The 288,358-nt window shown below is 37.6% G+C and overlaps 6 protein-coding genes and 2 long non-coding RNA genes across 14 annotated transcripts in view; 6 read left to right on the top strand and 2 right to left on the bottom strand.

Annotated features, from left to right (window-relative positions):
- tnpo2a (transportin 2a) overlaps positions 1-24,388 on the top strand; it is a 26,498-nt gene extending 2,110 nt beyond the window's left edge. Inside the window, exons 3-25 of one of the 2 annotated variants that reach the window (XM_056272000.1) lie at positions 876-951; positions 1,104-1,253; positions 1,611-1,717; positions 8,454-8,587; positions 8,695-8,776; positions 12,239-12,361; positions 12,441-12,559; positions 13,546-13,606; positions 13,803-13,974; positions 14,197-14,349; positions 15,295-15,520; positions 16,557-16,728; positions 16,812-16,898; positions 16,986-17,093; positions 17,188-17,346; positions 19,685-19,772; positions 19,902-20,000; positions 20,387-20,482; positions 20,686-20,761; positions 20,881-20,980; positions 23,396-23,470; positions 23,575-23,717; positions 23,800-24,388. In XM_056272000.1, the coding sequence (XP_056127975.1) occupies positions 876-951; positions 1,104-1,253; positions 1,611-1,717; positions 8,454-8,587; positions 8,695-8,776; positions 12,239-12,361; positions 12,441-12,559; positions 13,546-13,606; positions 13,803-13,974; positions 14,197-14,349; positions 15,295-15,520; positions 16,557-16,728; positions 16,812-16,898; positions 16,986-17,093; positions 17,188-17,346; positions 19,685-19,772; positions 19,902-20,000; positions 20,387-20,482; positions 20,686-20,761; positions 20,881-20,980; positions 23,396-23,470; positions 23,575-23,682 (2,571 nt within the window). In that variant the 3' untranslated portion in view covers positions 23,683-23,717; positions 23,800-24,388. Of the gene's footprint in view, positions 1-875; positions 952-1,103; positions 1,254-1,610; positions 1,718-8,453; positions 8,588-8,694; positions 8,777-12,238; positions 12,362-12,440; positions 12,560-13,545; positions 13,607-13,802; positions 13,975-14,196; positions 14,350-15,294; positions 15,521-16,556; positions 16,729-16,811; positions 16,899-16,985; positions 17,094-17,187; positions 17,347-19,684; positions 19,773-19,870; positions 20,001-20,386; positions 20,483-20,685; positions 20,762-20,880; positions 20,981-23,395; positions 23,471-23,574; positions 23,718-23,799 lie in introns of those variants that run through there. The other variant, XM_056272006.1, reaches the window with a different exon arrangement.
- Positions 24,389-27,425: 3,037 nt separating this feature from the next.
- On the top strand, positions 27,426-77,895 carry tmem104 (transmembrane protein 104). Its single transcript, XM_056272029.1, has 10 exons — positions 27,426-27,717; positions 27,968-28,056; positions 29,277-29,398; positions 33,276-33,357; positions 37,114-37,210; positions 37,315-37,395; positions 41,268-41,367; positions 42,877-42,973; positions 63,183-63,276; positions 77,106-77,895. Exons 2-10 carry the CDS (start codon positions 28,012-28,014, stop codon positions 77,867-77,869), a joined length of 1,482 nt encoding a protein of 493 aa, XP_056128004.1. The 5' UTR covers positions 27,426-27,717; positions 27,968-28,011; the 3' UTR covers positions 77,870-77,895.
- Positions 77,896-120,448: 42,553 nt separating this feature from the next.
- On the top strand, positions 120,449-122,013 carry LOC130105853 (uncharacterized). Its single transcript, XR_008809665.1, has 3 exons — positions 120,449-121,027; positions 121,182-121,386; positions 121,945-122,013. It is a non-coding gene; the product is annotated as an uncharacterized LOC130105853 (long non-coding RNA).
- Positions 122,014-122,080: 67 nt separating this feature from the next.
- On the bottom strand, positions 122,081-214,264 carry grin2ca (glutamate receptor, ionotropic, N-methyl D-aspartate 2Ca). The gene is made up of 14 exons (XM_056271928.1): positions 213,886-214,264; positions 213,209-213,664; positions 180,485-180,926; positions 157,164-157,762; positions 148,639-148,753; positions 143,282-143,493; positions 132,603-132,771; positions 131,245-131,398; positions 129,902-130,027; positions 128,443-128,672; positions 125,725-125,885; positions 125,438-125,625; positions 125,128-125,360; positions 122,081-124,296 (listed from the first exon to the last, which is right to left on the bottom strand). Exons 3-14 carry the CDS (start codon positions 180,908-180,910, stop codon positions 122,707-122,709), a joined length of 4,203 nt encoding a protein of 1,400 aa, XP_056127903.1. The 5' UTR covers positions 180,911-180,926; positions 213,209-213,664; positions 213,886-214,264; the 3' UTR covers positions 122,081-122,706.
- Positions 214,265-222,505: 8,241 nt separating this feature from the next.
- On the bottom strand, positions 222,506-249,631 carry rfx1a (regulatory factor X, 1a (influences HLA class II expression)). 5 transcript variants are annotated; one of them, XM_056271957.1, is made up of 18 exons: positions 249,405-249,631; positions 245,114-245,467; positions 243,335-243,444; positions 241,197-241,292; positions 239,075-239,172; positions 237,081-237,528; positions 234,828-235,027; positions 233,890-234,009; positions 233,669-233,802; positions 233,317-233,435; positions 233,083-233,192; positions 231,292-231,443; positions 230,951-231,048; positions 229,149-229,298; positions 227,063-227,271; positions 225,692-225,845; positions 225,453-225,498; positions 222,506-224,392 (listed from the first exon to the last, which is right to left on the bottom strand). In XM_056271957.1, exons 2-18 carry the CDS (start codon positions 245,451-245,453, stop codon positions 224,232-224,234), a joined length of 2,745 nt encoding a protein of 914 aa, XP_056127932.1. In that variant the 5' UTR covers positions 245,454-245,467; positions 249,405-249,631; the 3' UTR covers positions 222,506-224,231. The 5 variants fall into 5 exon arrangements, with proteins under 5 accessions (XP_056127932.1, XP_056127941.1, XP_056127949.1 ...); XM_056271966.1 differs by having other exon boundaries at positions 234,828-235,009; XM_056271974.1 differs by having other exon boundaries at positions 237,132-237,528.
- On the top strand, positions 229,213-253,633 carry rln3a (relaxin 3a). Of its 2 annotated transcripts, none has more exons than XM_056272040.1 (3): positions 229,213-229,338; positions 251,621-252,004; positions 253,240-253,633. In XM_056272040.1, the coding sequence occupies exons 2-3, from the start codon at positions 251,842-251,844 to the stop codon at positions 253,527-253,529; spliced, it is 453 nt and encodes a 150-aa protein (XP_056128015.1). In that variant the 5' UTR covers positions 229,213-229,338; positions 251,621-251,841; the 3' UTR covers positions 253,530-253,633. The 2 variants fall into 2 exon arrangements, with proteins under 2 accessions (XP_056128015.1, XP_056128022.1); XM_056272047.1 differs by having other exon boundaries at positions 229,321-229,338; positions 251,646-252,004.
- A 1,381-nt stretch (positions 253,634-255,014) lies between these two features.
- il12rb2l (interleukin 12 receptor, beta 2a, like) lies at positions 255,015-286,986 on the top strand. Its single transcript, XM_056272015.1, has 15 exons — positions 255,015-255,362; positions 255,880-256,161; positions 268,591-268,723; positions 268,884-269,035; positions 272,707-272,852; positions 275,280-275,424; positions 276,088-276,164; positions 276,293-276,539; positions 279,021-279,212; positions 279,890-279,991; positions 284,228-284,359; positions 284,802-284,945; positions 285,106-285,184; positions 285,939-286,008; positions 286,113-286,986. The coding sequence occupies exons 1-15, from the start codon at positions 255,299-255,301 to the stop codon at positions 286,488-286,490; spliced, it is 2,343 nt and encodes a 780-aa protein (XP_056127990.1). The 5' UTR covers positions 255,015-255,298; the 3' UTR covers positions 286,491-286,986.
- On the top strand, positions 273,681-274,110 carry LOC130105861 (uncharacterized). The gene is made up of 2 exons (XR_008809666.1): positions 273,681-273,998; positions 274,036-274,110. It is a non-coding gene; the product is annotated as an uncharacterized LOC130105861 (long non-coding RNA).
- Positions 286,987-288,358: the final 1,372 nt, after the last annotated feature.

Here is a 288,358-nt window from a genome sequence, read left to right as displayed (position 1 = left end):
GTACATTCTATTATACAACAGTAATATAGTTCTGTCAATATTTCTTCAAGTTAATCCAAACTTTTATATTGATGGCTTGTAGTAAAGACCTTTGAGTTTTTCTCAAATAAAATGATGAAATGCTCTTTCTGGATTCCTGGATTTGAAACTTTGCAGACCTTTCACATTCACGAACAGCTATATTACACACTACATGAAAGGTAATATCCGAAAAAAGTATATTAGGGGCATTTTAAATTGTACAGAAGTCTGACAGAGGGATTAGTATGAACATATTGATATCATTATGTAACATTGCACCCTTATTTATTCATTTGTGAACTTAGTGTACCAGATTTCAAAAGCACTAAACCGTTATCAAACCTTTTTTCCAATGTACAATAATGTTCGGATACCTGATTTTAAATTGGCCAAAAATATTGTCAATGTCAACTATCGGCTGTGGGTCTTTTATTTCAATACAGGGAAGTTAAATAGAAAAATGTTGGTAGCACTTTACAATAAGGTTCCATTTGCTATTATCACTACATTAGTTAACATGTTAAATTACAATGAAAACTATTTTTTAATTTAATGGTATTATTAAAATCAAAAGTTGTAACTGTTAATTTTTAGGTGACCTGAACTGACAATGAACAGTTGTATTTGATTACCTAATGTTAGCACAGATTAATAAATACTGTAACAAAAGTATTGCTCATTGTTAGTCAATGCATTAACTAGCGTTAACTAATGGGACCTTACTGTTAAGTGTTAAATATATTGTCATCATATAGATGAAATATACTTCATCTGTTTTTCTAAAATAGTGTCAATGTGCATGTTGAACTGCAGCTGTTATTACAGCAACTGTAATATTCTTAAACATTTCTCAGAAACTAGAGCAGCTGAATCAGTTTCCTGATTTCAACAACTATCTCATCTTCGTCCTGACGAGGCTGAAAACTGAAGGTTGGTGTCTGGGTTTATTTTTGTGTAAAGCTCTCCTTATTGCATGCTCTCATATTACACGTGTGTGTGTGTGTTGTTCCATAGGGTTTCAGACAGTCTTTATATTGCGACTGATTATATAAATGTCTGTTCTCTTCCTTCACACTCCACAGATGAGCCCACTCGATCCCTCAGCGGTCTGATACTGAAGAACAACGTGAAGGTTCACTATCAGAACTTCCCTCCTGGAGTCGCACACTTCATCAAGCAGGAATGTTTAAACAACATCGGAGACCCTTCCCCTCTCATCCGCGCCACTATCGGTGAGTCTCTCCTCGCGCTCTAGAGTAAGTCAAGCATCTACATGAACTCAAATGTTATTGACTGGAAATTGCACTTTATTTTTTAAAAACGTTATCTTTCGCAAATATCAGAACAAATATAACTTTTTCTTACTGCGCATTATAATATTGTGATGCTTAAATTTAAGATTTCACAAATTAGTATGATTTTTTTTTTTATTTGTACATTTATCGGTTAACAACATGAAAATAATTACTGGTATCAGACAGAATTTTATTATTTGCGCATCCCTACAGCAAGCAGTTATCATATCGTTCTGTTGCTAGTATGCTCTCAGTGTCAGGAAATGTGACGATTCTTGTTCTTTCTGTCTTCAGGTATCCTAATTACAACGATTTCCACCAAAGGGGAGTTGCAGACATGGCCGGAGTTGCTGCCCCAGCTGTGCAACATGCTCAACTCCGAGGACTACAACATCTGTGAGGTCTGTGCCTTGCCTCTGCACTCTTCATAGCTGCCTTAAAGGGATAGTTCACCCAAAAATGACAATTCTGTCATTTACACACTAGGGATGGGCGATATATTATCGTTTGCGATATATCGTTAACATTTTTCCTCACGATAAGAATTAGTCTTCCCGCGATAATAACGATAAAGCCTAAGACGGGACGCATTCGCAGCTCACGCGCATGGCGGAAGGCGGACGTGGAGCTGAGGTGAAGTTTATCGCTAAACGAGTAACTACCTCTACAATCTGGAACTGGTACACACAGATTTTCATCCGCCCATCTCGCCGAACACTGACTGAGCGCTTGAGAGTGTCGCTCTCCGTCAAGTGATCCGTAAAGCTCATTTGGAATTATTCAGCTTTGAGCAAGCAGAAACTAATGCGCAAACGCAGACGTGATGATATTCATGAACCCAGCAGCTCATCAATCCTTAATGTGGTTTATATTGTTATTAGTATCAGAATTCGTAGTAGTATTAGTATAACTATTCGTTGTTAGATTTTTTTATATTTCAAACTTGTAAATGATTTGAATTATTACTGTGTGATGTTTTTCAGTATAGTTGCACTATTTAAACATTATCTGCACTTTTACAGAAGAAACGTATGCAACTTTTCCATTTCTGCAAGGGATGGTGTTTACTGTTTTACTGTTTTTTGATTATTATTTTATGTATGGTAATTGGTATTTTATAGGAGCCTATTTGGTGAAGGGTACATTTTACTTTGCATGCAGCTATCACTTGTAGCCAAAAACAGTGGTGAATATGGTATTGTATTTATATCGTCATTGATATCGTTATCGCAATAAATGGCAGAAAATATCGTGATATATTTTTAAGTCCATATCGCCCATCCCTATTACACACCCTCATGTTGTTCCAAACCTGTAAGGTTCATCTTCGGCACTCAAAAGAAGATATTTGAATGAGATCTGAGAGATTTCTGTCCGTCCGTTAAAAGAACATTCACCCACAACTCTGAAGCTTCATAAAGAATTTGTAAAAGAAATCTGTTTGAACTGAACAGTCTTCTGAAGAGACATGATCGCTTTATATAATGAATTTTCTCTAGGCTTTTATTCACATATAATCATTGATCAGCAAATGTACATGTTTATTCACGCGTCACGCCATCACGTTTTGTTCTCACGCCTCTAGCAAGTACGGTTGAGCTTCCATAGGCTCTAGAAAATTAGTAAGAATATCCAGCCTCAAACTAACTCAGGATACAGAAACGCTAATACTGTCAGGCCTGATTTCACAGACAGGGCTTAGATTAAGCCAGGATTAGGCCTTCGTTCAATTAGGGCATTTAATTAGCTTTTATAAACATGCCTTTGAAAAAAAAAACATTACTGGTGTGCATCTGTGCAAGTTGCTTTCAGTCAAAACAATATGCATTTGAGTCTGGACTAGCTTAACTCTCTGGGGTCGGCGGTCTCGCCGGCGATACCAGCTCACTTTTTTCCTTATCAGTGCAAAAGAGACTCAAATTACTCTGTTAATTTTGATCTTACATATAAGTGTTGTACATCATTAGATCCTGTTAAGTTTCTATTTTTTTTGTGGATACTCACAATAAAAACAAAGTGTTGTGCTTTTCACCAAATAAAGAAAAACAAACATGATGCGAGTTTTGCGTTCTCTCTGTCAGTGAAGTCCATTCTGAAACGCGTCCTAAGATTAACTGTAACTCCGCGATTACTTGTCACACAGGCACGAGAGGTTTTTCTTTATGAAGCTTGAATTCTCTTCTTTTAAATGAAGTAATTTATATAAAAAACAAATATTCTCAGTTTATGCAATCTGTATGAAAAGAGAGTGCTGTCAGTATTTTTTCCCCCAGCTCATTACACTTCATTACGCGTTAATCTGACACGCCCACGGACGACGCGCGCTATTCAAACGCAAATGTCGAGGCAAGCCATGACAACGCCCACATCAGCTGTTCCACCGCGGCGGTAAAATGTGTGGTGTATTTGCTGCCTTTTACCGCTAAGAGGCGCTACAATCATAGACTCTGAAAAGTGTTCGTTTATTCCGGTTTATTCTCTCTAATGCGTAATCTGCTGCCGCACCGCGCTGATTCAGAGCGATTGAAAGCTGGTAGCAGAAGAATTCAACAAGTGAAACGTAGTTAAAATAATTCATAATCACAATACTGAAATTAGGCTACTGAAATGTAATTGAATAAATAATGAAAACATTTCAACATAAAACATTGCAATAAAAACATTTAGGCTACATGAACGAGGCTTTACAACTTTAACAGCGTACAGACGATAGCTCAGTGATCAACGCAACGACACGAGCTTCGAGGAGCTTCAACAGACCCGAGATCGAATCTCAATGTAGCATAGATGTTGTTAACCGATGTTGTCCTACGTTTATATTTTCCCACCTTGATGCTTAAATAGGTAACTGTTTATATCTGTTTACTTATTTAAAGTCAAGAGTTTTGTTTGATTATCATTACAACATAAATTTGCTACATTCCTGTAGAACCGCAGCCGCTGCACAAACGACAAAAACTGATGAAGATTGTCAGCCGATCAGAAAATGAAAATGAAGAAGCTCGTCTTTAGTCTGCTAAATTATTGTGTAATGTAAAAGAACACTAAAATTACTTAAGTTTGAAACCAAGTTCGAACATTTCAAGGTTTAAATTGTTTCATTTAAAACAGGGTTGCATCTTGTTTAGAGTTTATTTCTTTTGCGATGCAAAATAAGAAACACTAGGCTAATCTTATTCTTGCGACATTTTAAATTTGTATTGCCAAAGAAATTACAGCTAAATTAAACAATTAAAACAGTAGGCCTACAAAACGAAAATTGTCCAAAGAAACATAATTAAATTAAAAACATGCGTTTCTCTTTGCCTCTCTCGCGCTGGATCTCTTTTTAACAAGTTTATTTAGTCTCCCTCGCTGCGCGCGCGGGTCTCTCTCTCGAAATTAATCATTTCAGGGTAAAAACACATCATACAGCTGATAATACTGTATATGTCGCTGCGTGTCAGCCATACAAATCACGAAAAAATTATTTAACCTTTAATTGTTGCTTCAAAGACACAGCATGCCTTGTTGAATTCACCTTACAATAACTTCAATTGAAATTTTGTGTGAAAAAAAAACTTTAAATAGGCTACAATAAATAAACTACAATATTTATAATTTAATAAGATATGGGGCCTACATTTGGACACAGATTTATCCTTACAATAATTTTGCCTGCTCATCAGGCTGGCTATCCGACACTCTCCATATGAAAGAGGAACATTAACACCTTTGTCCAGCAACTGTCCCTCCAACCCCCCACAGGCTATCGGAGTCTGAGGCTGACTTAACACAAAGAGAAGTCGCAATTCACACTTAAATCGCCATTCTAGACAGTGTTGATAATGAAGGAATTAAATGATTTAAGTTACATGTAGCCTAGTGATATTTCTGTCATAAAAGTTTATTACTAAATATTTCATTATTTCAATAATTGATGAAATAAAACTGGTTTGGGGCAGCTTTTTCCAAGCAAAACTAAATATAATCTGAAAAAACGCTTGTGAATTTGTTGTCACTTAATATTAAAGTCTACAGGGATCTTTGGATCCTTACAACCAGGCATGCAATTTGTGAATTAAGTTTTTATTTTATTTTGTATTATTCAAATAAATATCGAAACACGGTGCTTCGTGGTAATGCTGCTAAATTAAATAACATTTATAGAATAATTATGAACTTAAATGAAACAATATCGCAACATTTCGACAAATACATTATTATGTTTTTACATTTTAATTCAGGGCGATTTAGCCTACATTTAATTAGAGCGAGATTTTCACCCATGTCTTGTCATTTTCTCATTGGGAAGCGCATGTTTGAGTAGATCCTCTGTACCTCTCGTTTTCATATGGATTAGCCTACATAATCAGATAACATTTATTAGCCTAAATATTTAGACATTTAAAGGCTTTAGACATAGCCGATTTCTTATCGTGACTGAGCTGAAGTGGCTTTCGGTTCATTTTTGTGACGCGCAGTTCCCGGAGACAGAGAGGACAGATATACTGTTTTTGTCGTTAGCCTAATATGAATACAAGTTTACAGTTTTGAACGATGTAAGCTACTCTACTCTTATCTGTATGACCAAAAAATTACGGAGTCGCCTATTAAGTTATTTTAGCTGTAATAATGAGATAAATAAATTAATCTAAATGAACGCGCCGCCGCGTTTGTCGAACACTAACTCACGATGCCAGAATAAAACCCGACTTTAGAAAAATGCATAGGGTCACTCGGCGTGGTGTGCCAAAACACTTAATTATAAACTTCAATATTTCATTCAAAATAATCTCAACACGCTTTGTGAAATTTTGAAAAGCCGTGCATGCATTAAGGCCACTGGAACTAATGAACAACTGAAACGCTGGTTTTGATTTTATTGTTTTTCGTTTAAACGTGCCTGTTGCATATCTCTATTTTATATATTTGATATTGGTGAAGTAGCCTATAGCATTGATTAGCTGTGGAGGGAGGGGTGTGGGGATTAAAATAATTCAGCAGAAGTAGGGATGTTTAGACCAGAAGGAAATCCCAGTCCCCCCTGGCAAATCACACTTTACTTAAAACCATGTTTTTAAAAACTCTAGGTTGTAGGGAACAGACCTCTCTGCCATGCGCGCGCACGGTTTGGAGCACAATATCTGTCTCGCATGCACGCTCGCTCTAAATAGATTACGGGATATTTTAACTAATTTACGGTATAACTAGTCGATCACGAGTGGCTCAACAGGTAGATCTATAGATAAACTATATCTTTCAGGAATTTGACCGACCGGGTTGACACTTCAGCGTGAGAAATCGGGGGGGTGGCGTGAGAGCCTGGAATAAATAAATAAAAAAATATATATAGCCTATATAAAACAAAACTGTATGGTGTAACAGAGTTTTAGAGCTAGACAAATCTCTCTGCAATAATAAATATAAAATATACAGCAGACCATGTTTGTGCGGGATTTGAACCTGTGTCATCTTGATGATGAACCATCAGTTCTACCGCTCGGCTATGAATTTTGTTACTGAGAAATAACCAAACGTTTGATTCTCACATGAGCGAGAAAACGTTTTGTCTTTAGCCTGTGAGTGTAGGCCTACTTTAACCTTTTACAGTTTTAAAAGATTATATCTTATCTGTATGACCAACAATTTGTTGTAGGCTTATTTGGAAATTACCATAACTTGTAGTATTTCATCCTTAGGCTACTGTTAATAGACATTAGCCCCACTTACGTTTTGCTAAATGTCCCTTTGCGCCACCTGGCGGTCATTTCGCGTACGACTTTGAAATGCGACTGGTTTATTTTTACCGCGGTGGATGGCTAAAAATGGTATGTGGATGGCTAAAATGTGTGACTAAAAATGTGCTTTTGGCTTTCATTTATATTTTGATTGTTTGTATATATATATATATATATATATGTATATGTATATATATATATATATATATGTATATATATATATATATATATATGTATGTATATATATATATATATATATATATATATATATATATATATATATATATATATATATATAATGAGCCTTTCATTCAGGGGTGTCACACAAGAAAGAATGCAAGGACAATATATATATATATATAAATAAATAAATATTTATATACACACACACACACACACACACACACACACATATATATATATATATATATATATGTGTGTGTGTGTGTGTGTGTGTGTGTGTGTGTGTGTGTATAAATATTTATTTATTTATATATATATATTGTCCTTGCATTCTTTCTTGTGTGACACCCCTGAATGAAAGGCTCATTAGTATGCAGTCTGCTCAGGTGAGAACTGCCTAATTATTCATGAGGGGGTTGGGCCGATCCGCCCATCCGCATATTGCCTTTGCAAACAAAAAAATGTTTTTCACAATTTAAAACAATCTATTGTTTTATGTGAATGATTAGCCAGAATGATTTTCAGATCAATTTGAAGCAAATACTCTAGGCGACAACATCCACTAGTCAAAAGTCTTGTGGACAGATATTTAGTATGTTATTTGTGGCCATATATTAGAAAATTTATTTTTTAGTTTTTTCAATAACCACGCATAAACAATATTCTCTCAAAAATACAAACATGTACATACATGTTGCTCACATATAATGGTAGCCCTGTGTGTGCTATATAGAGTGTAATTTCACCTGTGCCATTAATATGTTTATAAGCAACTGAAAAATGCACAAATGTCAGAGCATGCCAAAACATCTCAAGGACCCCGAAAACACCTCAGACCCCAGAGGGTTAAGCCATGTCTGTGAAACCAATGGATAATCAGTTGATGTCATGTCTACAGGTTCTGAAAGGTTCTCTTAGATTTCATAAAAAAATATTCTCATTTGTGTTTTAAACATGAACGAAAGCATCTTATGGTTTTGGAACGATATGAGACTGGGTAACTGACGACAGAATTTTCATTTTTGGGTCAACTATCCCTTTAACCTAAACCTGTCTTTGTCCTCTCGCTCATTTATCCTGCTTCTCCTCTTCTATTTTGTCTTGCACATTTTCTTATTCAAATGTGTTTGGAAATGATGCAGGCAAAGTGGTCGTGATGCTTCCTGTATCACATCCAGAAATGTTCCCCACAGGTGTGAGTTGTATCTTAGTTTGTTCTCATTCACACACACAGGGCTCGTTTGGAGCTCTACAGAAGATCTGCGAGGACTCGTCTGAGCTCCTGGACAGTGACGCTCTGAACCGACCCCTCAACATCATGATTCCCAAGTTCTTGCAGTTCTTCAAACACTGCAGCCCAAAGATCAGGTCAGTCGAGGGAAGGATGGGGTTACTTTTCATGTCCCGAATTCTGTTCTTGAATAAAACTTTGGCATATTTCTGGGAATCTAATGGTCGTTCATGTGGTTCTGCAGATCTCATGCTATTGCATGTGTGAATCAGTTTATCATCGGAAGAGCGCAAGCCCTGATGGACAACATTGACACCTTTATTGAGGTAAGCATGCTGGATTTAATAATCATTTGATTAACATTACACCCTATTTGGACAGTAATTATTTCTCATAGTTATATACTAGAGCCTGACCGATTTATCGGTCTGCCGATATTATCGGCCGATATGAGCCGGTCGCAGATATAATCTGTGATGTGGTCTACACTGAATGCGCGAGCGACAAATCTCCGACAGTAAACTGATGCCTCGTTCGTAACGTCCAGGGTAAACAGCTGTTGTGACGCGAGCAACAACGGCCGCGTCCGGCGTAGACACAAGTGTTAAAGCTCATTCTGCCTATAACGCTGCTTTACCACATCAAGCAATATTCCAATAATTTATATAATTATAACACTTTATATAGGGCCATTTTGCATGAAGAGTAGTTTCACGTTTAGTACATTTTGCCGACTAATTTAAAATAGTATAAAAGTGCTGTAGCCTTCATATGTTTTCATTATGGTTTTATTACTTTAGTAAAAAAGATCTGATTTCTTCCTCCACTGGTTGAGACTAGAGGAATTAAGACTAACAATAGAAGATAACAAGGTTTTGTCAGTGACACTTTTGATATATTTATTGATTCAAGTTATTTTTTATATAACGTGACTAAATAAAAAGACAGTCATTAGTGATGATTATGCAACAGTATTAGAGTATAATATAGAATAGAGTATGCAATACAAACTAGTTTGGTACAGGTCAAATGTATCATTCTCATTCTATCATTCACCCTGCCTCCATTACATATCTTTGTCACACAAGTGTTTGATCACCACATTTGAGTGATCATTGCAAAAAATGTTTATATATATTCTTTTTATGTATACTGTGTATTCTATATACACTACCAGTCAAAAGTTTGTACACGAATGGGAAAGTTTGTCAAATCTTTTGACTGGTACTGTACTATAATATATGCATAAATAATATTGGCTGATGTATCGATATCGGGCTTTTTTACTTCCTAATATCGGTATCAGCCAAAAAATATTTGGTATTGGTAAAAATCCATATCGGTCGGGCTGTATTATATACCTCAGTGATAATGTATGCATTCAGATGGTGGTTTATTCAAGGTGCAGAAGCAATTTCTGTGATCCTACGAACATGAGAATAATGCTGCTCATGACATCAGTCAGCTATTGTCAGTCTGTTATTGCTTGGTCAGTTAATAGATTCATGTTTTATTTAATGAGGAGAAAATACAGCAAGTGGTGGGAGCAAAACAGACATTTTGGATTCTGTTAGGCTGAAAGCTTACGCTGCTATTTTGAACCAGTAATCGGAACAAAAGGCAGATGAAGGATGACGTGTATAATCCAAATATTTATCTGACTCCAATATAATTATTCTGACTCCATTAAAATTGTTATTCTTTAACCTCCTATTTTTTAAAGGTAAAGGTCTTTCTTAGAACTAATAGGAAAACGTAGGATTTAACCTGAACATTTTAGATAACAAAAATTATAATCACTTTAGCTTTCAACATAATCAGTGATAAAAGGAAAGATTCTCAAAGCCTTTAAAGCAGGCAAAGTTATTTATTAAGTTACATGTTTAAATATACAGCCAGTAGAATGGAACAACACACTGTATAGAAAACTTAGTAAGTAACAAATAATGCACTGTTGTGCAGAAGAGAAGACCTTTACTCCTTATACCCTGAGCAAAGCATTGTTAAACATGAGGTGAATGCCAACACCGAAACCAAAAGATAAGGGAAATGGATAATGATCAAGAGGGGGAGAAGAACATTAACATGTTCTCCTCAATGCATGTTTAACCAATAGTATCTAGATTGAACATTAGGATACTTTAATATCTCTAAGTTCACCACTATTCATTTCAGTTTATAAGCTGTCAGATGAGACCAAACATGGCATAGTTACATATTAGAACACACTAGTAAATAAACAGTATGTAGTTGAAAGCATATGTCCTGTGAAGCAAATGGTACAGACGTGTCATTGAGGTGCAAATGACTGTCTCTCCTGACAGAACCATCCTGTGCCTGGAGTGTCCCAACAGTCCTCAATCAGCATATTGATGAAATCCCTTGCACTAGATAGGCATTAGCACACTGTGATGATGAAGGCCATTAGGGCTGCAACAAACGATTATTTTGATAATCGATTAATCTAACGATTATTAGAACGACTAATCGTCGATTAGTTCGCAGACTAATCAGTAAGTTTGGAACGATTATTCAGCTTTTCCAATTAGTTAAAACATTGAGTTATACATATTCTAATTATAATATAAAAAAAGAAAATCACTTCAGCTTTTGAAATAGTTGTTTTAATGAACTTTGAGCCAACTAAACAGGTCATTCTCTAAGTTTTCAGATTTCGGTCCAACTCAAATCACACACAAATGCTCTCTAAGCATTGTTTAATAGGCCCACTGCTTTTCTTAGAACTGAAACAGAAAAAGGGACATTTACTTCAGGACACAAAGAATGGTAAAATATTAATCTGCAAACAATTATTCTAAGTATAAAATTACAATCTTTTTTTACATGACAATTGAGCTGACAGAGACGTTCTCATTCACCTTTTAATTTATAGTATGATAAAGTAACTGCCATGATATTCTTCCTATATCATAGGAAGGATATAACATCTCGTTTTGTAAGTCTTCATGATTATTGAACAAAATACAGGCAAGTGATAAGACTATAATAATACCTAATATACTAATAGTGTTACAATAATAAAAACAGCCCTGACTCCTAAGCTCGATCAAGCTTTATTCTATACAAAATAAGTCATCACATTACTGTAATTATATTACTATTGATAATATTATTACTATTATTAGTAGTATTGCATTCTCTAATAAAGAGAGATGTACCGCTGGTTAGTAGGCTAAGCTCCAGCTGGAGAACACTCACTTCTCACCGGCTCCTCTTTTGCCGGGATGTTTCCTCTTGCACTCCAACATGCATGTTGTGCTCCCGTGAAAATTGCACACGACAGCATTCTTGATTTGAAGTTTTGTGAAACTTTCCCAAACCTAAACCTTGCTAGTTCGGATTCGTTTGCACTGTCATAATTCGCGCTGTTTTCTCTTCTACCGCAATAGCATTTGTAAGGGCTGCACTAAACTCTAGCGCTACAGCGCCGTAGCGGTCAAATCGCGGGATTGCAGGCCCTTACATTAGGTCAAGTGAGATCAAACGACTACTCGACAACAAAGATATTTGTCGACAAATTTTTATTGTCGACATTGTCGACAACGTCGACTAATCGTTGCAGCCCTAAAGGCCATTGTGCCACGTTTAATTCACATGTATACCTTTAAAAGGCTTTTTGAAGTAGGGCAGTAAAGAGTTCTGCCCATGACTAGCACCTGTAAATGTCAAAATTACCCTTTTGTCCCCCATGTGAAACAATTAACGCCTTTATACGCTATACTGTAATCGCTGTTTTAATCTGTTTTCCTCCTTGGCTGTTACTCCAGAGTCTGTTTGCGCTGGCCGCAGACGAGGACTCGGAGGTGCGGAAGAACGTGTGCAGGGCTCTGGTCATGCTGCTGGAGGTCCGAGTTGACCGACTCATCCCTCACATGCGCAGCATCGTTGAGGTAAGAAGAACGTGATGACCCAGAAGTGGTGTACACTTTGACCCATCAGAGATGCTGATGATGTTGACTGTTCCTGCAGTACATGCTGCAGCGCACACAGGACCCGGATGAGAACGTGTCTCTGGAGGCCTGTGAGTTCTGGCTTACGCTGGCTGAGCAGCCCATCTGTAAGGATGCCCTCTCTGGACACCTTGCACAGTAAGTGACCTTTCTCTTTCCCTGGAAGAGTCATGAAATAAGTGGATTTGCTTCAGATGTCAACCGCAAAACGTGACGAGGAAAAAATCAGTTTAATGCTGTTTGTGAGCCCACTCAAAAGTTGGATAACCCCGGTTAAAACTTTTTTGTTTAATTGAAGGAATAAAGCTATAAATTGTGACTAAAGCTGGGTACATTACATAGTATTTTAATCTGTTGAAATACATGGCTGCGTTTGAATGGGTGTCCATCAAGAAAGGTGCTAATTGCAGCCAGTGGGTGTAGTTAGCACATCTTCCAGCAGGGGCTAACTGGATCATAACCTTGACCATTTGATTCACACCAAGTCCAAATGATGCTTGGTCAACATAAAACTTAGCCAGGCATTAGCAGCCAGTTTAACTTCTGTAGTGTGACTTATTTCCAGGTGTCACAGGAAAAAAAAAAAAGTATTTTAAAGAAGAGTTATTGATCACTGCTTTTTATTTTAAAGTTGATACCAAAAATGACTTACAATTATATATATTATTTTATTGGACTTTATTATATGGTATTCCTTAACAACAATAATAATAATATTTTTAGTTTCTTTAAAACCGTTTAGACATTTAAAATAACTGCAGATCAAACAGTATAGCAGAATCTGAACAAGTTAGAGAACTGTTTATATTTTGTTTTATTGTTTGTTTTTAATAATTTATTATTATTATTTAAGACATTTAAAATAGCTGTGATCAGCTGTGATTTTTTTGACATTTTATGCATTTAAAATAGAACAGTATAAATGTGCTAACGGGTTGTGATTTTGCTATATGGTTTATGCCGTAGCCATTTCTATACAGGATGTAGCATTTGAACTTCCTGTCTGTTGCAATAGAGATTATCTCATGTTTCCTTTTGTCAGAGATGCTCTTGAGTCTTGACCTTTTCACATCCATCAATACCTCAAATATCTTGATTACTAATTTTGACTTCCTGTCCCTTAGACTAGTTCCTGTTCTGGTGAACGGGATGAAGTACTCTGAGATTGACATCATTTTGTTAAAGGTTAGTTACTTTGCTTCATAATCATAAGAAGTTCTACATCTGCCTGGCCTCGGGTATGATTATATCATTATTCCTGATTTTCTCCATGATTTTCAAGTATTCATACTGTCTGACCCAAGGCCTTTGACTCTGTCATTGCGGTCCAGAATTGACCAGCTGTGTTTCATCACATGGTGACTTTCTACTTCCTGTTTAGGGTGATGTGGAGGAAGACGAGGCCGTGCCGGACAACGAGCAGGACATAAAGCCTCGCTTTCACAAGTCTCGTACCGTCACCCTTCGCCATGAAGGTGATGAAGCGGAGGAAGGAGAGGACAGTGATGACGATGATGATGACGACGACGACAGTCTCTCCGACTGGAATCTACGTAAGTGTTTTAAATACGAAACCAACCTGATGCTGGGGAAATATTGCCAATTTTTTAAGCAAGTATTACATACTTGGTGTTTTCTGTGGAGATGATTACACTCATAAATGTCATGAATGTCAGTGATGTTTCATTACTCATACTGTCTGATCCACAAAGCTTGCAGTTAGATTGGTGCTTGGAGAAATCCAAGAGGTCTAACCCTGTTCGTTTGCTCTGTAGGTAAGTGTTCGGCAGCCGCCCTTGATGTCCTGGCAAATGTGTTTCGGGATGAGTTGCTGCCCCACCTGCTCCCTGTGCTGAAGGAACTGCTGTTCCACCCGGACTGGGTCAGTAAAGAGTCTGGTATCCTGGTGCTTGGAGCCATTGCTGAAGGTATAGTCCACTGGATGAGGACGTGTAAAATGTAACCCTCTTTCTACTAAACCTTGACTTTATTCTGACTAGAATGATATAATACAGCTTACTAAATGCTATGTGTACTGCCCACTATTTTTAAAAAGACTATGAAATAATTTTTTAACAGTAATGTGCAATATAGTGAAGTCATGTGCTAGTGTAGCATATTTAATTCAAGTTGCAATTTGGTCATTTTTGCTATTTTTTTTTTTTTGTGGCAATTTAATCTACTCACTTTGGCAAATGTAAAAGGTAATTTGGGTATTCATTAGGGGTGAAGTATTGTAATGTTTAATGTTAGCAAATCTGTAAAAAGCCTAAATGTAAAATGGATGAACATGCACACCACTTCTATTTAATATACAAATTGACAGTTCCACCCCTATATAAAATGCATACTAAATAATCTGTGTACCATGCACTTTATATATATCTGTTCAAAAGTTTGGGGTCAGTAAGAGTTTTTCAAAATGAATATTTTAATATTAATGTTTTTTTAAATGTCTCTTGCTCACCAAGGCTGTTTATTTTAGCAAAATTACAGTAAAGAGTAACTTTTATTAGATTTTTTTATACATTTAAAATTTCATTTATTCCTGAAAATGAATTTTCAGCATCATTACTCCAGTCTTCAGTCACATGATCCTTCAGAAATAATTCTAATATGATGATTTAAATTTTTTTTTTTGAGAATAGAATTGTTCAAAAGAACAGCATTTCCTTTTAAATATAAATGTTTTTAATCTTTTTTTCACATTAGAAATGTCTTAACTGTCACTTTTTATCAATTAAATGCAACCTTGCTAAAGTATCAATTTCTTTCAAAAGATATATTTCTGACCTCAAACTTTTGAACTGTAGTGTATGCTCTGCAAAAATATTTGAATGGAATGATGACTCTGTTCTCTCTCTCGTCCCCAGGCTGTATGCAGGATATGGTGCTGTACCTGCCTGAGTTAATTCCTCACCTGATCCAGTGTCTCTGTGATAAGAAAGCACTGGTCCGCTCCATCGCCTGCTGGACTCTGAGTCGCTATGCACACTGGGTGGTCAGCCAGCCACCCGACTCCTACCTCAAACCCCTCATGACCGAGCTGCTCAAACGCATTCTTGACAGCAACAAGAGGGTTCAAGAGGCCGCCTGCAGGTGTGTTTGACCCGCTGTTGAAGAACATCCAGTTACTCCATCCAGGCCAACTCCTAAATGACTATCCAACCATGTCTGCTAGGGGTGTAACAATACACTCGTGTCACAATTCGATACAACACGATACGATACTATCTTGATATTTTAAGCCAAAATAAGTTTTTTTTTTTTTTTTTTTTACTATTTATTACTATTATTATTATTATCCCCCATTGCATTATTATACATTATATTCAACATATATAGTAGTTTAATGTAGTAATGTCACTGAAACGCATGCTTTTATCAATGCAGGCAGTAGTTGGATCTCACAGACTCGCTATTAATGCACTATTTAAAACCATCTAAAACGCTTTGAATAATCATACTAAAAGTAAATGTGATATGGTGATATTGTGCTTTCACTTTGAGTTCCAGCGCACGTTTCCTCTTCAGATGATCAATGCAATCAATCGCAGTTCTAATCGCAAGAAAGTGTGTCAAAATGACTCTTGCCAAACTGTAAATGGTTGGTTCATCAAAAAATGCAAATTTTGCATTTACTCACACATTTTCACCTGTCACACAAGCATTTGAACATAAATTTTGTGCTTGAATGGTTTAAAATCACTTTTTTTTGTGAGAGCGCTTTGGATGTGTGTGTGTGTGTGTGCTGCACCAAAAACAATGCACAAGTGGAATTGAAAGTATCCTAATCCTGACCTTAAGTATTTGATTCCAGAATTGGAATCGATTTTCGATTCCCTGTCCTAGACCTGTCATTTAATGTTTTTAACCGCAAAAACGCATTCTGTTTGAATGGCCCCTAAGGTGAGTGTCTGGTTTACAATGGTATAGCTGGTCATCTCGTCTGGCAAAGATTGTGTTCCGCTGCGTTTATCTGGTTGGCCAGTCAGCCTCCCAACCTCAAGAGCTAGGAAGTGCCTAAAATCCTCTTAAACGCATCAAACCGGACATTTCCCTGCTGAAATATTTCACCAGTCACCTTTCAGTTAGGAAACGTTGAGCTAATGCTGATCCTTTTTCTTTACATCAGCGCATTTGCGACCCTGGAAGAGGAGGCCTGTACAGAGCTGGTTCCCTACTTGAGCTTCATTCTGGACACACTGGTGTTTGCTTTCGGCAAGTACCAGCATAAGAACTTATTGATCCTATATGATGCCATCGGAACCCTTGCTGACTCTGTCGGACACCATCTTAACCAGCCGGTAAGATCATGTTCATTTTGAGGACGAACATGATTCTTAAACGTTTTCGTCTTTAATTAAATGTCTTTTTTGTTGTTGAGCAGGAATACATCCAAAAGCTCATGCCCCCTCTGATTCAGAAATGGAATGAGTTAAAAGATGAAGACAAAGATCTGTTCCCCTTGTTGGAGGTAAAGTTCTTCTGCCCTTTTGGATTGTGTGATATTCATACTTCAAAGATAGAAATGTCTTAAGAATGTGTCCCTTTTTCCTTGTAGTGTCTGTCTTCAGTGGCCACAGCCCTGCAGAGTGGTTTCCTGCCTTACTGTGAACCAGTTTACCAGCGCTGTGTCACCCTGGTCCAGAAGAACCTCGCTCAAGCCATGGTCAGTCGACATGCACGCTTGTTTGAGAATGAACACCATAGCATGTTGTCTTTAGTTTTATTCCTTACATCTGTTTGTCCTGTTCTTGTTGTAGATGTATAACCAGCAACCTGACCAGTATGAGTCCCCTGATAAAGACTTCATGATTGTGGCCCTTGATCTGCTCAGCGGTCTGGCCGAGGGACTCGGGGCTCATGTAGAACAGCTGGTCACCCGCAGCAACATCATGACCCTGCTCTTCCAGTGCATGCAGGTACGGTTAAATCAGTTGGGATGAGCCAAGGTATATCCAACTCAAATCGGTTTAGTGGTCTTGTAGTCTGGTTTAGTTTATCCTCAAGTGCTAAAATACCTGAAACTGAATAAACTAACCCCCCAAAACTAAAATTACATTTAAAATAGATTATAAAATTAAAATCTAATTCAAAATATTGATAAAAACCAATAGTATCTCAATTATACACTGTATATAATAATAATAATAATAATAATACACATGTATATAATAATAATAATAATAATACACATGATAATATTTATATGTAATATTTGCAAAAGTAATCATGTGGTTTTATTAAACCACACTGTTAAAATACAAAATGTAATGTACATTATATAAACAATCAACTTATTTATGTATATGTATTGTAACAAGATCCTGCAGAGGGCGCCAACTGCCTGGTGATTGTTACACTTTACAGCATGATCAAATCCTTAGGCGTTTCTCAGGGCGAAAGTCTGGTAATTCTGCAAAAGGAAACAGCAGCGTACGTAATAACTAGGGGTGTGCAAAAAAATCGATTCACATTTGAATCGCGATTCAATCTTTACCGATTCAGAATCGATTAATAGAATTCCAAAAATCGATTAATATATTTTTTTTAATGGCGTGCACGAGTCAGGACTTTTACCGGTGGTCCGGTAGTGTTTCGAGGCCACGAGGGCCGGTCTGATAAATAGTTACATTGCAAGTTCTTGCCGCCCGCTGGTCAAACTGCAGCCTCTCTGCTCAACCCGTAAATAAATGCATCGATCCGCAGATCTTATGTTTGAGTTCTGTAGATCTTTTGCCAAGCGTGTCAGAGGTTACGGGTTCTAAACCGCACTCGTATAGTGTTTTCTCTCTCTCATCAAAACCCAATATGTTCATCACGTTTGTGTGCATTTTATTTTGTGATTGCACCGGAGTCTCCACAACAGCGATAGATTGAAGCGCGTGTCCGAGTGAAGACTGCACGAGCCACAGAGAACACTGTATCCATGACACTGATAGCAGCGGAAAACGAGCGCGCGGCTTGATTTAAAAAACAACAGATCTCTTATTTAATAGCGAACTAAATGAATGCTCTGCTAGTTAACTGGAGATACCCGCAAATTACGCCTATGAACGACTTCACTGGATCTAAACAAATCAATCTAACCATAGATGTTACCAGTAGCGGTGGCTTTTTAAAATAATTTCGCAAGGGTTCTATGACATTAGTATATATTTTTAGGAAGTTCAATGTGCCCAGTCGAGTTCACATTTCAACAGTCAGCCTGGTAGCTGAAGTAGTCCTTAAACCACATTTAGCATAATTGTTTGATCTGACTACAGCACTTTAAAGCTAAATGTTAAAGCTTTTTATTTAAGTTTTATTTTAAACTTGAATTAAATGTATTTGAAAGCTTGGCACTTTGCACTTTTTAGTTGCAAAAGTTTTTATTTTTGTATGAAAACATATAAAGTAATATCATACTACATTTAATTTGTTGTGGGTTTTTTTCTTTTAAATTGTGTCTACTGCAATCAATCACATAGGAAAAAGTAAACTACATTTATATACTGCGAATCGTTTTTTGAATCGAGAATCGTTTTTGAATCGAATCTTGAGACAAAAAATCGGTATCGAATCGTGACATTTTCTGAATCGCGCACCCCTAGTAATAACGTCATTCACCTCGCCTTGGCTACGGTTATCCTCACTGCATACAATAAAACGAAATATGTTATAAAACACCACACTGCCTCTTTTCGTTTATTTTAAAAATTGCTAACCTGTGGTTCAAGCAACACCTGCATATTTGATTATCTCTGCATATTTATAACAATACAAAATATAAAATGCCACCCTGCCTCTTCGTTTTCATAAAAAAAAAAAAAAGAAACATTAATGTGGTTTAGGCAATATGTGCACATATACTCTGACTATCTTCGCTGTATGTATAATAAAATAAAATGTGACAAAACACAACCCTTTCTCTTTTCATTTTCTTTTTAAAAATAAAGTATGTGCACATATAATCTGATTAGCTTCACTATATATATAATAAAATGAAATGCGACATAAACAACCATGTCTTACACTTTTATAATGGCTATTATTGCTCATTAAAACTGACATCTAACAAATTAAGTATAAAGTGTAAAGTTTATACAATAGGAAATAAATACAAGCAAACAATTCAGTCAAACGTACAAAGGTAGCGCTCTAGTACAATGGTGTATATAAAGTTATATATATAAATAACTTAATAATATTAATAATAGAAATGCTATTTGTGTGCTGTATGAACGATGCCTAACTGGTTTATTTGTCGTATAATTAAAGGACCCCATGCCAGAAGTGCGACAGAGTTCGTTCGCTCTCCTAGGAGACTTGACGAAGGCGTGTTTCCTTCACGTGAAGCCATGCGTCGGTGAGTTGTGTTCTTTGACATACTGAGTAAAGCCTGACAATTGGGGAGCCGGTTTCTCATGCTAGCTGTTGCTTGTGTGTGTGTGTTGTGCTGGTCAGTTTGTCATTGTTGTCCGTTTACCCTCTCCAGCTGAGTTCATGCCTGTCCTGGGTGTCAATCTCAACCCTGAGTTCATATCTGTGTGCAACAATGCCACGTGGGCCATCGGAGAGATTGCTATTCAGATGGGTGAGTGTTTATGCACACACAACTCCCACCCATATACAGAATATATAATATGTAATGCATTGTGATTCTGCAAATCAGATATCTGTCCTGTGTTTTGGGCAGCCATACAAAGTTTTGTTTTTTAGATCGTATTGCTCACTCACTGTCGGTACTGTGCGGATTTGTTTGCTTATGTATTTATTCATTTGCTTCGCGGGAAAAGATGCAAGGAAAATGCTTTTGAAATGGGTTTGTTACTCTCCAGATTGTGACTCTCCATCTAGCAGTTAATTAAGCAATGAATACATCTGTCAGATTTTTTTTTGTTTTTTTTAGGCAATGGGCCACATTTAAGGAATCCGCTTTTATCATTAATCTTACGTTTCATTTGTCTGGTGTTTTTCCAGGTACGGAGATGCAGCCTTTTGTGGCCTTGGTTCTCAATAACCTTGTGGAGATCATCAACCGACCTAATACACCCAAAACTCTACTGGAGAACACAGGTGATTAGATCCAGCATGAACAATTCATGCAATCTCTGCAATAAAATCGCCACTGAATATATGATGGACTTTAAAAACAGACATTCGAATCCTGAATTACCTGTAGAAATTGTTCTTCTGATTTGTGTGGCTTTGGCTGGTGCTAATTTTTAGCTTGAAACTTTGAGACGCGCTCACGTCCCTTTTTTGTGCTTTTGAAACAGCCATTACGATTGGTCGACTGGGATACGTGTGTCCACAGGAAGTTGCCCCCATGTTGGCACAGTTCATTCGCCTCTGGTAAGATGTTGATTGCACCATTGAGTGCATCTTATGTGTGAACTAGTTCTGTTTTCATGTGTCTTAAACCATAGAGTCTAACGAACCTCTCCATTAACATCCTTTTTTTTATTACCTAGGTGCACGTCACTTAGAAACATTCGGGACAATGAAGAGAAAGACTCTGCCTTCAGAGGCATTTGCATAATGATTGGGGTAAATCCGGGAGGAGTCGTACAGGTGAGAGGGAAACCAAATCCATGGTCCAAATGGAGATAATTTAATGATTGAATTTAATAAAATGTACTTGCTGTATAGCAATATACAAAATAACTGGATTAATTACTTCAATAGCTCATAAATAACCCCAAAACCATGATTATTTCTGCAGCAATATTACGTACGTCTTAAATATTGCTGTAGTAATTAATGTGACCCTTGATCACAAAACCAGTCACAAGTAGCGTGGGTATATTTGTGGCAATAGCCAACAATACATTGTATGGGTTAAAATGATCTATTTGTTATTGAATTATGCGCTGTGTGGATACTGTTATACAGAATCACAGATTCACTTTTTGAAAGTTTGACCAACATAAGAATTTTCATAAGAAAATGTCTTCTGAACAAGTAACATCCATTTTTGTTCTGACCAACTAAGGGGGAAAAAGCATTCGACATGATAAGCTTCGTTAGATTTAATCAACGCGATTTACAGCAACCGTGCAAATTATAGCCTACTTTGTTCTCAAATTGTTCATGTTAACAACATCAGCATTGCGTGACTAATGTTAAATGTAATGTGTTTTATGGTTAGCAGCTACCTGTGTAGTTCAGAATTCATATTCTCCATAATAGCAAAACGAGAAATGCACAACAAAGGAAACTCCATAACTGTGTGAATTAAGAAAACGTACTGTTACTGTTACACGATTGAACTATTGAAATGTCTTACTTGTTCAGCAGAAAAAAGCCGTCTCTTCCGTTTTGAACCCCTTCAAAACACGGAGTTCACGCACTTTTCAAAAGCCCCGCCGATGTTTAAATCCTTGTGTTCGCATGAGACGGTTTCTTTCTCTTTCTCTAGCCACCTTAAATCCGAAGTACGAAGTCTTTTGGGTTTTATAATTGCTGAATCTCCAGTTGACACTGATGATTGTTGTTTGGATCTTTCTGGATGCCATAAGTTTAATTATGTAAAGTGCTGCGAGAAAAGCCTATACATCTAAACATCTCGTCACGCGCAGTATAGCCGGCTAGCCGAAACTCCTTCTTTATGTGTACGGGTGTGACGTCATGACGCAAAGACATGCTCGAATTTCCCGCGGAAACCCACCAGTACCACTGGAATTAAAATCATTATTACAAGCTAACCGTTTTGAATCTAGCTATGGCAAGCAGATAGTTTTGACCACTGGCAGAATAAGTTTTTTTTAATATAATTATTTTGGATTATTTTTAACTTAAAGTTACGGACTGGAGCTTTAAGTAAAGATCATGTTCCATGAAAATATTTTGTAAATTTCCTACCGTAAATATAGAAAACATTTGTTTTTGTGAGTGAATGCAGCACAATCGCGAACATAAATGGAAAACTTTATAGGCGATTTTCGATGATTTTTTTTTTGCACCCTTTAGATTTCAAACTTTCAAATAGTTGTATCTCGGCCAAATATTGCCCTATCCTAACAAACCATACATCAATGGAAAGCTTGTTCAGCTTTCAGATGATGTATAAATCTCAATTTCAAAAAATTGACCCATGTGACTGGTGTTGTGGTCCAGGGTCACATATGTTAATCAATGTAACATGTCTTCATCAAAAATGTTTTTTAACGGAACATTGAGTAATAATATTTTAAAGTGATTTCTGTCATTTTGACAGACCATAAATATTGTGTTTACCCTGCTGAAGAAAAATTCCAGTAGACTCTGCTAATATAGATTAGAAGTGAAAAGGGGAGACAGTTACATTTTAAAGCATCCATGTGAAAAAAAAACCTTGAAACGAGATTCTTATGCCTAATCCCATGAATAACACTGGAATGCATGTGACGGTATTAAATGTTCATGTTGCGATAATTGCTGAATCTTTTATCACGGTATATGGTATTATCCCGATATTGAATTAAGTTGCAAACAAAGTCTTGTCATACTATAACAGGTTTAAAAACTTGTAAATAAAAAGTAATGAACATATAAATAAAATAGAGCAATACACAAAAATGTATAAAGTAAACAAATGTTTCAAACAGATTAAAGTGCAAAAGAATGATAAAGATCAATAGGTAACACTTTACAATAAGGTCTCATTAATGGTAGTTAATGCCTTAACTAACATTAACAATGAGCAATAGCTAGATTTGTTACAGGAGTTATTCATCTTTAATGCTAGTTAAAAAATACAACTGTTAGCTCAGATCCATTAAATAATAGTAACAACTTTTGATTTTAATAATATTATTAAATGTTGAAATTTACAAATCGTGTAGTTTCACAGTGTCAACAACACAAGGTGACTGCACTACATTTTAGGCCAGGTTTTGCCTAACAGTGAAACTGCATGATTAACCATGAGTGAAATTTGATAACTGATAAGCACTAAATGTTCCAGTTTAGCTTTCATAAAGTTTTTTTTTTTTTGCTTTGACACAGGACTTCATCTTTTTCTGTGATGCTGTGGCCTCCTGGGTAACTCCAAAAGACGATTTGAGGGACATGTTCTACAAGGTACGAATGCGCTTCTTCAGAAACTATAAACTTTGATTTGATGGGTTTGCAGTTGGCCAAGATAGAAGCACTATGTTTCGACAGCATTTGTCCATATCCTCTAGATTTTGCACGGCTTCAAGGATCAGGTTGGCGAGGATAACTGGCAGCAGTTCTCAGAACAGTTTCCACCACAGCTGAAGGAGAGACTTTCAGCCTGTTATGGTGTGTAGATGCCGCCCCTGCTGACATGAGATTCTACTATTAGGTGAGAATAACCTCAGTGATCAAGTAAAAGCTCATCGAATCAAGCTGGAGAAACATCGAGCCACCTTTTTCTTTACTTGCAGGTCAAATCTGCGGGAGGGTTACTGTCTGTTTGTGGGAACTACCTGCTGTTGGAGCCAAAGACGTGTGACGGTTTGCGATCTGTTGTGATCCTGCTTCCTGTAGTGAAAGAGGATTTGAGAGAGTTAATGTGAAATCAACCATTTTATTGTCACACTTTGGCTTCTTACTCGCTCATAACGGGAATGAAACCTGAAGCTCAGGGATCTTGATCGGGAGGGAGGGATCGTTCAGGCAAGATTCACCAGCTGCTTATTGGACAAAACGACGCCATTCAGTAGTCCAGCCTTAGCAAAGCATGGCTTCTCAGCTAGATGCCAAAAGCACACACACACACACACACACACACACGGAAAATGCAACGAGCGGCATACATGCTTAAGGCAAACTGCCTGATTAAAATGAGTTTTTCTTAGAGATAGATCACCCAAAAATGAAAAGTTTTCATCCTTTTGTTACTCAAAATTATGTTTAACTCATCTGTGAGATGCTGGTTAGCACAATCTTTTGCATAAAACAAAAAAGTGGATTATATCTCCAAATAGGACAAATGTTTTTGCATTTAAGAGTAGTTATGCAGTGTTTGAGAAACAGGCGATGTTTCTGAAGCCGGGCAATGTGTGAGAAACAGGCTGAAATTAAGTAGTTATTCACTGAAAATGTTGCTCAATTATTTAACACAAGATGTACTTAAGCCTTACTAACTTTTATTGTATATTCTTATACCTTTTTTTAACGCTGTAGTCATCATCATCCACTTTATTGTTTTATGCAAATTTTCATTTTTGGGTGCACTTTCACTTTAAAAGTTATTAGTTTTGCTGGTAATTGTTTAACACGTGTTGGCTAATGACTAAAGCATGCGATCATTATGACACAAGTACATATTTCTGTATTTTCTGCCTGCTTGATTTCTTTCCGCGGCGGCACATTACATTGAGCTATATTTTCATTCCATGAACAAACTGCTTTTAATGCATTGATAATTCTGCTGTAGCCTGTAAGAACCATAATGGAGTTGCTGATTTTACGATGTTCACGTGATGTTTCATTAAGCGGAGACTTAGTTTTGTTTTCTTTTTTTTGGTTCATCTAAAACGCATGGCAAGAAGGGCAATGAGGTTTCTTTACAAAGTAACTAACAAGTAATCTTTTTCTGGTTTGATCGATGTGATCTATTTAAGCATTATTCCTTTCGTGTCGCAAACATCACATGTAAAGATTGATCTAAGAAAGCTTGCACCGAGAATTCACTGTAGAGATTGAGCGTTTGCCTCCGCTGCTTTTAAAATAAATGATAGGGAGTTAAATAACTATAATTCTTAAGGAACTTTAGTTACTGGCGTTATTGATAAGCACTTTCTCTAATAAGGAGTCGGACTGTCAGGTTCCCCCTCATAAGATGGGGAACTATTGAAGTTATGAGTAAGAATGCTTGGCTTGTGTAAGGACAATCTTAACATGAGTGATAAAGCGGTTTCTTTAATGAGCTTCGATTTAACACTGGGTGTACTTTTAGCAAAGAAAACTAGCCTGTGTTATAGCATGTAATGTGGTAAGATTCTTCTACACGATATGCAATTGTTCTTTTAGACAGACTGATGAATTGTGTGAAAACGTGCAGTATAGGTTATCGGGAGTAAAAATAAACTAGAAAAATGTTATTTGATTTTAAGTATCATGTAATTGGAAGTACATTGCTCTGTTGATGGGGTTTAGGAAAGGGTTCCCAAATCTTTTCTTTTTTTTTTATTCCTTCTTTTTAGTTGTTTTGATCATGCTTTAAGCTGTTGTCCTGGTTTTAAATGCCTGTTAAAGCAATATGCATGTTCGTCTCTATGAAAAGACAGTTGCATCTTAAGGTTTCTTCTCTCATCATTAAACACTAGCTCTGACAATCTCATTTTTAAAATGTATAAATTTTTTGTAAGCTGCTCCACCCTCTAGGGTTGTATTTTTTTTGTTTTATTTTTTTTGTAAAAGCCTATATTCCAACATTTAGACTATGTATTTCAAAGATTTGGTAAAAAAAAAAACTTTATTTAAAATGGGATGTGCCCTACTTTAACATTTAATTAAAGAAAACTGAAGTTTAACCTTAAATAAAAAAAAAAAGTGTAAATGCAAAGTGGATATTATTGAAAATGGTGTGGTCCTATTTTACCATCATGCTGTTAAGTATTTAGAATTGGAAAACAAGCCTCAATTTCTAAATAAGTGCACAGATGCATTTGCTCCAGTTACTGTAATAACAATATGCTGCCAAGCAGACCTGTGTTCCTCCAAGACCGTGGTATCTTTTTATTATTATTTTTTAATTATTTTTATTTTTACTTTTTCGTTTAAGATTGATTTAAGTTTTTGTTAATATAGTTTTGTTTAATATATTTTATTTTGTGCATATGCACAAAGATTTGTTTAGACTTTAAAAGTTTTTTTTTTACTTTTGATTTCTTTTTGTTTAAAGAATTTGTTTTAGTCAGATTTAAAAGGACAAATGCATTTAGCTTATGATTTTCAGAAAGTCTGCTGAAGCATTGCTTTTCCTCCCCCTTTCCCACTCTTCTTTTTTTATGTTGACTTGTTTTTCAGTGATCACCTTTCTTTAAATTCTTTGAATGGGGAAATAAACATTTTCTGTCCAATTAAAACAAATTGTGGTCTCTGATTTTTTACTTTAGCTGTCCAGATGCTGACAAAATGGCTTCTAAACTCACTGGAAGCGGTCTAGAAAAGGTGGCAAAGCTACATGAACATATGCATACATGCATGTAAAGGGATTTAGTTTTTGGTTCACTTTTTTTGAATGCCAACACTATAAAAATGGTGATCAACTTGAGAATTCCACGCAACCTAATTTTTCCAATTACACATGGTTTATTTACTTAATAATTTAAAGCAACTGGTTTCCTCACTTTAAGTTGTCAACTGATTACTTTTCTACAGTAAAAACATTTCTCTATACTGTACTGAATGCCAAATCATTTATTTAGTGTGGGACAACTGAAACCACTGACCCCACCTACTATAAACTGCAAATTACCTAAATGTTGGATTGTTATACATTCAAAAATTAGTCGAGAACCAGTTATACATGTTGTTTGTTAAAAACTCACCTCAGTGATCAGCATTATTATCATGTATTGGTAACACTTTACAATAAGGTTCATTAGTTAACATTAATGTATTAACTAACATGACCTAACAATGAGCAATACATTTGTTACAGCATGTATTAAAATTTGTTGTTGGTTAATAAAAATACAGCTGTTCATTGTTTGTTCATGTTAGTTCACAGTGCATTAACTAATGTTAACAAATACAACCTTTCATTTGAATAACGTATAGTAATAGTCATTCTAAGTTCATGTTAACTAAGGTAGTTAACTGATGTTAACTAATGAACCTTATTGAAAAGTGTTACCCATGTATTAAATACAATCAGACACTGTTGTTGACCATTCTAATCAGACATTTAAAAATATAATAGCTACATCTTTTCTTTTTTTAAAAACCACGTTATGCATTGCTTTCTAAATTAGTGAATAACTCAAAATATAATTAAAATCTCTTGCCTCATCACTGCAAACATCACCTAAACGTCACCACAAGTCAGCCAATCAGCGAGCACTTCCTATCTACGCGACACGTTCTCTCGGGAACCGTTTCCTGCTGACGTTCTGTTTACTCTTTCATTTTAATGGATTTGATTTCTCAAACAGAAGAACTTCTGCAGCCTGTCTTAATTAACCGCTAATAAAATAATGGGGAGGTGTGCACGATGCGCTCTACTTTGTTAATACATTGTATTTGCGCACGAGCTCCGTTGCTGATAGTGAGGACGTTACAAGAAAACAGTCTCGTGCTTTCCTAACGATATCACTTCTCTTTACCACTAGAGTTGCTTCAAACGGTGGCAGGTGAGCCTTTCTGTTAGCAAAATAATGTTTTTACAAAGTTGTCTGATTATGACATATTTGCTGTGTTAACATAAACACATATGAACATTGAAAAATCTATACTGATAAAATCTGCCTGACAGCTGAGTGAGTAACGTTATAAATAAAACATAAACAACGGTTGTTGCTAGTCATGTTACAATAGCCTTCTTATGTCCCTTTGGCAAAATTGTAGTGTATTAAATATTAAAACAGTATCTTCTTTCCTCAGGGTGGTGAAATTTCAGGTTTGAGGGTTGTGTTTGTTGCTTCGAGATGGCTGGGGGCATCACAGAATCAGGGGAGCCTTACTCACCATTTGTAAGTATTAACGCTACTTCTTACTGAGTTGTAGCACATGGAGTTGGTATTGATTAACATTTTTTAACTACTTTACCTAGTCACATTGGCCAGTTTAACTGTTCCGCACACTCAGCTGTTTGTGTCATGTCATGCATGTGATGTGATGTTTTTTTCTGTTGCTCTGTAATGAAAGGCTTCTGACCTGCATTCATGAAAAAGTTCAATATTTGATGACCTGTAATTAAAGCAATGACAGACGTTGCTGAAATGTTGTTCTATGTTTTTCAATAATGTCAGTTGTCATGAGTTTGTTAGGTGCCTTTATGTCATTTTGGAGTCATGTGATTTAAACCACACACTTTGTGTTACTCATTTAAAGAGGAAATGAAAGCTCAGGAACCAGGAGAAACATGCTTTAATGACTTGAATCAGCAGAAAGCAGTGCATGATCCAGACTCGTGTGTTTTTGGCATTTAGCTTTGTGGTTTCCTTGAACTAATTTTCCCGTCTGTCAATATGGGAAAATGGCTAGACATTTGTGCAAATTAATTGTGTTAAAGAAGTGAACAGCAATAAAGATATCTTTAGTCTTTAACACATTAACTATATCTATATGGGGCTTTAGGACCTACTTTTATTGATTTTTTTAGACAGTTCAAGACATATAAGAGCCTGCAAATCTGTTTGTAATGCAAAACGTATTCTTGTTGCTCCCAAAATACCAAAAATGTGCTTTGGTTTTCATTTGCAAACTCTTTGAAAAGAAACCTCTTGAAATAAGCCAAAATAAATCCATATGTTTAAAGTAAGGTACATAAGGTAATAGTTTGAGAGTACAGTTTGTTTTGCTCACATTTGTTAATTTGAAACATTTTTTTCAGCCAATCATAAGGAAGATACTTATCGCTTTCTAATGGAATTGACAGTAGATACTGTATGTCAAGCTCATGACTAATTTTTCAACAGACGTTATTGATTTATGTGATTTGTGCACTCAAGTGGGAGGAAATGCAGTGCTGCTCAAATGAGTTATCACATACATCAGATTATTAAAAATGCATGATGGTGAACAATTCCATAATCTTTACAAGAAAGACAGACGATGCATAATGGGAACTTTGTGTGATAAAACTTCAGTGCATTGTAAAACTTAAGTGCTTGTTATACATTTTTATTTTATCTGTGATCTCTGAAAACTTTGAATCCGCTATAGACGTGTTTGTTTTGTGTTTTTATAGGTTGGCCTGGTGTACATGTTCAATCTAATTGTTGGCACTGGTGCCCTGACCATGCCCAAGGCCTTTGCAGCAGCTGGCTGGGTAGTCAGCGTCTCCCTCATCACATTTTTGGCTTTTATGAGGTATGCTCTCCCTCTTGGTTTATTTTTTATTTTTTGTATCATCACAATCTCTTTCTTTCTCCCTTTTTCTCTGTTAAGGCTGCCAATACCAGCTTGGGTTGTGTTGTATCGGTGCGGTGTGGTGTTTGTTTTGAGTCAGTATATAAACCATAGGGGTGTGAAACTTCACTGGTCTCACGATTCAATTCGATTGCGATTATCACGTCAATGTTTCGATTCGATAGCACGATGCGTTGCATCCTCAATTTTCAATATTACTGCACATGGCTACGTTTTCATCAATGAATACAAGCAGTCAGATGTATGAACTCCCGTTTTATTTAATCTGCTCCAAGAAAGTACACTTCCTAAATGTAGCAAACATCAAACAAAACTTGCGTCTGAGCAATGCACACGACAGGAGCATTTAGAACTAATAAACACTAGTAAATACTAAAAGTGCATGAGACTGTCAAGTAGTGTACTTAAGTTACAATAATTCTTACACACACACACTGTAAATGGTAAAATAGTAGGTGCATTTTGTTTATTTGTTTTTGTGTTTCGCCTCCCTCCGGCTACGAATGATGTCAGAGAAATGTCAGTAGGCTATAATCGATTATGGTCTATTACTGCATCGATGCAGAATCGTCCACGTCTGCATCGCGTTGCATTGTAGAAACAATTAATTCTAACACCCCTAATGAACCATCCTTGTTTACACTGCCAAAGCATTGGGAAATACACAAACACACACGCTGCAGTGGCATCAATGATTCATCAAATTTATTACAATGCACAGAATTGGGTACAAGTATTGTATTCAATGTACATATTTTGGGAATAATTGGTAAAAAGCAAAAACAGTGGGCCAAAGGACACTTAAAAAGGTCTGAATTGGGTTGCATTCTAAAACAAAATGTAGGGCTCTGTCTATTCTGTCTTTGTATTTATTTTTTTTCAAATTTCTGTTTTCCATATACTATTTTTATTTTTTATTCCATTTTAATGGCTTAAATATGTAATCATTAATTTATCATTTAAAAGATAATTTAACTATTATTATTATTATTATTATTATTATTATTTCTTTGCACTGCACAGTAGAGGTTCAAGGCCCGTTCGCACCAAGGACGATAACTTTATAATGATAGCAATAAATATATAGTTGTACAAATTGTTCTAAATGTAAAAGAATAGCAGTCCAATACCATTCTCAATCCATCCTGCTTTAAAAAGCTTGAGCGTTTAAAGCGGCAGATGACACAATTGCAGCATGTCCTTATAATAAATAGAACCATACCTGCGTTGGTATGGATGCTAGTACAGTTATTGCTGTAGTTATCTTTATAGTTATCGTTCTTGGTGGGAATGGGCTTTACTGTTCAAATTAAAACACTGAATAAAAATTGTGGAATATCCTTAAAGTTTTAATAAACTATTGTTATTACTTTGAGAAGTAATACTCTTTTTTTTATTTTCATATTGGTGTTTGCGTTCTACTAGTTGCTGTTTTATTATTGCTGTTATGCTCGATTATTCAGGGGTTTTGACATATCAGGTTTAGGAGGCTGTATGTATTAGATTTCCCATCTTTTTTGGTGGTTTGCCAAATGGGGTCAGAATGGGTCTCTAATTTGTGTGTAGTTAGGGCATGAATTTGAGAAATGTAATTCTGTCTCTACCTCATGTTGTGTTCAATAAGAGCACGGCGTGTCTTCTTTTTGGCTTCTTTGCATGCTATTTCTCTCTCTCACTCGCTCATCTTTAGCTGACCTCTCAACCCTGTTACTGCTGCCGCTGGTGCTGTGGCCATCAAAACACATTTATCACCCCTGCCAACCTGCCAGCTGTCTGAGCCACTGACAGAGCCCAGGGGAGAGTTATGAGAGTTTAGATGCAACAGAATGGAGCTGTATATCAATGAAACAGCTGAGGAAAGAAAGCAGACAACAGTGGTCTTTAAATACAGGTTATGAGTGGAGATGTCCGAATGAGACTGACGTAATGTATATGACACAGTTTCTCATATTTTACACTAGGACTGAGTGATATATTTAAAGGGGTCGTGACACGAGAAACCAAATTTGCCTTGATCTTTCGACATATAAGAGTGTGTTCTCTGTACAGACTTCAGAAGGATCCCAGCTTCAGAACCAAGTGGATGGTTTATTTTAATGGCGTCCCAGATCGCGTTGAAGGATTTTATGTTTGTTCGGAGCATTTTGTTTTGTAAATGAGGCACAGTGTAATGGAGAGTTTGCAAAGACCCTTTAGTTGAAAGATAAAGCAGCCAACTGTATTGGATCTGACAGCAGCTGCATTACAAACCGTAAATAATTTCATAATGCTTAGTCTGTAAATGAGGGTTTTTATATGGATAATGTTTTCTAAACACTCACGTGCAATTATCGAGGGCTCGTTGATACCGTTTCATATGCAATGACGTTAGCTAATCATAACAGCGGACGTTCACTGACAAGCCTTAAAAGGAGCTGCCCCTTAAAAATGGATGGTCAGAATGAGGGTTGAGAGTTTTTATGCATATATTTGTTTTGTTTTTTGCTAAAAACACTTTATAAGTGAACCTCAAGAACCCCTTAAAAAAAAAAAAAAATGCATGTCATTGCCCCTTTAAAAATTTATGATTTCTATATATTTATATATGCACAATGTAAAAAAAAAAGGTTACTAGAGTAATATTATCTAGAGATATATAATGTGTTATGCCTTGTAATGCGTCTTTTAATACATTGTATGGTCTCAGGAATAATTGTAACCACAGTCATAATGCAGAATACTACTGTTACGCCTTTAGAAAGTATAATGCATTAAAACATGTGACAAACAACCAATTTCAGATGTAACAAGGAATCTGCAAATATTATAATGTATTTTAACTTTGGTTACAATTATTTATAAAAAGTTATAATGAATTATAAAGTACATTTATCAATACCTTTTATAATGCATTATACATAAAGGCTTAAAGTAAAAAAAGTAAATAAATGTCCCCACATGGGCAGTAAAACTTGAAATCTTCGACAAAATGTTGGTCTCCATGAGGAAAACAGTTTATAAATCAGACTAAATGTTATTTTTGGAAAATGTAAAAATGCAGAATGTTTTCTATAACACCGTGTCTACACCAGCCTCGAGCAGCACGAGTCACGACGCAACACAACAGAAGTAAATAGAACCCATTATAATCAGAGATGCTGTCTACACTGGATTTGGCACAACACGAAGCGACTGAGTTCAGATCTGACCCTGATCCAACACACCCGTCTGTAATTATCAAGTGCTCCTGCAGATCTTTATTAGCTGGTTTAGTTGTTTGATCTCGGTTGGAGCTGAACTTTAGGGAAAGTAAATCTCCACAAACGGGATTGGGCACCCCTGGGAAAGAATGTTTGAACAGTATAAAAATTATGGAAAGTCCTCATAAAACACAAAAACCCTACGTGTGTGTGTGTTTCCACATTGTTTTTGACTAAATAAACACAGGGATTAATTATATTGAATCATTTCATTTATATGCACCAATGACAAGTCTCTGAGTCAGACTTTTTAAAACAATTCTTTCTGCTTTAAGTAGTTGTTTTTTTTTCTTTAGGTAATATTATTGTTTCCACTCACGCAGCCTTATGTCAGAATAACATAAGTTATCTCAGGTGGGGAAATGTATGACATTTTAATAAACAAAATTATTTAAAAAAAATGTGTGTAATATAATGCGAAAAATCGTGATGGTCAATTTGTTATTGTATGTTGTCTTTTTCTTGAATTTTGTTTGAATTTTCATGAATTCTGCATCTTGGTTTCCCTTTTTTTATTTTATTTTTATTAAACTTGCTACACATGAAATAGTGTGTTCAACTGTTCTGTCTTCCCTCAGTTTCATGACCACCACGTTTGTGATTGAAGCCATGGCTGCTGCCAATGCCCAACTACGCTGGAAGAGGAGAGAACAGGAAGAGGTTAGTGACATCACCCGGTTACCCTGAACACTATGTTGTTATTCAGTATCTATTCCCTATGAAAATTACACTTATCATGGAAATGTTACACTTCCCAAGCCAGAAAGTCGATGAAACTTGAAATCATACTGACCTATCGGTGAATGAAACGGGGCCATTTAGGGCAGATGTACTAAAATCGCTACGTGTTGACAAACTCAGAAGGAGGCTCATGGTTAGTATGTTTCTAGACAGTTTCACCCATACAAACAGAATACAGACAACCTATATTACGGCCTATACAACTATAAAATCAGAATGTTTATATTTTAATAGATTATCTCTATTCTGCAACAACATATATTGTGTTTATGCTGAATAAGCGTTTCAAGAGAATAAAAGTAAACCGAGGCAATAATCAAACGTGTTCGTCTAGAACGCCCTCACATTCATTTGTAACATTGTTTTAAAGGAACAGTTCACCAAAAAAAAAAAGAAATGTTATAATTTACTCACCCTCATGTTGATCCAAACCTGTATGATATTACCTCACAAAAAAGTTAGGCTGAATTATCACCGTACAATAGAAGTCAAAAGGGACTGGTGCTGTACAGCCCCAAAAATGACAAAAAAGCACCATAGAAGTGAAACAAGCCATAAGCAGTACACTACCATTCAAACGTTTGGGGTCTGTTTTTGAAAGAAGTCTCTTCTGCTCACTAGGGTTGCCGCGGTGAGGAAAATTTCCCACCGGTTAATCGACGTGTCACAATACCGGTAATCCCGGTGTCACCGTGGGGGCCGGGGCGGGGGGGTTAAATAGCTTTTGAATGCGTGCGCGTTATACTTTCACTTTCGAAATAAGCGTCAATTGGCAATTCAGCGTCAATTGCTTGAATGGGCAAAAAAACAACAACTCGGCTCGCTGATACAGGGTTTCCGTTGTCCGGTAATTACCGGACATTGGCCGGGAAAAAAATGAAATGTCCGACAAAATTAAATCTCTCCGGTCAAATTGTCCGATTAAAATTGCGTAATAATCCCGCCCCCCTAACACAATATGAATTTGAGAATAAGCCTAAAATGTATAAAGCAAAAATACCCCGACCTTTGGCTATGTTAAAGGAACAGGCTCTACCGTTTGAAAGTTATTAAACAACATCGCATGCCTCATTTCAAATAAAGCGCACGCCTAGAACGGCTGTAATATAGACCTAAACAACGAACGATTGAGTGAGACGTTTCAGATATGGCCAGGTCCATTGATATTATTGATAAATTGATAAAGTTGACGATGCAGACTCGCCATCTTCGCAGTAGTGAACGCGCCTATAGAGAGAAGTGTGCACGGGCCGACGCCTCCGTGTCCTGATTAGCCTATATTGTCCACTATATTCGCTTCTTATTTAATAATCCAGGCAAATTTGTTGATGAAACATTGATTAAAATTAATATACAATTTATACAAAACGAAATTTTCAAGCAAAAATAATATTCGAAGATCGTTGGGTTGATTATTATTCGAAAATCGCACCCCTCCACCACATGCACACACACATGCATTAGGCTACACACCAGAGCATGTGAGCAAAGCGGAGCGGTGTGACGCTTATTATAAGTTAAAAAACCTTAAATATACGTTTCATTTTTATAAATAATATAATGTTATTATTTTTTTATTTCATCTATGTTGATTAGGCTATATGAAAAGGGAACCGCATGAGATGAGTAAGATAGGATCATAAGATGACCAATAGGCCTATATATCGGAAAACATTTGGAATTGGTCAGACATGATTTTGACCACTTATTTAGTTTTGTTTTGTAGAAAGCCTTTCTTTAAAGTTTATTTCGTTTTGTATAAATTGTATCTTCATTTTAATCAATGTTTCATCAACAAATTTGCCTGGATTAAAAAATAAGAATTTATTCATATGAAGTGTGCATTTCTCTCTCTATGCGCGTTCACTACTGCGAAGATGGCGAGTCTGCATCGTCAACTTTATCAATTTATCAACTTTTTATATTTAAATGTTTCATGCATAATCATTACTTTCGCTGGTTCTTTGTGGCAAGCTTTATTTCAGGTGTTGCGTGATATCTCTGCGCCCGAGTATCAGTGCTTCGCCTGTGTAGAGTCTCCGCAACGGCGATAGATTGAAACGCGCGTCCAAGTGAAGATTGCGCAACTCGCGCAGCGCGTCGTCCATGCAACTGATAGCAGCGGACACGAGCGCTCAGCTTGATTTAAAAAACAACTGATTTTAGCGCTAGATCTCTTATTTAATAGCGAACTAAATTAATGATCTGCTAGTTAACTGGAGATGTTTTATTTATTTGTATTAGGTACATCCGTGCCTCAATGTTTCAAAAAGTGAATGTGTGTGAAACCATAGTAAACAACAATTGGTGTTAATTGACGCCAATCGGACGTTCATGTTTTTTTTCATCTATTTGAAAGTTAGGCTAATAATAACATGTTGCATTCTATACGGCCTGATTATGTCATTTTTTAAGTTACATAGCCTGCCTCCAGTTTTCCTCAACTTGACTAATTAAGAGGCGATATTTGACCGGCATATCATCAAAATGTCCGTTAAACGAAACCTCTGCCGGTCACTTTGACCGGCACCATTTTTTTCTAGCGGAAACTCTGCGCTGATAATAAATTTTTTATTTATAGACAGAACTTTTATTAGCATAACGAACGAATAAAAATAACCCCATGCATAGGCTGAAAATCGTCAAACTGTGGGCCCAAACAAATAAGAACCATAAAACGTTTATTAACGAATAAGAAAATAAAACAGGCCTAAATAAATTACACATTCCGCCATTATCTTGCTTTTCTGTAATTTGACTCGTTCTCATCTCCACATGCTTAATGGAATCCTGATGCTTGCTGATCTGTGACGTGACTGGCTCTTGGCACGCACTGCGCAGTTCAGTTTTTAATTATAATGTAGCCTATGCTCTCTTCTGAACTAAATAATTGATAATTATTATTTTTAATTAATTCAAATAAATATTTTAGCAAAAACGAATACTTTAAAAAAGTCAAGACATCGCGGTGTCACGGTGGGAAAGTGATGTCACCGGTGATGGGGCTTAAAACCGGTAACACCGTCAACACCGTCTATCGCGGCAAGCCTACTGCTCACCAAGGCTGCAGTATTTGATCAAAATACAGTAAAAACAATACAATTGTGAAATATTATTACAATTTCAAAATGACCGTTTTCTATTTGAATATATTTTTTATGTAATTTATTCCTGTGATGGCACAGTTGAATTTTCAGCATCATTACATGTCACATGATCCTTCAGATATCATTCTAATATGCTGATTCACTCATTATTATCAATGTATTGAAGACCACAATGTGAAGATGTTTTTTTTTTTCAGGATTCTTTGATGAATAGAAAGGTCAAAAGAGCAGCATTTATTTGAGATGGAAATCTTTTGTAACATTATGAATGTCTTTACTGTAACTTTTGATCAATTAATGCAGCCTTGCTGAATAAAGTATTATAAAGTGTTGTTCAACTGTGAGCAAACTTGCTATGTTTACCTATGTTTATGTTTATCTCTGTAAAGCTGCTTTGAAACAATCCGTTGTTAAAAGCGCTATATAAATGAAGATGACTGACTATTACCAAGCTCACACATACTATGTCAATTTTTGATAATTTAGGGTTTTTTTTTGGTTGTGAGCGTGTTTGTTCAGGGCCTAGAATTAGTAAACTAATCAATTTTATTGTTACAACCATTTTAAGATTAATGACAGCGACTCCAGCTCGGACTATTCAGATGATGAGGTCACTATCCGGGGACGTTCGGAACCTGTCGAGACGCGGCCCATTCTCTCTGTCCGTAAGTGCTGTTTGTATTGTACTGTCTTTGTCAATAATGGTTTGCAATGTTACCCAAGATCAAAATCTCAAGGTCATTGTTGGTTTTGTCATCTGATGTAACAGAGCGTGCCTCGAATATAGACCACTTTGACATTGTCGAGAGGGTCGAGATGGGACAAATGGCCTCCATGTTTTTTAATAAAGGTAAGATTTCTTGCATCATTATGCACTACAATGTAATCTTCAGTTAAGACATTTAGCTTTATAAGACTATTAAACAGGCCTTAAAAGATGGTGTCCGAAGGTCAAGTTTTGCTTCAGTGTTCAGTAACATTGAACAAGGTTATTTGCTGTTAATGGGGTGCAATTAGAACTAGTTAAATTGCTTTTGGTTGTAATTACCTCACTGTTGATCTTTTATCTACTCTAATATAAGGAAACGAGAGGTTCGCTTAAAGATGGAGAACCCAGGTAATGAGAATCTTATGATGAATATGAAGACGCGGTGTTCACCTTGAACTAAAAACCGAGGTGTCATTTATACTGATTCCTATTTTCAGAATTCTTGCCCTCCTAAGCATCATTTCACGAGCAGCGCTACACAAAGGCTGACTCAACAGTGCCCCGAGCAGCCTTGTAATATCTCAACAGCATTACTTTTGGCATCTTCTCCAACCATCAAGCAAAGGACGGACATCAGAAATGGCCTGCTGAGCTGTTTCATACAGGGTTGGAAATGAACTGGGCTTAGGGCAAAAATGCCACAGAAATGAACAAAAATGCCCCTGCACAATTAAACGAATTCTATTACGACGATCAGGGTTAAAGTGAAATGTGTTTTGTTCAGTGCACACGTTTGCTGACTGAACTCTGCATGAACATAAACATCAAAGTGCAGATACAATGTAAACAAGAGATTAATTTTGCAGTGTAGAAAATGTTATCATCTTTTCGCAGCTTCTGTGAATATAACAGGAGTTTTTGCGTGAGGGCTTAACTCCGTGACCTTGCGCTAGGCTGAAGTGATGGCGAAACTTTATATGCTCGCTTTCTGTGTTTAATTTATTCCCAGTTTGAAGAACCGTTTCTTTCTTCATCCTGCTAAGATAACCAATGCGATGTTTGTAATAAGTTAAAAAACAGTTTATTTCTTTTTTTTATTAGTTTTTTTTTTTGTCTGTGTTGCCTAGAAGAATATATGACGAGACGTTTCTCCACCCATAAAACCTTTTATGTTTTCTATTAAATGACATTAATAATCATTATTACAATGTTGATGGCAATAATCGACTAATGATTTGTCATAATTGCAGTTCTGCCCTGAAATGATTTCCTGATTTTCAATTTTAGAATTGATATACTTTATGTAAGCGATTTACACTATGCAACATTATGCAGTTGTCATGTAAATGTACGTTAAAGCATTTATTATATATGTATTTAGAATTCACTCTAAATACATGTATGCCACCTTTATATTAAACTGACTATGTAAATGTTAGATGCAGCTTCTGTTCCACCTTTAGTGTAAATGTGACTTCTGTTGATGTCGAGAATTTTATTGGTAATATAGTATTTTGATAAAAGTAATTTGGTTAAATATAAGTATTTGACATAAAATACTCTTTAATACAGTTATCATTAAAATTGCCCTTTAGAAAAGGAACAAATTAAAAGGAAAAATTGCCTGTTAATTTCTGACCCTGGTTCCATATATCCACAGCATGTGATGGCAAGTGTTATGCACTAGGTGACGCACTTGTTACAGCCTCAAACAAACCAGCACTGCCTCCTATGCGCAGCATGCACTCTCGTTTCGTTTGGTGAACACAAGCACGCACTTGTAGCTTCAGAGCTTTGTGTTTTCTCGGCACAGACGTCACACGCTCGCCCTGTCGACTTTTTGTTATTCTATTAAGCGTGATGTGTTAAAATAGCTTGCTGTGCTCTGACCTTTCCCAGTGTAGAATGGAGTGAAGTGGCCACTTTGGAGGTGCACTTGGGAGAAACTAATGACTATCTGAGCAGACTCTGACCGTAAATATATTAAATGGAAGTGTAACTCACTGTGAAGGAGATTAGTTTAGTTAGTGTGACTTTAGTATTGACTGTAGCTTTAAAGATAATACTCGTTTGCCCTCCTGTCTTAGGACATGCTGTCTTTTTAATCCAAGTGGAATTGCTAAACGCAGCCTTTGTAATGGGGGTGATCAATCCATGAGCTGCCATTCAGCGGAAAGAAACTGCAGGCTTTTATATTGAACTGTAGTTAAAGGCTTTAACGTTTGTGAATGGACTTTAGTATTGTTGAGGTAGGTGGGAGGTTGTTTTTACAGAAAATACACACAGCGAATCTTTGGGTTCAATTTCTTTTGTAAATTAAAGCTGAATGTGAATCCGCTCTGGTCTGAAATTAACAACAGGAAGCCTGGCTTCTGTCATTTCATCATTGGACCGGTTTCTTAATGGCCGCTGGTTTATCTGGGTTGCTCACAGTGGCTGTAACCTTCCCACTGACAGGTTGATTAGAAGACTGCTTCGAATAATGCCACAGAGGAGATAGATTAGCTCATGATTGATTTTGTTTTTAGGTGTGCTATTACTTTAGCTCAGAATGGGGATTTTTTTCTTAGTAGCCTCTAACCATAACTATTAGACTTTGGTGTGTAGCTCATCTTGAACTGTAGCCTACATGCATGTTCTTGCTCTTTGAGGAGAGGCTTGCTATTACTTTTAAAACAATGTAGAAAGATTTAGGCCTGGGTTCACAGACAAGGCTTAGATTAAGTCAGGATTAGACCTTCGTTTAATTAGGACATTTAAGTAGCTTTTAGAAACGTGCCTTTAGAAAAGAAAAAAACAAACATCTTGAGACAAAACAATGCCACTGATATATTTAAAGAAATGTCAGTGCAAGTTGCTTTCAGTTAAAACCTCTCTAGACTTAAGCCTTGACTGTGAAACCGGGGTAATGGATGATAAAACTGGATCAAAATCCTATAGAATTGAGTTGAAGGAAGAAACTGAGCCATGGTTATCATATTTGTGGATGCTCATTTCCTCTAATTGTTACATTTTGATGCCTCACTCAAAGTTGTTCACTTTGAGCATTTAAAACAATTGATTTTTAGCTTTTAGTGTTTGATTTAAACAAAGTTTTTTTGACAAAACAGTCTAGAATTTTAATATGCCATTCATTGGTTATCAGCCATAACTATATCTATCCAAATTTGAATTATCAGTGCATCTTTTTTTATTACATTTAAAGGCATTTACAAAAAGAAGCTGCTATTTCTCTTCACACAGTGATATTGTAGCCTAGTAAAGCAAGAAGGTTGGATTTTAATTCGGTGAAATTGTGTAAAAAATTACCTTTTTTAAGAAACATCAATATTTTTATATTTAAAGTAACAGTCTTTTTCTCCTTTCCCAAAAAATTTGTTTATAATGAGCACAGCAACTGATTTTGCATTCATAATTTCCCATGTTTTCGTCACTCTTCACATAATGAACTGGAACTGAAAGCAACATTTGCTGCTTTTTTTTTAGGTGAAGGGAAAGATGGCTCAATTAAGCTCATACAAATGTCTATCGTAAAAAATTCTTTATTTAAATCTAGTTTAAATAGTCTGTTAGCACTAGTCGACTTTCAGGGTAATTAATGAGCTGATTGGTTGGCTGGACCGTTTGAGATCCTCGTAGGAGCTTCTGTGAATGATGAATGTGTGTTGTGGTGAAGCCGGTCTGTGTTTCCTCCTGAATGCTCTCCATCTCATCTCCAACAGGCAGGGGCTGAGTGATGGATGGATGGAAGAACAGGTGAAGAGGAGTGTGGGGTTAATGAAGAGAAGAGCAGGGGGGATTTCATAATGAAGTGCTTGCTTCTTTAATTAGGATGATTTATACAGCTCTATGCGTGTAGCGGCTATAGTGTTTAGGGAGGAACATCAGAGGAATCTTCTAGGGAATGATGCTGCCCATCTTCAGGTTCTGTGAACCTCTCCACATGTTTGTATTTGAAGTGATGTTTTATGTAAAGCCACGAATCTTCAGAATGTGATTGTTTCTCTCTGCAGTTGGCGTCAACATGTTCTACATCTGCCTAATCGTGTACCTGTACGGAGACCTGGCCATTTATGCTGCTGCTGTACCTGTATCACTGATGGAGGTCGCTTGGTGAGTTTAAAATCTCTCATCTTGCTCTTCTTCTAGCCATTAATTAATTAAACATCAGCTTTACTTTTTGAATGATAACATTTGGTCAAAAATTAAAACTAGATTTATTTCATATTGGTTGCAGATCAATAAGAAAATGGCCCAGTCATAAAAACACAACTAATTTCTTATGGTAGACTTTTTCACTTAGAAGATAATGTTTAAAACCAATAAGAAATGCATGTGAAAATCGGTCTACGCCAAACAAGCCTCCTGTGTCATATTTGATATACATGTGTCACAATATATCGCTATACAAAAATGCAACAATGTGGATAGTGACCATATGTATTGTGTATAGTTCACCCAAAATAAAAAATTACTGTGAGGGAAAAAATGTAAGTTTACAGAGTTTTAGTGTCAGGATTAAACTACTATAATGTTGAATATAATGTATAATAATGTAATGGGGGAATATTTGTGTGTCCTGATAATGCCAAATGTCTTATGTTACCAGTAAAAATTGGCCTACATTATTTTAAATATATCTAGCCAGTGACAGAGTGAAAGCATATTCATCTAAATAATTCTGTATTTTCAGAATCATGAATATTTGTATTCTGGTGTCATTTCTTATTGGTTTCACAGGCATTGTCCTGTGCATTGGGTTACCAGCACCAAGTCCAAGCCTATTCATTTCCACCCCCAATGTAATACAAATTTAGCACTTAAATCAACAGTTCATTTTTTTGTTACCTTTTACCATATGTCTTGGAGTATTACAATAATATCGTATTGTGATATGTATCGATTCGTTACATGAGGGTATCATTACACCCCTAATGCATATGCATATCTACTACATGCTAAAAAAAGTCAGACAACAGAAGGCAAGTAAAAGGCCTTTTAATATAATTCTCAAAACGTCCCCCTTTAGGTTGTGGTACACGTCTCTTTTTGCTGTGAAATCTTGACTGAATGCATTTTTATATTGTTATTTATATTTCTAGATGAGCACTGGACTAAAGCAACTTAGATTTACATGATAATCACATTTTAACATGATTTTTCTAGAAAATAATGAATTGATATGATAATCAAATATGATACATCAGGCTTTTCAGCAACTTTTTTTGTACGTTTCTCAATCATCATTGTATTGCATTATATATTTTTCGACCCACAATAAAATCTACCGACCTTTCATCATAAAACTAAGCATTTCAATATTGACATATTATTGGGAGAAATAGTAACAAATGATATTTATATGCACTTTATGTAAGTAGTCTGCTATGCTGTTATAAAGATCTCACTGAGTTCATCTTTCTTTTTGGCCATATAAATATCAGCAACTGCACCAAATTGCATATTTTTGCTTAGCTTATAATAAATACAATTGAGGTGTTTTTTCCCCCTCAAGTTTGAGTTTTCTTGATGCAAGTGTATATATATAGTAGTAGTAGTACTTTATAAACTCCTGAAATCGATTCGCAGATGTCAGAAGTGTAATTGTTTGCCTTCTCGCAGTGGGAATCACTCGTGCAGTGCTGGGAGTGTGAAATACAATGATACCGAGTCATGCTGGGGCCCTGTAAGACGCAAAGACGCCTACAGAGTGTTTCTGGTGAGTGCAGCAGCACCCGTTACACAGTCAAACATACGCTCTACGTTGGCAGCACTTATGTCTCGGCAGAGTGCTGGACTCACACTGGCTGAAGGTAAGAAAGACAAACGAGACACTTAATACTTCTGCGTAATCTCTGTGGACTCCTCACCCCAGCCGTGTATCAGGAGGCTCTTACGTGCCCTTGAAATTCACATAGAGCTACAGCACAAGACGCCGGTGTGATTTCCTCCTCGGCTTTAGCTTCGCAACAGTGATTGATGTGCTTATTCATTTCTCTCTGCTCCACCCTCCTTCATCTCTAGAAATGAGGAAAGTGGCTATCCCAACTGCCAATAAAAAGTATTGTTTCAGCTTTTTTTTAATTCTCACTTGGATAAGCCTCTTATTGCATGTTAACCACAGGAAATAATGCTGATTTTAGAATATGTGCCAATATTTGCTTGCCTTGAGTCTTATTTGGATGGGATTAGTTTAACATGGAGAGGTGGGGTAAAGTAATTATTACCAGAGCTTCTCAGTGATTTTAGTCCCGTGACTCCCGTCCAAATGTGCCATCTCAGTAATCATTACGGACAATGTCAGTAATTATTACGGCGACTTTCACCTTCTGTAAAAAGGTCCAGAAAAATTACCTCGGGTAATACTAATCCCGTGCGAATAGACCCGTTGTAAATATGTACGTAAATATTCCGTAATGTCCTGATTAAAAGTAGTTTTTCCAAGTATAGAGGTGCTTGAAAAGGCATTCAGACGGTGGGACAAGTCTGTGGCAAAACTCAAGTGTTTTCTGCATACCATTCAGATCAAAAAGAAGGTCGAAAGGTTAGAGGCACGAAACTTCTTTAGGCGTTAGGTAAGTGCCTATTACCAACATAATCCAATCTAAATTTTATTAATACATAATTCGACCGGATTTAACTGTTTTATCAGGAAGCAACATAATACGCTCATGGCGACGGTGCGTAAATTAAGTTACCCCTCCCACTTCTGCTAGTTTTACTTAGATTTCTTATCCTGTACGAATTGGCCATTATTATTACGGACGTCCTGTGGTAAAATTACATTACTCCATCTACTCTTGTAAAACTAATCCCGTCCGAATAGGGCTTTAGAGATTAGGATTTTTATTCCCCTTCATGTTTGGTTTGTCACCCCTTGTTAAGTTGTAAGATGAGATCACATGTCGTGTCTTTATGTATGTTGTGTATCGGCTGTAATTGAGTTTAGTTTAATAGATCATTTAGGAAGCTAGAAGAAACAACCTACATCTTCCATCCCCAAACTCTGAATCTTTCGACTAGAAGGTCATCATTAGTTTTTCTTCTGGATATGCCCTTAAATAAATCATCTTTTTTTTATATGAAAGATTAATCCAACCGGCTTATGAACCTAGTGTCACTGGGGCTGTTCTCTTCCTCTCACCTTCACCTCCAACTGTTTCTATTGTTGTGAGGAAGGAAAATTGACCAATTTTGAGTCTGAGGAATGTCCAAAGGGGTAGACTGTCAAAGCCACCAACTTTATGAGTTTATCAGACCAGGTGAATCTGTGCCACAGGATGTTGTCTTCCCTCGGCCACTTAATCCAGCACTTGCCAATCCTCATTACTGTAATAAAATAAGGTTTCATTAGTTAAAAGACAAGTTCGGTATTTTACACTTGAAGCCCTGTTTTAAGATCGTTTCTGATGAAATAGAACGGTTAAGATTGAAATGTGTACACATGCTGCTGGCCCGAGAATTTTCGGTTTCTGTGGTTGCACCCCCCCCCCACCTCCACAATGGTTGCATAGGTGCACTGGAACAATCCTTCCTAAAACGCATTACACCTTAGTTTACAAAGACGTGAAACTCACCGAGTGGTCTGGGGTGTTCACTGATATGCTCACACAAAAATCGCTGCAAAAGACGCTTTCCAACAGGTTTTATCTCCATTGACTTGACTCGGAGAGGAGCGCAGTGCATGGAGTGACATCACCTTTTTTTGCCTTGTTTGCCTGCGCTGATTGTATATGCAGGTACAGGTGGTACTGGGAATTTTGACTGCTCTTTCTCTGCCATAATTGTGAGACTTCCTAGCTTCCGGCCGGTACGTGCCTCTCCTCTTTCGAAATGAGCGAGTCAACCGGGTGCGCCCATGTGGGCAGCTCCTGTAGCAGCAGGGGTGGTAGCCATGGTAGCGAGGGAGAGTGACAGTCGCCCAGCCAATCATTGCATTCGTTCCGAATGGAAAGAGTAGCTGTGTTTATTGCAGCCCTGAGAGGACTACAGACACTCGATTTTTATACTCTCCTTTTCAGAGTACTTACATTTTAGATACAGTATGTATTGGTATATAAAGACCGTTTAAACAAATTTGGGGAAAAGTGTTTTAGAAACAAACTGCCTACCCTGCCTTTAAAGAGAATGAGTCGGAACTTTTCTGCTTTACAGTAAAGAGAATCTTGGTGACAAATGTGCATATTTGTCATGAGAATGAGACATGAGAATTTAAAAATGCTAAAACATCTTAATGGTGCTAAAAAAGCATTCTTTTGTTTCTTTGCACATTAACATTTCTTAAGGTGTTTGAGTTTTATTTAGATTTTTGTTAATTTGGGGTTGAAATATCACCCAGACTTTTTTTTTTTTTCACCCTTTGAGGTTATGCCATCAAATTTACCACGTCAGCAAAATTAAACACGCATTGGTGCTTCGGTGTTTTAACATGATCACAAAAATGTCAGGTCACATTTGCATGCAAATGAGTGACATTTACATAAATCCACCGTATTGGCACTTACTTTGTTTTCAGTTTGAGTTTGTACTTGACCCTGTCCAGGAACTGATGTTAGTTTATCGCTATGATGGGATTTTAATTACCTTTTTAATTAGCAGTTCCTCACTGGCACTCTGTAAATTTCTTCCATATCAAAGCAAGCTAGTCAGGGTCTAACCAGAGTCCTTGTTCACTTATCTAGCCTTGCGTTCTAGATCAGTGCTGAGCATGCCAAATCTATCTCCTGTCCTATTAAGGAGACTGCTGCTGAGATGTAGCGCAAATCTATTACAGGCGCCATGATGTGAGAAAAATTAGGAGATTTAACAGTTTCACCTGTTATTATATCTGAAATCTTCAGAAATGCATTCATGGCAGTTTTTGAATATCTGCTAGGGAGTCATGTTTCTAGGAAATATTCCAGATTATTGAATTGTATCTAAGTGCCCATATGTCCTTCTAACATGTTTTTATAGTGATTTTATATATGTTCCTAAATCGTCATGCTAACTTTACTTTTGAAACCTGCCTTTTGCAGACAGTGTGAATTATGACCCTACAGCTACTGTAGCACAGATGCATTTGTTTTTCTTCCTTTTGGTGTGTCTTGACTTTGACTCAAAACGGTACGTGGTCTGCCTGAGAATATTTGAGAGCAGTGGTCAGTTGTATTCCCCCGTGGCTAGCGGGATTGATGTTGGACACATTAGTGCAGCATCATGGCATAAGCTTTAGAAAAGGAAAAAGGGAAGATTAAGAGGCACATTATGCCTTCACATAACACCTTGCCTCGCTATAATCCCTGAGTGGGTGGCAGGCCGTGACACTGTTCTTTCTCTACCTGTGGCACACAAAGAAGGATGTTATGCATGTCTTTCTTCAGGGGAATGTGGCCAAAGAGTTTCCAGGAATGGAGTGGACTGGACTAAAGATTCTCAAACTCAGAAAAGGCCTTTATAGTTGCTGTTTTGCTTTGTATTGCTTAAGGGCCATTCTGTACATTGTGTAAAAACTTCCTGCCTCAGCAGAGTATGACTCTGACTTTACCCTGACACATAGTAGGGATGGGTCTGGATGGATTGACTAGTTGTCTTTGCTCTTTTTTTTTTTATTAATTTTTTTAGCAGTGCTGCTTAAAGGAAATGGATTTGGTAATGAACCCAGCTATGATATGCTAGAATAGTGCAGTCAATTTCAGGCACATGTGAGTATAGCTACACAAATTGGGTTTCTAAATACTGTTTTCGAGCAGTTGCATCTTTAAAAGTACACAATGGGGGCTTTCGCACTGGAGGAACCTTTTCATAGTTCCTAAAACTATTGGAGGAAGTACCCGTTTTTTTTTTTTTTGCATGTTCGCATCGCAAAAACTAGGAACGATTTTAGTTCTAGGAACTCGTTTTGGAGGAACTAATTTAGCTCCTACTTCAGAGTAGGGTCTAAACCAGCACTATAGGAACTACCAGTGACGTTAGTGTACGCTGATTGGCTGAACGCACACGAAACATCAGCACGCGAAACATCAGCACCCGACATTTTTAAAAAAGCATTGTAAACACACAGATTATAGCCTTTATATATTTACTCCACAAACTAACTCTACGGACATGGAAAACAGTGATAGATGGGCCTCTCAACCTTTATGATAAGGAGAAAATCCAACGCAACTTTGAGGGGACCAAGCTAAACATGATTATGTATTTCTGCTCAGCTAGCAACACTGGACAGCAACCGCATGGCATACGCTAATGCCTTTTCATATACTGTCTACTTTCTTTGTATAACAGTTCTATCTAATGACGTATTAGACGGGACTCTTAGAAAGATTGTAAACTAATGAACGCTGTGTGCTCAGGCTCAGGCTTTGGTGTTCTCAGCGCCGTCAAAATAAAGGTCTGCCACACCGTCAATATAAGTCACAAAAGTCAGACTTCTGACAGCGTTCCTACTGGCGGTGCGAATGCAACCAGGAAAATGTTCCTAAGGGAGCCATTTGTTCTCGGGAAACCACACTGGTGGCTAGTTCCTAGAACTACCCGGTGCAAAACCCCCTTATGTAACGTTTGGCCCTTTAGTGGTTAAAACAAAACTGTTTTTTGTGGAAGAACATTGTTTTGGTTGTGCTTCGCCTCTGCATGACTGTGCAGATGAATATGGTTATCCTACTGTTCATAAAACATTATATAACCAGCTAGATGAAAAGGATCTCAAGCTGACTAGCTGAAGACGTTACTGTAGATTTACACATTAATAGACCCGGTACTTAAAGCTGCAGTCTGCAGTTTTTCCTGAAATCTCTGAAATCTGCAATTGCAGTCATTCATGGAATTGTCAACTTTGCGTGAGTTGTACTTCGGCACGGCACAGCGCGGATGAACACAATGTTTGAGGAGAAAGTGCAGTTGTCAGTCACCACGCGTGTGTGGATACTGTCATTCAGAATCACAGATTATACTTTTTGGAAGTATGAGCAACATAATAATTTTCACCGGAAAATGTCATCTTAACAAGTAACATCCACGTTTGTTCTTATGACCAACTAACTGAAAAAAAGCATTGCAGTAAATCGCGCTGATTAAATCTAACAATCTATTATCATATCACGTCAAACCGTGCAAATTATAGCCTACTAGACGAGACTCCTTCTTAATGAATACAGATGTGACGTAATGACGCAAAGATATGCTCGAATCTTCCGCGGAAATCCACCAGTACCAGTGGAATTAAAAACATTATTACAAGCTTACCGTTTTGAATCGAAAGCAGTGAGTTTTGAACACTGGCTGGTTATGTACTTGCTCAAATTTATTTTAGATAATTTTTAACCCAGAAAAGTTATGGACTGGAGTTTTAATTGAAAATAAATTCCAGCACAGCTGCAACAACTATAATGAAATGATCCTTCACAACAGGTAATGCGTTACAATGAACTCTGTTAGAGAGCTACATATGGCAATTAATCTGTTTAATAAAATACCTCACTCACCTGTTGAGTAATAAAAACACCATCTCTGTGTCATTTTTACAACATTTCAAATCCCTCAGTTCTCGCTATCTCTGAAAAATCAAGCCAATGTTGATTCTGGTTTTATTACGAGCTCTGTCACGTTCTCTTTTTGCTAGCAAACTCTCCTCTGTGCTGCATTTTTTTTTTTTTTTAAATGGGTTATTCCCTGAAAGTTCGAGATTTAGCGTGATCCAGGTCAACCTTTCTCGTTTGTTGTGACAACTAACCTATGTAGTTTAATATTTTTCCCTGTCTGCACTGATTTGCTTCATCAGTAACAGGAGTATTTCTTATGTGGAGAAAGATTTAAATGTTTTTAACATCATCTTTCTCTACTTCTGAAATATATACTTTATATTATTTACATTTTAATAGTTTTATATTAACCAACCAAATGTATATTACCAACTCTGTTTCATAACTCATTGCACATTAGTTCTTATAATGAACAGTGTGTATAACAATTTTGTTCTCTCTCTCCTCAATTCTTCAAACTGTTCTGGTTTTTAAGTGTTATGTAGATCACTGCTGCCACTATTTTACCCCATCATTAAAATAAAACTATTCCAGCGCTTGCTGTTCTAGTGGCACAGCAAACAAAGAGCTATTTTTGATCTCTGGCTCAACAGCTGTCCCTGAGCAATGTTATATTTTTTAAAGTCCAAGACGCTTGACACACAAACCTCAGGACTGCGGGACAAGGACAAAAATGGCATTTCAAAGCATAGTCATTTATCTACTCTTAATTAAGCCGTTTTGTCAACTGTGAAACACTTCAGTAAATCTATTTGGGTTGTCTGAAACAGGTATGGCTAAGGCAGAAATCTTTTTGTTGTCTTTCAAGTTAAACAGACCTGTCTGCCCAGCAAGCTGTGGCTTTGATCAGCAGTAAAGGTCCCCTCTGTGTAAAATCCTGCAGTTTTATGTTGTTCGTTGAAAGCTGTTAAAAAGATCAGTAGACAAAGACTTCATCTGCTGTCAATTCATTTCAATGTGCAGTTTAAAGAGCTTTTTAAAGAACTGGAGTATCTGTTCAGGTTTTAATGGCATCTGACATCTTATGACTGAAATGTTGTCAAACAAGCTCTCGAAAGATCAAAGGATAAACTTGAGTTAAAGTCCAAGACATTGTTGATTAATTTAGGGAATGTATTAAGAGTATTCCATGGATCTGCCTATGGCATTTTTCCACTGCATGGAAACGGCTCACTTTTGGGGATTTTCCCACTGTGTACATTACCTAGTACCTGGTACTTTTTTAGTACCACCTCGGTTGAGGTTCCAAGTGAGCCGTACCGATACTAAAATGTGACGTGTAAACATTACAGATCACTGATTGGTCAGAGAAAATGACTTTATCGTGGTCAGTAGACTAGGTGGCGGCACAAATATAACAATCAGTCTATAATCCCACCCACTTCGAAGCAGGACTAAACTGCAGTGTGAAAGTAAAGCGAGCCGTGCCGAGTCTTACCATGCAGTGGAAAAGCGCCATTATATATGGAAGAGGTGATGTGTAGTAAGGATGTAAATTGTATCAAGGACAGGAAGGTGTCCTCCCTTTTCTCATTGGGCTGGTAATTATTCTGAAGGGGAAGCTGGATTAATGGCTGTACATGATCACCTTTATTCTATGGGTCCATGTTAAATGAGCTAATTTCCTTAACCATCTTGATGGGAGGATCCTTTGTACAAAACAGTCAGAAGCTACATTTCTCAAGGAGTCAAATGATGGTCATTTAACACATTGGAACTGCTCATTGATCACTGCAAACCAGCAGATTGTTGTGGCATAAAGTTGATGAACAATCAAGAGATCTTATTTTGTATCATTTAATTTTTTCACTTGGAAGTCCACTTGTAATGTTAGCCATGTCAATGTTACAAAAGATTACCATTTCTTTTTTTTTAACCTTTGTTGTGTTAGGGTCGTTTTGACCAAGAGAGGATATTTTTTTTCCCGAAAACGTTAATGTTATCGCATTAGACTAAAACTTACTGACTTTGCTCACACAGGGTATAACTACATCCTGATCATTTTTGAACTTTTTTGGGAATCTTTTTTCCCCCCACCTTGTTACACAGGGTTATTTTTGCGGCTGATCTTATTGCATATGCATTTGTACATTTACATTTACATTTATTCATTTAGCTGACGCTTTTATCCAAAGCGACTTACAATTGCTATATATGTCAGAGGTCGCACGCCTCTGGAGCAACTAGGGGTTAAGTGTCTTGCTCAGGGACACATTGGTGTCTCACTGTGGATTCGAACCCGGGTCTCTCACACCAAAGGCATGTGTCTTATCCACTGCGCCATCACCACCCCCATTCACCCCCCATCACCCCCCCCATTCACCCCCCATCACCCCCATTCACCCCCCATCACCATTTGTAGGAGTTTCCCTTTCAGACGCAAAATCTATTGGAGGAGAGTATTTAAATGAATCACGCAAGGTGATTTACTAAGGTTTGCGCAAGTCAATTTACTGAAATTTGCGCTATTTATCGCCCAAAAAAAGCTCGTCTTAAACCAGACGCTATTTTGCGCTGCTCTTGCTAGATTGCATTGGTGATTGTGGAAATGATCCGGCTGCGTCCGTGTTCTTTAATTTGTGCGTCGTCAGTAGATCACGCGCAGATCTTTCCACTCCCATTGGTGCTTTTATGGAATTACGCTATCATGCTAATTTGCCCTGTTTAGTAAATCTGGCCCCATAGGTGTTACCGGGTTTTCAACACAGCGTAAGGGTTGTTATTTTTTGGGCCTTTTTATTCCTTCATTGGATAGGACAGTATAGAGTATGTAGGAGTCTATGTAGTATATGCAGAGGCAGAATGTTCTCTTTCATTTCTTTTCTTTCCCCCCCCCCCTGTTGAGGAAATCTGCTCACTAAGTTGAGAGATTTTCTTCCTGGCTAACATGTTTAGAGCCCATCCTTTCAGCAACCTTCAGTATCCATTGGCCTCTCTCCTAGGACACACATTTGCTCACTGTCTCGCTCGCTCTGTGAAATATGGGTCACAAACCAGCATAAAGATTTGCAAGATAAAATTTGTTTTTTCTCATCTTTGGAGGAAAAAAAAACATGCTTGTGAATTAAGATACACCACCATTCCCCTTGATGTATACAAGTTATTTTATACATTTGCTTGAGGAACTCTTATTTGGACCAAAAAGTTGCAAAGTTGGTTTAAAATGTTTAATGCAATAATAGAGAAATATTTACCTGGATATTTTTGTGCTAAACATTTTAAAGGATTTATCATTTCTTGCAGGGACTTCCTCGAATATTTAATTTTGAATGAATTGCTTAAAGGAGTCAGATTTCCTTTTGTATCTACATGTTACAACTGTTTAAACTTTCTCCATCTTGGTGCTTTCATGCTTTCGAAAAAGCTCTCCTAAATGATGATTGTTCAATTTACTTTTCCAAAAAATATTGAAACATTTGAAAGCTCAAGTTGACCGCAGTAGATTTTTTTTGTTTAGCAAGTGATGTAGTTGAAGCTGTCTTTTAGAAAGCTCTTATGTTGTGGGTGGATCTGCAGGAATAAGACGACGCAGATGGTTTAGTGGATATTAGCCCAGCAGGATGAGGAGTTTGAGCAGTGGCCCACCAGGCGAAGAGTCCTCTCTCTAATCCACAGTGGGACTATCGTGCCAGTGCAAACACTGGCTGACCCACAGTCACACTGGTGATTCTTGCCAAGCGGGGAAGTGGAGTTGTCGAGGAGGACTAAGAAAAGATGTGGCAGATAAACTAGACGGGGAAGTAAATGCAGATAAAACAAACTCAGCCTTGGGTTAAGATCATGATATACCACGTCTGTAGCACAATTGACAGCTCTTTATATCTTCTGTAAGATATGCAAGGATGAACCTGACAAAATGCTGTAAACATAGCGTAGTTGATGTCACACAGCAACAGTTCTGGTCCCAACCACTTTTAAGTATCCCACAGCTGTCGGCACGTTTTAATGTGTCTTGTTTTGTTGTTCGCTGTGCTCACTGCCAGAAAAATCCCATAGATTAACACTAAAGAGACCGGAATATCATAGATACTTGGACCAGGAAATAACCTTGTAAACCACCTAGAAAATACCGACAGTGCCCTGGCAACCACACACAGCCCTCAAAGGTTTGTGTCTAGTGCTCATTCAGGTTCTGTTCTGTTTTAATTTGCTGTAGCCCATTATTAAAATTAATTTTAATTTCCCTTAAATCCATTTCTGCAGGCTTAACGTCAGTCCACTGAACAGCTTGTGTGTTCACCGGGGCTACCTGCTGGGTACAATATTGTTCTCGGTTTGGAAAGCTGGTTATCTTGTCCAAGGACATTGGAAAATGATGTAATGGTCTTCCTCGGTGGGTGTTGAGGACGAGGCTGTACGTGATTTCCATGAAATTAAATCCACAAGCACAACGGATGTCTCATTATCAAAACATCCTTCCGTATGTCACCCTGAGCACAGAAGCTACTTGCTTAACCTTCATACCTCATGTTTGTGACTTTTGTTTGCCTGAAAGGTGTTCAGACTACTGTTTGTTTGGCCATTTTAGATTTACACAAATATTTGTAGTACAATTTTTGAGATGATGGCAGTGAATTTAATTGTTTACTGTACTTGAGCTTTACTTCAGTGCTTGCCAGATGGAATACATGTTAAAATCAATCTGGAAAGGAACATTGACTAGATTTTAAATTTGTGGAAGATTATTCTTTTATTATTATTATTATTTTAGTCACCATCTGAAGTCCTGACCTTTGCTTTTAAAAATATCATTAGGACCCTTGTCCGCTCTAGAGTGCATCCTCTTCCCTCTGTAAAAAAAAAATCATTATCAGGTGTTAGTCATATCTTCTATTAACAAAGCAGATTTCAGACACATTTAGTGCAGAGCTAATTATTCAGTCACATGACCTTTTTTTGATTGATGCATGTTTACTTTGTGATGCACATTTACTTGTTAAATGATATTTGTTTAGTTTTGTTCATTGTAGTTTATGTGCATCTTATACATTTTCCATGAATTAAAGGTGCAGTAAGCGATTTCTGAGAAACACTGTTGATATTTGAAATCAACCCAAACAAACACACCCCTCCCTTCATTGATCCGCCCCCAAAACTCACAAACACACAATGCAAGAGCTTTATTTTAGCTGAAGTGAAGCAAAAATAAAGCAAAGATCACAAACGAAAAGAAAGAACAGAAAATGAACACAGTACACGAGTAAATACATTTACATTTAGTCATTTAGCAGACGCTTTTATCCAAAGTGACTTACAAATTAGGACTAAGTTAAGCGAGTCATTGTGAGGCAAAAACAACGCAAGAAGTGCTCAAAATACAAAGTGCAGGCATTTCTCAGAGTAGCATAAGCCAGACAAGGGAGGATTACGGGAAAAGGAAAGACTATTCTTTTTTTATTTATTTTTTATATAAATGAGGTTAAGTGCTCACGGAAGAGGTTTCAGTTATCTTTTGGATGCTGTCAGAGATTCTGCATTCCGGATGAGGGTGGGGAGAGCATTCCACCAGAATGGAACCCTGAATGAGAATGTTCTAGACTAGAGAGTGATTATTTTTTTTTATTATTTTTTTGGCTCTCTGTGATGGTACCACGAGCCGTCGCTCATTGACTGATCGTAGGCTTCTGGTAGGGACGTAGACCATTAGGAACGAGTGAAAGTAGGATGGAGCTGAGCCTGTGATAGATCTGCAAGTGTCAATGCCTTGAACTTGATGCGAGAAGTGAGTGGTAGCCAGTGCAGAGAGATGAACAGTGGAGTGACGTGGGGTCTTTTGGGCTCGTTGAAGACCAAATTGAAGTATGATTATACATTTCATTACATTTACATTTATTACCTTTTTCTTGTCTTTTTGATTTTATTATTTTCTCAGTAACACTTTACAATAAGGTTTCATTAGTTAAGTTCGTTAAAATTAACTAATAATGAAATGCATTCTACAGCATTTATTAATCTTTGTTCATTTTAATTTCAACATTTACTAATACATTATTAAAATCAAAAAGTTGTATTTGTTAACATTAGTTAATGCATTGTAAAACAATATGAACCATCAATGAACTGGATTTTTATTAACTAACGTTAACAAATATTAACAAATACAGTAACAAATGTATTGCTAATTGCTAGTTCATGTTAGTTAATGGATTTACCGTTTTCTCTTTTCCTTTTGTTTGTCCTTTTCTCCTTTTGTATTTTCCTTTTCTTTTCTTTCCCTTTGCCTTTCTGTTATCGTTTCCTTTTGTGGCTGTACAATATATATCGTTTCAGCATCAACATTGCAATGTGCGCATCCGTGATCGTCACATCGCAGGATGTGGGATGTCAAGTAATTAGGGATTGAAGTCGATCCGTGATCCGTACGGACCAGACCCCCAATGTTTGGAACATGTGATTCGTGGATAAATTGCAAAGTTTAACCATCATAGAGTAAATGTATAATTTGCAGTCGAGCACAAGAGTGAAAGAGAAGTCAATTCGGAACTCGAAAACTGTTTTCTCTATTTTCGCAAACTGATATATATATATATATATGTGTATGTATATATATATATATATATATATATATATATATATATATATATATATATATATATATATATATATATATATATATATATATATCTTGCAGCCCTATTTCCTTTTGCTTTTTTCTGTTCTTTTGAGTGGTTAATCTTAGTTGTTGTACATCTGGGTTTCTAATCGACAGATTGCATGTTCAAACACTGCATTTGTGAAACTTCAGCTGTCACTGTTGTGCCCTTGATCAAGGCACGTAGCTTCAGCTTGCTCCAGAGGGACTGTCCTTACGACTTAATGTGGTGACGTGTGGTGAAAGTCATGTCAGCCCCGATCTTGATGGAAAAAAAGATCCTATTCTATTTAGCTTCTGATGAACTTGACAAAACTTGAGAACTCTATGGTTATAAGAGAACTAAGTGCTTCGGTGAACTTGACACAGTATTACAAAGTCATGAGAATTAGTCCTGCTCCTCAGTGGCTCCCATTGTTTTAGAAAGGTTTCAGCTTTGATTCACACCATAGTTGCCAGTGCAATCATGCTGTAAATGACTGTAAATGGATGAATGGTTTCTTTGTAAAAAAAAAAAAAAATACAGACTTACCAAAGGCCTTTAGGAGGGAGCTGTTGACCCATGAATAGCAGAGTAATGCAACTGTCCAGCCTTAATGAACACCGCCTGACTCACGACAAGCACTTCCGCAATGATTTATTGGCTCTGTGACTGTTAGAATACAGATATGAATGAGAGTGAGGGGAGTTAGACCCATTACAACAGACTTGTTGATCATATTTCAAAGATATTCCTTGTGCCTAAATCTTGAGTTGGTTGTGTGTAAATTGAAGAGTCTTAAAAGAAGCTAATTGGTATTTATTGGTCTTGATTTTAAGCTTTAAATATGAATGTTCACTGTACAATTTAGCTTGTTCATTTGTGTTCTTTTATTAAAGACAAGTGTTTAAAGCATGTAAAGCAGGCTAAAATGATATTAAGGATCAGTTACCCATCTAATGCAAAAGCTATGTTACACTTTGCTTTGTGTTGGTTGTGTTGGGCCATTCATTTATCTTATTACGTACTATTTATTTATTTATTTATTTGCCAAAATTTTGTCATGGATATGGAGACCAGTAAGGAAAAATATGTCTGGAACAAAAAAGGTGGTCTTTTGCCCTTTCCTACTGTCAGATTCAAGCAGACAAAACCAATGACCTCTCCAAAGAGTCAGATACAGCATTGATTTTATGACACTTCCTGTCTTAATATGGAAATCCACCGGGACAAACAAATATTCATGTTTTCTGTTATTGTAAAGATCAATATGCAGGAAAGATCTGTCTTGACAGCTTTCAGCTTTCCAGGAGTTCTGGGCATATTTGCTGCTTTTTATATAATGTTTTGCCTCGTCTCCCTCATGGGATCAAATCATAAATTTGTATTATGTTTAAATCCAGTATTCAGTTTGTGCCAACCTCAAACCAAAACAATGCTTTAATTGCTTTTCTTACTACTTGAAGGATGGGTCAAGCTGCGGTTGCATAATCTTTTTTTTTTTTTTTTTTTTCACTTCCTTGAATGCTCTTGTTACACATCCATTTATTCATTAATTGAGCTTTTAATTGTGGCAGCTTATTGCAGCTCATTTTGGAGGTTAGTGATGCTTCTGCCTGACAGATACGAGCTGAAAAAAGCTCAGTTACTGAGTCATTATTGCTTTACAGTTTTAACACTGGCTTTGTATCAGGTTTATTCTGCCTGTATATTCTGCTTGCGTGCGTGCATGCGCAGTCACGTGAAAAAGAAAGGACACCCAAATTAATTCAATGGTTTTAAATATTTGGACCTAATAAAAATCATCTAGTCTTTAGCAGCTCTTAAAATATGCTGTATTTGGTTTTCACCAAACGTGGGGCTGTACATTATGACCAGACATCTCCACTCGGGTCTCGTCTGTCCAAAGGACATTGTTTGTTCAGATGCAACTTTTCAAACCTAAGCCGTGCTGCTATGTTCTTTTTAGAGCGAAGAGCCAACCCTTCCAAACAAGCCATACTTGTCCAGTCTTTTTCTAGTTGTACTGTCATGAACTTCAACATTTAACATGTTAAAGTAACACTATGTAGTTTTTCAACCTTCATAATATATTTCCAAGACCCTTGTGATGGTACATCGACTTAAAATAAGTTAAATGACACGTCTGCCATAGCCTGACGTGGTCTGTATCGCTTTTACTGGCACTATGTAACTTCGGGTTTCGGGTAGGAACCCGTGCACAAAAAGAACTACAAAATTCGACTGCTTTACGGCATACGTCACTTCCCCCACCACTTCCTCAAATTGTCTGTGGCCATTGCAGACATCCCAAGTCTCCCGGGAGTCTCCTGCGTCTCCCTGATGCCCGCAAATTAGTTCAGATCTGCCGGAATCTAGAGCGCGCATGTGAGACAGAACATACTGCGCGCATAACATACATAGCGCGAGCACGGCTGAGAGAGAGAGAGCGAGAGACCTTGCGAATGTGCCTCACGAAAGCTAGTCAACCCGCCACCAGCCGCCCCCCAACGTCAACAATCCAGTCACCAAGATATACCTCCCTGTCTGAAATGACTTCTTGCAGGTTGGGATGTCTGCCATTGTTGATTCCAAAGCCGGTGCTGGATAAACAGCGAGCGTGCGCGTGCGACAGTCGGCTGCGGAAGGCTAAATTATTTACGACAGCAGTAATGGACAATTCTGCTTCCAACCTGTAGGGCGACCGCTGAGGAAAAATCACATGGTGTTGCTTTAACTGAGGCCTGTAGAGTCTGAGGTGTAGTTCTTGGGTGTTTTTGCGATTTCTATGAGCATTGCACAGTCTGACCTTGGGGGGGAATTTACTGGGACGTCCACTCCTGGGAAGATTGGCAACTGTCTTGAATGTTTTCCACTTGTGAATAATCTTCCCTACTGTAGAATAATGGACTTCAATTGTTTGGAAATGGCCGTATAACCCTTCCCAGATTGATGGGCAGCAACAATTGCTTCTCTAAGATCATTGCTGAGGTCTTTCCTCCTTAGCATTGTGTTTTAACACACCTGAATGCTTTAGACCAGCAAACTGCCAAAACCTCTGCTTTTATAGCGGTGATCACACTTGCTGATGATCAGTTAATCAAAGGCGTTTGATTAGCAGCACTGACTGTTACTTGTACTCTTAATTCCTATGGATAGTGTACTTAGATTGTCACACATGGCTGCTTCATTTTGGCCTAGTTTTTGTTCAATAAATAATGACACGGCATAATATGCCATGTGTTATTTTTCATCTGAGGTTGTATTTACCTGATTTTGAGACCTGCCAAGGACCAGAAGATTTTTGTATTATGTCCTGACATATGTAAAACCATAGAATTCAATAGGGGGGGTATCCTTTCTTTTTTACATAACTGCGTGTGTGAGGTGGTTATACATTTTTTTTTTTTTTTTAATAATGTAAATTATTTTTTTATAATATTGTTTATTTTTTTACATTTTTCATTTATGTATTAGTATTATTATGTCTCTAAGTTTTATTTTAGTTTTAGAGAGTTTACTTTTGAATTGATGGTTCTGTTCTGAGTCTAAATTCTTTTAATCGGTTCGTTCTGTTAGCCGATGTAGTAGCAGCGTATCTGCTTCCCATTTGTTGATCCTGTCTAGAATGTCTAACAAAGATTAGCACTGGAGACAAATGCCACTGGGATCTTGACACTTTGGGGATTGGAAATATAATCCGTTTTGCCCGTTACTATCAGTTGAGTTATAATCCTGCATTCTGTGCTGCCACAAGGGCTCACCCAAAGTCCATAGACACAAATGTCCCTTAGAGCTGCCCACACTTGGAATGAAGTTAGTGGAGTACATTAAGAAGAAAACCATAAACTGGCTTTGCTCATTGTACACATTCAACAGACGATGACAGGTGTTGTAGATTGGTCCGTTTCTGGAGTCCCACCTTGCCCAATTATGTAAGGGTGAAGGATTCCGTTTGATGCCACAAGATTTGATGCAAAAAATGGAACCGAAAACTCAAATGGTTATGCTAATATCTCAATTGCTCAGATATTTGATATTCTGAATTGTACGTGTTATACCATGACACTGTCAGCATCTGCTGGTGCCAAATAACGGTCATCGACTGTTGGTTTCATTTCACTCATATTGATGTGATGAGTCAAGTCCTGCTCTTCCATCAAGCTATTCACCTTTGCATTTACTCATTAAATTTTTTGGTTTATCTCATTTCAGTCAAATGTTGGTTTTAAATTAGCTCAGTATTGCTGAATTTGTTATCTGATATTGCTTTGGGAACGTTACAGTCATCCGAAAGAAGATATCCACATCTGTCCGAATGTCCCAATGACCACAATTTTCGGGCAGCAAAAGGTCAAAATTAGCATGGAAATTGACTCTATGTTCCCCAGCGACAATATTTTGATCCCGAAAGATAAAATATATTAAGAACAACATTAAATGTGCATATTCCTTTTTTAAAGAAAGGAATAAAAAAATCCTAAATATTCTGCACGGACATTTTTTGAAATATTGTGTTTTCCCCCTGTATATACACAGTATGTACAATATACAACCTGAGCAGACTAATATACAGTTTTTCCCACAATGCACTAGGAAGTAATATGAGACCCAGTTTTCTGCACTGGCAAGTAATATAAGCACATATTATTTCTTTGGACTGCTGAATTTTTTCTTTTTACTCCATTATTTAAAAATAATAATAATAATTAAGCCACTGAATAGGATCTATTTTGATTTCAGGTTATAGATTATACATTAACCCCAAGCGTGAGCAGTACTAATAGTGATGCTTGCTAACACATGGGGTTCATGCTTGGGTTCATGCATATTTTACACTATTAGAGCGTGAATGAGCTCTTGTGTTCTGATAACAAGTACAGTATGTCACAGTGCCTCTCTGTCTCTCTTCATGTCATGTCTGAGTCACCCAGCACCCCACGGCTCTCGCTCTTTCTGCTTCCCCTGATGCCCTCTCTGCCTGGCCCTGTCCCTCCATTTCTCCCTTCACTCCTATTCATTGCCAAACTTCCTTCCTGTTGTCCTTTCCTGGCATGCGTTGTGCACCAGCATGCCAATGTTGCACCATTTTTACTATCAGCACCAACAACACATAGAATGGGACAGGGAATGGAAAACCATTACTATCGCTCTGCACTCCTGGCATGAGTGGGCGAGCTCCTGTCAAGTTTCCAACCTTTCTGCCAGCGTCCCTTTTCAAATCGGAAACTGCGGCATATGTTATAAGTTAGGCTTCGAATAAGAAGCTACTGCAGGCCCGGCCATCAGAACTGAGATTGGGTGATGTGTTAGCTTAGACATCGCTTCCTATAAAGAAACTGAGATGTTTTACAGGGTTTTTTATTTCTTTTCAGTTTCATTATTTGTTGACATGAGATTGCATATGGTATTTTATGGCCATTCTGGGATGTAGGAGTTCTGCTCAGGAATGGATATTTATCGTTTAGGATTGTGTGTGTTGTCAACCATCATGAAATGGTGGGGGGTTGTATATTTTTGTGTGGTGGGAGTGATGCAGGCATGCACTTCGTTATAACTCATGCAGACAGCAATGCATTATGGGAATTTATCAAAGTAGATTTCTTGCTCAGTTATCCTATTTTCCGCTTTATTGGTTGTTCTCAGGTGCCTTTTTATATCCCTCATGTAAATAATGACTTTAATAGCTAATGAATAGTTGACATGAACTGTTTATTATTATTTATTTGTTTGTTTATTTATTTATTTATAATAACTCTTAAAGACCTTCTTTGTCTTAATATCTTCAACATCTCTCCTTAATCATACGAGTCCAAACCTTTTCTTGCTCACGGTTTAACTTTTGCTATATTGTTTCATGTCCCATTACAACCCTTTATAGGAATGGCAGATGAATTTAGATCCTTCTGCTCTTTTGCCTTGTCCCTTCAGGGCTTTAGATGTTTAGCAGCCTCTGTGTCAGCTCTTTTATCAGGACAGACATTCAGGCATCATGATGGACTGTTATCTCACCCTCATCCTATCTGACTATACAAAAACCAAGACACTTCTCACCTCTCAAGATAAGGCATGACTGGTGTCATGATGATTTACAATTCACAGTTTAATGAGAGACATCCATCAATAATGTGCAGTGTATTAATTAAAACAAACTGCAGTGTGTTAAATTGTGTTTTTGACCAATAATCTGACTCCATTGACTTCAATGGAGTCAGATTAATGGCCAAAAACACAATTTAACACACTGCAGTTTCAATCAAAATTGAACCAGTTTAGTTAAATTCACATTCTTGGTCTGATTGTGAATGAAAGGGGAGAGATTTTTATTCAACTGTGTTGGAAAACAGAACTTATCTGCAAGCTAGTTGCCTGAAAAACTATTTACATATTCAAAATAGTGTATCAGTTCTTCTGTAATGTACCAGAAGAGGTCAGCTGAATCAGAGTACAGATTAAATATTACCACAGAGATAAACAAACACTTGAGTCACGAATATTAAAATGTGTTTTATCCTCTTGCTTTTGTGATTGTTTCTTTTTTTTTTTTTAATTTGAAGATCACGCCTAAAAATAGACATGCGGTTTCAGAGGTGGGGGGCGTTTGCCTCGTTAGAACAGTTAAATGTATTTAGGACAGATACCTCCATGCCATAATTTAACTACGCTGTAAGCTGATAACCACACATGATGGGAAATACACAAAAGGTATATTAAATGTGAGTACCAGTGGTAGTAGTAGTTGGACATTTCAGATCCAGAGTAAACGCCTTGCTTGCATGAATATCCACACCAGGACTGGGAGGTCCAGTTCTTCTTGCAGCTGTCTTTGAAGATGCTAAAGTCTGTAATATAAATATCAAAGAGACTGGCACGTCTCTCATCAACACTCAACCCAATGCAGTTCATAAGAAATGAGTCATGATGAATCTATGTGCCTACACAGAAGCACATAAAAAGCAATTATATGCGTACTATAAGAGTCATGAGCAGACTCTGTTCCCTCAGAGCTCAGAGAAAAGCTCCTCAGATTCTGTAGAATTGGAATACCTGTCATTCGTGAAGTTGTGTGCAGCCATGGCCATTTTATACACTTCATTTATGGCTAGGGATGGGAATCGAGAACCGGTTCTTCTCAAATAAGCAGAAACATTTGGCCACACAGCATGAACAGACTTTAGTCCCATGAAACTTAAACTGGAATGTCATTATGTCACTGTTTCTGTCACTGCGACTTCACGAACAGGTGAACACGCGCACACACGCACACATCAGTTTTGAAGTAAAATTGAGGATGCAGTGCATGTAATGCATCGAGATATCGAATTGAACTGAATCGATGACATGATAATCGTTATCGAACCGAACCGTGAGACCAGTGTAGGTTCACACCCCTAATTCTCTGTGCTGTGTCAGTGAGTTAATAATAATTAACAAACAAATAAGTTATAAGTTCAATAAGTTAATACAAACAAACAAATTTGTACTTATTCCCTCACCCAATGAGAATCAATAAGAGAATCGATAAGGAATTGAATCGATAAGCAATATCGATAATGGAATCGGAATCGTTAAATTCTTATCAATTCCCATCCCTATTTATGGCTAGAATACGCATGTCTACTAGTTTTGGCCATTTAGTAGTTCAGTTGGTCTGTCTACGTCATGTTGAAATGTTTGTTTGTTGCTTATTCTACTCTGTACCATGTGAAACCACGTTTGTTAATTATTTAAATGTCAACATATTATGTCTATGAGATCTACCTTGGCCTCCTACTTGACTTGATTTTTTTTATGCTTTCATTGACTCGTTTTCTGTATTTGTATTTCTTTTCAGGGTGTCTTCACACTGTTTTTGGGGCCCTTCACCTTTTTTAATGCGCAGAAGACCAAATACCTCCAGATCGTCACCTCTGTAATGAGATGGATTGGTAAGTACCTTACTATTGATTTTTTTATTGATTTTTTTTTTTTTTAATTTTTATTTATACACTATACAAATAATATTTTTGTTATTACGTTGCAACAAAACATAGTCTATTGTATTCAAGATTTACCTTATGGACAAAATAAATTACATGGTGTTTTGACGGAGGTTTGAAATGTTTCTGCAAGTAGGTTTCGTTAAAGCTTCAAAAATATATGTAAAGGACAAGTGCATTCCATCCGTCCGTCTCCGCCTTCTGTCTCCCTCATACTTCAGCCTGACAGCCTAGACAGGCCGTCTCGGGCGTGATTGGGCAGTCAGTTACCAGATGACAGGCCCAAAATAAAACCGCCTATCCTCACCGTCCTCTCAAATCACAGCCGCACTGAATCGTGGCTTCTGCTCCTATGTGCATGCAGTGGTGAATGAACATACAATGCACAAAGAACGTGTATTCTTGCGCAAATGTTCTCAGTGCTCATAGAAACTTCAAAGAAACAACCATGTGTCCTTTTACTCACCTTTCTCTCCTCTCCGTCTCATTGATTCACAATGAGACGTGCATGAGAGTCATTGGCGGTTGGATACGTTTCCTAACAGCTCCACAGGCACTAACAAGGCAAAAAATAAAGGCAGTTTTTCTAGCTGTGTAGGTTTCAGTAATGCTTGTTAAGTGGTGCTATGCAGCATTGTATAGCAATTACTCAACATTTATGCATCAAGAAACGCATAGACCGACTACAGAAATCTGCTGATTAGCATGTGCACCCATATTTCTGCCATCTGTGTTTTAATGTATTGCTCATTTAAGGGCACTATAACCTGAGGGGTGAAGTTGCACATCCTGCTTGCTTCAGCAACATTAAACTGCTCAGTGCAGGTGATGAACTTCACAGCAGTGCTGTTATTTCTCAAACTGTTTTTCCAGAACCTGTTCATGTTCTTTTAGTCATTTGAATCAATATGGGGTCATTTGCACAGTGCATGTATTATGTATGATTCCACTCGGCAAAGCCATCACTGGTCTAGCTGGTCGCTGTTTTCTTTTTGCTTTGTATCGCAGTTTTTGTTCTTTTTGCAGGAATATATCATGGATGCCCTGCAGAACAGTGGTCATCTTTTTGTGTGTGTGCTACTCTTATCTGTCTCTATATTGCTGTTTTTCCTTCGCCTGTTCTGAGCCTCCAGAGAGCTGAAGTAATTATTTGATAATGCATTCTTCACATTGTAGTCTATAGTGTGATTTAGAGCCGTTCAGATCTAGAACTTGGGTATCTGTGGGCCCTAAAGTATTAAAATGTCTTAAATTCACTCTTAAAACTAGGGCTGTAAAAAAAATTGAAATCTTGCTTGGTATTAAAAACTCATTTTACAACATAAAATTGAATATCATCAAATTTCTTCAAAAAAAAAAATGTTTTCATCTAATTTGCTAATTACTAACCTCCATACATGTTTGATATATTTGTATTTCTATTGCACAAAATTGTATAATGTTATACAAACTAGTACCCTATTTTAGTTTTTTAGTTTTTTTTACATTTAGACATTTAAAAGAATCAGTAGGTTTTTATCCCTATACACACAGAGTACACGTGATCGTGAATTCGGAAAATATTGCAATTCCCCGCACATTGATAGCAGCTCTCTGAAGCCCGCAAATGATATACAATATAACAACCCAACTATATAATTGTGAGAGAATGCAAAACCATTGAAATATATTTTTCCTTCCTATCTCTTTTTCCCCCCATCACCATGTCCCTTTAGGGGCTCCATAGAATGCTTCATTTCATTTCCGTATTCGGCTACGGGCACATCCCTAATATCTAATATACAGTAAAGCATGTTTAGTTTGTATTTCTGCACAGACCTTGTAATGACCAACATTTGCAGTGAATATAAAGTGTTTTTTTTTATTTTGTAAGCAGTCTTCAAATGCTGTTTATTTATTACACAGCTCCAAGGAATACTTGATTCTGATTGGTCAGTCACTGCTTTCTGTAGATAGATATTTTTGTATAATGATGCTAAACTGTATATTTCACGGTTCTTCTTGGCAACGCAGGGCTCTAGAGTGCGACCAATTTGGTCGCATATGCGACCAAAATTTGTAAGGGTGCGACTAAATTTTTTCCAAGGTCGCACCGGTGCACCTAACGTCCTCGCGTCCGCTGCCAAGTTTCCATGAGCGAAGCGCTTGTTCTCCTTTGTCGGAACTCACAGCACACTCATGGTTGGATCATATCGTGGTCTAAACCAATCAGAGACAGAGATAGGGCGGGTCTTTGCCTCTGATTGGCTGTGGTAGGCCTACACTGCTCCGTGCTGTGTGACTGAAATTGCGACCTGAGCACCAGAGAATCAGTTACGGCAATCAGCATCAGCAAAAGAAACGCAAGAAAACAGACGACGAACAATGAAAAGAAATAGACCCATAGAGTTTTTTCTTTTAGAAAAGTAGGCCTGTTTCCACCAACACTCTGCCCGGTACGAATGGGTACCGAAACCCGGTATTCAACTTCTGAAAGACCGCTGTATCGATCAGCTCGGACGTGAGTTCTGATGTCGGTAACTTACTGGAGAAATTAAGAAAATACAAATTTATCTTGCGAGCCTTTTCTGTGTATAATAATATTACACCATTTTTGCTATTCGCAGTCCAAGAGAGAGAGAGAGAGATCTCACGCGGAGCCACAGCGCGCAAAACACGACAGCTCTGCTTAATGAGTGACGACGCAGAACTAAACATTCAAACGTAGCCTGGTTACACTTTAGGTCTGTGATATTAGTCTGATTTTGTTTTAGATTTCGGCTTCCAAAGATTATAAAAAAATATATTGAGGTAAAACCATTAAAAACTACAGACACATTCGGTCTGGCGCAGCTTACTTCCATTCGCAGCAGTGCGCTGTCACTTCTCCCTAAAACTCAAACTTAACGACAGAATCAGCTCGTGATTGTTGTAAAATGCAGTCCAGCTACTGTTGCTAAATTGCGGGACGCGTTTAATAATAAAAAGAGCTATTAAAAGCACAAAAGTCTGCACAAGAGATGCTGTTCCCAAGGCGACGCGCGCTCTAAAAACAGAACGTAACGAGACAAGCAAATTATACTTTGGGTTTCATGTGCGTGTCTAAACTATTAAATGTACACAAAAATATGTAAAAATGACCGGCTTGTATTCACAGCTCTTGAATTAATAACTTCAGCTTTAATAAGCATTATCTATCTATGATAAAATATGCAGTGTTATTTTACATTTGATTACTTTATTAGATTTCTTTTTAGACCATACTTGAACAGTAGCTAATGTTAGTAGACCTTCCTGAAATTAAAGCACTGTGTAGGCCTATATAATGTGCATCTTTGTTTAATTGTTTATCTTTGTTTATAAAACAAAAAGAACCGATAAGAATACTGTTAAAGTACCGGATCGCTAAGGAGTATCGGTAAGAGTAGTAGTAATACCGTTAAAACCTTATGGATACCCATCCCTACTCCCCGGTCAATGCTCCGACAACAGCCCAGACATGGAGCTACTTCAGCCACCCGTCTCCCCAGTCCCTGTAAGATGCCAAGCCCTGGTCCTTCCTCGGTGAGCCTACCGAGCCTGAGCTAGAGACTCAAAATAGTTAGTTTGGCAGCTCAGTGAAGCACAATTTTTTTTTGTATACAATATAATTGTGCTTCAAATTAAAAAAAAGTATTTACCTACACCTTATTCTTGTTTAAAATCATTTACATAATATATATGCATGTATATGGAGCATGATAAAAAGCTGAGCTTGAAATTGTGGCGTTAAAGGCGACGGGAGCCGAGGAAACATTTGGGTGCACCTAAATTTTGTGCTGGTGCACCTAAATAAAAAAGTTAGGCGCACCAGTGCAACCAAGGCAAAAAGTTAGTCTGGAGCCCTGCAACTAATTTCCTACATATTGGTGCTAGTTTCCTGTCTCTCGTATCACTCCACTGCCTCTTTCTTCCCACATAATACAATAATTTGATCTCAAATCAATATCCCATGTCCATTTAATTTATTTGGTAATAACAGGGAGAATGTTCTGTCAAGCAGTCATTATTCCAAAATAAACCCCTTCAGAGTGATACAAGATGCTTTCAGGCCCTGTGACCAGTTGACAGTACTTTTATTCATATTATGCTGTGCTTACTAACCGATTAATCATATATATAGTGCTATTATTTCACACCGAAACCAAAGCTGTCAAAATTCTTCCACATTTTTCCCTTCCATCGATGAATATCGGCATATCTGTACATTAGTGCAACCATCCTTCTCTGTTCATTTGAACCAGACAAACTTCTCATGCTGATTCTAAAGATTTGTCAATGGGTTGGTCAATAGGTTGACCAGTCGCCTATTAAATCTTTTGCTTTTTCCATTCACCCTTTCCAGTCTTGTGCTTTTTCCTATGATCTTCTCTGCTCTCAGTCATTACTCACAGCAGACAGCAGGACAAGCAGGCACGTCCCTTGTGTGCCTTTTCACCCATAATGCACAGGAGGAGAGACCGTGCCTGCTCCTGTGTCAAATGAGATGTGGTAAGTAGGATTCGGTTCAGTTGGCACCAAGGGAGCCACTTTGTGTTTTAGACTCAATGCCATCTACTGCCAGCGCGTCACTCTGCTGAACCTTGTGTACCAGAAAGCGGAGCTCACTTATTAGCTCAATGAGCATAACAGCATCATACTTGGCTTAATACTACTTGTCGAGTGTCGTTACTCATCTAGGCACATATATAAAACCTCAGCAGTCTCAGAACCCGTAGCCCTTCACAACCACTTGTATGAAATGCATGTAGTGACTTGTTTATCAGGAACACAGATATGGCATCTTGTCTTTGTACGCAAAGCTGTGAATTTTTGTATGCATTATTTAAAGGCAGTTTTATTGCTGGGGTCATTTACATGGGAAGGATCACCTCCTCTCAGCACTGAAGTAGAGAACATTTATCAGCTTTTGACATGGAGAGCGAAATGAGTCAGTGAGGTTGCCGCTTTAATTCATATTTAGTGTGAGCGTTGAGGAACGGACAAAGAGCGTGTGATTACTCACTGGAGATTAATGACTCCATGTTGCGTTGCACAACGTTTCTTGGAGACTGCATTACTGTTAATGGTGCTAAAGCAAGGTGTTCAAGACTTAGAATCTGTGTTGTTCAGGTTGAAGACATCATTGCGTCATTACATACGTTCCTGTAGCTCAAACAGGAGATCATGGTGCTAACAGTTTCATTGGTTCGTTTCCCAGGGAATTCATAAAAAATAAATCACTTAAATGCAATGCAAGTCGCTTTGGATAAAAGCATCTGCCAAATGCGTAAATTTGAATGTAATTTGTGTGTGTGTGTGTAAAGGTGATCATTCTGCAATAGATGCAAAGAATGAAGTGTAGATGTGGCAACTATGATCCATCAAAATGCTGTAATTGCATGTCTCGAATCAGTCCATCTGCACTGTACATTTTTATCACAATTGCACAGTACAATTGCTTTTCTATACTCTACACGACATCAGGGGGCAGCACTGAGTCGTGCCATTTTTTTGTATTTTTGCTTGGAAGGATAAAAGAAGAAAAGTAGTGGATGCGCATTACATGCAACGAACAAGAACCAAAACAACAACTATGGGAAATGATATATTCCTCTGTATCGGTCTTTCTTTCCGCACTCTTCTTCGACTCCTGCACAATACATCACAACTGTGTATTGCCACCTAGTGGAATCTTCTGTCTCAACATTTACCTTGAGCATGCGCTGTTGTACGCGAATCACGGACACAAAAATAGGGCTGGATTGTGTGCGCGGACATTCCCTCCTGATGAGGGAAATTATTTACAGATGTGAATATAATTATCAAACTTAAGGTGCAATGTGGCAAATTTTATTTCTTTTATTGTTGCAGTTTTCGCTACTGTAAAGCGTTTCTGTGCACAGACTAATTGATAGTGAAATTTGTTGTCAGTTTTTTTTTTCTTTTTTTTTTTCTGATTGATTAGTTGCATCCCTACTTCAAATAGACAACATCCCCACTAAGGAAAAGCTGCAGTACAATTTAAATGTTAAGGGGTTTTCACTTATTAACAGGCATCCGTTGAAAATCCGACTTTATAGTGTTTTTATAGGTCAGATATACTGTAAAAGGTGTTGGGCCTGAAACGGCATCAGTGTGGGATATTCTGCAGCAGTGTAGTCTCAAGGTGAAATATAGCCATGCCTTAATGAATACCCCAGGCAATGGTTCAGCTCATAGAGCCTGAAAATTGCTCTCAAGGAAAATGTGTTGGTGTCTCTCATTTAGCAGGGCCTACAATATGGACAAGCTACAAACTACCGTACATCGCTTTCCTTAACAGACCATAAAACCATGGGCGTCAGTTTGGTTTGAAATGTGGTGGGGACAGAGACGCATTCGGAAGGGCATTTTCAAAAGTGCTGGGTACAATGACGCATTCATTCTTTTTTCTCTTTCGCGCAGGTCATGGTTTGAAAGACGATGTCCTGTAGCTTACTGATTGAAATAAATAAAAATGTATGATGTCCGACCAAAAATGTGATGGTACTTTGGGTTTAATTGGTCGTAAAATGAGATCTAATATAATGTTGTCAGAATCGAGAATTTTTACGTGAATAAATACATAGATCCGCCTGCGTTGCATATGTATTGTGATAGTCCAGTGGCAGAATTTTTGCCAAGCGTGTCGGGGGTTGAGGGTTCTAGTCCGCACTCGGTATAGTTTTTTCCCCTCATCAAAACCGATAATGTTTATCAGTGGTTGTATATCAAGAATCTTGATATACTTTATCACTGATAAACATTATCGGTTTTGATGAGGGAAAAAAAAAACTATACGAGTGCGGATTAGAACCCAGAGAAGCAGGGACACGTTTGTGTGCATTTTGAATTGTGATTTCTCTGGAACGAATAGAATCTCTGCAACGGATTGAAGCGCGCGTCCGAGTGAAGACAACACATTTCAGCGCTAGATCGCGTCTTATTTAACAAATGAATGAAACGAATGCTGCTAGTTAACTGGAGATGTTTTATTTGTATTGTTACATCCGTGACGCGAGATGTTTCAAAAGTGGTGGGGACAATATCGACCCTGGCAAAAAGTGGTGGGGACATGTCCCACCCGTCCCCCCCGTAAATGACGCCTATGCATAAAACCACTCGCTCATTTGCTTGAAAATTTCACAGGATCATCAATTGGTCTAAAATGGCTTTGGCTATCCATATTGTGGATGCTCTCTACTGGGTTTCTTGTCTAAATTGTGGTAAGATAGATGTCTTAAATTTTGCACTCTCTTAAGCCTGCTATGTATTGATGTCCACATTTGCCTCCTTAATGAGTTTCTGTTATAACTTTAATTACTTTAAAAATTAGGTGCAGAATAAAGTTTAGGTGATTAGGGAGATGTATGTATGTATGCTGTGTATTCACCATCTGTTACATGAGCATATTCAATACTTAACAGAACTATATCACAAAGATAGTCCAAAAAATCAATTTATGATGATTCCAAGTGACTGTTTTGGCAGCACAGAAGAGACTGTTTCTCTGCACTCTAGTATTGGGGTTAAAGATCTGGGCTGGGTACTGAACCACAAGGCTGATCCATGAACTATCACCATTGCACCTTTGAGCAAGACCTTATTAATCAGTTCACTGGTTTTCCCCCCTAAAGTATGTTTGTCCTGAAACAGCATTCCTGTCAAACAAACAAACTCTTTAAACTATGGGAGGCTGTATACATATTAGCTATAGTGCGAGACATTTATTTTTATTTATAACTAATAATTATTAGTTTTAATATATTTAATATATTTATGATTTTAAATATATAAATCTTATTACATATATACTATAGAGATTGCTTGGGGTATGACTGACAAAAGTTTTTGAAAAGAAGTCTTATGCTCACCAAGGTTGCTTTTATTGATCAGAAATACAGTAAAAAGTAATATTGTGTTAATTATATTTATATTTATATATATATATATATATATATATATATATATATATATATATATGCACACACACACACACACACACACTCACACACATACATACATACATGCATACATACATACATACATACATACATACATACATACAGATATGTATATATCCCTGAAATTTGATTGTTTGATAGGAATGTTCAAGGACAAGCAAGAGTGTTGATTCAGGAACCTGTCCTACTTGGCAAAATCATGATAACTGTAAGTTGCTTTGAATAGCTAAATAACAAAGTTTATGGATGATGATTGATGATACTTTCACAGATGGGATATTTTGGACATCTACTTAATGTTCTCGGCAATCATCGTTCTCCATTCACACTTGATGGCCACAGTTGGTCATGTGACTGATCAACATCTCATGGGTGCTTTGTTAATGAAGAGTGTCCTTCAAAACCCAACACATCGTCCCTATAGGGAAGCTTTAGCAATCAGTGTCGTTTTGATTGTAATGCCAGGACATGTTTGACTTTGCTGCATGAATTTATTTGCCCCCCTTTTTTTATTTCCTCATCTACCTGTGTGGTGTCTTCCAACCGGGCTCTGTTGGCACCGGTGTCAGAAACAAACATATCATGATGAATAAGACTTGAAGACACAGATACCAGTGGCATTTTCAATGGCCATCAGCATGTACACTGAGGGAATTTATAGCGTGTGATGAATCGCTGGGCCGGGATGCAATCACATCTCATCCCTAAACAACAAAAGGCCTCTGTGCTGAAGGTTAAGCGCCTATAGAATGACTTGAGTTGTGTCGTGAGATGTCAGGAGTATTTGGATTAAGTGTGCCCTTGATTTTTTCTATTTTTTTTTCTCCTATTCTTTCAGTGCAGTTGTTATGAAAAGGAGTAATGCATCTTGAATCTCACTCCATGCTTGTACCCTCTCTGGTTGGTTCATCGGCTTCATTAACTGTCTCTGACGTTTCCTCTAATGATTTCCAGGTCCATCATTGTGTATGTCTGCTTTTGTCCTCTAGTTGAGCTATTGCGTATCTGTTTTGCTATATTAAGCATATTGCACATGAAGGTTGCCTGTTATTGCAGTTGTTAAACCTTTGGCTTTGTGTTCTATATATTTTTTTCCGTCCTTTCTTAGCTGACATGTCTGTCATGGTACAGTACTTCTACAGCATGCAGATGTGAATTTCTAGCATTATATTCTATAATACAAATCAATAATCAGTAAATCAGTAAATATATATTTAATATATAAATATACACAACTGTTATAAAGTCAGTGAGATTATTTCCTTTGAATACTTTTAGGGTATTTTTTTAAATAACATTTTATTAAATTGATCGAAAGTGACACAGACATGTATGTCAGAAATAGTTTTTATGTCTTCATTGAGGCTACGTCTACATTAATCTGGATACATTTGAAAACGCCGTTTTATTTTAAAGCGCTCCACCAGTGTGGAAGAGAAACTTTTGGAAAACGCATGAAAACGCTAGATTCACCTTACTGCGCATGCGTAAAACCTTACAAAAGCTCACTGAGATGATACAGACGGAAAAATAAATAATAAAGTTATCGCGCAATTCTTCTGACAGGATTTTATTTAGCAAAATATCTCATCATTCACTGATGCGTCCAGGTCACACTCAGTCACCATATGTTTGATCTAAAACGCAACTGCTCTCATGTATTGCCGCAGGACAGCAAATGTGAGTACATTTTCTGTCATCTTTGCAGGACTGTGATATGAAAAGTGTGCAAACTATGTAACACCTTTTTACAAAATGTGAAAGTGAATAGCACATAACAGGCACAATACCGGTATATAAAATTAATGTCTATTGGTTCAATATGCGTCACATGACTAAACTTACGGTTTCACAGTCCACACTACAACGTGAAAACGGCGTTTTCAAATTTATCCACTTTGGAGGCCAAAACGGAGAGAAAAAGATGCGTTTGAAACGAAAACGTATTAGTCTGCCATTTTTGTTTAGACCAATGCAAAAATTCATTTTCTTAAAGGGTTTAAAGTCTTAAATGTTTTACAAAACTTTTGTCAACTTTATTTGAATAAAGTGTCGTGTTAGTAGATGCATGTTATGCAAACAAAAAGTACATAGTGCTGCTAATATATTTGTTGCTTGTTGTTGTTTGATGTAATATTTGGTGAAATGATTTCAGTGTGTGTATCAGTACTTTTTGAACATTTCCAGCACATTTTGACAATACCTTGATGATAATATTGAAAATTGTGATCATTTTGGTCACTATATTCATGAAATGAAATTTTCATATTGTCTCATCTCATTGTATCATATTGTATTGTATTTTTTTTGTAATTTATATTTAATTTAGCATAGGACTGCTGTGGTATGGTCACATGACATCATCCCTAGATTTGGTGTAAAATGAGACCTGACTTTCGCTGTACGGATGCAGTGTTTGTCACTGCTTTTTCTCCTCTTTATTCTTTGTTTTGGTTTTCATTTGTAGTTTTACTGCATCTCATTTCGAGGGAAGCAGTATGTCTTGAGACCATTGCGTGGTTTGTTTTTTGTAGCTAGTTAATTATTTATTCCCCTTACATGCAACCTGCCCTTGATTAATAGACTTAGATTAGTGTGACATGCACTCTGCCCCTTGTTTGCTGCTAGGATGTTCTACTCCTGCCAGGATGAATGCATTGTTTTAAACACTGAATGAGCATGTGTGTGGACACCTTTAATGTTAATGGAGACCTTTGGGGCAGAACTGCTTTCGGGAGCACCTCCGATTAATTGCACGTCAGCTGGACTCTCACATGTGCGGAAGGACCCAATCCATTTTCCCCTTTGAATCAGATCAGCATTTCACATTTGCACATGTACTCCTTAACCTGGCACTGTGATGCATTAGAAAAGAGGATGAGGACTGGTACAGATAGTATTTTATTGAGGAGGGAAGGACACAGCTCTACAACAAGAATGTCAGCTTCTTTTGGGACTTTGGTTTCTAACAGCTATCCATTTGTTGTGGATTAGAAGTTTAACCAGTAGAGCAGGGGTGTCCAATCCTGCTCCTGGAGGGCCAGTGTCCTGCAGAGTTCAGCTCCAACCCCAATTAAACACACCTGAACCAGCTAATCAAGATCTTGCTAGGCAAACTAGAAACTTCCAGGTAGGTGTGTTGAGGCTAAAAGTTGGAGATAAACTCTGCAGGACAGTGACCCTCCATGACCGAGTTTGGACACCCCTGCAGTGTGGTATAGCATAAGAGTATAACCATATCAGAGTACCTAAAACTATATAACCATGTAAATGGGTTATAATTTGTATATATATATATTGCCATAAGTCAGCTCTGCTTGTCCTGAGGCTTCCTACACCGTAAACTAAACACAGTAACGAACAATGACGTCGATTTTACCATATAAATCCGAGCGCAAATCCGAAGAGGAAACATTGGAAGAACTATTCATTAAACCCGAACCTGCATCGCAAGGACGACTCGAACAGGACGTGTCTTAGTGATACGCTACTCAGTTTGAGGTAGCCTACATTATGCACCTGTAATTCCTCCCCATCAACATTAACTAGGGCATGTCCATCAATAAACCGATTGTTTTACTTGTACTTATTTATTTACAGAGTATTTTTCTAATTTATTGCGGTGAACATGTGGAAACTGTATCAATAACAGTGCATACATTAGCCGAGCTCTAGCGTGAATGACTGATGTAACATAAACGTTGGTAAAACAAATCTTGCTCCATGCTTAATCTTTCCTCAAAGTAGTGAGAACGACAGACAGACAATCTGCATTAATAGACAGTTTTAGGTAATAGTGTCCCACAGCTGATCAGCAGAAGTATTTCAGTAAGACAGTGATAATGTGAGTTAGCCAGTTAGCAGGAGACCAGCACAATATAAAACTCAACTAAGTATTTTGAACACCATCTTTCAAGAGCAACCGGTTTAGGAATCCTGCACTGAACTCCGAGATTTGAGAAGCAGTCGTCAGTAAAATAAAGGGAACACAGCAAAAGTTTAGGATTACACTGCTGTGGTATCGTGGTCATCCTTGGGCAGTGAAAAAAAAACTGGCTTTAACTTCATTGTAGAGCACAGCGTCTTCTGGACATGATGCTATCCAGTATCCACAGGAATCAGCTGCAGTGTTTGAGGTTCAAGTTTTCCCTGGTGTCTGCGCGCGCATAATAAGTGGGCGGGCAATATGCTAATGTTTCGTCTTGGCGTCACGACGAAACGGCTTAGGACTCGTTTGAAAAACGATTAATTTCATTGACTCAGAGTCGACTCTTACTTTTGAAAGACAACTTTATATACGGTGCACATTCAGATTTAAAACTTTGCAGGATGTTTTCATTACACACTACACGAAAGGTCATTTTCAAATATCCATAATAGGGGCCCTTTAATATAACTCCGATTGTATTCTTCTGAAAGAAGAATGTCATATACACCTAGGATGACTTGCGGGTGAGTGGGCTAATTTTCATTTTTGGGTGAACTATCCCTTTCAGCTCTTTTGCTCTAGATGTTAGAGATAACAAATGGTGGAGTCTTTTGAGGTTTTTACCACCCGGATTCTCGCTCTACCTGGATGCCCATGCATCACCTTGGGGAGTTCTAGGTCCGTTCCAACCAGCTCAGCATTTTCCAGAAGCCCATTAGATACTTAACAATCTCATCTTGTTCAGCATTGATTGCAACATTGACCAGATTAGAAATACAGTAAGACAAGCATTTTTTCTCTATAAATTCAAAATTATAGAAATAATAAAGAGCTTGAATAAGACGAAAAGATTAGAATTAAGAGACTTAATAATAAGGGTGCTCAATAAAAGGGCTTTTTGATTCTGACATGTGGCTGTTTTTGTGTGCAAACCAATTAATCAAACCTAACCCAGAGTTCAGGGTTAATAATGTATGTCCATTGGCGCGCTAGCTTGCACCATGGTGGAAGACTTATACAATTGGTTTAAGATGGTACGTTTAAACTGTATACATCTTTTAAGACTGGTTTCTTTGTTTGTTTGGACAATGCACTTAATTTCCTGTAATGTTGTTATAGTAAACTATGTGTAATCATGGTTCCAGAAGTCTCTTTTCGGTTTCACTGTTCTAAAATGACCCAAAGTCAACTTTTTATACCAATGCATTACTATTAATGTTGCATGGCTAAATAAACAAAATAAAGTCTTTTAAAGTCAGATTTTTCAGCTGATTGGCCCATGGTTGGCGAACATGACGGGATACATTAAAGATGTGCATCATTGCAGTGTTTACAGACTCAAGTTGTTGCGTCATTGGCTTCCAATGTAGACACGGTTTATGAGCAGCAAGCTGTCAATGTGGACAGACCAGAACTGGAAATTTGCCCTCTGCTCACGGCCATCATGGCATCTCATAAAGCAGGAAACATAAGCAACAGAGACCTTACTTTTTCCCACATCCATATCTAGTTGATGGGAAACAAGCTTTGCACAGTTCATGCTGAAACGGATCTACAAAAATCCAATTTAACTGGATTCCAAGCCACATGAGACTTGGATTGATTTAGTAAAAATCTAATTTCATGCTTCTTTTTTTGCGCTATTGAGGCTACAAAAAAACTAAATGGATTTGAGTCGGATGTGCCTAAAAATCGGCTTTAGGCGGCCAGTGTTAACAAATAATCATCTCAACTTGGCACACTTGTGTATGAGATAAATGTACAGCACTAGATCTGCATTGTTTATATATTTGTCTATATTATAATATCATTTTATATCATTATTTATTGAGTTTTAATTCCTTTTTTTTTCTTTGTTTCTCTTTCAGCATTCACCATGATGATCATCCTGGCTTTGATTCGCATTGGCAAGGGACACGGTGAGGGCCGCCCATCTGTGGCTCAGGTCTCGGGTGTACCCAACCTCTTCGGGGTCTGTGTCTACTCCTTCATGTGCCAGCACTCACTGCCCTCACTCGTGACGCCCATCTCCAACAAGCAGCGCATGAGCGCCCTGGTCATGGCCGACTACATCCTCATCCTGTGCTTCTACGCCCTGCTGTCCCTCACAGCCATATTCTGCTTCGACAGCGCTCTCCTGCGTGACATGTACACTTTAAACTTCACAGATAACTGTGACGTTTTGGGCATTCCAGTGTTGCGCTACTTCCTGGGCCTCTTTCCCGTCTTCACCATTAGCACCAACTTTCCCATAATAGCCGTCACACTACGCAACAACTGGAAAACTCTCTTCCATCGCGATGGCGGCACGTACCCTTGGGTGGTGGACCGTATCGTCTTCCCACTCATTACTCTAGTGCCGCCCATTATCGTGGCCTTCTGTACTCACGATCTGGAGTCGCTTGTGGGTATTACTGGAGCATATGCCGGAACGGGCATTCAGTATATGATCCCGGCTTTTCTGGTGTATTTCAGTCGGCGTCATCTAGAGCCCGTGTTGGGAAGGGATGCTGTAAATAAGCACCGGTCACCTTTCCATCATGCTTTCTGGGTTTGGTTTGTGATATTGTGGGCAACGTTCTGTTTAATGTTTGTAACGGCTAATATTGTCCTTACAGAAACCAAGAACTGAGTATAAAAGCAGATTTGTTTTGTCAAGCTGCGTTTTTGTTTTAATTTTTGAAGGGTGTTTGTTAGGGTCTATGTTAAAAGAATGGCATTATCTGACATTTAATTTGGTGTCTAAAAGGGACCAAAAGAGGTTTTGGCATTACTTCAGTAGGACTAACGTGAGACCTTTCTCTCACACATCCACAGTCCTTTAGCGGATGTTTCTAAACGCTACTTCAGTTGTTTAAGTTAAGGTGTTCTTGGTCAGGTGAATCTCATGAAAACATGCCTGGGTCATGTTTCACCCCAAAAGCAAAAACAAATAAATAAACAATAATACAAAGATATTTTATTTTGCCTAAGGAAGAAAAAGTCTTATGTTATTTACGTGACAATCAAGCACATTTACACCAAATTCTGTTCTGAATTATGATTCTCATTATTGCAATATAGTAAAAAAATACAGTGAAACTAATAGTATAATACAGTGATTAATTTATGACTTAATTAAAAATAACACCATCTATAAAGGCAAAAATATATACTACACTCTAAAAAATGCTGGGTTGTTTCAACCTATTTTTGGGTCAAATATGGACAAACCCAACCGTTGGTTTAAAATGTTGTTTATATGTCTATGTGGGGTTTTTAATATGCTTTAAGACAAACCATGTGCAAATTCATAAGTCAACACCATTGCTGAGTATGTTCTCCTTAAAACGGCAGTGAACCGAAGACAGTCTCAAAATTGCGGTTTGAAATCGCTGGTGTTTCTGACGTCACAAACTGCCTTGTAACCAATCAGGTCAACGTGTGATCATCAACGAGTGGATCTCTGAGCTGGTGCGAGTGAGTGGAGGCGGGGCTAATTTGCATATTCATAGAACCGCTTGTACTAAATGAGGCACGGGTGTAGTTACATACATTCAAGCTATTTTAAGGCACGAAGAAAAAAAAATCAAGGAAAAACCACTTAAATATGTCATTTTGGTGATCAAAGATGAGTTTTAACTAAGGGATGCAATTATCGACTACAGGGGGGCGTTACATTTTTAAACCCAACAGTTGGGTTTGTCCATATTTGACCCAAACATGGGTTGAAACAGCCCAGCATTTTTTAGAGTGAACATTGATGTATAAATATTTCACAATTTAAGTATGTAAAATGTAAACAATATTCCCAGCTTATATTATATTATTTTATGAATTGTTCCCAATTCATTTTATATTATATTATAACTTGAGGGGAAGGTTTGGTTTAATTGAAATCGCAGTGTTCTTAAGAAATAGCCTTTCAGTTTTGTTCAAACAAAATATAAGTCCTTATTTAAATCTTTTTGATATTGGGGTGGAATCTGGCATTGTTCTTGACAGATTTCATCACCCTCTGATTTGGTTGATCTTAAGAAGAAACAACGAGCTGGTGTTTCTTCGTTCTTTTGTACATTATTCATAATATTCATCGAGTCCAAGACAAATAGACTGACAGTAAACTGCGCTGACTGATGGTGACACGTGCGCAACGGTTGAGCCCAGACCTGGAGTTCAATCTCAGTTCATCAGCAGATTGATAGAGGCATTGAAAGCTTCAATATGTTTCTCCATGTACTGACGTCTTACCCGGAGCTCACGGTTTCTCAAACGGGCCCTTAAGGGGGACAGGAAGGGAAGATAAACCTGATATCAAATGGACACATCCTTCTCATGATCTACAGAGACAAATATTTATCATCATCAATAAGGAGCACCTCATCGTGCCTGAGAGATCACACTCAAGCAGTTATTAATGATAATGTCACTTTAGTTCTGACGACGTTGTCTTGAATTAGGCTTGAATTGAAATCCAAATGTACGGCAGCTGATTCCCACCCTGCTTGGCCTTTTGCACATTTTGGTCTTTTTTGTACCAAAATAGTTCACCCAAATATTTTAATTCTCTCATCATTTAATCACCAATAGACATGTTTTTCAGCTTTTTTGCTCATAAAATAAAGCAAAACAACATTGGACCCCATTGACTTTCATTATAAGACAAAATATATTTTTTTTATCTTTTGTGCGCAGACAAAAGGTCATTCAGGTTTGTAATGCCATGAGGGTCAGTAAATGATGACCGTTTTTTCATTTAATCTAAACTGTTTCTTTTATGTCTTAATGATTTTCTGTGTTTGTGTATTTTTGCTCCACCCGTCTCACGTCTGCCTCAGGTTTTCTCAGGCAATATGAATGTGACTCATTAGTTTGACACTTTGTGTTGTCAATGGTAGATTGGTTTGATCATCTGTGACGTGTTTGAAACTGTAAACTGATCGCTGCTCTCTGTGAGAGCGCTGTCTGCTGATCTAAGAGAACCGGTTTCAGATCCTGCGCTTGACTTCACACTGTTTCAGCGGTTGACTTAAAGGGAAATATGTCTATAAGAGCTTGTTTGTGGGCAGAACGGACGTCTCCTTATTCAGTTCTTCCTCTGATGTGCTCCACAAGCATTCTATTAAGGACTGAAGTACATGCATTCATTTCACCCTAAAGCACAAAAGCAAGTCATTTTCACATGGGTGAAATGTTATATTACCAAATACTCATGTAATGTGTCCATTTCTGGGGGGGGGGGGGGTTTAATTAAACAAATGTGCCTTCTTTCCAGGGATCTTCCTTCTTTCGCCTATATAACTATTTATCTCTTTCTCTCTCAAATGTCTTTTTCTTGGTTGTATTTTCTGTGCCGCCTGTCACTTGCATGCAAGTTACTTCATATACTTGACAATCACGTCCACCGGTGTCTCGTTAAAATAAAAATGGAAATGCCCTTTTGATCTTTAAGATTGACAATTTGTTTCATTTATTCTTTTTTTATATATTCTACTGTCTGTCATGTCACAAAAATCATAAAAAGTCTTTTTAATAAACTCTGAAATTCTTAATGTATGGAAAGGATTGTTTGGCATAAAAAAATTCTTTCACATTGCATTGCTTCAAAATGGTAATGACAGCTAATTATGTCAAATAATTTGTTGCATTTTATTTTCTAAGGACAATGCATTATAATTAAAAAAATTAAACTTGAGTCATTAGTTGTTGTTTTTGTTTTTTGTTTTGGACACTTTTGAAATAAAATCTTTATATTTTGACTACTTTAAAATAGGCAAAAAATACCTTCCATAACTCTCAGATTTATTATTATATTTGGTATATTTTTTTTTTACTGATATTGAAATAACAGATCTATGGACTGTAAACACAGAAATCATTCTAGAGGACAACAGTGAACATTTACTCAAGAACTTTTATAATTTCACAGTATTGAATCCGAAGCAAACGGGCTAGACCATAAATTTATTGTGACCATAAACCTCTGAATGTGAGTCCCAGCATGCCTGTGACATCATGTCCGTACTGGGCTGTGGTGGTGTTAAATTAAAACGTCCCTCTTAATTCATTCTTGTTTTACCTTCATTTGTTTTAATGTATTCCACATTCTCCGAGCCGTTTGAAAAGGCAGCGCGGGTTGCTGGTTTGATTGGACGAAATGTGGCATTTTTATGGGTTTAGTCTCTTCCTGTAGTACATGCTCTGAGTAATGATGCTGGAGAGGCCAATTACTACTTCTTCATAAACCTTGCCTTACTATCATGTATTTTTATTTATTTAAAATGCACTTCTTATTCTGCATCTTTTTAAAATAAGTCTCATATTTGCTCATTAAAAATGTCACGAAAGTCTTGACCAGAATTCCAGATGCTACTTTTCAACGGTCCATCCATCAATCTCGTAGAAGGGCGCCTTCCCTCGGGACTTACAGGACCTCCAGCCTCACCTGCATTCATTATGTCCTACCTTTATGCCCTGCTCTGTTGATTAGATGAAGGAGGATATTGATCCACACCTTCTGCACAATATAGACCTAATCGAGCTCAGCACGGGACGAGAACACGGACTATAGCCAATCTGTGTTTTAGGATAAAGGTTAAACTACTTGGAACAATATAGATAATATGTTTGACTTAGAGTAAATATCAGAGGAAAAATATGGAAGTTTTGTGTTTAATAAAGATTGATAAGGACTTCAGCTCACCAAACTGGCTGTTTTTTCATGCAGACCATCTCACCATCTATTGATCAACTGTGAGACAGCTGCCGCTAGAGTATTGCAAAGCGAGAGCCAGGACAACATGTCATTGTTTGATTTATGACTGTGCTTCTCTACATGACACTGTATTAAAACCGTCTTAATCATATTCTGCATAGAGGTTTGAAATGCTTTTTATCAGAAAGTGTTGATAAGCACAGGTATTGACCCATGAGATTCGTTTTTAGGTTCACCTGTACACCTGAGAATAAAAATGAATAATGACTAGTTGCACACAAAGCTAATATGGCTGTATGATATCATTGATATGTAATATGGAGTTGACAGTCATGGACATCATCATCTACTTTCATTAGGCCAGAAGAATAAAGCATACGACGAGTTTGGAACACCTTGAGTGAACGATGACTAAACTTTCATTTTGGGGTGCACTATCCCTTTAAGGTGTGTGTGGGGGTGTGTGTTCACGTAAATTATGGGAACAAAATGTCCCCACAAAGAAGGCAATATCGGAAATCCTTGTCCTTGTGGGGGAAATGTTTTGGTCCCAATGAGGAAAACAGCTTATAAATCATACTACAGTAAGTGCGGTTTTTTGAACATTTACATGCAGAAAGTTTTCTGTGATGGGTAGGTTTATGGTTAGGGGATAGAAAAGTTTCAGTATAAAAATCATTATGTCTACGGAAAGTCCCAATAAAACATGAAAACACAGCATGTGTGTGATTTTCACCTGGCCACAAAGATTTATTTCTGTGTTCACCTGTAAATCAAGTCAATAGGTTTATATGACTTTTCCGATAAATAATGTTCTTAAGGCATTGTAAATTCGATGATTGATGCTTAATGTGTCTGTTCATTGTGGCATTAGTCAATTGTTCATTTTGATAAATAATAGCTAAACTGAACTATTGATTTTGCTGTTCCTAATTGAATTACTAGATCAGCAGATTTATTTTTTATTATTATATATGACCGCTCTATGGTTTTTATTGATTGTTATTGAGTTGTTGTTTTTTTTTTTTACAAACGTATTGCATTGGGTTGAATTAACTTATGCACTGTCTTGCTCTCAACGTTGATGGATGTTTTGGGACTGGTGTAAAAGACTGGTGTTTATTCCAGACAATTAAACCAGTCTTGTGCTTTCAGGCGGGATACAAGCACACATGGACCGTATCTGTCTCTGTTTTGCATCTTATGAACGATCGTAGGCTTTTTACCTCAGTGTCGTGACATTTTCTTTTAGACATGATTTTTTGAGCTTGGGGCGGTATTATTTTTAGATGTTTGTATTTTGATGAACATATCCTTTACATTTAGTCAATATTTCAACATGTCATCATTCATTTTAGTCAATTTTACCGACTAAAACGGCATTTAAAAGGCTATGGCCTATGGGTGAAAGTAGTGTGTTGTAACAGAACGAGCGCAAAGTTGTTCAAGTTCACTTGACAGATGCTTAACCTGTAATATTACATATCTGTTGAATTATATCTAAATAATCTTATAGTTGTGGTCAGAATTATTGGCACCCCTGGTAAGTATGATCAAAGATGGCTGTAAAATGAAATCGGCAATGCTTTTCTCCAAAACACGTTGGCCATAATTATTGGCACCCTTTTATTAAACACTTTTTGCAACCTCTTTTTGCCAAGATAACAGCTCTTGGGTTTTCTTATAATTGTATTATATTTCCTATAATGCCTGACGAGTTTGGAGAACACCTGACAAGAGGCCGTCAGGTTTTGATTTTTTATCTGTTGGTATTTGCTAGAATCCATGATACCATGTAGGCTATCTGAACAAGATGTCCAGGACCTCCAGCAAAGAAATAGGCCCACAACATTTAACAACAACATTTTTTAGTTTCATCTGACCGTAGAATCTGGTCCCTTTTGAAGTCCCAGTTGTGTCTGACAACTGAATATGCTGGAGTTTGTTTTTGGATGATGTTTCCCAACCCTGTTCCTGGAGGCACACCAACACTACACATTTTCCAACTCTTCCTAATCGATCACACCTGAATATCAACTCATCAGCTCATTAGTAGAGACTCCAAGACCAGAAATATATGGGTCAGAAAAGGGAGACATCCAAAATGTGCACTGTTGGTGTGCCTCAAGGAGCAGGGTTGGGAAACACTGCTGTAGGGGGTGTTTGATTTATTGATTTATTTGTTAGGCTTTCTGACCCCAAGACTCAACTAATCTCTGCAATTCTCCATCTGTGATCCTTGGAGAGTTTTTGGCCTCTCAATCTTTCCTCCTCACTGTGCATTAAGACAATATAGACACACACGTCCTCTTCATGGCAGATTCGTAACATCTTTAGTTGATTGGAACTTCTTAATTATTGCCCTGATGGTGGAAATGGGGATTTTCAATGCTTTAGCTATTTTCTTACAGGCACTTTCTATTTTGTGAAGCTCAACAACCTTTTGCTGCACACCCGAACTATATTCCTTTTGATGGATGATTAAGGGAATTTGGCCTTTGTGTTTCCTCATATTTAAACTCAAGAAGTCATAGCTAGACAACTTCATGTTATACCCTAGTGTGCTAAAAAAAATTTAAATATGGATATACTTCAGAGATATTTTACTCATAAAAATTCTAGGGGTGCCAATAATTGTGGCCAATGTGTTTTGGAGAAAAAAAATATTTCATAATGTGATTTTTCCCCCCACTTTCAATTCCTTTACTTCAATGAAGGGTTTGATTTTTGCTATTTTTTTAATGAAAGATCAAAATGATAAACAATGCTGAAGGGTTGGGGTCAGAATCCCTTGTCTCTTCAATATATATATATATCCTTCTGAGTGCTTACATTATTCCTATAAAAATTAATTATCAAGAAGCATTTCTTATATAATCATTTCTTTATATTCCATGAATGATTCACATATACTTTTAACCACATGTTGCTGTGAGTGTTTAACCAGCTTCTTTCTAGGTGCACTCTGATGTCTGTGACTCATCTTTGTTGACCTGAAAGAGGGCCTTGAGAGAACAGGCTCTTTGTAGAGGAAAACAGCTACCAGAAGAGCTCTGGAGAAGACCCTCACCATGTGTAGACTATATATCTGTTCTGACTAGTAAAGGTTCCAGGGGACACTCTACGTGATTTACCTGATTTGATTTACAGAATTGTACTTCTTTTATGTGTATTTCTCTAATGAATAAAGTGAACATTATCTGTACTTCTTCCTGAGGAGGGAATGTTTTATTCGTATGTTTTGGTAGTCTGTCCTGATGATAGTGAGCTCAGGCCCTCTCCAACCTTGAGGAAACTGTGATTCTTTAGTGCTTTGTGTGTGCGTTTATGTTCTGTGCAGGTCCATGGGAGTTATGGAACACTCCGGTATGCAACAACAGACCCAGAGACGCCTTTCCACGACCTCCGAGGTCACCACAGGACTAAATCTAGGAATCGGACGAAAACTATCTTGACTAATGGCGGTACTCTCATATCTATCCATGTGGGAAGATGTGTTTTTGATTTTATGAACTCTTAGCCAATCAGAAGTAGCTAACCTGTAAGCAATGATGTAATTCATGCCCTTGGAAATGGTATAGCTGGTGTGAGATTTTGTGTAAGGTAGAGTCTGGCCTGCGACCTCCTCGTGAGACTGACGCTCGCTCTACCGATGAAACTGCAAACTATTCTTCAGTAATTTTTTCTCTATTTGATTGAACCTCACGACTCCTGGTCTTCTTTCATCATATCTGGTTCTGGGTCCTTAAGCTGTTACCCCCTAACAATACAGATTTATTTTTTACAGCCATCATCTTTGATCACATTTACCAGGGGTGCCAATAATTCTGACCAAAACTGTACGTGCATTTGGATGAGTTAATTAACCTGCTAACAAAGTGCTTTATAGTTTTACCAATGCTTGCTGTTCAGCATCAGCTTACACAGTTTGTCAATCCAAACCATTGACTATGATTGGACTATTTGAAACTATTATATGCTATATATTTATGAAACTATATATTTCATCTTTAAAAAACATGAACACATTCTGAAAATATTCTTAATTGGGCTATGTCAAATTTTCTAAACTCTTTTGATTATCATCAGTCAGAGCGAGCGCAAGGCGCTCTGTATAGGAAAATTGATTTTTAAAGTTTGGCCTATTCTGAATCTTTAAAGACTGACTTATTATTTGCTCTGAGGTTGGGAATCAATGGTATATGCCTTCATAATTTCAACTTATGTTAAAAAAATCATATTTAACAGTGGAATTCCTGGTGGGAAAACTGCAAAATTCTACCAAAAGACCTCTGCAGTGCCCGTCCATGGCTCTGTATGCCATCATAATAGAATTAAATAAAACAATCAAGATGAAATTAAAGTGCAGACCTTCAGCTTTAATTCAGGTGGTTGAACAAAAACATCATGTGAAACGTTTAGGATTTGCAACCATTTTTATACACCAGCCCTCCTATTTTCAGGTGCTCAAATGTAATTGGACAAATGTATATAACCCATGGACATCACCAAAGACTGGGTTTCCTCCTTTGAGATGCTTTGCCAGGCCTTTACTGCAGCTGTCATCAGTTGTTTGTGGGTCTTTCTGCCTTTAGTGTTGTCTTCAGCAAGTGCTCTATCGGGTTGAGATCAGGTGATTGACTCGACCATTGCAGAATATTTGCCTTCAAAAACTCCTGGGTTTTGCAGTATGTTTGGGGTCTTTGTCCATCTATACTGTGAAGCACCGTCCTTTCAACTTGGCCACTCGTGCCACTGGAAGTTTTAAAGATGATGTTATATGCTTTGATCATGAGCTGCTCCAAGCCTTTTTTTTCTTCTCGTCATTTTGGTTGATGTTAGTTTCATCCGTCCAAAAAATGCTTTGGCTTTTTAAAATGTTTTTGGCAAAGTCTGATCAGGCCTTTCTATTCTTGAGGCTTATGAATGGTTTGCATCTTGTGGTGAACCCTCTTTATTTGCTTTCGTGAAGTCTTCTCTTGATTGCAGACTTTAACAGTGACACGTCTACCTCCTGAAGAGTGTTCTTTGCTTGGCTAGATGTTGTGAAGGGCCTTTTCTTTACCATGAAAGGATCCTGTGATCATCCACTCCCAACTATGGGACGTTTCACTTGCATGGAGAGCTCCTTTGACCGCATGATGCGGGTTCAGCTTCCAAATGCAAATGTCACACTTAGAATCACCTCCAGACCTTTTATCAGTTTAATTGATGAAGAAATAACAAAGGAATAGCTCACACCTGTCCATGTCCAATTACTTTTGGTCCCTTGAAAAAGCAGCAGCTGAAATAAAGAAGGATCGGGTGCTTACAGCATCAGTGGAGATGTGGAGAGAGAGAGAGAGACGAGGAGGAGGAGAGAGCTGCATTTGATCTCAGTGATAAAGCTCGCTGCATGTATGTGCCCTGCATGGACAATGAGGACACTCTTTCACTCAAACGCTCTGTCACAGCACTTGACCATTGACTGGTGCTCATTCACACAAATAATTCGGTAGCTGAGTCATGGAACTGGTTTTACATAGCAGGTTTATTTCTCGTAAAGAGTAGATGATCAAATGGGCAAATCAAGCCTTTTGTTTCATTGATTTAATGAGGGAAACCCTCTTTAGAGTATTTGCGTTATTTAATTCCTTTTTAAAGAATGCACATTTGCAGCAGAATGTCTTAAGGGCAGTTCACACAGAGTGTGTTTTTGCATGCCACTGTGCTGTTTTTATAGTTTTTTCTTTGTAAACAAAAAAATATCTCTTTTTGAAAAATGTAAAAGGCACTTTCACATCAAAAATGAAGTGAATAAGCGTCAGGCTGAAATAAATGAAAATTCACGCCTGTACAGAGAGGGCACAGCAATAAACAAAGAATGAAACACAAATATGATTTTTATCTAATGTCATTTTCGCTTGTTAGTATGATTGATTTGGATCATGAAAGATCAGCAGCGAAAACATTGGCGAATAAAGTGAGATTAAATACATGAAGTATATTTCTGTTATTTAACATTTATTGCAGATTTGCATTTCACTGTTTATTTTGAGGGATACTGAATCTGTTTTTGTGCAAGTGAGATGAGTAAATGCTCTCATTTAGTATAGATTAACAATAATAACCATCATGTTACTTGTAATACGTTACGCCCAACACTGGTCTTAATCTAAAATAGTTTTCAAAAATTGCCTTGCCCCTTTGACCTGCCCAAAACACATCTGATCAACCCCAAACCATGCTATTTATTACTATTTTAACCTTTTGCACTTTGTGTTTTTGCACACTGCGGTTGACACTCTGTTTATGGCTGAACTGTTGTGTCTCCTAAGTGTTTCCACTTTACATAACACTGCTTCCAGTTTACTGGGATGGCTGTAACAGGGCAATAATTTACTGGCTTGTTGGAAAGGTAGCATCCTGTGACAGTGCAGTTTTGACCTTGATTGTGTGGGTCATTGTAAGTGCTAATGGATGTTAATTAGCCTGGGAAAACCCAGACAACTTCCGGCAAATTTAGATTTGCTCTGAAAGTTAGTCTGGCAAAGAGCTCATTCAAGCCCATTTCCAATCCGTCGAAATCGAGGCACCAATCAGAAACGTTGGGGCGGGCTTTACACGATGACGACAGCGCTGGGATTTTGAAGCAGATTTTGTAGCCTACATTACAAAGATGGATGCCGCCGTCGAACATCACTCGTTCGAATCAGCTATCGCGTCTGTTTTAAGCGATTTGAACGTTTCCTTTTTGTTAAAAACCGAGCAAAGAACAACACTCGCTCTGCATACGTCATTTCCTTCATCGCTCTGATTGGTTTTAGGTCTATCCGCGACGTCCGTTGGTGACGCCCCTCTGGAAATGATTTGTCTATGACGCTTTGCCAGACCATAACTCAGTTACAACAACAGAGAATGGTCTGGTTTTAACCAGGCTAGATGTTAATTGCTGTCAGCTGACAAATCCTCTATTAGAACGTTTTTTGGACATTGACCACTGTAAGTTGGTACTGTAGTAGAAAAGAATGCATTTTTATTGATCTCATCACAGTGTGTTCTAGGATTCACATGCAATGCTGCCTTCGATTTTTGGCCAAAAGGAGCAGCGTAATTCCAGTCCAGATTTCTCAAGGGTCAGGTCATCACCTTTAATTGCAACATAAAAATAAAAATGCAAGATGAAACCTTTTGGGCAGTTTAGAGTGCACCTCATCCCTGGATTCCCCATTCCTCTTGAGGGCCTCCATCTGGGCTGGTGCAGCTTCAGAGAAAACATTTGGATTGATGTTGCCAGACGACAGAAGGGTCAAACCGACAGCCTCAAGCTCATGTCAAGCTCGGGTATTAATAGTTTTGACCTAAATAAGCAAACAAGACAGGTTTCGTCTGTATGTTTGTTTCTCGTAACTCTAGACACTGAACAAAAAAATTGATGTGGTGGAAACAATTTTGTCTCAGAAATAGCTAGTAAATTACACAAATAATTACAAAGAAACACCAAGTAGCACATGGAATTAAATGTGCAATTTTGGAGTAGAAAGACTGAATTTGGTATTTCAAGGTAAGGCTGAATTTTGCTCTAAGAGTTTCCACTGAAATAGAAGCATGTGAATATCACAGTCTGGTGTCATTGGCGTTTTCAACATGCTGACAGGGTATCTATTGATTGTAAAGTTCACACCTCTAAAGGAGCGTTTAACCTTTGTGTTTAACCTCTCTTTGCGCTGATCGTATTAATCTGTTTGATTATATCTTTCGCTGCCATCTCTGAGGAAAGATTATGCAAAAGTGTATTCAGTGAGCAGAATGCACATGGCCTGACACGTATGGCAATATCAGAGCTATTTCAGTGGCTTCTAAGTAGACGTTTGATTAATAATATTCATGTAAACATTTGGGCACAAAACAGTTTTCAGATCTGAAATGTTAACGTTTTCAAAAGGTATGTTGGTTGTCAAAAAAATCAATAATTTGACAGAAAAACAAAGTAAATCAGTCCTGGCCCTTCTTTAGGGAACAACAGATGTTTATTTAATTTCACCAGCTTGTATGTGAGATTGGATGGAAACTCCCATATTGCCAGTCAAAACACAATTCCTGGCCTCAATTAAACCTTCCTGTCAACGTCTCCTAACAGGTCCTGTGTCAAATATGTTTCTGCTATCGGAGATGTTTACGTTTTGAGACGATAACGGTTCGAAGTTCTCTAGTGCAGATGAGAAATTTGCTGGATGCTGCACAAAACCACATTTAAATTTGAATTACAGAAATTAGAGAGATTCCAGTAAATGTAATGGCATTCTGGGAAGTGTTCTTCCACTTGTCCATTATTTTAAGTATACACTACCGTTTTCTAGATTTAAAATAAGTAATGTTTCTTAAGCAGCAAATCGACATATTAGAATCAAATCAAATAAATGCAGCCTTGGTGATTTCTTTCAAAAACATAAAAAATGTCTATATTAATATTAAATACAGCAATTTATATTTACAGTGTTTTGTGTAGTGTATATAAATTAAGTACACATTTCTCTATGAGACATTTGAAATCGATCTGTTTGTCTTTCTGTCCATAAAGCACATTATACATTTAAACATAAAAACGTCTTTAAACGTTCATAAAAAGCATTGATAATGCATTTTACATCAGAACTCCTGTGAATGGCAGTCTCTCAATACAGTTGCTGCACTCCAAACCAGTTACTAATGGCGTTGAACGTTAGTTAATGAGAAAACGGTAACCTCAGCTCACTTGATTTTGAGGGTGAGACAAGTGAAAGCATTTCAAGGGAATAATTCACACTATATGTGTGTCTTTATGAGGCCATTGAGAAGATAGAAAGGCCAGGAAAGGCTAACTAGCTTTCTTTAGAGATAATACCCTCTTGTTAATGGAGAATTTGAAAAGTATGCTCACAATACGGACGAGATGGCCACACAGCAGTCTTTTCTCATTGACATGGAGTTGACTAATGGTCCCAAAGGGCTTCTTCACCACATTTAGATTGTGTGGAAGCACGCTGGTTGCACTGACATTCATAAACCTGTCAGCTTCTCAATACTATCTGGTTCCTGTTCAGTATTCACTGCTCCACCTTTAATTGCATGGCCTTGAGATCATTACTATAGGTGCTCTTAGTTGAAATCATCCTGACATGCCCTCGTCTTGAGTGCCGCTTTTTCAAAATTTCCACACTCGGATGGCGAATGCAGTTTTCAAGCATCTATTCCAAGCCCCATTTCTTACAAAGAAAAACTGCATTTTGAGGTCAACGTTCATGGTAGACTTTGGTTATTAACTGTGAATAATGGCCTTTCATTCCTGCAGCCCATCTCCACGCACTTGTTTTTTTCCTTCTGCTTCTTTTATAGGTCATATTGATATTTCCCAAATGGGTACACATTGACATTCATTCTTTCAAGGTACACTATGTAACCTTTTTTTTGTTCAAAATTTAAATAATGAGTCAATACATCATCGATCCTTAACTTGATGGTAAGCCTGAAGAGTTTAGATTTTAGACCTAGTGAGATGGTTTTGTGGGAAATTGCATACTTGGGTGTTTCTGCAACTACGGGCACTTTTATGTCCCAGCAGTGAAATTTTTTATTTATGTTCAAATTTGTAATTTGATGTTTCATAAATATATCCACAGTGCCATTACACACCTTGACAAAATATATAATTACTGATTAATGTGATTAAATATAATATTATGAAGCATTTATAGCTCAAAACACCATTTTTGTTAATGTCCCACACCTCAATGTTGAGATACATAAAATAAGCTAATTTAATTACAATTTGACATTATTTCAAATGGAATTGTTTAATATACAGATTCATTTACAGCACCTTAAAATTCTTTGTATTATTTACTGATCATTTTTATGATTTTTTTAACTAAATGTGCCTGTCCCACACTTTTGAGTCCTTACCGCAACAATGAAAAAAAGCTTTTATTATGAAGTTTTGTCGAACCCAGACAAGTCTAGTTTCTATGGAAATAGAAATGATCACTTGAGCACATTGCTGACAGACTGGGCCACCACACTACCTCACTCACAAGATACCAAAAAAATAAGATAAACATCTTTTCTGCTCTAGTACTTATTGTGCATCCTTACCATTCAGCTTAATAATTGTGTATTTTGAACTACATTTTAAAAATAAATGTATATTACTGTCGAATTCATGTATAGTAAGATGCTAAGAGTCAAAACTAATGTGGTAGGCCTTGCTAGCTGCCAATTAGCTAAAATATTAGCAAAAATGTCATTTCCGCAACATGTCTTTACCGCAGCAAATTTAGGTGTTGCGGTAAAGACCTTGTGTTGCGGTAGAGGCAAATTAAAGGTTTACTGTATATTAAATTACTAATATTCAGTATATTATTATTACTGAAGCATATATTAGTATATATATATTAGTATAAATATAAACATGAATCATCAACTTTAGGAGAAAATATTTTTGAAGCAGTTAAAGTGTTAATTAAAATAGTTATTTACTGCAAAACTGCTACTATCTTTTACACATGCAATACCTTTTGTTTTCTGTAGCATGTTTCTTTTGTTTTTTTGTTGTTTTTAACAGTAGCCTGTTTTTGATTTCGTGGCAGTTTAACATTGTGTCCTTACCGACACAAGATGTCATTACCGCAGCACTGCTCTATTTTCATTTTTTTTTCACATTTTCATTTACAAAAAATATTTTTACACTTAAGCTGAGATGATTAACACATTGAAATTGCAACATCTGTCAGAAAAAGTTAAATATGTCATCTTTTGTGTGTATGGAAACAATTGACATCGGTTACTGTACATTTTTTACATGGCATAGAAAAAAAACATGAAATTCCCTATTTTGAATATTATTTTATTATATCAGTATTTACAAAACTGTATCAAATTTGAAAAAGCTATTTAAATATATAATTTTTTTTATAGAAATTACTAAAGAAAAATGTATAAAATGAACGTTATTGTAAAGTTGCGGTAAGGACACTTTTTAAGAAGATGACCCGAAAAACGTAAAAAATAAACATGTTCCAGACTAAAATCTTAACGACTACATTCTATTTTGTGTACATTTTTATATGTATTACAGACTGTGATGGTTAAAATTGAAATTCATTGAGGTTGATTTTTTTTAAATTGGGATGGTCAAAAGTGCCCGTAGTTGCAGAAACACCCACTTACGTCACTCGCCCGTGTCTCGTCATATCTGTAAATAGAGAAAAATTGCTCTCGTTACTTCGACGTGTGTATGGTGTGGGAGTGTCATAGGAAAGTTATCACAACAAGTGAGAAAAGTTGACATGGATCACGCTAAATCTGCAACCTCCGGGGAATCGCCCGTTAAAAACAAACAAACCATTAAACAGAGGAGAGTCTGATGGCAAAAATAAAACCCGAACTGAGAACTGATGGATTTGAGTGCTGAGGGATATAATTGAGATAAAAGCCAGGTATTATTCTTTGGAATGTAAAAGTAAAGGTTTATTGAGACAAAATGCAGCATAGTACAAGATATGAGGAGATGTATTGTTTTGTTTCATGGCAACCAGGAGAATGGATCTCCATTTATCTTTGGTGGAAAAAGCCAGCACATAAAAGTCTTCTCAGACAACTTATTGACAGACAGCAAATTTCAGTCATTGATTTCATTGGCTGGCTGGCTGTCCTCATCAGTTTGTTTAGGTGGTCTGTTGTGAAGTACATCTAATCTGGGCTGTTTGTCTGCTCTTCTCCCTTCTCCCTCAGCCAGTTGTTCAGGTTTATTACGCTGTTGGCCTGACATTCACATGAGGTCACGGACATCAATAATGATTTCCTCCAGCATTTGATCACTGGCGGCTATAATTCCACAGTGCGTTACAGCTGATTTTGATTTAACCTGTGAGCAAATACCCACCTGATAGTCAGGTTGAGTCCTGTGAGTTGCAAAATGCTGTGGCATCCAAATTTACTTAAACTCACCCTAATGCAACATGGCTTTGTACAGTGAGCTGATCACATTAGAGTTTGCCAAATTGAGGAAGTGCTTTCCAGTTTTGTGTGTATTGTGAATGAAGCAATGGAAAGTTCAATAGTAAAGTAGACACTGTGCCTTTCTTTAAGAGCACAATGCAGACAAGAGAAACAGAATGCTTTTTGTTATTCTTCTCAGTATCAGCATTCTCCACCAGTGTAGTGTGGAATGAGGACACAGATTTTCTCTAGGAGGAAGTGGTCCGGAAAGGTGTTGATTGTCCAAAGTAATTAACAGGAAGTGTGAAGTGCAAAGTGCTGGAAGACGAACAGCTGCAGTTGTTACAGTGATTCGATGTGCAGGAAGAAAAGAAAAGGTCCTTCTGTCTCATGTGGAGCAGTGTAGACGGGTCAGCGCAGGTGAGTCATGTGACCTCCAGCTATATGACCTTTAACAGACACTTGATTAAATGATCAATAAGCAAAAAGAGAATTCATCCAGCGTTCTGCTGCATGGCCTCTCTGCTTTTTAATATCTACATTTTAATAAAAGCCCACGTTGTGGCTATATGACGCTAAGAATATACATCCTATAATGTTCAATATACTGGGGTTGAACAATGAAACTGAAACACCTGCGGTTTTAGGCCACAATAATTCATTAGTATGGTGAATACGGCCGATACGGCATCAAATGGGCTTGGGTAGGACAGATACAAGTCCTTCACAGTGAAGGTGGACTTTTTTAAGAACCATTTTTTTCCTGGAGGTGCTACGGGAGGGCTTAACAGGTCAGAGAGGGTGCTAAGATTTTTTTTAAGTGCATCAATAACTTCAATATCCTGCATTTATTGCATTTGTTTTCATTTTACCTTAAAACTATAAATTTCAAAGGTTACTTTGTATAAAAAAAAAACTGAAAAAGCAGATGAGGCATCAAGATGTCTGTTTAACGCATTATGTTTAGATAAATAAAAAAAACTCTTTTTCATTACCACTAGCTTAGGGAAAAGAATTTACATTAAGTGCAAGAATTTAGGGTAGTGTGGGGGAAAACATAACCCCATCCCCTTTAAAATTAAGGACGGTAATTTGTCTAAATGTGTCTAGTTATAGTTTTCAGTGACAATGGCATAATGTCACAATGTCCAGAGCTTTAATGTTATTAATTAAATTAAATTTGTACCAAGGGGACATTTTGCCCCACTCCGACAAAGCAATTTACCTCATACATTTACACCAAAATCAGAGTACGAGCAGTTTTAGCTTAAAATTAAAAAGACAAGCTAAAATAACAGCAGATAAATATGAATATTTTTACTGAACCATGCTGAAAATCAACCTAGGCCTATTTGAAAAATATTGTTAGCTGATGCTGGCTAACTAGATAGCTGGTGCTAACTTGAGGTAAGTTTTAAATATAAAGTCCAAACATTTTTACTCAACCACTTAAATTACATTTGATGGAAAAACGAAGGATCTGATGTTCAGAACATGGTAACTACAGTAATTATGATGGGGTGTTTTACCCCACAGACTAGGTTTAAAAAAAAAAATTGTAAGTCTGAAAATATAATGATATTTTTCTTAAATAACATGTTTTCCCTAACTACAGGCCTTATTATTCTTAACTGCGATGTTCTGCAAAACAACAAGCTTATAAACACCTTATATTTCTTAGGCTTAGTGTTAAAAATGAGACCACTTACTGTGAAATCTGTTTTCTCGCAGGTACGTCGCCAGTGTAAGCTTCACTGTGAATACTTCTACATCACTTTCGTCAACATAGTCCATAGCAACAACAAAAATGTATCTTAACTTTTTCTAGTTGTTATTTTGGGAAAAACAGTAGAGTAACCCACCCTACCTTATATTAAAATATATAGGCCTATTATTTGACGTTTATACCGTGAGTGAATCTTCACAAATCAGGGGAATTTGACAATAATCAGGGGCTTAAGCCACCCAAGTAGCTCACCAATTGCAGATTTCAAGAGAACATGCATCTGTTGTTATCTTCTGAGCTAATCTGATATGTGTACGAAGTCCACAGTCTTATGCTTCATATTTAATAGAGCTCCATTAGGATCGCTCTTGATGAGGAGCTTAACTCTTTTTTTCTTCTTCTTCTTTTTTTTAAGTTGCCAGCCACCGCCAACGTTTTTGATAATTTTTTACAAAAGTTTTACGGCCCCCAGAATATTTTGTATGAATATCTGAACATGCAATATGTAACCCCATCATCACAAATATATAAAAAGAAAGAACACAGTCTCAACAACAACAAAACGTTTTAATCTAGCTTCATGCATACATTTTTTATCAACACTTAAATGTGGGCAAGTTTCATTAAAAAAAAAGCAGCAAAAAGCTGAGAAAATCAGGTAGAAAATGCCATACCATAGCTCTCATACACCACAAAGACTTGCTGTCCTGGTCACAGATGAGCCAGTGAGAGGCGCACCAACAATCTGTCCTCTTTTTAACTCTGATATGTCTCCCTTTACCCTGTGTGGATTGCAATATTTTATGTACTGATGTGCTATTGCTCTGCTCTTCTTTCAAAAACATTTAAAAAAAATCTTACAGACCCCAAACTTTTGAATGGTAGTGTACTTTTATACATCTTTACACCTAAACATTCCAATGATTTGCACCTCTACTCTGAAAAGCTGAAACGCATCGACAATTTTGGAGTCGAAGTTGAAATGCATTAAATTGTGAGGAGCCATTCCCGGCCCTAATGAGTGTTAAGTATATTTTCTCGGCCCATAAGCAACTTGCTTGTGGCCTCTTTTCAGAAATACACGTTTGTCAAACAGGTTTATGTGTGTGGACAAACTGTGCCCTTGCAACTCCAATAATCAGCAAAGTTGATTTGTTGAGAACCTTCTGAGAGTCTGAGCCAAGGCCTTGTTTTATAGGCATTATTTATGACTGTAATGCCAAATGTTTGCCTGTCTGAAAATCCGTTACTTCTATTTCTTTGTCTGCTACTTCATCCATAATAGAGAGTGCAAATTTATGCCCGCCCTTCTCCTCCGCCCCTCGGCCACTGTGGAAGCCCATACTCTGTATTGGTGTCCAGGGCCAAAGGAGGACATGCAGGTTAAATCATTTCTACTACAGCCTTGGATCCCATAGATTACCCTCTAGTTTCATAGGGATGCTATGGACCAGGGAACAACTTTGTTTCAGTAAAGTTGACTGCTCAAAAAAAAAAAAAAACTTGAAAAGTTCTGATGCAGGGCTTTTGCTTCAACCTTGTTGTCACCTTAGTTTTGTTGCCAAGTCTTCAGGAAAGCTGACCAAGAAGGTTGTAGGGCAGAGGTACTCAACCTGATCTAGATCACGAGCCAAGCTGACTAATTTAATTTGTTCACAAGAGCTACACTTTAAAGTGCACACACTGCATGTTGGAAGTCTGTTTTTTCTTTTTTCTTTGTTGTAGATTTTTTTTTTTTTTACATTTTCTGAAGAAAAACCGAGTGGTAATTGTTTGTGCTAATCTAACAGGCTTACAGCTGCCTTCACTTGAGGACATTTAGAGAACCAGATGTTGTGTATAGACATCTATGGTGTGCCAGAAATAATACAATAAAGGATTCCTCTCACCCTGGCAATCATGTCTTCACTCTGCTGCCACCCGGAAGGCGTTATCGGTCTCTCAAGACAGGCCGCCTCCAGACTTCTGGACAGGTTTTACACGCTCCATCAAGGAACTAAATTCTATTTAAAAACTGGGAAGACAATACATTATAAACTACGGGGTTGGGAAATATTAATTTTTTGGGTAACAATTTACAGTAAGTTCCCATTAGTTGCATTAACTAACACGGAGCAATACATTTGTAACAGTATTTATTCTTCTTTGTTAACTTTAGTTCATAAAAATACAACTGTTCATATTAGTTCATGTTAACTCGGGTCCATTAATATTCACAGATGCAAATTTTGATTTTAATATTGTATTAGTAAATGTTGAAATTAACATTAACTGAGATTAATAAATGCTTTAGAAGTATGTCATTGTTATTTCATGTTTACTAATGAATTAACTAATGTTAACAAATGGATCCTTATTGTAAAGTGTCTTTTTCATCTTTTTTATGCTCATCTTGTCTATATTTGTCTATATGCATGTTTTTATGTGAATGTAGGCTACCACACAGTTGTGCAATGACAATAAAAGTATTCTATTCTATTCTCTATTCTATTCCATTCTAATCTCTAGTGTGTTGCTGACATGCACTTAATATGCAAAATGGGGAAAATAGGTAAATCTAACTCATATTCTACCTCATAAAGTTTTATACAGTACTATATCATATAACATATACATTCTATATACAGTACCTGTATTCTTTATATTATTATGTCAAATCAATTAATCATGATCAATCATATATATATATATATATTTACACACTTTTGTTAGATGAAATCTTTTGTGGAATCTTTACACCTTAATTTGCCAGTACACTTAAAATTTGAGATGCCTCGGCAATCATTTTGGAATCGGATCAAATGAAATTGTGAGTTGCTTAAATATTCCCACATCTAATGTTAGGGTGTCATTCAGCTAGGGTGCTATGGGTGGTTGCTTGGTGTTTTTAAATTAAACCCAAGTCTCTATGATATTCTGAAATATATATGGTTCACATCCCTCAAAATTATGTTTTGCCTCGGTTTTATAGACTGACAAGCACAACATATTTTAAATGGAATATTTAAGGTATCATTCATGTCCGTAACACAAACAGTTATGCTCCAAAAGCTTAATACATAGGGTTTGGGTCTTATTCAAATACGCAACCAAGCTCTACTAATTAAAAAGAAAATGGCATGTGCACTTTCATTGGACACAAAAAAATGTAAGTTGCCATTCCTGTCTACATGTTTGGTACTTCATTTCTCCACTTAACTTTCTCACATGCAAATGTTCGATTTAGCCCTAGTTAATTCTGATTGGACAGCAGTACCGAGAGCAGGAGCACATCATGGTGATGCGACTTCCAACAAAACTGAACGTTATTACAACTAACAAGCTACAGCCGAAAGACTGTCAAAGTACAATTTTGGGCACAAAGTGCAACATGAGTCATTAAAGAGCTGGAGTAAAGAGAAGCGTTCCTTCTCATTTCTTTTTAAATCCAACATGGTGAGAAAATGAAAGCTTGTCTTTTTCTCTCTTATTTCAGGACATGTAAAACGAACAGCATTTATTTGAAACAGAAATCTTTTGTAGCAATGTAAAAGTCACTTTACTGTCACTTGACTAATTGAATGCATCCTCGCTGAATAAAAATAATAATAAATAATAAAATAATTGTTTTATTTCTTAAAAAAGACATGCATATTAGCTTTTGCTTTCTGAGGTCACTCTCTTTTTTTCTTCCATTCTTTTCTCCTCAAGGAAATTTCAATGCACATACTGTATCAAGTCTTTAAAGTCAAAATATGAAATGTCAGAATATGAAAATGCGTGAATTATCTGAATTGTCCGAAATAATTCAGCATGTGAGTTAGTTTTGCTTTAGTCCCTAAATAGAGGAGTCTGCTGAATGAAAAACAGCACCCTTGATAATACGATTAAATTAGATTGGAAACCAGAGGTTGTTATTGTGTGTCAAGGGCAGATGAAATATGCAGGGCACACATGCAAACATGTTCATGTTTTCTCCGGTCCTGTTTCTTACCCGACTTGAAATACATAATATGATGTTCAGAGTAAAACAACGCAGAAGGAAAGAATCTTAAAATCTTGTTTTTGTAAAGCACGACACAAGGTCAAAGAGGTGCATGATGACCTAAAGCAAATCATGTAAAACGTACTGTATATACTGACCAACAAGCATGTATGGAGAGTGAGATTTGTTTTTTTGGATCATACCTCTCTACCGTGTCTTGAGTCAAACATCGCTCAGTTTAATCTCCTCTCTTTGAGAGTGTCAGTATAAGAGTCAGTTGTCAATAACTCATCCAGAACTTTGTGAACGGCTACTTCTCCCCCAAAAATTGAAATATCAATTTCTGCTTTACTGACATAAAAGTAGGATTTATGTTGTCAGATAAATGCCTTAGAAAAGGTCATGCAGCAACTAGAGGGAACGTCACTTTTTTTATAGGCTATTATGTAATTTCCCTGATGCAGTAATTTCTCTCTCCAATATTCCTACATCTTTCTTTCTTTCCGTCTCACTAACTCTGTCATTCATGGAATTACATCAGATCGATATGATGTTTCTCTGTTGCACTATCTTTTATGGATAGGCAAATCCATCTAGAAGAACTGATATATTTATTACTGATGTTGGATCAATTCTCATAAATCAAAAATATAAATCGTAAGTGTTTTTTAAGCTAGTGATTTTATCATGTATTTAATATGATTAATGCATGTAATTTAAAACAAATTTTTTTTTTTTGAAAGGTGCAAAACGCAATTCTCTGAGTTTTTGCAGAACTACGCCCCCTCTGGCGACAACCGAAACTGCAACCAGAGTTGTGCACGCTCATGGACCACACGCATCTTTTATTGGACATGTTTTATGTTTCATGTTGTACTATTCTTCCGAACACAATTCCTAGTTTATGAAACTGTTCACTAACAATGGTAGTAAAACCAATTCTGATTGTACATGTATCTAGCTTATGCTAAAGCATTACACATTTTACGCATCGTCATTTGTTGTCATACATAGATTGGCCGTATCAAACATTAGAGACTGGGCTATATCTTACCGTTTTATCAAGAAAAAAGCCAACTGAGGATCCCGTTTGAGACCAAGAGCAGACCGGAGATCTCTCCATTTGTTGAATGCCTTCCCGAGGTTGACTCTCGTCTTACTCCGACGCCTGTCTGACTCCAATTTGGACCTTTTGGTGGCACTAGACAAAATTTTTCTTTTCTTTACTTTACGTGGAGTTTGCGTTGGGGTTTGGAATGGACTACAAGCCGGTCTCTTTGAATCCATCTTCTACCTTTGACACACGAGTTGTCTTCGCTGATGCTAAGAATGGCGGCGCCGGCGAATACACAAACCTGCGAGACATAGCCTGGTGAGCGTGAACGCGCATGACGTCACGCCCAGTCTCAAATTCGAGCCCGAATCCCTCTTATATATTTTACTGTACAGGATTATAGAGGCAATCTCAGTAAGCAGAGAATGGCTCATTCAGCCCATCAGGCAGTTCTTTAAGCATGTATAGGATAGAAAAACAGGTATTTTTAACATGAAAAGTTGCGCAATGCACCTTTAAACTAACCTTTTCTATGCGTTCACTCATTTTAAAAGAAGCAATATATATTTGTAATGGCTTAAGTTTTTTTTCCCCCTCAGTTACCCTCAGAATCTGGAGACATTTTCCATTTAGTACAAGTATTGGTTGATATCTGTGATTATTGGGCTTGTGCTTGATATCAGATTAGAACAGATTGAAAATTATACTATCATTAAATTATACCACCAATATAGATCATGCTGTTTTAGCTAATGAAACAAACTGAACAATAATGGGCTAATTTCATCATCATTTACTCTTCACATTGTGTTTCCAGAGAATCAATTAAAAATCTATATTATTTACAGATTAGCATATGTAATGATAGTATGTGAAGAAGGAAACAGGCTTCTTTAAGACCTTGTTTGGTGCGACTAAATGAGAATGAGTACTTGAAGCAATATTGATCTATAAACGCAGTCCTGGACCATGTTACTGCCAAGTTAATGTATAGTGATTAACTGAATAAGCCTTCAACAGGGGTTGAGCATGATATCCTCATGTCAGAACACATATGAGACCAATTTCCTTCGCTTAGACCTTTTCTTGGTCTCTTCCCAAAAGTCTGGCAGGTGTGCGCTGACTCAATCCTCTAAATGGACGAGGTCTTTAGAGGAGCTGAGAAAGAAGAGACTGATTCTGTATAGCAGCTATTTATTTTCAATGGTTTAAATGGATGAATTGCTAAGTGCTCTTGAGGGAACAGCTGCATCTAATTTGTGGATCCATCCCAGGCAGGTGACTGTCGATCTCATCGCAATTAAGAACTCAGAGGTTGGGTATCGATCGTCATTTTCTGTGCATTTTACAGTATGTTATTCAGTGGCTGTTCTGGATTTGATGTGAGCAGCAGGAACAGGTGACCAGTGAAGTGAGACAGAGAGAAGCCCAGTGTAAAAGCTCTGCAGTCGCATGTCTGCCACATCAACCAAATGCTGAAGTACTGTAGGAGTGTGTTTTGATATTTCCAGTTTCAAGTCATTTTTTTGTCCTCATTGAAATTAAAGGTGCAATAGGTGATCAAGGAAATGCTAACTTTAGCCTGCTAGCATCGAAAGCCCCGCCTTCACTGCAAATCGCGTCCAAAACCACGCCAGAACACATGAAGACTTTACAATACACAATAACACAGAACTACAATAACGAACGTAAACAACTGTTTGCCTGTCATTCTCGCTCTGTCTGCACAACGTATACGTGAATACGCTTTTAAACAGCATAACAAAAAATGTTTCTGTAGAGAATCACCTATTGCACCTTTAAGCCAGGCCTCACTCCTTGTTTTGCGAAAGCCTTGGGCAGGAATTATTTAAATGAGGAATATTGTGACTTGTCTTTTACGGAAGAAGACTCAAGATTACAGTGGAGGCGTTTCAGGGAGTTCAGAAACAGTGCCACTGATGTAGAGAATAGCTTTTGGAGTGACTTTGTAACTTTGCCGATCTTTTTCATGCTCACACAGCAACATTACACACACACTAAAGACTTGAACATGTAAAAAACATAAGGTCCTCTTTAACATTTTGACCTTTTTTGTTGTTGTAGGCAGGATTAACATGTTTAGTCAATATTTAGTCAATTTTTTGTCTTCTTTGCTCCAATTATTATGGAATGGCAGTTGAAGAATCTAAAATTGAACAAGTAAAACTGATGAATTTAAAATGTAAAACTGATGAACAACTTTAAGAGAACAAACCGAACAAAGGGGGAAACGTGTAAAAAAAAGAAAAATTATGGTTTTATTGACAAAAAAACGTGTTCAAAAAAATGTTTGAAATAATATCATATAAGGAATATAGAGTAATGCCGAATTGGCAGAGTTACTGTTGTGAATTATTCATACATGTTTTTTATTTTATTATCACAATGTTACTTAAATGTTCTTACTAGCATGTAATTTAGCTCAAATTCATCAGGCGATTCGCTACACGTGTCCAAGGCTGCATTTATTTGATCAAAAATACAGTAAAAACAATAATATTGTGAAATATTATTACAATTTTAAATGAATTATATACCATTTAATATCGTTTACAAGTTTGAAGACAGCTAGTTTTTTTTTTTAAAGAAATCCATACTTTTCTTGAGCAAGGATGCATTAAAATCATCATATTAGAATGATTTCTGGAGGATCATGTGATACTAAAGACTGGAGTAATAATAATTTTAAAATAGAAAAAGGTTTGTGGTCAGCTTGTTTTTGGTCAAATAAATGCAGCCTTGTCACTTGTGGATTGCAGCTGGTTAAACTCGGCTGAACACTGAAGTGTATTAATCGTTTGTCACTTTATGTTGTGAATTTGTTAGGACACTTATGAGTGATGTGTTCCTCACCCTTTCCATGTTCCATACCTTTCTCCTTCCAGTCTTTTCCATCTGGCACTCACAGTACATGCCTGTCCCTCTCATCTTCGGTCCATCCTTTCTTCTGCTCTCTCTCTTAACCACGAGTCTGGAGCCCTTCGGTGGTCCAGGACCAGGCTGAGAGCTTGTTCGCCTCTTAATCAAAGCAACAGATGTGATTAGTCTGGAGCGGGTGGCACAGGCTGCTCTACTCTTGGGTAATCAGTTTGCAATGGCAGATGCTCACGGGGGGGAAAACTCGCATGTTGCCCAACAGCTGTTTGCCAGTAAGTATCAAGGATCCCTCTATTGGTTCACCTCTCAGCCTTGCTTTGAACTGAGTTCAATAGCATGTTCTTCTTTGAAACTGAGCAGAAATAGTGGGAATGTCCTAATGATTTGGTTAATCAACAAGTTCACCCTAAGAATGCACTGTAGATTTAGTCTGAATGATGGAGCAAAATGGAACAGCCTGCAGGAATATCAAGGTTTGCAGGTGCAGGCCTGTAGACCAGTATTGACAAATCAATATGCCTCATTTAATTAATTTTTTTTAAAACATTTATTTGCACAAACTATGCTGTAGGTCTACATTCCTCACAATAAACTGAAACTTTTGCGATATAATAACCTGAACTCAAAAGGTGATTTAAAGTCTGATAGTTATTATTTTGTCACAGCCCCTTGCCTTGCAGAGGTATGGTCCTGTTTTGTTTGTTCCTTTGTAGTTTTACTTAGTTTCCACACTCAGTCATGTTCACACACACAGATTCCTTACATTATAACATTCTCAAGCCTCATTTCTTTTTCTTTGTTTAAAGTTAATATGTTTTGGTTTACAATAAAGAACACTTTTTTGATTGGCCTACCTGTTGTTCGTGTCCCCTCATTTCAACGCATTCTCATCCCAAAGCGTAATATATTGACTCTTTTGCCAAAGCGTCTATATCCAACGCATATGGCACCCTTTAGCGTCAATATAACACGCTTCGGTTTTGGGTAGGTTTAGGTCTGGGGTAGTGTTAGGGTTAGACCACTAGGAGGCGCCATATATCTGCGTCTCATATGACGCTAAAGGGTGCCATGTGCGTGGGATATAGACGCTTTGGCAATCCTTAAGCCCCGCCTTAAACACATTCTGACCAATCCTGCCTGTTTATGTATATATATCTTTGTGTGTGTGTGTGTGTGTGTGTGTGTGTGTGTGTGTGTGTGTGTGTGTGTGTGTGTGTGTGTGTGTGTGTGTGTGTGTGTGTGTGTGTGTGTGTGTGTGTGTGTGTGTGTGTGTGTGTGTGTGTGTGTTTTCATAAGGAGGATAGATCTTAATATAGTTTGAAAGGTTCTTCACAATAAAGAAGCGTGTTTTTAAGAGTGTAGCCTCCTCTGCAATGTATTTTTTTTCAAACACTCTTACTGCTGAAAGTGAAATACTCGATGGTGATTTGCTAATTTTTTTAACAACGGAGGAAAAGTCTCTAGCAGATTTGCCTCCCCCTCCCCTTCTCTATTACCCTCAGACTCGCTACAGTTTTCCAAACGGCAGATTATTGTTCGGGGAAGAGCAGCGGTGGTTCTGACTTCAGTAATATTTTGTGGTGTTACAGTGGTGAAATTAAAAACAAGAAATACACATTCTGACACATTAAATGAAATGAATAACTTGGAATTTAATTAACATTAAATCGTCCTTCTCCCATTTTCCACCTCAAAATTTTGGGTAGTCTGTGCCTCCCTCGACGAGTCGGAGCTGCCACTGCATGGGACCATCAATGACAAAGAAAGAACCTTAAAGGGATAGTTCACCCAAAAATGAAAATTCTGTCAGTATTTACTCACCCTCATGTTGTTCCAACCCTGTAAGACCTTCGTTCATCTTCGGAACACGAATTAAGATATTTTTGATGAAATCTGAGAGCTGGATCACTCCTCCATAGGCTTCTTCAGGGATTGAACTTGCCGGCCTCGAAAAGTTATTAAAGACATCGTTAAAATAGTCCAAGTGACTACAGTGGCTCAATCTTAAGTTTATCAAGCGACGAGAATACTTTTTGTGCGCAAAAACAAACAAAAATAACGACTTTATTCAACTATTCATTTCCTTCTCTTTGGGCCTCTAGTCAGTTAACGTAGTGTGATTCCGTAGAGCTACGTCACACGTAGGCTCACTATTGGCCGACGCTGGTCATGTGCGTGACGCGTGTGACGTACAACAACAGAAGCTTACGCTATTACACTAGTGAACTGACTCGAGGCCCACAGAGAAGGAAATTAATAGTTGAAATAAAATCGTTATTTTTGTTTTTTTTGCGCACAAAAAGTATTCTCGTCGCTTGATAAACTTAAGATTGAGCCACTGTAGTCACTTGGACTATTTTAACGATGTCTTTAATAACTTTTTGAGGCCGGCAAGTTCAATCCCTGAAGAAGCCTATGGACTAGTATGGAGGAGTGATCCAGCTCTCAGATTTCATCAAAAATATCTTAGTTGGTGTTCCGAAGATGAACGAAGGTCTTACGGGGTTGGAACAACATGAGGGTGAGTAATTACTGACAGAATTTTCATTTTTGGGTGAACTAACCCTTTAATTTTAAGAGTGTACTTTGAAAATCCCTACGACACTGTTGATGTCATGAAGCCCCGCCCACTGTTGACAGATGCAGCTTGTTGTGACTCTAATTGGTGGACTTGAAAGGCCCCGCCCCCAATTTACACACAAAGAAGTTATTTTTCGTTCTTATAGGGGGAAAATATGTTTCTATCATAAAGTGGCTCTGTAGTGTATTCATGTTTTTACTCATGTACGTCTGACCTCGACGGACTGAACAGGAGAAATGATGCACAGGAGATTTCCATGTGAAAGTAGATTTCCGCACACACCTTCCTATTATGTACTCACCACGATCCAATGGGATTTAGCAGCCGGAACGAACTTTTCTGGAAAAATCGGTTTAACAAGCTGCTTCGAAAGGCTTATTTTGTTCGAAATGACATCACATCAGTTCGTCCTTTGATTTAGCTTGAAGTATATCGGGGCCTTAAAGGGTTGCTTTAGTTGCTTAGGTTGAGTTTACTTTCTGTTTCTTGTCTTTGCAGCTCAGGAATTTTCATACGGTTGTACGCATTGATTTACGGCGAAAAAGTACTTGACCTGTCGCATGACGCATTGACGAATGCGGAAGCGCAGAGGATAGAGCAAAACAAAACACCAGTCACGAATTAGAAGTCTAAAACGAGAATTTTTAAAGAGAAATGTCAGAGGAGCCTGAGTTTGTTGCCCAGCCCTATTTGTTTGAACCGCAAGAGACGTCAAAGCTTACGCTACTCCTACATCCTACATCATCAAGTGTTACTCTTTTGGCGTAGGTCGACTTGCATAGGCCGTCTGCCGGAAGCTAGTTATTTTAGTCGATAAAGTTTTAAATATGGATATTTTTCTTACACAAACGCATCGCTTCACTTCAGAAGGCCTTTATTAACCCGCCGGAGCCGTGTGGAGTTCGTTTATGATGGATAGATGCACTTTGATGGACTTCAAAACAGAAACAGCAATTCACTGACATTATAAAGCTTGGAAGAGCCAGAACATTTTTTTAATATAACTCCGATTGTATTCTTCTGAAAGAAGAATGTCATATACACCTATAGGATGGCTTGAGGGTGAGTAAATTAATCATGGGGTAATTTAAATTTTTGGGTGAACTATCCCTTTAAGTACTGGCATTGATGAAAATAAAACTTTAAAATAGATGTTGCCTCGGGTGTTTTATAACTGACGCCCCATTTTGTTGCTCATGTAGCTGCTTTTGAAGAACTTTTTTTTTAACTAGATCACGTGTGAACTGAACACCCCCAACAACCTAGCAACAGCAATTTCAGCACAGTAAAACGATACTTTTTCTAAGTGAATTATTTGTAACTGAAATGAACTTCTAACTGAAATGTATTTGTTACAGTTTTTTATAAATATACATTTTTTCTTTAATATTTCACTGCTGCTAAAATATTAAATCCAAAATACAATAGAAACGTTTGACCACTAGTTGACCATCCTGACTGATCCCTAAATTCAGATACTGTGTTGCAGCCTAGTTAGACCACAATTTCATTTTACCACCCGATCCATGTTCTCTTTCACATGTTTTCCTCTCCTCTGTGGTCCTGACTCAATCCTGACGTGGCATGGATGGATATTGTTTTCTGTGCCACCAACAGTGGTCGAGAGGAGACAGATGGTGCTGTTTTGGCGCCTGCACTGTAAAACTTTTCCCGCTCTAAAAATGTTGCACCGAATGGCAATGGCAAAAAAACGACGACAGATTGATGGATAAATTAAGAGAAAATGATGACCGGGAATAACATTTTTATCAATGTTAGACTATAGTTAAACGTGATTATGATGCAGGGAAAGGAGCTGCGGGCACGGCTTTGCATTTTGAGCAGCTGCCGATCGGAAAAGAAACGCCGGCCAACATTTAGTTCCACACAATCTGGCAACTCGAACCACCAGCGCAGCTCACCTTGCATAACTGGAATTTGTAGAGTTACACTAAAAGGCAATTATTTCTACTTTGCTTGTCAAAGCACGGCAAGAGTTTGACAAATGATAGCAGGCCTTTTGCAGCAATGTTCATCCATTTTAATTAGGGCATTGGGCTCTTCTGTTGGACACTGAAAGTGGAGTGGCACAAAACCGCTGCCCACGAACGATGTCTCCAGGCCGTGGACGGTTTTGCCTCCTCGTCCATCTCCTCTGCTCACCAAGGCTGCATTTATTAGATTTTTTTTTAAATCACAAGAGAACATAAGAGACTTCTTTCAAAAACAATAAGAAATCATAATGATTTTCACACTTTTGACCTTGTGTATTGTCTGTTCTGCAACCAAATATAGCCCAAAACCCTAGTCATCCGAAAGCAAGAAAACAAACAGAGTCTGATGTTCCACGTCCACAGTCTCAGAGCTCATAGAGCAGGTAATAATAGTAACAGTCACTTTCTAGGAAGAAAAAATCGTCATGACAAATCTGTCATCGCATCTGACAATGGAATAAAAATGACATGCCTAGAGGACAGACACACAATCCATGTTTAACCAAATATGCTGGTTGTGTCAAACAGTCTGAGAGTACACGATGTCTCAGTCAGTCAGAAACATTATTGGCAGTTTTGAAGTTAATCAGTGTACTTTCCACAAATAAAGTACAAAACAGAACCTGAAACCTTTAGATTTAAAATATTTTTAACAAATAGTGAAAGGAGGTGCTTAATGGTGAGCTGGGATGTAAAAGTGATTATTATTTGAGCCGACGATTTCAAACAGTGCTTTTGAGACTGTCTTTTTTTTTTCACTGCAGGTTTAAGGAGAAAATACTCAGCAATGGTGCTGACTTATGATTTTGCACATGGTTTGTCTTAAAGCCTGTTAAAACACCACATAGTCATATAAACAACAACATTAAAAACTTGATTTTCACCACTGGGGGTCTTTAACACTGGCTACTTTATGCTTGCATATAATTTTATGTTAGACAATAGACAACAGTTTCAAACACATCTACTAGATCTTACAGTAACATGGATTTATGCTCCTAAAAAAGTAATAAGCAATTAAAATGTATTGTATTTATGTGCCTCGCATGAACTGTGGTGTGAAAGCAGGAAAAATGTGTTTCCATTGATGAAGGTCAAATGTGGCATGATGGGAGCTGTGTGCCTGATCATTTAGCAGTGATAGGGAGGGATGAATGCTGTAATGGACCTTTCCCTCAAAATGATTTCTCTGCCGGGAGAACAGCAGTTTTCACTCACATAAAGTCGCAGACCTGTTAAATGTTCAGTAATCACCTTTTCTTCCTGTTTTAGCTCCTGCTCTGCTCTGCTTTACCTTCCTTCCTTTCATATTACACTTCTTCCGTCCTTAACTCTCTCTCAATGTGTGCATCGAGGCCTTTTATTAGTCCATTTCAGATCCTGGGAGAAAGGTGGAACGCCGATAAGGGGGAGTCACGTTGATCCCAGAGTACAAACAATGAGATTTCTCTCCTCTCATCTCACATCATACCAGGAGGGAAGAAAATTAATGTTTGTCCTTCGTAGAGCGGGTCACTTCCTTCAACTGAGCACCTCTTTATTGTGATGCCATTGAGTCCACAGGAGGCTAAAACGGACTCTTAATTGGAATAAATGTTTATATCCTTACAGTATATCAGGTCAGAGACATATGGTCTAACATATGTTGCCGATATGTTGAGACATGATACTCGATGCCTAAGTATACAGCGTAAGGGTTAATACTTAGGTTGGGGTTTGTTTAAATCCCTAACCGTAAATTTGAGCAACAGAAAATGTATCCAAAAGCCTCCCTGAAAATGTAATGATGGCATAAGTTCAAGCAGGGATTTGCTCAACACTTTTGTATCCGAGTTCAGTTTCATTTCATCCCCCTAAATTACAAAAAACACTTTATGACCCCTGTGAGCCAGCCAATGCTGCTTGTAAACATTGTGAAGTGGAACAATGAGTCTGTGTATTACAGTAGATTAATGTTGCTGTTTCTCCTGCACGTATCATCAACTGTGTTTGGCCTTGAAAGAAATCAATGACTAAAAGGATCAGATATGCATGTGTGTTACATTTTTGAAGTGAGTGAGCAGCAGCTTTCGTTTCTGTTCTGACAGCCGCAAGGCCACGCTGAACGCTTTGAGTGCGTGTTAGAAATCAGGAATCGTGAGAGAACGTTGTGCTTGGTATGTTTTTCATCTTCAAACCAAATGTGTCTCTCCAGCCGACAAAGTTTAAATCCCGTCTGGCTAGTGTGCTTCCCATAATTCTAACCGCAGGTCGAGAGCTGTCGTTCCAGCCACACAACTTTGCGATGCTGTTTGCGATTGCGAATGTTCGTTGGAACGATGGTTTCTGGAAACACCAGCCATGTTTCCATCCACTTGTCAATCGGATTATCTGAAGTTCGGTAAAAAAACTCATCAAACGGCTTTAAAGCGGATAAAAACCTGTGCGTAATGACGTCACATGCTGTTTTGCGATCAAATTGCTATATCGAATTGATTTGAGACATGTTAAGGTGTTTCCATTCATTTTCTTACCGAATTGCACAACATTCAAGCCAACATTTGCGAACAAAGTTTTACTAGGCAAAATGGATCGCACCATAATAACGTTTCCATCCGCGTTTATCGCATAAGCCTTATAACGATCAAGATAAAATCCGATGAGACCGATCGTATTTCATATGAGTCGATATTCATGAAATTCAATCGAATTTTACTGTTTCCATAAGGCATTTTTCATTCGATATCACTTAATGCGGATAAAAACGTGTGGATGGAAACATAGCTACCGACTCGTTGAACTACAGTATGCTGATAACGACGGAACTTGCGACCATATTTGGCTAACGATGCTTTTGGGAAACGCACCCCTGAATGGTTGTTTAATGTAAACATTGTGACAACGCTGTAACAACCTTCACCACACAATGTAGTTATATAGCAACATTTTGGCCATGTTTCTAGAAGGTTGGGTACGTTGTCCCAACGTTCTGTGTTTGGGATGTCCCTTTAGGGTCTCAGTAGGCCTATACTTTTTACTTCTCTCACAAATGTTTTGGGTTCCCCCAAGAAACTTTGCATTCGCTCACAAAATGTTTCAGGTCTGGAAAGTTTCTCAGAGGAACGCAAAACTTTTGCGAAAAAACACAAAAAGCATTGAAACCTTTTTTCTTTTTCTTTCTCCCATCTCATTTTCACACCACCATGTGACCATCCTATAAGAAAAACTGCAGGTATTGTTTTTTTTTTTTTTAATCAAATTCGTTACACTTGAATAATTTAAAGGTCTTAAATTAAGCAAAAAAAATAACTAACAGCTTTGGGTAATTAATCAATGAGCCTTTAAACAATCTGGCCTCATTTTCACTGTTTCACTGTTCATTTGTTAGGAATGAGGTGAATCCTTAAATATTAAGTGTAGCCTACTTGAAACTGATTGAAGATCAAAACTACAATTTGAGTTATGGGTCGTTTCTGTTGTGCAGTACATTTTAATGTTCCCACACGTCTGAATATATTGGATAAAATATTGAACTCACAGTTTTTGAAAGAAAAAACATTTGTTAAATGGACTGCATTTATATAGCACTTTCACAGACCCAATGGCCACCAAAGCACTTTACATATTGCCTCACATTCACTCATTCATACACCGACGGCGGTGTCAGCCATGCAAGGCGCCATCCAGCTCGTCAGGAGCAGCTGGGGTTAGGTGTCTTGCTCATGGACACCTCGACACTTGGTCAGGTGGGACCAGGGATTGAACCACCAACCTTCCGAAACCTTTGTAGACAACCTACATGAACCACTGAACCACTGCCGCCCCAAATTTGTTTATTTTCAAAGTTAGGGAACCTGGGTATACATTTTGAATGATCACTTTAATTGGAATCGATTTTCTATTTTTAAAAAAACTTGTTGAGGGAATATTCAAGATGCTCTTCTTTTAAAAAATATTTCAATAAAATGTTTTTGGAGAATATATTGGTTTAATTGTTTTTAAAGCAACACTAAGTAAGATTTTTTTACCTTAAAATAATGTTTTCAAAATCGTTTCAGTGGTTCATCAAGTCGTCGTGACATGGTGAAATGCACTTATGCCACCGCTTTGCGGTCCTTTATCTGATATATCCACGCTATGTAAGATTGCCAGATCGGGTCGCATTTCTGTAGTCCGAATGAGACATAAGAAAACTGCAAATTTGACTTGCTTTACGGCAAGTGTTACAATTGCCGATAGGTGGAGCGTACTCGACAGTAGACTACAACTACATGTAAGATACCTAGCAGCCGGGTAGCTTTTGAATTGTCATCATGGTTCCAAAGCTGGTGCTGGATAAACAGAGAGCATGTGCGTGTGTGCGTGCGACAGTAGGCTGCGGTAGGCTAAATTATTTACGACAGCAGTAATGGACGATTCCGCTTCCAACCTGTAGGGCGACCGCTGAGGAAAAGTTACTTGGTTACTTTAATTGTATTTATTTATGTCTTCCCGTCTACTTGCAGCTCAGTCCTGCTCATTTGCATCCAGAATTCAAATTTTGCATCATGTTTGGTTACTGCTGTACGTGTGAGAATTAATTTTATTTTTGCATCAATGATCTCACAACACTTCTACTATATTTATGGTGCTTTTTGGTGATGGTGGCCCCTTGTCCACTCTAAAAAATGCTGGGCTGTTTCGAATCATGTTTGGACAAATATGGACAAAACCAACCGTTGGTTTAAAGTCCCCCTGTGGTGAAAAAATTGTCTAACATAAAATGATATGCAAGCATAAAGTAGCCAGTGTTAAAAGTCCCCCTGTGGTGAAAATCAAGTTTTTAATTGTTTATATAACTACGTGGTGTTTTTAATATGCGTTAAGACAAACTATGTACAAATTCATGTCAACATCATTGCTGAGTATTTTTCTCTCTAAAGCAGCACTGAACCAAAGACAGTCTTAAAAACGTGGTTTGAAATCGCTGGTGTTTCTGACGTCACAAACTACCTTGTAACCAATCTGGGGTGCGTTTCCCGAAAGCATCGTTAGCCAACTATGGTCGCAAGTTCCGTCGTTACCAATAGAGTTCAATGGGATTTGCGACCAACTTGCGACCATAGTTGGCTAACGATGCTTTTCCCAAAAAAAAAGTTTATGTTCGCAAGTTCCGTCGTTATCAGCATAGTTCAACGATTTGGTGTTTCTAGAAACCATCGTTCCAACTAACATTCGCAAACAGCATCACAAACTTGTGGTTGGAACGGCAGCTCTCGAGCTGTGGTTAGAAGCATAGTTTCTAGATTGCATGACATGTGGACTTAATAAATCCTTATCTTGAGCAAAATAAGCAAGTGACATTCAGTACAACCCGTGTCTTTTATTTAGAATGCATACAAATGTCATTTACGTCTTTTAGTTTGTCAAGAGATTTAAAGCACCCTTTTTAAAGACTGTGCATGTGCGAACGTGCTCTACTATGTAAGAACGAGCCTATGACTGAATCTGGAAATAAAGCGAAATAACTAAAAACAATTAGAAATATTCCTCAGATGCCATGTCTGTTATATACTGTATATCAAAACATCTAGCATTAATTCGATCTCAAACAGTTTCATTTCACGTGGTTGAACGACCACTTTGCGACATATGGTTTCTGGAAATAGCCGTGACTAGCTAGTTGATTTCTCCAACGATGCATCGTAGTCGTACTATGATAGTGAAGCAGCGAGTTACGTCATTGTACGGGAAACGCACCCCAGGTCAACGTGTGATCGCTCAGAGCAGATTTCAGTGAGTGGAGGCGGGGCTAATTTGCATATTTATAGAACCACGTATACTAAATGAGGCAAGGATGTAGTTACATTCAAGCTATTTTAAGGCATGAAGAATTTTTTAAAAAGGAAAAAACGCTTAAATGTCTCATTTTGGTGATCATAGATGAGTTTTGAGGGATACAATTATTGAGGGGGACTTTACATTTTTAAACCCAACAGTTGGGTTTGTCCATATTCGACCCAAACATGGGTTGAAACAGCCCAGCATTTTTTAGAGTGTATGCTATTTGAAAAATTACCTTTCATGCATTATGTAATATAGCTATTTGTGTATGTAAATGGTCTGCAAAGTTTTAAAGACCAACGTGCATGACAAATAAAGTTATTGTCTCCTAAATTAAAGAATTGATTCTCAACTGCTGAAACGAATCATCAGCAATTCCTGTCTCACTTCCTGTTACATAATGCAACAAATTTGCATAATGCCAGCCTATGGTCTTTATTGGCTGCCTACGAACGACATCTACTTTGACCTGTTTAGTTATAGTTGAGGCCTGGAAGTGTTACACAATTCTGCAAGAGATATGACCCAAATGCAAAGGAGTAGACAAGGTTTTTTTAATTTACAAGACAGAAGACTAGAGACAGCAGGGAGAGCGAAGCGTGAACCACACTTCAAACAGTAGGGCAGGGCAGACGACACGAAGACAGGCAGGATGAGTGACCACTGAGACCATCAGTAAGATGGCGATGACGCGAGTACAATAGAGGCAGCTCCAAACCAAGACCAGGCAGGAACACAAGGAACTCGTAGCTTGATGGAGATCTCAGATGTTGCACCAGTCTTGCCACCAGGTAGAGGCTCACATAACCAGAGGCTCGACACAGGGGTTAGATAGCTGCACCAGTCAGGCAGTCAAGAGTCAGTGGCCAGGCAACACCGGATACAGGGCAGGAACACACAGAAGAACATACAAGACGAGACTCAAGACAAGACAGACAAGATATAGCAACAATTAAGAGAACCAAACTTAAAGGGGTGGTTCAGAATTTTGGACATCGGGCCTCATTTCCAAATTAGCCTTAGTGTTATTTATCAGTGGAGACAGTTTTCAAAAATTTTCATCCAGTCGTTCCAGTTGCATAGTTCGCCAGTGCTAGGTTAGCGCGAGTCAACGGTAACCCTGCCATTAAAAACAGTTTTACCCACTCCATAGTACACCAAAAGCAAATAAATTATAATGCCAGACTATCGATGTAAATGTTTGTTAAGAGAATAATGTTAAAAATCAAACTACTCTTCATGATGTTTTATTAACAAGGTTCGGGAGGAGCAGGTGCAGATAATTAACCCAATTAGCACAAGGAGTTCAATCTGTAATCAGCTCAGAATAGGATAAATAACAGCAGAACCCACCGTTGTTCCTTGACAGTTTATCAGCATCCCACCTCCACCCCATCTCCTCACTTTAGTTCCATCTCCTCACTTCTAGTTCCATCTCCTCACTTTAGTTCCATCTCCTCACTTCTAGTTCCATCTCCTCACTTTAGTTCCATCTCCTCACTTTAGTTCCATCTCCTCACTTCTAGTTCCATCTCCTCACTTTAGTTCCATCTCCTCACTTTAGTTCCATAGTTCCATCTCCTCACTTCTAGTTCCATCTCCTCACTTTAGTTCCATCTCCTCACTTTAGTTCCATCTCCTCACTTCTAGTTCCATCTCCTCACTTCTAGTTCCATCTCCTCACTTTAGTTCCATCTCCTCACTTCTAGTTCCATCTCCTCACTTTAGTTCCATCTACTCTTACCAACGGGGGGAGTACTCTGGGTTCGGGCAGAAATTCCGAGCTCGGAGCCCTCCACCCGGACAGCACGCCAAGTACGCATAACCTTAACCATAATAATTATACGTAGATGTGAACTCATGAAACTACTAATCACAACAGACTGGGCAACAGATCTGACCAATCAGAGCAAAGTAGACCAATCACAACAGACTGAGCCATCAGACCAATCAGAGCTGAGTAGACCAATCACAACAGACTGAGCCATCGGACCAATCAGAGCAGAGTAGGCTCGCTGAAAGGAGGAACGAACAAACCGTTTTCTGACTGCAATGTATATTATGAGAAAATTTATGTTTTTATTTTTACCTTGGACGCATGTTAAACCTAGACCAAAAAAATAAATAATTAGGAACCTTTAAAATAGCATAATTGGGACACTTTAATGACATCCTCCAAGAAGTGATATAATTTTCCTTTAACACATTTTTTTTTTTTTTTTACAAAGTACTGCATAACAGGAAGAACCCTAATGAAAAACTCAATTTTACTAAACAAAGGTAACTAATAAATGTCATGACATGGAATGAAAAATTAATCAGGAACCTGAAGATGACATTGTTCTCAGTGGCGACCTTGAAACACTTTCTTAATCTGAGATCTTGGTAATGATCACACTAGGGGCGTGTGTGTCCATTTGGGGAAAAGGGGGACAGAAAGCTGAGGGGAGGAGGATTTGTGTTGTTCTTCTCCTCAGCCCACCCCAGTCCATCTGTAGATACACATGTCTACCCACATGTATGTATGTATCCACGGTCTGCCATGATCAAGAGATTAAACCCAATGGCCCGAAGCAGCTGGACGTCCGCCTGGCGTTATGCTCCATCACATGACCTGAAACAGTTGGTGGCCTCAGTGTTAGGCATCAGTGCCACATAAGGACATTAGGGCTTCCTGTAACACTCAGCTAATGGTTTCCTGAAACCCACCCTACGATGCTTTCAACTCAGAGAGCGTGGACTTCAGAGATGATAACAATGAGCAGTAATTAGATTTCATGCTTATGCTTTGCAAATGGAAATCAATCAATGCTGACATCAGCGGGAATCTTCAGAAGAAGCTCCATATAGACATTAGTCAGAGTAGAAGCCATGTTTGTCATGGATGAAAATGAGGATGTGAGGGACAAAACTACAGTCTGTTTTGTCCGTCATACTGTTTTGTATCTCATTGTCATCATTGAAACCATTTAACATGAGTTTTAAAATGTTTTATTATATCTAGGACCTCGAAACATTTCAACTGTTTTTTTCACGTCAAATTAGTTCACCATTGATGCACCACATTTGAATATCTGCATGCACAAATTACTTAGATTTCAGTTCGTTCCTCACAAAGTTATCGTATGAAATACAGTACATGAGGCATACTTTTATGGTGCGTTTATGGCGCTTCTTGTACTTTTTTTAACAGCCCCAGTCTCTAGAATAAAGGTTCTATATTGGCATCAATGGTTCCATGAAGAACCTTTAAAATCCATGGAACCTTCCCATTGTACAAAAGGTTAGTTATAGTGGAAAAGGAAAACTCTTCACTGAAAGGTTCTTTGGGGAACCCAGTTATTCTAAGGCAAAACTTTGGAGCCTTTATTTTGAACTACATTTATGTTTTGAACAGTGTCAACATCCAGCTAACCATCTTCTTTTGTGTTCCACAGAAGAAAGAAAGTCATACATGGTTGAAACGACATGAAAATGAATGATGACATAATTCAAATTTTCTTTGAGTGAACTGTTCCTTTAAATAATATGTCTACTCTGACTGTCTACTCTGACTGTGGCCTATAAAATGACCCTCTGTAGTCCATATTGCGCTACCCACATAGAGGTGTAGTGGTGATGCATTGGCTAAAGGTCTGGGCTGATAAGACAAAAGTTCAAACCCGGAAGACATGGTATAAATTAGTGCCAGTGTGTTTCCAAGAAATGTTCATGCACTATTTGCATGAAACACAAAGAGGACATATTTGGATATATTACAAACACTCCTTTGCAGGCAGCTCACTGTCTCCACTATCGTGATTTAGGGCATCATTAATAATGTAATCAACTTAATTGTTAAAGTAAATTAATCAATATTTGTTGAGAAAAGCCCCAAAATTTATATAAATGAAAGAGATTACATTATTGTGGAAGACGAAAGGACTGAACTGACAGTTTGCGCTCTAGCTGCAGAATTCAAAAGAATATGTTTTGCATTTAGGACAATATCTGCTGAGGTGGAACTTTTTATTTTTTTATTTTTTTATCAAGTTTGAGATTTGGATTTTTTTTAGATGGGTGAGAATCTGCCTATTCTGCCTATTTTATGCAGGTTTAAAATATATATATATATATATAAATAAGTTGAATGCATTGTGGCAGCCTTATTGTGATTAAATGTGTAAGCTTTCTCATTAACATACAGTTCTAATCTTTGTTTTCTTACTTTGTGTTGTCTGCTGGACTTGTCCTCTTTATCTGTCAAGCCTCAAGCCATTTCTCTCTCTCTCTTTTACTCCTCTACTGATAGGATTCGGAGAGCTATTCTCAAGGTGACTCTTAACATCTGGGAAAATTTATGGAGTGTGAGGTAATTTATTCAGGGTGAGGATGTGCAGGGAATGCTGCTTCATAGCAGCTCTCTGTATGAAGAATATCAATTATTGTGTGTGCGCGTGTAGCTATTGGCATATAGAAGTACCGGTATCATGAAATTAACATGTGATGAGATGACAGAAGATCACTAGGGCGCCTCTCAAATTCAATACATCAGAATGAGTGCTTCAAATGCTGCATGGGTTAATTGGTGGAACTGTTGGTAAGTGACAGCGTGGCACTTCATTGGAGCGCAGAGATGCCAGTTTGGCCAGACAGAGAAGCACTGTCCCCAAAGAAATATAAATCTAATCAATGGATGTTATGACTCACTCTGGTATAGTAACTGGAACACTGATAATGCCTTCATTGAAAAAAAATTGTGAATTAAGTGAATTCCAGTGAATTAATCTTATAACAAACAGTGCAATTTAAAGTATCTTACACTATTATGATTGATAGTATGAATGTTAATATATTGTTTGCTGTTGTCCTTTAAAATCTTATTATTTCATTTTAGTATTTTAAATTAATGATGTTTTGTGTTTTGTTTCTGAGATTAAGAATGAATTTGTCAGACTGAAAGTGATACTCAAAATAATACTCGCCACCTACTGGCATAATAATGTAACCTTTTAAAAGAGTCAATGAATCAATGTACGAATTTGAACAAGTTGTTTTGGTGAACTGAATCAAAAGATTTGAGTCAATGAAACAAATTCCCTTGCTAGCTCGTAGGATGTGTAGTACAGAAGCGTATTGCATACACTTGAGGAAAAATATACTCTGTTTTTCTGAATTAACGAGTTAATTATCTCAAAATTCTTAGTAACTCATTAATTCATAAAAACAGAGTGAAAAAAAAAAGTATCTCATTATTCTGAGATAATTACCTCGTTAATTCAGAAAAAAACAGAGCAAAAACTTTTCTCCCATGAAAAATAATCTCGTAATTCTGAGAAAATTAACTTGTTAATTCAGAAAAACAGAGTAGATTTTTTTTCTTCAAGTGAATGCAATACGCTTCCGTAGTGTAGTTACGAAATCGAGGAAATAAACAATCGCCTGGATTCAAATCCCACCTTTGAAATCAACTCACTATTCTCAATGCTCAGAATCAGAGAATTCAAGGGCCAAGGTAGGAGTCACTTGTGATTATTTTTTGGATCCTCTCCCAGAGTCCAGACTCCAGAATAGCAGAATGACAGAGGCAGTGTGAAATTATTCGTCAAAAATATTCGCCAACAAAGTTTTTTTTTTTTTTTTTTTTGTTAACTAAAAAATACGATGATGATAGTCAATTATTTTTGAGAACTGTCCTGCGTGAGCTAAGCTAAACAGTGAAGACAACGTAAATTCAGAATTTCTAGTGGGTTAACAAAATTGCACGATTCACCTACATTCGAGATTAATCAGTAAAGAACATAAAAATTTGCCTTCAGCATCTGCGAAAAATAACGCAAACGTACCAGGCTATAAGCTCTTGTCGTTACAACGCGCAAAACATGGACAATGAATAATTAAAACATGAATTTCATAACAATTGACATTTTTACATGTTTAAATGAATATATAAAGTGTTTAAATATTTTGCACTCTAAAAATGTATTGACTGAATAAAAACGAAAACTGTGTAAAATTTAACATTGCCCAGAACCAGCATTGTGACAGAACATAGGCATAGCATCATTCAGATTTTCTTCTGAAAGATTATGAATCTTGTTATGCTGTTATTTGATCCATTATCTGAGCAGCTCATCTAACCACCCATGAGAGGCCATTTGTGTGACCAGCAGAGAGGGACCTCCCGATGGGAGCCAGATCCATCTGCACGCCCAAAAAATAATGGATGATGAAGATCAGATGCCATCATGGTCCGCAATCTGCCGCTGCCCAGCTCACACTGGCTTTACTGCCCATGTGCCACCTAACTTATAGTGCACACTGATGAGCTCCCCAAGATGTCATGGCATCTGCCCACAAAATCGAGGCTCATGCCAATGCACACGGAAAAGGGCAGTGCTTACAGTTTGCAGCCAGGGTCTGTTAGAACCTGGGTGGACGCCAACCATATTGTTGATGAGGTCTTTACTATCTGCACAAAATGTTGCATAGAAACCGTCCTACATTTGATCTGACGGTCTTTCCTTGTTTCCTTGTCTTTCTACGATAAAGTTATCGTAGAAACCTTAACCTTCTGCTCTTCAGCCATACCCATTTCCCCCTGAAACCCGGCCCATCTGAGGCGCTGCACAGGACCTGATGAAATAGATCCATCCATCACATCCTAGTTATCATCGTACATTTCTCTCACACTCATGTACATTCATGAGCCTCAAAGTCATCTAACTTGTATCTGCCAATTTCCGATTATTCATGTTGTAGCTCACACAAACACCATCATAGATCAGAGTGCAGAGATGAGAGGATAAGCCTCAGATTGTTTCTCCATGCTAACTGCATTCTCTTTTTGAGATGAGACAATAAATCTTGTGATTGGGAAGTTGCCGGATAAAGTTGTTCTGATAACAAGGACAGGGAAAATGAATCGCACACACATACACAGACCAAATCTCCCTTTATGAAAAGCTTCTTCTGTCAGCAGCTTTGAATGACACTGTTACACGTGCTTCCTCTCTCTCCACCAACCCACCACACCCCTGGTACAGCTGAAAGGAGAGTTCAAGGTTTCATTCTTCATTCAAGAGCTTGATCCTCGTGGTCACTTTTACCCATCTTGTTCCATCTCAAGGGTACTAAATGAAGGTGGGTGGATGCTATAGGTCGATATTGTGTCCCTGCTGATTGGCTCACTGCCCAGATGTGCATCATCCTAAGTTGGCGTGATTAAGCATACTATTCCCCAGGGTCAATCAGCCCATTCGTCCAAACGTTATTATACTGACCTTTGCACTTCCAGTCCTCCTGGGGCCCTCAGGAAGGGCTAAGACCACAACGGTGCTCAACAGGAAAGATGAATGTTAGCAACCCACGTCACATCTTAAAGACATAGGAAGGTGAGATGGATTAAACTGTTCTCGGAGAGCATGCAACTGCCACGCTGAGTCAGCATTTGACCTACTCGCCATGCATCGACTTCACCACAGGCTGCTTTAAAACACGAGGTCAGCAAATAAAAAAACACTGTTTAATATCATACTGTGTTCGTGTATGCCTTTTTAATGCAGTCCATGCATTCCCTGCACTGATTTACAGCAGAATCTGTAGATGTAATGGTTTTTCCATTTGGCAAGTATGAATAGAAATGCATTTGCCACTATGTAGAGCGAATCAAGAGTGAAATTGTATTCATGAAACATTCTTCTTCCTAGGTCATATATAATCTTGGCATACATTTATGTGGCTATATGCATGCAACATTTTGTAGAGACTGGTTTTCTAGACTCTATATTCCCAAGAACTTTAGGTGAGCAAGGCAATTAAGTGAAAGTGTCTATAATATTGTTCACCAGCTACTGGATTAGCAGTTAATTAAAGTACGAAATGCATGAGATTTCATAAAGTTGTACATTTCGAAGCTACTGTAGTTATTTCAAAAGGTTAATTATTTGTGAGGATCTGTAAAAGCATGCCACACACCTCAGCGATGGGGGCATTCATCTTTCTTGGTTTAACTAGAAATCATTTTCAAATTTCCTAAATAAATCCACATTACTTCAAAGTTAATAGGACAGCACCGTACGTTGGTAACACAAGGCCTTTTGGGAGGTTGTCTCTGCAAGAAGATGTCTGACTTGGACATGCAGTCGTTTCTACTCTACTTTGGTTTTTCCTTTGCAGAAGACACAAAGACAGTAGTCCTTTTCAATTGGCCCTCAGGCCATCCCATCGTTTATTACACAGTGAAATAGCTGTGGAACTACAGAAGGTAAATCAATTCTTCACCATTCTTAAAATCAGATCTTAATTACATCAGTGGAGTGACAAAATTTGACAATGAATGGCTTTCTCAAACCCCTGGGTTTAGAAAATTCTTGGAAGACATTTTTGTGTGGCTATGTTATAAAATTCTCCAGTGGTTCTCCAGATTCAAAATGGCTGAATGCCCTGGCACAAATAAAAACCAGATTTCAATTCAAACCCTTTTGGTTTTTAAGCTGCCTTAAAACATGCTACATCCAATTGTTTGCAGAGAATGAGTGTAATTGGTGTAATGGCATTTAAAAACAGTTTAAATTACAATCAATAGATTATAGATTAAGAACAGTTCGTTATTAGTTTTACTCTTATTTTTTTAAAGTATATTGAAAGAAGTCTCCACAGTAATCACTTGTACATTACCCCGTCCCATCCCTGCTGTCTTAGGGTATTATTGCACTGAGATTACCACCTTAAGCTTTTTTGCTTGACTTCGTTTAGCAGTCCCCAGTATTTTACCCTCACAGTTTGGGGGAAACAGTCTCTGGAGATCTCTGAAAAGGTCTTCAAACCTCTGACTCCAGACTAGATACCCTACCCCAGGGCCGTGGGGCATAGGGACTGTGTACGTTCCGTGCCACTAGAACCTGCCTGCGGTCCCTGCGCACGGAAGAGAACGGCACAGTGTGCAACGACTCCTCGTTTGAGCGCCCAGCCCCCTCATAACTTCCAATAGCAGTGTTCTGGTACAATACAGGTCTGCTGCCTAACCGGGGCACCAAGGTGGCATTATCCGGGCAATGGTTGACACATGGAAACAGGTGGCACGTGTCTTTGGAATGCTCATGGAAGTGACCGGGTCCCTGCGGTAGAGGACTCAAGTACACCGGCAGGTCTGTGTAAGAGTTCAGGTACGTTGAGTAGTGTCCGTGCACTAGTGTGGAAGAGGAGCGCCGCAGGGATGCCGTATTCTGTAGAATCGCCTCCCGGTATGAAGGAAGGCGGATGGACTTTGAGTACTTGAGCTTCTGCGTCTTATACGGGTAAGAGCCCATGTGGGCTGGGTCCAGATAGGCTGGCTCCACAGCCATGTTGTAGCGAAGGTTGTTACCAGCGCTGCCATACATCTTCGAAGGCTTGGGATTGGTCACCACCACTCGAGGGAACAGATCAGGCATGTTGATGCAACTGGTAGAAGATGCAGAGGTGGAGGGCTTCTCATCCAGCTGCCGGATCCTGTCACCACCCCATGTAGCCCTGAGAAAAGAGGCGCGACGGTTCATTTTATCTTTCCCCAGAAGAGGAACGTCATCCATCTCCGGTTCTAGATACAACTTGGAGCAGGAGTTGCAGCTAGAGCCAGGTCTCTGGAAGTGACTTCTTATGCAGGGTGTCGTATGGGAATGGTTTTCCACAAGGTGGTTGCTTTTAAGCTCAGCCAGACAGGACTGGGGAACATCATAGTCGTCCCTCCTTCGAGTTTCTGGAGATGCTGCTACGTAGCTATGAGACCTTTTTTTGCGACCCAGACCTGCCATGTATTGTTTATGGCTTCCCGAAGGTTCCTGGTGTTCCACAAAGATGTCCGGTACCTGAAAGTCACGGTAAGAGACGTAGCGAGAGGTAGGGTGGTGACAGGACTGGTCCACGTACACGTGGGGTTTTGGGGCTGTAGGAGGTGGTGGGTCTCTCATGGCAATATGAGGACTACTGAGGCTAGATATGGGTAGCGTTCGTTCATAGATGTGGTGGTGGCTGGTGCGTGCGGGAAGAGTGTAGCGCAGTGAGGTAGGCCGTGTTCCCACATGAGGCTTCTCCAGTAAGTGCTGAGTGGTGCTGTCCATGTTTTGAGGGTATGGTGAGTGGTTGTCAGTAACGCTGGCGATGCAGGGCAGGCGACTATGGCTGAAGTCCGTTCCTATGAGGCAGGTAGGAAGACTAGGTCTGGCTGACTCTGGATCACGTCGACTCCAGTTCTCTATGGTCTTTGTGGCATTGTCCAAGGAGTTTTCAACTCTTGCAGATGAGACAATGTCCTTAGCGGTTTGGAGCATCTTGAGCATGTTGGCCTGAGTGTAACTGGTGGTGACATCCGGGTTCTGCATGTTCCCTTTACGGTCCGTGTCTTCCACACCGTTAAAGCAGCTGTAGATTCCCTTCAGGAAAGAAATAAGGAAAATTGAGCCTGGCATTTTGGAGTGCATTCACCTAAACAGTTCTTTGTGCCAATGGCAAACAGAATTATTTCTGTTTTCACCTCATAATATCCTAATAAAATCTATCTCCTTAAAAGCTATCCATTGTGTATTGTCTTAAAATAATTAGAAAATAAAGTACAGTCCTAATGAATGGCAAAGGTCTGACAAAATCAAGTTTCTATATTTTTTCTGCAATTACCTAAATAAATAAAAGTCATAAATTACTCACTTTTACCACATCAAAATTCAATTAGCTGATTTTACATGTGGTTAATTACCCAAAGAACTGTTAGTGGCTGAAAAGATTCTCTGTTTATCAGTATTATAATTATCTCTGAAAGTGGCTGTAATTAGTCAATAGAAAAGTATTGTAGCTGCCTATGAATTTGTAATATTCCACCTTTAAATGAGGTCTTCAAGTTTGTTAAGCTTATGAATGTGCTTTAAAGGGGCTTTGGAAGCTATGCCATAACCCCAAGACCCTCATTTAATTTTAACAGCTTTTTCCTTGACTTTTGGTGCTCATTCACAGCCTGGAGTTCCCCTGAAAATCCATTTCAGCACATTTGTGTTTCTAAAGTCTCTTTTAAGGTACGTTTAACCTTTCTTTGTACAATTCTCATTTTAACTATGTTCTTTCTTGTTGATATATTTTGCTACATGCATGTTCTTGCAAATTGCTTTGGTAAAAAATAGAACAATAACATGTTTTTCATTTTGATTTATATACTTTGCATTATACACCATATAGTAGACTGGATTCGTAAGAATTGATCACAAAGAATTTACCCTGCTAATAGCCAGCAAGAAGTCCAAACGCTCAGACTTGTGGACAGAATGCCGTAGCTTCCAGTACAGTAGATGTTCCCATGCAAAGACAAGCAGACTGAGACCCATAGCCACTAGAAGCATGTAAAACACTCCGGCCATGTTGTCAATGTCCAGCTTAGAGCTCATCACCTCTTTCTTCTCGTTACGACAGATTCCAGTGAGCCACACTGTCTGCAGCTTCTGAGTCTCACCTGTGATAATACATAATACATTTCAGTCAGACTTTTGAAGCAGAGCTCCTCTAGATAATGTAAGTTTCTGAGGTTACCGTCTGCAAGGAACTGAAGAAGAGCGAGGTCTATGGGGCGCTTCCAGCGAGATTCTTTCTGAAGGGCGATGCCGTAGCCTGTCGTGGCAAATACCTTCCCGCTACCGATGGTCACCAATTTACACCCTTCGTCTTTACCGGCCATGTAGTTAAGCACAGCTGCATCATATATGAAGGCATCCAGCTTCCTGTTAGCAGTAAAGAAATGATGCACGTTAGTGGAGAAGATAATACGCAGGGGGCAGATTTGTTTCAGAGATTCAGGTGACAAACTACAGGAAACACACCCAGTTTTGAGACTGTTGAGAGCATCCTCCACACCTTTTTGGTTGTACTTAACCATGTGAGAATGCATTTCGGGATAATTGCTCCTTATGTTTCGTTCTGTGCTGCCATTGGGCACGGTCCCAAACCGGAATGGAGGATATTGGTCTTGCGGTCTCTGGAACTGAAAGTTAGAATTTCAACAAGTTAGCATGTTTAAATTGAACTTTAAGAACAAAGTACAGTCCACGTGGTAAAAATACATCCCTGGATGAGTTCCTTAGTTAAGGATCAGTGCATTTCAATAGATTCCAGCACCGCTAGATATGCCAGTAATGGCTTTTGGCTGGGAAAGCTATGCTGCTAGAAAGCGTGATTGATTTTGCTTTAAGCTGGATTTTTGCATGGGAATTTATTCTAGGTTCAGCCTTCGTCTTCACCCTCATCCAAGGATTCTCACGATTCTGTATCTGCAAATGCTACATTAAATACAATCTAAATCCAAGTGAGAAAATGACTGAAATTAATCCTCAGGAAGAAAGCTGGAAAAAAATGGCTGCAGTGATAACACTCGGACCAAAGCCACTGGGTCATCAACGCTCTTTTCTGTCTCAACCCCCAAGTGCTTCTCAGTCAATTAATTCTGTGCTCTGTTTAAATTCTAACATTTGAACCTCAGATGTTCCTCACAAAGACGAGGAAATTATCTCAGCTGCCTGGCCAAACATCCAAGGAATTCAATATTACTTTTCCCTTGCTAAATTTCTACCCATTTAGTTTTTACGTGATTTTGGCCGTGTTCATTAAGTGCAGTTAATGTCATATCAAATAAATGTAATATAGCCACTAAGACAGCACTTCAGAACCCAAGGCATGAATAATTGTGCTGTAATATTGGTAACCTTGCTAGTGTGAATGAAGCAGAACAGTCTCTAAGGAACAGGTGGAAGTGATTGTATTCCGGCTGAGAGCATGTGACAGACTCCAGCGCCAGTGAATGCGTCATTTTAAGTGTATTTGCTGTCGTCTGAGAGAAGACAGTATAAGTGTTGTCTTTCATCTGTCCCGTGGCCCTGACCACATCAAAAGTTTACTGCTAACTAAGAAAAAATAGCTTCTAAATTTCTTCTAGGGATTTATGCATCTATACTTTGACAAAACTGTTGTGCATTAAAGGGTCAGTACACTCAAAATCTAAATAAAAAGTAATCAATTACCCTCACATCTTTCCAAACCAGTAAGACTTTCGTTCATCTTTAAAAACGCAAATTAAGTTATTTAAATGAAATATGAGAGATTTCTGAGTCTCCACTGACAGCTACGCAACTACAACTTTGATGCTTCAAAAAGATCATAAGAGATCGTGAAACTAATCCATATGATTTGAGCGATTTAGTTCAAATTTTCTGAAGAGACTCGATCGCTTTATATGATGAAACAGATTGAATTTAGGCTTTTATTCACATATAAACTTTGATCAGCAATGTTCACTCTCTCCCTGTCTCTTATTCTAATAAAAGTATGATTTTAATTTAGTAATATAAATGATTAATTATTACTATTATTAAAATAAGTCAACATTGTAGTATATAAATAAAAAAATGTTTAGCTATCAAAGTTTGCAGTTTCAAAGCAACAGCCTGATCTGTATGTGATATTCTTGCCCTCTGGCTATTTTGCCCTTCAGGCGTTTTGTTCTTTGTTCCTCCAAAGCACACTCCTGAGTCTCAATTCATGGCAAAACATCTCGCTGTCAGTGTCCAAATCTCTGGTAGTCAACTTGTGTGGCTCTTTAATGACAGTGTTGTGGCTTAAAGTCTCACTTTGTCTTCAAAATTGCTCTCTAACAGTTTCCATCTGAAGCTTGTCAGTTCTAACAGCTTTCAGTATCATCGTAAATCACTTCACCATGATGTATTCCTACACAACCAACAGTGTCACACAGTTATATAGCTAGGATAATGGTCCCACTTTATATTAAGTGGCTTTAAGTACTATGTACTTACATTGGACTTATTGTGTACATACATGTTTTTACATTGTACTTATATTTTAAAAATACCAGCATGTAATTAATTTATGTAATTACATTTGTAATTACACAGCTGACCCACCCTTATACCGTCCCATTCCACCACACCTGTCCCTAACCTTACCCGTATCACATCTAGGAGCAAAAGTGTTTTACAATACAACATGAACACAATAAGCCTACATTGTACTTATTTTTCGATGTAAGTACATAGTACTGAAAAGCCACTTAATATAATGTGGGACCAGGATGCCTAGGTGACTAGGTAGCTTAAGCGAAATTTAATTAACATGCAATTACACACAATTCAAAATCCTTACAACTCAACACAATCCTTGATTATTTTATCCAGCTATCAGTACTGCTGAACACAGTAAGGGTTAGCCAGCGTACATGACATTCTTCAAAATATCTTCCTTTGTGTTCAGCAGAACAAAGACATTTTACAGGTTTGGAACAACTGAGTAAATTATGACACTTCATTTTTGGGTGAACTATCCCTTTAATGTTTTAAACTGTCCATAAATGTCTTATTAAAATAACACAAATTAGTGATTAGTACTCCAATCACAGTATTTCATCATAAAAGGGTACATATCCACACATATTATCAGCCCAAATCCCTCTTAGTTCCACAGAGTGACGACCTTAATTAAAACTTGCGCTCTAGAATGGCCTTTTGGCTAAGAGAGACGCTGGCAGCTCTTACCTTTTTGTCACTCAGTCCAGAAACAGTGTCAATGTACTGCTCCTGGATCATGAAGGCGGCCAGGTTGGCCGTGTAGCTGGCCAGGAAGATCACGGCAAAGAAGGCCCACACCAGCACCATGATCTTACTGGTGGTGCCTTTGGGGTTTTCAATGGGCACTGAGTTGTTGAAGACGATCCCCCACAGCAGCCAGACTGACTTCCCGATGGTGAACGTTGGCCCACCTGGATCTGAGAGACACAATATGAAGCTTCTTCAGGGTTTTTGCCATCATTCTTAATTGTATAGTTGATGTTGGGTTAAATTTAGAAATATTTTCAATGGGTTTTTAATTATATAAAGTGAAAATAGCCGTATTTTATCAGTAATAGATCAGATGCTATTTACACCAAGTGAAAATAGCCGTATTTTCTTTGCACTAAGTGTAAATAGTTGTTAGATGCTATTTATACTTAGTGCAAATAGTGGCAGATACTATTCGGACATCAGTGTATTATAAAACAGTATGCAATAACAACATATTCAGTGTATATGATTATATGCCTTAAAATCATAAATGAAAGCTGCATTATTGGGACATTAACTTGTCCCTGCCCTCTACACCTACCCAATAAACACTTTATTCCCACTATTAAATACCCGTTAGGCACGTTATTTACACTTTTCAAATATTTTCTTCATGTTTATTTAAAATAAACACCTCGCCAGGCAGATATATGATGGAAAAAAGAGAAGAATGAGCCACTGCTCCTGTTATCAGAAAGGTTTCTTTTGTAATTTTCTCTGGCTCAATCAGACAATGGTGGGCGGACAGGATGGGCTATTGGTTCATGGTGTAAATAGACACTCCATTAATTAATTCACTGGTGAATAATAAAAGCCATTGCCATTACAGTACACATTACACATTTCAAGGTCATTTACATTCATAAATGAAATTTGTTGTACTGTATGTATAAGCAATGAGATTAATTAGAAAGCAAATAGAGACTTTTGCTGAAGTATCCTGCTCCGTAGATCCTCCTTCTCTCCTGAGAAAAAGGCCTAAATAATCTCATGTGTATCTCATCTAAAGAAACTCAAACTGTGCTCAGATTCCAAAGTCTGCCATCAAAACATCTCAATACAAACTCAACAAGCTCTTCCAAAACTAACTGATCTAAGCAGGTATCCACATTCATTCTAAAGCCCTTACCTTATATCTCATTTGTGTCTATTTTTATATCTCCAAAATTTTATGACAAACAAATGAGATTCAATTCAATTAAACAATATTTACCTGAGCTATGAAAGCACAGTGTCTGAGCACTAAAACGTTCCTCTAATTAAACGAATTACCTTTTCTCCTAGCTTATGTTCTGTCAAACCTGTCATGATTGATGAACAGAGTTTCAGGTTGCCACTGTTTCTGACATCTGTGACGGGTCCTGAAGTGTTAGTAGAGGCGGTGAACACTGACCTTTGGCACTGACCAGGCTGCGGTTGTAGCCCACAGGACTAAAGTATTCAAACACAAACACAGTCACTGCCACGACTGTAAGACACATGACAAACATCATCACCCACACCGCTGGGCTGTAGGGCTCTGAAAGAGAGAGAGAGAGAGACGACGAGACAAAGACAGATGAAGCAAAGGACGCCATTCCCAAATGACACTTTTTTATTCTAGTAGGACTGCGAAGCCTTTTCAAATTCTGATACATGCAGAATGAGGTGCAAATTAAAGTCAACACGATTCATATCCCATCAAACAAGAGAAACACTCTCTCACACACGAGTAAGACTGCACTGTAAATATTTATAACTTGTTTTATTAAATGACAGTATGTATTTTATTGTATTTTACTATGAATTCTGGGTTCTGGGGAGGTTTATTGTTTACAGTATAATGGAAAAATGTGCAAAAGGATTTATGGGATGGCTAACGGACCACGCTGGTGAAAATGAAATAGTTTCAACACAGGATATAAGATTCCTAAACCAACACTGATGTAGTTGTTAAAAAACTGGGCTGCAAAAAAAATAAATTTGTTTTTATTAACTGAAATAAAGTTAAAATAGACAGAAATATTAGGTGAAAAACTTCAACAAACATTTTATTTCTTCTTAAGTTTTTTAATTACTAAAATTACTAAAACTAAAATAAAAAATAAAAAATATATATATATATTTAAATAATATAACAAAAACTATAAAGCACATAACACAATTACTTAAACTTGAACTAAATTTAAAATGAAAAGAGAAAATATAAAAAACATTTTGAAAAGATATTAAAAATGGTATAATATAACATAAATATAACTAAAACAACACAGCTGTAGTAGGTTTAAACCCTGCAGCTATTGATCTAATTTGTAATCACATTACTGCGGTGTAATTTCAAATTCTTTACAGAAAATGATTATTAAAAAATGCCTTTCAGTGTCACAATTCATTCCAGCCCACGTAAGAATAACCTCCAACCAATTTTTGCTATTTTATGCCATCCACTGTTCATGGAAAACTAGTTGATTCTTATAGGATGTCCTGTATAGCTTATTTGAGTTAACAACAGTAATGAAGGGGATCGAAGGCTCAAGTTTAGCTTAATTTCAATAATATACACATAATACTATTTACAGTAATATTGCTCCAATTTTACACCTGCTTTAGCTGTAAAAATATGACCAACTGTGCTGTTTTTCCTGTGTTTACAGTAAGTACTATAGTTTTGAGTACTGTAAAATCACTGAGAAATGTCAGTCGGGTACTGTTCATTAAAAGTGCTAATTTAGTTTGTTTTACAGTAGTATTTCTTACCCAAGAAGGCTGACGGAGACACGGTTCCATTGCTCCTGGCCACCATCACACTGATGCCAGTCTCCACAAACGGCACAGAGAAGTCAATGATCTCAGAGCGCTCCTCATTTATGGTCAGAGAGCCAATGGCCATGTCCGCTCGCTTATAAAATACCTGAGAAGAAAGATGAACAAAATAAAATGATTATGCAATAGAGGTTAATTAAGAAGTGTCTAGACATCTATAGCAGAGACAGTAAGTCATTATGACAGAATCTTCATTTTTGGGTGAACTGTTCTTTTAATGTCATGTCAGTAAACATGTTTGTTGTGGCTGTGTTAATCCAATAATCACTCTGTCTGTGTGTGTGTGTGTGTGTGTGTGTGTAGATTTACAGGCTCTCTCTCTCTCTCTCTCTCTCTCTCTCTCTCTCTCTCTCTCTCTCTCTTTGGTTAACCCACACCATGCATAATGCCTCACTGAGCACAATAGTTTTTCTGAATCACAGAAAAAACAGGACAAAGCAAGAGCACGTCACAGTCTGAAACTCTTGAGACGCTGCCAGGCATCAGAACTCAACTTACTTGATGGAGAAGTTTATTTACAAGGTTGTTTGTGTCATTTCAATGTCAGTCACGTTCCCTGCAACGAACAAGCTTTTAGATCCATTTTGGAGTCAAAAGTCTTTCTCTCATAAACATTTAGATTTTGTTTTCTTGGTTGGCTTGACATCTAAACCACTTGTAGAATCAGTTTTCATTAGAATCTGCCATATACACTGGTTTCAAAAGATGGTTTTCGCAGTGATGCCATAAAGGAACCATTTTTGGTTCCCCATTGAACCTTTCAGAGAACAGTTCTTAAAATAACCATTTTCTCTTAGTGTGAAGAACATTTTAAAAGTCTAATCTAAAGAACCTTTATCCACTATAAAGAACCTTTAGTGCAATAGAAACGTCCCATGGATGTTACATGTTCTTCCTGGAATCACAGAAATGGCAATAAAGAATCTGAATAAAGAAGTGTATTAAGATAATAGATTTCTACGAAAATTTTATCAATATGAAATGGCATTTGTGACTGATTTTCCTTACTGTTATAATAATATGAAACAATATGAAGTATTTTATTTCCCAAAATTAAACAAAATGTAGGACGGGACTTGACTTTATGCATCAGAAATTGATTGGAAAGTGGTATTAAAATGACAGATTGTTGGAGGAGGAGGGCTGAAATTTAAGGACTTGGTGGCATTGAGGTGGAGCAAGACTATGTGGAGCACCAATGAATCTTTCAAAATTATACCAGTAATGTGTAAAGGTAAATGTGGTCAAAAAAAATGTTTTTCCTTTAAAATAAAACTGGCATGTTTCCTCACCTCTCCAATCATACCGTTCCAGATCCCTCGTACCAGCTTGCCATGTTTGCCGTTGGTGACCAGGTAGAGGTCGTAGGAGAACCTGATGTTGCGAGAGAGCTTTTTCAGGATGTCAATGCAGAAGCCTTTGCAGCATAGTTTAGTGTATGGCTCAGTGTGTCCGACTATCCTGTGGGAAAACAACAGAACTTTATCAAGTTATTTAAGTCTATGATAACAATACCAAATCACACACACACACACACACACACACACACACACACAAAAAAAAAAGTTCTCTCTTCAGAATCAGACATCATTAAACCAGAGCTGTATTATTTTAATGGTAGTATTCACATGAATAACAAATTGCACTAGAGCTTTTTCCTCTATGTTCTTCGAGCGTGAACAAAAAGGGTTTATAAATTGAACACATTTCAGAGTTTATATCAAAAGTTTTGAACTGACCAAAACAAAGTCGATTTTGTACAACTTTTGTAAATGTGAGTGGTGTATGACTGTTCTATGACAATATACGCAACAAATACTCCTCAAATCTAATTAATTACTCCATAATTAATCATACTTGGTGTTCGTTTTTCAAGAGTACTGCCCCTGCGATGATGCGCTTGATGAATCCATTACACAAAAGTTATTTGTGTCTCGCAACGAGAAACAAACGGACTGCAAATCCAATACCAAAATCAACCAAACAAAACTACATTCTTTCCATGAGTGTATTACGCGTCTCTCTCTCTCTCTCTCTCTCTCTCGCTGATATATCTGATCATTTTGAAGTTAATTACTTAAATGCAATTTAGTATCATGTCAAAAACTGAAAGCACAAGTTTTTGGAGATTTATAGCCTTTTCTCACAGCACTTGATATAATTAAAGTTATTAATTTGATGGCGGATCCAGAAAGGTTCAAACTACAATCACCAGTGACAACTAGAGATTCACCCGTTGTAAAATACAAAAGACTTCGGACTGAGAGTTTGGAAAAAGAGACTGCAACCGGCCCATGCGAAAACAAGGATAAATATCGGAAGGGCTTTAAAGTCACGCAATTCTGATGTTGTTAACATTAACAATTTGAGAACAAAGTATAATTTGCACGGTTTGACGTGAAATGATAATCGATCGTTAGATTTAATCAGCGCGATTTACTGCAATGCTTTTTTTCCCTTAGTTGGTCAGAACAAACGTGGATGTTCTTACTTGTTCAGATGACAATTTAGGGTGAAAATAGGCTCTATGCACGATCGCTTCCGTGTTTTGTCTCAGCCCGCCCAGTTACATCCGGTGCTGCGTTGCAAGCCGTTTTTGCATTAGGTGGAGATAATGGCAAATTACACTCGCTGTTTACAAGAACTTCCTGCGGTTAACGTGAATGATGTTAACAATATTGTGAGGCAGTTAGCTGTCACACATAAGAGTAAGAAAGAGAAGGGCATTCAATTATATATTTCGAGCTACATCGACAACTTTGAGGGTGAGTAATCTCTCATATCATGCGAAATCCGACTAGCGAATCAGTTTCTAAAATTGTTGTCTCGTTTCTGAGAAAATGAATTTTATTAAAGTTTGGCCGCTAGTACACTTCGCTATAGAACGCGCTATGCGGAGGTAAAGACACTGGCTGAGATTCTACCGGAAATACGTCAGCAGCGTTTGTGCATAGAGCCTATTATTATGTTGGTCATACTTCCAAAAAGTATAATCTGTGATTCTGAATGGCAGTATCCACACCGGTGCGGTGACTGACAGCCGCACACTCTCCTTAAAACATTGGATTCATCCGCGCTGTGCCGTGCCGAAGTACAACTCACGTAAAGTTTATAATTCCGCGAATGACTGCAAGTGCAGATTTCGAACAGAGATGGCGACAGAGGAAAAACTACGGACTGCAGCTTTAAAATGAATGGCGAATATCTCGTGTTCTTCACTGTCTGGCACCTATGTCTCTAGGAATGCCTATAGGGTCCCTCCTTCAATGTAAGTCAATGGGATTTTTTCCCCAGGTTTTTTTACATCTGACAGGAGAAAATTGCGAGTCTAATTGAAAGGTTGCAGGTTTAAATTACACAATAGGCAATTCATGACCCATGAATCATCACTTAAGTTACAGGAGGTCCTGTAATCTTTATTTTTGAGCTTTGCAAATATTGCCACACTTATATAAATACTCTCTCTTCGAGAACCACAGGTAAGTTCGCAATGAAGTTGAACGAGTTGCATCTGCATAGTTTGACTGATTTTAAAATGTCCCTGAATATTAAAGACCAACCCTACACCCATGCCATAAACATGCTCGTCTTATCTCTTTATGTGCAGCTGTATGCAAGAAGTTTCAAATAGGTCAATACAAGAACAAGGTCTTGTATATAATCTATTTGCTTCTGTCATTAGTTACTCAAACTAGTTTTGTAATTATGTTCATTGCCAGTTCATTTGCCACAGTCAACAAATACATTTAAACAGGGCCATTTCTGTGTAGATATCTGAAATGAAAAACCTTTCAGCGATGGTTGTGCCTCATTAACATTACATTGTTTCCTCAGTCTTGGCCTGTTTCCTGTTTCCTCGATTATGAATGTCGAATCGAAACTTACATCCAATCACAAGTGATTAACGACTGCTCCAATAAATCCATTCACACTGTACGGCCAGACAGGGAATAACACTGTATTCTGAATGAAGCATCCTTTATGGTTAAAGTCTCTAAGCAACATCAGTGAATACACGCAAACGCAAGATGATGTCCTTTGGGAAGTGTAGGGGAACCTAAAAATGGCAAGGAACTAAAAAAGGGAGGATTACGAGAGCAATGACGGCGAGAAGTGGCGAGAGGACGCGTGACGTCAGCAGTGAGTGGGCGGATGGGTAGTGGCCGTCACGACGGGTCCTCGCGTTTTGTCGCAGCTGTGACAGATGGAAGAACAGCCGGGCCAAAACAAATCCAACTCAAATTAATCACAAACAAATAAAGATGGAAGAGAAACGGCCTGCAGGATCACTGGCCTCATGTTGGATAAGAGCTGGTACTGTAAAGAGACAGTATATACAGGATAAAAGACAGTGGCTCAGACATACGCTTTGTTCTTATAGAAATGGACGTCATGTGGTATTTACATAGTCATGTTATATTATTCTGTCTTCATCTTTTTGACCTTGTTTAGACTAGCACAAAAAAAATCTTAACAGAAGAAAACACATAAAATTCAATACATTACATTTTTACAAGCACAAACCAAAAGGGGATTGGTTTGAAATCGAATTAAAATCAGATTTTTGCCAATTTTGCCAACTGATCAAATCAGATTTTATGTTTTTTAAATCATTTGTTGTACAATTGTACAGGTGCTGCAAAAAAGGGGAGTTCACTCTAAAAAGTGCTGGGTTGTTTCATATGTTTGGGTCAAATATGGACAAATATGGTTTGTCCATATTTGACCCAAACATGGGTTGAAACAACCCAGCATTTTTTAGGGTCAACAGCAACAAACAATGTATATAAATAATAAAGTAAATAGAATAATAATAATAAATGAAGGTAAATAAATATATATGAATAAATACATGTGTAATTTTTGTATTATTTATAAACACTATTGTGTTTATTAATGTTTTTAATTTTTTATCCTCTCAGTTTTTTTCATTTATTTTTAGTAATTTTAGTACATCAACATTTTTTTTGTTTCAGCTTTATTTTAATCAACGAAAACTATTTTAATAGTTTAATTTTAATTAGTTTTAGTTAACATTAACCACACTGAAACAAAAATGTATAAATTAGAATACAAATATTACATATGTTTCTCATTTTAAGAAGCATATTATCTTTCTCATTTTAAGCTGTTGTCAATGATGAATGTCGATTCTGCCCACTTGAAAGACATAATAAATGCCGAAACAACCATTGCAAAAGCACGGTGATCCTACACAAGTTTAGGTTGTTACTTCTGCAACCAAAGTGGAAATAATAATACAACTGGTGACAGAAAATCTGTGAAAAATTTGAACGTAATTTCGGAAAAGTCTGGAGCTGTTGTCTTTCCATTAGCACATGAGTGATTGTGACTATTTTTTTCCAAGGAAAATATTTTCCTAAAAAAACCCTATCTAACAAACCCTAACTGTCATACCCTTTAGTTTAAACCATAGACAACTGATAGGTAAAAAAAATGGTTGAAAGCAATGTTATACCAGGACCAACCTGATGTTGATCCAAGAACATGTCCTACTTGGCAAATCAGTCTCTGATCTATGATGCTCATGCAGCCGACACAAGTTTAAGTTGGACTCCTACATTTCCCCATCCCCGTCCCCTTCCTGTCCTCTATTCAAGAAATCAATATGAAGTGCACATTCTTGCTGTTGTAGTGAGAGAGTCAGTTAATGCATTACTGAAGTGGTAGAAATGTCCATCCAGTTTACATTAGCAAGATGTGTGGTAGAACAACCATCCAAAACACTTTTTCTGCACATCATCAACAGGGTTACTTGCTCAGAGAAATGCAATCGATGCCCTTAAAATGTTTCCCGACCACATCTGATTTAAACTTAAATCTGTGCCTTTAGGAGCGTTATAGTGGCTCATGTTTCTGTGCTTGAGCATTATTTGTTTTTAGAGCTATGGTTTATTTCACAATGCCTGAGGAAAAATAAACAGTACTGCCTTCACCGAGATCTTCAATCTGGATTCACAACAACAATTACAACCCTGAAAAACAACAGCGGGGTTTAATGTGGACAATAAAGGGAGCATGTGTGAGTGCGTGTATTCATACAAGAAGCAGTATAAAGTTAGATTTGGAAGAAAATATGAGTGCTGCCACAGTGTTGTTGTGGGTGACTGCAAGGACATTGCAGGTGGTTGCTAGAGCGTTGGTATGTAGGGTGTTCTGGATGGTTCCTAAGGTATTATGGGTGGTAGCTAGGGTGTTGCTACATGGTTGCTATAGTGTTATGGGTTGTTGCTACTTTGCTAGAATGTCCTGGACAGTTGCTAGGGCGTTGCTAGGTGGTTTCTACTAGGGGTGTGCAATTAATTGAAATAAAATAAAATCATCAATTCATAAAATCGCAATGTGAGCATGTGCGATTTCAAAACCGAAGAAAGAACGAATTTCTCGCCAGCCCCTTCAGTGTGGATTATGAATGCAGCACATCTGCGAGAACAGAAAAGGAACAGAAAAGGTTTACGGTTACAACAAGGAACAAAGCACAGAAACAGGTGAATTCAGGGCAGGAGAAGGACTTGGCCAAAAAAAATCAACATTCATGGTTTGGGAATATTTTGGACACAGGATAGATGATGTGTCAAAGACCCAGGTAATTTGCAAGACCTGTCAAACTATCGTTGTGGCAAAACAGAGTATAGGGGGCCAATCAACCAGAATGCGTTTTTGTGGTTAAAACATGAGACGCAGGTCTAGAGATGCCTTTTTTAAAGGGTTAACTTCTTTTACCTTGAGCGCAGCATAGAATGCCAAGTCATGCGTAAGACGCTGCAAAAGACGCAAGACACGAGTGCAACAATTGACGTACGTCTAGCGAGTGTTTACATAGAAAAACAAAGGCAAATTCTGAAGCAGGTGAACACAAATCAGTTCAAAAAGGCATGAAGAAATAACCAACGCCATCACGTATAATTTATGCAAAGATATGGTGCCCGCAATAAAGCCGGCTTCCCAAAAATAATACAGACAATTATGTGTGAAAGGAAAAATTGTTTCAAATATTGTTTGCTACAGTGTTTTGGATGCTGGGTAGCCTGACTTCGTCATACTCATATTCTAGTCAGAATGTGAGTCTGATACTGCTCCATAGGGCTTTGATTATGAGGCGTGTCTTAACCAAACCAGGAAAAAAAAAAACTCTGCACTCAATTGGATAGACCTACAACCAATCAGAGCAACGTATAGTTGCTATCAGAGCAACTATAGTTTCTTAGCATAGTTGTCAACAGAACTCAACTGCACGCACGCACGCTGGAAGAAGTAGTAAAATAATGAGTGTTGCTTCTTTTGCTTGGTCCTCCATGAGTGCGACCAAAGGAGAAACCACAACGACCACAGGGTTTTCATTGCGTCCCATCTTCTTAGTGACCATCGGAGCCAGCTGATAAAATAAACTTTTGCCGAATCCCGTAGGAAGGACGGCAAACACATCTTTCCGATCGACAAATGCTTGATTGCAGTTCTCTGTTCGTCTTTTAAAATTAATGCGCTGTCGATTTCTTTTACAACAGACGCGATAGCGGAATCTATACATCTCAGTTCTCCAGCTGCAGTCATCTCTGAGGGAAACCAGTTCAACCCAAGCGCTCTTTGATAACGTGATGCTTACGTAACTGCAGATCATCTGTCCATCATCGTATAAAGCCCGCCCTGGCAATTTGATTGGCCCGACTAATTTTGAACCGATCATAATTACTCCTCAATGGATCGAGTCCAGAACGAACTTCCCGACCAAAAAATGTTGTGGGCGGAGTTCGGGCTGGCATCCAGGCTAGATGCTGAGTGCAGACTGTTCAGAATAGTGGCTAGTGTGTTGATAGGGTTTTTTGGGTGGTTAGTAGGGTGTTCTGAGGTGGATGGTAGGATGTTACTAGTCTCAAGTAGCCAGACCTTCAGACTGACGACAGAAGGTCTGGACTCCATGGCAGCTTTCGTTGGCCAAGGACCACCCAGAGGCAGTAGAACAGTAGCAAACACCACAGCTTTCTTCTTCCATGAGGGGGTTTGGCCTCACCAATAAAGAAAATGACACACGTCTCCTGGAAATCCTGTAGAATCAGATGACGTCTTCGAAACTCCTGAAGTGTTTCCAATTTTGTGTGCCATATGCTTCAGACGGCCGTTCAGCTAACTGTCCGTGGACGTACATCTGAGGCTGAGACTAGGATGTTACTTACTGGCCCAAGTCAAAAGAAACAAGCTCAGGTCTCTGTGATATTCTGGTCTTGGCACACCTCTCCTCAACAAGACAGATGGCTTCAATTGTCATTCATATCTGTAGCGCAGATGGTGCGGGAAAAGGTACCAAAGTTTATGACTTAAGATTAAACGTTTGTTCAAATCTTGCCTCACAAAGCAGAACTAATAAAGACGGACAGGAAGCATGAATGAAGGAGAGAAAGAAAGAAAAAGAATGAGAGAAATCGAGATGGTGTGATGGTGCTGCAAAATGCAGAGCGCTCTAATAACACTCTACGCTCTCTAACCTTCCCGGTAACCTCTTGACTAATGGTGTGCACCATAAAGGGGATTAGAGGCAATGAGTCACACTAAACACCCACCCACACACACATGCTATCATCTCCATAAACCATGGCAACTATTTGTATGACATCAGTCACAGCATCAACAGAGATGCACACAAACAGCCCACCCCTTCTCCTCACATGTCACAACAGCTGGCGGGATTCATTATTTCAACATCTCATGGTCACAAACAGTGGCCTCAAAATGTTTTAGGACATTCTTGGACTGCAAGTATGTCATAAGTGTCCAAAAACTTTTTGCGGGCCACTGTTACATTATCTTGTGGGTCTTTTTCCCATCCATGCTAAGTTCGGTTTTTTTGTTCAGCTGTTTCCGGGAGCCCTCCGAAGCACTGAACTGGCCTCAAAGTAATGAGTAGAACACCCTGAGGGAATGACTCTTAAATAACATGTTAATGGGCCTACCACAATGCTGTGTGTGTGTATTTGTAGGGGAGGCAGAGCGTGAGAGGTTTGAGACCCTCCGCTGAGTCCAGCGCAAGCTTTAATCAGCTCTGCTAATTACCGCTCAGTTCTCATGAGGTGAAGCCGCAGTCCTGTGAGTATCCAGTTATCTTCATCCAGAGCTGAACGCAAGCAGGTTGTGAAGGACTGAAAACAGACAACTGACCCTAATGCGCTGTCAGTATGAACCGTAAAAAATAAAAGTTTGTGGCAAGCTTTAAATAAACAAAAAGTGGCTTTAGAAGTCAACATGTCCAAATATATAATATAATATTTATTTCATTATTATAGTTTTAAATCAGTGAACATAAGCCAACCACCACAAACCATGGTAATGCAAGCTCAAACTGCTTCGCCATGATTAATTGCCTTAATTTTTTTGATAAAAAGTAAAAAAAAATAAAGATTTTATTATTAATCACTCATATAAATTAGACTTCCTAAAGCAACATACCGAAACAATGTAAGTTAGTAGCATCAGTACTTTTAGTTGCTCCCCAACCGCATTGCGTGTGGAGTGTGGTCACATTATACTGTGGGGGTACTCAAGTTTCCTCCAGATGTCTGTGCCATTAAACCAGATGCATTATTATTCAGGTAGCTAGCTATAAAACAGTCATCTGGTCACACTTTATATTAGGTGTCCTTAACGACTACAATGTACTTATTGTGTTCATGTTGTATTGAGAAACACTTTTGCTGCTATTGAGGTGGTATATGGGTAAGGTTTAGGGACAGGTTTGGTGGTATGGTTAGGTTTAAGGGTGGGTTAAGGTGTAAGTAAGGGAAGGCTCAGCAGAGTAATGATATATGTAATTACAGAAATTAATTACAGCTATAATTACATGAAGGTATTTAAAAAAACAAGTGCAATGTAAAAACATGTATGTACACAATAAGTGCATCGTATCAAATCATTAATTTAAATGTTAGTACATACCGGTAGTAGATACAGACACCTAATATAAAGTGGGACCCAACAGTTTTACCAATGTAAGATTTCCCTGCTGCAATTAATTGACTTGAAATAGAAAACTGGCGATAGTAGAAGATTTTCTGCACATCAGTGGCACTTTTGACAAGGCTGAGAATGCAAAACTAATGTGTGTTGCATTATGAATAGCATTATCACATTTCCTTTGTCCTTCTGTTCTCTGTTGTCCTTTCAGGTAGTTTCTGCTGACATCTGTCTAATATTGTTTTATCTAATTCATTATTTGCTAAAAATCTGGCACTCGTAACAACAACACCTGACCATCTGGAACCAGAAGTGTTTTCCAACAGAAGAGCAACAAAACAGTTATACAGTCACATTCCTTCATTCTGTTCAGTAATATGATAAAGGCTCAGACCGGTTTATTCCTTTGGATGAGCCCAGGCATCCTTAATTATCCATTGATAAAGTGCTCCAGTGTGCTTGTTTACTGTGAGTTTACTGTGCTCTGTGGTTGACTGAAAATGACCACTGCAGCAGCGGACTGGAGAAGGGTACTGAAGAGGCTTCTGGGTAATTCCCTCATCAGCAAGGTGAATGTACAATACGTGTCAACATTTTGGGGTAAGATAAAAAGTGGAAATTAAGATGATGAGATAAAAGTTATAAATCTGACATCAAAGTCATGACATTAAAAACAATGACATAAAAAGCCAAAACTATGAGATAAAATAACTGTTATAAATTATCACAACATTTTAAGTCATTATTATGGCTTTTTCCACATAATTTAGACTTTTGATCTCATAATTATGAATTTTTGTCATCATTTCAACTTTTGTCATATTTATGACTTAATACATAGTAATTTTGACTTTATTTTCATAATTATGATTTACCAAAGCATGATTTTTTTTCTTATGTGGCAGAAACGGCCTTTCGTGTTAAATTGATCAAAAGTGACAATAAATACATTTATAATGTAAAGATTTCTATTTAAAAAAATGCTGTTCTTTTGAACTTCTATTCATCAAAGAATCCTGAAAAAAATATATCATGGTTTCCACAAAAATATGAACTCGTTTTTTGTTTGTTTTTAAGTTGTCAGCCACCGCCAACATGTTTGAGCATTTTCACCTAACTTTCATGGCCCTCAAAATATTTAGTTTGAATATTTCGTATGAATACCTGAACATACAAATATGAACATACGAAACATATGAAAAGACAGAACAGAGCCTCTGCTTTTAAACAAACAAACAAAAACATTTTATTCTAGCTTCATGCATTCTTTTTTATTTACACTTGAATGTGGGTAAGTTTTATTAAAAAAGCAACATTTTGAACAAAAACCTGAGAAAATCGTCTTTTTGTCTATAAACCTAATAAACTTGCAATTGCGAGTTATAAAGTCAAAATTGCGAGTTATAAAGTCAGAATTGCGTGAACTCACAATTCTGACTTTTTTTCTCGCAATTGCGAGTTTATATCTCAAAATTTGGAGAAAAGAAGTCAGAATTGTGAGTTTATATCTTGCAGTTCTGACTTTATATCACGCAATTCTGACTTTGTAACTTGCAATTGCAAGTTTATTGAGAAGAAAAGTCAGAATTGTGAGATAAAAAGTCACAATTTTAAATTGTTTTATTCCGTGGCGAAAACAAGCTTCCATAAACAACAACAAATTAAGACTAGTAGTGCACCTCCTCAATTCCCCTCGGCTCATTTTGGGCTTTGAAACTACAACCTTTGGGTAACCAGCTCAAAACTTTAACCAACACTAATACATACCATTATACCCTATGTAGGTTCAGGGTGTTTGGGGTTGTCTTTTAGTTCGCCCAAAATTCGCTCATTTACTCAAAAGATATTCTAAAAAATTCTCAACATGTTTGTCAATGTTGTTTGGACCACAGGGTTCTCTTTTTGTTGCACAAAAGTAAAAAAAAGTGGTACAGGTTTGGAACGACACGAAGGTGAGTAAATGATCTATCCCTTTTAGCATTGTGAAGACCGAAACACAGTTACTTACGTTTCTGTCTTGTTGGACTGCCGTCTACAGGGGACGGTGTTACTGAGGCAGGTGCCAGTGACAGGATCCACAGCTTCTACGATCACAAAAGGCCTTTCCTCCAGTGTGGCGACTGTCAAGTGACGGTTGTCAGACACAGGCTCCAGGAAGGTCCCATAACGGGGCCAGACAGGGTACCTCGTCTGCAGGATACCATACTCATAATTCCCCACCTGTTAAAAAGAGAGGCAGGTTTTAAAGTGTTAGAGATTATGACACATCCTTCCAGCTTTAAGCTGTTGAATTTATTCATGAAGTTTTACAAATAAACAGTTTATACTCTGGCAGAAACACGACATTTTATGCATTCTAAGTATCTGAATACAAAAACTAAAGGACATCAGGAAATTTTATTTATCTTCATCTTTCTCTATTTGCTGTGTTTACACTTGGGTTATGTATTCATTGTGCAGAATTAGAGGCTTTGGTTAATTTCCTCTTGAATGGGTTTAACACACATCATTGTTAGTCCTGTTAGAGCAAAGACAAGACTCATGAGAAAAATGCCATATACTATTTGAAAACTTCTATTTCAACCTACCCAAGCAAATGAAAGCAATGCTGTATTTAAATTACTTCAAGCCGATGCAAATCTCTGAGCAAGCACTTTCCGCCGGTTACGCTTTATTAGTTTGGATGCAAGTAATCTTTGTGTGATAATTATATTCATTAGATTTTATGGTGCTTAGCAATATGGACAAATTGTAATATATTGGCTAGCTCCTTTCATCAACATATAGACCACAGCTCAGGGAAAACACAAAACCACATAGTGAAACTAATTATTGTTTTTTATTAAGCAAGGGACTGTCAACACTTAATCATCCAGTGCGAAATCAGTCCCTGCATGGCTGGAATCCCCCGTGCACTTATTTTTCTGACAAATACTTATGTCATGCCCATAAATCACCATTAAATAATGTACAGTTCTTTGGGTTTCGTAGGATCAAGATAGTCCCAATATGACAGATTCATAGAATCTGCCCTTCAGTGAGCCAAATCACAACCTACTGAAATACATGCCTTTATACAGGAAGTGCAACATTACCAGCATGATCATTGCTATCAGTGATAATAGAGTTGGTTGTAGTGCTAGTTATCATAGTGTTGGTAATCACACTGTTGTTTATCATAGTGTATTGTAAGATACTACTAATTATAGCAGTATGTCAGTTATCACAGTTCTATTTATAAGTGTCAATAATCATAGTGCTGGTTATGAAAGTGTCGCTTATCGTATTGCTGGTTATCAAACAGCTAGTGATCAAAGTTGTTTATACTGCTAGTTTTAATTATCACAGTGCTAGTTATTATGATAGCTTTGGTTATCATAAAGTTGGTTATCATAGCATGCTAGTAATCATTACGTTGTTTATACTGCTGATTATCATAGTATCGATTATCACAGTGCTAGTTATGATAGTGTCGATTATAATAGTGCTGATTATCATAGTGCTAGTAATCAAAGAGTCATTAGTAGTGCTAGTAATCATAAAGTTTATACTGCTAATTACCATAGTATTGATTATCAAAGTGCTAGTTTGAAAGTGTCAGTTATCATAGTGTTGTTGGTTATCATAGTACTAGTAATCAAAGTTGTTCATACTTATAATATCAATTATTGCAGTGGTAGTTATGATAATTTCATCTATCATATTGCTGGTTATCATAGTGCTATAGTACTCATACAGTTGTTTAAACTCGTGGTTTAAATAGTGTCAGTTAGAGCTGGTTATCATACTGTTAGTAACTGTAAAGCTGTTTATACAGCTAGATATCATAGTATTGATTATAATCGTGTTATGATCGTGTCAGTTATAACTTATCATACTGCTGTTTATCATAGTGTCTGTGTTATCAGAGTGCTAGTTATCAAAGAGTTGGCTATAGTGCTAGTTGCAGCATAGGTGATCATAGTACCGGCTATCACAATGCTCCCTATTACAGTGTCAGTTATCATAGTATTCATTTTCAAAGTGTCGGTCATCAAACTTTTAGTTTTCAGAGTTCCACAAAAACCCAGTCAATACCCATTTTTTTGCAGGTGCATCTGTCACTGGACGTTCGACCGGTCTTTGAAGGTCTTGGTCTTGTCAAAAATGGCACCAAAATGAATACAAATTCAAGATATGATTGCAAAAAAAGTGCTTGTATGAGATCTTGAATTTTGTATAACAACAATGCTATAATATAAAAATCAAGATCTCATACAAGCAGTTTTATAAGCAATATCACAAGAACAAGTGAGCTTATTTCACAAATATGAGCCGATTGCAAACGTGCTGATTTTAGCCAAATGTTAAATGAACAAACTTGTATTTTAACAACTCAACATTATTTATGCAGTTGTAATTGTACCAATTCAGATGCAACTTCTGTGCCACCACTGCAGTGCAAAAATAAATTTTCTTGTTATTTATTTTTCATTCGATTGGTAACAGCTATAGAGCCTTATTTAGAGTCTTATTATTCTACTTGTATGTATTGATTAAATACAAGACATTTCTCAGGCAGTAGATGTGGATATTTTAGATGAATTTGAGAAGTTCTGGTCTGGTCTTGACTCGGTCTTGCCATGCCATGGTCTTGGTCTTGGTCTCTTCCCCTCAGAGTCTTGGTCTTTTCTTGGTCTAAACACTTTTCTTGGTCTTGATGGTCACAGTTTAGGTGGTCTTGACTACAACACTGCTGGACGTGCAAACTTATTTTTCTATGAAGAAAACAATTTATCTTTGCTTTATGTAATTTGCATATTCCCAATCTAACTATACATTTTTTTTCTATCTTGCAGTAATTCTTAAAGACACAGTGGAGAGAGTCTTTACAGCGTTACTCTGGATCACAGTACAGCGACCGAAGAAAGGCCAACCTCTGGCACCCGAGGGCACCTTAGCAGCCTTTGACAAAAAGGTGTCATTGGAAGATGACACTAGCTAAGTAATAAGGAAAGAGTTATCACCAGCTTTCAGCCTCACTGTGTTTGAAAAGTACAACCTTCTGCATAATAAATTACCTGCACAGTAAATTACATCAAAGCAAAGAGGACTGGAATGGAAAAGCACTCTTTCAGCCCGGCGCTGAAATAGATGTGCAAAACAGACATAGATAAGAGCTGTATATCTCCCACCTGAGGCAAAGGACGATGGACTTTACCCTGAGAGACAGATCGCCAATGAGAACTGAGAGTCACGTGTACAACACAGAGAGACAATCTTTTTCATTAAAAGAAGTTCATCATGCCTGTTGTCGTCACGCACCAAGACACCTTGTGAATATGTGAGCAGGATGAAAGAAGCCATTCTTTGAAGAAAGTAAAAAAAGATCACTCTTTGTTTATCAGGCTCAAAGAGAGAAGATAAGAAAGCCATAGTGACTGCAACACAAAGGGAGAAATCTGTTAAAGAAGAAAAATCTAAAGTCTGTCATCATTTACTCACCTTCATGTAGTTCTGAACCCATATGACTTTCTTTCTTCCGTGGGACACAAAAAGACAAAGACTCTTGCCCATTCCCTTGCAATAGGGGACTGGTCTTTTAAGCTACCAAAAGGATGCAAAAGCTTCATTAAATGATCATCAAATTACTCCATAGAACTTCTTATGTCTTCTAAATCCATATGATATCTTTGTGTGAATAATGTCATAATTTACTGAAAATCATGTACATCTGCCCTAGCTCTTATTGGTGCGAGAAATGAGAGAAGTAGGAATTTCTGATTTGTGAATGAATCATTCTTTTGAGTTGATTTTTTCAAAGAATCAGTTGATCTGTATCATAAAACTTGTCTGAAACATTCAGAATCAGACTAATGACTTAAATTTTTGTCTCTTTTTCACACAATGCTACCTTATGACTTCAGAAGATTTGGAAAATAACGCACATATCATATGGACTACTTTTATGTTATTTTATGATGATTTTAGATCCTTTTTTGAAGCTTGAAAGCTCTGATTCCCAATAGAAACGAGCGTCAGAGTCTTCAGAATTATTCCTTTTGTTGTCCACGAAAGAAAGAAAGTCATATGGCTTGGGGGAATGACATGAGGGTGAGTAAATGATGACAGAATTTTTTATTTATGGGAGAACTGTGCCTTTAAAGCACTAGACAGCAGTGAGATTAAATGGAGGGCAACATCAAATATTCCTCATCAAATTTTTGTAGTATCTCAGCTATACCATCTACATTTTTATAGCTCCATTGAGAAACATCTGTGACTAAGCTGATATTTAAACTAAATCCGCTAAGTCTGTGAGAAATAGCTTTTTTCCAATTTTCCTCTTGTAGGATGTTATTTATTGGTGCATGCATGCTTATTAAACTGAAGGGGAAAAAAAACTAATATATTTTTGGATGTTTTGAGAGAGATGCTCTTGCTAGCTCTGTATCAATAATCAGTGTAAAAAATGACAGAATTCTATTGTCATCCAATTCATTCCACCTTGTTTTAAAAAGCAGAAAGCGTTTGATTACAACAGTCTACATGTTTTCAGCACAGCGTGGTGATTGTGTCGAGCCTGGCACCAAATCAGAATGGCCGACATCTCATTTGGAGCTTTGTTCTATTTTTCATGACTTTCTCTCTCAGTGGTGATCCAGACGAGCATTGCATCACTCTCAGTTCCTGATATAACTTCACTCCACCTGGAGGACAAAAAGCGTGGCCTATGCCAGGGAATTTTGGGCAAGATTCCACACCCAATATGAACCGAGTCCAACCTGAAGAAAATATCAATAGCGAGTAATTGCTTAAAGACTGCTGGACGCAGTTTTTTGAGGCCCTGAACCAAAACAAACAGTCATTATGGGCAACTTTCCCACTGGCTTTGTAAACAGTGTTGAGGTTGCATGAAAGTAGTCACCGTAAAATTGTTGTGCACATTTCCATAAATGATTTTGAAGCAGACATGCGTTTACTTTTGTATTGCTTGTTACTGCTGATGTTTGAAGACGGGCCAAATACAGTGAATTTGCTATCATTCATGTTGACCACTATAAAAAAGCAGGCCATCTGAGAATAGTTTGGTCATAAAACCAGACGGTGCACAGAAGATGTCATCCATCTCTGGTAAAAACATACATTTTTAATAGGATGTTTCACCCCTTCCAATTTCCATTCTCTGAACATAAAAAGTGAAAGTTGACACTTTTCAGACTAATAACCCTAGGGTGTGCGTGCTATTTATCAATGGCATTTTTGAATCACAACTAGCCTGAAGGCAATGAAACCTGCGGAAGAGCATTGAAATTGATGACACCATTGGTGGTGCAACCTTTTGAATAGAATATTCAAGCACACACAAAAAAAAAATAACATTACCTTATCCCACTGTCTCCCGCGGTCCAGAGTGATTATGATCATGGAAGGGTTGACCAGATATCCATCACTGTTGAAGGAAAAGTCTGTGTTCTCCCATGACACATTCAGCATATGCCTGTGAAAAGAGTCAGACAGATGTTTTCTAAAAAATACTTAGGAATCTCCACCCAGAACACGCAAGCAACTGCACAGCAACATACTAAAAAACCATCCAGAATACCCACCCTAGCAACCCCATAGCAACATACGTAAAACTACCTGTTACACTCTAGTAACGGCATAACAACGCAATAAAAACCTCCAAGAACACCCTAGCAACCCCATAGCAACAAACAAAAAACACTCATAAAACCCAAGCTATAAACCGCATACCAAAACACGTAAACCACCTGTTACTGTTACACCCTAGCAACCCCTTAGCAACATAGAAAAACACTCATAACACCCAAGCTGTCAGCCACATAGCAACACATGTAAAACTACCCGTTATACACTAGTAACCGCACAGCAACACACAGTAAAAACCTCCCAGAATGCCCTAGCAACCCCATAGCAACATACAAAAACCACTCATAACACCCACCCTATCAACCGCATAGCATGTAAAACCACCTGTTACACCCTAGTAACTGCATAGCAACACACTAAAAGCCTCCAAGAACACCTTGAACCCCTTAGCAACATAGGAAAGACACTCATGTCATAACACCTAAGCTATCAACCAGTAACACAAGTAAACCACCTGTTACACACTAGTGACTGCACAGCAATGCATATATCAACATACAAAAACCATACAGCAACACACGTAAAACCATTTGTTACACCATAGTAACCACATAAATGCACTAAAAATCTCTCAGATCACCCTAGCAACCCCATAGTAATGCATACCCAGAAAGTCCTAGCAACAACCTAACAACGCAATAAAAAACCCAGAATACCCACGTTTGTCTGTCTGTCTCATAATGTCTCTGGTCTCATATAGCTGCAGACTTTTTTTTCTATAACAGATTTTTTATCTCTTGGGGTTTCACAACATCCTGGTAATTATTGTTGGGCTTTCAAAAAAGAAAAAAAAACTTTTCAAACCTTTTCTGCTGAATCAAATTCCCAAAGCAATAAAAAAATGCCAAAACCATGCCAACAGTTCCGCTTGGACCTCCCTGAGGACAAAGTCTCTCAGTTTTTTCAGGATCCTTCACTTCTCAAGGCTCTCCACTGAAGCCATCTAAATCAACCTGCTTCCAAACGCAGGCTAGACCTCAGTGTGGGGCAGCTTCTGTTTAAGCTGAATTCATTAGCTTCAGGACAATCATCACATATCCCAACAGCAACATTTAGCATCTGTTTCTAACATTGCATGCCAAGAAAAATGTACCAAACTGTAATGTTTAGTGTTTAGGGGTTGAACAATTCAAGTTAAGACCTAGGCCTACTGTAAATGTTACCTCAAATCACAGATTCTTGACTCCTAAATGATCTGACTTAGATTTTTACCCACTAAACAATAAAATAGGTGAACAATTTTATGGAAAAATGACAAATCTAGGGGACGGGCTTTTTTGATCTAGGCCAATATGTAAACACCTAGCAACCACACAGAGAGCACCCTAGCAACCACATAGCAATGTGCTAAAATCCACTTAGGATCTTACTAACCACAGCAACACCTTGGCAAGACGCTAGCATCTTGGCAGTGACTATTCAGAACATTCTCTTCGGAAAATATATTATCTATTTAAACATTATTAGCTATCATCCAGCTCATTTCTTGTTCCTCTGTTTGTACTCCAGAAAGATTTTGTGGTTTCTATTATATTTTGTCTGTCTATGGAATTTGGACTGATAATTTTATTGCACATATTCACGGACGTGAGAGGACGCTGGCGCTGTTTATTCGCCGCTTCTCCGTCTGCTATTGCTTCTTGTGTTCCTGTTTGTTTGTGTTCACTGTACCCCTACCTCTGGACAGCCTCTCAGCTGGTTCCCGAACCCGCTTGGGCACCTCGACTGGACTGCCGCCTCGTCGGTTAGCCACTAGCTGGCTGCCCTCGTTCATCCAACGCATGGCGGCTAATTCTAGCTGCTATAGCGGCTAACCCGATTGCCTACCTCTTTCTCACAGGCAACCTCCATCAGATGCAAGCCATGACCGAGACTGGACTTTCATCTCCCCTGTCATGCCGTGGATTATTTTGGCACTCACATCAGTCATCCATCTCTGTGCCCCTAGTCAACCGCTAACTGCTATCACGGAGCTCTTAGTCCCTCCTCTCGGAATCATGTTCAAATATTCAACTCTGCAACTGGTCGAACTAATTAACTTCTCCATTCCATCCTGCATCCCAGTCATCAAACAGCTCGGACTTCTACGTCGACCCCGTTACATCCACAGAAGTTCTCACCACAAGTTTGTTTACTTCCACCACGGACAATCCATTCCATCCATCTGGGCTTCTTTCCCCTCTCTGATCCCAAACTGATACGGTTCACCATACTTTCTCCAACCTCACGCCCCTGCCTCCTCAGGGAAATCACCTTCCGCAACCTCAAATCTATTGATCCCCACCATCTCTCTGACCTGCTCTCCACCACTCTCCACCTGGACTCAACCCTCACCTCACCTGATTATCTCACAAGCAACCTCAACTCCGCTTTGTGTACCTCCCTTAACACTCTGGTCCCCCTCAAAACAAACACCTTTTAACTTTTAAGGTGTCACTTTTAACACCTCATCACCCTGGTACACATCTCTCTCAGTACACCATGAAGCCTATAAACTCCACCTCACTGCCTACAAAGATGCCCTCTTTGCTGCCAAATCTGCTTACCTCTCCACCATCCTCACCAACCCCTGTCAAAACCCCAGAACCCTCTTCTCCACAATGAACAACCTCATCAAGCCTCGGACCAACACCCTCCCTTACCTCCACTCCGGATCTCTGCAATTCATTCCTTCACTTTTTTGCTGATAAAATCAACATAATTTATCTCTATCCCCTGCATCAAACCTCCCAGTATCTACTCCAGCACCAATTACGGCCCCTCTTCTCCTCATCCCTCCTGACCTCCCTCCCCCTCCTCCACACTGCCTCCTCTCCCAGTTTGACTCTGTCACACCGTCTGAAATCTCTAAACTCATCAGCTCTTCCAAACCCACTACCTGCTCACTTGACTCCCTCCCTACTCCACTCCTGAAGTCCTGCCTCCCCGTCCTATGCCCGTACCTCACTAACCTCTTCAACTCCTCACTGTCCCTTGGAACTGTCCCCTCTGCCTTCAAAACTGCCGCTGTCACCCCAATCCTTAAAAAACCTGGTCTGGATCCCTCTTCTCTCAACAACTACCGCCCAATATCCAACCTCCCCTTTCTGTCTAAAACCCTGGAACGGATAGTCGCCTCACAATTACAAACCCATCTTCATGCCAATAACCAATTTGAACCTCTCCAATCTGGTTTTCGCCCCCTCCACAGCACAGAAACCGCTCTCCTCCTCAACGACCTCCTCACCTCCGCTGACACAGGTTCCCTTAACATCCTTATCCTTCTCGACCTGAGTGCAGCCTTCGATACCGTGAGCCATAACATCCTGCTCACCAGACTCAAAGACTTTGGTATCAAAGGTACTGCACTCAGCTGGCTCCATTCCTACCTTTCCAACAGATCCCACTTCACACCTCTGCCACAGTCACCCAAGGCGTTCCCCAAGGCTCCGTACTCAGCCCCCTCCTCTTCATCATCTACATCCTCCCCCTTGGTCAGATACTCCGCCATTTCAACCTGAACACTGTTATGCCGATGACACCCAGATCTACCTCACCACCAAATCCTCCCATAATCCTACCCTCTCCTACATCAACTCCTGTCTGTCAGCTATTAAAACCTGGATGCAACACAACTTCCTCAAATTCAACAGCAATAAAACAGAATTCCTCTTCATAGGCTCCAAATCCACACTCAGCAAAACAATAACCCCACCCTCACCATCGACGGCACCATTGTCTCCCCATCTCCCCAGGCCCGCAACCTCGGAGTGATTTTTGATTCAACCCTCTCCATTGAGCCCCACATCCGTCATGTTATTAAAACCTCCTTCTTTCACCTCCGCAACGTCACCAAAATCAGACCCTCACTCACACCCCCTGCTGCTGAAAGACTCATTCACGCCTTCATCTCCTCACGACTGGATTACTGCAACTCACTACTCCTTGGCATCAGCTCGACCTACATCAAACTACTCCAACTGGTCCAGAACGCAGCCGCCCGACTCATCACCCACTCCAAATCCTGGCACCAAATCACGCCAGTCCTAAAACAACTACATTGGTTTCCCATTTCCCATTGGATCACATACAAAATCCTGGTCCTTACCTACAAAGCCATCCACCATCTGCCCCCCTCATACTTCACTGACCTCCTCTCCCCCTACCAACCCTCACGGTCCCTCAGATCCACCTCAGCCGGTCTCCTCTGCATCCACAAGTCCAAGCTCCGCAGTTTTGGGGACGGAGCCTTCTCTAGGACAGCTCCCAGGCTCTGGAACTCCCTCCCCCATGAGATCCGCACCTCTGAGTCCCTCACCATCTTCCAGTCCCGCCTCAAGACCCATCTCTTCACCTCTGCCTATCCGTAGCTCCACGCCCCTTCCATTTTGTATTTGTGTCTGAATCTTTATATTTACCTGCCCTGTAAAGTGACTTTGATTTTGTTGTGGAAAAATGTTAAAATGTTAGCTTTCATTAGACATTGTGTGGGTTTTCTTTCGATTCAATCATGTATTTCTCTCCTGGAATGTATGCATGAAAAGCAGGAACAACGACACACACACACACACACATAGGCAAATGGTCAGAAAGAGCCTTGAACTCTTTAGTATGGGTAATCAGTAAATCCCAGGGGGGTTAGAAGGGCCACTGTCTTATAAAGACAAAGGGGTTATTCAGCCTTTTGACCTCACAGGTGTGAAGACAGTAAAGCCCAGGGGGGTTAGAAGGACCATTGTGTTTCTAAAACCAGCTAGATCGGGTTTACTGGGGTGAGTGGAAAATTACAGAAGAAGAGACTTTGAAGAAAGGGAGTATAAGAGGCTGTCTGTTTTTCTGTGTGATTAGGTCTTGTTCTTATCGTGAGTAGCTGCGTGGTATTTCTGTGAACAGGCCTCCTTTAAAAGAATAAACATCTTTTAAAGTACAATTTGAATCCTGATGTCTCTAATGCTGTTTGTTTAATTATTGTTTTTGCCACAACAATTTCGTGAAAATCTATTTATTACTATTATTATTATTAATTTTAGCATTGAACCTGAGCTGTTTTGTCTTTTCGAATGGTAAATAAAAAGTCCAATTTCTCTTCATAATACAAGCCCAAAAAAACTCATAGTATTTTTTAAACATTAACATTGTTATTGTAGTCGAAACAGCTAAAGTTTACACAGCACCCCAGATCAAGTGGAATATATTATCAGAACAAACTCCATTAGCACTTTGAAAGTCTGATACACTTTTGATTCTGAACATTGCATCACTGCCCATGTTATTGTAAATACCTGCTCTTATGCTCAAAGCATTATTAAATCAGATAATTACAGCCACATGATTCATCATGCAGCATAATTGGGGGACGCTGTGGGTGGGATATTGGACAGCCTCATCTCATCTATACACATCACACACACACAGCGTCCCAGCGGAGGTGATGAAAGCCCCCTGAGTATTATGGGCACGCTTAAGTGTCATCTGTGTGAAAAGCCAGCATAATCTGATAATCTGCTGTAATCTCATTAACAGGTAAAATGACTTAATCGCAAGAGCATTAAAATCAGACTTAATTAAAAACAGCCCATCAATAATGAGGGTGACTGTCCTGGATCGAGTTCATTTCAGTGGCATTTTATCTTTATATACCAAAACTGAATGATTAAGCAGGAAATAAATCCCCTCAAAAGCAAGAATATATTGTCAAGAAGTCATTCTACCGGGGGAATGTTAATAAGTTCAGCTCTGTTCTAAAAACTAGTGAGCTGCCTCGCTGCCTACAAAGGTGGCTGTTTCTAAGACAGTATGCTAACCGTCGTGTAATCTAATATGTGAGTGATTTAGAACGCTCTCCATAGCAACTCAAATACAAAGTCCCTTTAAGGCAAGTCATTTCAGTCGGCAAGTCATTTTTTAAAATCACCACTGAAATCTACGGAAGCCCTGTACCGCAACATAAATTATTATTTTTTTATTCAAAAAAAAAAAAAAAAAAACGATAATAAAAATAACATTTCGAGAATAAAGTCGAAATATTTAGAAAACAGAGTCAAAATTTTTGGGTGAATAAAAAAGTCGAAACATTACAAGAATAAAGTCGTAATATTTTGAGAATTATTAAATATTAAATATTTAATTAATTGTTAATTTATATTAATTATTTAATTTTAATTTCGACTTTAATCTCGAAATATTTCGAAGTTACTTCTGATTGAAGATTACGAGGGCACATGAATAAAAAAAAGAAAGAAAAGATGTGCACGGATAAATAATTTACAATAAACTAGAGTTGTCAAAAAGTATCGACTTCGGTACCAAGTCGGTACTAAAATTTTAAAATGTGACGATACCAGCATTTCCCTCTAGCGTTTTGAGTGCTGTTGAACGGATTCTTAAACTTCTCTGATTGACCATTGTGTTGACGCGCTCAACATATGTCTGTGATTGAAACGGAAGTTCATACACTGAAAAATATATTTTTGCTTCATCGAGCGCTTACACAGATACACACTGTAGCGTTTGCGTCTATCAGCTGATTCCTAATATATCCACTAATAGACGGATACGCTGATAGAAGCCGCTTTCAAACGCTCCAGTGTGTATCTGTGTAAGCGCTCGATGAAGCACTTACACATGTTGAATCAACATGTTGAATCAAAGACAACATGTTTTTTAAGCATTGATCATTGTAGCCAATAACAGACATATTGAGCTCATCAACACAATGGCCAATCACAGAGGTTGAGCGGTGCAGTGTTGCTTCTCAAGTATAGTACATGTATCTTATTTCACTTAGGATTTTTTGATATTTTAACTTGAACAAAAATATATTTTTCAGTGTATGAACTTCCATGGAAAAAATCTACTTGTGTGCTCTAAAGAAAAAATAACAGCATACAGGTTCAGAACGGCATGAAGGTAAGTAAACTCTTCCTTTGATACTGGTATAAAAAGCACTTGTGGTATCTCACAGCAATGCACACACACGTTCACAGATCTCCCGCATGATTTACAAGCCAATGACCTTGGGCTGCACCAAACATGGAGCACCTCTCTCTGCATCGGCCGCTCAAACTCTGGCCCCCTTTGGATGATTAAAACATTTTCTGACGAAATAGGATTTGTTGTGTTCCCTGGCACAGATGGCACCAGATTGCTCTTTTGGGCAGCCCTGGCAAGACAGGGCACATCACACGTTATATCTTCGCTCTGATCCCTGTATCTAAATCCGGATGGCACAGACTGGGCAATGTGCAGCAAAGTGAGCACCCTGGTTTTTGGCCCTGCTACAGAAAACTGTTGGCAGATGTTCAAACTTTCCTGTCACTTTATATCCATCAACCCTAACTTTGCTTATGCGACCCTGTTGGGTCAGGAGTTTTATCGTAGATTTCACAACATACCACAATTGTACACATGGATTTACACATTACCACCCTATCTGTTGTTCAAAATCTCTCCCATACCATGGCTGCATCTCAATTTACTTACTATCCCATCTATACAGCAAGCGGTATTAGGATTAGTGGGTCCCAAATCAAAGTACACTAAAATATCATGTCAAAGGTATTCATATAGTGTCCTATTTCTGATTATTTTTTAATTCATTGTTATCCACTATTTGTGTTTATTCATTCTATTTTTACATTTACATTAGCTTTGCCATCATCCAAACTTACTTAAAAGTCTTGATCTTTAAACGCACCTACAATTTAATAACACTGTTAATGTAATCTTTAATAAGTACTATCATTTTTCATATCAATTCTGTACATTATATTGTCGTGATGCTTAAATAAATTTAAAATGCATTTATTACACAAATTATGTGTCCGCACAATTTGGCATGTTTCATTGAGTTATCACAAACAAATCAAACAATTTATGCTTTCAAAATCTTTTCTTTTTTTCTTTTTCTTTTTTACAATATGTGAATAAAGGGTGAAGAAGTCAATTTTCATAGAATTTTAGTATCAGCTATCAGCCATAACATGAAGATCATTACCGGTATTATAGATAGACTTTTAGAGCCCTATCATACACCCGGGGCAATGGCTGGCTTTTCAAAGGGAATGGGAGGTGAGACTCTGGTTGGTTTATTGCACGTTACGCCCATAATACACCCATTACTAGGAACAACCCTTTTAGACCATCCGCTTAGATTATTAAAATAGGGCCCCTAATATCATTGCATCCCTAGTTTTTGAATGTATGAACCTAAGGGTTAAGGGTACTCTCTCCACCAAATCAAAACTCTGAAAACTCACCTGTAGAGACTGTCATTGGTGGATGGCCGAAACGGACTCAGACAATCCATGTGTCCGTCAGGAATAAACCCTTTCTGCTTGCGGAAGCTCTCCACTCCTTTCACGACGATGGCTACACCATCCCTGACTCTGTTTCTCAAACTCATCTTCCAGCGATCTGAGATAATGCTGATCAATCCAATGGGGAAGCTGTCTGGAGGTGATATATTGGGGTTTCCCACCGCAAGGCTGGGGATAAACCAGATATACCCCGGACCAACCAAACCCACTTCCCTGGCCATGGTGAACAGGTACTGGGCCTCATCATGTGAGCAGTAAACCAGCAGCACCTGTGCGTCGATCTGCTGAAGGAATCGGTGGGCACGGAGGTCGTTCATGCCGTCGGCCGACATGTCAAACGTCAAGATGTCCTGCAACTCCCAGAGGAAGTAAGACGTATCGATAAAAGAGCGGATGTAGTCCACGTAGGTGTTGTATCCTGGGTACAGGCTCGTCACCACCACGAAACTGTCCCAGTTGTACTCCTCCATCATCTTGAACATCCCATTGATCTGCTGCTCGATGGAAGAGCCCAGCTGAAGGAAGGTAGAACCGTCACCCTGTCAGAAACACAGGAAAGTCAGAGCTTGACATTATTTCTCCATACGGCTTCTGGCTGTTTAAACCAAAATTTGCATCAAGATTTCATAATGGTATAAAACAAAACAAAAATTGAAATGCAATACTACTATTACTAGTAACAATAATAATATGATAATAGTTATTATTATAAGAAACCTAAATTAAATATAATAACTCTTGCATATTACTTTAGCATACTATTTAATATTATTATATTTTACATGATTTTATATTCATATAATAATAATAATAATAAACATCGTCATCATCATCTGACAACATAACTTCATGCATTAATTTTGAATATTATATTCAGTCACAGGTGTGTTCTGTCTATTGACTGTTCATGCATTATTATAGAATATTATATTCAGTCACTGTGTACTATTGACTGTTCAAATCAACTATGAATGCAGCTCATCCAATTAAATTATATTTTATTATTGTGATAATTGTTATATATTCATTATACTAAAAAATATATAATCCTAATTAATAATAATAATAATAATTATTATATTGGTTTTATTATTATTATAAACTTAAATATAAATACATATTACCATAGCGTACTAACTACTAAATAATATTATATTTAATATAAGTTTAAATTAATATAATAATAATCATCACCATCATCTGAATAAACAACAGCATAACATAGAATCAAAATGATATTTAGTCAAAAGTGTGTTCTGTACCGTTATAATGACTGTTCAAAACAACTTTGAATGCGGTTCATCCAATGAAATTATAGAGCCGTAACTATTTGCTTTATAAAAGTTCTTTAATCGTGCTTAATGTGGCACAAATAAAGCACACCCTGCAAATGAGTTTACAATAAAAACTTTACATGGCAATTAAAAAGTCATTGCCTACATTCAGTATATCACCCATAACTACATTCTTCAATACTATTCAGGCGAAACATGTTCTGACATTGAGGTTGCATGCCCAATCATCCATGCACAACAGTTATGGTAATCCAAAAAAGTAGTCAAAAACCAGGCAAAGGTCCAAACCGAGATCAAGAGAATCCAAACAGGGTAACATACACACAACTAGTGATGGGATGGTTGACAGTTTATACCGGGGCTCCGACGCAGTTTACAAAGCACTATTGTATCACACACTGTGCCGATGCTAGTATCGGAATGACAATACCATGTGATTGATGACGTTTGAAGCTTCGAACGTCATGCAGTATCGGAAGGTCGGGACAGCTGTTTTGAAAAAAATTGGTGCTTCGCGAATCGCGACCACATGATGCATTAAAGTCCCCGTGAACCGGAAGTTGCAAATGACTTTTCTCCAGTGTTGTGACGTATTTCCGAGAGAAACAGAATACTAAATGAGGCAAAATGGTGGGCGTGGCTTTTTCCCCAACTAGCACCTGATTGGATCTAGAAAAGTAGGTGTTTTCATTCAGCCTGTCTACTGTCAGTTGGAGGGGCGTGATTACGGATGTTAAGAAGACGCCCAAACCGTGAAACCTACGTCATCAGGCAAGGTCCTCCAACGCAGAGGGGAGGGGAAATTTCCAAGGGGGTAATCCATCGACCGGAAGTTGAAGCCGGCCGGGTGCCGCCATGTTGTAGCAGAACTTCACTTGCGTTAGCATTTCCATTGACTCCCATTCATTTTGGCGTCACTTTGACAGCGAATAACTTTACATCTGAGGCGTTTAAAGACTCCATTTGTCCATTATTTATTTCTAAAGAAACACGACAATGTATAAAGGGCTCCATTACCTTCTATGTTACATTATGGCCCCGTAGAAACAGTTTTAGTAAAAATAAGCTAACGATTGCGTCATAACCACTCGACTCTCTGTCACGCTGTACAGAAATTACCGTACAGACAGGAGGAGAAGCTCGCAGGCAATCGGGGGGACGTCCCGTCAAGGGAGAAGCCCGTAGATAATGAGTCCATAAAAGCAACGGAATACTTACTCCTGCTCACTCACGCCAAAGAACTCTTTGCTCAAGTTCCCCGTCTCTGCAAGATTAACGTTGGAAATTTTCACGCACAGCTACTAGAAGATTAACGTCTGTCAGACAGGTTGCTCACGTCATCAAGCTTAGTTTGAGTCAGTTTGAGTCTGCGCGTCAGGAACGGAAGTGCTCAAAAATCGCTAAAAATGGGCTTCAACTGTCTCAACTGAGTTCCAATGAGATGGCTCTGTCCACTTCTTATACTGTCTATGGAAATTTCAGATTTTGATATAAGATTACGAAGCCAAAAATTTCTTTTGTGTAAATTGACTTGCATGGATGAATTGTTCACCACAAAACGATCAATTTAGGCAAACAAAGTAAGTATGGTCAATTTTGAATTCATGGGGACTTTAAAAAGGAAAATGATTATGGAGGAGGCATTATTTAAAAGATTTAACACTACACTTACCGATTAAAATAATTTTTTTTTTTTTTTAAACAGAACAGCCAAAATATTTTTCCAATTACAATTACTATACTTATGATCACATACTTGTATATTTTATATTGTTGATCAATATGTGAATCCGTTGACCAGGCCACACATGACACAAGTTGTGGTCTCATTGTCACAAATTAATTTAGATGAGATTAGATAAAAACTGTATTGATCCTACACTTGTATGTCACGGACTTCCGAAGCTTTGTGTGGTCACATGCTTTTTCTGCACTGCAGTGATTTGTTGAAACAACACCATGTGATTTTTCCTCAGCGGTCGCCCTACAGGTTGGAAGCAGAATTGTCCATTACTGCTGTCGTAAATAATTTAGCCTTCCGCAGCCGACTGTCGCACGCGCACGCTCGCTGTTTATCCAGCACCGGCTTTGGAATCAACAATGGCAGACATCCCAACCTGCAAGAAGTCATTTCAGACAGGGAGGTATATCTTGGTGACTGGATTGTTGACGTTGGGGGGCGGCTGGTGGCGGGTTGACTAGCTTTCGTGAGGCACACTCGCAAGGTCTCTCGCTCTCTCTCTCTCTGCCGTGCTCGCGCCATGTATGTTATGCGCGCAGTATGTTCTGTCTCGCATGCGCGCTCTAGATTCCGGCAGATCTGAACTAATTTGCGGGCATCAGGGAGACGCAGGAGACTCCCGGGAGACTTGGGATGTCTGCAATGGCCACAGACAATTTGAGGAAGTGGTGGGGGAAGTGACGTATGCCGTAAAGCAGTCGAATTTTGTAGTTCTTTTTGTGCACGGGTTCCTACCCGAAACCCGAAGTTACATAGTGCCAGTAAAAGCGATACAGACCACGTCAGGCTATGGCAGACGTGTCATTTAACTTATTTTAAGTCGATGTACCATCACAAGGGTCTTGGAAATATATTATGAAGGTTGAAAAACTACATAGTGTTACTTTAAACATGTTGGAGAAAACAAGTGTGACCACCAGGTGTCGCTAATGCGCACTGTGTTCAAAGCTTCGAGTAATGAACCTTTTTTCAGCACAATTTGATTAAAGCCTCAAATGCTTCAGAAAGCCTCAAATGCTCCAGAAAGCCTTGGTTTCCCCATCACTACACACACTGACGCACGCAGAAGACAAGAACACAGGATCCAAGACAAGAATACAGGAGTTCAGACACAGAGTGGTAACATTTTAGCAAGACTAGGCTACACAAAGAATGCATGGGAAGACACCACTTAAATAAGCCAGAGCAAACAAGGTAACAATGGGCTATATGCACGCATAACTTCCGCGTTTGATGCAAGGATGCTCGTGCGTTTCCGGTTGGGGAGATTTAAAGCGGAGGAAAACCGAGGAAAACGGGATTATGGCAGAGTCTTCAAAATGTACTGTCCTCTCGTCTTTGAAACGAAACTTTAATACGTTTAGATGTAATTTTATATATAGTTATGTTTCTTTAATATAATAAACAAAGAAGCATAAACAAAATGAGGAGTGTCTGTTTTGTCTGTTTTTGTGACTAACGTTTCTTTAGTATAGCAATAGAGTATAAAAACCAATATAAATTCTCGGTATAGCATTGGACTCTACAATCGGCGGAAGTAATCCAGCATCCTTAGACCTTCACCGGAAATACCGCCGTGCACAGAGCCCATACACAGGTGTACTGAATGAAGCCATAATGAGTCCAGGCAAAGGATTGTGGGGAATGTAGTCCTTAATATTAACACAGCGACAAAAGGAGTGGCCTGTGGAGGAGCTCATGGGCAGTCCAGATGGAGGATGTGACAAAAATATAAGATTACACTACCAACTAAATTGTCAAAAATCCCAAACTTCCCAATATCTGACTGCCTGAACATGACATTTGGTTATAAAAGGTTTTTCCACACGAGAAAGATTGCAAACATCTCAGATAAACGGCAGAGCTTAGATGATATTTAAAGTGTGTATAACAGCATTTATCATTTCAGAAACAGTAAATGGTGACTGAATCTAAACTTGACCGAGATTTTCTCTAGAAGATGAAGGCCAACTGCTACCACCAGAGGATATTCATCAGAGCCGTTTCCTGCGAGAGACTTTCAGTGTTACACAGTGATGTCCTTCAGACAAAAGCATTGGGAAAGTAGGGTAAGCCTGTTCATTAGGCTGCGACCGGAAGACGTTCCGGTTTATTCCACCTGTTCGCTGACCTCTTTAAAAGCTCTAAAAATCACAATGCTTGAATGCTAGTGTCAGTGAATGACCATTGCATTAAAAAAAAAAAGTACAAGGTGTGAGACAAAAGAACAGTTCAAGCAATATGATGGGTTAGGTATTTATAAGCTTGTCCGATTACAACATTACAAGCCTATTTTAATATTATAGATCTCTGGAGCCCAGATAGCACATCTGAATCTTGAAGTCTGCAATTTAACAGGATCGACCTCAATATTTATCACTATAAAGATCTGCGTCTTTGTACAACATTTCTTTGAGTCTACACCTTGATTGCTGTTCTAAAGACTTTTAAATGACCTTAATTATCTTGTATCAGTAGTGACTCATTTTAGTTGAAGATGAAACCCGGACAGGATGACTAGAGTTTGCCAAACATCCAAAGCTGGCAATCCAAAGATTGCTTAAGGTTATTGATTCTGACAGATTTTTTTAGCCAATAGTGCCTGATTATCAGTGGCGGTTCTAGCCCATTTCAACTGGGGGGGCCAAGCTGGGGCCAGTTGTACTGTTAGAGGGGCCAGTTACATGTAGACCTTATCGTTGTCATATCATTTTCTGCACTGCTGCAGGCATTAACAGGCAAAATACCGTGTTTATAATCATTCAACAATGTATTTGCATTTCCATTATATTTTTACATTTGCATTACATATTCAGTATTAGTCACAGTAACTGTAATAGACATGATGTCCTTCTTTCTCTTCATTTTGAGAACTATAGAGCAAAAGCAATGGGGACCAAGAAGCTTATTAATTAATTTACTGAAAATAACTGACTTGATATGTCTAACCGTTTACAGGGTTCCTGCACACTTTTTAAAGTCCAATTTAAGGCTTTTTAAGACCTAAAGAAATCAAAATTAATACCGTACATTAGGGGTGTGCAATATTGACAAAAATATATTTCAATATTTTCAACATTTTGTTAATAATTAGATAATATTTTACTGATTGTGTTTTTGTGCTGGTGCCATGGCTGGTTTAGGCCTGTTGTTGACAGCTGACTCACGAAGATATTAATATTTTTCATATTCTATGCAGTGGTCAGTTCACAGCAGTGACAGAAATACATTTTTTAATTAAGGGGCAATATTTGCCACCTTAAATTGATTTCCAGGGGCATTTTCACCTATATATGGACATTTTTTCTAAACTTATTTAGAGTTATGCATCACCTTTTATGTCAAATACTAACATTCAAATTATACAGTAATTATACTTATTTATACAATAATACTTAATTATACAATAATTATACAGTACCACTGTTACCAGTCAAATTTATTAATTCAATCAAAATCCATCTTTGCAGTGCAGAGGTGACACAGAAGTGGCATTAATATATTTACACTCCATTTACAATTGCATAAATAAACCTATGAGATTTTTTTCAAATCAATATTTAAATATGAAATTATTTCTAATTTTAACGTTTTAATTAAAGGATACTTTATATATGAAACTAAAACCGCCAGTAGGCGGCGGCAAGTCCCTGTAAGAGGGATTCATTCATTCAACCGATTTGTTCAAACGGCTGATTCATTCGGGAAAGAAGCAAGTGATTCGTTCAAAACGCGGATTTCAGTCAAGAAATCATCGCTGTGTTGCATTGAGACTCACTACGGTTTCATTATGAAATTCTAGTCGGCGAAATAAAGGGAAAACAAACAATATTGACAATATTGTGTCTAAAAAGTAACTCCCAATGTTAACTTATTGTTAATTTAACTGTTGTATAACATAAATATCACAGTTGCAATTGTGCACGGGAAAACGGCACTCTTGCTGATGTGATATTCTAATATAAGAACATAATATGATATAAATATAAGACAAAAACTAATTTGGGGATATAGCCTGAACTGCACACAGCAGTGAAAGGACGATAGACAAATGCTATGTCAGCTCACAGTGCCTCGTACATAGTTAAAACAATGATTACAATATCATAATAGACAATACACATCGCACACCACATACGCACATAAAGAATGAACTTACAACTGAACTGACATTTACCAACTTTCTTCTCTCCTCTCTCGCGTGCAGGAGACAGGCGTTATTCTGCCGCGATTCCCGCGAATGTGATGCGAATTGTCACGTGAAAATGCAAATCCACAAAGATAGAAAAATAAAAAAATAATACGCATACAACGATAGCAAAAAACAGTTTTGTAAAAAAAAATTCAAACTCCACATTTAGGGGGGCCACAAGGGGGGCCAAGCTTTTTGTCACAGGGGCACTGGCACCCCCTCTAGAACCGCCACTGCTGATTATTGTAGGTAAAATACCAGAACATTTGGCCGAGTGCTGTCACATCTATGGCAGGGGTTTTCAGTGACCCCCAAAAAAACCTGAAACCTAAAATATCAAGGCAGTTATGCATGTAGCTATTATATATAAAGAACTTGTTTGAGGGGAAAAAAAAGGAAAAGAAAACATGTTGATTTTTTAACTTTCTATTCATCAAATTATCCTATAAAAAAGAATCATGGTTTACACATAAATATGTTTTCAACATCGATAATAATAAGAAAAGTTTCCTGAGCAGCACTACACACTACACATTTCAAAATATATAAAAAATGTAAAAGAGTTATTTATCCCTCTGTTGCTCCTCAAGTGGCGGTCAAAATGTTGTTGTTGTTGTTGTTGTTGTTTTTTTTCAATTAAGTTGTTGTGCTATATTTTAGTCCAATAATGTTTTTAATATTTTGTATTTTTTATGGTACTAAATTATATTTATGCAGTACTAGTAGTTATAATCCATGTATTGCCTGCTAACCACTTTTTAACATAAACTGTCGTAAACCTTGAATGCTTGTACAAAACATGTTTACACTAAAACTGCGAGAAAATCAAAGCCATAAATCTAAACAAGTTGTGTTCCGAATTTGAGCTTGATATCTCAGTGTGTGTATATACACACACACACACACACACACACACAGTATATATTAATAATATATTAATAGTAATATTGTGAAATATTATTACAATTTTAAATAGTGGGTTTCAATTTTAATATACTTTAAAATATAATTTATTTCTATGCAAAGCTGAATTTTCAGCATCATTACTCCAGTCTTCGGTGTCACATGATCCTTCAGAAATGATTCTAAAATGCTGATTTGATACTCAGTTATTATCAATGTTGGAAACAATTGTGCTGCTTAATATTTTTTTGGAACCTGTGATACTTTTTTCAGGATTCATTGATGAATAAAAAGGTAAAATGAACAGCATTTATTCAAAATAGAAATATTTTATCAATTTAACTCCTTGCTGAATAAAAGTATTCATTTCTTCTTTTTTTAAGGAAAAGAAAATACTGATCTCAAACTGCTGTATATTGTTACAAAAGATTTCTATTTTAAATATATTCTGTTCTTTTTTTAACTTTTTATTCATCAAATAATCCTGAAAAGGTATCACAGATTATAAAAGAAGACGACTGCTTATTGATAATAAATCATCATATTGGAATGATTTCTGAAGGATCATGTGACACTGAAGACTGGAGTAATGATGCTGAAAATTCAGCTTTGCATCTCAGAATATATTAATATATATCAAATTGTAATATTTCACAATATCAGTTTTTTCTATATTTTTGATCAAATAAATGCAGGCTTGATGAGCAGAGACTTCTTTCAAAAACATTAAAAATAGCAATGTTTTCAAACTTTTGACCAAATGCTAATTTACTATTTACCAAATGACTTGCATGAGAACGTATAATGTGCCAAAAACTCCAAAACGCTCTCATGTGAAACGGCTCTGAATTGAGAACAGACTGCAGTGGTACATTGTATTGCATAATAATAATAATGTATTGTCAGTGGAGATTATGTCAAGCTTATGTCATCTTGAATCATAATGTAATCTTTCTGTCTCTCAGCTCTAAACCATGTGCATTTAATTTGGTTAGGAGTGTGTGACATGCATATTGTTGAAAATCTCCTCCATCTCCTTCCCCTCCAGGCCCCTCCCCCTTTTGCTGACATCACACGCCGTATCTAAACGTAGAGCTTTGGACAGGATTACCACCCTTATCATCAACACATGAACACTGCAGTGAAACACTGATGAATTCACTAACAGATCCTGCGCCGTATTAATGCTGCTTAACATATTCTGTGCATGTCGTTACCCGTGTCGTTAAATACATCATGGTTTCTGCCAAGATACTCACGTGTTATCTGTGAACATGACAATGTCTGTCTGTACTGGACAAATAATTATTATTTTAAACTACATGCTATGGAGGTAACTTGTCATTTTTCACCATCGACACCATGTGGATTGTTGATGTGATGTGTGCTATTGCTTTTCTAAGTGATTTGACTTACAATTTCCTTCTGTTAGCAATCACATAGCAACGCCCTACAGCCACGAAGGCATCTTTGGCATGCAACACTACTCATATTACTTCAGAAAGTCATTCCTTTGATCATTTTTATTAAATAATTAATTTATAAATTCCTAAGGTTTCCTTTTAAACATTGATATTTAATTGAAAAGGGTAGAATTAGGAAAAAAAACACTCAGGACTTTTTTTTTACTGTGCCTTTATGTATTTTTACTGTTCTTAAAATGCCTTCTTATCATTTTACCCTTGTTTCAGAACCAGACTTTCAATGTAAAACTATGAAAATCCATTATAAAATATGAATCATCATTATCAAACTGATAATCTAAAAAAAAAAAAGAAATATACAAACCATATTTATGTGTGAACATTATGTCCCACAGCTTCATTCGCCATAACAACAATTTTGCCCCAAACAATGTTTTAATAAAAGTAACTACTCATTTACCAAGGAGACAACTATGGAAGCTTGTTTCCGCCACAGTATGAAAAATAAAAAAGGTAATTGCGACTTTTTATCTCATAATTCGGACTTTTTTTCTCACAATTGCGAGTTTACATCTCGCAATTCTGACTTTTTATTTCTCAGAATTGCGTGTTGTAAAGTCAGAATTGCGTGAAATAAAGTTGCAATTACGTGTTATAAAGTCAGAATTGCGAGATATAAAGTCAGAATTGATTGATATAAAGTCGAAATTGTGTGTTGTAAAGTCAGAATTGTGAGATAAAAACTATTCTGAGGGGAAAAAAGTTAGTCTTTTCCCCCCTTAGAATTGGCCTGATAATTCGCAATTGCGAGTTTATATCTCACAAAGAGAAAAGATGTCAGAATTTCGCAATTATGTGTTATAAAGAAAAAAAGTCAGAAAAGTGAGATAAAAAGTCGCAATTCTGTCTTTTTTTCCGCAATTGCGAGACTTTATTTCTCAGAATTGCGACTTTATATCTCGCAATTGCGACTTTATTTCTCAGAATTGCGACTTTATATCTTGCAATTGCGACTTTATTTCTCAGAATTGCGACTTTATATCTTGCAATTGCGACTTTATTTCTCAGAATTGCGACTTTATATCTCGCAATTGCGACTTTATTTCTCACAATTCTGACTTCATATCTCGCAATTGTGAGATAAAAAGTCGCAATTATTTTACTTTCTTTTTTTATTCAGTGGTGGAAACAAGCTTCCATAGACAACAGTGTCAGAAAAGAAAGATAAAAAATTTGACATTTAATGTGAGTAAAAATCACTCGTGAAAAGGTAAGGTCTCATTTGTTAACATTAGTTAACCCTCTGGGGACCAGAAACGCGCCCGCGCGTTTTGCCGTTTTTTTTTTCACATAGCAGAAAAATAGACTTAAAATACTCTGTTGATTTTGATCGTACATATAAGTGTTATACATCAATCGATCTTGTTAATTGTCTATTATTTTTCTGTATACTCACAATAAAAACAAAGTTTTGTGCTTTTTGTCAAATAAAGAAAAATAAACATGATGCGAGTTTTGCCTTCTCTCTGTCAGTGCAGTCCATTCTGAAACACGTCCGAAAAATTAACTCTAACTCTGCAAATACTTGTCATACAGGCACGAGAGATTTTTCTTTATGAAGCTTGAATTCTCTTCTTTTCAATGATGTAATTTATATAAAAAACAAATATTCTCAGTTTATGTAATCTGTACGAAAAGAGAGTGCTGTCAGATTTTTTTTCCCCAGCTCATTACACTTCATTACGCGTTAATCTGACACGCCCACGGAGGACGCGCGCTATTCAAACGCAAATGTTGAGGCAAGCCATGACAATGCCCACATCAGCCGTTCCACCGCGGCGGTAAAATGTGGGGTGTATTTTCTGCCTTTTACCGCCAAGAGGCGCTACAATCATAGACTCTGAAAAGTGTTTGTTTATTCTCTCTAATGCGTAATCTGCTGCCGCACCGCACTGATTCAGAGCGATTGAAAGCTGGTAGCAGATGAATTCAACAAGTGAAACGTATAGTTAAAATAATTCATAATCACAATACTGAAATTAGGCTACTGAAATGAAATTGAATAAATAATGAAAAAGTAAAACATTGCAATAAAAACATTTACAGACGTACAGACGATAGCTCAGTGGTTAACGCAACAACACGAGCTTCGAGGAGCTTCAATCGACTCGAGATCGAATCTCAATGTAGCATACATGTTGTTAACTGATGTTGGCCAACAGCGTTTATATTTAACCTTCTTGATGCTTAAATAGCTAACTGTTTATAACTGTTTACTTATTTAAAGTCAAGAGTTTTGTTTAATTATTATTACAACATAAATTTGCTACATTCCTGTAGAACCGCAGCCGCTGCACAAACGACAAAAACTGATGAAGGAAGATTGTCAGCCGATTGCATCAGAAAATGAAAATGAAGAAGCTCGTCTTTAGTCTGCTAAATTATTGTGTAATGTAAAAGAACACTAAAATTACTTAAGTTTGAAACCAAGTTCGAACATTTCAAGGTTTAAATAAAGTGTCGGGACAGTTTTTTTAATTTAAAACAGGGTTGCATCGGGTTTAGAGTTTATTTCTTTTGCGATGCAAAATAAGAAACACTAGGCTAATCTTATTCTTGCGACATTTTAAATTTGTATTGCCAAAGAAATGACAGCTATATTAAACAATTAAAACAGTAGGCCTACAAAACGAAAATTGTCCAAAGCAACATAATTAAATTAAAACATGCGTTTTTCTTTGCCTCTCTCGCGCTGAATCTCTTTTTAACAAGTTTATTTAGTCTCCCTCGCTCTCCATATGAAAGAGGAACATTAACACCTATGCCTATTGTCCTGCGCGCTCGATACAGCACTGAACTGTCCCTCCAACCCCCCACAGGCTATCGGAGTCTGAGGCTGACTTAACACAAAGAGAAGTCGCAATTCACACTTAAATCGCTATTCTAGACAGTGTTGATAATGAAGGAATTAAATGATTTAGTTACATGTAGCCTAGTGATATTTCTATCATAAAAGTTTATTACTAAATATTTCATTATTTCAGTAATTGATGAAATAAAACTGGTTTGGGCCAGCTTTTTCCAAGCAAAACTAAATATAATCTGAAAAAAACGCATGTTAATTTGTTTTCATGAACAAAATGTTCAACTCAATATTAAAGTCTACATGGATCTTTGGATCCTTTCAACCAGGCATGCAATTTGTGAATTAAGTTTTTTATTTTTTATTTTTTTATTCAAATAAATATCGAACCACGGTGCTTTGTGGTAATGCTGCTAAATTAAATAACATGTATTGAATAATTATGAACTTAAATGAAACAATATCGCAACATTTCGACAAATACATTATTTGATCTGTTTTTACATTTTAATTCAGGGCGATTTAGCCTGCTACATTTAATTAGAGCGAGATTTTCACCCTTGTCATTTTCTCATTGGGAAGCGCTTACAGGCTACATGTTTGAGTACATCCTCTGTACCTCTCGTTTTCATATGGATTACATAATCAGATAACATTTATTAGCCAGAATATTTAGACATTTAAAGGCTTTAGACAGAGCCGATTTCTTATAGTGACTGAGCTGAAGTGGCTTCGGTTCATTTTTGTGACGCGCAGTTCCCGGAGACAGAGACGACAGATAAACTGTTTTTGTCGTTAGCAAAAGTTCGAATAAAACCCGACTTTAGAAAAATGCATAGGGCCACTCGGCGTGGTCTGCCAAAACACTTAATTATAAACTTCAATATTTCATTCAAAATAATCTCAACACGCTTTGTAAAATTTTGAAAAGCCGTGCATGCATTAAGGCCACTTGAACTAATGAACAACTGAAACGCTGGTTTTGATTTTATTGTTTGTCGTTGTTTAAACGTGCTTGTTGCATATCTCTATTTTATATTTGATATGGTCTATTGGTGAAGTAGCCTATAGCATTGATTACTGTGGAGGGAGGGGTGTGGGGATTCAAATAATTCAGCAGAAGCAGGGATGTTTAGACCAGAAGGAAATCCCCGTCCCCCCTGGCAAATCACACTTTACTTAAAACCATGTTTTTAAAAACTCTAGGTTGTAGGGAATCAAAATAATAATGATAATAATAGGCCTAATAAAAAAAAATATATATATATAGGCTATATATGTAAAATTACTTTTTTTACAGAACTGCTTTTGAAATTACGATTGGTAGCCTCGTACGATTGGTACAGATGCAACGTCGTTGTGTTCGATACTATTGTTCCTAGTGTAAAATGGAAATGCATGGTAATTTTATTTTATAAATATAACCAAAAAACTGTATGGCGTAACAGAGTTTTAGAGCTAGACAAATCTCTCTGCATTAATAAATATAAAATTTGCAGTAGACCATGTTTGATCGGGATTTGAACCCGTGTCATCTTGATGATGAACCGTAAGTTCTACCGCTCGGCTATTAATTTCCTCACTGAGAAATGCCCAAACGTTTGTTTCTCACATGAGCGAGAAAACGTTTTGTCGTTAGCCTGTGTGAGTGTAGGCCTACTTTAGCCTACATGAATAAAAGTAGACCTTTTACAGTTTTAAAAGATGATATCTTATCTGTATGACCAACAATTACGCAGTAAGTTCTTTTAGCTGTTATGAGAAAAATAAATCCAAATGAACGCGCCGCCGCGTTTGTCAAACTCTAATTCAACATGCCAGAATAAAGCCAGATTTTAGAATAATGCATAGCCACTCGGCGTGGTGTGCCAAAATACCCTAATTATAAACTTCAATATTTCATTCAAAACCATCTCAAAACGCTTTGTGACATTTTAAAAAGCCGTGAATGTATTAAGGCCACTGGAACCAGGATCGTAACTGAAACGCGCTGCATGTCTCAATACAGGAGCGCTGGTTCAGATTGTATTGTTTGTTGTTTAAACGTGCATGTTGCATATTTAAAAATATTTGTTTAAAAATAAATGTTTGTTGTAGGCTTATTTGTAAATTACCATAACTTGTAGAATTTCATCCTTACTGTTGTTAATTGACATTAGCCCCACTTACGTTTTGATAAATGTCCCTTTGCGCCACCTGGCGGTCATTTCGCGAGCGACTTTGAAATGCGACTGGTTTATTTTTATTGTATTGGTCTACTTTAAAAAATAATACTTTATAAGACATTTATGGGAAAAGACTATTTTCTTTTCAAGATGTTTCCAACTGTAACTTTGAACCAATTCTGTAGAATGGCCCATATAGCATTTGACCAGGATTTGTTTCCAGGTATGACTAAAAATGTGCTTTTGGCTTTCATTTATATTTTGATTGTTTGTATATATATATATATATATATGTGTGTGTTTGTGTGTGTGTGTGTGTGTGTATATATATATATATATATATATATATATACACATGTAGGTTATATATATATACAAGAAAGAATGCAATGACAAAATATATATATATATATATATATATATATATACATGTAGGCTATATATATATATACAAGAAAGAATGCAATGACAATATATATATATATATATATATATATATATATATATATATATATATATATATATATATATATATATATATATATATATTGTCCTTACATTCTTTCTTGTGTGACACCCCTGAATGAAAGGCTCATTATTATGCAGGGTCACTGTCTGAGAACCACTTAATTATTCATGATAGGGGTTGGGCCGTTCCGCCCATCCGCATATTGCCTTGGCAAACAAAAAAATGTTTTTCACAATTTAAAACAATCTATTGTTTTATGTGAATGATTAGGAAGGATGATTTTCAGATCATTTTGAAGCAAAAACTCTAGGCAACAACGTACATTAGTCAAAAGTCTTGTGGACTCATATTTAGTATGTTTTTTGTGTCCTTATTTCAAAAACTTTATTTTTTAGTTTTTTCAATAACCACGCATAAACAATATTCTCTCAAAAATACAAACATGTACATACATGTTGCTCACACATTATGGTAGACCTGTTTGTGCTAAATAGAGTTTAATTTCACCTGTGCCATTAATATGTTTATAAGCAACTGAAAAAAGCACAAATGTCAGAGCATGTCAAAACATCCAAAGGGCCCCAAAAACACTCTGGTCCCCAGAGGGTTAATGCACTAACTAACATGAACGATCGATGAGAAATTAATTTTTTCAGCATTTATCAACCTTTGCTAAATGTTAGTTAATCAAAATGGTCATGTTCATATTAGTTCAGTGCATTAACTAAAGTTAGCAAATACAACTTTTGATCTAAAAAATGTTTTACTTAATGTTGAGATTTTTAGGTCTCATTTGTTAACATTAGTTAATGCACTAACTAACATGAACGATCGATGAGAAATTAATTTTTTCAGCATTTATCAACCTTTGCTAAATGTTAGTTAATCAAAATGGTCATGTTCATATTAGTTCAGTGCATTAACTAAAGTTAGCAAATACAACTTTTGATCTAAAAAATGTTTTACTTAATGTTGAGATTTTTATCATCATAAAGATTAATAACTGCTAGAAGTATTGATCATTGTTAGTTCATGTTAACAAATAAACCTTTATTGTAAAGTGTTACCTACAAAATATATTTATTGTGGGTAATTTCTAATCTATCTATAAATTGTCAAATTATAGTGTAAAGTATTATTATTTAATTCTGTATATTTAGAATACATAAAATAAATTAATCTTACGACGGAAAAGGAGTTAAATCTTTGATTTATATACTTTTTTGATCTGTTTAAAATATAATTTCCACCACTATCATTTTATCCACAAATGCAAAACTGACATTTAAACTAGTTAGAGTGTGAAAAGTTTTTTTTTTTTTTAAGTGTGTCAATGTTAGGGAAAGTTACTTTTGAAAGTAATGCTTTACAATGTTGGGTTACTCCCTAAACAAGGAACTAATTGTGTTACTTGGTTACTTTTTTATGGAAATTAATGAGTTTTGTTACTTTGTTGGGGGTTTTTTCTCACCTGTGCTAGGCTTGCTTGTTTGTTGGTTTTTTAATAACAAAAAATGTAAATGTTAAGGCCCTTTCACACAAAAGTGAAATGAATAAGCCTCAGGCTGAAGGAAATGCAAATTTACGCCTGTACAGTAGAGCAGCTCAAACAAACCTTTCAGCTGTGCTGCCGTTCTGGATTGCAGAAGAATAGGAATAGAATAGAAAAACAAAACAATGAAACACAATTGCGATGTTTATCTAAAGACATTTTCGCTTATTAATATGGTTGAATTGGACCATCGAAGGTCAGCAGCAAAGACATTGGTTAATAAAGTAAGATTAAATACTTAGGGCCCTATTTTAATAATCTAAGCGCATGGTCTAAAGCGCAAGTCGACTTAGGGCGTGTCCGAATCTACTTTTAGTTTAACGATGGGAAAATGGTCGGCGCACCCGGCACATGGTCTAAAAGGGTTGTTCCTAGTAATGGGTGTGTTTTGGGCGTAACGTGCAATAAACCAATCAGAGTCTCATCTCACATTTCCTTTAAAAGCCAGTTGCGCTCGCAATGGCGGATTCGCTATTTACATGGCGGAATTTGCAAGCGGAAAAACTGAACGCGTCTCCAGAGCGCAAACGGATCTGCTCGTGCGCGAGGTTAAAGCGTGTGAGCAGACCATCAACGGGACAAGCCGGATTCCACCATATCTTTATGTATACAATATTAATCTTTTATATTATAATCATTTTATTTTTAATATTTGGCATGTTTGTGTGCTGCTGCTCGTCCCTGTGTGTGTAATAAGCAGTGTACGAGTGTTGTGGACTCGCCTATAGGCGCACATTACTAACGCGCTCTTTAAATAACAAAAAAATATTGTGCCATTGACTTAGGCCAGGTTTCACTTAGTCAATGGCGCATTTCAGTTCCCTCAAAATAGCAACGCGCCAACAATGCGCCCGAACACAAATGCATTTGCTATATAAACAACGTGGAGCAGGACGTGAAAATGATAACTGCGTCAGGCTGAAACTAGCAAAAAATGCTTGCGTCGCGCCTGGCGCTGCATTGCGCCGGGTGTGTGATAGGGCCCATAAAGTACATATGTGTAATTTAACATTCACTTGATGCACGTTTGCGTAATATTCAAATAAATTATTTGTGTGAATTTGCCTTTCACAGTTTCTTCATTTTGAGGAATACTGAATGTGTTTTTGTGCAAGTGAGATGAGTAAATACATGTTCAAATTTAGTCTAGAACTACAATAACCATCATGCTCACACACCACTCAAACGCCTCTGCACTTACTCATGATTTCTCTTAACATGACAGGACCGGAGAGCTGTCGGTCAATAAATGGGAAAAAGTAACTTGCGTTACTTATTTGAAAACGCAACTCAGATATAAATTTAAAAGTAATGTGTTACTTTACTAGTTACTTGAAAAAGTAATCTGATTATGTAACTCGCGTTATTTGTAATACATTACCCCCAACACTGGAGTGCGTTTTAGAGAAGTTTAATTTCTAAGAATCCACAAGGCAAAAAAGTGCTATTCATGTCTTTAACACACAATCACACATACACACTCACTTTTTCTCCCTTTCTCTCTGGTTTTCTCTAGATATCTCCCCTCATTACTCAACTATAGGTGTCCTGGTCTAGTCAGAAGATAAAATATAATAGTTTAGCTGCATATGCATGCTTTATCTCCAAAGGAGGCTTTTCTCTGTGTGTCCCTCCATGTGTGAGAGAGATAGAGAGTCCACTGCGTTGAACTCACACAGACCTGTGACTCTGTGCACGGCGAGATAAAGCAAATCTCTCCTCTGTGTCTCTGAGGAGCATCTAGGCACAGCAAATATCAAGACAAACACAGTTAACCAAAACAACTTATGAAGAAATCATAAAGGTATATTGGCAAAAAAATAACAATTTAAGTTTATTTACTATTCTATTTCCTTTTGCCTGAAACCAGTTAACGTCGTCTGCCAGATCTCTCTGTGTCTATGCCACTTGTGCAGCCAAAAGCAGCATGAGCGCGCATTGATCCATGATTGACTGCTGAGAGGAAACACACAATGATTTCATTCTCGTCGTATGGTCGACGTTTGAATGCGCGCTTTGCTACGAGATTAGATTCTGTGCACGGCCTGCAAGAACAACACAGTCCAAATAAATGAATTTTTGTTGACTAAATTGGTTTCAGGTTGTTGCGTAGGATCAGAGGCATGATCGTGAATGTCTAAAGGTTTTTGCCTTCGTTTTACAGGGTAACAGATGACCAGAATAGCCACATATGTTTGGCTCAGTGAGAGAGACATAGAATAATGTTACAAACTATAATTGTTATGAAGTACAAAACTCTCAGAGCAAAGTAAGTTTAGTTACTGATATCCCTCCATTTATTGTTGAAGCAGACGTCTTATAAACATGAAATTGGATGAAGGTGAAAGAACTCAGTTAATCAATCAGAGTAATAAAAAGGAGGAAAGTGGTACATTTGTATTTGTCCATGTCTCACCACACTATCACAGTAGCATTTTAGGTTACTGTGGTTCCATATACCAATTGATTTCTGTTAATCAGCCACTGATTGTAAGTACCAGGAAATGTGTCTTAAAGTCATAGTGACCTTGTCCTACAGTTTTGAGTGCTTTCAGTCCAGCCAATGGTTTTGTTTGATTAGATACTGGATTTTAATGTTTTAACTGTGATTATTTGGTAACACTTTAGAATGAGGAACACATATTCACTATTAACTACGACTTTTGCCTCAATAAACTCCTAATTTACTGCTTATTAATAGTTAGTAAGGTAGTTTTTGTAGCGTTTAAGTTTAGGTATAAGGTAGGATTAAGGGATGTAGAATATGCTCATGCAGAATAAGGCATTAATATGTGCTTTATAAACAGCAAATATCCTAGTATAAGTGAGAATTGGACATGCATGCCTGCCACTTATTCATTACAGATTAAAATATGGATAAAGTTGCAAGGAAAGTAACGTCAAATGGGACATTGTACTAAAACTCTGAAAGCAATTTACAGTACAAAAACAATGACCAAGGAGAACCAATCTCACATTTACCTTGTCATAAACATTATCTACTGCCAAAACAATGACATTCAAGAGGAAAGACACTAAGCACTTTTTTTACACTCCCCAAAGAAAAAGAAAATTATAAAAACACTTAACATGGCAATGTACTAAGACAGTGGAAGAACAAATGCACTTTTTACCACTGATTACAGAAACTGACGACCCTAGAATATAAACGAATTTTGTAATGGTTTAAACATACTTTAATTTTAAAATGTTACGCTTTATTCTGGTAAAAGGCCTATTATGAGATTAATCTCAAAACATAATTGTTTGTTCTTCTGAATCATAGTTTTTTTTCTTCCTTTTAACGAGACACTAAAATGCCATCATATAGTTCTCAGATTGAGACAATTTAGGCCACCAGATCTGCAGCGAGGGAGACTGATGGGATTTCTCTGTCTTACTATATTCAGGAAAGGTGTGCAGCAGGGCGGCCATCTGGTGTGACGGTGGCATTCATCAGTCAGAACCTGAGATGCCTGTCAACAGTCCACTGGGTGCAGCAGTGCCAGCCTGCCAATGAAAGCTTTAAACTTAGAGCTAGGAAATAATACTTCAACCCTTTAAACTCCCATTCTAGGATTCATATCACACATACTACGGCAATATGCCTTTACAAGTATATAAGTACATTTTGTATAGGCTGGCTAGTATATCCTAATCCGTTGTGCAAGCTCGTGTTTTTATAAATGCATGTTTTCAGATGGTGAAAATATGACAAACTAATTTTCTCATGATTATGACAGTGTACCAGACTAAAGTTAATAAATACATCACAGACAAAACATCTGGGATTGTAAAAAAAATCTCTTATAAAACAACGTGGGATAAAAAGGAAAGCCATTGAGAGAAATTTGCTTTTGATTCTCTCACTAAGAAATCCTACATTTTCATCTCAGTAAGCTTTGTAAACACCGTATTACTTGGTTTCAAACAAATTACAGATCATCATAACAACCGTAAATAGTTTGGGATGATTATGCATAAAAATACCACCTCAAAGACAATAAAAGACTCTCTAAAATATGTTCAATTTGCAGCTTCAGTTTGACAGAATTGATGACTTCAATACAGTAAACACTAATCTATTTATCATTCAGAAAATACGTAAAAATGTAATACTTTTTTTCAGTCTGGTCGAAAATGCAATTACATTTATTAAAAGTTGGACCTGCAATATTCTCCAGCTAGCCGTTATGCACTGCAAATCCTTCAGTAATAAAGTTTTTTCATACACAGATTTATGGATTTAGCATTAAAAACAAGGAATATTCGGAGTGTTTTGAATATAAATACAGTCAGATGACAATAGACTGCTACAGAATCACAAAGCAACAGTTTCAAATCTTTAGATGCCACAAACTAGACGTCAGCAGTCCATTTTATAACTTCATACGGTGCCCTAAATTAACTTTATATTTCTATATTTATTCCTGGACCTGCTCTATGTCATTGTTCATAGCCATTTGCACAGAAGCAATAAAACAGGCAGGGATAATCTATTGTCCCTCTCAGCTCCATTTTGAACTGACGCAAAGGTCAGCTGATCTTTGTTTGACTGCAGTGGTCTGAACAACACAGTGACGCATGTAGAACGAGGATGGAGCTGCTAGGAGTTAAAACTCCTGATGTATTAAAGATCTCTAATGAGTCATCCATATCAAGGCTCTTTCACAAATAACCACAGACTCCAGACAAACTGCAAGAAAAAAGAAATTACATTAAAGGGGTGTGTAGAAGGATCTTACTTATGTGTGCAGTAATTTTCTATGATGGACTACCTACAAACTGTGACACTTATCGTCAAACACACAAAAAGTGATGACAAAATATATAGACATTTCCAATCTGATTGGTCTAAAATTTGCAGGGTTCTTGCCATAAGAAATTCTTTTATTTATTTATTTGAGGCAGTTATTTAAAAAAATATGTATTAAAATATGACAAATTCTGCAGGATTATGTATGTAAGCGAAATAACTGATGCACATATTTCAAAGTCTACACTCATTCAGATTTCTGCATCATTATTTAAATGTACTATGTTTCCAGCCTATCGTTGTTGTATTATCAATTTCACATTTATCCGCCCCTAAACATCATCTACGAAAAGATAAAGTAAAGGAAATGAAAGATTAATGATGTTGACTACACTACAAAACTTTGGAAAACCAACCCCTGCAAACTATATTCAAGCAGGGGAAACCGATTGAGCTTGTAAATTATGAAAACCCGATGAATGACGATTCTCTGATTAGCCACTATTTCCCCAGTTCTGTGCTGAAAAACAAGGGTTTCTGGAAATTAACACTGGACTCAATGCTGCGTCCCCCAAGACATTTTAGCATTGAGAGACTTCTGCTTCTGCCTAATTTGACTTTTTCATTACTTTTCATCAGTCGCTCGAGTATTCTATTAACAAATTTTATAATCACCAATTAAATCAACCAGCTTCTTCAATTAATTCTGCGTTCACACTAGAGCTTTTGGTGCAGAACAAATCGGTTTGATGCCAGAGATTGGTTTGTTTAGTTGGCGTGAAAGTGTTGTTTTATTGGGTGTGCAGCAAATATTTTAATAACACAGTAAGTCATTACCTAGCAACAGTTGTAAACAACTGCCAGTACCGTTCATGGTGGTACTTATTTCATAACATTAACATTTATGCATTTAGAAGACGCTTTTTCCAAAACGACTTACATTGTTTTCAAGCTCTACATTTATTTTTCAATTCATGCATTCTCTGGGAATCAATCGAACCCATGTTAGCACCATTATGCTCTTCTGTTTGAGCTACAGCAATGCTACTCGTGTTGATGATGCATTGCAAACATACCGCAGTTTCGACCCATAAGTACATTTTTTAGCAACTTCCACTGTATTCAAGGTATTCATTTTATAGGAGCATGCATACCATGGGATTTGAACCCATGGCCTTGACATTGTTAATGCTATGCTCTTCTCTTTAAACTACAGGAAAGCTACTCATGGTGATGATGCAAACATACCACAGTTTCAGAACAAAAAGTACATTTATGGATTTTACAAATGTTTTTAATAAGGGTACACTTTCCCTGGGAATCGAACACATGACATTGCCTTTGCTAGCGCCATGCTCTACTGTTTTGAGCTATAGGAATTCAAGTAGTAAGATGTGAAAACCGCTCAAAAGTCCTTTTATAGGGACTTTTATTTATGATGCTGTGAATGTTATCATGAATACTTGATTCTGGGGTTTTTGTATAATTTGTGTGTAATTATTTACCATTAAACTGTAGAGTATATCGGATCATTGTCCCAAGTTTCCTCCATAGCTGTGCTCTCATGGCGCTCTCTTTCTTCTAAAATAATAACATTATTTCATCTTAAATCAATATTTCATGTCCATTTATTTATACATTTGCTAAGCAGCCATAAATGTACAGTCAGCCAAAAATAACCCCCTTCTGGGTGATTCAGGACCTATCTACTTCACATCAAGGCCTCGATGACCCAGTCAGGTTTTCTTTGCATGCTGAATGTACATTTTCCCTAACGACTCTTTGATGGCGACCGTGAAATAACTCTGAGGGAATCTAATCGCAGCATGAACACTCAAAAATCTGAGTTTACCCATCCAGATCAAGCGACTTTAGAGACTGGCACGGTGCTCGACTCTGACCTTGTGAGGCAGGACGACGGCGGATCCCCCACTGATGCCCACAATGGGCACGGCCGTCTGGGTGGAGATGAAGTCCAGGATCTGCGCCACGGCCTCGGACCCAATGTTATCTTCAAAGACCACCCCGTGCACCCTGTTAGCAGCCAACGTGTCGCAGATGCGCGTCAGTAGAGTGCGCGGGTTGGTGTTGTTCACCAGCACAGTGATGGGGTTCACCTCCAGCGGCAGGTCCAGGAAGTTCTCCCGGCTCAGTCGCCCCTTGATCTCCAACTGGTAGGCGGAGCCGCTGAACACCACCGCCACGTTCACGGTGGGCTCAACCATCCCGAACGGTCGGCACTGGCAGCGGGGGGCGGAGAAGACAGACAGCAGCAGCAGCAACGGCAGCCACAGTGTGTCGCTGAGACAGCCTAGATGAACGCCCATCTCAGTCGCCTACTGCCTAGATGGAAGAAAACACAAACGGGAGTTGGTGGGGTTTAATGGTGGTTGACTTTCTAATTAAGGTCGAAGCACTACAGAAAGAAGTCAAAACATAAAGTTTGTGAATGCGTTAATCCAGTAAACATTTACTACGGTTATTTGAGCCTAAATAATCCGTTAGTAATCGGATTGATGGCTCGGATTGAAAAGCCTTCATGTAAACACCTCACATGTAAATGAAAATGATTGGATTCATTTGGATTGGTGGAAATGTATGCATGTAAACATTGCTAATATGAGGAGCAAATAACATTTTAGTAATCATAAATGGTTTGCAGCATTTATGTCTCAGTCAAATTACAACCAAAAAATTTTTTCTGGGAACGTTCATAACACTAAAATTGATCCATGTGCACTGGTTTGGTTGACGATGGCAGAAAAGAATCTCTATAAACTGTAACAAAATATGAAGGAACTAAAAATCAGTTATATTTGTAGTTGCCTATGGAAGACACTACTTTGACATTGATTTTTTTTTTATCGTAGATTTACAGGTAAAAAAGAGAATTTGGATTGCATGCGATGAAACAGCAGATTGCTTTTTCTAAATAAACTGATTTTACTCAACACACAAAAAATATTATTCAGGATGACTAAATCAGTCTAACCATATAACTAGGTTACACAAAAAAAAGGAGCCGGTGAGAGGAGAGTGTTCTCCAGCTGGAGCTCTCTTTATTAGAGAATGCAATACTACTAATAATAGTAATAATATTATCAATTAGTAATATAATTACAGTAATGTGATGACTTATTTATTCTATTGCACAGAATAAAGCTTGATCGAGCTTACGAGTCAGGGCTGTTTTTATTATTGTAACATTAGGTATTATTATAGTCTTATCACTTGCCTGTATTTTGTTCAATAATCATGACGACTTACAAAACGAGATGTTATATCCTTCCTATGATATAGGAAGAATATCATGGCAGTTACTTTTTCATACTGTAAATTAAAAGGTGAATGAGAACGTCTCTGTCAGCTCAATTGTCATGTAAAAAAAGATTGTAATTTTATACTTATAATAATTGTTTGCAGATTAATATTTTACCATTCTTTGTGTCCTGAAGTAAATGTCCCTTTTTCTGTTTCAGTTCTAATAAAAGCAGTGGGCCTATTAAACAATGCTTAGAGAGCATTTGTGTGTGATTTGAGTTGGACCGAAATCTGAAAACTTAAAGAGAATGACCTGTTTAGTTGGCTCAAAGTTCATTAAAACAACTATTTCAAAAGCTGAAGTGATTTCCTTCTTTTATATTATAGTTAGAATATGTATAACTCAATGTTTTAACTAATTGGAAAAGCTAAATAATCGTTCCAAACTTGCTGATTAGTCTGCGAAATAATCGACGATTAGTCGATTAATCGTTCTAATAATCGTTAGATTAATCGATTATCAAAATAATCGTTTGTTGCAGCCCTACTTGTTATGTTATGTAACATTTCACCAACCAATTAATTCCAAACGGATAAAATAAAAGTCCTCCTCTCATTTTTTCTGCATAAATATTCTTACTCAGAAATACACAAATTACAAAAGTAAAATGTGCAGCAAACACTGTTGCACCTTGACCTTAATGTCCAAATAAACTAAATAAAATAGTCTAAGTGAGAAGTTAATTCAAAAATATTATTCATTATTTTTTTTATTATTACATTAGGTTACTCCAACAAAAATGATTTTCAGAGCCAGATCAGGTAAAAAAAAAAAGAAGATCTTCCTTAAGTCTATTTACTTTCTTAATACATTTTCATGGTCATATTGTGCCTGATTCAATGTTACACATTATTCCAAAGAAAAATAAAATACTTTGTAATCTATGTAAAAAATCTGAAATTACTTTATGGCTAACTCCCTCCCACATTTCATAATCTAATAAATTTCCAATGGATAAAATCAGGAAAATTGATGGATAAAATGGTCAAAAAGCAGATAAAAAGAAGCCAAATGGCCTGTGAACGCAGTTTAGTGTTGAACTATATAGGTCAATTTTTAAAGTGTCTAATTTGCACACTAAAGATACACATGGAATTTAACTGTTGTGCACACACAGAGCAAAAGGTGAGGTATTGTAAAAGGATCAGTTTCATCCATGCAAAAACATTGCCATAATACTTCATAATCCAGACATCAGAGCCGTTCTGTTGTCAGTCGGCATTAACACATCAAGCAAACCTTTTAGAGCTATTTTTAGATGAAACGTTAGAGGCCATTAGAGTCGTATTGCACGTTTAGAGTCATGCTCAGGAGTCACTGGGTTGTCCAGCTGCTGTACTAAGAGCCGCCACTCTCAAACCACATCCAACAGATGGCGGGTACTGTAAAAAAATAACTAAAATAAAAACTCTTTTTTTTTTCAACAAATGGAGAATGTGTGGATTTATGAGCCCTAACTTGTGTGCCTTTGGCCTTTATTTTTGCAGACCGTCTAATATAATCCCTGAAATGAAAAGTCAATAGGCAATAGATGCTAGTGGCCTTAAAGTTATGGTTTTAGATTTTAAAGCATGTTTTAAGCCGCCAATATAGAAAAACCTTAGACGTAAAATTGAGGTTAATTTGAGCTTTCATTTATCATCTTCCATTTATAACTCGCCAAATCTTCCTCAGATCTCAGATCCTGCAATATCATAGCAATGATCCTTGAACAGCGTCCGTATTGACGCGTAGGGTTATCCGTCAGACTCAGCACTGTTTTTAAAGGGATTCAGTTCTTTGAATGGCTTTAGCTGTCCAGCCGCCTGGAGACCAGTGCTGTGGAGATGCCACTTTTAACATGCTGACCAAATTTACAGTGTCTCATGAGCCAGACACCATGTAATCCCTCTGTAATCCCCCCTAGTATGTCATGCTTCGTGGCCTGATGGTATCACCTCATCTGACGGTCTCGTGTGGCAGAAGCCTGCTGTAATGCCTTTATTCCTGCACCCACCCTGTACAGCTGGTTTACATGTACACTACAACACTACATGTACTGAGTTTTAAGGTCAGTAAGATTATTTTAATGGTTTTAAAGGAAGTCTCTTTGTGCTCACCAAGGCTGCATTCATTTGATTAAAAAAAATACAGTAATATTGTGAGATATTATTACAATTTAAATTAACTGTTTTCTATTTGAATATATATTTTTATTCCTGTGACCCAAAGCTGATTTTTCAGCATCATTACTTCAGTCTTCAGTGTCACATGATCCTTCAGAAATCATTCTGATATGCTGATTTGGTGTGTCAAGAAACATTTATCAATGTTACAGTTGTGCTGCTTAATAGTTATGTAGAAACAGTGACACATTTTTATCAGGATTCTTAGAAAGTTCAAAAGAAACATACTTTCTTTAAAATGCAAATCTTTTGATCAATTTAATCCATCCCACATGCTGAAAAAAACATTCATTTCTTTTTAAAAAAAATCTTACTGACCCCAAACTTTTGAAGAGTAATATTTCTCTAACCAATATATAAATATATTCAGAAATAATTCTTTAGACATTGTAACAGAGGATATTCTAACATCAAACAGCTGGACAACTCAACTTTCAGGGATGTTATTCCCTTGAAATTGTCCTCTTTCTACAAAATCAAATCCTTTCATCAAAGTTATACATGAATTTTGAACAATACCCGTTCTTGTCTTAGGACAACTTTGATGAACTTTTTTGATCCAATTCAAATGTTTACTACTTGTGTGTGTGTGTGTATATATATATATATATACCAAATGCAAAAGAGATAAATCAAGTTCTGCTAGACAATGAATTATTGATAAACAGTGGAGTACAAAATTTAACAGATTGGCCAAATGGCTCATCAGTGACCTAATCAAACACTTTGCTTTCGTCGATATGGCCTTTTAATTCAGGTATATGTCAAACAGACAAATGAACCATATTAAAGCATGTGGTGAATTTGATTAAAGCACATTATTGGTAAACGCGAGCTAAAGCACGGTGGAGCGTTTTATACAGCGACAGTGACAGATTTCAACACAGCAGTTGGCAGATTAAACATGGTTGCTTACTCGGAGGAAAGAGACGCACGACACACAGTCCACATGGCCTTGTTACTCTTACACAAATATCCATCAAGTGGAACAAAAAGTAAACGGGCACAATCTCATTTTTTACCAATAGCTCTAACATACGAGTGCACTGACTACACACTAATTTCAATGCACAAGCTTGTCTGTTCGGTTGATTGATTACATTTACTCGTTCGCTATAACAGCTGTGAGAAATGTTCAGCAGTTTATTGATATAAATTGCTACTATAACTGATGTGAATGCAGACGGTGTGGTGCATTATTCATAAGTCCACACATACATCAAATTGTGATGTGCATGAGTTAATAGGGTTGCAGAATCAAACGGTTTTTGAACATATGTCTTGACTAATGTTCATCAGAAATTAAGTGGCTTCCTTCCTCTTCTGGATAATAATATAATATAATATAATATAATATAATATAATATAATATAATATAATATAATATAATATAATATAATATAATATAATAATAGTGACAATAAACAACTCAACTTTCAGTTCTCAATACAGTAATGCAAAAATCATATATTTTAATTACTGTATTTACAGAGTGAATGAATACATGAATGAACAAACAAATTTCAAGAAAAAAATTAGTCAACAACAACCTAGTCAAGTCCTAAGAAATATTCCTCATTTTTTTTAATACCAAATGTGTTTTTTACTTTTAATTTTGAGGTAAAATATTTGGGATGACTGAATCTGCATCCCTATAATCTGCAGTATGGACCTAAAATGCACAGCCTGCCACAACATGAAAATGTTTTCTCTCTATACAAGTTTAAAGGTGCTCTAAGCGATGTCATGTGTTTTTTAGGCCAAAACATTTTTTGTCACATACAGCAAACATCTCCTCACTATCCGCTGGCTGCCTGTCCCCTGAACACACTGTAAAGAAACGCGATCTCTGTAGACAGCCCATGCTTCACAAACAGCACCAAAAACAAACTGCAGCGACCCGCTCCCCAAAACATAACAAACTGTTCCAGCCAATGACCGACAAGAAGGGTTTGGGGGTGTGGTTTGGGGGGTTAGTGTGCGGATGAGGAGGAGGGAGGGTCTAGCTAGCCTCCGTTTTGTTTGACAATAGTTCGAACGTCAACAAGAAGTGACGTCACCCAGGATCGCTTAGAGAACCTTTAAAGGTGCAGTAAGTGATTTCTGAGAAACACTGTTGAAAGTGGATCTGACCGAGCAGCACAACACACTTGTAGCCAATCAGCCTGTCCACTCATGATAGGGGAGGAGAGAGAGAGAGTGAGCAAGAGGGAGAATTGAAGAAAGACTGTAGAAAGAGAGATGACTGAGAGACATTACAAAAGAGAAAAGCTCAGAGGAATATCACTAGAAACAGAAGGGTTGATCAGACAGGAGCTTTAGGACCCACGTTAGTATTAGAAAAGCATTCCAGTGCAGGAGAGACCGAAGCAGGAAGGCCTGAAAACAGACGCCAAGGTTGAGTTATTTTTGTTCCATTTGTGAGTTTTGCCATGTTTCACAGGTCTGTTGTTGTTGTAATGTTAGCTCTTGTAATGCTAGTAACAGGACAGTTTTGAGTGTCATTGTTTGTCTAGAGCTGCTGTGCTGTTGGCGACAAACAACCAACTCTCGCTTGTATTTACTCTTGTGTACTGTGTGTTCATTTTTTGTTCTTCCTTTTAGTTTGTTCGCCATCTTCGCTTTATTTTTCATGGAGCATTATTTTGCTTCGCTTCAGATTATGATAAAAGAGACACTCTTGCATTGCAAGTTCATGCATTTTGGGGACGAAGCAAGAAAGGGAGGGGTGTGTTTGTTTGGGTTGATTTCAAATATCAACAGCGTTTCTCAGAAATTGCTTACTGCACCTTTAATATGCAGCTATAAACAAGCCATTTGTAGGTTGTTTTCCCTGAGAAAAGTAAGCACGGGCTCTGTTCGTTTGAGTAACCCAACAAGCCCGATACAGAAGCAAAGGCTCGAACCAACATACATTTGTGGGCGGGACTATCTGTTTGTCCAACCAATAATGGAACACCGGGGAAATTATCCAGAAACAACTATCATTATTTTTCCAATTCCCTTTGGTGACTCAAGCGGCACACTGATAAAAGAGTTGTAATCCAGTCAACCAATCTACAAGTCTATAATTTATACTCCATTTCCCCTCCTCTCTCTCACACTATTTTATTCTCTCCCTCCATCTGTGGATTTAATATGTGTCACTGTCCTTGCCTGTCCCAAGCAGCTATCAGTAGAAAGTTTGTGTGTCTGCTCAGATTAGTGACCTCTCTGATTTGGCTCTCTGAAAGTCAGGGCTGCCTCTGAGAACATAGACCAGATTAGATCAAAGTACCGACCACAGATCCAGCCTGGCATGAAGCGTCCCATCACACTCGACTTCCTTCCTATCTTGTTCCTTATCCACTACAACTCTTTTTTGTTTTGGACATGTATATTGTTTGGACAACGTCTTGAGCAAAAAATTGTGGAAATTACGTGTGCATACTGCAGGCCTGATTAAATCTCTTGCAGCATGAACTTAATACAGTGCTTCAAACCTCAAAGAAGTGTTCAACACCCTCTAGTGGATAGAAGGAAGAAAAGCTACAATCACAAAGTTCTTATTGATTGCTATTGATACCATACATTGATTTTAACAAGACTACCAAAATAGCCCAAACATATTTCTGTAAACTGAAATCTGGTTGTGTAAGTTCTGAGGCCTTTAAAATTGTTAACTTCAAGGTCATTGTCAATCTAATTAAAAATTCCCATTAAAGTCCTCACACATTGGGAGGAATTATACATTTCTAAAAGGTATAATTCTTAGGAAAGAATTTCCATCCTTCCCCTAGCTCATTTTCTATTCAACTGCAGCATTCTGGACCTTTGATATGTCAAAGAGAATTATATTCCAACTCCATCACACTCCGATTCAGTCAAATTCCTCATAATGGTATGACATTTAAAGATGCACTCCTTCCCATAACTCCCTACTTGACGAGGTACATATCCATCGGAGATGACTGTAATATCAAGAGAAGAAAGGGAAATACTAGGGCAAAGTATTAAGCTCTCAAAAATCTTCTCTTCCTGTGCTTGACCCCAGTTGAAATCAATTTGAATATTGCTCAAGAATTATAGCATACTGGCAAAAAATTCATGCAAGAGCCAAAAGACTCATGCATTTTTACATATTATACATATTTACATATTATAATCTCTATATATTGCAGATAATATAATATAATATAATATAATAGGAAGTGACACTTTCTCATTGCAATTACTATAATGCAAAACATTTTTTTAAGCATTTATGAATAAATAAATAGATAAATACCAATAATAATTCTAATAATAACAAAGTACTTTACCATGTTTAAGCTGATTAAACATGCTTTGAATAATGTAAAAAATGTTTAAGTGTTCGGATGGTTAAACAAACTGTTCCTATTAAAATGCTCATCATGGGCTTGTAGGGGATTTGAAAGGGTAATTTCAATTTACACGCACCTTCACTGATCTCATTTTTGGACAAACAGCCGAGTCAATAAACAGATACCATTATTGTCACATCAGATCAAGGTCAGCGCTCCGTTTTAATCTGAATCTTCGTGACTGTGGCGCTGACAAATGTTTAAACTGCAGCATTCATTCAGCCTGCCATCAGATTTCACCTCTTAGCTATCGTAACTCCACAACCGACTGACTGTCATCGACCATGACAATCTCCAGGTTCATTTTTACCTGTGTTGTCTTGATTAATTGATGCCTGTCATTATGGCCTCGTGATAAACATCAGTAACAAGCTGTCACATTAATGCGCACATATACTTTCTCTCTGTTCCGCCCGCATCCATTCGTGCTTCCAGGTTGCAGGTAGCTGACTGAATGGTACGGTATGGCCAGAATTATCAGGGCAACACACATTACACTAAAATAACGAAATAAATATTAACTAATAACTTCAAATGTGACATAAAAACACCCCAATGTGCAGTGGCGGATTTAGCAAATTGGGGCCCCCCATCCGATCTTTAAAAGAGAACGAATTTGTTTTGGTTTTTTTTTTAAAAATAAACCATTAAATGGCACATTCTGGAGAGTTTTGTGCAAAGAAATATAGAAAAAAGTAGGTCTAGCAAGTCTTATATTTCTGTAATTCACACAGATCAAACACAAATATGCTGACTGAATAGATTGCTAGTTGAGAAACACTGCTTTAATGAATGTTTTTATGTTGACTTTGTGAAAGGTTAACTAAACAGCATGAGCCGTCTTCCAGCTGGCCAGTAAGTTATTTGGCCAATTTCATTCATATAGATCTGTATTATGCTATAGCCTAGTTTGTGATAGTGTTATACATTTCTTACAGATAATCACGATGATCATTGCGTTTGTCTTACCGAATGTGGTAGCTTTATGCAATTACAGTTTGTCTATTTTTATTAATGCCGACAGTAAAATGTTGCCAGATATTGCTACGAAAAACAAAACAAAATAATAATAATAATCCGAAATAAGTTCAAAGCTTGTGTTTTGGAAATAAGATTAATATATCACTAACCCTAACATGCAACTTTCCACTTTAATAACTTCCTAAAGTGTCACATTAAATCAGAAAAACAGGTCCAGAAGACTACTGCCACCTTTCCATTAGTGGATCTGGCAACACGGAGGCTGCACGCGCGCCCTCACTCACAGCGCGCTCTCAAGCCCCGTTCACTGCGCTAGCTTCTCGCAGCAACATGAATTGCAAACACTCATATGAGGTGGTTTAAACGGCTAATTAATCATTCAGAGAGCTTGACATTTTATTTTTTAATGTAAAAAAATGACAGAGTTCCGGACCTCGGTCACCTCATAGCTGGCTACGACCATGGACTTGTAACATATCGTTAGCATTGTTGTCATTGTCAGCGGGCATCACAAAAAAGTTTGTTACCTTCTGCAATTTTGCTAAAAACGTTTTGCTTTCCTCCCGCTTCCTGGGTTTTCTGTACACTGTCTGTTAATCACTTCTTTTTCTCCGTCAGTTTTTTTTGGCGCATTACAGCCTTGTCACTTTCGCACGCAGAAAGTGAGAAAATGGAATAGTCCAATCTAGTGAGGTGGGGGGGCCCCTCCTGTCTGCGACTAATGATTTGATGCCTTTTTTCGCAAATGTTTTTTAGAAATATATAATTTGCGAAAAGTAAAAAAAAAAAAAAAAACGTAAGCATAATTTAATGGGGCATTTTGGGGGCCCCTAGGTAGCTCGGGGCCCAAGGCAATTGCCGACCTTTGCCTAATGGTTAAGTCCGCCCCTGCCAATGTGCATAAATGTCTCATACAAGGAATTTGGTGATAATATTATTAATATTAATAATAACACTTTTCTGTAAAAACTTCATATTTTGTCTTGTTAAACATTATATATTTCCACCATAAAAATGCGATGTCATGACCTATCATGTTAAGCAGAAATTAAGGACCTTGCTTCCCACATATGGGTTGAATAATATAATATAATATAATATAATAATAATTATAAATTTTTCTGTTGATATAAAAAATTGGGTACATTTAGCAATATAGAAAGTGAATTATGTATATGATGTATATTACGTTGTTATGATGAACTATATGCCTTTCTCCACTGACATTCTGAGTTGTTCAAAGTGTTTCTAAGGATGCTGGTTATTAGAAAGCAGCTGTCTGACTCTGAGATGGCGACCAAGAACATTTTTTTTTGTAACATTAGCAACACATTATTAGCTGTTTGATAACATAGTCAAGCCAAAGGCTAATTTTATTATAGGGATGTCCCGATACCACTTTTTCACTTCCGATACCGATACCGAAGCTTTGGCTATTTGCCGATACCGATATCAATCCGATATTTGTTATATTTTTTTCTTGAACTAATACTAATAAAATATATGGAAGCACTTTGCTCAATTAGCAACCTAAAAACATCTGACTCAAATGGAGAACAAATACTTCTCCAGTATATAGTCCACAACAACAGTTGATTATGAAAGACTGCCACCCTTTATTCAAACACTACAAAAAAGAAAGAAAAAAAAATACAGGTAGGGTACTTCAGTACTTAAAACTACCAACAGGTTTAAAGTTAATCATTAACAAGCTTTAAAATTACCCATTGATCCGTGTACTTTTGTGTGCATTCGTTTTTCCTTTTTACCCCATAAAACGACAAATGAACGGTAGTATTTTTAAAACGCAAAGTTGAACACCAAAATTTTAATTGTAGGCACGTCATATGCAGCGCAAAAAAAAATAATATTGACGTATTTTCAGATTTTTGTTAATGACGTTTTGCCCCTTTATTAAACATTTAAAATATTCACAAATTAATATGGAAAGAATGTCGATTTTACTGGTTTTCTGAGGCCAAACCCGGAAATGATATTTTTCCCACAGTGCTGAATGAGAAGAGCCATGTCTCTGGAACTATACAGAGAGTTGATTTATGCGCCTTTAGAGAGAAATTCATAGCTATGGATTAATCAGACTTTTGCTTTCGATTTGAATTTGTTAGTTTAAAAGTGGACATTTCAAGCTTTAGCCTACATATATAGGTAGGCTATATTTTGTTTTAGTTTATTTTTGAGACGCGATCCAGGTCACGGAGACCTGATTGTTTTCTTTTATTTTACAAAAGCACAGTGTTTTCTTGTTATTGTGAGTTTACACAAACAAAAGTAGTTGCGGATGATGTGTTGTTATTTTCTGTTTGACCAGAAATGATAGAGTATTTTAAGTTGTTTCCACTGTTTAAAGGAAATGCAAGTATTCGCGCCCGCGCCTCCGTGCCATGAAGTGCGCGCGCACTCCGCTCAAACCCTGGCTTGGATATGCGTCAAAATCTTGTCTCTACAGTTTACAGCCTACGGTTTATAAACTGAGGAGACGGATTGCAAAACCGTGTTTTTAGTACACCGAAGGTGGTGGGAGGTAGTGTCTGTTGTGAGTTTAGGGGGCACGTCAGCCAGAGATGTGTGTGTATGTGAGAGAGTGAGTGAGTGAGTGAGACTACCACCTGCTGAACAGAGGGTCGCGAAAGAAGGATCTGAAGTGCCGGTGTTGTGCCGAATTTCGACTCCCACCAAATTATTACCCCCCTAGCATTGGTAGGTTTAGGATTAGTTGTGGGGGAGGGGTTAGGCTTAGGGGCGGGGTTGGGATTAGGCAATCAGGTGCTGACTTCAACGAGGGGGGTAATAATTTGGCAGGGGGTCGAACTTAGGCACAACACCTGTGTTTCGGCAACAAAAACACGCCGAACTGATCCGAAACCAGCCCAATTTTTTATCCACACGCCCAAACTAATTTTTGCCCGCAAAATAGATTGCAAAACCGCCCCATCTGCAGGCTGTGCCGCTTAAATGGATGTCGCAGCAAGGGATTTGCTAATATTCAAGGATTGCTGGATATGGTATCGGATCATATTTTTTACTAGAGTTCTGGGCCAGAATCGGCACGATACCGATGCTGTGGATCGGATCGGGACATCCCTATTATTTTAATTACCGTTATGTGTCTGACGTATTAGAGAGAGATGCATAAAACGCATTACGATTCTCATACATCGACTTGTAGACGAGCCTGTATGAGTGAATGGAGGCGGGGCTCATTTGCATATACTAAATGAAGCAAGTGTGTGGAGTTACATTCAAGATATTTTAAAATATGCTATTTGGTGATCAAAGATGAGTTTTAATGGATAAAATTATGGACTACAGGGGGATTTAAAAATATTTATTCAGTATCAGATAGATAGTGTATCTGCCCACGCTAACCTTCCAAACCATGGCACTCTAAATTGAACACACAAAGTCACACCACACAACCAATGCTCTCAATGTGGTTTATTTAGTTGCCCTGCATCTTCTAATGTTCTTATTGCACTATGCTTAACTAGGTTAAGGCTACTTTATTAATTCCTGTTCTAGAGCTTTTGCGGTGCTAACCCTGAATTGCAGTGCCCAAGGAATTACTAATCCAGGGTTAAGTATAAGCAGTGAAACACAGGATTGTGTTAACCCAGGGTTTAAAATGACCCCAATGAAAAGTCCATTACGCATCATGACACATGACTGGGCTAGAGACTTTTTGCTGATTCTCTTGTGGTATTGTGTTTGACAGTGTATTTTAGCATGTGCACGTGCACACAGGGCTCTCATTAAGGCTGCTGCATGACTGTGGCTTAACGAGCCATTAAAGAGCCATTAAGACTCATTAAAGCACAGTCATGCAGCAGTCGTGCTGGCTTAACATGACACTGACTGATTCTGAGAGCTGCTGCAGGTTATCAAATGCCTCACAAGGTGACTGATCCAACATTGTACGGCCTTCTAGAACTTTTCTACGTCCAAATCTTACTGTATTTGAATTCATAAAAATGTATGTCTCTTCATCTTTCTCATTTAATAGAGATCAAATGACATCTTTATTCTTTAGTCAGCAGCAGTCATGAAGATCCAGATTAAAATAGAGGTTTGACCTTGATCTGTTTTGTCAGATACCAGATGTAATTGCAATTAGGTTTTTACATTATCTAAACAAAATATGAGTGGTGTTTGCCTGTGCATGCCAACACAATGCTAAGATGTTGTGGCTGGTTGCCAGGATGTTGCTATGCGGTTGCTAAGGTGTACAGTATTAAGTGGTTGCTAGCTGGTAATTTACTATTCCAAGCCAAAAGAGTCCACATACAAGTCTCTATGACATTCCAGTTCCTCCTTCAGGGTGTTTTACTGCACACAAACAGTAAATAATAACGGGGCTAAAGGCACACCGGGGTAAAAGACACATTCTAAGCCACTAGATGGCACAAAAACTTGCCGCAGCTCTTACCCATTATGTGGAGACTGCTACAACCCAACTAACTTGTTTGGTGTTATGGCATTTTTAATTAACAAGGCTATCTATTTTTCCCCTTAATTACACTCATGACATCCACTAATAAATAATGAATTATCAGTTCATGGGTTCTGTGACATGACAGTCACGGTCATGGAAGTGTCCTGTAGTGTAACATGCTATACTCCACCTAAACAACATTTTCTAATTATTATGCATGCATTTTATATGACCTTTTTATATGACCTGATATTCATTGAGAGGCCAGATGGAATTATACTTCTACAAATTCATCTGTCAAATTCATAGTGACAAATTCATAGTGAACTGCAAAATGGGGGGGTAATAATATACCATATATATATATATATATATATATATATATATATATATATATATATATATATTATATATACATGTATATATATATACAGTAATAACCAGTTCCAAGTTCCAAAATGTCAAAATTTTTGGGGCAGTCCAATCAAAAAAAAATCACCATCACCGGTTTTTTCATCACAATTCCAATAGAAGGTCAGTCAAGATCATTTCATTGTCAGAGAATGTGTTTCCACACAGTGTGCTCTGTTTTAAACTGCACATTTAGAAAACTGCTAAATGCAAGTGATAAAAAGAAGCTAAGAAAAAGAAAACATGGTAACCGTTTTCAGCATCAAAAATACACTTGCCCCTTATCACATTTACGTAATTTTGTCCTAAAAACTCAATATAGGAAACAAAGGTTACAAAAAGCTTCTTCACACTGCTTCTCTCTCATCAGCATTAATCTTGACCATCAGAAAGGACACGGATCTGGTCCTGGACCAGCGCCTAGGACTTTCTGTAAAGATCTCTATTAACCCAGAGTCCTAGAAGGATGCAAAGAGTCCATCCATCAAGATCCTTTCCCCCAAACACATTTCTCACTCACTGTCAACCTTCTTAGCAAAACAAGCCGATTTTCTTTTTCTTTTTTTTGGTCTGTTTCTGCGTGAGAGTGAGGATTTTTTTCCCAGGCTGTTTAACTGTAATAACATCTGAAAGGCAGCAGATTACACTGGAATTGAAAATGTGTTGCAGGGGCAACGATCCATTTTACTTGACACATGTAGCCATAGACTCCATACATCTTATATGGCACCACTGTTAACGCTTAACTCTAGTACATGTTGGGTTATGGTGCGCAGCAAAACCATACTGGGTTTTCTGGTTAAATAGATACATACATATGTGTGTGTGTGTGTGGGGGGGGGGGGTTATTTGGAGTGTGGGATCATGATAAGACGGCCTTAAGCCGAGGTTGTGGCATCCGCCACAGAATCTCCCCTCATCCAGATGTCATCAGACTGCTTTAACAGCAGCATATCTGCTTCACTCGGCTCACGCACAACACTCGCTTTCTCCAACTCGCACTGCCACAAACCCACTCGCACAGAATAATCCGCGTCTAAACATACCACTTTGTTTTGTAATCTGGCTTGTGGATTGACACCCATCCGCCCCTCGGTCTGCCATGTGTTGAAAACGTAGTAACTTTCAGTGACCTTTTGCAGAGGGAAGGGACACAGCTGTGTTAGATACATCTCTGAAGGGTTTACTTGATTTTACAAAAATAATTCTATACTACTATACTTTCTATACTACTTTACTAAAAAAATTAAAATTCTGTCATCATTTACTCACCCTTATGCCATTCCAAACCTATAAAACTTTCGTTTATCTTCGGAAAACAAATCAAGATATTTTAATGAAATCTGAGCGATTTCTGTCCCTCCATTAACAGTCTATGCAACTACCACTTTGACGCTTCAAAAAGTTCATAAAGAAATCATAAAACGAATCCATATGAATTGAGCGGTTCAGTCCAAATTTTTATATGATGAACAAATTTAATTTAGACTTTTATTCACATTCATCGACGCACACATCAGTTGTGGTAAATGGAAGCTCAAGCAAGTTTGCCAGACATTGCAAAAACCAATGAGGTTCATTCTCGTGTTACGCAGCACGTTTGAGCTTCAGCAAGAACCAATGAGGTTCATTCTCATGTTACTCAGCACGTTTGAGCTTCAGCAAAAACCAATGAGGTTCATTCTTGTGTGTTACGCAGCACGTTTGAGCTTCAGCAAGAACCAATGAGGTTCATTCTCGTGTTACGCAGCACGTTTGAGCTTCAGCAAGAACCAATGAGGTTCATTCTCGTGTTACGCAGCACGTTTGAGCTTCAGCAAGAACCAATGAGGTTCATTCTCGTGTTACGCAGCACGTTTGAGCTTCAGCAAGAACCAATGAGGTTCATTCTCGTGTTACGCAGCAAGTTTGAGCTTCAGCAAAAACCAATGAGGTTCATTCTCGTGTTACGCAGCACGTTTGAGCTTCAGCAAGAACCAATGAGGTTCATTCTCATGTTACTCAGCACGTTTGAGCTTCAGCAAAAACCAATGAGGTTCATTCTTGTGTGTTACGCAGCACGTTTGAGCTTCAGCAAGAACCAATGAGGTTCATTCTCGTGTTACGCAGCACGTTTGAGCTTCAGCAAGAACCAATGAGGTTCATTCTCATGTTACTCAGCACGTTTGAGCTTCAGCAAAAACCAATGAGGTTCATTCTTGTGTGTTACGCAGCAAGTTTGAGCTTCAGCAAAAACCAATGAGGTTCATTCTCGTGTTACGCAGCACGTTTGAGCTTCAGCAAAAACCAATGAGGTTCATTCTCGTGTTACGCAGCACGTTTGAGCTTCAGCAAGAACCAATGAGGTTCATTCTCATGTTACTCAGCACGTTTGAGCTTCAGCAAAAACCAATGAGGTTCATTCTCGTGTTACGCAGCACGTTTGAGCTTCAGCAAGAACCAATGAGGTTCATTCTCGTGTTACGCAGCAAGTTTGAGCTTCAGCAAAAACCAATGAGGTTCATTCTCATGTTACTCAGCACGTTTGAGCTTCAGCAAAAACCAATGAGGTTCATTCTCGTGTTACGCAGCACGTTTGAGCTTCAGCAAGAACCAATGAGGTTCATTCTCTTGTGTTACGCAGCACGTTTGAGCTTCAGCAAGAACCAATGAGGTTCATTCTCGTGTTACGCAGCACGTTTGAGCTTCAGCAAGAACCAATGAGGTTCATTCTCGTGTTACGCAGCACGTTTGAGCTTCAGCAAGAACTAATGAGGTTCATTCTCTTGTGTTACGCAGCACGTTTGAGCTTTAGCAAAAACCAATGAGGTTCATTCTTGTGTTACGCAGCACGTTTGAGCTTCAGCAAGAACCAATGAGGTTCATTCTTGTGTTACGCAGCACGTTTGAGCTTCAGCAAAAACCAATGAGGTTCATTCTTGTGTTACGCAGCACGTTTGAGCTTCAGCAAGAACCAATGAGGTTCATTCTCTTGTGTTACGCAGCACGTTTGAGCTTCAGCAAAAACCAATGAGGTTCATTCTTGTGTTACGCAGCACGTTTGAGCTTCAGCAAGAACCAATGAGGTTCATTCTCTTGTGTTACGCAGCACGTTTGAGCTTCAGCAAGAACCAATGAGGTTCATTCTCGTGTTACGCAGCACGTTTGAGCTTCAGCAAAAACCAATGAGGTTCATTCTCGTGTTACGCAGCACGTTTGAGCTTCAGCAAAAACCAATGAGGTTCATTCTTGTGTTACGCAGCACGTTTGAGCTTCAGCAAGAACCAATGAGGTTCATTCTCGTGTTACGCAGCAAGTTTGAGCTTCAGCAAAAACCAATGAGGTTCATTCTTGTGTTACGCAGCACGTTTGAGCTTCAGCAAAAACCAATGAGGTTCATTCTTGTGTTACGCAGCACGTTTGAGCTTCAGCAAGAACCAATGAGGTTCATTCTCTTGTGTTACGCAGCACGTTTGAGCTTCAGCAAGAACCAATGAGGTTCATTCTCTTGTGTTACGCAGCACGTTTGAGCTTCAGCAAGAACCAATGAGGTTCATTCTCATGTTACTCAGCACGTTTGAGCTTCAGCAAGAACCAATGAGGTTCATTCTCGTGTTACGCAGCACGTTTGAGCTTCAGCAAGAACCAATGAGGTTCATTCTCTTGTGTTACGCAGCACGTTTGAGCTTCAGCAAGAACCAATGAGGTTCATTCTCATGTTACTCAGCACGTTTGAGCTTCAGCAAAAACCAATGAGGTTCATTCTTGTGTGTTACGCAGCACGTTTGAGCTTCAGCAAGAACCAATGAGGTTCATTCTCGTGTTACGCAGCACGTTTGAGCTTCAGCAAGAACCAATGAGGTTCATTCTCGTGTTACGCAGCACGTTTGAGCTTCAGCAAGAACCAATGAGGTTCATTCTCGTGTTACGCAGCACGTTTGAGCTTCAGCAAGAACCAATGAGGTTCATTCTCGTGTTACGCAGCAAGTTTGAGCTTCAGCAAAAACCAATGAGGTTCATTCTCGTGTTACGCAGCACGTTTGAGCTTCAGCAAGAACCAATGAGGTTCATTCTCATGTTACTCAGCACGTTTGAGCTTCAGCAAAAACCAATGAGGTTCATTCTTGTGTGTTACGCAGCACGTTTGAGCTTCAGCAAGAACCAATGAGGTTCATTCTCGTGTTACGCAGCACGTTTGAGCTTCAGCAAGAACCAATGAGGTTCATTCTCATGTTACTCAGCACGTTTGAGCTTCAGCAAAAACCAATGAGGTTCATTCTTGTGTGTTACGCAGCAAGTTTGAGCTTCAGCAAAAACCAATGAGGTTCATTCTCGTGTTACGCAGCACGTTTGAGCTTCAGCAAAAACCAATGAGGTTCATTCTCGTGTTACGCAGCACGTTTGAGCTTCAGCAAGAACCAATGAGGTTCATTCTCATGTTACTCAGCACGTTTGAGCTTCAGCAAAAACCAATGAGGTTCATTCTCGTGTTACGCAGCACGTTTGAGCTTCAGCAAGAACCAATGAGGTTCATTCTAGTGTTACGCAGCAAGTTTGAGCTTCAGCAAAAACCAATGAGGTTCATTCTCATGTTACTCAGCACGTTTGAGCTTCAGCAAAAACCAATGAGGTTCATTCTCGTGTTACGCAGCACGTTTGAGCTTCAGCAAGAACCAATGAGGTTCATTCTCTTGTGTTACGCAGCACGTTTGAGCTTCAGCAAGAACCAATGAGGTTCATTCTCGTGTTACGCAGCACGTTTGAGCTTCAGCAAGAACCAATGAGGTTCATTCTCGTGTTACGCAGCACGTTTGAGCTTCAGCAAGAACCAATGAGGTTCATTCTCTTGTGTTACGCAGCACGTTTGAGCTTCAGCAAAAACCAATGAGGTTCATTCTTGTGTTACGCAGCACGTTTGAGCTTCAGCAAGAACCAATGAGGTTCATTCTCTTGTGTTACGCAGCACGTTTGAGCTTCAGCAAAAACCAATGAGGTTCATTCTTGTGTTACGCAGCACGTTTGAGCTTCAGCAAAAACCAATGAGGTTCATTCTTGTGTTACGCAGCACGTTTGAGCTTCAGCAAGAACCAATGAGGTTCATTCTCTTGTGTTACGCAGCACGTTTGAGCTTCAGCAAGAACCAATGAGGTTCATTCTCGTGTTACGCAGCACGTTTGAGCTTCAGCAAAAACCAATGAGGTTCATTCTTGTGTTACGCAGCACGTTTGAGCTTCAGCAAGAACCAATGAGGTTCATTCTCTTGTGTTACGCAGCACGTTTGAGCTTCAGCAAGAACCAATGAGGTTCATTCTCGTGTTACGCAGCACGTTTGAGCTTCAGCAAAAACCAATGAGGTTCATTCTCGTGTTACGCAGCACGTTTGAGCTTCAGCAAAAACCAATGAGGTTCATTCTTGTGTTACGCAGCACGTTTGAGCTTCAGCAAGAACCAATGAGGTTCATTCTCGTGTTACGCAGCAAGTTTGAGCTTCAGCAAGAACCAATGAGGTTCATTCTCGTGTTACGCAGCAAGTTTGAGCTTCAGCAAAAACCAATGAGGTTCATTCTCGTGTTACGCAGCACGTTTGAGCTTCAGCAAAAACCAATGAGGTTCATTCTTGTGTTACGCAGCACGTTTGAGCTTCAGCAAGAACCAATGAGGTTCATTCTCGTGTTACGCAGCAAGTTTGAGCTTCAGCAAAAACCAATGAGGTTCATTCTCGTGTTACGCAGCACGTTTGAGCTTCAGCAAAAACCAATGAGGTTCATTCTCGTGTTACGCAGCACGTTTGAGCTTCAGCAAAAACCAATGAGGTTCATTCTTGTGTTACGCAGCACGTTTGAGCTTCAGCAAGAACCAATGAGGTTCATTCTCTTGTGTTACGCAGCACGTTTGAGCTTCAGCAAGAACCAATGAGGTTCATTCTCTTGTGTTACGCAGCACGTTTGAGCTTCAGCAAGAACCAATGAGGTTCATTCTCATGTTACTCAGCACGTTTGAGCTTCAGCAAGAACCAATGAGGTTCATTCTCGTGTTACGCAGCACGTTTGAGCTTCAGCAAGAACCAATGAGGTTCATTCTCGTCTTACGCAGCACGTTTGAGCTTCAGCAAGAACCAATGAGGTTCATTCTCTTGTGTTACGCAGCACGTTTGAGCTTCAGCAAGAACCAATGAGGTTCATTCTCATGTTACTCAGCACGTTTGAGCTTCAGCAAGAACCAATGAGGTTCATTCTCTTGTGTTACGCAGCACGTTTGAGCTTCAGCAAGAACCAATGAGGTTCATTCTCATGTTACTCAGCACGTTTGAGCTTCAGCAAGAACCAATGAGGTTCATTCTCGTGTTACGCAGCAAGTTTGAGCTTCTGCAAGAACCAATGAGGTTCATTCTGCAGCGTCTTTCGTCATCAGCATCACTGAACGCGGCTTGACAACAGAACCGGAAGAGAATACAATGCTGAATAAAGTCGTAGTTTTTGTTATTTTTTGACCAAAATGTATTTTCGATGCTTCAAAACATTCTAACTAACCCACTGATGTCACATGGACTACTTTGATGATGTCTTTATTTCCTTTCTGGACAAGGACAGTATACCGTACATACATTTTCAATGGAGGGACAAAAAGCTCTCGGACTAAATCTAAAATATCTTAAACTGTGTTCCGAAGATGAACGGAGGTCTTACGGGCTTGGAACGACATGAGGGTGAGTCATTAATGACATCATTTTTGGGTGAACTAACCCTTTAAAATAACACTGTCATTGACTTTCATCATACAGACAAAAAGATATTATCAAAAAATATCTTTTTTTGTGTTCCACATAAGAAGGAAATGTATACAGGTTCACCTGTTTTTGCCTGTCAGGTGAATTTCATAAGTTTGATCACATTGAAATGTAATAGCACTCCTCTCCCCAACTAGCCTAGAAATCTAGACGCACCCTAGCGGCAGCAAAAATCATTTCGCTGCCAGTGTGGTCTAGCAACTCTCCATAGACGTTTTAGCTGGAAAAACCAAAAACTGGTCAGGCCAATCACATCGTGTATAGAGTTGGTGGGCGGGCTTAACACAATGACGGCAGAGTTGCGACGGTCAGAGCAAGCTCGGACATATTCGGTTTGAAGTCATTCATCCTCGGATGCGGCGCCGCGCGCGCTGTTACAAAAAAGCTGTGGCGAAACGATCAACTTGTCATTTTTGCAGCACTCGTGCGGACGCGTCGAGTATAAAGGCTTTACTCCGTGTCAGCGCGCGCTCTGATCGGTAAAGGACCTCCGAATCATCTCCAGCACTCCGAAGCACCACTACTCCGCCTCCGTTTCCCTCGTAAGCTGATATTAGTATTTAAACATTCTCTATGATATTATTATTTTAATGACAAAAAAATGTTTTAATGACTCTTTCTCTCTCTCACACACACACACACACACACACACACTGTCTCTTTCTCTCTCACACATAGGCTAGTTATAAACTCTTTAGACTTTTAATGATTAGTGTTTTGTTTTTAAAGTTTGTGGGTCGTGTAAAAAACAACTTCAGGCTAATAAATCAACTAACGTTAGTATATCAACTTGCTCCGCTGACTACGTCCCCTTCTTCGTTGCTCTGATTGGTTGTAGCGCTATCCAATTGCGTGCTGAGAGAATTTGAAAGACAACCGTTTATCCCGCCCATCAGATTGAGCCCTGTCAATGATGAGTTCCCAGACCTAACATCTTGATGTAGGTCTGGCATGCCAGGCTACTCCCCAACATGTCACATGATTAATGTCACGAGTCACCTGCACGAGTTTAAAACTTAGTTAGTGATTTGAACAAACTTTTAACCTTAATTATGAACAATAAACAGCTTCTCTGTAAATGCAAATTGTAAATATATTTGCCAATACATTCATTTGTAAAAAGTAAATATCACATGTCACAGATGTAATATTGACACTGCAACACTGCAGTGCAGGGATATGCTTTGGTTGCTGCTGTTATTTTCTTTGCATCCAGCGCTTGACATTAACTTTTTTGCTCACTAGCCAATGTGGCTAGTGGTTTTCCAAAATGACTAGCCACGCAGCATTTTTACTAGCCACAGTTTTGTTGTTGTACGTTTTATATGATTAAAATTGACAATGGGGCTGAAAACGTGCTAAAATGAACTAATATTATCATTAGCTCTGATAAGGTTGTTAAGCTCCTTTTTTGATAACATGTTGTCTAAGATACACATAAAATAGCTTCTTATTGTATATAATAAAAGTGCTGCATTGTTTGTTTGTTTTTTGTTTTACAGCAGTAAATACTGCAATACAGAGTAGAACAATTATCTGCATTAGAAACAACGAGCAAAGAATAAATAATAATTTTAAAGAAAAAATCCACAATTAAGGCACCAGGATTACAACTTTATATAGGCTATATAGGACTATATAGGACTTTGGATTGTTTGTTTTGCATCAGCTTTTCCTCAGAGCTCTGACTTAATAATTATCATCATGAAGCTCTGAGTAACTGGAGATATGTCCACCTGAAACAAGTATAGGCCTACAGGTCTTTATTTTCCAGATTATTCCCACAAGCGCATCTCCTGCTTTCTTTCATGGCATGATTAATTTTATTAAAACATAGAATTAACTCTGGAAAGATAGTTGTGATATGACGTGACATAAGGGCAGCCCTGCTAGTAGTTAGGCCTACACCGTGGCCCTTAATCATGAAGATGATTTTTGCTTTAATACCGGCCATGCACACTCACGAACTGACTGAACGCTGTGTTGATGTGTGTGTGTATGCGACCAGTCGCGTGTGATGATCGTTCGTTTGGCGCGCGCACCCTCGCGCAGCGGCACTGCAGGAGAGCGTGAGACACGCCGGTGGTCTGGATTCTCCTGCTATTAAAAAAAGATCGCTATATCATCACATTAAGTTGATAATTAAGGGCAGACTAAAACAGCCCAGTTCGTCGCACAGTCCGCGAGTTTAATCTCCGCGTGTCTTCTTGTTTGCAGTGTTGTCGTTCAAGAGGATTCACGAATGGACCAATGAGCAAACACTAAACTATGTGCAGGTGGTACTCATGGGAGTGGTAGTGGCATAGTGTCAAATTGCAATTCGTTTGTTATGTCAGATGTCCTTTGACAAGACTACAAATCTTCAACACGCCAAAGTGGCTAGTGAGAGTGACTGTGTTACCCGCCACGGGTGAAATGCACCCGCATTTGGCGGGTTGGCGGGTGTTAATGTCAAGCCCTGTTTGCATCCTACAGCATTGTGTTTCTTCTTTGACAGAGGACATTATAGTGGACAGGGTGCACTTGGATTGCATTCTGAATACAAATACAAGCACGTGTTTTGTTGACAGTAACACCTGAGCGTGCCAATGGAGGTTCCCCGCTTCCGAACATAGAGAGACACGTGCGTAATCACGTTTCCAACTGCAGTTGAAGGAGAAATGTTCATTTCCTGCCCGTTTCTCAAAGGAATTACACTGATTGACAGATTATGTGGCCATGGGAGCTTGTTGCTTAAGAAAGGTACAATTTCCCCAACATGACCTTGGAGCAATAATGCAAACTCTGCTTTTTCATCTGTCCCACAGCAGGTGTGTCATGTTTGTCATATAATCAGGTTGGGTTACCAAATCTATCTGTTGTTCTGTCTGTCTGTCTAACGTTCTGCTTATGATCTATCGTTCTGTCTATCCATCTAACATTATATTTTTCTATCTATCTATCTATCTATCTACATATGTATCTATCATTCTGCTTATGATCTATATTATCTATCTATCTAACATTCTATTGTTCCTCCTATCATCAATCAATCAATATATTTATCTATCTATCTATCCTTCTATCTATCCCTCTGTCTATCTGTTATCGGTTGTTCTGTCTGTCTATCTATCTATCTATCTATCTGGTGGTAAAGATAAAATGGTAATTTTGCATTTTTGTGTGGTATTACGCTATTGTGAGCATAAGTTGTAGTTAAAACATGTGCTGCATTTGTGACATAAAATAATAATAAAAAAAGTCACCATATTTTGAGAATGGCTGTTAAGTGTGTGTGATGTTGTTGTTAAAGTTCCCCTGTGGTGGAAATCAAGTTTTTAATGTTGTTTATATGTCTATGTGGTGTTTTTAATGTGCTTTAAGACAAATTCATACAACCATTGCTGAGTATTTTCTCATTAAAACTGCAGTGAACCGAAGACAGTCTCAAAAATGCGGTTTAAAATCGCTGGTGTTTGTGACGTCACAAACTACCTTGTAACCAATTACGTCAACGTGCCGGCGGGGCTTTAGTATATCATTAATAGCGAACTAGCAGGGGAGTCACAAAAGGAGCCAGGTTATCCCGGTATATTTTTTTGTTGATATGAAAAATCGGGTATATAGCAATATAGCGGAAATATGATGTATATTACGATGTTATGATGAACTATGCCTTTCTCCACTGATGCTCTGAGTTGTTCAAAGTGTTTCTGATGATTGTTGGAAGGCAGACTGAGATGGCGAACGGGAACATAGTTTGTGTAATATTACACATTATTAGCGGTTGATAACATAGTCAAGTAAAAGGGTAATCATATTAATTACCGTTATGTGTCCGACATTGTAAAAGAGCGATACCATTGTGCAGCGTTTACCTTAGTAAGTTGGCCGAGTGAATCTATGAGATTGAGTGAGTGGAGGCGGGGCTAATTAGCATATTCATGGGTCCGCGTATACTAAATGAAGCAAGGGTGTGGAGTTACATTCAAGCTATTTTAAGGCATGAAGAAACGTTTAAATCTGTCCTTTTGGTGATCAAAGATGAGTTTTAAGGAATAAAATGATTGACTACAAGGGGACTTTAACAAATTCTTCTCACTGATGTAGTCAGTCATTTAAGTCATTTAAGCATTTCTAAGCTGATCAGCTCTGGGCGACACGTAATGTAAAAACTTGCTGACAAGGCATTGTCCTGTATGCTGTGATGCAGTGCTGGATGTTGTTCTTGAGATACAGATCTCATCAAGCGGTGTGAGCAGAGCCAGTCATTCATTTAAAATACTGGACAACACAACAGTCTTAAAGGAACAGTTCAACCCCCCCCCCCCCCCCCCCCCCCAAAAAAAACCTAAACATTAGCATTTACTCACTGGTTTTAGTTTTGGTCAGTTCCCCACAAGCTATTGTATGAATTTCCAAATATGTGGAATATACTGTACAAGCCACCTAGACTCAAGAGCAGCATGAACCTTCTGTAAAACATCTGTTAAGGTTCACAAAAGAAAGAAAGGGTTTGAGGGTGAGTACATTATGCCAGAATAATTTTTTTTTGGGTGAACAGCCATAGTTCAAACAGTCATTGAATTTATGGCACTGTTATTGTGGCTTTCAGCGTCACCATCTTCATAAAACCACATTAATTTATTAGACTGCCAGCAAAAAACAGCACTACTGCCCCAGTCTAATTCATTTACTGTCTCTGTCCAAAGATTGAATGTCATTCTGTGGCATTAGGTGATCTCAGACAACATAATCCCAGGGAAAGCAAGAACTGAGAACTGATAAGAATGTCAAATATGTGTACCTTGAAATGCAATGTAAGTCGCTTTGGATAAAAGCGTCTGCCAAATGCATAAATGTAAATGTAAACATAATGAACGTAATGCAACTGCTGAAATGTTTCAGTCCCATTGCTAAAGTGCGTTTGTTCACCTGGGGTGTAGCATTACCGTTGATGTGTGTGAGAGACATTTTAGTGTGAATGTGTGTGACACATATTGTGTGTGTTTGGTGTGGATATGTGTAGAATGTTCGGGCCGTCATAGGGATTAAGACACAACATCTGTTTAGAAATGTCTGTTTGACTGCTGATTTGACCTGTTTGCCTAGTGTGCTGTAAGTCTTTGCCAGGGTGTTGCTATGGAGTTGCTGAGATTAAAACAAGCTGTCAACCTTCTGCTATTTTATATAGAGTAAATGTCTTCAACTAAATGCAAATGCAACTGATTTTAAAGAAAAAAAGAAAGAAAGAAAGAAACTCACCACTGGGATATTGTTGTGTGGGTCGGGTAATGCAAAAATCATAATTGAACAATTGGCTTAATTTCAATTCATTAGTTTGAATTTGAATTAAATTAGCCACATCCCATAGGAACCTGAATATAATATAAAGGATGAGGAGTTTACTACACATGTGGTGCATTCTGGGCAAAGAAGTGTTCTTTCTTTCTATCTATCTATCTATCTATCTATCTATCTATCTATCTATCTATCTATCTATCTATCTATCTATCTATCTATCTATCTATCTATCTATCTATCTATCTATATACACTCACCGGCCACTTTATTAGGTACCCCATGCTAGTAACGGGTTGGACCCCCTTTTGCCTTCAGAACTGCCTCAATTCTTCGTGGCATAGATTCAACAAGGTGCTGGAAGCATTCCTCAGGGAGTTTGGTCCATATTGACATGATGGCATCACACAGTTGCCGCAGATTTGTCGGCTGCACATCCATGATGCGAATCTCCCGTTCCACCACATCCCAAAGATGCTCTATTGGGTTGAGATCTGGTGACTGTGGAGGCCATTTTAGTACAGTGAACTCATTGTCATGTTCAAGAAACCAATTTGAAATGATTAGAGCTTTGTGACATGGTGGAAATAGCCATCAGAGGATGGGTACATGGTGGCCATAAAGGGATGGACATGGTCATAAACAATGCTCAGGTAGGCCGTGGCATTTAAACGATGCCCAATTGGCACTAAGGGGCCTAAAGTGTGCCAGGAAAACATCCCCCACACCATTACACCACCACCACCAGCCTGCACAGTGGTAACAAGGCATGATGGTTCCATGTTCTCATTCTGTTTACACCAAATTCTGACTCTAACATCTGAATGTCTCAACAGAAATCGAGACTCATCAGACCAGGCAACATTTTTCCAGTCTTCAACTGTTCAATTTTGGTGAGCTCTTGCAAATTGTAGCCTCTTTTTCCTATTTGTAGTGGAGATGAGTGGTACCCGGTGGAGTCTTCTGCTGTTGTAGCCCATCCGCCTCAAGGTTGTGCGTGTTGTGGCTTCACAAATGCTTTGCTGCATACCTCGGTTGTAACGAGTGGTTATTTCAGTCACTGTTGCCCTTCTATCAGCTCGAACCAGTCTGGCCATTCTCCTCTGACCTCTGGCATCAACAAGGCATTTCCGCCCACAGAACTGCCGCTCACTGGATGTTTTTTCTTTTTCGGACCATTCTCTGTAAACCCTAGAGATGGTTGTGCGTGAAAATCCCAGTAGATTAGCAGTTTCTGAAATACTCAGCCCTTCTGGCACCAACAATCATGCCACGTTCAAAGTCACTCAAATCACCTTTCTTCCCCATACTGATGCTCGGTTTGAACTGCAGGAGATTGTCTTGACCATGTCTACTAGACATGTGCCGGTATTCGGTAATGCGATAAATCGCGGTAATGAATATGCACGATATTGTTATCGCGGGGACTTCGAAATACCGTGAAAAATAATAGATCCGAATTTAGATTTTTAGAACGCGCATCAGCTTATTTTCCATCAACCGCTTAAAAAACAATGCGTATATGCTGCGCAAAACACATGTGCACTTTGATGTAAACAATCCCCACATCACATGTATAAGCACTGTGTGCATGCAGTGCGCACTCTAGTCTAATGTAAACATAGACAGTAAAAGAAATGGACAGAGCCATCTCATTGGAACTCAGTTGAGACAGTTGAAGCCCATTTTTTGCGATTTTTGAGCACTTCCGTTCCTGACGCGCAGACTCAAACCGACTCAAACTAAGCTTGATGACGTGAGCAACCTGTCTGACAGACGTGAATCTTCTAGTAGCTGTGCCAAGAGGAATCTGAATCATTCCCTTCCGAAACTTGCAGAGCCGGAGATCGTGAGTATTAGCTGTCCATGAGCTCGCAGCAGGAGCAGCTTTACAACTCTCTATGGGCTTCTCCCTTGACTTTATGCCTCGACGTCCCCCGATTGCGCGCGAGTTTCTACTTCTGTCTATACGGTAATTTCTGTACAGCGCGACAGAGAGTCGAGTGGTTATGACGCAATCGTTAGCCTATTTTTACTAAATCTGTTTCTACGGGGCCATACTGTAACATAGAAGGTAATGGAGCCTTTTATACATTGTCGTGTTTCTTTAGAAATAAATAATGGACAAATGGAGTCTTTAAACGCCTCAGATGTAAAGTTATTCGCTGTCAAAGTGACGCCAAAATGAATGGGAGTCAATGGAAATGCTAACGCAAGTGAAGTTCTGCTACAACATGGCGGCACCCGGCCGGCTTCAACTTCCGGTCGATGGATTACCCCCTTGAATGTAAACAATCCTCACATGGAGAAGAAGCACGGCGGAAGGAGGAACGCTGCCGACTATTTATCCCCCGCATGGCTGCCAACTCTCACGCATTCAGCTTGAGACTCACGCAATTGACACTTTCACACTATGCTTTCACACGGTCTCGCGCCACACATCCATTTTCTCACCCAGAGAAAAATCGCGGAGCAAAGAGGACACTGACACCGACAGACTAGACAGAGCAGGTTACTTTTGATATGAAAAAAATATCAGCTCTCAGGTTTTATAACGAAATTCAGACAATAAATACTGTTTTGGTGCTTGTAAATGTGACGAGACAGATCGCGCGCCTCAGTTCAAGTAAACAGATCATCTGTTACTTTTTATTAAAGATACAGTACAACCCACCGAAAGGTACGTACTTTCGATCAATCAGTGTTTTTCAACCACGGAAAGAGGTCAATAACACTGCAGGAGAACAATTATGTCACAGAACGTTACATTTACCTCAGGAAAGCCATTTAATGTTAGTTGACTATAAGAAAATAGCTATAGAGAGGAGTATTTTGCTAAATATGTGCACTATATTACATATTTTAATATATGTACTTGTCATTATATAATTGTTATTATAATGAAAATTACGGCATATTACATTTTTATATTTATATTATTATTATTATATTTATATTGTATGCATTATATTTAATTTCTCTCTGTATGTTTACAGCATTATGTGAGATATATTTTTTCTTGAGAAACATTTAAATGCAGGCTATCTACTGTAGCCTACCTAATATTTATCCAAATGAGTCAATATTGAATCAAGATTGAAATTAAATCCAAGAATTTAATTGAAATCATGAAAATTGTGTTAAGCAATAATACAAACAGTAGCCTCAGTAACCATGTAAACATTATAACATGTTGTCACTAAAAAATAAAATTAATGTTTTGACAATCACAATTACACATTGTGATGCAAGTTTTTTTTAGATACCCCCAATCCGTCTGTTTCTCTTGTGCAATTAAAATATCGTGATAATACCGTATACCGTGATAAAAGCTCAATCAATTAATCGCAGCATGAAAATTTGATACCGGCACATGCCTAATGTCTACATGCCTAAATGCACTGAGTTGCCGCCATGTGATTGGCTGCTTAGAAATTAAGTGTTAACGAGCAGTTGGACAGGTGTACCTAATAAAGTGGCCGGTGAGTGTGTGTATATATATATATATATATATATATATATATATATATATATCTGTGTATCTGTCTATCTATCTATCTATCTATATATATACTATATGTGTGTATCAGTCTATCTATCTATCTATCTATCTATCTATCTATCTATCTATCTATCTGTTTCTCTCTCTCTCTATACTGTATCTGTCAATCAACCTGCAAACTTCAATTTTTTTCTTGCTTTTAGTTAAAAATTTGTGACATGACTTTTTTTTAAATTTCATATCATTTTAATTGTATGACTTTACATTCAAATGTGAACTGCATCTGAACTCTGCATCCTGTTTGCTAACTCGATTCAAGTTGAATAAAAAAATTATTAGTCAATGTATTAGTTCAGACATGCATACATCAGTTTCAGTGCACAGTTTGGTAAGAAATGGTATAATTTATGTTTAGATGAAATCTGTTTTTTATGTAGAGAATCTGATGGGATAAGTGTTGCATTGTGAGTATTGAGTGTTGACAGATAAGGCGAGTGGACGGGCAGCTCTATGCTGCTTGTGTTCTGTGTAAGCAGAGAACAGATGCATTGATCCCAGGGTTCGCTGGCTCCACACTGCACTGGCTTGTCCACCACGCAACAGGGTGGACGTACACACAGACTCTCTGACAGAAACGCACATGGGCATTTGAGAACCAGCACACACTCACCCTCTCCATGTCTTGGCTCACTTGCAAGCTCCTCATCTGATCATCGCCTTTCTTTTTTTGGGAAAGATCATTTGTACTCAAGATTGCGTGAGCCATTATTAGCCTACTATTGCTCATACTTAAGCCTATAAAGCCAACTGTATCACATCTGATAGGCACATTTAAGCCCTTTAAATTATCAACATGATCAAACTTTGCTGAAAAACCTGTTGTCTGCAATCTAGTGTTCATGCCTTCTGCCATCCATAATTTCTGTAAGTAATAGGGCTTTTAAAATAGGTTGTGGTACACGTCTTTTTGCTGTGAAATCTTTACTTTTATATTGTTATCCTTGAGCTTATATTATAATATTCTTAGGAAAAATATAATATTTAAAGATGAACGCTTGTTATTGGACTGAAGCAAAGTAAGTTACGATTATCCATTCATCTTTTTTTTTTAAATCATGCTAAAATATGATTTTCAAATATACATCAGGACTTTGAGGAATGGAATCTCTCAATCATCATTGTATTGCATTGCATTATATGCTTTGCCTCCTACATTAAAAACTACAGAGCTTTAATCATAAAATAAGCGTATATCAACATATTATGGGAGATACTGTATAGAGTGACAACTGATAATTATACGCATTTTATATTTTGGGGCCTCTAAATAAAATTAAGGTGATTTTTCTTCCCTCAAGTATGAGCTCCATATTCTTCATATTATATGAGCCACTAAAGCCTAATGTATCAGATGCGATGCTCAAAAAACAACAACACATTTTTCTATATTTTGTCAAAAGGTTCAATAAACTGTTCCATTTAAAAAAAAAAAATCTGAATATTATTTCATTTGTCAGGCTTTACAGGGTTAAGAGAATTGAACAACTGAACAAACCATAAGGAGGGACCTGTTCCTGTTTCTAATATCATAGATACTTTTGCATTCGGCCAATTAACAACAGCCAAAAAGCCAGTCAAAACACCACCTAAGAATGAAAACCCCCCTGGCATTGTTGCGGCACGTTTTGCATGATCAAACAGCACTTGCAATGTGAACTGTCTAATCTGTGAGGGAAAAAATCACTGGGGCAGTTCCTTCAAAAGTACACCTTTGTGCCTTATTTAACCCTTAAATGGTGCATTTTAGTAATGTAAGGTAATAATATGCCCCCTTAAGGCACTAAATAATATGCACTCTATAAGGTACAAAGGCGAATCTTTGAGACTATTATCCCAGTGACAAGCTAAGGTTATAATATTTTCATACTTATAGCAGGTTAACCTTGAGAAATCTAGTAACCTGTAAGTGGATCATGATTGATTTTTTTTTAAACCCTGGAAAAATAGACATCTCTGCTGCAAAATAACTGTTCTACACAAGCTGAGAGAGTGTGACACATAAAGCCCAAAGACTGCAATTAAGTCTTGAATGCAGAGAGAACACCTCATAGTCTTGACGTAACTGTCCTACACTTCTACAACGTACACTGTGTCCTTCATAGTACACACACTACAGATGCAGTGCCAACCCTCTCAGATCTTCTGTACACTTCTCAGCAAATATCCTAATAGAAACATCTAAATCCAGCCTATATGCGTATAACTACAACGTACAAATCTTCTTCTTATTAAAAGTAAAATCATATATCAGGTCATATCTCAGTTCATAAAACACTGCTATAATTCTCATTACAGAAAAAAAGTATTACTCTGATAGCACTGCTCTAAAGGAGAACGAGGACGCAAGGGCAATCAGGTCATTCTACAAAATGATTTCTACTAATCAGTTCCTGTTTAACTATGTAATAATTTCCCCCTGAAACGCATCTTGATGTGACTGACGACTGAAGAGCTGTAATTATGATTGCGATGATGTTTTTCTATTTGCCCTGGAGCAAATATTTAGCTGGTCTGTTTCTAATTTTGAAACTGTCACCCACCACTGCGATTTCCTAATAACTTTCCCTCCTCTTTTTCCTGACCATTTTTGTTCAAGATTACGTGTGATTGGATCTGATGGCTTTCACCTTTTGTCTTTTTCTATCCATCTCAAGTACGTACCTCTCTTTCCATTATCCACCTTGCTCTTATGAAGCACCCTCTTCTCACTATGAAAGTGGCACATTATCACAGCTTCAGCGGGACGAATCCCAAATGCGTCAGTGTGTGCTCCTTAATAACTGCTCCCAACAGTAATTACTGAAAGCTGTCATTGCTTCCTATCCAAGATCTCTCAGTTCACCTCTCAACGGAATTCAATTTCTAGCCGCTTTAACATTCCAGCACAGCGACTTTAACGGGAAACGCACTCCATTTGCAGTGAGAAGTGATTGATCTTTGTAGTACCTGCAAGTCGAAAACCACAGAGCGACATACTGCAGAAACGACGTGCTTTAACCTACAGCCAGGTTTTTTTGGTTCGGTCACACTTGTGAACTAAAACTTTACAATTTCAACAAGCATCCAACCTGTGGGTGCATCGACTTGAGATGAGACAGTTTCGCAGCCCTGTCCGAACACAGCAAGGCACTTTCAGGATGATTCATAACACAAACACACTTAGCATTCGCACAGCTCCTAAATAAATCTGCTGTTAAAACACAGTAATGTCACTAAAAGCACAAATGAACAGGTGCGCAACTTCACAAAATCCCATTTAAAGTGTGTCTACATGTATGCGTGCGCCAGCAACATCCCCTGGCAGAAGTGAAGGTGATCACTTACCTGCTTTGGCAAACCACATCCAGCCCGGACGCCCGACAGCACATTTCCTCCTCCGTGACTCGTCCTGATTTTTTTTTTCTTCTTCTTCTTCTTTTTTCCCCCGTCCCCCCCTCCTTCTTTCTCTCTCTCGTGGCTCTTGTTTGATTCTATTTCAGTGTAGACAGAACAGCCAACTGTGACAGTGGCATGGTCTCTCGCAGTTTTGGCAGAAGGTCACATCATCTTCCGCGAGGGGAGGGTGGGACGGATGGAGAGAGGGGGGGAGGAAAAGAGGAGGTGGCGTGGAGAGATGGAGGGAGAGCGGATGCCAGAGGAGAAATGAGAGGCAGGAGACGGCTGTCCACAAGTGTCCTGGTGCAGATGCGCATAGAGCTCCTCGTCCAGGACAGTCACTGGTTAGGTGGACACATGTGTCTCAGCTTTCATTGGACAGGTCCAAGTCTGTCAGCATCTCATCTGCATCCCAAATGAAACGGAAAAGACATAAGGTTTACAGATCAGTCAAATTATTATTGTTTTTTTTAGAACTTCACTATTTTGTGTCCAAAAAAACAGGTAAAATAGAATTTTGATTTTCCTGTTGCTCCATGTGAAAATGAACAAAAAGGGAAAGGAATATTCCATGTATTCAGAGTCTCTTTTCAATCCAAAAGAACGAATTGTAACCTTTCGTTTACCTTGTTAACTTGTTTCCGCCTCATTTTTCCAGTGTAGCCCTCATTCCAGTAAAAGACACCATGGATTACTCCAAAAACTGGCAGTTGGAAGGGCACACAGGTGGCACGGGCCGACAGGTGGAGCTTCTTGTTTTAGCAGGCTGTCGATTGCTCGCCAACAGATATTTTAGCTTCTTATTCTCTTGGGTTTGTATTTATTTTCTTGTCTCCCGTAGTTGAAGGTGCCTCATTTCCCCTGACCCCTGATGTTTTGTTGGAGTTGATGTGCTCATCTGTGGCTGCAGAGAGCAGTTGCGGTTCTCAGATTACTGTAGTTGTAATCCCGGCTCCTTCTGCACTCCATTTCAGAGGCAGGACTTGTGAGCCGTAATCATTATGTGGTAAGGATTTATTCTAACTCTCTCTCTCTCTCTCTTTATAACCCTCCTCCCTCCGTTCTCCCTTCCTCTAAACCATCTTCTCTCTCTCTTTTAAAATAACTCTTAAACAGATGGCTTCCATGATTTTGAGCCATTTCTACTCTTATTCTTTGAAGTCCAGACATAATATTGGTAGCAATTTCATACTCTGAGAATGCAATATTTTCAGCAATCGCTACAAATTTTACTTCATAATCCTGTTTATAACCGTATACTTCAGTGTACAGCATCTAGTTTGGGTTTTACTACCAATAGCTGCTGTAGCCCTAATAGAAGTTTCTCTCTGTGCTAAAGCTCAGGAGGTGGATTTATCTCACTGGACTCGCTTTTTATATGGTGAAAAGCAATATTAAGCAGCATTCGAGAAATTATGTTCGAATTATGCAAATATATACACACACATGCAAGCAAACATCACGCTGAACATTCCGTTCAAAAGTTTGGGGTAAGTAAAAAAGAAAATTGTACTTTCATTCAGAAAGCATATATTGATTAAAAGTGACAGTAAAGACTGAAATAGATGCTGTTCTTTTGAGCTTTCTATTCATCAAAGAATCCAGGAGAAAAAAAATATCATCAGGGTTTCGGCAAAAATATTAAGCAGCACAACTGTTTTCAAGAGGTTCAACTATTAGAGTGATTTACAATGGCAGATGAAAATTCAGATTTGTCATCACAGGAATAAATCACATTTAAAAAAATGTTTTAAATAGAAAAGTTATTTTTTGGAATAAAAGTTATTTGTAGTAATATATTTCACAAGATTACAGTTTTCACTGCATTTTAAACAAATAAATGCAGTCTAAAAATCATTCAGACTCCAAAGTTTGAAATAGTGGGTTCACCCAACAATTAAAACTCTGTTATCATTTACTCAGCCTCATGTCATCCTAAAGCTGTATGACTCTCTTTCTTCTGTGGATCACATAAGAAGATATTTTGAAGATTGTTTCAGCTGTTTTTGCCCATTTTATGAAAGTCAACAGGGTCTTTATCAAATCAAAAATGTTGATAAATGTTCGCATATGCAGACTACATAAAATATGGTGACATAAACCATAAATGTGAATTAACATCAAACCTAACTGTTCTTGCACATCACATGAGGTCTGGTCTAAACAGTTTGAGCATGTGCAAAGGACGCTATGACATATAAACGTTTGCTGTCAATGCAGTTTGAGACAATGATAAAACTATGTGGGAGTTGAAACTTGTTATTGTTGATTGTTGTGGAAAGAAATGTGAATGATGGCTAAAAGGCCAATGCACATTGTACGTTAACATGTCTATCGAGATCCTGTGACTTATTTCCACTAAGTATAAAAAACAGTGCTTTATTAGGCTACTTCTTCAGAAAAAAAAAATACATCTACTGGACAGTAGCTACAAAATTAGACAAAAAAATGTACATGGTGATCGAGGTTCGAGGTTTTTAATTATTACTTTCATTCAGCAAGGATGCATTAAATTGATCAAAAGTGACAGTAATCATTATTTGCACAAAAATGTTAAGCAGCACAACTGTTTTCAATACTGATAATAATAATACACATTTCTTGAGCATCAAATCATCATATTAGAATGATTTCTAAAGGATCATTGAAGACTGGAGTAATGATGCTGAAAATACAGCTTTGTCATTACATTTTAAAATATATTCCAATAGAAAATGGTTATTTTAAATTGTAATACTTCGCAATATTACTGTTTTTACTGATAAAACAAGTGCAGACTTGGTGAGCACAAGAGACTTCTTTCAAAAAAGTTAAAAATCTTACCAACCCCAAACTTTGAATGGCATTGTAGGCTACATATTGGTAACATAAAGGTTTGCATTTGCATCACAATGATTTGCTTTTGTTTCAGCCTGAAATTAGCTATTTTTGCCTGTGGATAACAATAAAAGAGTGAATAACCTCTCAGTAAAGCCCTAACAAGTCCTAGAACATAGAAACTTAGCAACGCCTTAGAAACCACCAAGCGCTCATTTTTAACGGCCACAACTTTTACATTTTCTTCAGAAAAAGAAGAAAAGTTTTCTTAGTATAATTATTTATATATAAAAAGAACATAATTGCCTGGAGCAATCCTTTAGCAGTAGCTGCGGACCTGCGGTCGGACTTCAGCGCTGATTGTGGCCGTTAGCACGTCAGGATTAGCCGTTGGCCATGAGTTCAATATTAGCTCAAAAACGTTTGAAGAGCAACGGCAGAAGGGACACAGGAAGACTCGCAGGTGGCCGCAGGGCGGAGGAGGACACACATGTCAGGATGAGAGAAAGTGAGAGAGGCATAGATGGGCATATGCTCTCTCTCCAAGACTTGGCCGCACCGTTTCACACACTACGCCGTGCGAGCAACAGGAACAACAGGAGAGAGGTATAAAAGAGGTAGACGAGTAGAACGGCAGCGCTGGCACGTGTGTTCCAAATCCTGACACGTAAAGAACGCGTTCTTCCTCGTCACGAGGAATAGTTGGTATTATTAGTCATGGTCTTGACGGAAAACGGTAAAAATGAGGGGAAAGGGGCAACTTGGCACGGGACAGATCTCAGGGGAGACGTCCAAATATAGCCAGACGTCTCAGAGTATTGAACAGCAGCTCAGCTTACGTCCTCAAACCTGCTCCAAATGCCCTCTCGCTCTCTATTCTGAAATTTTTGTCGTTTTCTCTCGTCATAGAAGAAAGCTCAAGATAAAAGTTTAATTTATGAAAACAGTTGTGGTTTGCCAGAACTTTACCATAGTCAATAGCAAAAATGTAACTTAAATTTACAGTATAAAAAATAATTGTAGGCTATATATTTCATTAACTTGTATAGGCCTATGCCAACCTACTGAAGTTCTAAAATTGGTTTTGTTCCTTTGTTCCTTTATACTAATATACTGACAAGTTCAACCACCAAAACACACAGGGGGTAAAAAGTAAAATGGACTAAGTTCATCACAAATAGCTCTTCCACAAGCTGAGGTAAATACTGATAAAAGGTGGAAACAGTGTACAAAATGCACATAAATACAAAGCACTATCGTGGTAACACACAACATTAAAATAACTTGTAATTCTGACTTTATTTCTTGCAATTCTGAGGGGAAAAAAGTTATAAACTCGAAATTGCAAGAATTAAAGTCAGAATTATTGCGAGTTATAAACTCGGAATTGCGAGAAAAGTCATAATTCAGAGTTTATACCCCGTAATTCTGACTATTTTTCGCAATGTAGGCAAGGCAAGTTTATTTATATGGCACATTCAAAGTGCTTTACATAAAAATGGTTTAAAAAAAGAGTCATAAAATAATCACCAACAACAAGTGCATAGGAAATAAGAAAAACAAAAAATAAGAAATTGATTTCAAATGTATTAAATCCATTATAAAAAAATGAGAAGAGGAAACCTATAAAGTGCGATCAGTCGGACGTGGCACAGTTCTCATACAGTAAATGCACAGCTAAACAATGTGTTTTGAGTCTTGAATGTGGAGCTGTTCGAGCACATCTGATCTCTTCGGAGAGCTGCATCGTTCCAGCTATGGCTGGCATAACAGCTAAAAGCGGACTTGCCTTGCTTTGAGTGAACCCATGGTATTTCTGACTTGATCCTGATGATCCGAGTGATAGGTTTATTTTCAATGAGCATATCTGTGATGTACTGAGGTCCTAGACCATTGAGTGATTTATAAACAAGTAATATACTGTAAAGTTAATTCTAAATGCACCTGTAAGCCAGTGTAAAGACCTGAGGACTGGTGTGATGTGTTCATATTTTCTGGTTCTGCTCAGAATCCTGGCAGCAGCGTTCTGTATGAGCTGCAACTGTCTTATGGTCTTTTTGTGAAGGCCAGTGAGGAGTCCATTACAATAGTCCACCCTGCTGGTGATGAAAGCATGAACAAGTCTTGACTTGAAACAAAACATCCAATTCTTGCAATATTTTTTAGATAAGATGCTGATTTAGTTATTGCTTTGACGTTTTCTGAAACTAATGCTGCGTTCCAGGCAGGTTTTTGAGCACGTAAATCACGACTTCAAACCACGACTCACGACTTTGTAGCGTTCCAGGCCAGTCACGCCAAACTACCTGAGCGCAATATACATACTTATTTTTTCAGACACATAACATTGTATTACATAATCGGGTGTGTGTATATACATACTTATTGTTTCAGACACATAACATTGTAATACATTATCGTGTGTTTATTATTATCATTATTATTATATTATTATTAATTTGACTGCAACGTTATATTGTCCTAAAGTGTATTCTCACTGTGTACCGCCTGCAGAAACACTGCATCCGTAGGGGCTGCCATTGTTGTTTTGTATGGTTTTGCGGGCTATGTGACGTCAGAACTCGTAACTGGGAGTACATCGATCTAGTACGAGTTCACGGGTGGGAAGTCACGGGTTTGACTGCCGTTCCAGTGCACTTTCACAGGTATAAGGTTGGAAAAACACGGGTTACAGGTTGCCTGGAACGCGGCATAAGGTCCGACTCCAAAATCACACCAAGTTTGTTTGGACCTAGAGTATTCACCTGGCTTGACCTTGTATTCATATTTGTTTCCATGCAATGACTTCAGTTTTGTCTTTGTTTAACTGAAGACAGTTTAGGCACATCCAACTGTTAGCTTAATTTATGCATTGGCACAGGGAGTCAATGGGGCTGTAGGCGATAGGGCTAAGGAGATCTGCATAGCTGTGGTAAGCTATTTGGTTCTTTTTCATTATTTGGCTCATTGGGGACCATATACAAGTTAAACAGGAGTGGTCCAAGAATTGAGCCTTGTGGGACTCTGCATGTCAAGGATGTCCACTTATACTTATGGTCACCTATGTTCACAGTAACTCCTCCCTTATTGTGACCTGAACCATTTGAGGATTATCCCAGAAAAACCTAGTTTATAACTCGCAGTTCTGACTTTATTTCTCGCAATTTAGAGTTTATAACTCGCAATTCTGACTTTATTTCTCACAATTTAGAGTTTATAACTCGCAATTCTGACTTTATTTTTCGCTATTTGGTTTATATCTCGCAATTCTGACTTTATTTCTCACCATTCACTTTATAACTCGCGATTCTGACTTTATTTCTCGCTATTCTGTTTATAACTTATAATTCTAACTTTATTTCTCGCTGTTCAGTTTATAACTCCTAATTCTGACTTTCTTCCTCGCAATTCAGTTCATATCTCACAATTCTGACTTTCTCGCAATTCCGAGTTCATAAGAATTGTGACATATAAACACGGAATTGCAAGAAAAATGTCGCAAAAACCCAGAGGAAACGTAATCCTGAGTTATCTTGCTTCACGTTTCACACAACTAATTTACACAGGATAACAATTAATCCATTGATTGACGAACACAGCCCTCGACCCGTTTATACAAAGACTCTAACATTATGGATTCTCATTTTATATATTTTATATTTGTATATCGACTGTACTATTACGTGTTTTCCTGAATGGACTTTTTTCGCACAAAAAGTTGCTAAAGAATGCTTCTAAATTAGAATATAATAATAATAACCTTTATTTTATAAAGCGCCTTTAAAAGCAGCTTCTCAAAGCGCTGTACACACAATAGACAATTGTTTAAAGCAAACGCATCCCATCACAAAAAACAAACAAACAAACACATCAACAGGTGAATGCAAGTTTTAAAAAATATGTCTTAAGTTGACCTTTAAAAATGGCAAAAGTCTGGGCTTCCCTAAATTCAAGAGGCAGAGAATTCCTAAGGACAGGTGCATAGAAGAAAAAGGCCCTGTCACCCATAGACTTTAAGCGAGTTTTATTAACAACCAGCATGCTCGATTGTGAGGAGCGCAATCTGCGATTTGGAGTGTAGGGGTGTAACAGTTCAGCTAGATAATTTGGAGCCAGACCGTGCAAAGATTTGTATGTGAGCATCATAATCTTAAAATCGACTCGGAACCTAACTGGGAGCCAATGCAAGGATTAGCAAAAACCGGAGTGATATGATTGCATATTCTGGACCCAGTTAAGATCCTAGCAGCCGAATTTTGTGCATGTTGAAGCTTGTGTAGTGTAGATTTAGAAACTCCGGCTTAAAGGGCGTTACAATAGTCAATCCGAGAGACGACGAAGAGCTTTCCAGCAACAGGAAAAGTTAACATTGGCCCCAATCTAGCGATGTTTCTAAAGGGTGAAACGTTCCTCTACTGGGGTTAAAATAAGGTTTAGAATGATGATAAGGGCAGTGTGAAAAGCCCTAAGTGTTTTTGTCACATCAGTTCAGTTTGAAAACATCCCCTCTGCATCTGCAATTCCACTTTTGTCGGTTAAACAGACATGTAGCACATGGCAACAAAACAGATTAAAAAAAAAAAAGACTGATTAAAAATGACCAGTGTTAATTTAGGAACATTTAGAAAGAAAAGCATTTACTCTCTAACTTCCAAAAGTACAGTGATATTTAAAGACACTTTTGGTCAAGAAGCTGTCATGATGTACTGATCAGACTGTTGTCACTTCAAGTGATGCTTAGCATCTACTAACTGCAGCTGTTGTGAGAGGGCCTGTTGGTCAGTGACATTTCTCCAGTCCAAAAATTAATCCAGTCCTAAGAAATCGAAAACAGTTTTGTCATTAAGCATCTGTTCAAACAGCTGCAGCCAAGTTCTGAAAGTTGTTTGATATTGCCAAAACAAATACAATTCAATTTGGCTTTTCTTTAAACTAGATGAACACAAAAACTAAGGGTCCAAAATAAGGTTGTTGTTTTTGGGGTTTTTTTTTTTTTTTTTTTTTTGCAGTAATGCCATAGATTAACCATTTTGGGGTTATAAAAGAACCATTGAGAGTTTCATTTTTTCTTAGTTTGAAGAACATGATCTAAAGAAATATGTTCCACTATAAAAAAAGCTTCCAGTTTTAGGGATGTTAAAGGGTCTTCATTAAACCATGAATGCTAATAAAGAAACGTTATTTTGAAGAGAGTAAAATTTGAGTGAATACACCAGGTTTGATAAACTACCAGCTTTCAGCGTTGTCGAATTATAATGTCTCTCTTGTCCTGTGATGTGTGTGCCAGCATTACTGATAAAAAACCAAACATCTTTCTTCCTACACATTTGGTCTTACTTCATCCACAAGCAATGTTATACTGCCCCCTATTGATGGTCCAACATGGAACCTGCCCTAAATAGTTGCCTGTGCTATGTGTATGGATATGGAAAAAAAATTGACCGCATTTGTCTACAGTAAACACTCCCGTAGTGCTAACCACAAAGCACAAAGGTGTGTGTGTGTGAGTGTGTGTGTGTATATATATATATATATATATATATATATATATATATATATATACTGTATATGTGTGTGTGTGTGTAATGTTTTTGAAAGTAGTCTCTTAATCTTACCAAGGCTGCATTTATTTGATCAAAAATACAGTAAAAACAGGAATACTATGAAATATTATTACATTTTAAATATGATGATTTGATGCTCAAGAATCTTTTCTTATTATTATCATTGTCAAACACAGTTGTGCTGCTTAATATTTTTGTGGAAACTGAGATTTCTTTCAGGATTCTTTGATGAATAGAAAATTCAAAAGAACAGCATTTATAAATATATATATTTTTTAATATTTATTAATTTCATACATGTATTTACTGTCCTTTTTTATCAATTGAATGTGCTTTTGCTAAATAAAAGTATTAATTTCTTTTTGTTTTTGTTTTTAAATCTTACTTACCCCAAGCTTTTGAATGGAAGGGTATCATGATTTACAAAAAAAAAGTAATAAATAATAAATTATTATTATTATTTAAAAAAACATTCATAATAAGAAATTATGATGAATGATTTCTGAAGAATCATGTGACACTGGTGACTGAAGTAACTGAAAATTCAGTTGCTTCTTTGTACCACCAAAGAGTTTCTGGCTTTGCCTTTCTTTTTTCTCGATATTGATGAGTTGCTTTTCTCAGAAATGTCTGAGGCACACAATGTGACAGTCTGACAGGAAAGTACCTTGGCAAGTAAATGCATGAACTCATTACCACATGTGATGTTTCTTTGTCACGTTTGCTGGGGTTTTTTTGGACAGGATATCACACTTAGAAACTGCAGTTAGGTTGTTACCAAGACACCTACAACAACATAGATGTGAAACTGTAGGTTTTAAGAGTACTCGAGGGAAAAAAAACTGCAACTTGATATAACTACATATTTGAAACAATTCACAATTTTAGAAATTATTAATTTATTCATATTTTAAATGAAAAACATCTGGATTCAATTTGATAACGGCAAAGGCACATCCATTCTCATGGTTTAGATTACTCAAAACACTGCCACACTTTTTTGTGTTCGTTTTTTTTTTTAAGCAAGAAATGAAAACAACTTCAAAAAAAGTGAAAAGGGAAATTCATTTTGTTATGGCTGTCATACAGAGAAGATCTACAGAGCTTGTGATATGTTTCCTGTGGTTCTATCAAGATAAGCATTATATGCTGGTTTGAGATCAGTCAGCATCTTGTGCGCTGCTCAACACTCCCATCAGATATACAGCAGCAATAATCATTGTTTACATATGTTGAATGATATGGGATATAGTTTTAATGTACTTTAGGTCTCTCAAATTGATCAATCAATAATCATTAATGCCACAACACAAGAAAAGGATTAAACGAATGAGTCTTGAGAAGGACAGGGCAGAAAGATCTTTTCGCTCTCTACTTTTACATGTCCTAGCTATATGGGCAGTGGTGTCAAGTTTGTTTGAAGGGTTCTAGTAAAATATCTCGACCCAAATCTCAAATTCACAGCAAACCATCAAATATGCACTAAACAGTGTTAGACAATGCTGTACACATCAAGATTGTCACCATGTGACCATATTAAACAAAGAAAAAGGACAGAAACATCTAATGTCTTGTACCAAGCTCAAGATGAAAAAGTGCAACAAAAAAGGCCCAAAATTTTTAAATAAATAAATAAACAAGGGGGGAAAAAAAGAAGAGAGGAAAGACATACTGGGAAAAAAAACTTCCTCTCGTTTCTGGCAAACTGCTGTCATTTGCAGAGGTATGTATACTAGCCCTAGAATCTTTTTTTTTTTTTTTTTTTTTTTTTTTTTTTTTTTGACAGAACCCAGCTGAATCACTTACACCTAGTAGACTCATGGGAAATCGAGTTTTTAAAGAGCTGGGCTATAATATTCTTTAAACATTTAATGACATGGCAGTCACTGAAGGCATCAAGAACTAAAAAAAAAATGGTACCACTGACCAAAACAACTATCAACACATTTTGAAATCCACGAACGGTCATTCGCACATGCACAAAAACACACGCATTCGCGCTAGCCATTAGCCAATAAAACGATAAGGTCCCGGGTCACTCACCATCACACAAACAACACACGGATAGGCAGAAAGTATACATCAACACACAACACGCACACTTACAGTCCATCTTTTCTTTTCTCCCTAAACAACCCTTATAGGTATTCTGACGGTTTCGTTCAGGTTTCAGTAGCCAATCAGAGTTCAGTCCGTCACGAACGACTCTTAGGATCCAGTTGCAGCAGTTTTCATTTGTGTTCTTGCGTCTTAACAGCTATAGACACAGAATCAGGTTTAGATTCGAGGGCTATTCTTAGTGAGCGATACACCCAGTCTAAGATCTCGATATGATACGTTTATCGATTATCGCGTTCATGTTATGAGCGTGTGTGTCTCTGTGTTTCAGTGAATGTTTCTTGTGTATATGTGCATTTGAGACATCGACAGGCATGGAAATGTACATACGAACATCTGAAATGTTGTGTAAATATGTAAGCTGCAGCATTTATGTTTTTTAGATGCATGTGTTGGTTTAAGTGCACAAATGAGGGGTGATTATCATGTGGAGTGTGTGCTTGTATCATGTGTGTGTGTGTGTGTTTAAGTTCTCAGTTATCCATGCTTCCTGTGGTGAACAGCACCCTCTGATCGGTTCGAGCCAGCTTGGCGGGCGGTTCCAGAGATTCGTCACCGATAGCGCCCATATCAGACTGCAGAGACAACTCCTGACACTCATCCTCACTGTCTTCTTCCTCCTCCTCTTCCTCTTCTGAGACACACAGACATACAGAGAATGTCAATTATAAAAATGCATGTATTTTATTCAGTACTAAAAATTTTAAATCATTTTAAAAGTACAATAAAACTTTATTATAAATTACTGAAAATAAGAATTGCTTCTTATTATTGCCTATTATTATAAATATCAATACATATTTATTATTACAAATTCTGTGAATTTTTCTTTTATATATATTTTCAAAATGCGTAAAATACTTCAAAAATATCTGATTTATTATCAATTAATTTTCATTACATTAAATAATAATGAATTCATTTTAAATACACATACATTTGTAGTATTTTAATATTTAATATAACATTTTCAAAAATCAATAATACATCTGACATTTTAACATTTAAATTACATTAATTATAAATCACTGTAAATCATAATTAATATAAATACATTTAAAAAGGCACAATGTGTACGATTTTTTTTATTAAAATATCCAAAAACCACAATAACAATGTTATATATTTTTTTCACTTGTGTACTTAAATTATCCCAAATATTTCCAACAGTTTAAATCCAATGAAATCTGCTATTTTTACCAGTGTCACTGCGTCGCCTGTCAATGACGCCATATTCGCGTTACCCCCGGAAACACGAAAGACGCTTTAACATATTGTGTGTTTTATTAGACAGGTGAGCAACTGTTTGGATACTTTTATTGACAGAAAACTGATCATTGTTAAATAGCTCAACACAGTTAAGTTGATGATACACGTGGCAACTTTTGGGCAATGAGCAATGTTGCTGGGCAATCATGCTGCCGAGCGATGTTGCCTGGGCACTTTCCCAATGAGAATGGACAACAAATTTCTATCTGAATAATTTAGATCGGTTGTGGTCCCTGTGTCTCACCTGGTTGCCCGTTGACGGCAACATTGCTCAAAAAGTTGCCCCGTGTATCATTCATCACCATAAGTCTTATTGTTTGAATCTCTTGTTTTCTTCAAGTTTTGGCATAGCAAATCTATCCGTGTGCTTGTTTGTTATTTAGAAGAGTATTAAGTGTTTGGTTTTTGTGCGTAAAACTACTAACCTTTATCAGGATCGAGTGGGTTCAGACTTCGGCCAAGACTTGCAAACTTAAAGAACAAAAGAGAGAATCAGGACATTTAAAACACTCTTTTCAATTCAGAATCAGTCATTCACAGTTCCCTGTCTTATATCCTGTTATGAGTAGCATGACGCAATTTTGTTTTGTATTAGTCATCGAAATGAGAAGTGTGTCTGAGATTAACGATTGATGTTTCTGAGTGTGTGCGTATGTGTTTGTACCTCTCCCATGACCGCAATGGGAGTTTCACCCTTGGCCTGGGCAACTCTGTGCTCGATCAGATAGTACATGTACTCATCATAGAGCAGACGGATTAGGTGAAATGAGCCGAAGCTTGCAGCACTACGGAGAGTCAGGTCTCTGATCACCATCGAGCTAAAGGGAGAACAAAGAAAGGATACAGGAAGTGTGAGAAAGTTGTTGGGTGGGGAAGACATAAGATGAGTAAGAGGGAAACATACTTGAAATTACAGTTAGTTACTCGAACAATCAGTGCAAACCTGGCACGCAATGTGAAAACTGCTCCAAACAGCAAAATTGTGTTGTCTTTAAGGATTTATTGTTTTTAAAAATAATCTAAGGGAGAGCGTTGCATACATCTGTCATGGATACAGTAGTCCCACAATGAATTGCAACAAACTCTGAGAATATTTTCAAGAACTTTTTCACGAAGACCAACAGAGTTGGAGGAAATTATATATAGATATATTTTATTAAAAAAATATTTACAAAATTTTGCTTAAGAAATAGTGATAAAGAAAAAATAGACAATCTTTCTCAATACTTTTTTTGATTATATATATATATATATATATATATATATATATTAAAAATGATATAATATACATATATTTATTGTATTTTTTCTTTTTAATTATAAATGTATAACTCATTTTAAAAATAACTTTATATTAAAATAAATGAGTTAAAATTAAGTGTTTTATTATAAATTGTATGTATTTTTTATTTTTGTGCTTTAATTTTAGTTAGTTATATCATTATATACTTATGGAGCCCTGCACATGACATGCAGACAAAAATATACATATCCTGGCCACAAAATAAGAATTTGTTCCCATTTGTTCATAGCCACACTGGTCTAATTTCTTTCCCTCGATTTGATTTAACCAAAACAAGGGAATGAATTACAATGTATCCACGGTTTAGTAAAACGAGGGAACAAATTATTATATTGTGCACAGACTGCAACAAATGCTGTTGTTTTGAGCTTTCGATTCATCAAAGAATCCTGAAATAAATGTATCACAGTTTCCACAACAGTGATAATAATAAGAAAGCGAATCATAATATTAGAATGATTTCTGAAGGATCATGTGACACTGAAGACTGGAGTAATGATGCTGGAAATTCAGCTTTAAGAATTCAGTTGTGATTCACACTCAAAATTTCAAAATCTTTGGTAATTTTCATTTTACACATGGAGGAAAAAATGTAGCCTTGCCATCACAGGAATCCATTTCATTTTAAAGTATATTCAAACAGAAAACAGTTCTCAGTAGGTTTTGTAACAGAATTGATGTGTCACTTCATGTTCTTGTCCACCCCAGAGAACAAATCTAATGTCAGCTCACCTGTAAAAACTCCACTTCAGCAGGAAGAGTTTAGCTGCTTTTGGAAAGGCAGAGCTGGACTGGTACGGCTTTAAGACCTGCGAGACCACACCATCCAGCCAGGCTGCCCACTGCTCCAGAGAGTTCTGCTGCTGAAGGGTCAGTTTAAAGTCCTGCTCCAGCCGCTGCACCACCCGGTCCTCACACCGGCACACCCAAGAGGCCTGTTCCTACAGGAGAAAGCACATGGGGATTCAAAAACCCAGACTAAATGAAATATCTCTTAAAGGAGAACTCCGTTCAATTTTAACATTGAGCTCATTTTTTTGTACATTTGGAGTGCTGTCAGTACAGACAAAAACGACAAAAATCGGTGTTGCCTACACCGTGTTATCCTCTTTTTAAAATTCGCACCCTGATGACTTCAATGGGGCAAGTTCTAAACCTGCTTTTAGCCTCTTAACAACCTTAATGTGTCATTACAAGTGAACAGCCATGTGAGTGGTGTTATTAAGAGTGACCACGGTCAATCTGACTGCAGTAAATGTGAAAGATATGAATAAAAATGATGTTTATTCAGCCAGCTCACATACCTGTATTTACTTCCTGTTTTCGTTCGAAGTCCACAGTAGTGGATTGTCGAGTTTGCGCGCGCGATCATTGGTAACTAATATAACTAATGATCGCGCGCGCGAACTCGACAATCGACTACTGTGGACTTCGAATGAAAACAGGAAGTAAATACAGGTATGTGAGCTGGCTGAATAAACATCATTTTTATTCATATCTTTCACATTTACTGCAGTCAGATTGACCGTGGTCACTCTTAATAACACCACTCACATGGCTGTGCACTTGTAATGGCACATTAAGGTTGTTAAGAGGCTAAAGGCAGGTTTAGAACTTGCCCCATTGAAGTCAACAGGGTGCGAATTTTAAAAAGAGGATAACACGGTGTAGGCAACACCGATTTTTGTCGTTTTTGTCTGTACTGACAGCACTCCAAATGTACAAAAAAATTAGCTCAATGTTAAAATTGACCGGAGTTCTCCTTTAATGATCCTTCAGAATTCATTCTGATATGCCGATTCCCTGCTCAAGAAGCATTTATTATTATTTTTGAGGAAACCATGAAGTATAACAATAAAATAATTAAAAAATATATATATTCAGCAAGGGCACATTAAATTGATTAGTGACAGTAAAGACATTTATAAAGTTACAACAACAAAAAATTTTTACAAATAAATGCTGGTTTTTTTTAGCTTCTTATTCATTAAAGAATCCAGGGGGAGATGTATCAGTTTCCACAAAAATATTAAGCAGCAAATTAAGCTGTTTTTTTTTTTTTTTTTTTACATTGCTATTAAGAACCATTTGTCTGTCTATCTATCTCTTTCTATATATTTTTTTTTCTATCTATCCATCTATCTATCTATCTATCTATTTACCTTTGTATCTGTTTCTATATATATATATATATATATTTCTTTTTCTATCTATCTATCTATCTCTATATATTTTTTTTATCTATCTATCTATCTATCTATCTATCTATCTATCTATCTATCTATCTGTCTGTCTATCTAACTATCTATCACAAACAGCAAAATAAACTATATATTTACATTCTGAAGAAAATGTGATTGGTCCTTGCCCATGTCACCAACATATTCCTCTCTAAATTAGTCAGCATTTCCCTTTTTGGTATGGCCTAGCAGTTAAAACTAAGACCAAAATCTTACCAAAAATGTTTTTCATTCCACAAATGATCACCATTGTTCTCTTGAGTAAGACACCTTACCCAGCGGTCACCTTATTAATATGTGTACTGCAAGTCGTTAAAATCATCAGCTACATGACGGCTGACATACTCAGCAAAACCACTATTTAAAATCACTTTCAAGGAAACGAACTGTATGTTATGCTAAACACTCACTTGAGTTTCCGTTTCCCTGATAGATAGACAGACCACAAACACCATGCATACAAAAAGTGAGTTCATCTCAGATGGTGACAGATGAAAGCTCTAGTTCAGTTCTCATAAATACAGTGTCCAGTTTCAAATCTAACTGGGATGTGAGGGGGTTTGTTTAGTCACACACACCTGCACATTGGCAAAGTCCACTCTGTTGAGGTCACTGAGCATCTGGTTGATCTGTGCTGTGTTTTGCAGGACGGCACGAGCTGCCTGGGCCAGGTGATTTAGAGAGGTGTATCTGCGCAGAGTCTGAGCGAAAGCGCTTGCAGACGTCACCTAAAAACAAAGGCCAATTCACAGAGGAGATATGCAATAAGTAACAGTTTTATTATCTAATGTTTAATTTCTTTGTTGGGTATGTATAATTTAAATAGCTAAAACAGCTCTGTTGTATGTATTTACTAGGGATTTTGTTTTGCTCTTAAAGATCATTTAAAATTAAAACAGTGAAGAGAACTTTCTTAATGCAGATGAGGTGATACTTACATACTTCCCCAAATGAAATTCATTAGGGAAAGTTTTTAAGTCTTTAAACACTTTCAATTTTAGTAAACCCCCCTAGTTTAAAATGGCATGCGTGACTACTATGTGTCACAAGCACACTGTTTAGGTTCCTGTTAGACCAAACGCATTAACTATTATTAGTCATTCATAAAAACAGATGTTTTATGGTATTGTACTGTACCACTGTACTACTGTAGTGGTTGACCAATGCAGACAGGCTGAATGAAAATGCAAATTCAATCTCTGACAGTACATGGCGCGCTTATGGAACAGCAGAAATATATATATTTTTTTTCAGTTATATCTGTAAACAAAGCAGCGCTGCGTCTATAAACACTATTTTATTAGGTGTTATTTGTAGTAACTTTGATTAACCAATCTTTATGTAGCTTGATACTGAGCCAAGCATCGATGAATTTGAATTTCCCTGACACTGACTACGTTTACATGCAGCCAATTTTCGGGTTATGGTCGGGTTAAGGTCACTATTCGGGTTTCTGAAACATTAGGAATAACCCGTTTACATGCGTGAGCAGAGAGTTTCTCCTGTATACATGGAATTGCAATATCCCGATGTAAACGGCGACGCGCGGTTAGCGTCTAGACGTACGGACAACCTTAAGACGTAAAATGCGTCATTTCCGATTCTTCTTCCTGTATCCAAAGACAACAACAACAGCAGCACGCAGATAGCGATCGCCTTTGTTTGCGCTTTGATGCTGGTAACGTTACTGACCTCGCTCCAAAAGTGCTGCGTCTCGCCAGAGAATGTAGACGGGCTCTGGTCTCGCCATGTTTACTTCCGGTATACTGCACGCAGAGTTTTGTATGCGCCGAGAAGTTTCTCTACTCAAAAGACCAAGATTCCTTGCGAATAGAACATGCGCAGAACACAAATCACTATGGGGATATGCCGATACGCGTTTACATGACCAAAAATTCGGGTTAGAAAAGGGGTACCCCAGGTATAATATCCCGGTTTTTAAAATCCGGGATATGAGCATATTCGGGTTTTTGCCGGTGTTTACATGGCCGTTCGTGACCGGGTTATTGCTAATATCCCGGTTTTGAACGGGTTATTGGCTGCATGTAAACGTAGTCACTGAGGTAGTTAAATAGCTCCATGCTTCTCAGGCATACTGAGAACATCATGCCGGGCTGCTGCACGTGATCACGATCCAAAAGCTTTTCAAGTTTTTCCCGCTTTCCCTTCAATCAGTAGCTCTGTTTCATTCTGGCTTTGGCAGTGGATAAAGGCTATTTTTTGTGATATCACCATGCTACTCTAACAAAATTTAGTTCAAGTTTAATTCAAACACTTCAATTCAAGGATCTATGTTTGTTTTCACATACTTTCAAGAAGATGCACAGTACCGTTCAAACATTTAGGGTCTTTAGATTTTCTCTTTTTTTATTTCACTGACCTTGACACGAACCATCTCTTCAGGAATGTTCATCATGGCGTTAGTCAACCAGCTCTCAAGACTCTTGGCAAAGTTTCGGATGGCTTGTGTTAAGGCACCTGGAGAAAGAATTTAGAATTCATTTCAGCAAAATATATGATGTTGTCTGGCAGTGGACGCACATAATTGGTACCCAACAGCCCTGATGCTGACCCACAAGTTGGCAATATGAAGGTGAATGTGAGTGAAAAGAGGCCCCTGTTGGCAAAATGTGACTCACTTGATAGATCACCACCGGCTCTTGCACATACTGCTGCATATTAAAATGCAAATCTGTAGTGAGAATACATTGGTCAACTCACTGGGAATAGGTCTCAGAACATCTGGGATGAGCATCTCCACCAGGCCCTGGTACAGTGTGTTGTCGCAGTCACGACTCCAGCGAAGCACTGGATCATATTTACAGAGCTGCACCAAACATGACTTGGGCAGCCTCTTCTCCGACTCATCATGTCTAATAAAACATCCAAAGAGAAACGGATAATGTTTAGTGTCTATTTATTCATTAACTCTATGAAGCCTACTTTCCCATATTTAAGCGGCGCAACGCAACACGACAACAGAAAATAGAACCCATTAGCCCCTGTGTCCTGTCCATCAAAGCGTTTTTAGCCAGTTGAAAACGCTAGGCGCTCTGCTGAAAATGCCTAGTTGTGGGCGCTTAAGAGCGTTTTGGCAGCGCAGTGGGGGGTTTTTTTTCAGCTGAGACGCTTTGCTTGCTATGATACAGAATATCCGCACGTGTTTACTATTATTTTAAGTATTAATACTTAATAATAAGAAATAATAAGAAACACTTAATAGTGTTTACTATTAAGTGTTATTAATAGTATCTAATTTTACAGATAGTTTGTTTCAGTGTTGTTTCTATATAGAAATGTTGATACATTGTACATTTGCTCTGGCTCTTGTTTTAAATTATTTTGTTCCGTTATTATGCTTTTTGTCATCTGTTGACGTTGTACAAGCAGAATGTGATGGTTGGTTGGTGTGGTATTGTCCAACCCCTCCTGGGTAAAAAGTGACAGTGATGAGCGCTGCTTTTTACCCAAAGTTGAACATTTTTCAACTCTCTGCGACCCGTAAACAAACACAGTGTTCAGCGTTTCAGCATGAAAAAGACACTCAGCTATGGAAGCTTGTTGATTGATTGATTGATTTGATCACTTAAATAAATATAAAAAAATATGAAACAGTAATCTGTGTCATACATTAAAAATACATAAATAGTCACGGATGACACAATAAAGCCCAAAGACTCATTTCCATTGTGGTTCCTAAAATATAATTGTGACTTTTTATCTCACAATTGCGAGAGTTCTTGCAAATCTGACTTTAATTCTTTGTTTTATTCTGTGGCGGCAACAAGCTCCGCGGGTTATAAAGTCCAATTCTAAGGAAAAAAAGACTGACTTTTTTCCTCAGAATTGCCCGTTTATATCTCACAATTCTGACTTTATATCTCACAATTCTGACTTTATATCTCACAATTGCGTGTTATAGTCAGAATTGCGAGATATAAACATGCAATTGATGCAATTTTTTCTTGCAATTGCTAGTTTATATCTCACAATTCTGACTTTATAACACGCAATTGCGGCTTTATATCACATTATATGCGACTTTTTTATTTTTTATTCTATGGCAGAAACAAGCTTCCATACTCAGCACCTCATTACGATCCTGGCGTTTAAAAAACACGGCGCTCCCATTGAAATCAATCGGAAAAATACGCCAGCCGGGTGAAAAAATGCTTTGGTGGACACAGGGCCTTAAAATCAGTGATGCAGTCTACACTAGACGGTCTACACAACAAATTCCTGACAGTAAACTGATGCCCCGTTCTATTTTTGAAGTACTTCAAGCGTTCACGCTACTTCTGACATGAAGAACAAAGGGATTTGCACCGGTCGTTTTAAGCATCCTGTGTTTACCGCCTCAAGCTGTCGCGTCCGGTGTAGACACGGAGTAAGGCCTCAACCATCCAATAAACACCTTAATAAATTCCTCCTGTCCTGAACGCATGTAACAGTGAAAACCTTGACATGTAGTGTTGGTCTAAAGGAGTTTGTTGTACTGAGATGTAAACTTACACAGCTAGTGTTGCTGAGTCTCCTGCCTGACTTTCACTGAACCTCCAAAATGTTTTCCAAAGAGTCTCCACCAAAGGGAACTGAAGGTTGACCATTACATCAAGAATGGCCTAAAGAAACACACCACATCAGATAAAAACAGCTTGAAAAGATATTTAGCTCATAAACAGATATGCATTGCAATGCTGACAGAAAATCAATGGATTCAAACAGAGAAGAAGAGACAAGACTCACTTCGCAGTGTTCTCTGTAGAGCAGCTGAAAGCTCTTGAGATGTTCCAGCTCAATGCCCTCTGGTAAAGCTTTACCCTGCAGGTCAACATCAGGGAATTCGGGGAGAGCTCTGGACGCATCTAAATATCAAGGATTACAGCAACCATATAATGACTTGTTATTGCCACCATTTTCATGTGATGTCATACAACTACATCTCAGTTTTTCAAATTTCCTAGTTTAAAGTCCAGCGTCAAATTATGCTTTTTTTGAACATTCACAACTAGGAACTTCCACATTAGTGTTTCCTTAAGAGCATGCACTCTGGGTTACGCTTCTGCCTGTTAAGGCTCACATTGATGTCATGGCTCACCTAGAAACTGCTGGTACTGCTGGACCTGGGTGCTGATGTCCGACAGACCCGAGCTCTGCTGCTGCTGCTGTTGCTGTCCAGATCCTGAAGACATCCCGTTAGTGATTCCCTCCACCTTCTGTACCGGCTTCAACCTGCAGGGATACAGAATCAGACGTACTGAGAAACACAGGAACCAGAGAGACGGAGAGCAAGAAATGACAGATAGCATGTGTGTCCACCTCTGTTTCTGAGAGAAGGGCTGCTGCCTCATGGCCAGGTGCTGCTGGTCCTCCATCAGTCGGAGCAGAGACGAGTTCGCTTTGATCCGCAGTCCATAGTAGTGATATTTGGAATTCCCTCTGGAACAAACACACCAAAGCTTCAGTGCACCTGCATGACCTGAACCATAGGATCATGGAGGCTTCAAACCACATACGTGTATATATGCATGACTCACAAAAACATACACTACCGTTTAATTAATACATTAAAAACTATGAATATATAATATATACACAATTGTTCAAAAGTTTGGGGTCGGGTAGATTTTTTTTATGTTTTTGAAAGAAGTATTTATTTGATAAAAAAAAAAAAAAACAGTATAAACAGTAATATTGTGAAATATTATTACAATTTAAAATAAATGTTCTCTATTTTAATATACTTTAAAATGTCATTTATTCCTGTGATGTTAAAGCTGAATTTTCAGCATCATTACTCCAGTCTTCAGTGTCACATGATCCTTCAGAAATCATTGTAATATGCTGATTTGGTGCTCAATAATCATTTCTTATTATTAATGTTGAAAACAGTTTTGCTGCTTAATATCTTTGTGGGAAAAGTAATACGTCTTTGATGAATAGAAAGTTCAAAAGATCAGCATTTATTTCCAATATAATTTTTTTGTAACATTATAAATGTCTTTACTGTTACTTTTGATTTAATGTGTCCTTGCTGAATAAAAGTGTCAATTTCTTTCAAGAAAATGGTAGTGTATGCCACATTAATTTACTGTGAGTTGATGTTTGTGAGCGACTGATTCTGATTTGAATATATTGACAATGAAACAAACAAAAACTTAGTGATAAACAACTACGTTTCACTTGAATCTGAACAAATTGATTCACTAAAATAAACAGGGCGCTAACAGACAGAGGTCACGTGACCTTTCTCTCACCGTGTGCCGAGACGTCTGGTCCTCAACCCCATGAACACCGAGCGGATGAGTTTTCCAAAGGACGCTGCATTGACAGGTTCCAGCTTTTGCTCCTGACAGTGCAGCAGGTAGTGGCAGTAGAGAGTGGACCGGGGCAAACTCACCCCTTCTGCTGTCTCATAATTATCCAACAACCACTGCACCTGAGGGCCAGAGGACAGCTGCCGGGATAAGACACACACACAGCCATACACACACTCAGACAGAGAGCCCAGGCTAAAGGATGACCTAAGATACACGCAAACGCCTAAATGCAAACATGTGCGTACGCTTTTGCATGCAGACACCGCTCGTGCACATGTACTGTAATTATGCATTCATGCATAGTTAATGTTATATCATTTAAAGTCAACAAAAAACAGCATTCACTAACCCATTTTAGTTCACTTTAAAGCAAAACAAAATAGGACAGAAAACAACGTAGGACAGAACTTGATTTTATTTCTCATGAATTGATTGGATGATAGGAAGCAGTTGTTCTGGATCGGAATGTGAGTTTGCAGTGGATTTTAATTTCATGTTGACTTTAAATAAACAACAAATGGCATTATTTAGCCATATCTATACAAATATTCTTATTCTGACAGCTTCATGAAAACATACAGTGCTGTGAATGTCTTTGTCTGAATTTCTGAGTTTGTCCACATTTTTTGAAAACAAAGTTTTGGTGTGTCTTTCATTTATCTGGTGTTCAAGGTTTCAGTATGCAATAATTCAAGTTTGAAGAAGTATGCTGAACTATGAATCAAAAGCAGAACTGTTTTGGTTTGGAAAAATCGGGTACATTTAGCAATATAGCGGATGAATTATGTATGTGACGGACATTACGATGATATGATGAACTATATGCCTTTCTCCACTGAGCTACTATGTTGTTCAAAGCGTTTCTAAGGATACTGATTTTTAGAAAGCAGCTGTCTGACTCTGAGATGGTGAACGGGAACATCATTTGTGTAACATTAGCAAAACACTATTAGCTGTTTGTTAACGTAGTAAAAAAAAGGCTACCGGTAATCATATCAATTATTTGTATGTGTTTGACGTTGTAAAGATCGAGCGATACCATTGTGCAGTGTTTACTACAGTAAAGTTGACCAATTGGATCTCTGAGCTGGTGTGATTGAGTGGAGGCGGGGCTAATTAGCATATTCATGTGTCCGCGTAGATTAAATGAAGCAAGGGTGTAGAGTTACATTCAAGATATTTTAAGGCATGAAGAAAATTTTTTTCACTGAAAAAAACTTTAAAGGTGAGTTTTAAGGGTTACAATTGATGATTACAGGGGGACTTTAAGTGTTTTGGGGTTGGACAGATATTACAATGTTTTTGAAAGAAGTCTCTTATGCTCATCAAGGCTGCATTTTTTTTTATCACAAATACAGTAAAAACAGTAATACTGTGAATTATGATTGCAATTTAAAATAACTGTTGTCTATATGAATATATTTTAAGATGTAATTTATTCCTGTGATGTTAAAGCTGAATTTTTTTAGCATCATTCCTCCAGTCTTCAGTGTCACATGATCCTTGAGAAATCATTCTAATATGCTGATTTGCTGCTGAAGAAACATTTCTTATTATTATCAACTATGAAAACAGTTGCGCTGCTTAATACATTAGTAAATCTGATGACATTCACGATACAAATATGCAAAAATACAGACAATCACACACAGAGCAAACACTTTTTCCCCGCACTGTATGCCTCTCGACAACTGTTTCTGCGTGCCGTGGCATACAAGACGAGTATGCAGTGAAACGTTAAATCAATGGAATGCCTCAATCAGTAACTGAAAGAATTTTGTAATAGAGTGTGCAGCAAATTTGGAAGCCTGCTGTATATATGAACATGTTGAACAGGACCACACAAGGCCCTCTGTCTCTCATGGATAATATGAATATGGTCATGACTGAAATTGTATGTTTTCTGCGATGAATACGACAGCACAGTGAAAGCCTTAGCAAGCATCAATGATGAGCTACATGTCAACTGGACATGTGTCGTCATAGAAATAGCATGCTGACAAAAGTCAGTCTGATGGCTTTATTTAAATAAAACTGAATTTGGATTTGGAAGTATCACTGTGCTCTCTGACACGTGGAACTGAGCAATGAGATCGCCATGCGTTTAAATTCGTTTGGGTGGCAGGAAGAGGAGGGAATCTGTGAGTGGCGATGAGTGACGATTAAGCCCCGCCCCTGCTGTCGTCATACCTTTTTGTCTGCCGACGGCACGCTATTGTCCTCGCCTTCGTTTATACTCACGGTGGACGGAGAGGCACGGGTGGGGTGCGGGTAACCGTGACCGTTTCCGCTGCTGCTGGTGCCGCTGCCGGCCAGCATATAGCCGCCCTGAATCACGTAGCTCCCGCTGCCACCGTTAGCCTCGCCCCCGGAATCTCCAGAACCGTTCGCTGATGTCCCCGTGGCTGCCACTACAGCTGTGACTCCACCTACAGCCCCCGTCGTGGGATTGGCCACGATCTGCCCTGTCCCCGCCACAAACATGGACACCCCAGGGGATCCAGTTGTCACGGAGACGGTGAGAGGGGTGCCGGGGGACGTGGCCTCAGAACCGGAGGCAGGGGTGCTCTCGTAGTACTGTCCAGCAGTGGTCTGGGTATACAGAGGGGTCTCTGTGTAGGGGAAACTGCTGGAACGACTGTGAGAAAATGATAAGGGTCAGGATTCAGAATTTTAATCAAACATAACTTGGGGTTTTCAGACTTTGTGAGCATAATTAGGGGCAGTTGCGGCCTAATGGAGTTGTAACCCCAAGGTCGCGGGTTCGAGTTTCAGTATCAACAGGAAATGTAGGTTGGGGAAGTAAATAAACACACAAAATTGAGGTGCCCTTGAGCAAGGCACCTAACCACCAATCGCTCCCCGGGCGCCACAGCAAAAATGGCTGCCCACTGCTCCGGGTGTGTGTTCACGGTGTGTATCTGTTCAATACTCACTGCTGTGTGTGTGCACTTGGATGGGTGAAATGCTGAGCACAAATTCCGAGTATGGGAAACCATACTTGGCAACGCGTCACGTCACTTCACTTTTTTAATTCAAAATGGTCTTGTTTTATGTTTGTTTTATGTTTTATGTTACCCGGGGTTAGTAATTAATAGTGGGCACTTGGGTTTCGAGATTTCACACTGTACATTGTTAAACCCTGTCTTAAAATAAGCATATTTAAATTATTTAAAACATTGATTGGGTAAGTGCAGCACATGATAAGTAAATAACTACTATTTTAATACCTTAATATTTTTTTTATTAATAATAATGACTTAATAATATTTAATATTGTCTCAAGTCTTCTGAAATATACTTCAAAAACAAAACAAAAAATATATCCTGGGGTCAGTAATGTTTTGGGAAAAAAATTGCTTTCTTATTTTCTTATTTGATCAAAATACAGTAAAAAGAGTAACATCCTGAATTATTTGTTATTTATTTATTTTATTTCATATATAATTTTATTATATATGTTATTTTAATATATTCCAAAATGCAGTTTATTCCTGTGATGGCAAAGCTGCATTTTCAGTATCATTACTTCAGTCTTCAGTCACATGATCCTTCAGAAATCATTCTAATATGATGATTTGATGCTCCATTTTTGATGAATAGAAATATTTTGTAACATTATAAATGCATCCTTGCTGAATAAAAATATTAATTTATTTAAATATATATATATTTCATTGACAACCTTTAACAGAATTGTACCAAAAAAACGTAAAAATTGGAATGAAATAAAAATTCACCCTATCTATTTTCTAAATGCATGAAAATTCTGTCTTTGAATTCCATAGTATGAAGAAGAAAAAAATACTATGGAAGTCAATTGTGCCCATCAACTGTTTGGTTACCGACATTCTTCAAAATATCTTTTGTATTCAGCAGAAGAAAGAAATTCATACAGGTTTGGAACAACTTGAGGGTGAGAAACTATGTTTTTGTAATCATTTTAATAAAAAAAATTGTAATAAAATAATTTTCATTTTTGGGTGAACTGTATTTCTTTAAGCCCTGTCCCTGCAAGCTCACATTCATCTTTCTCCACTTTTGAATAAAACGGCCAAAATCCAACAACAGTGACTTTAGCGAAGAGTTAACTGAGGAAGCATGTTTAGTGTGAAAAGCCCTGTATCTGATTCAGCACAGATGCACAATGCTGGGGCCGAGCGATGGTTTCCATGAATACTCACATGGTGCTGGTGCTGTAGCTAGCATCTCCTCCTTCCACATACTGCACCTGGTTAGTATACACATGCTGGACTGGCACCTGTTGGAGCTGCTGCTGTACCTGTGGCGCACATACAACAATACACAAATTGAGAAGGCACAATTGACACCATCACAGTTCTACATAAATAAACTTGTTTATATATATGTAAACAAAAATGTCTGCAGCCACATTCAGTGCACTAATTCAGTGTTTCCCAACCTTTTAGTCTTATGTACCCCTCAAAAAACATCACATCCTCAACAGCAAACTAAAAGATTTCTTTTGAATGTGTTAAAAATAGACCATTTTTTATTTATTTAAATATACTTATATATTTTGTATATCTACACTACACTTCAAACATTTGGGGTCAGTAACATTTTTATAAAAAAAATTATCATTAAAAAGAATACTAATTAAATTGATCAAAAGTGACAGTAAAGACATGGATAATGTTACAAAATATTTCTATTACAAATAAACGGTGACACTGAAGACTGGAGTGATAATACTGAAAGGAATAAGTTACATTTTTAATTATATTTAAAAAGAGAACTAATTTCAAATTGTAATAATATTTCACAATATTGCTATTTTTACTGTATTTGTTAGAAAACAAATGCAGCCTTGGTGAGAAAGGATACTTTCAAAAACATTTAAAAAAAAAATATATATATATATTTTTTTAATTACAGACCCCAAAGTTTTGAACAATATTGTATATTTTAAATATGATTTTTTGGGTTTAAATTAATTAAAATAATTTAAGTTATGTTCTATATAGCAAAATACCCAATGTATCCTGTGAAGTACATGGACCCCTGGTTGGAAATCACTGCGCTAACTGATCTAACACAATCTCTCGCTGATTGACCACAGCTTCACCTACACACTGTTTTAACTAAAGTCACCTACACTATGGGCTGAGGGCATCTCATAGAGGAAAGACTGCACATCTGGCACAGCAGCAGAGGTGTAGGAGACCCCGTCTGTCTCCCAGCCCACCGACATGACAGGTAGAGAGAAGGTGACGGGCGAATAAGCGACAGGTAGAGATGGGGGGAAACAAGATGAGTAATCCAGCAAACCTCCATTAACAGATGCGTAAGATAAACTGTCTCCAAACGGGTTAGTGAGTTTCTCTAGTAGTACTACTGCTGGCCTACGCTCCAACCAGTCTTCTATCTGTCTCTTTCTCTTCAATTCACTCTCTCTCTGTGCATCACTTCCTCTCTGTCTGAGAAAAGGGCTCTGAAAGCAACCATCAGAGGGTTAGACAACTGCTTGCTTAGAGAATTTTCCATTAAAGGAATCAGGTTAAGAAACTTTTTTTAGATAAACTATTCCTTTAATGTAAGATGGCATGATTATGAACATTAGATGAAATGCACATTGAATGTATTTTATATTGGACAAGGGTTGAACTTGTCTTGACATCATAAGCCATGTTTCCATACACGTATTTTTGTCAATTTTGGAATACTGCATAAAAAAGCTGGATGAAAATGCACATTAAAAAAAGCGTATGCTCTCAACTGAGGTGGATATTTTTTTTTATCCGATAAGAAGATGCGCATAAACTACAAAGGAAAGACATTTACCGAATAAATTGTGAAAAAGTTACTTTTTTTTTTTTTTGTGTGTGATTGGATAACCGGACTTAACCAGCAGACCAATTTCATTGCACAGCATCTCAAATGTTGGTTTGATCGTTCTGAAATTCCTGAGCCAAACGGTTGGGTATGATGACCTTTCAGAAGCGTCTCACGTGATTGCGTTCCCAAACACCAGGCATCCGAACACAAGATAAAATGACAGTATTTTTACAGTAGTTTTGTCTGCATGCTCTGAGACACAACAAACAGCCACATTGCAGTAGCTTCCATATTACAGGCCAATTTCCCAGGAAGTGATGATTTGGTTCTCTTGAACACATGAGATGGAAACGGTGCTTTATTCGCAAAAGTTTTAAATTTTGCGCTTTAAATTCAAATTTGAAGTTAAATTCACTTTGGATGGAAACATAGCTAGTGGCATCAATTTGACAGCAAAGCCTGTCTTTACTGACATAATAACACATTTATATAAGAGAGACAGCTTACCTCCTGTGTCAGGTGCACGGATTGTAGGCTGGCGACATTCAGCTGGGGGCTCGGTTCGGTTTTCGTTGTCTGAGATGTGGCTTGAACTACTGACCTCTGTTAAACGATTGCAGGGGGAAATGAAAAACATTAGCTCGCTGAACAAGCAACTGTAAGAATGACAAACCACAGTCTAATTGTTCAAAACTGGGCCACGGTTTACAGCTCTAATGCTTGTTCTCATTAAAAAGCTTTACTTCTGAAAAATAATGAATAGTGCTGTGTTTTAAACTTGTGTTTAAAATGAGATAAAGATATCAGTGGCCTAATTAAAGCCGATTTATTTGGGGCAGAGATGTTGAGATCACATGTTAACCTGAATACTACTCACATTACCCCTGTTATTAGAATCTTCTCTCTAGGGAATAAATCACTACTAACTGTGAAAAGGGTATTTCTATATTGATATTGATAAACATAAATTTACTATAATGTTTTAGCTTCATCCACGTTGCTAGGTGTCAAAGACCACTGTTGTGCAATATAGCGGTACACAAATACAATATTACTAAATAAACCTTTAAATATGGTTTAGGAACACTACTGTTAAAAAAAAAATTCGTTTGGTAATACTCCCGTCTTTAGTGTCACATGATCCTTCAGAAATCATTGTAATGTGCTGATTTGATGCTCAAGAAACATTACTCATTATTATCAATGTTGAAAACAGTTGTGCTGCTTAATATTTCAGCAGGCTTTCGGGGTAACCATTGCTACGGCCCTGCTACCGATCATAAACTTTTAAACAGTAATGTATGACTTAGGTAAAAAAAAAAATGATAAATAGCATATTAATTTGATATAGTTTAAAAAAAAAAAAAAAAAGGCAGCTCATCAGTTCTTAGGGCCAAAGATGCACTGTAACATCATTGTACATGCAAACGATAAAGACTGTAAACCCAAGAAATGGCAAATGGCTTTGAGTGATGTAGATCATTATAAGGAAGTCTGCATTAGAACACTTGGACATTTAGTTGGATATTTAGCTGTGGATGTACAGATTTTAACCTGCAGAAAAGGTTATCTACAAGCCCTGTGTATGTATATTTACCCGAATCATTGGGACACACCAGCAGTACTGTGAAACTACCAAGTGGTTTTTTACATATTTTAAATGGGCTTTATTTTTTAAGAGCAGTGGTTTCCTCTGTGGTCACTTCGAATGAACGCTAGTGTTGTTCAGGGTTTAGAAAACAGCAAAATCCCTCAATCGTCATGTCTCATTCGTTCGAGGCCTGCAGGGCAAGCCTTTTTAGAAGAACTGCTGTTCTACAAAACTCAAACAAACTCAAACAACAAGCTGTGCTGAATTTTTCTCCATCTGTGGACTATTCCATTGCTTCCTTGTGGGCCTGAGACGAGAGTTCAAGAGATTTCCAGGACGCATGCGCGAGAACTGACATTCTTCTTCTACTACTATGTACAGCACGCGTCTTCCTCTGCTTGTAAGACGTGCGCTGTGTAGTGTGTAGTAGAAGAAGAATGTCAGTTCTCGCGCATGCGTCCTGGAAATCTCTTGAACTCTCGTCTCAGGCCCACAAGGAAGCAATGGAATAGTCGAATAAAGTCGTTATTTTTGTTTTTTTCCGCACAAAAAGTATTCTCGTCGCTTGATAAACTTATAGTGGAGCCACTGTAGGCACATGAAATATTTAAACATTTTCTTTAATGACTTTCTGGGCCGTCAAGTATCATTCCCTTTGGCAGCCTATGTAGCAGTGATCCACCTCTCAGATTTAATCAAAAATATCTTCATTTGTGTTCCGAAGATGAACGAAGGTCTTACGGGGTTGGTACAGCATGGGTGTGAGTAATTAATGACTTAATTTTCATTTTTGGGTGAACTAACCCTTTAAGATTTTTTTTTTTTTGCAACGTTTCTGAAAGAAGCAGCACTCAGCAGTCACTTTTAATCAATTGAATGCATCCTTGCTGAATAAAAGTATTAAAGTATTAACCTTTTGAACAGTAGTGTATATATTCAATTATTTCTTGATTTAAGACTTGAAGCCATTGCAGTGCATTCCAAAGCTGTGCTTGTTTAGGTGGGTTTACTGTGTATTTGGGTGCACAGGTTTGGTGTTTAGGGTTGGTGTTACCTGTTGTGCGGCCTGAACCTGCTGCACCACCTGCGTAGGAACTCCAGTCTGGACTACAGCAGCAGGAGGACTAGAATCTGACACAGAGTCACTGGAATGAAGAGAACCCTCTACAGGAAAAGAAGAAAAGAGAAAACTGTTTAGGATAGGAGGGGGTTTTTTAATAGAAAAAACAAGTATATTAATTTTTAAATAAAATTTTACATTTATGCATTTGACAGACGCTTTTACGCAAAGCAACTTGGGTACACATTTTATTAAGTTCATGCTTTCTCTTCTGGGAATTGAACTCATGACCTTCAGTTGCTAGTGCTATGCTTCTGTTCGAGCTACAGGGATAAACTAAAAATATACATGGTAAAATAAACCATTGACAGAGATGATTATTAAAGAAAAATAATAAAAAAATACGGATTTTTACATTTTCAGAAGAAAATATGAGTGGTGCTTGCCTGTATAAAACACACTGCCGTGACAGATTTCCCAGATGTTGCTTGGTGGTTACTAGTAAGGGTTAAACGGATCATAGTTGATCCATGATCCGTACGGACCAGACCCCACAGTTCAGCACGCATGTGATTCATGGATTAATTGCAAAGTTTAACCATCATAGACTGAAAGTTTATCGTTTGCAGGTGTTTTGCCTTGCCAATTTACACATTCAAGCTATTTTTAACCATTGCAGCGCAAAAAGAGGCAAAGAGATCTCAATTCATTATTTGAGCACTGTCATCTATGCACACAGTCGCACACACCCAAAGCGTGCACACACAGAGAGGCTACATACTGATAGCGCGCGAAGACCAAATTGATTCCTATTTCACATCTCCTTGCGCTTGAACGAACACATACACACAAAATAATGTCAAAAAAACTGTCTCTGCAAGAATTCTCGTAAACACAGTAGAGAAAGAAATCAGATGTGTATCATTATATTGGATCCGTGCATTAGCTCTTAAAGTGACAGCAGCGTATAAATACCTGCTGCTGTCTGAGTCATTAATGTCAATCACACAACAAAACACAGCTTTAATGTGAACAGTGACCGCTATAGTGTTATTTTACAATTAGGGTAATTATTACATTTCTGTACCTGAATACTACAGTTAGACCTTACTTTATTTGTAACTTTGTTATACTGTATTTACCTATGTTTGTAATCACTGTATTAATTCTTATTTTTTTACTGACCCCCCTTCCCCCAATTTATATTTTTAGTTGAACCACTGCTTACTAGGGTGCAAGGCTTGGCTACGTGTTTGCTTGCTAGGATGTTCTGAGTGGCTGTTTACTGGACAAAATCAAATGACTCCAACATCAAGTGTGTATGTTATTCTGTTCTCTAGATATGTCCCTCCTTCAGTCAACGAGCCTGTCCAAGTACCCACACTAGCGGTCTTTGCACTTGACCACTTGTCTACTTACATGACGTATTTCCTGTATTTGGCCCAAGTGTTCAAGTAGGCATGAAGACTGCAAGTGTGTGCAGAACTTTTGATTACCCAATGGGACACACTTACAGTGTTATAAAAATGCAAATGTTTACAGAGCTCTATTTTGATTTTCAATACTTTGCATTTTAAAATAAACATCTAAATATATGTTCAGTAGTCCCTATGTAACAGAGGACACAATTTAGTAAAAGTGGTTCTTCTAATTAAGTGATAAAAAAGCAGTTGCAAAAAGCATATAAAATCAAGGTCTTCTGTTCCCACATATTGTGTTTATCTTGCAGTATCTATTATGTCATTCAATCGTAGATAGTTGATTTACTCTTACCTGTAACTGTGACAACAATGTACTGTGGTGTATTCTGAGCATTGCTGGACTGCGTAGGTGAGCTCTGAATCTCAGCTGTGACATATTGAGTCTGAGTGGGCGGGGCTTGTGCGGGTGGTGCCTGGACGATTGCCTGGCTCTTCTGTGCTTGTGAGGGAGGGGGCGTGGTCTGGCCGGTGGATGGGGCCGCTGAAGGTGTGGCCCCTGTAGTCTGAAGTTCGGCCAGGAATTGTTGGGGAGCTGCTGTCACGGTGGCAGCCTGCCCTGATGTGGGAGTCACACCACCTCCCTGAGGCTGGGAGGTCTGCTGCAGCTCTCTCACATAAACTGGAGTTGCCATTGGGTTCCCCTGGACTGAGTGCAACAAATCACATGGAATCACATGATAATATGTAAGGTATAATGTACATGATGTGTAATATGAGACATGTAATACGCGCCAGCCTCAAATACCAGGATGAGCAGTCATTATACAGCGTTGCTATTGACGGCGGTCATTATCGGGGGATTAACAGAGTGCAGTAGTGCCCGCCCACTTTTTCAGACGTTTTTTTCCATTAATTTTCCCATAGGGATTTTAAAAATTCTTCATTCATTTCCTTCTCTGTGGGCCGTGATATTTCACGTAGTGTAACAGCGCAAAGCTTCTAGGTTACACGTCACACGTAGGCTCACTATTGGCCGACGCGGGTCATGTGTGTGATGCGTGACGTACAACCTAGAAGCTTTGCATAGTTTCACTACGTGAAATATCACGGCCGTACAGAGAAGGAAATGAATAGTTGAATAAAGTCGTTATTTTTGTTTGTTTTTTGCGCACAAAAAGTATTCTCGTCGCTTGATAAACTTAAGATTGAGCCACTGTAGTCACTCGGACTATTTTAACGATGTCTTTCATAACTTTTGGGCCGGTCAGTTTCGATCCCTTAAGAAGCCTATGGAGGAGTGATCCAGCTCTCAGATTTAATCAAAAATATCTTAATTTGTGTTCCGAAGATGAACGAAAGTCTTACGGGGCTGGAACAACATGAGGGTGAGTAATTACTGACAGAATTTTCATTTTTGGGTGAACTAACCCTTTAACCCATGAACCAAACCAATCAGGAACAAGGTTAATCACATTACTACCTTTTTATTTGAAGCAAAAAAGTATTTGAAAATCAGAAAAAACGACAAATTGTACAAGACTGTGTACTTTAACTACAAAGAACTACAATCCCATGTAGCATTGTGAACAGCATAATCAATGAGATGGAGACGATGAATCAAAAATCGAGAAATATATCATTATCACTATGCACTTTTACTAAGTACCACCTTGGCACAACCACACGGTTACAGGAAAGCCCTAAAGACTGCAACCATTGTTGGGTCAGCAAAAAGAAGAGGAGGAAAGGTTCGGGCAGAGCGTTTGGTGTCCTATTACCAGTAACCTGATCACCGCTTGCAAATGAATGAGGGCACACAGAACAAGAACACAAAGTGGGACTCGGAAACAAAAAAATGAAAATTCAATTTAAGGGCAATTCTTAGATTATGGGCACTTTCATGTCCTTTGATCATATTTTATAAAAAACATTTAATTTTGAAAAATTCACACTTTCATAGTTAACTTTACAATGAAAGTACTTTAGAAACTTTTTACCGGTAGTCTACGATGATTTTTTCACCTTTTTAAATATCATTATAGATGCAAATATTGCTGTTTTGTGCTTGTCCCATACCCAGACTTCTGATCTTCAATAATGAAAAAGAAGTGTAAAAAAATGATTTATCTATTTTTTTTTAATATGACTGTATAAAGTAACAGTAAAATAATCAAAACATAATTGTGGTATTTAAGGTCAGACAACTATTAATGTGATTTTATATACAAAATGTAGTTGTCCCACAGTATTGCCGTCATTTCCACCACAACGCTGTAATGAACCTTTTAAAAGGCTTTTTTGAAAGATTGTTTGGGTAGTTTCTATGGAGATGAACAATGACATCACAGCACATGTCTGACATGGAGGAGACTTTTAATTTCTTCACCAACTTGGAGAAGAAAACTCAAGGTAAATATTGCTTGAAATGAAAATATTTTTATTGTATGTCATTTCCAAACATGGCGTAAGATCAATTGAGTTTGTAAATAAATAGAATTTTTAACATAAATAGATGTATTTTGCATGCATGCAATGCTAGCTACCAATTCATAGCTAATCTGTAATACTAGCTTGGATTTCTTTCCAAAATACTGCAGGATTGTCATTTCCACCACCGTCATTTCCAACACCTTCTTGGGTGGAAATGACAAAGGTGAGGTGGAAATGACATTTATGCTTACAAGGTGCAATTCATAGATTGTGGGGCTACATATGTATATTTTATTTATTGAAATGTACAATGCTAATGTATTTATTGAAATATATATTTGTTGAAATGCCTTTTCATCTATTTTTAAGATGCCGCGGAAGTCAACTGCAGAAAGGTCTCAGTCCTATACCAAAACAGAACCAAACAAACTAAAGACTAATGAGATTAATGATTTGTTAAATGGAATTGTCTGTTTCAGAAAGTTTCAAATAAATGTCTTCTGTTTTTCTACATGGACGTCCATTCATTGTCATTTCCACAACACCCAGTCATTTCCACCCCCTCATAACTTTTTTAAAAATATATACAAAATTCTAATCACTCATTAAAAACTTCTGCATAGTTTATGGGATAATGGTCCACTTAATGTAATAACACAAGTAGTTATTTTTCTTAAATGTATCTAACCAATCCAATATTATATTTCAAGTTGTGGTGGATGTAAGCTTTGTGTTTGGGCCTCATGACAAATAATTTACTTAATCCACAAATCTATGGTAATTGCAATATAGGTATAAACTGGTAATACTATGTGTGAAAGTGGTCTTACACTGTTAAGAAATGATCTATATCATAATATTTTAAAATAATAATCAAATATTTACATGTGATGGAAATGACATTTGTTCAGTGCGGATCGGAAAATATGTCAAAAAACACCAATTTGTCTTATAATGTAAGTGCGTTTGCTTATGGATCATCAAACTAGACTAGTTATATTTAACTGTTAGACTGTAACAATTTTGATTTGAACACTTTTTTTCCCCCTCAAGTTCACAAGAAGTGCCTGTAGTTGAAGAACCACCCTTAAATGAAGGTGTATTTCTCTAATAAATAACAACCATATGTGGTCTTAGATCTTTAAAACTGTTTGTCTTCTACTGTTACCAGCATTTGTAACACAACCTACCCAATAATGTCATGTGTCAGTACCAATTTACTTCATTGCTGTTACTCTAATCTCTCAACCTCACGATTCAATTACGCAACAATCCTCGAATCAAGCCTGTAGCTATACATCTAGTTTCCTTTGTATTCTTATGAATGTTGTTGTTGCACTTATTTGGTTCTACATCACTTGGTTCATGAAAGGCCCTGCATAAATAAAAGTATAATATAATAATTATAATAATGGTCCACAATAATAATGTATTGTAATAAAATACAAATATTATTTACATAAATTATCAAGTATTGATATCATCAATAGGATCAATCCAGTCTATTCTTCTATAATATATGCATATGCACCTCACAATCATAATTAAATCAAAAGAAGTCTTTGATCACGGTTACTATAATCATGAAGTAAACACAAAATAATGCAGAAAGATTAAATATTGCAGAAAATAATTACATTTTCTTGACGTGCAAACACTAGGCTATCTGCGCACTCAGATTCCCTGGTTTGCATGAGCGCATTTGTATATTATTTACAATGAACGGAATGTTATTTCGGCACATTATTACATATGGTTCCATATCCAATAATCAGTGAGGTTAAGGACAAGAGGGTCTCTGGTTTATCCAGCAATAACTGCGGGTTTGTCCGCGTGCTCGTCGGTGTAACTATGCCAACAGCGTTTATAACACCTGGCTCCATAGCAACGCTAGCCGAATGCTATGGATGGGTGTCTATCCAGCAATGTGTGGTATGGAGACTCGCGTATTATTGCAAACAACACCCGCCATTTTGTACAACCTGTCTAGTATATCGTCATAACAACAACGAGCAGCTTTTGCTGAGGCTGTTGGTCATGCCTATCGTTTATGAGACGCATCAGGCTACAGCGCGCGACTCGATCGCTTAGCAATCCCCGCCACCAATAATGATTACTGGACATCGATAGACGCCAAGAATATTATCATCCTCGCACCTGCTTCGGTTTTCAACATAGTGTGACTTCATATGAAATATAAAAAACGAAATCACCTCTTATTCCGAGTGACTTTTCCAGCGGTACTTTTGATTTAATGCTTTTTTCAATGAATCGGGTTGTTGTTGTTGATTCTCGTTGCTGGGTTCTTGTCACCACGACTACCGTGGCTATGGCGCTTCGTCCTCACCCAGGCAACTGTTGCTACCCACTCGCTGTGTTCCCGCCCCATTTCTTCGCTCTGATTGGTCCAGGTACAATAACTATAACGCCGCGTCTTCCTATTTGTGGAACTGGGGAGCCGATGCGACCTTCAGCAGCTGGTTTGTCTGAACCGTGTCAATCACACGGGTGTTTATGTACTGATCTGGAATCAGTCGTGTTGTTTCGTTAAAGTATTACTATTACAGCACAACTGACAGAAAGCTGATCTGAATCTACGTTGTAGCCTATACGAGCTGTTAACATGATCTAGCATAAATACGAAATATAAAAAATGTATAAACTTTGATATGTAATTTTTTTAATGAAAATACATCACCTATACATTTTACTTTTTTAAATTTAATTAATTAGTTATATTTAAATATTATTTAATTAGTATTTGACTACTTTTAGTTATTTTTTGCATAAATTGCATATAAAAAATAAAAATGTTGTGTCACTCATGAACATGATGGATATGCAATTGCTTCTAAAAGATTTAAAATAATATATGCTATATTTAAATATCTGTATAAACTAAAAACAGAGGCCTGTGGCCACCATTCTTGCTTTAATTAAACACACTTTTAATTTTTTATTATTATTATTTAATTATATTTAAATATTACTTTTAATTTAAAATGTGTTTTCAAGGTGTATTCAAGTTATTTATTTTTTGTATGAATTGCATAGCCTATATTTTGAATAACTTAATAGATCTGGGACATTTTAACATTTTGTGTCACTCATGAACATGATGGACCTGCAATTTTATCCTTATAGATTTAAAATAATATATTCTATATTTAAATATTTGTATAAACCAAACACAGACGTCCACATGGCCACCATCCTTGCAGGCGAAGTTGTAAACGTCAAACATTATGGTTAATGTCTCTCGAAATGTCATGTTGTTGTCATTGTTATCATCACATTCATTAAAAATTCATTATTCTGTTGTCATTTTGGAAATTGGCGACCTTTGTCCATGTGGGTACAAAGATTGCCATGTGCAATGGACTGTGTTATCACACTTTGAAAATGCCATGCTCGCTACATCTCTTTGTCTCTTAACCTTTAACCTCAGTCATCACATCTTCTGAAAAAAAAGGAAAAATAAATTATGCATAGAAGTGCAAAGAAGGTAAAACAAGCATTTGGGTGAACTCGGTACACAGATTTATGAGAGGTGTGTTGTTATACTTTCATAAGTGATCAGACTTACAATTTTCACCCAGTGGATGATAAAACGAGTGCACTTTTTTTTTTTGCAGCCATAACCAACCAGAACCTTGTGGCAATTGCATAGCCTGGCATTCCAATATCCTGACAACCAGTCCCCAATTGTACTATTTCTACATGATTTAAAAAATAATAATAAAGCATACGCTTTCCACAGATGATATCTATAAAAATACACATTTGCTATGAGGATATGAGGAGACTTTCCTCAACCACCATAACAAACAAATATTCTGTAGAGAATCATCTATTGAACCTTTAATTTTAAAAAGCTCATAATCAGATTAAAATTACTTTTTATGGATTTGCGTGATTACATATTAAATAAATACATAATTTAGGTAAATAAATTAAATACATATTTTCTTAGTTAGTGTGTTTTTATTTTTAAATTATTTATTTTTATTTTACATTTTATTATTTAATTAAGTATTTATTTAAGCTTTTCGTCATGGACCCCTAATGCACTTCATGTTGTAGAATGTATATTTTCTTTCTCTTTGTATTTTGTTATATAATAATCTTATTCAACTTATACATAGTGATACATAATAGGTCAAAAGTAATGTAAAAGTAATCCGACAGTAGTCAGATTATATGTAATATAAAAGATTACTAACTACAATTTCTGTCATAAAATGTGTAATCAGTAACAGACTACAAATTCAAATTGTAAGTCAATTTTGCACACAACAATGACTTGAAATGAGTCGTATTGCAAATATGATTCATTCATTTAAACGGGGAGAGTGTTTCATGTCACAGTACGCCAGTGCATCTTTTATAATTACACAATCACCTTTCCTGCTATTGCTTTTGTTTCCAGAAAGGTCTCTGACTTTATCTTACAGGGTTATCTGTGACTCCTGCCTGCCTGCGGGGGTGAGGGGGGTGTATGAGCATGTGTGCCTCTCATCTCTTTATAAGCAGGAATAGGAACCCAGGAAAAATCATCAAACAGGCATCTGGTTCCGAACCAAAGGGATCCCAGCAGGAAACCAGCTTCTGAACATCAACCTCTACTGTCAGTGAATATCTGCTCTCAGCATGATGTGGAAAACCACAGCGCTCGCAGTGTGTCTGCTCCTGGCCGGAGTAAAGGCACTGGACGGCCCCTCATATGGGGTCAAATTATGCGGCCGGGAGTTCATCCGCGCTGTCATCTTCACCTGCGGAGGCTCTCGATGGAAACGCTCCTTAACAAACACAGGTTAGTTTTGAAGACCCAGAGCAGGAGTCTTAATTTCACTTTTTACTGGTCAGTTATGGTTTTTTTTTTTTTTTTTTTTTAAAACTCATAAAATGATTATATATTTAAAAGGCAATACAAATGTAAAAAATGTTGAATTTTAAAATACTTTGATCCCAAAAATATTACAAATACATGACCGGTCAAAAGTTTGGATATAGGCTATACACTTATTCATTGTTTTCACTGGGTTTTACTATAGCACAGTAATAAAAAAATATAGCAAAAATGGAACTATGGGAATTATGTACACTAATATTCAAAAGTTTGGGGTCAGTATAATTTATTTAAAAGAAATAAACTAAATACTTTTATTCAGCAATGATGCATTAAATAAAAAAATGGACAGTAAAGACATTTATATGTTACAAAACATTTAAAATAAATGCTGTTTTGAACTTTCTATTCATCAAAAAGTGTCACAACTGTTTTCAACATTGATAATAATAATAATGTTTCTTGAGCATCAAATCATCATATTAGAAGGATTTATGAAGTGGCACCAAAGTTTTTTCACATTGGAAGCTTTTAGTTCAATTCACTTGGATTTAAATAAATATAAAATATACAATGAAGAACAGATATCAAATGCTAAAAAAAAAATCCTTCCTTTTAACATATAACTTGTAATAAAATGTCTTAAATAAGGAAAAATACAACATAGAAGTGACTGAATCTCTGTAAAAAAAGAGTTGTTGCCTTCAATTTTTCAGATGTTTACATCATTTAAACTTAAATCACATTAAACTGACTTAACAAATTTGTTGAATCTTGTATAACATTTTAAAAAAGTTAAAAATTGCCTAACTTATTTTGATGTATGAACATCAAACATACATTGTAAAAACATATGTTTCATGTAATTTTTTACAGTGATGATGCTGAAAATTCAGCTTTGATCAAAGGACTAAATTATATATTTAAAATATATTACAATGGAACACTGTTATTTAAAATTGTAATAAAACATCACAATATCATTTTTTTAATCAATAAATGCAAACCTTGGTGGGCATATACTTCTTTCAAAATAAAATAAAAATCACACCGACTTTTGAACAGTAGCTCAAAACTCTTATATATTTGAGATTCTTCAAAGTGTATACAAACCTCTCTGACTTGTACATACTATCACTTACTTATCCATCTTCTACTTTACAACTATTACATAAATGGACATCTCTTATGTTGCGCAGATGAAATACTGGACCTATTGAACACATATGACAATAATGCTGCAGATACCTCAGTGCTTTACGGTGCTGCAACATCCTCCCAGCATGCATCTGACTCAAGCCTTCCGTCACTGGCACAAGGTGAACAGGAAGGTGGCGTGTTCAGCAGGCCTGCGCGCTCTCTCATATCAGAGGAGGTGCTTGAAGCCTTGCGCACCGTTGACAGAAAGGGACGCGATGTAGTGGTGGGACTGTCCAACGCCTGCTGCAAGTGGGGCTGCAGCAAAGGAGAAATCAGCTCACTTTGCTAAGACTAACCTTCTCTGTGGCATGAGTGAAGAAAAGAGAGTATGTGTGTGTTTGTGCTTCTACACCCCGTCCTCTGTTGAATGTTTCTGTCTCTGTTCATTGTACTTGAGAAACCTAAATTGTTTGCATTGAGCTCCCATGTCACAGTTCATTTAAACAGTGATTTAGATGTTGTATGTAATAAGTTTTTTGCATTCAATATGTTTAATTTCAATATTTCAATCTTGAATAAAGATGATTATTTGCATTGATTGTTGATGAATCAGTCTGTGCTGAAATATGAACAAATGTACAGTGTGTTCACATTGGAAGCTTTTAATCCTATACACTTAGAAACAAGTTTAAGGATTTATATAAATGTAAAATATACATGAAGAGCAGATATTGGTAACACTTTACAATAAGGGTTCATTAGTTAACTATAACATAAGAATTAACAATAGTACTTAGCTTTTACTAATCGTAGTTAATGTTAATTTCAATATTTACTAATACATTATTAAAATAACAAGTTACATTTGTTAACATTAGTTAATGCTAGTCTTTGAACTAACGTGAACAAACAATGAACAGCCTGATTTTTAGCAACTAACATTAATAAAGATCAATAAATACTGTAACAAATGTTTTGCAGTTCATGTTAGTGAATACAACATTAACTAATGTTCACAAATGAGACCTGTAAAGTAACTCAGTTATTTAATGATAAATTAATTGAAGCACAAGATGGTCTTTGGAACATTCTGAAATCATGTTGGAAATTAGAGGTGAAATGGGAGACATATCAAATGCTAAAAAAAAAGAGAAAAAAATCCTGCCCTTTTTCTGATAACATAATTTGTAATAAAATGTCTTAAATAAGGAAAATTACAACATAGAAGTGCTTTCATTAGTCGCACACTTTTGGACCCCACTGTCTATCTTTAGGCAATTTAGTGTCTACTCCGTTCAAAAGGGGAAGCTAAAAAATAGTTTAGAATGGACAGTTTCCACAAAAACAAACAAACAAAACAAAAAACACTTGCTGGATGCGGAATTATGACTAATCATACATTGACCAATCAAATTAGCCAATCCGCACAGCACAATAAGCAAAGCAAAGACGACCTAAAAGAGCTATTTCTGCATCGACTCGGTGGAATCTGACCCAGTGTAATCAGTGGATCCATTCTTTCTTTTTTGACTTGAATAAAAACTGTTCATTTAGAAGTTACCATGTAAAGCACATTTTTAGTTTACCAGTTATATACAGTGCGAGTTTAGTTGGCGCATAGTCTCACAGAAACAAACTAGTCAAGCAGTTTCCCCTTTTGCTAAAGTTCATTTTAGCTCCTCACTGCAGCACACAAGAGCAAGTTCCCCTTGATCTGATTGGTCAACGGGCTTTGCGTAGTAGTGACGTGTGGGCGAAGTCTTGTGCTGCGCGCTCACGTACAGGCGTGGTCTGTTTCGTTTACTTGTGAAGCGAGTTTGAGCTTGTCTGCCTGAAGAAGGATGAGCACAGTGACGGCAACTAAACGGAAAACTTTAGCTACAACAAACATATGGTAACAATATAACAAGAAATAGAAAATGCTCGTTCCAGGCTGTAACGTTAGAGAATTACTTTTAAGTGGACTGGCGGAAGAACTTTCACGTGCTCCTTGCTGGTCAGCGATGTCACTTTGCAGCGTAACCAACAAATGTCTGGACTTCCCGTAAACGTGCAATTACTCGGTTAACGGGACGTTGCGTAATACTGGACTTTTTGCGTTGGCGAATAACGTGAGCGATGGCATGGCAGAATGTAAAATTACGTTTTCTTATACTACTGTACATGTGGATATGCTCTCAAGGTGAGCAAAACTGTTTTTTTTTGTGTGTGGATTTTATATCTTAATATGTAATAAAAGATAGCACAAGCACACCTTTCACAAAAGTTTTTAGCTTTTAAATTATGAAACATCACAATTTCACACATAATAGCAAAATACCTTACAAAAGTGAAGCTCTAGCAGCATTAGTTGGCAGATGCCCACTTAGTTGGCATCTATTCCAGTAACATTTATACATTAAGTGTCCAAATACTTTTTAGGCATACTACAAACTTTTTTAAACATCTTTGGAAAATTTATCTATACTTTATACAAATTAGTGGGGTTTTTTCAGCTTTCACAATACATTAAATATTGAAATCATGTCAAAAATATGCAAACAAAGTTTAACATGAATTCAATAACCTTATCATTTAAATGATGGATTATTGAATTCATGTTAAACTTCGTTTGCATGTTTTTGTGGAACTGAGTGCAGGTATGCATCTTTCCCCCAACTTGTTCTTGCTGCTATTCATTGTCTTCTTTATTTATTCAGCCTCTTTTGAAGTGGATGTAAACTGCTGGTGGAATCGAGCTCATCCTGTGGGCCACAATGTGTCCGTTGTGTGCCACACGAGTGCACGGGGAAGAGCAAAAAGTTGTGATCTCTTCCAGCTTTGGGTTATCACACCGGGGCACAGACATCTGTTACCCAGCGCATGTGTCAGTGCCAAAGAAACCTTCAACTTCTCTATTGCAATAAAACATACATGGCATATTCGCTGCATGTGCAATGGAAAAACAGACGATATCTGCAATGTAACAGTAAGAGGAGGCTGTGAGTATAACAGAATTGATCATTTATCAACAATGACTTCATTACTGAATCTGGGAATTCTCTGGGTTTCATAAGTTTTATGTACAAGTGTCTATGTTCACATGACACACACACACAAGGATCCCTGAAGGGAATTGTTTACTAAGAAAAACTATATAATTATATACAGGATTGTTACTCATAACCATAAAATGTAAGGCAGAACTTTACAGCCAAAATAACACACATTAATGAACCAAAGTTGGGATGCACGATATATCGGCCACCATATCGGTATTGCCGATATATGTTCATTAGGTGTTCAAGCACGAAGTGCTGAAAACCTATTGTAATTGTAAGGATTTTTAGGTGTTCAAGCACAAAGTGCTGAAAACCTATTGTATTCGTTCCGATTTTTATTATTATTATTATTATTATTTTCCCCTAAAACGCATCGTGCAGCCCAAACTGTAAGTGCTGGAGCTCTGAAACTTTGCCAGATGGTAGTACAAAAATCGAGGAGAGGTTATCAAACTATGAGCCCGATTGGCCCATAGGTGGCGCCACAGCAACACGATTTACTAAAATGGCTATAACTCCTCAGCCGTTTGACATAGAATCAGGATTTTCACATCCCTGTGATCCCTGGCTCAGGACGAACAAGATGTATATCTCGGATTTGCGATTTGAGCATCGGAAAAAAATTTATGGCCGATTTTGTCCAAAACCTACTTTTGCAAACTAGTCCCTGGTTTTTTGCCTGATCGGAACCAAACTGGTGCAGAAATGTTCTCTGGAGTGAGAGGATCAATAATTATCGAAAAAAAGTTGAAAATTTGCATTTGGTTGGCTATAACAGGGTCATTTAGGGAATGGTTCAGGGCAAAATGCAGTCAAAAGCCTATAAATCCTGAAGAAAAAGTCCGAAGTTCACCAAAATTGATGAGCATATGTGTCCTAACATGCTGAGGAAGCATGCAAAGTTTCATGGAGATCGGACCATAGGTGGCGCTATAACCGCCAAAAAGGTCGCTTATTATTAGGTGTTCAAGCACAAAGTGCTGAAAACCTATTGTAATTGTAAGGATTTTTAGGTGTTCAAGCACGAAGTGCTGAAAACCTATTGTATTTGTACTGATTTTTAGGTGTTCAAGCACGAAGTGCTGAAAACCTATTGTATTTGTACTGATTTTTATTAGGTGTTCAAGCACGAAGTGCTGAAAACCTATTGTAATTGTAAGGATTTTTATTATTATTATTATTATTTTCCCCTAAAACGCATCGTGCAGCCCAAACCGTAAGTGCTGGAGCTCTGAAACTTTGCCAGTAGGTAGTACAAAAATCGAGGAGAGGTTATCAAATTATGAGCCCGATTGGCCCATAGGTGGCGCTATAGCGCAAAAAACAAAAAAATGGCACTATTTTCCTTAAATCTCAATAACCCTTTGTCCCAGCCTCAAGTGTCTTATATCATTGGAATCCTTGGCTCAAGCCGAACAAAAAAGGCCTCAAGGATTTCATTTCCGGTATGCAAATTTTTTCGCTATTTCCGGTTTTGTCCAAAACCTACTTTTGCGAACTAGTCCTAGGTTTTTTGCCCGATCAGAACCAAACCAGTGCAGAAATGTTCTCTGGAGTCTGAATATCAATAATTATTGAAAAAAAGTTGAAATTTCGATTCACTGTCACTAAGGGGCGTCAAAACGTTCGCAGGAGGCGGAGCCTATTTTACTAAAATGGCTATAACTCGTGAACGAAATGAGATATTTTTACCAAACTCGGTACAGCTATGTATGAGCTCAATTTGAGGTGACAGTAAAAAAATCGCGACGATCGAACACTAGGTGGCGCTATAACATTAAAAAAACATAAAAGGGGGTGTGGCCACCTGACCGTTAGTCCGATTGACTCGAAATTTGGTATGCAGTGTCTTGGTCCAAGGTACCATGTATGTATAAAAGGATATTGGCGTATCTCAAAAAACATGGCCACCATCGACCAATGAAGTTTAAGCACCTATGAGACAAGGTTAACGAAGGCCAATCGGAACGAAACTCGATGGGCATGTTCATCTCATGGCCCAAGAGGTCTGTAAGAGTTTTGAAAGAAATCGGCCACTAGTTGGCGCTAACGAGTTTTACGGCTCTGTAATCACGTGGTGTTGCACACATCCCCCCAAAATGCATATCATTTGATAGATCTCCTCATGGTGAACAACTTTGCCTCTAGAACCATTGCTGTCAATCAAATCGTTCATTAAATATTCACGAATATGTTAAAAACCTACTTTTGCGAACTAGTCCCTGTTTTTTTGCCCGATCGGAACCAGACCAGTCTAGGACAATTCTCTGGACTCTCTAGATCAATAATTATTAAAAAAAAGTTGAAATTTGCCATTTGGTTTATTATAACAGGATCATTTATAAAAAGGCGCGTGTCAAAATGCACTCAAAAGCCTATAAATCATAAACAAAAACTCAGAACTTGACAAAAATTGATGAGCATATGTGTCATAACATGCTGAAGAAGCATGCAAAGTGTCATGGAGATCGGACCATAGGTGGCGCTATAACTGTTAAAAAGCTTTAAAACCATACATTTCCTATGGTAAATTGCCTGTATTGGCTGTAAATGGTCTTTTCCATCTATGATCATATAAAGTTCATATCATAATGTTCTAAACCAGTGCAGTACAATTCTCTGGACTCTCTAGATCAATAAATATCAGAAAAGGTATAACTTCTTCATTTGGATGGCTTTAATAGGGTCACTTCAATATGTAGCTTTGACCAAGTGTCCCCAAACGCCTATATCTCTTCAATGAATGCTCAGATCTTCTTCAAATCAAGTCAGAACATGTGACACGTGACTCTAAACAAGCATGAAAAATTTCAGACAAATCGGACAAAATATGCCTCTATAACAATTAAAAAGGTGAAAATGATATGAACACTGGCATATTAAGCCAATAAGTGGTATTTTACTGCCCCCTGCTGTTTAAAATAGTCATTTTGTCATGCTACTAACTAATATTATTCTATAATTCATATTTACACTTTATAAAATCACTATTTTAACATTTACACTCACATTTAGTCAAAATTCATTGTCACATTGACAAATGTGAACCCTGAATGAGACAGTTTAATCTACAATAGAATGTGTGTGTGTGTGTGTAGTCCCATGTTTATGAATAAATTCTGAATAATCTGATTAATAGCTTGCAAAGACATGAAATGCTTATAGACCATTAAAATATATTTTCATAATGACTTTGTGTGTGTGTGTGTGTGTGTGTGTGTGAGCAAATGTCTACATATGAGTGCAAAAGCACCCGTGAAAACACTTTATTAATAAGTAGAGTGGCCAGCAGAGGGCAGTAGAAGACCACTTATTGGCTTACTCTCATTTTGACACACTTGATTTTCACCATTATTCTGCAAACCAGTTTTTCCATGTTAACTATTATAACACAATCATTTTTTGTCAGAGTTTATCACTTCATTTTTATTGGCACTTCACATCAATGCAGCAATGTGGGCAATCATGGTAAATCACGATAGAAACATGGTAAATCATAGTAAAAAATACTATTACATGGTGTATCATGGCAAATCATGCTAGCAATGTGATGAATCATGGTAAATGATGCTACGATCCTGGTAAATCATTCTACAATGTGGTATATCATGGTAAATCATCCTATAACATGGTAAAACCTGGTAAACTGTGGTAAATCATGCTAGATTCATGGTAAATCATACTGGAACATGGTAGATCATGAAAAATCACACTAAATTTGGTATATCATAGTAAATCATGCTAAAACATGGTCTATTTCATCTATGATGTCAATGGTTAAACGCTTGCTACATAAAACTTAATGTCTTTTGATGCTTTTGTGCTTAACGGCCTTAAAGGCCTTAACTGCTTGAACACCGCTAAATGCTGCTAGCAGCTTTAATTATTATTATTATTATTATTATTATTATTATTCTTCTGCCGTAAAACGCATCGTGCAGACCAAACCGTAAGTGCTAGAGACTTGAAACTTTGTCAGATGGTAGTACAAAAATCGAGGAGAGCTTATCAAATTATGAGCCCGATTGGCCCATAGGTGGCGCTATAGCAACCAATTGCGCAAAACTGCTCATAACTCCTAGACCGTAAATCGTAGACTCAAGTGTCTTATATCATTGGAAAGCTGGACTCCTGACTTAAAAAACGTATATCTCCGATTTCATTTCCGTCATGATAGATTTTCCGCCATTTTGAATTTTGTAAAAAAACGACTTTTGCGAACTAGTCCCTGATTTTTTGCCCGATCGGAACCAAACCAGTGCACAAATGTTCTGTGGAGTCTGAATATAAATTATAATCGTAAAAAAGTTGAAATTTCGATTTCCGGTCGCTAGGGGGCGCAAAAAGAACGTTGTGGGAGGAGCCTATTTTACTAAAACGACTATAACTCCAGAAGTAAATTAGGTAGGTTCACCAAACTTGGTACAGTTGTGCATGAGTTCAATCTGAGGTCACAGTAAAAAAATCGCGACGATCGAACACTAGGTGGCGCTATAACATGAAAAAAACATATAAAGGACTGACCGTTAGTCCGATTGACTTGAAAATTGGTATGCAGTGTCTTGGTCCAAGGCCCCATGTATGTCTATGAGGACATTGGCGTATCTCAAAAAACATGGCCGCCATTGACCAATGAAGTTTGAGCCCCTATGAGACGAGGTTAACGGAGGCCAATCGGAACGAAACTCGATGGGCATGTTCGACTCATGGCCTAAGAGGTCTGTAAGAGTTTTGAAAGAAATTGGCCACTAGTTGGCGCTAACGAGTTTTACGGCTCTGTAATCACGTGGTGTTGCACACATCCCCCCAAAATGCATATCATTTTATAGATATCCTCATGGTGAACAACTTTGCCTCTAGAACCATTGCTGTCAATCAAATCGTTCATTAAATATTCACGAATATGTTAAAAACCTACTTTTGCGAACTAGTCCCTGGTTTTTCGCCCGATCAAAACCAGACCAGTCTAGGACAATTCTCTGGACTCTCTAGATCAATAATTATCAAAAAAAAGTTGAACTTTGCCCTTTGGTTCACTGTAACAGGGTCATTTAGAAAAGGGGCGTGTCAAAATACACTCAAAAGCCTATAAATCATAAATGAAAACTCAGAACTTGACAAAAATTGATGAGCATATGTGTCATACCATGGTGAGGAAGCATGCAAAGTTTCATGGAGATCGGACCATAGGTGGCGCTATAACTGTTAAAAAGCTTTAAAACCATATATTTCCTATGGTAAATTGCCTGTATTGGCTGTAAATGGTCTTTTCCATCTATGATCGTAAAATTTTCATATCTTAATGTTTAAAACCAGTGCAGTACAATTATCTGGACTCTCTAGATCAATAATTATCAGAAAAGGTGTAATTTCTTCATTTGAATGGCTGTAATAGTGTAAATTGGATGGCCATAACATTTTGGATGGCTATAACAGCCAATAAGTGGTATTTTACTGCCCCCTGCTGTCATTTCATCATACTACTCCCTAAAATTGTTATATATAATTTAAATTTAGACTTTATTAAATCATTATTTTAACATTTACAATCACATTTTGTCCAAATTCATCTATTGCTCTGTACTCTCTAGAACAATAATTATCAGAAAATGTATAACTTGTAATGTATAACATTTGGATGACTATAATAGGGTCACTTCAATATGTAGCCTTGACCGAAAGCCAATATCTTTTCAATGAATGCTCATAGCTTCTTAAAAAAAGGTCAAGCATGGCTAACAGCCAATAAGTGATATTTTACTGCCCCCTGCTGTCATTTTCATCATACTACTCCCTAATATTGTTATAGTTCATATTTAGACTTTCTAAAACCATTATTTTAACATTTACTATCACATTTTGTAAAAATGCATCTATTGGAGTATTATGGACTGCATTTATTTATTTTATTTATTACTCTTTACAATTGTGTCACAGGAAGGCTGAAAACGAAAGTTTTTATTTATACAACTGTATATAGTCTGTAATACCACTGTTGTCCAATAGATGGAGCAGCAGTATTATACAAATGCTGAAGGAGTATTGTTCATTCTTAGTTAATGCTAACTAATGTAGTTAACATTAACTAAGAATGAACAATACTCCTTCAGCATTTGTTAATCTTTGTTAATGTTAATTTCAACATTTACAAATACTTTATTTAAATCTTGTTAACATTAGTTAATGCACTGTGAACTAACATGAACTAACAATGAACAGCTGGATTTGTATTAACTAACGTTAACAAAGATGAACAAAAACAGTAACAAATGTATTGCTCATGGTTAGTTAATGTTAATTAATACATTAATGTTTAATAAATTAACCTTATTGTAAAGTGTTACCGACATTTTTAATCTTTTTTATCAGCTTTCAGCATTGGCTAACAAACAAATGCTTAAAGCTATTTTTTATTAAAAAAATACCAAAGTGGTATTTTACTGCCCCTTGCTGTCATTTCATCATACTACTCCCTAATATTGTTTTATAATTCATATTTAGAATTTCTAAAATCATTATTTCAACGTTTACAATTTTTTTTTCTCCAAATTCATCTATTGGAGTATTATGGACTGCATTTATTTATTTTATTTATTACTATTTACAATTGTGTCACAGGAAGGCTGAAAACGAAAGTATAACGTTGGGCCACGCCCCCCAAGGACAAATTCACTCATAACTCGAAAACAGAAAGTCGCTGCACGCTCAAATTTTGATGGTAAGGTTCTCTCGGGGTTCTTGATCCAAATCTATCGTCGCGGGGCTCGGGAACGCCCCCCCCCGCGAATCGCTAATTCGTGAGACCCACGATTTCAAACGGCTGTAACTCCCGACCTAGACTACCTAGATCCATGTGACAGAGCTTGTTGGAAAGGCCCTGTCCTCGTCTAGCTTCGATTCGAGTATGATGCGATTTGGCCTGGGCATTCCCGAGATATAAGCCCACAAAGATATGCATTTCAATGGACATTAGGCCTACTCCACGGCCCCAATCACCCATCAACACCGGGATGGTCTTGTTCAACAGAGCTCCTCTAACACTATCTAAGTTCTGAGTTTCAGATTTTTTCATTATCTCGTTCCCGAGATATAAGTGAAAACCAAATTTCCATTCATTTATTTCAACTGTATATAGTCTGTAATACCACTGTTGTCCAATAGATGGAGCAGCAGCATTATACAAATGCTGAAGGAGTATTGTTCATTCTTAGTTAATGTTAACTATGTTAATCTTTGTTAATGTTAATTTCAACATTTACAAATACTTTATTAAAATCTTGTTAACATTAGTTAATGCACTGTGAACTAACCTGAACCAAAGAGTATAGAAGAACAAGAGGCGAAACTCCGATGCTTTTCTGGTAACAGCCACTAGGTGGCGTGGCCGCCATTTTGGGGTGAAAATTCCAACTGGAGTTACTGGGCAACAGCACAGATAACAGTTTTTTAGGTAGTTTTTCTTGCATTTTTATGCAACTTTACACATTTACTACTATTATTAGTTACCAACTCCACTAGGCCTGAAATATATTTTGTACGTTTTAATCCCCTGGATCGTGCTACAAACATGATGATCTTAACATGATGCATTGGTGTGTCCGTTATCTGTGTTTTTTTTGTTTACATAGGCTTGCTTTAACGGTCATTAATATAAAATAGTACTGCAAAAAAAACAGTTGACTGTAAAGCTATTCTATTGCTGTTATGTATTTATTGTCCAACATTTACATTTTAGTACAATTACATTTATTTGCTGAATTCATTTATTTCATTGAACTTATTTTTGTATGTAAGGTTATGTGTACCTCCTGGGAAACGGTCTAACGTTATAACTTTATGAACTTACATCACTTTATTCTTCTTACCTGTCAAACTTAATGTAGAGATTAATATAATTAATTAAATCCTTGAACTTCCCTGTCTCAAGTTATGTGGGGGAAAAGCCTAGTAGCAACTTCTTTTTAACGGATATAACGTTAACTGTTGTGAATTAAAATAATCACCTAATTATTTCAACCTAAAAATGACCTCTGCACTGGACTAAATAAATGTATAATATATGACTGCCGAGTCGCTTTCACCCCAAAATGGCGGACGCGTAGGGCTGCTGCTGGGCGCTGGTGTTGCAATGGAACGTTCTATTGGCTTTCACTTCTTGTCAATATACGTTCTTTGCCTGAACTAACAATGAACAGCTGGATTTGTATTAACTAACGTTAACACTAGAAGTGCCAGAATTCCATAACTACTAGAACTGCCACAAGCGGTCATTTTGACCGTTAGATTGCAAACTCTATATCTTTAATGATAAATACCCAATTGAGAGATTAATGCATTTGTTGTATTAAGATATCTTTTAAAAACAAAACAACACCAAACTGTACATTTTAAAAAGTTTAATTATACATTTATAAATAATAATATCAGTAGCCCGTAATTATCGCATAGGGCCTATTCACAACAGAGCTATATTTCCATATCCCTTCAACATAACTCAGAACAAGATAATAACAACTAAAAGTATCTTATTTAGATATTCTTTTGACAGTGAGAGAGACAATGTCATGGTTTATGAATTCGCTGTCTCCTTTCTCGTCTTGTTGTGTGTGTGTGTGCGTGGTCGCTGATCAATGCAGCTGATCAGCACGTGCGCTCTGATCAACGCGCCAGCTGCAACTGATCAGCCATTCGACCCTTTTCAGTGTTACTGTTCTCGCCTAGTCTTTGGGTGTTTCTCAAAACCAAGAATGCAAAGAACGGACTTGTGTTCTTGGGGAGAACGCTCTTGCTAGTTGTTCTTGGAAGAATGAACTCACAAGGTGACGAGCACACAGAACGCTGTTGACAGTTTGAGACGATGTGTTCTTGCTGGTATTGCGCAATAATACCCCCGCACAGACACCGTCTGCAGTACCCTAACATAACGAGAATTATTGACGATAACAGCCAGGCTGCAATGGTCTCTTGGCTGTGGGGAAAAACGAGTCTGTGAGCAAACTGGCCGGTTGGCTCGATAGCTAACGTTACACCCGCCGGCGCTTATGGAGATTCTCACTTCCGAAAACGTTTGAGCACATTTTCGATTAGCCATACATTTTCATAAAAATGCCAATATTTGAAATCTACACAGTTGATTTCTCGCATCAAATGTTCTCAGAAGTGAATTTAGTGATGAAATAGTGTACGTAATTGTAGAAAAACGAAATACTGTATTGACCTGCCTCTCCTTCCTCGAATGCCGAATTGAATGCTGGGATATTTCTGCCGTCAAGTTCACACAAGTTACCAACCGATGCATCCTCGGTAAAATGGGCGTGTCAAGAACACATCCGGGATTTTTAACTGTTCTTGCCAAAATGCAAACTTGTGTATTGGGACAGTACTTGGGCCACAAAAGATGACGTTTCACAAGAACACAAGGACACAACTACAGACAAGACCACAGATTGAGAAAGGCCCTTTGTCAGATCGTTGTGGATTTTTCCTGCGTGTTTGTTCCCTGCCTGTATCCGTTTTCCGTGTGTCATCCCGTGTTCAGCACTCCTGGTTCAGCACTCACTCCAGCGTCCCTGTGCTGCCAAGGGCTTCATACCGGACATTTGCACACCTTAACTCTCCCAGCATCTGACCAGCTCTCAATAAACATATCTGTCATTTTGCAATTGAATCTTCTGATTATTTCCTAATAGACAAAGGTCAACCGCGAAAAAATTTAACAAAAGAATACCGCAAAATTCAGTGCGGTCAATTTGACCGTCTATGGCCGAAATAGGTAAATATGTTCATTTGTTTGTTTGCCTTATGTGTAATTTATATTAAAAACATTTTAAATGAAAATACAGACACTTTTAGGAAAAGTCAGGTACCAGCAGGATTTTATTTATTTTTTCAACAAAGTTATTGCAGATATAAAATTCAAAACGGTCAAAATGACCGTCGTGGCCGTTCTAGTGTTAACAAAGATGAACAAAAACAGTAACAAATGTATTCCTCATGGTTAGTTCATGTTAATTAATACATTAACTAATGTTTAATAAATGAACCTTATTGTAAAGTGTTACCGACATTTTTAATCTTTTTTATCAGCTTTCAGCATTGGCTAACAAACAAACGCTTTAAGCTATTTTTTTATTAGTTTTAATATAGTTTTATATTATTACATCTCAAAGAAATATGTGAAATGCATGCTTATACACAATTAAAAGAGATTTTCACAATAACATATCCCATGTGTGTGTGTGTGTGTGTGTGTAAGCATATGTCTACATATGAATGCAAAAGCACTTGTAAAAAACACTTTATTAATAAGTACAGTGGCCAGCAGAGGGCAGTAGAAGACCACTTATTGGCTCACTTTCATTTTGACTCACTTGATTTTCACCAGTTTTCTGCACTAAAGCAAACCAGTTTTTCCATGTTAACTATTATAACACAATCATATTTTGTCAAAGTTTATCACTTCATTTTTATTGACACTTCACATTAATGCTAGCAATATGGTGCATCATGGTACATCACAATAGAAACATGGTAAATCATTGTAAACAATACTATTACATGGTGTATCATGGCAAATCATGCTACAATCCTGCGGTAAATCATTCTAGAATGTGGTATATCATGGTAAATCATCCTATAACATGGTAAATCATGCTAGAATCGTATTAAATCATACTAGAATATGTTCAATTGTGGTAAATCATGCTAGAACAGGATAAATCATGGCGAATCATGCTAAAACATGGTCTATTCTATCTATGATCTCAGTGGTTAAATGCTTGCTATATACAACTTAATGTCTTTTGATGCTTATGTGCTTAACGGCCTTAAAGGCCTTAACTGCTTGAACACCGCTAAATGCTGCTTGCAGCTTTAATTTTTAATGTTCTCATTATCGGCCCAATAAGAAAATTTGGCTGATATATTAAAGCCGTTAAATAATGGATTATTCTCTTTAGCTGAGACACTTCGGCAGATGCACATTGTTTTCTATAATGATTTTGAATTGCTTGAAATATGATTGGCATAACTTCAAAAAAGGTGGTGGGGCTTTCGAGAGGAAACTGTGTAACTTATTACGTTTCCCTTTACCTCAGTGAAGTAGTCTTGTCAAAAGTAGCCTACCAGTACGTTATACAAAGTAAATAAAATTGTGCAAATGTGACGATACCAGTATTTCTGAGCTGTTTTACTGAGTACAGACACTTAATTAGATCCACGCAGATAGATGGCTGCATTCAAACGGTCCACGTTTACATGCGTTCAGGTTTGCAGCGCTGAGCTCTGTAGCCAATCACAGAGAAGTCTGTTGAGCGAATGAGTGTAGCGAATTCCCGTCCGCTCAAAATTGAAAGCTATTTGAACGCTACATTTTAATGTAGGTAGCCATTATCTACATTTATATTATTAATGTTAATAATTCACTTATTTGATTAATTTTTTTTGTTAAATAGTTAAAATTAGTCTGTTTTAAAATGTCTTGCTATGTTGCAATTGGTAGGCTACTCTGAATTTAACCTTGTGAAAATAAAAAAAGTTTTGAATAATAGTGAAAATAAAGCAGTCTTGGGTGTTGTAAGGGGCCCATCCCTTGGTTCTGGTCCAACATTTGGTGCTATTCTGCAACATGTGCAGCACAAGTCTGTCAAATAGGCTTCATAAAATTATAATGAGAACATTATAATTGTGTGCCTGGGACATGGGAATGGTGAGACTTTTGGTTTTGTAATCCGGGTCTAAAAAATAATATGAAAATTTAGATTTATCGGCCAAAATATCGGTTATCGGCTTTCGGATATAAAGAATTATCGGTTAACTGTATCGGGCAAAATTTTCATATCACTGCATCCCTAAATCGAAGTGGTTTAACAAAAATACAAGATGCATATTTTTTGTTTCTAAGCTCTCTAGGATGCCTTGCCCCATAGGCTTCCATTGTAAGTGCATTACTGAAAGTTGTGTTGTTGTAGCTCAACCAGTAGAAGAGCATGGGTTAAATCCCAGGGAATTCATGAACTGATAAAATGTGTACCTTGAATGCAATTTAAGTAGTTATTGATAAAAGCATTAGCCGAATGTGTAACTGTAAATTATTTTATTTGGTAACAGAGCTTAATCTGAATTGAGTCTGTAACATTCTTTGAGAAATTCATGTGTTGAAAGGTTGTCCAAAATTAGACAAGGAGGGGAAGTGTGCAACACACTGGTGGCTTACTTTTGCAGATCTACCCTTGTGACTTCCTTTTTTCTCAGTTTTGAAAATAAAGGTGCAGATCTTTGTGTTGGCTATTATGGCTTTGTTTTTACCCCTCCCTTTATCTTTACTTTATTTGTTGGCTTTCCTCAAGAATAGTTTCCCATCTTTTACAGATCCACCTTCTTCCCCTTCCCGTCCTGATTGTGCTATTGAAGACTTGAATGAAGACATTCACTGCTCCTGGACGAAATCCAATGAGCCAATGATTCCCACCATTTACACTCTTCACTGGAAAGATTGTGATGGGTATACCGACAGTGTTTACTTACTAATAAGTTGTCAAAACTTTTGCATTTTTAAGTAGAACCTAAGTACAATCGCAAATGACTAATAATTCAAATTAAATATCAGATTTAAATTTCAAATATAAAAGATTAACTTGAACCTTTTTTGTGTTTATATTCAGGAACATTAAATCAAGGGAGAGCGATCAAGAGAATGTGGTCATAAATCGGGCAGAGTATATGAAAAGCACTGACATTACAGCATGGGTCACTGCCAAAAATGGGTTGGGTTCTGCACAATCTGAAGAGTCTGTCTTCAACACAGGCCATATCAGTAAGTCATGTTTACTCTATTGTAAACCATTTCTCTGAACCATGTGCATGCAATTTATTGGCTGCATTTGAAGCACTGTAAAGTAGTCAGTATGGACACAATTCTGATGATTATTATTACACTAAACAGAATTATAAATGCAACTCTTTTGTTTTTGCCCCCATTTTTCATGAGCTGAACTCAAAGATCTAAGACTTGTTCTATGTACGAAAAAGAACTATTTCTCTCAGATATTGTTCACAAATCTGTCTAAATCTGTGTTATGGCGGCCATACACTGTGCGATTTTCGTCCGATTTTGAGCCGAATTCTGACTCGTGCGACTCTTTTTCGGGTCGGACCGATTTTCAGCTTTGTCGTTTGTCGTGCAGTGTTTGTGCAGTGTACAGGGAGAAACGAGAGGCGATTAACCTCTCCCGATTGACAATCGGATGAATTTCTGGCATGTCAGAAATTTTGGTCACTCCTCGTGACTATATCGCACAGTTGAAGCAAAGCTACGAACCGATTGCCCGATTGTTTTTTCCCTCACTGCGCCTGCGCGAAAACAGAAGTTTTATTTCATCTGCAGCAAAAATAAAATTAAAATAAAAACGAAAAGAGGGAGATCTTTAAGTTCTGTAGTTCAAACTAGCTACGCCTCTTTTATTAATTTGTTAAACAATGTTTTTGAAATAAACCTGTTTTTAATTTTCATTGATGATTAATTATTGCAATGTTCGGACATATTATAGACTGTTAATAGTTATTTATATGCCTATAATTCATTGTAATCAACCTAAATGTTTTAGACAATTTTCAATGAGGAGGAGTAAGCTTCTATGTAATATTTTATTATCCTCACAGCACGTTGGTTATGTGCTGTGAAATTATTGCGTGGCAAATTAATTATAATAGCGGATCAATTTAATAATAAAATTTAGGCCTCCCCTAATAATGATAATACAATAATACTAATAATAATTTAATGCATAAATTGGAAATGCTAAGTCATCTTGATATTGATAGCTGATGCTTGTTTTGACAATATCTCTGGATACATGATATCGTCTATTGGCGCAATCCAGGGGTTTATCGCAGATATTTCACACGTATAGTGTGAGCAGTGAAGTCGCAGCTCGATGATCGGACCGTATAGTGTGACCATATAAATCCTGAACTTTGGCTTTACATCGCATGCAATGTACTCATTCAGTGTGAGTAAGTACCGTGCTGAAATCGCACAGATATCGCACAGTGTATGCCCGCCTTAAGTGAGCATTTCTCCTTTGCCGAGATAATCCATCCACCTCACAGGTGTGGCATATCTAGATGCTGATTAGACAGCATGATTATTGGACAGGTGTGCCTTAGGCTGGCCACAATAAAAGGCCACTCTAAAATGTGACAGATTTGTTAGACAGATTTGTGAACAATATTTCGAGAGAAATAGGCCTTTTGTGTTCATAGAAAAAGTCGGTAACACTTTACTTGAAGGGGTGTGCATAAGACTAACATGACACCTTCATAATCATGACATGACACATGTTATGAATATGAAGGAAGTTGTATGAATGTTTATGACAACTGTCATTAAGTGTCATTTGCTCAGTTATGACATTTTTAATGCAAATATGACATTGTTTGAGATGTCTTTGTTATGACACCTTGACATAAGCAAATACATCATAACCTGTCAGTGTCTTTGTCATGACAACTTGACATTACTAAGACAACACAACCTGTCATAAACATGACCTAGCAGATTAATTATCAAACTTAAGAAACCACTTAGCTTTATTGGTTAACATTACATTAAACTGTCAGGTGGTTGGTTTTGACATTGGCTGTCATGAAGCCATTATAACTTTTTAATGACAAATTCAATGTGTACCACTGTAGTTGAGGTCAAGAAAAATATTCATGACACAGTTATAATGGCCTCATGACAGCCAGTGTCAAAACCAACCACATGACAGTTTAATGTAATTTAATGTCAAGTTGTCATGACAAAGACACTGACAGGTTATGATGTATTGGTTTATGTCAAGGTGTCATAACAAAGACATCTTAAACAATGTCATATTTGCATTCAAAATGTCATTATTGAGCGAATGACACTTAATGATAGTTGTCATAAACATGCATAAACCCTACTTCATATTCATGACATATGTCATGTTATGGTTACGAAGGTGTCATGTCAGTCTTATGCACACCCCTTCAAGTAAAGTGTTACCAAAAAGTCTTAGATCTTTTAATTCAGCTCATGAAAAATGGGGGGAAAACAAAAGTTTTGTGTTTATAATTTTGTTCAGTGTAATAAATGTTTTTCTTTTAAAAAGAGCCCATCACCTCCAAGTCTCTCTCTTCTCCCTCGATATACACAGTACTAATCAAAGGTTTTGGGTCAGTTCGATTTTTTTTAGTAAGATTTTTGTTTTGTTTTTTAAGAAATCTGCACAACCATTTTCATTATTAATAATAATAATAATAAATGTTTCTTGAGCATCAAATCAGCATATCAGATTGATTTCTGAAGGATCATGTGACATTGAAGACTGGACTAATGATCACATGAGTGATCACACAAATAAAAAAGTTATTTTAAAGTCTAATAGTATTTCATATAATATTACTGGTTTTACTGTAGTTTGTTTTGATCAAATAGGCTACGTCTACATTAACGTGGATACATTTGAAAATGGCGTTTTAACTAATGTTAAAAAAGCTAAAGCCATCTTATTGTGCATGTGTAAATTGAAATAAAAGCTCACTGAGATGATACAGAGCGACCAGACATAATAAAGTTCTCAGGCTATTCTTCTGACACGATCGCTTTATTAGCAAAATCTCTCACCACTTCTAGTGTGTCCAGGTCGCATTCAATCGCCATTCCATGTATGGAAACGCAGTTGCGCTCATGTTTTGACACAGAACAGCAATAGCGGGTACATTTTCTGTCATCTATTTTGCAGGAACATAATTTGAAGATTAAACAAAGTAACATTTATTTTTAATACACTGCAAAAACAAGACCAAAGCATGCACATCACCTGCAAAAATATGCTCCGGGTTGGGTGCTCGACAAAATAAATAATTGAAAAAACAGAAAAAAAGTCGGCACACCAAAGCACCAAAATACGCAAAAAATCTAATAGTGATAGTGGACCCACTCCGTGTGTTGTTGAATTAAATTTTTGACATATTTTGGAGCTTTGGTGTGCTGACTTTTTCTGGGGGTTTTTTAAACACTATGTAAATGAATAGCAGGAACTATAATGCCAGTACACATAGATAACTATCAAAATAACATGCGTGACATTACTAAACATGTCATCGTTTTCAAATACCTCCTTTTCACAGTTCACTCTACAATGCAAAAATGTTTTCAAATTTAGCCACTTGGGGATAGTGTCTTCAAAAAGCTCTTCATAAAGAGTCTCAGTGTGAACAGAAGACCAAAACATAGAGGAAAAATATTTGTTTTCAAATGTGGTTAGTGTAGACATAGTCATAAATGCAGCCTTTGTTGATCATAAGAGACTAAGAGCCCAAACTTTTGAATGGTAGTGTAGCTCAAGTTAATGAAACTTGCAGGCAAAAACTGTGAGTTTCATCACTTAGAAAATTAATAAATTTAAATGCTTAGTTCTAGCTTTAAATATTTTCCCTGTTTTTCTTATTTTTTAGTTCGTCCAGACCCCCCCAACAATATTACCCACACCTTCATGCCGCTGGTGATCTACTGGAACATGGACTGTGACAGTGTGGACCCCTTAGACAAGAAGTGTCAAGTGCAATACCACACACACGATCACATGCTGGACTGGATTCAGGTGAGAGGAGTAGACGAAAATCCCATTTCATTTGATTCAGTTCTCATTCACAAATTCCTTATTCGATTCTGATTCAGAATATTTCAACAATTTTCTCTAAGATTGGCGTCACTGGCTTCATGGGTGCAGCTCTGGCATTTTCACTCATGTGTTCAAAAGTGCTTTAGTAAACCGAGTTTCTGTAGTGAGTTAGTTCAGAAGAAAATCCATCCATCAGCAGGATCAGAGGTGTGCATAAAGTAAAGTTTAATGAAGTATAATCACATCCATCTTTGGGTTTTAAGAATCAGTATTGGATTATTAAAATACAAATCTTAGTAAAACAGAAAGTGTAGATTTTAAACCAGGCCTAGGACAAACACTAATGCTTTTTGTTTTGTCAACATTTTTTACTTTGTTTGCTTTTTTTAATGTAAATTAATTTTTGTTATGACTATAAGGATGCAATCAAAGATAGGTCGGTTTTACTTTATTTTGACAGTCCACTTTAGACATTCTACTAACTATAAGTTACTTTGCATTGCAACTACATGTCTACTAACTCTCATTGATTTACATTAAATCATTTAGCAGACGCTGTTATCCAAAGCGACTTACAAATGAGGGGAGCACTAGAACCAATCAAACAACAATAGGGCAACAATATGTAATACAATATGTGCTGTGACAAATACCAATTAGTCTAGCAAAGTACACCTAGCAAGTTTTTTTTATGAAAAAAGAAATGAAAAAAATTGATCATAGAAATAGAGTAGAATAGTAAGTGTTAATGTTAAAGGGGTGGTTCAGAATTTTGGACATCGGGCCTCATTTCCAAATTAGCCTTAGTGTTATTTATCAGTGGAGACAGTTTTCAAAAAATTTCATCCAGTCGTTCCAGTTGCATAGTTCGCCGGTGCTAGGCTAGCGCGAGTCAACGGTAACTGCTAGCCTGCCATTAAAACAGTTTTACCCACTCCACAGTACACCAACAGCAAATAAATTATAACGCCAGACTATCGATGTAAATGTCTGTTGAGAGAATAATGTTAGAAATCAAACTACCCTTTCATTGCATTGCAATAGTTATACTTTGTTCCCTGTATTTATTAGCGCACTCTACAGCAGCGGCGGAGTGATATGTAGTTACCTAGGCAACCGAGAGAGGTAGTGAGAGAGAGAGAGGTAGAGAGAGGTAGTGCAGGTAGTTCCGACTGTAGTGCGCTTCGGTTCTGTGTTTACTTTTCGGCGCAGTACTACTAACCGGAGCAAAGTAAAATTCCGCCGCTGCTGAGAAACTAGTTCCTGTAAATGTATTGCGATCATTGAGATGCAAGAGTAGTTTGATTTTTAACATTATTCTCTTAACAGACATTTACATCGATAGTCTGGCGTTATAATTTATTTGCTGTTGGTGTACTGTGGAGTGGGTAAAACTGTTTTTAATGGCAGGCTAGCAGTTACCGTTGACTCGCGCTAGCCTAGCACCGGCAAACTATGCAACTGGAACGACTGGATGAAAATTTTTGAAAACTGTCTCCACTGATAAATAACACTAAGGCCAATTTGGAAATGAGGCCCGATGTCCAAAATTCTGAACCGCCCCTTTAATGTTAATGAGTGTTCAACTATTAAATTGTTCAATTCAATGTAGTTGAATTTGCAACTATGTCAAATAACTCTCTTAGAGTATTAGTAGACTGTTATGGTTAGGGTTAGTTTGTAGAATAAGTTGACATGTAGTTGCGAAGTTACTTATAGTCAGTAGAATGTCTGTTGGGGAGCATCAAAATAAAGTTATAGCAGATATTAAGCCTCATGGCTGCCAACTCTCACGCATTCAGTGTGAGATTCGCACAGTTCACACTGTTCTCACGTTCCCACGCCACACATCCATTTTCTCATGCAGTGAAAAATCGCGGAGCAAAGAGGACAGCATTAGTTGAGAGAATTTTTTCTGTACCTGATTTTTATCCAAATGAATCAAGATTGGAATTGACTTACATGCTTATGAATTGAAATCGAGTCGAGCACTAATAAAAACAGTCGCCTACCAGTCATCGTACCATGTAAACATAACTACTAAACTTAATGAAATCCAAGTGTTTTGACAATCACAACAATCCAAGCTAACTCAAAAGTTGGCAGCCCTGATTAAGCAGACAGTCTATTAATACTTTAATGACTGGTAGTTGAAATGTAGTTGCAAAGTTGCTTATAGTTAGTAGAATGTCTAAAGTGGACCATCATAATAGTGTTACCGATAATTGAATAGTTTTCATAGTGTCAGAGATTTGTCAATACTAGTTGTAAGATTTAGTTCACCCAGAATCATTAAGAACACCTTTGAGGGTGAGTAAATGGTGACAGAATTTATATTTTAGGTGGAACTGAACCTTTAATAAATTATGTTCTAGTTAAACCAATTGTTGATTTTTAATTGTGCAGGAGGATGATTTGCAGTCCACATTTCCGTTGGAGGATTCCCAGCCATTCACAGAGTACAGTTTTCGTGTTCGCTGCCACTGTGGATATGAAGAGAAAGTCATGAGTGACTGGAGTTCAGTGTTTTCAGTCAGAACGCCCCCTGCAGGTCAGAGAAAGACACATTATCCATTCATTTAGGACATTAATGCACTCATTTACTGCTTTGAGGATGATCTTGATTCAAATTCACACAGCAGCAGAATACAGTTGTCAGTGCTAAATACACACGCAATTCAGGTTTAAACAAGAGTGAACACCATGTTCAGAATCCACACTGACTCTTCACTACGGTTCAGAAGTTTGTGGTCGCAAAAATATTTTTCAAATGTTTTTAAATAAGTCTCTTATGTTCATTAAGGCTACATTTATTTGATCAAAAACGCAGTAAAAACAAACAGTTATATTGTGAAATATTATTACAATTTAAAGTTTCTGTCTTCGATTGTAATATTATTTAAAAATGTAATTTATTCCTGTGAGGACAAAGCTGAAAATCATTCTAATATGCTGATTTGGTGCTCAAAAAACAGTTCTTATTTAACATTTTGAATATTTTTATTGTTCTTTTTTACCCAACTTATATATGTGTATATATGTATGTATGAATGTTTGAATCGTTTTTAAGTTGTTGTTTTTTATTGGTATGGTATACAGTACATACTACTGCACAGTATGCTTTATTCATATTCAGTATGCTATTATTCCATTTTAAATCTATTATATAAGATAATCAGTGACGATAATTGTCTGTAATATTCTGTCTTTTCAGCACCGGTTGGACAGCTGGATGTTTGGAGTGATTGTGTCCCTTATTCTGACAACTCCTCCTGTAACATCTATTGGAAAGTAGGCTATACTCCCATAATACATCATTCTAACTGGTTCTTGTTTCTGTAACTGGGTCAGTCACGATTCATTACATCATGAATGAGCTGTAGAAATTTGACTGTCTGACGTTATTTCCTGTCTCTCAGGAAATGCCCCTGTCTCAGGCTAGAGGGGAAATTAGCAACTATATTGTGACACTGAAGCTTAAAAATGGGACTGAGATCAAGCAGGTTACCAGGCAGTCGAGAGACACAGGAAGTCAGCATCGCACCGAGCAGAACTGCCCGCAGCTCAGACGTTTCCCTCTCAAGATGGGTGTTATGGGAGTTTTTGTGTCAGCCAACACCTCAATGGGCACGTCCATCCCCACATTCATGCTGTTTCCTGTGAGGGGTATGTCAATGCAAAATTCTAATTAAAAGTTATGTTGAGTTTATAATTGATATTTAATTTGAATTATTAGTCATTTGCCATTGTCTCTCATTTTGTTCAAGTTTTACTTAAAATGCAAAAGTTTTGTCAATTATATATACACAGTGGGGAGAGCAAGTATTTGATACACTGCCGATTTTGCAGGTTTTCCCACTTACAAAGCATGTAGAAGTCTGTAATCTTTATCATAGGTACTCTTCAACTGTGAGTGACGAAATCTAAAACAAAAATCCAGAAAATCACATTGTATGATTTTTAAGTAATTCATTTGCATTTTATTGCATGACATAAGTATTTGATCACCTACCAACCAGTAAGAATTCCGGCTCTTACAGACCTGTTAGTTTCTCTTTAAGAAGCCCTTCTGTTCTCCACTCATTACCTGTATTAACTGCACCTGTTTGAACCCGTTACCTGTATAAAAGACACCTGTCCAAACACTCAATCAGACAGACTCCAACCTCTCCACAATGGCCAAGACCAGAGAGCTGTGTAAGGACATCAGATAAAATTGTAGACCTGCACAAGCCTGGGATGGGCTACAATAGGCAAGCAGCTTGTTGAGAAGGCAACAACAGTTGGCGGAATCATTAGAAAATGGAAAAAGTTCAATATTGCTGGCCATAAACTGACAAAGTGCACGTCCGGTGTGCGACGATTCGAGTTGTCATAGACGCGACGCGGCGCTTCGCTTCTCGTCCGGTGTGCAACCCCCTTTAGATTATTGGCAGCATACAAAATCGAAACGATGTGACAGCCATGGGCTGAACAATACAAGTTACCGGTAATATCCATCGAGCCTATGAACTTGTTGCCCAAAACACATCAACAAGAAAGAATGAAGGCTACCCTGTAAAACAACTGCAATCATGTGATACATTTTGTATCACATGCAATCATGTGATACAAAATGACCCTATTCATCACTATCATCATCACCGCGATCCTCAACTACAAGTTCATTGGCGAATTCCACCTCCTCGTCGCTCTCCTCCACTTCTCCCTCTCCAGCCTCCTCTAACTCTGTCTGCCTTTCTTGCGCTAACAGCTCCCGCCCAGATGCGCAGGGCTCTCTTGCATGCGCAATCTGCACCATAGAACTGGCTTAAACAGACGATCTGACGGGTTGTAGAAAACTAAAAAACAGACCAGGCCTCTATTTGAGACCGGCATTAATTATCCAAACCTGTTGCCACATCAGGCATGTAAAAGAGACAGGTGTCTATTTGGGACTCGGCTATTATTTAATTACTTTTGTTCGATTTGTTCATTGCAAACAGTTGAAAGTCTGTAAATGTTACCAATAAACCTGATTTGCAATGGGGGTTGGAATAATTTTGATTGCAACTGTGTATATATATACAGTATAAATATATATTATATATTTTTATAATAAAATGCTATATACACTACCGTTAAAAAAGATAGAAAGATGTTTTTGAAAGAAATAACACTTTTATTCAGCAAGGACACATTTAATTGATTCAGCATTTAAATTACAGGAATAAATTCTATTTGAAAACATTAAAATAGAAAACAGTTATTTTAAATTGCAATAATATTTCACAATAATACTGTTATTACTGTATTTTTAATAAAACTAGTGCAGTCCCTGTGCAAAATCAGTTTGTGTGTGTGTTTTTAGTAATTTAGTAACTATTTAACATAGCATATTCAACATCACATAGTTACAGGCTAACTTCAGCACGCATTACAGCATTAAGACCAGGCTACACTTGAGCAAACAGTCTGTGAATAGGCTACTACAAATGATGGCCGTGAAAGAGACTGTGAACGCATTGATAGGATATGTTTAGTTGGTGAATAGCATAGGCTACTATTAAACAGCGATAACATTAAGCGCATCAGAATGAAATATAATATTCAGAAGTAAACAGCGTAGCTGACTTACAGATTCAGTTAACATCCACAAATGAATGACGATTCAGGGAGCAGGCTACACAGTGAACTCAGAAAAAACGCTATGCTTGAGCAAACAGTTTGTGAATAGGCTACTACAAATGATGGCCGTGAATAAAATATAATATTCAGAAGTAAACATTGTAGCTGACTTAATATTTAGCTGACAGAGTGTTTATGTCAGAATGTTTATTTTTAAACCACAACCTTCTAAACATCTTCAATGTGTGTTTCTTTTACCGATATATATTTACCGATATCTTTTGCATTTCTAATCCAAACAACGTCAAACTCAGCACTGCACTTACTCGTGCCCGTAGCAAGACCCGTCAAGTTTGAAATCCAACGGACTAACGGTTCGAGAGATATGCGAATAACAGACAGACAGACGTTCCTGTAATTTATAGATGGATAAATGCAGCCTTGCTGAGCATAAGAGACTTCTTTAAAAAAAAAATCTTGCCAATCCCAAACTTTTGAATGGTAGTGTAAAATTATATTTATATCATTTATGCACTGCAGGACAGACAACACCTGAGGTGAATCTGAGTGTAATGGGTGAGAAACAGACGCTGCGGGTCTCATGGTCTGTACACCCACAGTTCTCTGACAGCGTCCTGGAGTATGTCGTCCAGCACGTGTCTGTAGTACCTCACCTTGCGTGCCTGAGCTGGGTCAGAGTAAACAGAACCCAGACATCTGTCACAATCACAGGTGTGTGTGTGTGTGTGTGTGTGTGTGTGTGTGTGTGTGTGTGTGTGTGTGTGTGTGTGTGTGTGTGTGTGTGTGTGTGTGTGTGTGTGTGTGTGTGTGTGTGTGTGTGTGTGTGTGTGTGTGTGTGTGTGTGTGTGTGTGTGTGTGTGTGTGTGTGTGTGTGTGTGTGTGTCCTCAGTGAAATATTATTACAACTGACTAGCGAGGACATTTTACTGGTCCTCACTAGTCCGCACACTCAAATCCTTAAAGCAAATTTAATAGACCAAGCTTTCGGTCAAAAGGCCGAAAGCTTGGTCTATTAAATTTGCTTTAAGGATTTGAGTGTGCGGACAGTTTATTTATTGAGATCTTTAGTCTTGTGTGTCTGGCACCTTGAAGATCGTGAGTGCGGTGTAACTCCTTCAAAACTGGTCCTCACTAGTAAAAAAGGCCAATTTTTAAATTATTTAAATCTAATGTTTTGCACATGTTTTTGTAATGGGTAGGTTTAGGGGTAGGGGTTGCTTTAGGCCATAGAAAATACCATTAACCTAATGTAAAATCAATGCAGGTCTATGTAGTGTTCTCACTAATATAGTGAAACAAGCGCGTGTGTGTGTGTGTGGATGTGTGAAAGAGAAAGCTGTAATTTGTTCTGACCCTGACTGTGATTTCGCGTTTGTCTCCACCCACAGGTGACTTCAGGAACTACACAGCATATAATGTGTCACTGTATACTGTCTTCAACAATCACAGCACTTTCCTCAAGTCAGCAATTGCATACACACTTCAAGGAGGTATGACATCCCTTAAATTACTGAATGCACTTTGGGTTGTTTTAATTAAAATTGTCATATTTTATGTCATATTTAAAAATATCAAATTGTCCAATACGACAGAGAGCCAAAATTCAGAAAAATAACTCGGATATTACAATTAAGTAGCAGTGTGTATTTACAAACATACAACCCTGATTAACAGTTTTAATATTAAGCTTATTTGTCAAAAGGCTCATCCACTGTAGAAGTATATTGCATTGTCAATAATTAGTTTGTATAGTGCAACATTTCCATTCACTTAGATTGATTTTAAAAAAAGTGTAATGCATTCCATTGTAGCAAATTAGCTCTATGAAATATTAATAACCAATCATAACTTGTTATAATTGATTATTTATATTTGGATCAGTTTATCGGATTAACTTGATGTAGCAGAATCACTGAAGGAAAGAGGAACAAGAAGAACAGAAAAAAGATGAAATCAACTGAAGATAAAAGACATTCAATCTCTGAAGATCTTTGCAGAGGAGGATTAAACAACTCCACAAACAGCATTACCAGCTTCACTTATTACTAACAAGATTGACTTTATTTCTGTCAGACGTCTACAGAAGTTCTTATTAAAAGGCCACAGAGGGTTAGATGTCATTTTATTTTCATTTGATGTTACCATGATGGTGATCAGTGATTGCTTTAGTTGGGCTCTTGACCCTTGACTTTTGAACATTGGTTTTTCTTTGGCTGTGGTAGCTGTGTCTTTAAAATACATTTGCTATTGCAAAAAAGCTGAAAGAAAACAGGATTAGATGACAGTGACTATTTGTTAATGGTCTCAATCATCATCTAGTGACCCAATGCACTGATCTCTTTTATTGTCTAATGTATTTATATGGGTGATGTTTTGTATTTTTGATTATGGTATCACCGTGATTTTACAAATCGGGATCTATCGGAGTTTTGACAATCAGAAATTATGAAGGGGTTTAAAAAGTTTATGCTCAGAACATTTTGAGCTTCAATATTAGACAGACACACACAGACATTAAGAATCGGCGTATGAATCCCAACAATGGTGATAATCAAAAAAGTTTCACGCTGTAATGCATTGTGGCATGAATAAATTATGCAGCTGAATTGTCTGGTTATTTTCTTTAATGTTTACTTTTTGTTTTTATTTTTGCTGTTGGTTTTTTGTTGACTTTCAAGTAGTGTGTTTTGTGATGTTCAGATTTGATGTTATCTTTTTTGTTAATTGTCACCATTGTTGAGATTCATTGGCTGATTCTTGATAATAATAATAATAAACTTTATTTTATAAAGTGCCTTTAAAAGTAGCATCTCAAAGCACTTTACATAAAAATAATGAAATTAAAAGGATACACGTAACAGTCTAGGCATTAAAAACTAAACAAGCAATAAAAATAAAAAGCCAATATAATAACAAACAGAGTAATCACACGAATCACATAAAAGCCACCCTAAAAAAGTCAGTTTTAAGGGACGATTTAAAACCTTTAAGGGATTCTGCTTTCCTACTCTCAGAGGGCAGGGAATTCCACAATTTAGGAGCCAAAGAAGAAAAAGCCCAATCGATCGCCCATAGTTTTTAGCCGTGAAGTTTGGACAGTTAAAAGACCAGTTTCAGGAGATCGTAAAGCACGTCTAGGAGTGTAGGGGGTTAAGAGCTCACACAAATATTGAGTGGCCAAATTATTCAAGGCCTTATAAGTGAGCAGGATAGGTGTGATGTGGATAATTTTCCAGGATAGGTGTGATGTGCTCCCTTGCACTGGTCCTAGTCAGAACTCTAGCAGCTGAATTTTGTACCAACTGTAATTTACTTAGGGTAGCTTTAGAAACTCCAGCCAGCAAAGCATTACAATAATAAATACGTGAAAAAAAAAACTGTTGATTAACTTTTCAGCCACAGAGAAAGTCAACATAGAGCGTAATTTGGCAATGTTTCTGAGATGAAAAAATTATGTTTTGACTGTGTTACGAACATGATGGTCAAATGTTAAATTGGCGTCAAATATCACCCCCAGATTTTTTAGTTTAGTTTGGAATTTCAAAGCAGAGCCATCCACACTTAAGGTTATGGACTCTGCTTTACACAACTGATGAGGTGAACCAATAAGCATCACTTCAGTCTTATCACTGTTAGACATCCATATCTTAATCTCAGTAAAACATTGAGAAAGAAAAGACACAGGCATTTTGACATCAGGTTTTGAATGTATATAGATCTGAGTGTCATCGGCATAAAAGTGAAAGTTAAGACCAAGTGTTCTTAAAAGTTGGCCAAATGGAAAAATGTAAATACTAAAAAGTAACGGGCCCAAAACTGATCCCTGGGAAACACCAGAGTGCACCACACGGATCTCAGACTTGCAATCACCCATCACAACAAACTGCTTACGATCAGAGAGGTAGGACTTAAACCACTCTAATGCAGAATCAGAAACTCCAAAGATAGTCTCCTAGCGGGTGATTAAAATAGAGTGATCTATAGTGTCAAAAGCGGCACTAAGATCAAGAAGAATCAGTATAGATAGACGGCCAGAATCAGAAATCATTAACAAATCATTAGTTACTTTGACTAGTGCTGTTTCAGTGCTGTGGAGTTTGCGAAATCCAGACTGAAAGATGAGAAAGTAGTTGAGAAGCCACTGTTTGTTCCTTAACATTTTGGCGAGGAATGGAAGATTAGAGATGGGATGAAAATGATTCAGATTATCAAAGTTCATGTTGTTAGTTTTTGGTACAGGGGTGACAGCAGCAATTTTAAGTGCTGTTGCCACAACTCCAGTGCACAGAGAGTTATTGATAATTCTCAAAACAACAGGAAAGAGGGAATCAAAACATGATTTAAAAAGACAAGATGGTATCGGATCAACTCCAGAAGTTGAGGCGTTCAGTTTTGAAACCGTATTACATAGAGACTGGTGTCTGTGTGTGTCTAACTGTAGCTATAGTTCAAATTCTTTTAGTGAATAATGAGTTTAAAAATCCTTCATAACTGATTGAACAGGCTGCTTGACCTTTTGCTGTAGTCTCACAGTGTAGTAATATAAAATTAAGCTGTATTAAAAAACTAATTTTTGATAAGAGATTAGACACTGGATGAGATCAGTGACCCAAACATTATGTGATGAAGTAATATTCAAAACATAACCAGCAACACCTGATCTCATTTTCATTGGCTTTGTTTCCGCCACAAATGTGTCTTAAAAACACACATTTACAGGAACGGTAATCAACTGTAAATTAATTTACGGCATAAAACTGTAGAAAAACCACAGCTGCCAGTAGATTACTGTAAAATCAAGGAAAAACAGTAATATTCTGTTAAAACTTAAGTCGCATTTACTAAACAAAAGAAGTTAATTTCACTGAAATATTAGTAAACATTTATAGAAAAAAGGTAATGCAGTCAATAACTGATAAGGAGAGTAAATATTAAACTGAAGTGTTTTATGTGTTTTGCACAAGATGATACAGGAGAGATCTGTTAATGAGTTTTGTGGGTCACCATTGTGCTGGAGAGTAGAGCCTGTGCTTCAGTCAAATATGAGCAGAGAAACACTGATGTTTATTTAAAAGCAGTAACTCTGTAGTTGCTGATGCAGTGACAATCTCCTTGCTAAGTACTTTAGCACATACATGTGTGCTATTGTTCGCTTAATATGAACTGCAAAGATTTTAGTTAAAGTCATGTTTTCAATTAATTCACTATTACACATTGGGTGTTTGCAGTTTAATATTAAGAGATATTAATTTTCAGTGGACTCAAATGAAGTTTGTTCACAGTACTATCAGTATAAATACTAGTTTTTAAACTCGAACTGTTTTGAAGCAATCGTTTTCCCAAATTATATGAGTTACCTTCCATGGTATTTTTAAGGTAACATACTTTAAATAAGGAGAGCTCTATATTAACGGTAGAGGACTGTAAATTAACAGTACATTGCTAGCAACCACAGCTGCCAGTAGATTACCGTTATTTTACAGCACAATTTTTTACAGTGTTTCATTTATGATGTTAGTTTTTGGGGGAAGTTTCATAGACCTTTGTTGGGAGAGTGAGTTTGCTGGATTATTCATTAATAATGAATAATTTGTGTGTCTGATTGGTCCAGACGCTACACCATTCATAAAACATTTTCTCACTTTGAGTTAGTTTTGGCAGTTTTAGGGCACGAAGTATCCTGTAATCAGATTTGCTAGTCATCATCTCTCTATCTCCCTTCCCAGTTCCTCCTAAAGTCCCACAATTCGATGTGAAGATCGTCTCTCAGTCTTCTGTCATTCTGATGTGGAGCCCCATCCCTTTGCATGAGAGCAAAGGTGTCATCCTGCATTACTCGGTGGGCATCAATGAGACAGGTAATCCATTATCTCTCCTTTAATGGTTTATCCGGCTATTATTTGTTTATTTATTTCACATTTAAACCATGTATGGCACATAGAAGGCCTTGGGACTAAGAAAGCAGGGGGTGCAGGGTTTACCTCTTAAGTAAAGCATGGACCATTTTTATATTTTGCTCAAGTAGGTAATAAACTACTAAAACAAACAATCTAATAATGAAAACTCTCATCAGGGGCACAAAACAAAGTGAACTAGTAATTTCAAAGTTTTTTGTCTTCCCTTACCATCTCTAAATAATTTTCCAATTTATAACATTGTTAGTTATGAAATGCTTTTAATAACACTAAATGTAAAAACTAATAGTAATTACTGCATTCTCATTTGATTTTCTGCATCGTTTTAGCAAAAGTATCTATTTTGCTGCTCACTGTGTTTCTGCTACTCTGGCTTCTTTAACAGGGTATAACGTGAGCAGTGACAGCACCAGCATGCATCTGTCAGACCTGCAGCCGGCCCGGCAGTACCAGGCCTGGGTGAGCGCTGTGAGCGCTGCTGGTGAAGGCATGAGGAGCATCACCACTTTCTCCACCACTGAGGAAAACAGTAAGGCGAGCTGTTTCTTTCTTCCTTCCTTCCTTCATTTGGGGTTTACATTGCATCCATTGTCCAAAATACTAAGAGGTCTTTGTTTGCATACAGTATGTAGTTCAAAAAATCAGCTTCAGGTAGTTAACCAGTCATTTCTGTCCATCTCATCTCCTAGGTTTTTTTACTTCAATACTGATGGCTGTATTCATACTATTGTCTTTCCTGATATTAGTTATTGCTTTTAAATTGGTATGGTGAGTATTACCTTTCATTATAATTCCATCATACATTATATGGCCAAAAGTATATGGATACCCCCTTCTAAATAGTGAGCTTGACTAATCTAGTCATTTCTGTGAGGATAAATCTTGACCTTAATCTTAATCTTCTACACCTAATGAGCTGGTTAGGGAATCCACATAATTTTGCCCCCTTTTGTGAATTGCATTCCATTCAATTATCAGATAAAAATGATACTCTGCATTCCAACTACAGTAGTCAACATTTGAAGTGGATCAAAACCTTTCACCAAAGTTATACATGAATTTTGAACAATACCCGTTCTTGTCTTAGGACAACTTTGATGAACTTATTTGATCCACTTCAAATGTTGACTACTGTTATCACTCTATTATTTACCATTGCCATGCCAAGCTATCTATTGTATGAAGTTCTATATAAATAAACGTGCCGTGACTTTACTGGGTTGCCGAATTGCAAACATGCCCACATCGCTATGATCAGATGCTTTCTTAACTGATGTTTTCTCACCGCTGTCATTTTTGTTGTTTATTTTGATATTGAGACTGAGAGGAAAGTGAGCAACACATATTTACATATTGATCTAAACGCGCTCTCAGCAGCGTGAGTCATGTCGAGATGTTTACAACAGTATACCAGTGCAAAAACAGTCAATCTTTTTTTCACCCGAAGCGAAGAACTATTTTAGGTCCTCAACTGGTAAATTAGACGCACTGTGGTAAATTAATATCTGCTGTCTTGGTACAGGTTACGTTACTGTTCCCAGAAGATCCCAGATCCATTAAACAGTAAATCATTTAACCATATGAACTTTCAGGTAAGAATCTAAAGTTTTATAAAGCTATATGAAAGAGATTGTCACCCATATAAAAATGGTAGAATATTTGTTCTTCTAAACAGTGAGCTTGGCTTTTCTTCCAGCATGCGTGGCCATGGCTCTGTTCTCTGTCGGAATCACCTCTGAAGATCTCTGAGCTGGAGATCGTGGAGAACCTGCATCCCACCACACCTACCTCTCCCTCTGAGACTGAACTGGAGAAGATTTTAATCGATGTGGAACCACAACAGTTCCAGGTGCCAGATGGACTGGGCAGAACAAATGAAGGTGGGGAGAAGTGGTTAGAAGACTCTGAGGAATCAAACAGACGACACATTTCAAAGCAGGACAGCTGGAGAAAAGAGTACAGTGAGATGGTTGATACTGATGAAGAGGAGGGCGCTGGTGGTGAAGAGTGGTGGGACCAGCAAGGTGTCTCGGACTATGAAAGACATTTTATGCCATCTGTTGAGGCGAATTAACGCTGCCATTTCCTACTTCATGATGTTTGATCTGTAGTGCCTTAAATGGAACAATCAGAAATGTTGATTGTTTACTAAAGAACAATTGTATTGTACTCTTTATTCATGCACTGAAAAAGAGTATTAAGACATGTTATTCATGAAATTCCAAAATGTGTCTGTGGGAGAGATCTTGCAGAGCTATGCACAAATTTCCACAGTTAGGAAATCAAATCAAATCCACGCCTTGGCGTCATCAAATGGCATAAGGACTGTTTTCAAACGGGTTTTCTAGAACACTTTGCTTTTGCCATTCGTCCAGATAGATGTTCCTGCCACAAACTCAGGCCATTGGTTGAGCCAATGTTGGGCTGTTCGGAACAGAGCTCAGATCCACAATCCCATGTGGCTTACACTTTTCAGGGAATTCAGACTACAGATGTCTTATAGTCTCTGCTCATTAAACCTTGTCGGAAAAAGGTATTTCAACATTGAAAACATTGCATTTATGACACAAATGAGACTGTTACTGGTAGATATCTTCAATTGAATGTAGATAATTGAATGTTTTTGTACATAATAAATCTTTTTTGTATGGATGTGCTTCTGTAATGCTACTTAAATGTTGTGTGAATTTCTCATGTGTTATGCGATCATTTGTCTGACATGATGTTGTTAGGTTTGCATGTAAACATAGGAGTAGTCTACTGTAGTCTAACTATATTTTGGAAGACTTTTTATGCCTGAGAGTAAAAAATAAAAAGACAAGTAACTTTATTTATTGTAATTGTAACTTTATATGTCACAAATTATAATGTTTATATATATATATATATATATATATACACTCACCGGCCACTTTATTAGGTACACCTGTCCAACTGCTCGTTAACACTTAATTTCTAAGCAGCCAATCACATGGCGGCAACTCAGTGCATTTAGGCATGTAGACATGGTCAAGACAATCTCCTGCAGTTCAAACCGAGCATCAGTATGGGGAAGAAAGGTGATTTGAGTGACTTTGAACGTGGCATGATTGTTGGTGCCAGAAGGGCTGGTCTGAGTATTTCAGAAACTGCTAATCTACTGGGATTTTCACGCACAACCATCTCTAGGGTTTACAGAGAATGGTCCGAAAAAGAAAAAACATCCAGTGAGCGGCAGTTCTGTGGGCGGAAATGCCTTGTTGATGCCAGAGGTCAGAGGAGAATGGCCAGACTGGTTCGAGCTGATAGAAGGGCAACAGTGACTGAAATAACCACTCGTTACAACCGAGGTATGCAGCAAAGCATTTGTGAAGCCACAACACGCACAACCTTGAGGCGGATGGGCTACAACAGCAGAAGACTCCACCGGGTACCACTCATCTCCACTACAAATAGGAAAAAGAGGCTACAATTTGCAAGAGCTCACCAAAATTGAACAGTTGAAGACTGGAAAAATGTTGCCTGGTCTGATGAGTCTCGATTTCTGTTGAGACATTCAGATGTTAGAGTCAGAATTTGGCGTAAACAGAATGAGAACATGGAACCATCATGCCTTGTTACCACTGTGCAGGCTGGTGGTGGTGGTGTAATGGTGTGGGGGATGTTTTCCTGGCACACTTTAGGCCCCTTAGTGCCAATTGGGCATCGTTTAAATGCCACGGCCTACCTGAGCATTGTTTCTGACCATGTCCATCCCTTTATGGCCACCATGTACCCATCCTCTGATGGCTACTTCCACCATGTCACAAAGCTCTAATCATTTCAAATTGGTTTCTTGAACATGACAATGAGTTCACTGTACTAAAATGGCCTCCACAGTCACCAGATCTCAACCCAATAGAGCATCTTTGGGATGTGGTGGAACGGGAGATTCGCATCATGGATGTGCAGCCGACAAATCTG

Source organism: Rhinichthys klamathensis, unplaced genomic scaffold (assembly GCF_029890125.1).
Source record: "Rhinichthys klamathensis goyatoka isolate OS25496 unplaced genomic scaffold, OSU_Roscu_1.1 h1tg000015l_1, whole genome shotgun sequence".
NCBI lineage: Eukaryota > Metazoa > Chordata > Actinopteri > Cypriniformes > Leuciscidae > Rhinichthys > Rhinichthys klamathensis.
Note: the sequence above shows the minus strand (reverse complement) of the source record. Positions and strands in the feature narration are given on the sequence as shown.

Coding starts and splice junctions, on each gene's coding strand:
- rfx1a (XM_056271957.1), bottom strand. CDS start 245,453: ATGGCAACTCCAGTTTATGTGAGAGAGCTGCAGCAGACCTCCCAGCCT. Junction 237,529..239,074: donor AGCTACAGCACCAGCACCAT/GTGAGTATTCAT, acceptor ATTTTCTCACAG/TCGTTCCAGCAGTTTCCCCT. Junction 235,028..237,080: donor TGCCGTCGGCAGACAAAAAG/GTATGACGACAG, acceptor TTATCCCGGCAG/CTGTCCTCTGGCCCTCAGGT.
- grin2ca (XM_056271928.1), bottom strand. CDS start 180,910: ATGGGCGTTCATCTAGGCTGTCTCAGCGACACACTGTGGCTGCCGTTG. Junction 128,673..129,901: donor CAGCCTGGTCAGTGCCAAAG/GTCAGTGTTCAC, acceptor TGTGTCTCTCAG/ATCCAGGTGGGCCAACGTTC. Junction 125,361..125,437: donor TCTTCAGTTCCTTGCAGACG/GTAACCTCAGAA, acceptor GTATTATCACAG/GTGAGACTCAGAAGCTGCAG.
- tmem104 (XM_056272029.1), top strand. CDS start 28,012: ATGGCTGGGGGCATCACAGAATCAGGGGAGCCTTACTCACCATTT. Junction 28,057..29,276: donor GGGAGCCTTACTCACCATTT/GTAAGTATTAAC, acceptor GTGTTTTTATAG/GTTGGCCTGGTGTACATGTT. Junction 41,368..42,876: donor TCACTGATGGAGGTCGCTTG/GTGAGTTTAAAA, acceptor GCCTTCTCGCAG/TGGGAATCACTCGTGCAGTG.
- il12rb2l (XM_056272015.1), top strand. CDS start 255,299: ATGGCATGGCAGAATGTAAAATTACGTTTTCTTATACTACTGTACATG. Junction 256,162..268,590: donor TGTAACAGTAAGAGGAGGCT/GTGAGTATAACA, acceptor CATCTTTTACAG/ATCCACCTTCTTCCCCTTCC. Junction 268,724..268,883: donor CACTGGAAAGATTGTGATGG/GTATACCGACAG, acceptor GTTTATATTCAG/GAACATTAAATCAAGGGAGA.
- rln3a (XM_056272040.1), top strand. CDS start 251,842: ATGATGTGGAAAACCACAGCGCTCGCAGTGTGTCTGCTCCTGGCCGGA. Junction 252,005..253,239: donor ACGCTCCTTAACAAACACAG/GTTAGTTTTGAA, acceptor TATGTTGCGCAG/ATGAAATACTGGACCTATTG.